Source organism: Erinaceus europaeus, chromosome 6 (assembly GCF_950295315.1).
Source record: "Erinaceus europaeus chromosome 6, mEriEur2.1, whole genome shotgun sequence".
NCBI classification, from domain to species: Eukaryota; Metazoa; Chordata; class Mammalia; order Eulipotyphla; family Erinaceidae; genus Erinaceus; species Erinaceus europaeus.
The window spans coordinates 67,753,606-68,039,561 of NC_080167.1; the positions used below are offsets into that span (position 1 = coordinate 67,753,606).

Genomic DNA, 285,956 nt, shown 5'->3' on the forward strand with positions numbered 1-285,956 from the left:
GTTCTAATCACTGGCGCTGGATTGCATTTCAGGGGCTTGGTGAGTCTTCTTGGCAGTCTACTATGGACAAGACAGGAGATCTCATTTCTCCAGGTCACCTTAGTCAACAAAGGACAGGAAATACCAAAAATGGCTGACAAGATAAGAGATTTTATCACCACAACTTTTGACCAGGCATCTGGGATATCAGTCCTGAGGGCGCCAGGCAGTGACTCAGCTGGTTCAGAGCTCGCACTACAGTGCACAAGGACCCAAGTTCAAGCCCCGGTCCCCACCTGCAGGGGGAAAGCTTAGGGAATGGTGAAGCAGGGCTGCAGGTGTCTCTCTGTCTCTTTTCCTCTCTATCTCCCCACACACACACCCACCTCTCAATTTCTCTCTGTCTCTATCCAATAATAGATTTTTTTTTTAATCAGTCCTGGAGGGGGGGCAGATGGTAGCGCAGTGGGTTAAGTGCACATGGCGTGAAGCTCAAGGACCAGTGTAAGGATCCCAGTTCGAGCCCATGGCTCCCCTCCTACAGGGCAGTCGCTTCACAGGCGGTGAAGCAGGTCTGCAGGTGTCTATCTTTCTCTCCCCCTCTCTGTCTTCCCTTCTCTCTCAGTTTCTCTGTCCTATCCAACAACTGCAGCAATAACAACAACAATAATAACAACAACAGTGATGAACAACAGGGAAATAAAAGGGGGAAAACAGCCTCCAGGAGCAGTGGATTCATAGTGCAGGCACCGAGCCCCAGTGATAACCCTGGAGACAAAAAAAAAAATCAATCCTGAGGACTTCTAGCAGGAAGAGGTTCAGAATGGCTGTGATGGGTGGGGGTGGTAAATAGCATAATGGTTATGCAAAGAGATTCTCAAGCCTGAGGCTCCTAGTTCTCAGGTTCAATCCCCTGTACCACCTACCATAAGCCAGAACTGAGCGATGTGCTCTGGTAAAGAAGGAGAAAGAGGGGGGGAGGGGACAGGAGAAGACAACAACAGAGGGGCTGTGGCATCAGACTTGTGGTCATGAGGTACAGAGTTCAATCCCCAGCATCGAATGTGCTAGACTGATACTCTGGTTCCCTGCCTCCCCCACCTCTCTCTCTCTCTTTCACTTTCTCTCTCTCTATATCTGTGTGTTTCTGTGTCTCTCACACACAAATATAAAAGTAAATAAATAAATAAATAAACAAATAGGGGGCAGCAGGTGCCTCACCAAGTAGCCTCTTATCCCCTTTGACCAAAGAATAACACATCCCCTTTTTTAAATTTTATTTTTTTATTTTTCCCTTTTGTTGCCCTTGTTGTTTTTCATTGTTGTTGTTGTTGTTATTGATGTCATTGTTGGATAGGACAGAGAGAAATAGAGAGAGGGAGGGAAACACAGAGAGGGGGAGAAAAAGATCGACACCTGCAGACCTGCTTCACAGCCTGTGAAGTGACTCCCCTGCAGGTGGGGAGCCAGGGGCTCGAACCGGGATCCTTATGCCAGTCCTTGTGCTTTGCACCACTTGCGCTTAACCCACTGCGCTATCACCCGACTCCCAGAGGTCTCCTTTTTAACTAGTCTTCTCTGTGAGTTTTATTTACCGCTCAATCACTAGTTAAGTCTGCAGTTCTTGGAAGCAGTGCCATTCCACTGACAGGAGGGAAAAGAAGATACTTGGAACTCAGAGAAGGCACGAGCCACCAACACTAGGTGACATTCTAGTCCCCGAAATAGGAAACCTTACAACTTCCAGAAGGTCTGCAGTCTCTCTAACAAATGTCTGCCCAGCTGCTGCAACGGTTGTCTGAAGATATATCTCAACCTGTGCAGATGGTAAAAACTACGCCAGAAAATCAATTTTCCTTTGTAAGCAAGTGGACAGTAAGGCCAGTGACTTAGTCGTTTTTTCTCTTCAGACATGTGTAGCATCCTTCACCTGAGGAGTCTTTTCCTAAAGCCAAACCCCCTTTTTCAAGTCTCTTTACAAGAGAAGATTTTGCTTTCTTCCCTTCCCTAAGCACTTCTGTCTGAGTCTGTCCCTGACAATAATCACCCGCCAAGCTCTTCCGGCTGGAAGCTGCTTCTAGACGCCAGCAGCCGGGTTTGTGTTTTTTTTTTTTTTTTTCCTTAGTCATGACCACAGAGCTCCTGTCAGACCAGTCTCCTCACAGATAACAAGTATAAACTCTGGGCAAAATATCGCTGGAAAGCAACCAAAACCAAGCAGATACTGAAGTAGAGTCCACAGTTGGGGGAGGAGGGGGAAGGCACTGGTACTGTGCCTGTTTCCATTGAGACAAGTGGCCCAAATCTTACTGGGGTGAAGACCCTGGGGACAGTGTTTGAGGGGTACACAGTGACTTTTGACAGAAAGTGAAAGAGAAACGTCATGGGGAGGAAGAAGGGCTTGAGTTGTGTGTTGAGTTGTGAGTTGAGTTTCTGTACAGACCCTGGTGCCAGCAGCCCCCTCAGGAGGCAGATTTCCAGGAGCCCAGCTGAGGCAGAAACTGGAGTGTCCAGACACAACGGGGAGACAACGCTTACATCTGGGCTCAGCCACGTTAATACCTGCCAGTTAGTAAAGGGGGGGGGATGACGGGAGTCGGGTGGTCGCACAGCAGGTTAAGCGCACCTGGCGCAAAGCGCAAGGACCTGTGTAAGGATCCAGGTTCAAGCCCCCGGCTCCCCACCTGCAGGGGAGTCGCTTCACAGGCGGTGAAGCAGGTCTGCAGGTGTCTGTTTTTCTCTCCCTACCCGTCTCTGTCTTCCCCTCCTCTCTCCATTTCTCTCTGTCCTATCCAACAATGATGACAACAAAAAAACTACAATAATAAAACAACAAGGGAAACAAAAGGGAATAAATGAATAAATAAATAAATACAAAGAAAGAAAGAAAGAAAGAAAAATAAAAGAAAAGAAGGGTGATGGGGGGCCAGGTGGTGGCACACCTGGTCAAGCACACACATAGTACTAAGCACAAGGACCTTGAAATGATCCAGGTTCACGCCCCAACTCCCCACCTGCAGGGATGTCGCTTCACAAGTGGTAAAACAGGTCTGTAGGTGTCTCTCTTACTCTCTCCCTGTCCATCTCCCCCTCCACTCTCAACTTCTCTCTGTCCTATCCAATAAAATGGAAAAATTAGCCACCAAGAGTAGAAGATTCATAGTGCCGGCATCTAGCCCCAGTGACAACCCTGGAGGAAAAAAAGAAAAAAAGAAATAGAGATTCTTTCTCTCCTATCTTTCTCATGAATAAATAAATAAATTCTTAAAAAAAAAAAAAAAGTGGTCCAGGAGGTGACACAGTGGCTAAGGCACTAGACTCTCAAGCATGAGGTCCTGGGTTCGATACCGGCAGCACATGTACCAGAGTGATGGCTGGTTCTTTCTCTCCTCTTTTCTCATAAATAAATAAATAAATTATTTTAAAAAGAGAGAGAGAAAGAAAGAAAGGAAAGAAGGGTGATTAAACAAACATTGCAATTAAACTCAAAGACATAAAAATGTGCCTGCAATGAATAAAAGATAGAAAGTATTGACAGATCACTAGAAATTATTTAAAGAGAAGAATTCAGTGGTCCAGGAGGTGGCGCAGTGGATAAAGCATTGGACTCTCAAGCATGAGGTCCTGGGTTTGATCCCCAGTAGCACATGTACCAGAAAGATGTCTGATTCTTTCTCTCTCTCCTCCTATTTTTCTCCTTAATAAACAAATAAAATTTTTAATTAATTAAATAAATAAAAAAATTTTAAAAGAGAGAGAGAAGAATTCAATAAAAATTGTAGGAATTAAGTACATATATGTGAAATGTTCCAAATCACTGGATGGGTTTGATATTAGAATGAAAATCACAAAGAACAAGACAATGAATATGAAAATAGAGCAGGAAATTAGTCCTCTACACTGAAGAGCAGAGGAGAAAAGCAGGTGGGAAAAAAAATTAACAGAGCTTCAACGGCCTGTGGTACATCATCAAGACATTTCATGTAGGCACAATTCAAGTTTCAGAAGGAGGGGCCGGGTGGTAGCACACACAGCTAAGCATACACCACATTTCAATGCTCAAGGACCCAGGTACAAGCCCCTGGTCCCCCACCACCTGCATGGGGTGGAAGGGAAGCTTTATGAGGGGTGAAGCAGGGTGGCAGGTATATCCCTCCCTTCCCTCTCAATTTCTGTCTCTATCCAAAAATAAATAAATAATATCTCTAGAAGGAGAAGATAAAAATAAAACAGAAAAATATGAGGAAAAAATGGCCAAATGATCTCTCCAAAGCACTATGTCCCCATTTAGACTACAAGCTGAGTGTGAGGGATTCTGGGTTATACCTCTTCAGGGGTCCACACCGCATCTACAAAGTCAGACCACATGGCATATTCTCTACTGAGGTATATTTGTACGTACACTCATCAGGTTTACCAGGGGCAGGAGGTAACTTCCAGGAGAGCACACCTCTTCCTGGACACGCGACCCTGGACTTGGGCCCCAGTACCACATCGGAGTGTCATGGAGGCCTCACGGTACGGCAAACGTGTGAAGCCCTGTGCAGTTGCGGTAATTGGGGAGAAGGATCAGAGCCTCACACGTGGGCAATTTCACCATTCCAGGGCTCGCTCTTTAATTCAGAGAGACACAGAGAGCTAGCTCAGTGAGCCACTGTGCTTGGTGAAGGAATGGAGTTTGGGAATGCTAGAGGGAAGAGAGACCCTGATGTTTCTTTTTGGGAAGGGAGAGATTTCCAGGACTTCTGTTTCATCTTTTCAGGGCAACACACCACCATTTGATTTGATTCGCTCAGAGCTAAGCATCCATCTGTCACGGGGAGATAAGAAATTGTGCCCATGTGTCAACAGCTGTACTATGAACCATTAGCCCTCCAATAAAATTATTTCTTAAAATAAAAAAGTCTATTTATTTATTTATTTATTGCCTCCAGGGTTATCATGGGGCTCAGTGCCTATACTGCGTCACTGCTCCTGGAAGCCATTTTTTCCCATATTTGCTGCTTTTGTTATTGTTATTATTGTTATTGTTGTTGTTGGATAGGACAGAGAGAGATGGAGAGAGGAGAGGAAGACAGAGAAGGGGGAAGAAAGATAGGCACCAGCAGACCTGCTTCACCGCCTGTGGGGAGCCAGGGGCTCGAACAAGGGAAACAAAAGGTAAAATAAGGGTGGGGGTGACAACATAATGGTTATGCAAACAGACTCTCATGCCTGAGGCTCCTAAGTCCCAGGTTCAATCCCCCACACCACCATAAACCAGAGCTGAGCAGTACTCTGGTGTTTCTCTGTGTGTGTCTCTCTCTGCATCTCTCTCAAAAATAAAAAAATTAATAAAAACAATTTTTTAAAGAAACTATTTTAAAAAAAGGTAAAATAAAATAAATAAACTTAAAAAAATAAACCTATTTATGTAAGGATCCCAGTTCAAGCCCCCAGCTCCCCACCTGCAGGGAAGTAGCTTCACAAGCGGAGAAGCAGGTCTGCAGGTGTCTGTCTTTCTCTCCCCCTCTCTGTCTTCCCCTCCTCTCTCCATTTCTCTCTGTCCTATCTAACAACGAACTACATCAACAACAACTATAATAACCACGACAAGGCTACAACAACAAGGGCAACAAAAGGGGGAAAAAATGGCCTCCAGGAGCGGTGGATTCATGGTGGAGGCACTGAGTCCCAGCAATAACCCTGGAGGCAAAAAAAACCAGAAGGTGTCTGTGTGTGTGTGTGTATATGTGTGTGTGTGTGTGTATGTGTGTGTGTGTGTGTGTGTGTGTTTACACATGCGCACGCGTACCAAACAGCAGAAAGAAACCAAGAGAGACAGAGAGAAGATGGGATTCCTAACATTCCTTTCCTTTGTGAACCCTTGAAGCATGTCCCTTGGTGTGTTAAAAATAGTCACAAGTAGTCTGTGATTCTAAGAATCAGCCTGCCCACAAGAAAGCCAGTTTGACACACTCATCTCTCATGGTGCTGTGGACAGAACAACTTGGTTTCAGATGCAAAACTAGAGGCCTGGAACCATTAAATTCAGCACATTCCTTGAAATGAGCTTTGGGGACTATTGCTATTATCAGCCAGCATTTTGCCCCATCAAGATGTAAGCAGAAATTTGATTCGCCTCAGAGTCCAGGAAGTGGTATTCATGAGCTTGGTCACAGACTGGACACGGGCTCTGTGAATGACCTCAGTGGGTGTTTTGTCACACAGGGCCTGAGCAGTCAGTCAGTCAGTGGGAGATAAAGCTCTTTGCCAGCCCCTCATGCATCCCTCACCCATGCACCTGCCGTCATCATAACAGCAGTGATCTCCTGCATTATGGCGCTGCATTCTCTGCACTACCATAACCCTGGCAGGCATCTGGAGAAAGGTGTCGTTCCATTAACAGGTAATGATGCCGGCTCTCAAGGAGCCACGGCAATTTGGGGAAAATCACGTGGACCCGTACGTGGCAGTGGCAGGATCTATTAAGTAACAATCTTCCAGGTACAGAGAGAGAAGAAAGTTGAAGCTCTGCATGCGAGGTGTAGAAACGCAGGTGAAAGGAGACATCGCTCTTGTCAACTAGAGACAATAGCCAAGCACAGAAATGAAAGCTGCCTGCTGCATGTAAGGAGTTTGCCTAAACACACAGTGAGAGGGCACTTGCAAAACGTATTCTCTGGAGACCACAGAGACCTCTTGGTTTTCTTATTGTATGCATCTTAACCTAAATAATAAACCACTCAACAGGTGAGATTCTCTCTCTCTTTCAAACACACACACCACCACCACCACCACCACCAAGATCAAAAGGGTTTGTGACTTGGAAACATGTCTCTAACGTTGGCAAATTAGAACCATTAGAAAAATGCAATTTGGGGGGCTGGGCAATGGCGCAGCAGGTTAAGCGCACATGGCAAAGCACAAGGACCTGCTCAAGGATCCCAGTTTGAGCCCCCGGCTCCCCACCTGCAGGGGAGTGACTTCACAGGCGGTGAAGCAGGTCTGCAGGTGTCTGTCTTTCTCTCCCCCTCTGTCTTCCCCTCCTCTCTCCAGTTCTCTCTGTCCTATCCAACAACGAACAACATCAACAATGGCAATAATAACCACAATGAGGCTGCAACAAAAAAAGGGGAAAAATGGCCTTCAGGAGCGGTGGATTCATGGTGCAGGCACCAAGCCCAGCAATAACCCTGGAGGAAAGAAAAAAAAAAAAAAAAAGGAAGACATTCTGGTAACAGAAATGTCCTCTGCGGGAACTCCCACATCCCCACCTCGCCCCCTCCCCACTTGTGGCAAGTAGTTTAGGGTTTCAAGATCACTCCTTGATACCACTCTTAGGCGTTTATCCAGTGGCCGCTCAAACACTAGTTAGAATGGACATGTACACCACCCCTGTGTTCATAGCTGCGTTATTCACAACAGCCAGAGTGGAAGCCCACCAAAAGGTGACCACCTAAAGAAGTTATGGGAACACTACTCTGCTTTCAAAAAGGATGATATTGTGCCCTTTGGGTTCTACAAAGAATGAAGCATTAGACTCTCTGGCATGAGGTCCTGAGTCCAAGATCCAGGTATTCCATTTGCCAGAGTGATGCACTGGTGTTCTAACTGCCTCTCTCATTAATAAATAGATTTTAAAAATATCTTTATTTATTTATTGGACAGAGACAGCCAGAAATTGAGATGGAAGGGGGTGGTAGAGATGGGAGAGAGACAGCAACACTGCTTCACCACTTGTAAAGCTTTCCCCCTGCAGGTGGGGACTGGGGGCTTGAAGCCGGGTCCTCGTGCATTGCGACATGTGCGCTCAACCAGGTTTGCCACCACCCAGACCCAATAAATAGATTTTTTAAATATTTATTTATTTATTCCCTTTCGTTGCCCTTGTTGTTTTATTGTTGTAGTAATTATTGTTGTTGTCATTGATGTCGTTGTTGTTGGATAGGACAGAGAGAAATGGAGAGAGGAGGGGAAGACAGAGAGGGGGAGAGAAAGACAGACACCTGCAGACCTGCTTCACCGCCTGTGAAGTGACTCCCCTGCAGGTGGGGAACTGGGGGCTTGAACCGGGATCCTTGCACCATCCTTGCACTTTGTGCCATGTGCACTTAACCCACTGTGCTACCACCCAGTCCCCAACCCTATTGTTTTTATTGTTTCCTTAGAGAGAGAGAGGGAATAAGGTATACAGACACAGAAAGAGGAGAGACACCCCCAGCTCTGCTCTACCATCCTTGAACCTTCTGTTTCTTGGGTCTCCATTGAAGGGCTGGGGTTTGAACCCAGGGCCTTGTCATAATTAGGCATGAGCACTACTGGGTTAGCTATAGCCTGGCCCCTTGCTTCTTCCTTCTCCTCCTTTCTTCTTTCTCCTTTTTTGCTGTTTTAAACTTTATTTTATTTGACAGGACAGGGAGAAACTGAGAGGGGAGGAGATGGAGAAGGAGAGACAGAGACATCTATACCACTGCTTCCTCACTCATGAAGCTTTCCTCCTGCAGGTGGGGATGGGGGCTTGAACCTGGGTCTTTGCTTGTGGTAACACCTGCATTTAACCTGGTGTGCCACTGCCCAGCCTCTTCTTTTTTTTTTCTCCCCCCCAATTTTTTTTTTTAATTTTAAAATAATTTTATTTCTAATTTAATCATGGCTTGTAAGATTCCCTTTTTTTTTTAATAACTTCTTCCTTGGTTTTATCTGGCAAAGTTTCTATTGCCTTATCTTCAAACTCACTAATCTTTTCTTCTGTGATATCTATTTTTTTTTTTAAATCAGTTCCATTCAATCTAGTTTTTGAATCCCAGATGATAGTTTCTCATATCTAGAAGCTGCCTTTTAGGAATTGGTTAGATATCAAGTAATGTTTCATTTTAATTGATTTTCAGTTTTATTAAGGTATAATTGCTAGATGTAATTGTAAGCTCTTGAAGTGTCAGTGATGATTTGAGATCCATATGCAGTGTGAAAGTCTGTTTCTCTTTTTTTTTTTTTGCCTCCAGGGTTATCGCTGGGGTTCAGTGCCAGCACTATGAATCCACTGCTCCTGGCCATCCCCTTCCCTTTTTAATAGGATGGGATAGAGAGAAATTGAGAGAGGAAGGAAAGACAGAGAGGGAAAGAGAAAGCAACCCCTTCCCCCCCCCCCCACTGCAGGTGGGGAGCTGGGGGCTCGAACCAAGATCCTTCTGCCAGTCCTTGAGCTTTGACCCAAAGTGCTAGGGCCCAGCCCCGTGAAAGAGTCTTTCTCTGTGTAGTTATTTAGAGCACTCACTTGAGCAAGACCTCTTTGCTGTGTGAGTACATTTCAGTTCTCCTTGCAAGTTTCAATTCCCTGCTGCACACAGTGTTAGCGATTAAAGTTCCAGCTTGCATAGTGGATCCCTAAATCTTACAGCTGAAAGCTTGGATCCTTTTGTCAGCTTCTCACTGTTTATCTTACTCCTACCCTCCAGCAGATACTGTCCTACCCCTTTTTCTTTTTCTTCTTTTTCTTTTAAAAAATCTATTTATTGTTAAGCACACGTAGTGCAAAGTGCAAGGAGCGGCATAAAGATCCCGGTTCGAGCCCCAGTTCCCCACCTGCAGGGGAGTCGCTTCACAGGCGGTGAAGCAGGTCTGCAGGTGTCTGTCTTTCTCTCCCCCTCTTTGTCTTCCCCTCCTCTCTCCATTTCTCTCTGTCCTATCCAACAATGACAACAGCAATAACAACAACAACAATAATAACAACAATGATAAACAATAAGGGTAACAAAAGGGGGGGGGTAGAAGGCTGTTTAAGTCGTACCACACAGGCAAGAAGTCTGAAGTTCATTCCTGGTTGCCACATAAACAAATCAGAATAAATAAATGAAACAAATCTACCCCTGTGTTGTAGAATAGTTCACAGTAACTTCATCAACTATTTTTTCCTTGCACAAATAATTTTTCACTATCTATTCTCAAGCTCTTTCCAAAAAAAAAAAAAAAACTGAAGAGGGAATACATCTAGATGCATTTTATAAGGGCAGCATTACCCCGATACCAAAACCAGACAAGGACATCAAAAAAAGGAAGAAATTGTGGATCAAGCCCTCCATGAACACAGATGCAGTGATTCTCGGGTCAACCCCAGCACCACACAGAAGGTTCTGTAGTTCGAGAGGAAGTTCCGGTGCTGTGGTGTGTCTTCTCCTCCTAGCTCTCTCTCTCTTTCTCTGTCTGAATGAAGAAGCACCCTGGAATGGTGAAACGCACACGCACAAGATCGCAGCTCTAAACAAAACTCCTCATATCAGAAATATAAATATTGAATAATTTTTAAGTATTTTATTTATTTTATTTTTGATAGAGATGCAGAGAGAGAAAGACACAGAGAGAAACACCAGCGCACTGCACAGCTCTGCCTTATGTGGTGCGGGGAATTGAACCTGGGACTTGGGAGCCTCAGGCATGAGAGTCTCTTTGCATAACCATTATGCTATCTATCCCCGCCCATACTGAATGATTTCACCTACAGATGCCAGATACAAAAACAAAGCAGATGAATGGAAAATGGGAGAAGTGGAGTTGACAAGAGATGCAAGGATAATAAATAAAGTTTTAAAAAAAACTTTCAAAAATGCAGGGCGTTGTGTGAGTTTAATTTTTCATGTCACTCAGGAATGGGGTTGTTGGGTCCTATGGCAAGCATTTAGTTTTAAGAAACAACCTGTTTTCAGGGAGTTGAGTGGTAGCGCAGCGGGTTAAGCGCAGGTGACGCAAAGTGCAAGAACTGGTCAGGATCCTAGTTCAAGCCCCCAGCTCCCCACCTGCAAGGATACCAGGATGGGGAACAGAACCTATAAATAAAGATAATTTTTAAAATTAATATAAATAAATAAAAATAAGTAAAATACTATATATTTTTTTATTTCTTTATTGGGGGATTAATGTTTTACAGTCAATAGTAAATACAATAGTTTGTACATAACATTTCTCAGTTTTCCATATAACAATTCAGCCCCCACTAGGTTATCTGTCATCCTTTTTGGACCTGTACTCTCCCCCCCCCCACCCACCCCAGAGTCTTTTACTTTGGTGCAATACACCAAAAATACTATATTCTAAAAGCCCAAGAAGGTTGTAAGGAAAGACAGTACAGGGCAAGGGAAACAGTGCAGGGGCAACACACCAGCCTTGCACGCAGGAGGACCCAGCAACACCCACTGACAGAGCTGAATGGAACTCTGGGCGAAAGAAATTAAAAAGTCTTCATCAGGGCTGGGCGGTGGCACGCTTGGTACAGCAGACATGTTAACATACACAAGGGCACGGGTTCAAGCCCCCCCCTCCCCACCTGCAGGGGGAAAGCTTCACGAGTGGGAAAGCAGGGCTGCAGGTGTCTCCCTATCTCCCTCCCTCTCTATCTCGCCTCTCCTCTTGATGGCTCTGTCTCTATTCAGTGAGTAAATCTTTAACACTTCATGTCAGCTATGAAAACATCTTGTTTAAGCGTACAATGAGAGGCTGAAAGGCACCCCTGCTGTGTGCAAGGCCCTGGGTTCAAGCCCCAGCACCACACTGGAGAACCATGGAGGCATCGGGGAGTCTCCTGTGGTAGAGTGCTGCTGTTTTGCGTCCTCCCCTCCTCCTCCTCCTTCATTTTCTTCTTCCCTCTCTCTCCTCCATCTCTCTCTCTCTCTCAAAAACAGAAAACTGGGGTGGGGAGTTCACTCAGCAGTATTGCACAAACACAAGGTATATTGCGCAAAATGCAAAATAAGTCCTAGATGGCTCAGCCCAGCATAGGCTTCCTGGCAGCTGCCCGGCTCCTCCTCCTCCAGCCCCAGGGACAAGGCCCCAGACAGGCCCCAGCAGAGGGCAGGTAGTGAAGCCCGGAGGGAATGCCCAGGCCTGCAGGCCTCCTGCCCAAGAACAGCACTTCACCAGCAAGACCCGCTTTTCAATTAAAAATAAATGTCATCAAGAATTAAGGGGCGTAGGGGAGATAGCATAATGGTTCTACAAAGAGAATCTTGTACCTGAGACGCTAAAGCCCCAAGTTAAATCCCCTGCACCACCTTAAGCCAGAGCTGAGTAGTGCTCTGGTAAAAATAAAATAAGAATTTAAAAATATATTTTTTGGCGAGTCGGGCGGTAGCGCAGCAGGTTAAGCGCAGATGGCACAAAGTGCAAGAACCTGCATGAGGACCCCAGTTCGAGCTCCCGGCTCCCCACCTGCAAGGGAGTCACTTCACAGGCGGTGAAGCAGGTCTGCAGGTGTCTGTCTTTCTTTCCCCCTCTCTGTCTTCCCCTCCTCTCTCCTTTTCTCTTTGTCTTATCCAACAGCAACGACATCCATGGCAATAGCAATAATAACTACAGCAACAATAAAACAGGCAACAAAAGGAAAAATAAATAGGGAGTCAGGCTATAGCGCAGCAGGTTAAGCGCAGGTGGCGCAAAGCACAAGGACCGGCATAAGGTCCCGGTTCGAAGCCCGGCTCCCCACCTGCAGGGGAGTCGCTTCACAGGCGGTGAAGCAGGTCTGCAGGTGTCTATCTTTCTCTCCTCCTCTCTGTCTTCCCCTCCTCTCTCCATTTCTCTCTGTCCTATCCAACAGCGATGACAACAATAATAATAAAAAAAGAGGAAAAATAAATAAATATAATTAAATATATATTTTTAAAAAAAATAAAATAAGAGGGGATGGAAATAGCTCGCTTAGACAGTGAGCTCCTTTGCCCATGTGTACCACTGGGTTCAAGTTCAAAGTCCACCACACTGAAGGAAGCTTTGGTGCTGTGGTCTCCTCCTCTCTCTGGCCCTCTGTCTCTACCTAAAATAAAAATGACTATAATAGGGGGTCCAGCGGTAGTGCATCGAGTTAAGTGCACATAGCACCAAGCACAAGGACCAGCATAAGGATCCTGGTTCAAGCCCCCGGCTCCCCACCTGCAGGGGAGTCACTTCACAGGCGGTGAAGCAGGTCTGCAGGTGTCTGTCTTTCTCTCCCCTCCTCTGTCTTCCCCTCCTCTCTCTATTGCTCTCTGTTAATAAGCTTCCAGGAGCAGTGGATTCATAGTGCAGGCACCGAGCCCCCAATGATAACCCTGGAGGCAAAAAAAAAAAAAAAAGAATATAATAAAAGGTATAAAGTCAAAGACTCTGGGAGGTGGGGCTCAGGTCCTGGAACATGATGGCAGAGGAGGACTTAGCGAGGGCTGAATTGTTATGTGGAAAACTAGGAAATGTTATTTTACTGTCAACCTTAAACCATTAGTCCCCCAATGAAGAAATTAAAAAAAAAAAAGTATAAAGTGAGGCAAGTCTCCCTCCTCCCCACACTCAGCTGTGCTCCCTCAGGACTGCAGAAGTTTCTGGAACAACCTGACAGAAAGTGTCCACCCAAGTGTACTGTGCTGAGTGTGCCAGGGAGAATCCGATGCGTGAATGAATCAATGAATAGCCGTAGCTGTCCAGTTCCTCACAGGCATGAGAGGGAAGAGGGTGGCCTTGGAAGCCTCCCAGGGCGCAGTCTGCGAAGCAGCCACCAGATGTCAGCGTCAGCAGCCGGATGCCCCAGCTGTGACTGGAAAGTTCCAGGGGAAAGAGCCTGGCTGTGATCACCAAGGCGCCAGGCCTTCCCAAACAGGCCTCTTGGGTCCATCCCGCCAGCGTTTTGTCTACTTAGGACTGGAGGAAGGGAGTCCATTCTCCATTCTCGGGCCACAGGCCCCCATGTTCCGCTGGACACTTCCTCTGGGAGTGTAAACAGGCTGGGTGGGGAGGCCCTCCCTCCTCTTCTGTCAGCCAGGCGGCCAGGCAGAGGGTGAGCTGTGGTCTTCCTCCTCTGACACAGGCGGACCCGGTTCTGTGGGGGCAGCGTGTCCAGCCTCAGCTCCAGAGTCTGAGATGCTTCTCCACCCTCAGGGTCTGTCTGTCTGTCTCTCTCTCCATATATATAATCTTTATTTGTTTATGGGATAAAGACAGACAGAAATTGAGAGGAAAGGGGGAGGTAGAGAGGAAAAGAAACAGACAGCTGGGGCCAGGTGGTGGCGCACCTGGTTGAGCATACATGTTACAGTGCACAAGGACCCAGGTTCAAGCCCCAAGTCCCCACCTGCAGGGGGAAAGCTTCATGAGTGGTCAAGCAGGGCCACTCATGTTGTATTTTTTTATAAATACAACACTGATTCACCACTCGCAAAGCTTTCCCCCTGCAGGTGGGGACTAGGGGCTTGAACCCAGGTCCTTGTGCATCATAACATGTGCACTCAACCAGATGTGCTACCACCTGGTCTCTCTCTCTCTCTCTCTCTCTCTCTCTCTCACACACACACACACACACACACACACACACACACCCTTCCCCACAGGCCAAGAGCTGCTGACCCTAACACACTGGCCTTCTAAGCTTCAGAGCTGGGTGGCGCCTCCCCCAACCCAACTCAGGCTGACACCAGCAGAGTCCTTCATTTTTGTTTATTTATTTTTAAGAAAGAGACAGAGAAGCAGAGAGAGAGAAAGAGAGAGATACCACAGCACCACAGCTTCCTTAGTGCAGTGGGGGCCGGGTTCAGGCCTGGGTTGCAGCCAAGGCAAAGCAGCGCACTGCCCAGGAGAGCTATTTCTCCGCCCTCCCCAGGGGTAGTTCTACCTTCTTCCTCCAAGCCCCATCCTGAACACCCACCGCTACCCAGGCAGGAAGAGGCTTGCTGAAGCGGGTACAGCCCAGAATTGCACCGGGGAGGGCGACAGCTAGGGCTTCAGGATGGGCACACCCCCTCCGAGGAGGGCGAAGAGGAGAAGCCGTGTGTGTGTGTGTGTGTGTGTGTGTGTGTGTGTGTGTGTGTGTGCGCGCGCGCGCGCGCGCGGCTCTCACTCTGCCACGTGTGAGGACCCAGCTTCTAGCCCCTGGCACCACCCTGAGCATCATGCAAGGGGGGGGGAACTTTAGGAGCAATGGAGCAGTGCTGTGGTCTCTCTCTTCCTCTCTCTCTCTCTCTCCTTCTCCTTCTCCCTCTCCCTCCCTCAAGCTAGAAAAAAATTAAGTTGGTCTGCAGTGGTGAGAAAGGGGAGGAAGGGGAGGGCAGGGGAAGGCAGGGGAGGAGGAAAGAGGGAAAGAAAAGAGAGGGAAGGAGGAAGAAGGGGAGAGAGGAAGGGAGGAGGGGAAGGGAGGCAGGGAGAAAAGGAAGGGAGGAAGGGAGAAAGGGAGGAGAGGCAGGGAGAAAGGGAAGGGAGGAAGGGAGGAGGGGAGAGGAAGATGGGAGAGGGGAGGAGAGGAGGGAGATGGGAGAGGAAGGGAGTTAGGAGGAGAAAAGAGGGGGAGGAGGGGAGGGAAAGAAGGGAAAAGAGGAGAGGGGAAGGGAGGAGAGGGGAAGGGAGGAGAGGGGAAGGGAGGGGAGGAGAAGGGAGAGAGAGGAGGCTATCCCAGTTAGCACTTGTCTAGGGTTTACACTCATTCTCTCCTGGGCTGGGGGGGGGGGAGCTTTATTATTATCTTTATTATTTACCTAACAATGTGAGACTTGGAGGAGGCAGAAGAGCAGGGGAGAGTTCACAGGCAAGGCCACTGGTTACTTTTTCCAGTACCAGCGGTATGCCATTGCTTCCTTTCTGTTTTCCATTCTTTTCCACTTTGGATAGAGAGAGCAAGTGAGCAAAGGAAAGGGGGAGAGAGAGAGAAAGAGAGAGATATCACAGCACTGCTCCACCATCCAGGGAGCTCCCCCCTCTTGCCATCCGGATCCCACGTGAGGCCAGGACTCCAACTGGTGCTGAATAAGGCACACACTCCACCCGGCCAGCTCTCCCTCCCCCCAGCCCTGCTACAATGTTCAAATGCTACTGGATACAGGATTTCTTTTTTTTTATTTATTTTTTTTTTCCTCCTCCAGGGTTATTGCTGGGCTCGGTGCCTGCACCATGAATCCACCGCTCCTGGAGGCCATTTTTTTCCCCCCTTTTGTTGCCCTTGTTGTAGCTTCGCTGTGGTTATTATTATTGCCCTTGTTGACACAATTCGTTGTTGGATAGGACAGAGAGAAATGGAGAGAGGAGAGGAAGACAGAGAAGGGGAGAGAAAGACACCTGCAGACCTGCTTCACCGCCTGTGAAGCGACTCCCCTGCAGGTGGGGGGCCGGGGGCTCGAACCGGGATCCTTACGCAGGTCCCTGCGCTTTGCGCCACATGCGCTTAACCCACTGCGCCACCGCCCGACCCCCTGGATACAGGATTTCTGTGGATTCTGAAGGGCCGATGAGGCGGCCTCTCCACATGGGTAGCATGACCTCACTTCTAAGCCGGCACATCCTATGTAGGCCAAATGAAGCAACAGTAATTATTTAAGTTGGTGTTCACCTTAAATGCTATGGATGTAATTTAAGATGAGACACCTGCGGTGCCCTACGCACACTAAAACTGCCGGTGACAGCGAGAACACAGGCCGTGTTCAAATGCATGATTACACATTGTGCTGGATGCTTCAAACATGATGCACAAGCTGAACACCTCACTCCAAAATGAAAAAGGATAAAACACTATTTAGACTGGCACCCAGATGAAGTTGCTAATGACTGTTGCTTTGATGTGGCCAGAGCTGGCATGGCGGCTGGGGTTTCTTTCTTTCAGTCGTCCTATTACATATGACAAAAGAGGCAGGGGAGGGGAGATTGGACTGAAGAAGCAGGGGTGGGGAGGGGTGGGGAGGGCCAGGGCTCCCTAGAGGGTTCTGGCTGGTGTGAGGGCACAGGATTTTGGCGGTGGGTGTGGTAAATCCTATATGTATCTATAGACAGGAAACTATACTTCTGAATTTTTTTTTTTTTTTACCAGAGCACTGCTCAGCTCTGGCTTATGATGGTGCAAGGGATTGAACCTGGGCCTTTGGAGCCTCAGGCATGAGAGTCTGTTTGCATAACCATTATGCTATCTACCCACTGCCCCCCCTTTTTTTTTAGATTTTTAAGATATTTTTCTCCTCTTTTTTTATTGTAGTAATTACTGTTGTTGTTATTGATGTTATCGTTGTTGGATAGGACAGAGAGAAATGGAGAGAGGAGGGGAAGACAGAGAAGGGGAGAGAAAGATAGACACCTGCAGACCTGCTTCACCGCCTGTGGAGTGACTCCCCTGCAGGTGGGGAGCTGGGGGCTCAAGCCGGGATCCTTACGCCGGTCCTTGTGCTTTGCGCCACCTGTGTTTAACCCACTGCGCTACCACCTGACTCCCATTTTTCTCCTTTTTTAATGCTTTTAAAACTGTATTTGCAGTTGAGCGCACATATTACTATGCACAAGGTTCAAGTCCCTGGTCCACACCTGCAGGGGGAAAGCTTCATGAGTGGTCAAGCAGGGCTGCAGGTGTTTCTCTGTTTCTCTCCCTCTCTATCCTCCCCTTCCCTCTTGATTTCTGGCTGTCTCTATCCAATAAATAAAGATAATTAAAAAAAATTTTTTTAACTTTATTTGCGGGAGTCGGGCGGTAGCACAGTGGGTTAAGCACACATGGCGCAAAACGCAAGGACCAGCATAAGGATCCTGGTTCGAGCCCCGGCTCCCCATCTGCAGGAGGGTCACTTCACAAGTGGTGAAGCAGGTCTGCAGGTGTCTGTCTTTCTCTCCTTCTCTGTCTTCCCTCCTCTCTCCATTTCTTTAAGTCCTATCCAACAACAACAGCTATGACAACAATAACAGCAACAAGGGCAACAAAAATGGGAAAAATGGCCTCCAGGAGCAGTGGATTCATAGTACAGGCACTGAGCCCCAGCGATAACCCTGGAGGCAAAATAAATAAGTAAATAAAACCAAACTTCATTTGCTTATTTGACTGGACAGAGAGATACTGAGAGGGAAGGGGGCTAGAAAGGGAGAGAGACAGAGACAGAGAGACACCCACAGCACTGCTTCACCACTCATGAAGATTTCCCCCTGAAACTGGCCCTCCCAGAAGAGCAGTCTACCACCCCTGTCACCAAGCAGCCTCTGAGGCAGTGACACAGGGCTGCACATGTGGAAACTCCAGAGGTGGGGACCAGAGGCTTGAACCTGGGTCTTTGAATGTGGCAACACATACATTTAACCAGCTGTGCCATTGCCTGCCCCTCCCCCTTTTTAATTTCTATAGAGACAGAGAAAAATTGTCTGGAGAACTGTCAGAAGGCTAGAAGTGGGCCTACCCTATGACTCTGCAATTCCTCTTCTGGGGATAGATCCTAAGAAACCCAACATACCCATCCAAAAAGATCTGTGTACACCTGTGTTCACAGCAGCACAATCTGTAAGAGCCCAAACCTGGAAGCAACCCAGGTGTCCAACCACAGAGACAGAGAAAAATTGAGAGGGAAGGGGGAGATAGAGAGGGAGAAAGAGAGGAAGGTGGGCGTTGGTGCACTGGGTTAAGCACACATAGTATGAAGCGCAAGGAACAGTACAAGGATCCCGGTTCGAGCCCCCGGCTCCCCACCTGCAGGAGAGGTCACTTCACAAGCAGTGAAGCAGGTCTGCAGGTGTCTTTCTCTCCCCTCCTCTATCTTCCCCTCCTCTCTCCATTTCTCTCTGTCTATCCAAACAGAAAAATGACCAACAGGAGCACTGGATTTGTAGTTGCCCCAGTGATGGAGGCAGAGAGAGAGAGAGAGAGAGAGATGGAGAGAGAGCGAGCTGCATCACTGTTTCAACACTCCTGAAGCTTTCCCCCTGCAGGTGGGAACCAGGGGCTTGAACCCAGCTCCTTGTGCACTGTAATGTACATTCTTAACCAGGTGCATCACCACCCGACCCCTCTGAAATCTTTAATATTGTTCACCAATATCCAGTCGATTAACAAAAGAAAGGATTAAAAATATGGGACAGGAGGGACCTCTGGTTACCATCCCATACCCCCAAGGCTACAGTCAGAATGAGTTCCCTGAGGAAGTCAGACTGAACCCGGGGCAGAGAGGGCACAAAGCCCCAGCAGCTGCCCTTGTCAACTCCGAGTCTTTCTGCCTCAGGCTGGACCTCTCCTCAGGGCCCGGAAGTCACAGTCTGGCAAATGCAAGACCATCCCAAGCCCACTAGACTCCTGGTGCGCCAGCCCCCTGTATCGTCTTGCCCCTCCTCCTGAGTGCCTGTCTGTTAGACCCCTGAAGAGACACAGCTTTCTCAAGTCCAAGTCAAGCCTCGCTGGACAAGAGAGACCTGGAGAGCCCCAGGCTTCCAGGCTGAGTGGACCAGGCGCCACCAACGGAGAAGAGACAGGACTGGGCCCTCACCCTAGCCCGTGAATCAGATGCCTGCTTGCCGCCCGCCCCTCGCCCGATGGGGTTTAATCACGCTTTGGGTGGGTGAGTCAGAGAGGAGGTGGGCGGTTGTGTTTGGTCTTGCTGAGCGTGAGTGACTCCTCCCGCCACAGAGACCCCACCTTCTAGGCCAGCACCCCGCAGGCCAAGGGCCTGACTCACAGCCTCCAGTGTCTTCAGCACAACCTGAGGCTGTTTCCCTGCCATCAGGCCAGTCACACACACACACACACACACACACACACACACACACACACACACACGCCTATGGAAACTCCAGAGCAGGCATTCCTCACTAGACCTCCCCCAGGCCAGACTTCAGCAGGCAGGCAGCCGGCCGGCCGGCTGGCATCCAGGAAGTCAACAGACAAAGCCAATGGGACAAGAGAGAACTGGTTCTCCTGCTCTCTGGATGGTTCGTTCCTGGCATTTAAGTGAGGCACCACGAGATAGCTGAGTGATCTATAACCTTTGTGCAATTTCCTGGCTGCTCATGAAAATGATTCTATATTTGTTGGGAGGCTTCTCATGAAGGTGATGCCAAAAAGGAAAGGGAGCCCATCTCTCCCCAAGTGAAGAGGAGAAACATTGCAGAATCACACACACACACACACACACAGGGAGAGAGACATACCACCCACCTACCAACCCAAACTGCCACTCCAAAGGCAGGCCAAATAGTCTCAGACAAATGCTCCCACCCCACCGCTCAGTCACCCCCTGTCAGTGGAAAGGAAAAATTATATTCCTCCATGAGGATAATTTCTGGAACCATCCGTTCCACCCCGGTTCCATGGCTGCCAGTTCTTAGCAACATCGCCCCGCCAGATATTCGTCGGGATGCGGCATCATCTAAGTTCATTTCCCACGTCTACGCTCGACCGGACCTGCCAATATACACGGATATCTTCGCCCACCCTGTCCAACACTTGACGTCTCGTCACCCAATCTGGTCCCCTACGCCTACACTGAACTTCTCTGTTCCAGACTCTTGGAAACAGAGTTGGCAGTCAGCTGAGGTCAAGAACAAACACCTCATCACAGACCCCTGCAAGCGTCAACCCAGCTTTGACCTAGCACGTTAGGATTGGGCCCTCCTCAATCGCTATCGAACAGGCCATGGCCAGTGCGCCGCTATGTTCCATCGCTGGGGAGCCAGAGACTACCCAAACTGCCCCTGCGGCTCCAGACAGACTATGACCCACATAGTCAACGACTGCCACCTCTCCAGATTCAAAGGAGGTCTCGAAACTTGACATCAGGCTCAACCTGACGCTGTTGACTGGCTACGGAAGAAGGGCAAAAGCTAGAAGAAGAAGAAGAAGAAGAAGTGGATGGGAAGTGCAAAGAAGCCAAGAAGAAGGCAGAGGCCAACTATGATGGAGCCCAAGAGGTGATGTAGTGGATAAGGCAATGGACCATCAAGTATAAGGTCTTGAGTTCAAGCCCCAGCATTACATGTACCAGAGTAGTGTTTTTGTTTTTAATTTTTTGTTTGTTTGTTTTGTTTTTTTACCAGAGCACTGCTCAGCTCTGGCTTATGGAGGTATGGGGGATTGAACCTGGGACTAGAGAGCCTCAGGCATGAAAGTCTCTTTGCATAACCATTATGCTATGCGCCCACCCCAGAGTGGTGTTTTTAGTTCTAGCATAATTTTTTTTAAGTTAACTTTAAAAAAAACAAAAAGCTCTATGGCACTGGCTTTGGCCCCAGAGGGAGATGGGGACCCCACTTGCTCCTGACTGTGATGCTGTGGGTGCTGCCCACAGAACTGGGGTCATCTAAATGGCCCTTAAGGTGATACTGTTAGATTCTCAAGCAAGAGGTCCTGAGTTCGTTCCCCAGCATCCTGTGCGCTAAAGAGATATTCTGGTTCTCTTTCATTAAAATGTTTAAAAAGGGAGTCTGGTGGTAGTACAGAGGGTTAAGCACAAGAACCAGAGTAAAGATCCCGGTTCGAGCCCCCGGCTCCCCACCTGCAGGGGAGTCGCTTCACAGGCGGTGAAGCAGGTCTGCAGGTGTCTGTCTTTCTCTCCCCCTCTCTGTCTTCCCCTCCTCTCTCCATCTCTCTCTGTCCTATCCAATAACGACGTCAACAATAATAACTACAACAACAGTGAAAACAAGGGCAACAAAAAGGAAATAAATAAATAAATAAATATTAACAAAAACGTTTAAAAAATAAGATCAAAATATATAAATAAAAGTATAATGTCTCCCCAACCACAAATACACACACACCACACACAATGTAAGGTTATCTAAACTGAGTCCAGGTGATTAACTCTAGATATAAATTTTTCAAAATGGAAGTCGAGTGGTGGCACACCAGGTTAAGCACACATAATACGAAGTGCATGGATCCCGGTTTGAGCCCCCATCTCCCCACCTGCAGGGGGGTCGCTTCCCAAGCAGTGAAGCAGGTCTGCAGGTGTCTATCTTTCTCTCCCCCTCTCTGTCTTCCCCTCCTCTCTCCATTTCTCTCTGTCCTATCCAACAAGAACAAATGGAAAAGATGGCTGCTAGGAACAGTGGATTCATAGTGCAGGCACTGAGCCCCCGTAATAACCCCGGAGGCAATAAATCAATAAAAATTTTCAACATTAAAAAAGAAGACAGAGGAGGAACAGGAGGAGGAGGAGGTTGGGAGAAGATAGCACAATGGTTATGCAAAAGACTTTCATGACTGTGACTGAGGTCCCAAGTTCAATCCTCTGCACCACCACTAACCAGAGCAGAGCAATGCTCTGGTTAAAAATAACAGATAAAAATAATTTAAAATGGGGGGAGGCTGGGGAAATAACATAATGGTTATGCTTCCAGCCTGATGCACCAAAGGTCCCAGGTTCAGTCCCCAGCACCAACATAAGCCTGAGCTGAGAAGTGCCCTGATCTCTGTCTTTTAAATATTTATTGTTTGGGAGTTGGGCGGTAGCACAGCTGGTTAAGCGCAGGTGGTGCAAGGCCCAAGGATGGGCGTAAGGATCCCGGTTTGAGGCCCCAGCTCCCCACCTGCAGGGGGGAGTCATTTCACACAGGTGGTAAAGCAGGTCTACAGGTGTCTGTCTTTCTCTCCTCCTCTCTGTCTTCCCTCCCTCTCTCCATTTCTCTCTGTCCTATCCAACAACGATGACATCAATAACAACAACAATAATAACTACAACAATAAAACAACAAGGGCAACAAAAGGGAATAAATATTTAAAAATAAATAAATATGGTAAACAAATATTTTTTTAAAAAAATACTTATTGTTTGAATCATTGCTGAAAAGTTGTCTGACTGCTGATGCAGACTAATGCTATTAATAGCCTAATTTTGGGGGGGGTCAGGCAGTAGCACAGTGGGTTAAGCACATGTGGCATGAAGTGCAAGGTCCAGTATAAGGATCCCAGTTTGAGCCCTGGCTCCCCACCTACAGGGGAGTTGCTTCACAAGTGGTGAAGCAGGTCTGCAGATGTCTACCTTTCTCTCCCCCTCTCTGTCTTCCCCTCCTCTCTCCATTTCTTTCTATCCTACCCAACAATGACGACATCAACAACTGTAGAGTTGTGTCGCGGGAGAGGGAGAGAACTTGACCGGAGCCAACCTGAGCTGCTGCTTACTCAGCGACGCGGGAGAGGAACCAGGAACTGAGTGGCTGAGCGGGAACGCAATGCAATCCCTTTATTGATCAGAGTAAATGCTTTTGTATCTTCTGAGATGGAAGTGGCAGATCAGAAAAGGAAATGGCTAGGAGAGGGGATGGAGAGAAAAAAAGAGCGTGAAGGTAGCAAGCTTCCATCTAACCAGTGGGGATTAAACCAATGCCCTGAAGGCAGGGCAGGTCTCAGGCAAAACAATGACTATATAAATAGACCACAGCATCAAGCAATGGAGCATGGAGCAGGGGGGAGCTGGCGTAATGCCCAACAAACAACAATAATAACTACAACAACAATAAAACAACAAGGGCAACAAAAGGGAAAATAAATACTAAAAAATATTTTTAAAATTTAATAGCCTAATTTTGTTTTATTATTTTTTACATTTTTATTATCTTTATTTGCCAGGCTAGTGTGGGGGTGCCTCTTCTGGGCGCGTGCTCTCTGGGTTGGAGAGAACTCGACCGGAGCCAGCCTGGGCTGCTACTCACTCAGTGATGCAGGAGAGAGATGACTCAGGAACCAAACACGTGGTGCGAGGTAATGCCATCTTTATTGATCAGAGACCACGCTTTTATAGGATAGAACCGGAAGTGGCAAGTCACAAACAGAAATGGCTAGGAAAGGGGGTGGAGAAAGGCAAAAGTGGGCTAGGAAGGTAGAAACTTCCTTAGCAACTGTTGGGATGGTTTTAACTGGTGGGATTAATGTTACCCTGCAGGCAGAGTGGGTCTCAAAGTAGAAAGATCAAAGGAATGGGATGGGTGGGGACCTTTCAGGCAAAACAATGATCATGTAAATAGGCCATAGTATCAGCAATGTAGGGGGAGCAGAGGGGCTGGCTTAATGCCCACATTTATTTAGTGGATAGAGTCAGAGAGAAAGTGAGAGGGAAGGTGGAGATAGAGAGGGAGAGAGACATAGAGACACCACAGCCCTGCCTCACCACTCATAAAGATTTCCCTCTGCAGGTGGGGAGTGGGGGCTTGAACCCAGGGTCCTTGGGCATCATAACATGTGCATTCAGTCAGGTGTGCCACCACCTGGCCCCCTTTGGTCTCCCTCCCTCTCTCTCTCTCTCTCTCCTTAAAGTAAAATAAAATAAAGTAGTGGCCCGGGAGGTTGTACAGTGAATAAAGCATTGGACTCTCAAGCATGAGGTCCTGAGTTCAATCCCCAGCAGCACATGTACCAGGGTGATGCCTGGTTCTTTCTCTCTCCTCCTATGTTTCTCATTAATAAATAAATAGAATCTTTAAAAAATTAAAATAAATAAGACAGTAATAAATAAATAGAAAGATTAGGGGCCAACAGGATAGCTCACTTAGATAACTTGCCACTCTGCCATGAGTGTGACCCGGCTTCAAGCCCGGCTCCTACTGCATTAGAGGAAAACTGGATACTGTGGACCCTCTCTCTCCTTCTCCATCTATTTGTCTCTAGCTCTTTATTTATATCTGAAAAAGTCACCCCAGTCAGGGCTGAGTGGTAGCGCAGTAGGTTAAGCTCACATGGTGCAAAGCACAAGGACCAGCATCAGGATCCCAGTTCAAGCCCCCGGCTCTCCACCTGCAGGGGAGTCGCTTCACAGGTGGTGAAGCAGGTCTGCAGGTGTCTGTCTTTCTCTCCCCTCTCTCTCTGTCTTCCCCTCCTCTCTCCATTTCTCTCTGTCCTATCCAACAACAACAGCTATAACAATAATAACAATAAGAACCACAACAAGGGCAACAACAAGGGCAACAACATGGGAAAAATAGCCTCCAGGAGCAGTGGATTTGTAGTGCTGGCACCCAGCCCCAGTGATAACCCTGGAGGAAAAAAAAAAAAAAAGTCACCCCAGGGCTGTGAAACCCCAGTAATGAGAAAAATAATAATAATAATTATGAAAAAAGATTAGTTGGTAGAGTTAAAGCCTAACTAGTAGCAGAGACCCCTCCACCCTACCCCACCCCACCCCACCCAAAAAAAACTCTGACAGAAATTAGCCTGGGGCTGGTCCTCTTCACAGCAGAGAAAGTACAGCATGTTTTATTTAAGGAATCACAAGTGTGGGGCTTTTTGGGTGCTCCTGACTGAAGACTTATTTCTCAGAATAGTCTCCTGATTTCTTTTAAGCAATTTCACTAGAAAATGGGGCAGAGGGGGTGGAGGGTAGATAGCATAGATATGCAAACAGACTCTCATGCCTGAGACTCCAGAGTCCCAGGTTCAATCCCCCATACCACCATAAGCCAGAGCTGAACAGTGCTTTGGTAAAATAATTAATTAATTAATTAATTAATTTTAAAATAGAAAACGGGGCAGAAGAGTGATCAGCTTTGACTTCCTCAGTAACCCTGCTGCCTTGACGGGGAGGCAGCAGTGGTAAAGCAGTTCAAGGTAATCTTGTCCAAGGCAGCACCAACAGTCTCCAAGCACACTCCTCCAAACAACTGGTCTCTGTTTTAATGATTCTGCCAGAGGAACTGGGGTTTGTTTTCCTCTTGTTTTGGTTTTTTTGTTTGTTTGGTTGGTTGGTTTTTGCTTTTGGTGTGTGTGTGTGTGTGTGTGTGTGTGTGTGTGTGTGTGTGTGTTGTTATTTATTTATTTATTTATTTCTACCATGGTCTTTGCTGGGGCTCCTTGCCAGCCCTACATGCTCCTGACAGCCTTTTCTTCCATTTTTTTTTTTTTTATTCCTGATATTGACTAGATAGGACAGAGAGAAATTCAGAGAGGACAGGGAGATAGAGAGGGAGAGAGAAAGATATCGACACCTGCAGATCTGCTTCTCTCCCCTGCAGGTAGGGGAGCTGGGGTTTGAAACCCGGATCCTTAAGTCGGTTCTTCCGCACAATGCTATATGAGCTTAACTGGGTGTGCCACCACCTGACGCCCTTGTTTTCCTCTTATTGTTCCACTTATCTCCTATACCCCATGCTATGAAAGTCTTTTGAGGCCTAGCAGCGTCTAGAGCAATGGACTTATAAGCAGGAGGTCCCAAGTTCACTCCCCAGTATATCCTGTTATGCAGAAGACTTTCATGCCGAAGACTCTGAGGTCCCAAGTTCAATCCTCTGCACCACAATTGACCAGAGCAGAGAAGTACAGTAATGCTTTGGCACACTCTCTCTTTCTCTTCTCTCTAAATAGACCCCTGCAGACCTGCTTCACCGCCTGTGAAGTGACTCCCCTGCAGGAGGGGAGCCGGGGTTCCAACCGGAATCCTGCAAGATCCTTTTTTTTTTTTTTTTTTTTTAACCAGAGCACTACTCAGCTCTGGCTTATGGCAGTACGGGGGATTGAACTTGGGACTTGAGAGCCTCAGGCATGAAAGTCTCTTTGCATAACCATTATGCTATACCCCGACCCTCCAACTGTAATCCTTACTCTGGTCCTTGCACTTTGCGCCATGTGCATTTAACCCACTGCGCTACCACTGGACTCCCTAAATAAATATATCTTTAAAGAGAGAGAACTGGCACAGTAGTTCATTTGGATAGTGTACCAAGGAAGTTTCAGTGCTGCTCTCTCTCTCTTTCTCTCACCCTCCCTCTCTCCCTCTCTCTCCTTCCTTTTCCTTTAAAGACTCTAAAGAAACCAGAAATCCAGAATCTTGTATATAATCTTCCAATTCTAAAATATGAATTATTAACTTTAAAGGGAAGGGGAAAAAAGCCCAGCTCTCTTAGCTATCTCCCTTTCATGACCAAGGGCAGTACCACTGGTAACACCAGGTGAAGGCACAGTGGGTAATGCCTTAGACTCTCAAGCATGAGGTCCTGAGTTTGAGCCCTCCCCCTCACAGTTGCCAAGTGATGCTCTGGTTCTCTTCTCTTTCTCCCTCTCATTAATTAATTAGTAAAATGTTAAGTATGTTTTCTAGATGGTTGATTTCCAGAGCATAACTAAGGAAAAGCACACAAAATATAGATGATTGTGCTAGGAACACAGAGGTCACTGAGCCATGGTAGGCTCTGCCCCCTCGCTAGACACAGATGGCCTTGGTGTCACCAGGTCACTTGTTTAAGAAGAGAGGGAGTCGGGCGGTAGCGCAGCGGCTTAAGCGCAGGTGGCGCAAAGCACAAGGACCGGTGTAAGGATCCCGGTTCGAGCCCCCAGCTCTCCACCTGCAGGGGAGTCGCTTCACAGGCAGTGAAGCAGGTCTGCAGGTGTCTGTCTTTCTCCCCCCCTGTCAGTCTCCCCTCCTCTCTCCATTTTCTCTCTGTCCTATCCAACAACAACTACAACAAGAGCAACAAAAGGGGATAAATAAATAAATATTTAAAAAATGATATACTGTGGTCCGGGAGGTGGCGCAGTGATAAAGCTTTGGACTCTCAAGCATGAGGTCCCAAGTTCGATCCCCGGCAGTACATGTGCCAGAGTGATGTCTGGTTCTTTCTCTCTCCTTCTACCTTTCTCATAAATAAATAAAATCTTTTAAAAAAATTATATACTTATAAAGAAACAAAAGACCACAGGGGTGTGACGCTTGCTTCTGCTGTTTTTGTTTTATGATGATGTTTTGTTGTTGTTATATTTATTTATTATTAATTAGAGACAGCCAAAAACTGAGAGGAAGGGGGAGACAGAGTGGGAGAGCAAGAGAGACACCTGCAACACTGCTTCACCACTCGTAAAGCTTTTCCCCTCCAGGTGAGGACCAGGGGCTTAAACCCAGGTTCTTGTGCATTGTAACATATGCACTTGACTAGGTGCACCATCAGATGGTCCCTGTTTTGTGTTTTTATTTTATTATTAGTGGATTTTTTAAAATATTTTTCTTTTGGTAGAGGGTAAGATGGAGAGAGAGAGAGAGAGAGAGAGAGAGAGAGAAGGAGAGAGAGAAGAAAAAGGAGGAGGAGGAGTGACATCTGTAGCACTGTTCCACCACTCGTGAAGCTTCCTCCCTGCATGTGGGGACCAAGGGCTTGAACCCAAGTCCTTATGCAAGCTAACATATGCACTTTAGTCACCACTAGGAAAATTTTAAATTGCTCACCTCCAGATTCTCATGCATGTGGTACAGGTCACCTCTCTATGGGACAGAACTCCCTTCAGCCTTTATGATCCAAACGCAGCATTTCAAAGGAGCATCCTGACTCAGAAAACAATGCTGACCAAATAGGCCACCCTGAACCATGACTCTTGCTTTTCAAGTTCCCATTCACGCCACCTGTGACAGCATTTGGAGTTGCCACACCATGGCCATCTGTGTGAGCCAACTCCCCTGGGAACGGCTCTCGTCCGTGACCCAGGTCTGTCCAGCGACCTACAGGTTTGCTACGGTCTCCTTTTCAGGGAGCACAGGGAAGGGGTATCAAGCATTAAGCTGGGAAATAGTGAGGGATGAGTAACTTCTGGGCATTTTCCCAGTGTCTGTGGAGGTTGAAAACAGGCTCCTTCCAGGAGTCGGGCTGTAGCGCAGCGGGTTAAGCGCACGTGGTGTGAAGTGCAAGGACCAACTTAAGGATCCCAGTTCAAGCCCCCGGCTCCCCACCTGCGGGGGGGGGGGTCGCTTCACAGGTGATGAAGCACGTCTGCAGGTGTCTGTCTTTCTCTCGCCCTCTCTGTCTTCCACTCCTCTCTCCATTTCTCTCTGTCCTATCCAATAATGACGACAACAATAATAACTACAACAATAAAATAAAACAAGGGCAACAAAAGGGGATGAATAAATAAATAAATATTTTAAAAAGAAACAGTCACCTTTCAGAGCAAACAAGTGTTTCTAAATGGTGTGGTCTGGGTAAACAGAAGGCCAGAGGCAGAAAAACCAAGTCGATTGTGGCTGAGCAGCTCTCCACCTGCAGGGGCTCAGCTTCCTGAACAGTGAAGCAGGGCTGCAGGTATCTCTCTTGATTTCTCTTTATCTCTACCCAGTGAAGGAGTAAGTAAAGTTTTTGTTTTTGCTTGTTTTGTTTTTTGCATTCAGGGTTATCGCTGTGGTTAAGTGTGGACTAGCAACCCACTGTTCATAGAGGCTATCTTTCTTCCATTGCTGTTATTGTTGTTGTTATTGCTGTTGTTGTTGTTGGATAGGTCAGAGAGAAATGGAGAGAGGAAGGGAAGACAGAGAGGGGGAGAGAAAGACAGACACCAGCAGACCTGCTTCACCACTTGTGAATTGGCTTCCCTACAGGTGGGGAGCCGGGGGCTCAAACTGGGATCCTTGTGCCTGTCCTTGCACTTCGCGCTATGTGCACTTAACCCAGCGTGCTATCACGACCCCCGGTAAGTAAAGTTTTTTTAAAAAAGGAGTAGTTACCCAAACATTCTGTGTCACATGACCCTACTTTGGCTCTCTGCCCAGCTTCTTACTCCCGATATAGTTCCTGTTTCTTTTCCTCTTCCTTCCCTGTCTTCTCTCAGGGAAGAACTTATCAGTGGTTGTTAAGTTCCCTGGAAAAGGACTAGATGTCTTGTTCACTACAGATGCCCAATACTGCCCTTAGAGCATGCTCAATAAATGCTGATCAGGAGAACTGGAGAGTGGGTTGAATGAGCCTAAGGAGCCACCCGGGCTGCCTCTGTGGAATGCGCATGGTACTCTGGGAACACCGACAGGGATGAAAGCCTCCGAGAGCTCCAGAAAGGGTCTGGGAGTTTTCACAGTGGGTAGAGTACCGGACTTGCAAGTACCACGTTCTGAGTTCCATCCCTGGTACCACATATGCTCTGGCACTGACTCTCATTCTCTGTCTCTCCCTCCCCTTCTATCTCCCTCTCTGATAAATAATTTTTTTAATGGGTGGGGGTAGATAGCATAATGGTTATGCCAAGAGACTCTCGTGCCTGGGGCTCCAAAGTCCCAAGTTCAATCCCCCCCCTTCTTCTTCTTCTAGCGTTTGCCCTTCTTCCGTAGCCAGTCAACAGCGTCAGGTTGAGCCTGATGTCAAGTTTCGAGACCTCCTTTGAATCTGGAGAGGTGGCAGTCGTTGACTATGTGGGTCATAGTCTGTCTGGAGCCGCAGGGGCAGTTCGGGTCGTCTCTGGCTCCCCAGCGATGGAACATAGCGGCGCACCGGCCATGGCCTGTTCGATAGCGATTGAGGAGGGCCCAATCATAACGTGCTAGGTCAAAGCCGGGTTGACGCTTGCAGGGGTCTGTGATGAGGTGTTTGTTCTTTACCTCAGCTGACTGCCAGCTCTGTTTCCAAGAGTCTGGAACAGAGAAGTTCAGAATCCCCCCCCTCACCCTGCATCACAATACGCCAGAGCTGTGCAGTGCTCCGGTGTTTCTTTCTGTGTCTTTCTCTCTCTGCATCTCTCTCAATAATAAAATAAATCAAATACTTAAAAAAAAAATTTTTATTATCTTTATGTATTGTATAGAGACAACCAAAAATCAAGAGGATAGGAGGAGGTAGAAAGGGAGAGAGACAGAGAGAAACCTGCAGCCCTGCTTCACCACTCACAAAGCTTTCCCTCTACAGGTGGGGACTGGGGGCTCAAACCCAGGTCCTTGCACATTGTAACATGTGCTGCCCTCAACCAGGTGCACCAACACCCAGCCCCAATGTTTTTTTTTTAATATATTTTGCTTTATTTTAATAAGAGAGAGATAAATCGCTTCTTGGCCTTTTGGCTAAGATCAAGTGCAGTATCTGTTCTTATCAGTTTAATAAGAGAGAGATACAGAGAAAATTATACCGAGAGAGAGAGAGAGAGAGAGAGAGAGAGAGAGAAGAGAGAGACCAGAGCACTGCTCAACTCTGGCTTATGATAGTGCTGGGGATTGAACCTAGGACTTTGGAGCCTTGGGCATAAACATCTTCTTGAATAAGCATTATGCTATCTCCCTCACCCTGATAAATAAATCTTTAAGACAAAGAGTTCCAGAGTCTACCAAGGAAGACAGGCACTTTTATGGTGCAAAGTGATGAGAGAACTATTTACAGAAGTGCCCAGAGCCTTCCACCCAAGATGAAGATAGGGACAGTCTCTAAGAAAAATTAGCAGTTGAGGGTGGGGGTAGAGAGCATAATGGTTATGCAAAGAGACTCTCATGCCTGAGGCTCCAAAGTCCCAGGTTCAATCCCCCGCACCACCGTAAGCCAGAGCTGAGCAGGCACTGGGCTCAGCAACTTCACAACCAGAGCACCACTGCCGAAAGCAGACCAGGGGTTGCGGGTGCAGCCATGGGTCTGGTGTGGCTGATGCCAGAGGTGCAGGAATGAGAGAGGTGCAGCCTCAAGAGAGACAGGGAGTCTCACAGCCCAGTCTCTGGCTTGGACTCCCGAAGCAGTTGGGAATCACTGCGATATATTTAAGTAGTGAAGGGCCAGGATGGCTTCATCATTTATGAAGATGATTGGGGCAGGGGAGATAGCATAATGGTTGTGCAAAAAGACTCTCCTGCCTGAGATTCTGAGGTCCCAGACTCAATCCCCAACACCACCATCGGGTGGGAGCACAGAGGGTTAAGCGCACGTGGCGCAAAGCACAAGGACCAGCACAAGGATCCCGGTTCGAGCACCCGGCTTCCCACCTGCAGGGGAGTCACTTCACAGCTGGTGAAGCAGGTCTGCAGGTGTCTGTCTTTCCCCCTCTCTGTCTTCCCCTCCTCTCTATTTCTCTCTGTCCTATCCAACAATGACGACATCAACAGCAATAATAGCTACAACAATAAAAACAAGGGCAACAAAAAGGAAATAAATATTTAAATATTAAAAATATAATATATATATATCAGGGAATGCAACTCAATAAGTAAAAATATATATATATACAGCACTCAGGAGGATTGTTTCACCTAACACAGGTGAAACAACACTGAGAATCCCACATTTTAATGGCCACAGAGGTGGAGAAAAGGAGACAGACTTGAAAAGTATTAAAAAGATAGAATGAAGAGAACTTAGTTGGCGTATTGCACCAAAGTAAATGACTCTGGGGTGGGTGGGTGGGGGGAATACAGATCCAAGAAGGATGACAGAGGACCTAGTGGGTGTTGTATTGTTATATGGAAAACTGGGAAATGTTATGCATGTACAAACTATTGTATTTACTGTTGAATGTAAAACATTAATTCCCCAATAAAGAAATAAAAAAAAGGGAGAGAGAACTTAGTGACATGCAAGATATAAGGAAGAAGTGTTTGTGTCATCAAAAGTCATTGTCCTCCAGCCTTAGGCTGAGGAGGCCCTCAGTCTGTGGAGTGCCTGGATCCAGGAGCCTGTCGGGACCTGCAAGGACACTGGCCCGAGCTGCAGGCTGGTTGGGAAGCCCTGCGGGGGGCTGCAGGAGTCCCTGAGGCCCTGTGAGCTCTGTGTTCCTGAGGATCCACATGCGGTGGCCTCCGTGCTCGGACATTTCTGAAGGCACAAACTGACCCATCACCACAGAAGCATGACTATTGGTCTAAATATAGATGTGCCTGTCGCCTCGGAGAAAGTACAGACCGCAAATCAGGATCCCATTTGCTCCCAGGACATCTTAAGGGGCTAAAAGTGGAAGACCAATCCATGTAACATTTCTTGGGTCCGGACGTCAGGGTAGAGACCTCACCTGCTTCACTTTCCTTGACCTTCACACCTAACTTAGCCTCTAGCCCCAGGCCACTTCTCACAGTGTCCAGGGGGCCTTCCCCTGAGGCTGGGACACCGCCAAACACCCAGCGGGGGTCTTCAGCATAACCTTCACTCTCGCCCAGCCCAGCCACCACTCCCACTTGAGCGGCCATATCGAGTGCCTGCCTGCTTGGGTTTTAATCCTGGGTTGTTTTTTTTTGATAAGCTGTGCCAACTTAGGCACGTTATTCAGCCTCTCTGTTTCTTTTTTTTTTCTTTTTTTTAATTTAATTTATTTTTTTTATAATTTATTTCTTTATTGGGGAATTAATGTTTTACATTCAACAGTAAATACAATAGTTTGTACATGCATAACATCCCCCAGATTCCCATTTAACAATACAATCCCCACTATGTCATTCATCATCTTTCATGGACCTGTATTCTCCCCACCCCCACACCCACCCCAGAGTCTTTTACTTTGGTGTAATACTCCAATTCCATTTCAGGTTCGACTTGTGTTTTCTTTTCTAATCTTGTTTTTCAGCCTCTCTGTTTCTCAGTTTCTTCCTTTCTTTTTTTTTTTTTTTTAATGTGAGTTAATGTCTTTTTAAAATCTTTGTTTATTGGATAATGACAGAAATCAAGAGGGTGGGGAGATAGAGAGGGAGAGAGACAGAGAGACATCTGCAGCCCTGTGTCCCCACTTGTAAAAGCTTTCCCCCTGCAGGTGGGGATGGGGGTGGGGGCTCAAACCCAGGTTTCTGTTTTATTTTTTATTATTATCTTTATTTATTTATTGGGTAGTGACAGCCTGAAATTGAGAGGAAGGGGGAGACAGAGAGAGAGAGAGTAACGCCTGCAGCCCTGCTCCATTGCTCATGAAGCTTCCCCCTGCAGGTGGGGTCTGAGAGCTTGACCCTGGGTCCTTGCGCTTAGTACTATGTGCATTCAACTAGGCCTGCCACCGCCAGGCCCCCCAGGTCTTTGTTCATTGTAACGTGCATTCAACCAGGTGCACCACCACCTGGCCCCAATGTCTTTTTTTTTTTTTTTTAGCCATAGCTTCTGGTGGCCTTTTTTTTTTTTCATTTTATTCAATAGGACAGAGAAATTAAGAGGGCAGGGGAGAGAGAGAGAGACACCTAGAGACTTGCTTCACCACTTGTGGAGTAGTTCTACTACAAATGGGGGGGGCAGGGCTCGAACCCAGTTCCTTGTGCATAGTACTATGGGCACTTAACCTGGTGTGCCACTGCCCAGCCCTCTCTGCAAAAAAATCATATTATGCAACACACCTCACACTGTCGTTGTGAGGACTGAATGGATTAATGTTATAAAGCACTTGGGTAGGGCCTCACATCCTTGAACTATTATTCTGATGACCACCTGCTACCACTGGGAAGCCTTTCCAGGAGCTGCAGTTTAGCGTAAAGGCACCGCCTTCCTCTTGTAATAAGATGCCAAAGGGGTCACACGGCAGCGTGGCTATGTCCAGCGAGCTCAGAAATTGCCCGGAAGAGAGTTCTTTATGGGCACACTTGAAGCCTTCTCGCACCATCCTCCCCAGGACCCAGGCTTGAATTCACGGCAGCCAGGCCAGCAGGCAGATGAGTGACAGACACCACAAGGCTCTGTCTCCTGGGCGGGGCTTTGTTTCAGGGTCAAGTGGGTCCAGCCTGGCTCCCTCTCACTTAGCGTGAGCTCTTCCCAGCAGAATCCTGACTTCCCCGCCTAAAGAGACTTCTGGAGACAGATTCTGTCTGAGCTTCCTGAAGAGAGAGTTTAAGCCTGGTTCCCTTAAAAGAGCCAAAGTATTAGCAAGTGTAGGTATAAATTGTAAAAATAATAATAATAAAGCAAGAAATATACTAAGCCGAAGACTAAAGAATAAATCCAGTGGGAATTTTAAATTTATCTTTGATGGCAAAGTAACTACTAGCAGTCTTAGCATTAGAAAAGGTGACAGCAAAAGAGAATTTGAAGCATAGGGTCAGCAAAAGAATTTTTTTTTCTTTGCCTCCAGGGTTACTGCTGGGGCTCAGTGCCTGCACTATGAATCCACTGCACCTGGAGGCTATTTTTCCCATTTTGTTGCCCTTGTTGTGCTTGTTGTAGTTGTTATTGTTGTCATAGCTGTTGCCGTTGTTGGATAAGTCAGAGAGAAATGGAGAGAGGAGGGGAAGACAGAGAGGGGGAGAGAAAGACAGACACCTGCAGACCTGCTTCACCGCTTGTGAAGCGACTTCCCTGCAGGTGGGGAGCCAGGGGCTCGAAACGGGGTCCTTACAGCAAAAGAATATTTTAAACATAGGGAAGGAAAAATAGCTCACCTGGATAGTGTCTGCTTTAGCATACCTGTGACCCAGGCTCAAGTCTGGCCCCCACAGTTTCTACCTGAAAAAGTCCACCTGGAGCAGTGAAGCAAGCCCTGGAAATGATAAAAGAAATCAAACTAAACACGATATTATAAACATTAACCTCCAAACACATCCAATACACAGGAATAAATCTAGTAACAGTTATGCAGGACCTGCATGGAAAAATCACAAAATAGTGAGAGTCAGGTTAAGCACACATGGTGCAAAGCGCAGGGCCGGCATAAGAATCCCAGTTCAAGCCCCCGGCTTCCCACCTACAGGGGGGTCGCTTCACAGGCAGTGAAGCAGGTCTGCAGGTGTCTGTCTTTCTCTCCTCCTCTCTGTCTTCCCCTCCTCTCTCCATTTCTCTCTGTCCTATCCAACAACAAAGACATCAATAACAACAACAATAACAATAACTACAACAATTAAAAAGTGCAATAAAAGGGAATAAGTAAATACTAAAAAAGAAAAATCACAAAATGTCAGCAAAGGGTAGATAGCATAATAGTTATGTAAAGAGCCTCTCATGCCTGAGGCTTCAAAGTCCCAGGTTCAGTCCTCCGCACCACCATCAAACAGAGTTGATCAGTGAGTGCTGGGGGGGGGGGAGAAAAAGAAAAAAGAAAAATCACAAATTGTTACTCAGATGCAGTGAAGACCTAATATATGAGGGCAGCAAAATAGCTCACATGGTTAGTGCGTTGCTTTGCCATATGCACAACTCAGGCTGTTTGGCCCCCAGCTGCACTGAAGGAAGTTCAGGGGCTATGGTATTTCTTTCTCTCCCCCTTCTGCCTCTCTACCACTCTGTCTCTACCAAAAAAAAAACAAACAAACAGCCCTAATACATGATGAAATATGCTACATTTCTTTAAAATTTTTTTTTAAAAAAAGACATTCAATATTTGTTCTCCCCAAATTCATCTACAGATTGTATTCAAGTCCAGACAAAATCTCAACAATTTGGGAGCCGGGCGGTAGTGCAGGTGGTGCAATGCGCGAGGACCAGAATCCTGGTTCAAGCCCCCGGCTCCCCACCTGCAGGGGAGTCCCTTCACAGGCGGTGAAGCAGGTCTGCAGGTGTCTGTCTTTCTCTCCCCCTCTCTGTCTTCCCCTCCTCTCTCCATTTCTCTCCGTCCTATCCAACAACAATGACATCAATAACAACTACAATAACTATAACAATAAAACAACAAGGGCAACAAAAGGGAATAAATAAATATTTTTTAAAAAGAAAGAGAAAGGAAGAAGGAAAGAAAGAAAGGAAGGAAGGAAGAGAAGCAAGCCAACTGTAAGACTTGTGAGAACTCTGATGGTTCTCTTTGGAGGTGGGAGGGAGGAACACAGAACTCTGGTGGTGGGTGCGGTGTGGGTATGATACACAGTGATTTTACAATCTTACAACCTATTATTCATCACAAGTTTAAAAAACGATTTAACAAAAAGTCTACCAGGAGCTGACCAATAACTGTGGTGACCATAAGTAAACAAACAAGAAAACTCTATCAGAGGCCGGAAGATAGCTCAGTTCAGCAGGGCAAATACCTTGCCATGTGTATGACCCAGGTTTGAGCCCCATCACCACAGGGAGTGCTATGACATCAGAGGGAACCCCAATACTGTGGTGTCCCCCCCTTCTCTCTCTGTCGCTCTCACTGAAATAAGCAGAATAAAGAGTTGACCTGGGGGCCAGGCAGTGGCACAGCTGGTTAAGCGCACACATTTCAGTGCATAAGGACCCAGGTTCAAGCCCCAGGTCTACCATCTGTGGGGGGGGGGGTGGGGGGACACTGCAGGTGTCTCTGTCTCTTTCCCATATATCTTGCCTCCCCCTCTCAATTTCTCTCTGTCTCTATCCAATAATAAATACATAAATTTAAAAATAAAAGTTGGCGGGAGTCAGGCAGTAGCGCAGCGGGTTAAGCACATGTGGCACAAAGCGCAAGGACCAGCGTAAGGATCCTGGTTTGAGCCCCTGGCTCCCCACCTGCAAGGGAGTCGCCTCACAGGTGGTGAAGCAGGTCTGCAGGTGTCTGTCTTTCTCTCCCCCTCTGCCTTCCCCTCCTCTCTCCATTTCTCTCTGTCCTCTCCAACAACGAGGATATCAATAACAACAACAATAAAAAAAGGCCACAAAAGGGAAATAAATAAATAAATACTAAAAAAAATAAATAAATAAGAGTTGCTCTGAGAGTGGTGAGCTTGTCCATGTACAAGGCACTGGCCACACACACACACACACACACACACCACGCAAACCCAAAGTTGTAAGTCTTTCAGTTACTTCTTCTAGCGTTTGCCCTTCTTCCGTAGCCAGTCAACAGCGTCAGGTTGAGCCTGATGTAAAGTTTCGAGACCTCCTTTGAATCTGGAGAGGTGGCAGTCGTTTCAGTTACTTCTGTCTCCTCACTCCTACCTCTGAGGCCTAGTCAAAGGACACTATGTAGTGATGACAGAAACCCCAGGCGCTGAGCCCTTAGGCAGTAGAGAGCTGAAGACAGCACCTGAGCAGTTCACAGCTGTCATGGGTGGCAGAGCACAGCAGCACTGAGCAAGGCAGAGCAATGGAGAGCCTCTTCTCCTCAGGGTACGTGTGTGTCCCTGTGAGCTCCCTAAGCAGCCTGGCTGTTCCAGACAGGAGCCCCCTAAACCCGCCTAACCTGACTCTCCCTGTCTGCTTCCGATCCATCATCCTCTTCCTGCCGCCTAGCCTCATCGAGGCAGGCATCTGTGGCTCCCTTGGCCAGCAGGCTTGAGTGGAGCTCCTACTGGACTGAAATACAGAAAGCCCTCCGCACTGGGCGTAGGTTCTTGGATACCTTGACTAGAAGCAAAAGAATGTGTGAAGAAAGCAGGCTCTCCAATGGGGGTAGATAGCATAATGGTTATGCAAACAGACTCTGGTGCCTGAGGCACCAAAGTCCCAGGTTCAATCCCCTGTACCACCATAACCCACGACATCTGCTGTGCAACTCAGGCATCAAAGTTCGACATCCTCGAGGAAACACTCACGAAAGACATGTCTCTGATATCTGATTACTGTAAAAAATGGCGACTAATCCCTAGCACTGCAAAAACGGTATCATCTGTTTTCCATCTACACCATGCCTCAGCCTCGCGTGAGCTTAATGTGCAGCTTGGCGATATGAGAATCCGGCATGAAGCCCAGCCAGTCTATCTTGGCGTTACTCTCGATCGCACCCTGTCATTTCACGAACATCGCATAAAAACTGCAGCAAAGGTGGGCGCGAGGAATAACATCATTGCAAGACTGGCCAGCTCCTCATGGGGCGCGAGCGCTTCCACACTACGATCATCATCTCTGGCATTATGCTATTCCACTGCAGAATACTGTGCCCCAGTATGGTTCCGTAGCCCCCATGTCCACTTGGTCGATTCCAAATTATATTCCTCCATGAGGATAATTTCTGGAACCATCCCTTCCACCCCAGTTCCATGGCTGCCAGTTCTTAGCAACATCGCCCCGCCAGGTATTCGTCGGGATGCGGCATCATCTAAGTTCATTTCCCATGTCTACGCTCAACCGGACCTGCCAATATACACGGATATCTTCGCCCACCCTGTCCAATGCTTGACGTCTCGTCACCCAATCTGGTCCCCTACGCCTACACTGAACTTCTCTGTTCCAGACTCTTGGAAACAGAGTTGGCAGTCAGCTGAGGTCAAGAACAAACACCTCATCACAGACACCTGCAAGCGTCAACCCGGCTTTGACCTAGCACGTTAGGATTGGGACCTCCTCAATCGCTATCGAACAGGCCATGGCTGGTGCGCCGCTATGTTCCATCGCTGGGGAGCCAGAGACGACCCGAACTGCCCCTGCGGCTCCAGACAGACTATGACCCACATAGTCAACGACTGCCACCTTTCCAGATTCAAAGGAGGTCTCGAAATTTGACATCAGGCTCAACCTGACGCTGTTGACTGGCTACGGAAGAAGGGCAAACACTAGAAGAAGAACCATAACCCAGGGCTGAGCAGTGCTCTGGTTTAAAAATAAGAGAGAAAAAAGAGGAGTTGGGTGGTAGCGCAGCAGGTTAAGTGCACGTGGCGCTAAGCCCAAGGAGCGGCGTAAGAATCCGGTTGTAAGGATCCCAGTTTGAGCCCCCGGCTCCCCACCTGCAGGGGAGTCGCTTCACAGGTGGTGAAGCAGGTCTGCAGGTGTCTGTCTTTCTCTCCCCCTCTCTGTCCTCCCCTCCTCTCTCCATTTCTCTCTGTCCTATCCAACAACAACGGCATCAATAACAACAATAATAACTACAACAACAATAAAAAACATCAAGGGCAACCAAAGGGAAGATAAATAAATATAAAAAAATTAAACAGAAAAAAAGCAGGCTCTCAAGTGTGGTCATTTTGATCTGTGTCTCCAAGACTGGCTGTTGTTTGTTTGCTTGTTTCTCATCCACATAATAACAAAATAATGTTGAAGGAAACATTATAATTCAAGAACCCTCAGTAATCAATTCTGCACTCTTGCAGGAATGAGGGGGAGGGTGGCTGGGGACATATCTCAGTGTCAGAGCATAGGACTTCCATGTCTGAGGCCTCGGATTCAATCCCCATGTACCCCTCTTATCCGATGGTCTTGTCAATATTTCCATTTTTATAAATTAATTAAATACATAAAAATCTAAGATTTTGAGACTAAATAATCCAGGCCTACACTGCACCTGGTTGAGCGCACATGTTACAGTGCCCAAGGACCCTGGTTCGAGCTCCTGGTCCCCACCTGCAGGGGGAAAAGCTTCATGAGTGGTGAAGCAGGACTGCAGGTGTCTCTCTATCTCTCCCCTCTCCATTTCTGACTATCTCTATCCAATCAATAAATAAAAGATAATAAATTTAAAAAAATAAAGCCTTCGAGATAGAGATGAGTGGTTATAAAAATAACCTGGTGGGAGTCAGGCTGTAGTGCAGCCAGTTAAGTGCACATGGCACGAAGCTCAAGGACCCGTGTTAGGATTAGAGGCCCCAGCTCCCCACCTGTAGGGGAGCTGCTTCACAGCAGTAAAGCAGGTCTGCAAGTGTCTATCTTTCTCCCTCTCTATCTCCCCCTCCTCTCCATTTCTCTCTGTCCTATCCAACAACATCAGTAACAACAATAACTACAACAATAAGACAACAAGGGCAACAAAAGGGAATAAATAAATAAATATTTTTTAAAAAAATAATAACAACCTGGCTAGCACCTCCGGATTTAATGCTACTCACAGGAAGCCCTCCAGGTTTGGGACTTTCCTAGTTCACAGGAAAAGAAAATATCTTCATCCCTTCGGGTCCACAGCCACCATTTCAAGGTGAAGTCACCCATATTATATCGCAAAAGTCTCCAGGTGACACCTCGCCTTTACAGACAAAACCCTGCAAGGATTCCCTGGAGATGCGAGGGAGCTTCAGGCACCCCCTATGGAAGTCTCTACAGGAAGGAAGCCCTTTGCCCGGCCCTCAGGGCTCACTCATCTACTGCGAACGAGGCTGGAGGCTGCAGGGTCGAGGAGCACAGTGATCCATGCACAGGAAGGGCAAAGTGCCCCTAGACCTCTGAGCAGTGGGTACTCACTCCTGAGACCAGCACCAGCCGTCCCAGAACAGCAGAACAGCCCTAGGGGACAGAGCTGGAGCACGCAGCTCCCAACAGGGTGAAGGCAACCCTCCCACCGACCAGCTCTGTCTGTCGCCTCATGTTTTCTGGACTTTGGTTCACCACCTGTAAAATGAGAGTCATTCAAATATAGACTCCGATTCGACTTCCGGAGGCGGAGCTACGAGAAGCAGATCGCTTTCTCTCCTCTCCTCTCCTCTCCCTGATCAACTAGGAATACCAAAGGAGACCACCCGGACCGAAACAAGACAGGACTGGAATGACCACAGAAACCCAGTAAATCACCCGTGAGTACAAACACGCGTGGCTGGTGACAGAGAGGAGAGAGGGGCCTAAGGAGAGATTAAGTGACTGCTAACAGTTCAACAGTTTGTCAGTGGAGACACCACCTCCAGTCTGCTCCACCAACAAGGGGACAGCTGAAGGGAGGAAAGGACTCCCCAGAGACTCACCAAGTGCAACTCTGAGTCTCCATTGCTACTACCCTCAGACTCTGGAGCAGCAACAGGGAGGGACACCAGGGTACAGAGATCTAACCGGGAAACTCAGAAGACCTATACCTCGGTGGCATAGCTGAGGGGCTGTGAAAGTCTCTTTGCATAACCACTGGATTATCTCTGCCACACCCTGCTTTATCTCTTGGTCAGGAGTCAGTGATTAAGCTAAGAAGCCTATTGATAGTTTAAAAGCCCTCAGGCTCCCATAGCCTATAGGAAAAAAAAAAAAAGGGCTTTTACACCACTGAACTCCAACTCAGGGATTGAAAAAACTGTTAACTTATATAAAATGGTTAAAACAACAAGAAAAAATATTGGAGACTCGAACCAGGACAAGAGTCCAGCTAAAAGTCCTCCAGAGGGTGAAGCACAAAACAATGAGTTCAACATCCAAACATTAGCTAAGGAAATAATAACAGGAGTAAAGAATTTGAAAAAATTGTAATCAGAAATGCAGGAACAACAAATGAGAATATGGAAGAAAATTCTAATTATCTCATGGTTATTAGAGAGCTGAAAGCTGAAATCGCTGAGCTAAGAAGGCAACTAGCTGAACAAGCTAAAACAGTATCAGAGCAGGGCAACAAAATAGATGAACTCCAGAAAGCAGTAGAGGGCAGAGAAAATAGAACCAATGAGGCTGAAGACAGAATTAGCAAGATTGAGGATGAATTAGAGACAACTAAAAAAGAAGTAAGAGATCTCAAAAAGAGATTAAGAGATGCTGAAAACAACAACAGAGTCCTATGGGATGACTTCAAAAGAAACAATATACGCATTATTGGCTTACCAGAGGAATAAAGAGAAGGGGAGGAAAAAAGCGTTCTCCAGGCCATAATAGCTGAAAATTTCTCTAGTGTAGACAACACCAAAGACATAAAGATTCAAGAAGCCCAGAGGGTCCCAAACAGAATTAACCCAGACCTAAAGACACCAAGACATGTCATACTTAGATTGGAAAGGAATAAGGACAAAGAAAGGATCCTCAAGGCTGCAAGAGAAAAACAAAGAGTTACCTACAAAGGAAAGCCCATAAGATTAGCAGCAGACTTCTCCATACAAACACTACAGGCCAGAAGAGAATGGCAAGATATCTATCGAGTGCTCAATGAGAAAGGCTTTCAGCCAAGAATACTATATCCTGCTAGATTGTCATTCAGACTAGATGGAAGCATCAAAACAAGCAACAGCTGAAGGAAGCAACCATCACCAAACCTGCCCTGAAAGAAGTTCTGAAAGGTCTCCTATAAACAACCAGACCACCACAAATAGGACATATATCAAAATACTCTAAAACTCTACAAGAATGGCATTAAAATATCTTCAATCTTTTATATCAATAAATGTCAATGGCCTGAATTCACCTATTAAAAGACACAGAGTAGGAAGATGGATCAGAAAACACAACCCAACAATATGTTGTCTACAGGAAACTCACCTGACGCAACAAGACAAACACAGACTTAAAGTAAAAGGATGGAAAACTATCATTCAAGCCAATGGCCCACAAAAAAGGGCAGGAACAGCTATTCTCATATCTGACATGATAGACTTTAAAATAGATAAGATTAAAAAAGATAGGAATGGACACTACTTAATGCTCAGAGGATCAGTCAATCAAGAGGACTTAACAATTATTAATATCTATGCACCCAATGAGAAGCCATCTAAATACATCAAACTTCTACTGAAAGAGCTACAGCAATATATTAACAGTAACACAATCATAGTAGGGGACTTCAACACCCCACTATCTCAACTTGACAGATCATCCAGGCAGAAAATCAGTAAAGACATAAGGGAGCTAAATGAAGAGATAGATAAACTAGAACTATTGGACATTTTCAGAGTCATTCATCCCAAGAAACTGGAATACACATTTTACTCAAATCCACATGGATCATTCTCAAGGATAGACCATATGTTAGGCCACAAAGACAGCATCAGCCTATTCAAGAGCACTGAAATCATCCCAAGCATCTTCTCAGACCACAGTGGAATTAAACTAACACTTAACAATCAACAAAAGATTAGTAACAGTGCCAAAATGTGGAAGCTCAACAGTACACTTCTTAACAACTTCTGGGTCAAAGAGGAAATCAAGGAAGAAATCAAAATGTTTCGAGAGTTCAATGAAAATGAAGACACAAGCTATCAAAATATTTGGGACACAGCTAAAGCAGTCCTAAGAGGGAAGTTCATAGCTATACAAGCACACATTAGGAAACAAGAAAAGGCACAAATAAACAGCCTGATTGCACATCTTAAAGACCTAGAAGAAGAACAACAAAGGAATCCTAAAGCAACCAGAAGGACAGAAATTACTAAAGTTAGGGCAGAAATAAATAACATTGAGAATAGGAAAACCATACAAAAGATCAATGAAAGTAAATGTTGGTTCTTCGAAAGAGTAAACAAAATCGACAAACCTTTAGCCAGACTCACAAAACAAAAAAGGGAGAAGACCCAAATAAATCGGATAGTAAATGAAAGAGGAGAAATCACAACAGACACTGCAGAAATTCAACACATCATGCGAGGCTTCTATGAACAACTATATGCCACCAAGCTAGAGAACCTGGAAGAAATGAATGATTTCCTAGATACCTACCAACTTCCAAAACTAAGTAAAGAGGAAGTGGATAACATGAACAGGCCCATCACAGCTAATGAAATTGAAACAGTTATCAAAAATCTTCCCAAAAATAAAAGTCCTGGACCAGATGGTTTTACAAATGAATTCTACAAAACTTTCAAAGAAGAACTAATACCTCTACTTTTAAAAGTCTTCCAGAAGATTGAAGACACTGGAATACTCCCTGCCAGCTTCTATGAAGCCAACATCACCCTGATACCAAAAGCAGACAGGGACACAACCAAAAAAGAAAACTACAGACCAATATCTCTGATGAACATAGATGCGAAAATATTGAACAAAATTCTAGCCAAGCGGATACAGCAGTATATCAAAAAAATTGTTCATCATGACCAAGTGGGGTTTATCCCGGGCATGCAAGGTTGGTTTAATACACGTAAATCAATCAATGTGATCCACCACATCAACAAAAGCAAGACCAAAAACCACATGGTCATATCAATAGATGCAGAGAAAGCCTTTGACAAAATACAACATCCCTTTATGATCAAAACACTACAAAAAATGGGAATAGATGGAAAATTCCTGAAGATAGTGGAGTCTATATATAGCAAACCTACAGCCAACATCATACTCAATGATGAAAAACTGGAAGCATTTCCCCTCAGATCAGGTACTAGACAGGGCTGCCCACTATCACCATTACTATTCAACATAGTGTTGGAAGTTCTTGCCATAGCAATCAGGCAGGAGCAAGGAATTAAAGGCATACAGATTGGAAGAGAAGAAGTCAAACTCTCCTTATTTGCAGATGACATGATAGTATACATGGAAAAACCTAAGGAATCCAGCAAGAAGCTTTTGGAAATCATCAGGAAATATAGTAATGTGTCAGGCTATAAAATTAACATTCAAAAGTCAGTGGCATTCCTCTATGCAAACACTAAGTTAGAAGAAATTGAAATCCAGAAATCAGTTCCTTTTTCTATAGCAACAAAAACAATAAAATATCTAGGAATAAACCTAACCAAAGAAGTGAAAGACTAGTATACTGAAAATTATGAGTCACTACTCAAAGAAATTGAAAAAGACACAAAGAAGTGGAAAGATATTCCATGTTCATGGGTTAGAAGAATTAACATCATCAAAATGAATATATTACCCAGAGCCATCTACAAATTTAATGCTATCCCCATCAAGATCTCAAACACATTTTTTAGGAGAATAGAAAAAATGCTACAAATGTTTATCTGGAACCAGAAAAGACCTAGAATTGCCAAAACAATCTTGAGAAAAAAGAACAGAACCGGAGGCATCACACTGCCAGATCTCAAACTGTATTATAGGGCCATTGTCATCAAAACTGCTTGGTACTGGAACATGAACAGACACACTGACCAGTGGAATAGAATTGAGAGCCCAGAAATGAGGCCCCACACGTATGGACATCTAATCTTTGACAAAGGGACCCAGACTATTATATGGGGAAAGCAGAGTCTCTTCAACAAATGGTGTTGGAAACAATGGGTTGAAACATGCAGAAGAATGAAACTGAATCACTGTATTTCACCAAATACAAAAGTAAATTCCAAGTGGATCAAGGACTTGGATGTTAGACCACAAACTATCAGATACTTAGAGAAAAATATTGGCAGAACTTTTTTCCGCATAAATTTTAAAGACATTTTCAATGAAACGAATCCAATTACAAGGAAGACTAAGGCAAGTATAAACCTATGGGACTACATCAAATTAAAAAGCTTCTTCACAGCAAAAGAAACCACTACCCAAATCAAGAGACCCCTCACAGAATGGGAGAAGATCTTTACATGTCATACATCAGATAAGAGTTTAATAACCAACATATATAAAGAGCTTGCCAGACTCAACAACAAGACAACAAATAACCCCATCCAAAAATGGGGGGAGGACTTGGACAGAATATTCACCACAGAAGAGATCCAAAAGGCCGAGAAACACATGAAAAAATGCTCCAAGTCTCTGATTGTCAGAGAAATGCAAATCAAGACAACAATGAGATATCACTTCACTCCTGTGAGAATGTCACACATCAGAAAAGGTAACAGCAGCAAATGCTGGAGAGGGTGTGGGGTCAAAGGAACCCTCCTGCACTGCTGGTGGGAATGTAAATTGGTCCAACCTCTGTGGAGAACAGTCTGGAGAACTCTCAGAAGGCTAGAAATGGACCTACCCTATGACCCTGCAATTCCTCTCCTGGGGATATATCCTAAGGAACCCAACATATCCAACCAAAAAGATCTGTGTACATATATGTTCTTGGCAGCACAATTTGTAAAAAAAAAAAAAAAAAACAAATATAGACTCCATGGCCTGGGAGGTGGCACAGTGGCTAAAGCGATTGCACTTGCATGCTTGAGGTTCTGAGTTCAATCCCCAGCATTTCATTTACCAGAGTAATGTTCTGGTAGTCTATTCATTGATATATAAAATCTTTTGTTATTATTATTATTATTATTTTGCCTCCAGCGTTATCGCTGGGGCTCCGTGCCTGCACTAGGAATCCTCCGCTCCTGGAGGCCATTTTTCCCATTTTGTTGCCCTTGTTGTTATTGTTGCCATTGTTGCTGTTGTTGTTGGATACAATAGACAGAAATTGAGAGAGGAGGGAAAGACAGAGGTGAGAGAGAAAGACAGACACCTGCAGACCTACTTCACTGCCCTTGAAGCAACCCCCCTGCAGATAGGGAGCCGGGGGCTTGAACTGGGATCCTTAGCCTGTTCTTGCACTTGGCGCCATGTGCGCTTAACCCACTGCGCCACCACCCGGCCCCCATATAAAATCTTTTTAAAGCCCATAAGGTTAGTAAGATTTACATAGCATGGTATATGTAAAGCACTTACAAAATGCCAGGTAAGTGTCAGCTCTTGCGGGCCAGGTGGTGACGCACCTGGTTGAGCACAGGTTACAATGCCCAAGGACCCAGGTTCGAGCCCCCAGTTCCCACCTGCAAGGGGAAAACTTTGCAAGTGGTGAAGCAATGCTGCAGGTCTCTCTCTCTCTCTCCCTTCCCTCTTGATTTCTGGCTGTCTCTATTCAACAAATAAATAAAGATAGTTTTTTTTTTATTCCCTTTTGTTGCCCTTGTTGTTTTATTGTTGTGGTTATTATTATTGTTGTCATCGTTGTTGGATAGGACAGAGAGAAATGGAGAGAGGAGGGGAAGACAGAGAGGGGGAGTGAAAGATAGACACCTGCAGATCTGCTTCACCGCCTGTGAAGCGACTCCACCGCAGGTGGGGAGCCAGGGCTCAAACCAGGATCCTTACTCCGGTCTTTGCGCTTTGCGCCACCTGTGCTTAACCACTGCGCTACAGCCTGACTCCCAATAAAGATAATTTTAAAAGGTTTTTTAAGTAAGTGCCAGCTCTTATTATTCTTTTATTACTGTGGAAGTCCTGTTAGGGACACATACCATCCATCACACAGGGAAGAGTAGGACACTCAGAGGAAACAAAACGCAAAAAGCAGAATTGTTGAAACTCTGTGGTGAAATCTTACAAACACATCTATTTCTTTTTCTTTTTTTTTTTTTTCCTCCTCCAGGGTTATTGCTGGGCTCAGTGCCTGCACCATGAATCCACCGCTCCTGGAGGCCATTTTTTCCCCCTTTTGTTGCCCTTGTTGTAGCTTCGTTGTGGTTATTATTATTGCCCTTGTTGACACAATTTGTTGTTGGATAGGACAGAGAGAAATGGAGAGAGGAGGGGAAGACAGAGAAGGGGAGAGAAAGATAGACACCTGCAGACCTGCTTCACCGCCTGTGAAGCGACTCCCCTGCAGGTGGGGAGCCGGGGGCTCAAACCGGGATCCTTACGCCGGTCCCTGCGCTTTGCGCCACATGCGCTTAACCCACTGCGCCACCGCCCGACCCCCCAAACACATCTATTTCTACCCATTTCCATGTTTGTCCATAATTTGTACTACAGAAAAATGTAGTCGGAGATAAGGAGTCAGAGGTCTAATAGGATAGTGAATGTCTTTTTTCTTTAATTTTGTATTATCTTTATTTATCTTTCTTGTTGTTATAGCTGTTGTACTTTTTCAGGAATCTATATAGAAAGACTGTTTCTAGAAAGAAACACAGAAGGGACCTGGAGATAGCTCAGCTGGTGCGTATGCACTTTATCATATGCAAGGACCTGGGTTCAAGCCCTCCTCCCCACCCCACCGTGACACAGGGACACCATTCAAAGGGGACTTCTCATGAGCAGTGAAGCAGCGCTATGGTCTTTCTCTCCCTATTTCTGATTAAGAGGGCGGGGAGTAGGGGAGGAAGTCTGCTGGACCCATGAATTTGTACAGGTAAGAAGACCCAGTGAAAAATCCTTGCAGGAAAAAAAAACAGAAATGTTTATAGAACTGTGAAGCTACAAACCCCATGAAAGATGCCAAAGGAACCACCAAGTCTCTAAAATCCTTTCAGTTCTAACTTCACCAACAGCAGCAACACAGGCCACCTAACGTACCGGGGGCTGCTTTTCTCTCTTGTTATTAATTACAGAGCTCTGTGGGCTCATTCAAGCAACTATTGTTTTTTGAGAAATTGACTTATTTGGGGCCGGGTGGTGGCGCACCTGATTAAGCGCACCTGTTACTGTTACAATGCGCAAGGACCCAGGTTCAAGCCCCTGGTCCCCAACTGCAGAGGGAAAGCTTCACAAGTGGTGAAGCAGGGCTGCAGGTGTCTCTCTCTCTCTCTCTCGCTCTATCTTCCCCTTCCCTCTCGATTTCTGACTGTCTCTATCAAATAAATAAAGATAATTAAAACATTTAAAAAATCATTTAATAAAAAAAAGAAATTGACTTATTTATATGAGAGAGAAAGAGAGAGAGGGAGAGAGAGAGAGCCCGACCAGAGCATGGTTGCAGAGCCTGCAGTGCCAGGAATGGAATCCAGAGCCCCATGCATGCAAGTTCTGTGCTCTGCCCACTGAGCAACCTCCCCATTTACAAGCGACTATTTCTTTTTTTTGTGTGTGAATTATTTTTAATATTTATTTATTCATTCCCTTTTGTTGCCCTTGTTGTTTTATTGTTTTTTTTTAATTTTTTTATTTAAGAAAGGATTAATTAACAAAACCATAGGGTAGGAGGGGTACAACTCCACACAATTCCCACCACCCAATCTCCATATCCCACCCCCTCCCCCAATAGCTTTCCCATTCTCTATCCCTCTGGGAGCATGGACCCAGGGTCATTGTGGGTTGCAGAAGGTAGAAGGTCTGGCTTCTGTAATTGCTTCCCCGCTGAACATGGGCGTTGACTGGTCGGTCCATACTCCCAGTCTGCCTCTCTCTTTCCCTAGTAGGGTGGGTCTCTGGGGAAGCTGAGCTCCAGGACATATTGGCGGGGTCTTCAATCCAGGGAAGTCTGGCTGGCATCCTGATGACACCTGGAACCTGGTGACTGAAAAGAGAGTTAACATACAAAGCCAAACAAATTGTTGAGCAATCATGGACCCAAAGCTTGGAAAAGTGGAGAGGAAGTATTAGGGAGGTACTCACTGCAAACTCTAGTGTACTTCTGCTTTCTTACTTTGGTGCCATACTCCAAACTCAGTCAATTTCTGCTTTGCGTTTCTACTTCTTTTTTTTTTTTTTACATGCATAACATTCCCCAGATTCCCATTTAACAATACAACCCCCACTATTTAATTCATCATTTTTCATGGACCTGTATTCTCCCCACCCACCCACCCACCCCAGAGTCTTTTACTTTGGTGTAATACTCCAATTCCATTTCAGGTTCGACTTGTGTTTTCTTTTCTAATCTTGTTTTTCAACTTCGGCCTGAGAGTGAGATCATCCCGTATTCATCCTTCTGTTTCTGACTTATTTCACTCAACATGATTTTTTCAAGGTCCATCCAAGATCGGCTGAAAACGGTGAAGTCACAATTTTTTACAGCTGAGTAGTATTCCATTGTGTATATATACCACAACTTGCTCAACCACTCATCTGTTGTTGGACACCTGGGTTGCTTCCAGGTTTTGGCTATTACAAATTGTGCTGCCAAGAACATATGTGTACACAGATCTTTTTGGATGGATGTGTTGGGTTCCTTAGGATATATCCCCAGGAGGGGAATTGCAGGGTCATAGGGTAGGTCCATTTCTAGCCTTCTGAGAGTTCTCCAGACTGTTCTCCACAGAGGTTGGACCAATTTACATTCCCACCAGCAGTGCAGGAGGGTTCCTTTGACCCCACACCCTCTCCAGCATTTGCTGCTGTTACCTTTTCTGATGTATGACATTCTCACAGGAGTGAAGTGATATCTCATTGTTGTCTTGATTTGCATTTCTCTGACAATCAGAGACTTGGAGCATTTTTTCATGTGTTTCTCGGCCTTTTGGATCTCTTCTGTGGTGAATATTCTGTCCAAGTCCTCCCCCCATTTTTGGATGGGGTTATTTGTTGTCTTGTTGTTGAGTCTGGCAAGCTCTTTATATATGTTGGTTATTAAACTCTTATCTGATGTATGACATGTAAAGATCTTCTCCCATTCTGTGAGGGGTCTCTTGATTTGGGTAGTGGTTTCTTTTGCTGTGAAGAAGCTTTTTAATTTGATGTAGTCCCATAGGTTTATACTTGCCTTAGTCTTCCTTGTAATTGGATTCGTTTCATTGAAAATATCTTTAAAATTTATGCGGAAAAAAGTTCTGCCAATATTTTCCTCTAAGTATCTAATAGTTTCTGGTCTAACATCCAAGTCCTTGATCCACTTGGAATTTACTTTTGTATTTGGTGAAATACAGTGATTCAGTTTCATTCTTCTGCATGTTTCAACCATTGTTTCCAACACCATTTGTTGAAGAGACTCTGCTTTCCCCATGTAATAGTCTGAGCCCCTTTGTCAAAGATTAGATGTCCATACGTGTGGTGCCTCATTTCTGGGCTCTCAATTCTATTCCACTGGTCAGTGTGTCTGTTCATGTTCCAGTACCAAGCAGTTTTGATGACAATGGCCCTCATCAAATATGTTTGATGACAAACAATAATACAGTTTGAGATCTGGCAGTGTGATGCCTCCGGTTCTGTTCTTTTTTCTCAAGATTGTTTTGGCAATTCTAGGTCTTTTCTGGTTCCAGATAAACATTTGTAACATTTTTTCTATTCTCCTAAAAAATGTGCTTGGGATCTTGATGGGGATAGCATTAAATTTGTAGATGGCTCTGGGTAATATATTCATTTTGATGATGTTAATTCTTCTAACCCATGAACATGGAATATCTTTCCACTTCTTTGTGTCTTTTTCAATTTCTTTGAGTAGTGACTCATAATTTTCAGTATACAAGTCTTTCACTTCTTTGGTTAGGTTTATTCCTAGATATTTTATAGTTTTTGTTGCTATAGAAAAAGGGACTGATTTCTGGATTTCAATTTCTTCTAACTTAGTGTTTGCATAGAGGAATGCCACTGACTTTTGAATGTTAATTTTATAGCCTGACACATTACTGTATTGCCTGATGATTTCCAAAAGCTTCTTGCTGGATTCCTGAGGTTTTTCCATGTATACTATCATGTCATCTGCAAATAAGGAGAGTTTGACTTCTTCTCTTCCAATCTGTATGCCTTTAATTCCTTGCTCCTGCCTGATTGCTATGGCAAGAACTTCCAACACTATGTTGAATAGTAATGGTGATAGTGGGCAGCCCTGTCTAGTACCTGATCTGAGGGGAAATGCTTCCAGTTTTTCACCATTGAGTATGATGTTGGCTATAGGTTTGCTATATATAGACTCCACTATCTTCAGGAATTTTCCATCTATTCCTATTTTTTGTAGTGTTTTGATCATAAAGGGATGTTGTATTTTGTCAAAGGCTTTCTCTGCATCTATTGATATGACCATGTGGTTTTTGGTCTTGCTTTTGTTGATGTGGTGGATCACATTGATTGATTTATGTATATTAAACCAACCTTGCAGGTCTGGGATAAACCCCACTTGGTCATGATGAACAATTTTTTTGATATACTGCTGTATCCGCTTGGCTAGAATTTTGTTCAATATTTTCGCATCTATGTTCATCAGAGATATTGGTCTGTAGTTTTCTTTTTTGGTTGTGTCCCTGTCTGCTTTTGGTATCAGGGTGATGTTGGCTTCATAGAAGCTGGCAGGGAGTATTCCAGTGTCTTCAATCTTCTGGAAGACTTTTAAAAGTAGAGGTATTAGTTCTTCTTTGAAAGTTTTGTAGAATTCATTTGTAAAACCATCTGGTCCAGGACTTTTATTTTTGGGAAGATTTTTGATAACTGTTTCAATTTCATTAGCTGTGATGGGCCTGTTCATGTTATCCACTTCCTCTTTACTTAGTTTTGGAAGTTGGTAGGTATCTAGGAAATCATTCATTTCTTCCAGGTTCTCTAGCTTGGTGGCATATAGTTGTTCATAGAAGCCTCGCATGATGTGTTGAATTTCTGCAGTGTCTGTTGTGATTTCTCCTCTTTCATTTACTATCCGATTTATTTGGGTCTTCTCCCTTTTTTGTTTTGTGAGTCTGGCTAAAGGTTTGTCGATTTTGTTTACTCTTTCGAAGAACCAACATTTACTTTCATTGATCTTTTGTATGGTTTTCCTATTCTCAATGTTATTTATTTCTGCCCTAACTTTAGTAATTTCTGTCCTTCTGGTTGCTTTAGGATTCCTTTGTTGTTCTTCTTCTAGGTCTTTAAGATGTGCAATCAGGCTGTTTATTTGTGCCTTTTCTTGTTTCCTAATGTGTGCTTGTATAGCTATGAACTTCCCTCTTAGGACTGCTTTAGCTGTGTCCCAAATATTTTGATAGCTTGTGTCTTCATTTTCATTGAACTCTCGAAACATTTTGATTTCTTCCTTGATTTCCTCTTTGACCCAGAAGTTGTTAAGAAGTGTACTGTTGAGCTTCCACATTTTGGCACTGTTACTAATCTTTTGTTGATTGTTAAGTGTTAGTTTAATTCCACTGTGGTCTGAGAAGATGCTTGGGATGATTTCAGTGCTCTTGAATAGGCTGATGCTGTCTTTGTGGCCTAACATATGGTCTATCCTTGAGAATGATCCATGTGGATTTGAGTAAAATGTGTATTCCAGTTTCTTGGGATGAATGACTCTGAAAATGTCCAATAGTTCTAGTTTATCTATCTCTTCATTTAGCTCCCTTATGTCTTTACTGATTTTCTGCCTGGATGATCTGTCAAGTTGAGATAGTGGGGTGTTGAAGTCCCCTACTATGATTGTGTTACTGTTAATATATTGCTGTAGCTCTTTCAGTAGAAGTTTGATGTATTTAGATGGCTTCTCATTGGGTGCATAGATATTAATAATTGTTAAGTCCTCTTGATTGACTGATCCTCTGAGCATTAAGTAGTGTCCATTCCTATCTTTTTTAATCTTATCTATTTTAAAGTCTATCATGTCAGATATGAGAATAGCTGTTCCTGCCCTTTTTTGTGGGCCATTGGCTTGAATGATAGTTTTCCATCCTTTCACTTTAAGTCTGTGTTTGTCTTGTTGCGTTAGGTGAGTTTCCTGTAGACAACATATTGTTGGGTTGTGTTTTCTGATCCATCTTCCTACTCTGTGTCTTTTAATAGGTGAATTCAGGCCATTGACATTTATTGATATCAAAGATTGAAGATATTTTAACGCCATTCTTGTAGAGTTTTAGCGTGTTTTGATATATGTCCTACTTGTGGTGGTCTGACTATTTATAGGAGACCTTTCAGAACTTCTTTCAGGGCAGGCTTGGTGATGGTTGCTTCCTTCAACTGTTGCTTGTCTGAGAAGGTTTTGATGCTTCCATCTAGTCTGAATGACAATCTAGCAGGATATAGTATTCTTGGTTGAAAGCCTTTCTCATTGAGCACTCGATAGATATCTTGCCATTCTCTTCTGGCCTGTAGTGTTTGTATGGAGAAGTCTGCTGCTAATCTTATGGGTTTTCCTTTGTAGGTGACTGTTTTTCTCTTGCAGCCTTGAGGATCCTTTCTTTATCCTTATTCCTTTCCAATCTAAGTATGACATGTCTTGGTGTCTTTAGGTCTGGGTTAATTCTGTTTGGGAACCTCTGGGCTTCTTGAATCTTTATGTCTTTGGTGTTGTCTAGACTAGAGAAATTTTCAGCTATTATGGCCTGGAGAATGTTTTCTTCCTCCCCTTCTCTTTCTTCCTCTGGTAAGCCAATAATGCGTATATTGTTTCTTTTGAAGTCATCCCATAGGACTCTGTTGTTGTTTTCAGCATCTCTTAATCTCTTTTTGAGATCTCTTACTTCTTTTTTAGTTGTCTCTAATTCATCCTCAATCTTGCTAATTCTGTCTTCAGCCTCATTGATTCTATTCTCTCTGCCCTCTACTGCTTTCTGGAGTTCATCTATTTTGTTGCCCTGCTCTGATACTGTTTTAGCTTGTTCAGCTAGTTGCCTTCTTAGCTCAGCGATTTCAGCTTTCAGCTCTCTAATAACCATGAGATAATTAGAATTTTCTTCCATATTCTCATTTGTTGTTCCTGCATTTCTTTTTTTTTTTTTTTTTTTTTTTGTTCCTGCATTTCTGATTACAATTTTTTCAAATTCTTTACTCACTCCTGTTATTATTTCCTTGGCTAATGTTTGGATGTTGAACTCGTTTTGTGCTTCACCCTCTGGAGGACTTTTAGCTGGACTCTTGTCCTGGTTCGAGTCTCCAATATTTTTTCTTGTTGTTTTAACCATTTTATATAAGTTAACAGTTTTTTCAATCCCTGAGTTGGAGTTCAGTGGTGTAAAAGCCTTTTTTTTTTCCCCTGTAGGCTATGGGAGCCTGAGGGCTTTTAAACTATCAATAGGCTTCTTAGCTTAATCACTGACTCCTGACCAAGAGATAAAGCAGGGTGTGGCAGAGATAATCCAGTGGTTATGCAAAGAGACTTTCACAGCCCCTCAGCTATGCCACCGAGGTATAGGTCTTCTCCTGAGTTTCCCGGTTAGATCTCTGTACCCTGGTGTCCCTCCTTGTTGCTGCTCCAGAGTCTGAGGGTAGTAGCAATGGAGACTCAGAGTTGCACTTGGTGAGTCTCTGGGGAGTCCTTTCCTCCCTTCAGCTGTCCCCTTGTTGGTGGAGCAGACTGGAGGTGGTGTCTCCACTGACAAACTGTTGAACTGTTAGCAGTCACTTAATCTCTCCTTAGGCCCCTCTCTCCTCTCTGTCACCAGCCACGCGTGTTTGTACTCACGGGTGATTTACTGGGTTTCTGTGGTCATTCTAGTCCTGTCTTGTTTCGGTCCGGGTGGTCTCCTCTGGTATTCCTAGTTGATCCGGGAGAGGAGAGGAGAGGAGAGAAAGCGATCTGCTGCTCGTAGCTCCGCCTCTGTAAGTCGAATCCACAAGCGACTATTTCTTCCTAGTTTCAGCCGCTATGCTGTCTCACATTTATCTACACACTTAGCATCATTTCACAAGGAGAACATGATTGTATCAATTCTTATAAAAATCATTGAATTAGGGGAGTCGGGCTGTAGCACAGTGGGTTAAGCGCAGGTGGCGCAAAGCACAAGGATCGGCATAAGGATCCTGGTTCGAACCCCGGCTCCCCACCTGCAGGGGAGTCGCTTCACAAGCGGTGAAGCAGGTCTGCAGGTGTCTATCTTTCTCTCCCCCTCTCTGTCTTCCCCTCCTCTCTCCATTTCTCTCTGTCCTATCCAATAAAAACAACAATAAAATAACAAGGGCAACAAAAAAGGAATAAATAAATACATATATTAAAAAATACTGAGTTTACAGTCTTTAAGATTTTGGGGTGGGGCAGGGGAGAGAGCATAGTGGCTATGCAAAAAAAAAAAAAACTTTCACGCTGATACCTATCTGGGGGAAATGTAGAATTGTATTTTTGTAACAACAATTCTGTAAGTCAACATTAATTCAATAAAGTGATATTGGAATTTTAAAATAATGCAACTTGCATTGCAATGCACAAGGACCCGGGTTCAAGCCCTGGGTCCCCACCTGCAGGGAGAAAGCTTTACAAGTGGTGAAGCAGGGCTGCAGGTGTCTCTCTGTCTCTCTCCTTCTATATCTCTCCCTTCCCTCTTGATTTCTGGCTTCTCTATCCAATAAAGATAATAATAAAAAAATAAAATAATGCAACCAGGTAGATAAAAAATTTTTAAACAGTGTTGGACCCTTAAGTAAGTATGAGGTTCCCAGTTTAATCCCCAGCATCACATATGCCAGAAAGATGCTCTGGTTCTCTCCCTCTGTCTCTTCTTTCTCATTAATAATTAAATAAACAAACAAACAAAAAAGACTTTCATGCCTGTGGCTCCAAAGTCCAGTCCCCTAAGCAGTGCTCTGATAAAAAAAATAATAACATGGTCAACAATTTGCTTGGCTTTGTATGTTAACTCTCTTTTCAGCCACCAGGTTCCAGATGCCAACATGATGCCGACCAGACTTCCCTGGACAGACAACCCACCAATGTATCCTGGAGCCCCGCTTCCCCAGAGCCCTGCCCCACTAGGGAAAAAGAGAGGCAGGCTGGGAGTATGGATCCACCTTTCAACACCCATGTTCAGCGGGGAAGCAATTACAGAAGCCAGACCTTCCACCTTCTGCATCCCACGATGACCTTGGGTCCATACTCCCAGAGGGATAAAGAACAGGAAAGCTATCAGGGGAGGGGAGGGGATACAGAGTTCTGGTGGTAGGAATTGTATGGAGTTGTACTCATCGTATGCTATGGTTTAATCAATGTTTCCTTTTTATAAATAAAAAATAAAAAATAATAATAATAACAATAACTAGAAGGCAGGAGACAGCTCCCCCAGTAGAGTACATACCTTGCTGTACATGAGATCCTAGGTTCAAGGTTTGGCGGCACATGGCAGGACCATGGATGGTACCCAGGAAGCTCCAAGGTTGGACAGATGATGCAGTACCTGCCCCCTCCTTCCTCTCGGTTTTTAAAAATTTATTTATTTAATTTTTGGCAATGTCTTTATTTATATAATGGGTAGAGACAGCCAGAAATCAAGAGGGAAGGGAGTGACAGAGAGGAGGAGAGACAGACACCTGCAGCCCTGCTTCACCACTGGAGAAGCTTTTCCCTTGCAGGTGGGGGCTGGGGATTCAAACCCATGTCCTTGCATACTGTAGCATGTGTACTCAGCCAGGCCCCTCCCCTCTCTCTTTCTAGAAATAAATAAATAATGAAAAGTTGGGCCAAGGAGACTGCTCTGCAGTTATGCACATATGTGGCAGAGACCCTGGGATCATCCCAGCAGTGTGTTCCAAAGGAGCATCTATTGATGAATTGCCAAAGGCCTAATTCCCAGGCCACTACTTCTTTTTTTTTTTTAAATGTTTATTTATTCCATTTTGTTGCACTTGTTGTAGTTGTTATTGTTGTTGATGATGTTGTTGGATAGGACAGAGAGAAATGGAGAGAGGAGGGGAAGACAGAGAGGGGGAAAGACAGACCTGCTTCACCGCCTGTGAAGCGACTCCCCTGCAGGTGGGGAGCCCGGGGGCTCGAACCAGGATCCTTACACTGGTCCTTGCGCTTTGCGCCACGTCCGCTTAACCCGCTGCGCTACAGCCCGACTCCCTGACCACTATTTCTGTATGGGTGGTGTGCGCCTCTCCTCAGGACTGAACTTGTACTAACAGTGAGTGCTGTGTCTTTTTTCATTTTTTTAAAAAAATGTTTAATTGAATTTATTATTGGATAGAGACAGAAATTGAGAGGGGAGAGGGAGATAGAAAGAGAGACAGAGAGACTCCTGCAGGCCTGCTTCACCACTCACAAAGCTTTCCCCCTGCAGGTGGGGACCCGGGGCTTGAACCTGGGTCCCTGAGCACTGTAATGCGAGCGCTTAACCAGGTGCGCCACCACCTGGTCCCATGAGTGCCGTGGCTTGCTGTTTGCTGTCATTTATGCCCATCCTAATGCCAGACGGAGGAGGGCGCAGAGAAAACTGCAAGTCAAGAGCACTGCCCACTGGGCCTCTTGTCTATTGCGTGGAGACTCTGGGGGCTATTAATTATCTACCCACTTTTCAAAGTTAATAAATAGGAGTGTCTTCTGCCCGTAATACCCCAGATAAATTTAACCAAATGAGAGACGGGATGGGCACGTGCCAAGTCAGCTGCCTGAGAACTCGGCAGTACAGTTGACAGACAGGAACGGGTTCTCGAACGCCAACACACTTAATGGCAGCTAGATAGATGCATAGCTCTACTTTATCCGGCGTGTCTTTATTGTGATAAAAGAAGTCTCCTGAGGGTTCTGATGGCTTTTGAGTGCGCATCAGGAAATGTAAAGTGCTTTGAAAACAACTTTCCATGATGTGTAAAAAAGAGAGTAAAATTCAGTGAGCGATGATTGACACTGAAGGATATGTAGTAATACTCAGGGTTGACAGACTAGCTCACTTGGGTAGTGTGCTGCCTCAGCACTTTGCGACCCAGGTTTTAGGCCCCCACCAACTTGGTCTTCCTCTCTGCCTCCCTTCCTTTATCAAAAAAAATAAAAATAAAAAACACCTTAGGTATCAGTATTAGAACTCAGGGTGGGGGAGATAGCATTATGGTTGTGCAAACAGACTTGCATGCCTGAGACTCCCAGGTTCAGTTCCCTACACCACCGTAAGTCCAAGTTAAGCAGTACTCTGGTAACATAAATAATAAGAACATTTAAACACTGAAGAAAAATATAAAATGACGGGGTCGGGTGGTAGCACAGCGGGCTAAGCGCATGTGGCACAAGGGCTCCCCACCTGCAGGGGAGTCGCTTCACAGGCGGTGAAGCAGGTCTGCATGTGTCTGTCCTTCTCTCCCCCTCTTCTCTCCATTTCTCTGTCCTATCCAACAACAACGATATCACTAACAACAATAATAACTACAAGAACGATAAAAAACAAGGGCAACATGCTAGGGAGACAGCATAATGGTTCTGCAAAAGACTTTCATGTATGAGACTCTGAGGTTCCAGGTTCAGTCCCCAACACCACTATAAGCCAGAGTTGATCAGTGCTCTGGTAGAACTCTGTAACTTTCTCTATGTATCACTCTCATTAAAATAAATAAGTAAATAAAATAGATATATTTTTAAAATAAATAAATAATAAAAAACAAGGGCAACAAAAGGGAAAATTAATTAAAAGAAAAATATAAAAAGGAAAAATAAGAACCTGCCTCCTCATACCCTCCCCATCCTTCTACCTAGAGGTAAACTATTTGCTCTTTTATTCTATTAGGGTAGACTGTCAGATTGCCTCATTTCTTTTTTTTTTTTTTTTTTTTTACCAGAGCACTACTCAGCTCTGGCTTGTGGTGGCGCAGGGGATTGAACCTGGGATTTTGGAGCCTCAGGCATGAGAATCTCTTTGCATAACCATTATGCTATCTACCCGTGCCCTGGATTGCCTCATGTCTTAAAAAATATATATAACTTATTTATTCCCTTTTGTTGCCCTTGTTTTTTTATTGTTGTTGTTGTTATTGATGTCATTGTTGTTGGATAGGACAGAGAGAACTGGAGAGAGGAGGGGAAGACAGAGAGGGGGAGAGAAAGACAGACACCTGCAGACCTGCTCCACCGCCTGTGAATCGACTCCCCTGCAGGTGGGGAGCTGAGATGGGGGTGGGGGATCGCCTCATTTTAAGAATGACGGATTATCTCCATGTCAGTACATGGCCATCAGCATAATTCTTTTTGCTTCTACTAACAATGCTTCTGTGACTATCTTGTGTGAGGTGAATGTGATAGCCACTACACTATAGAAACAGACTTTTTTTTTTAAAGATTTTATTTATTTATTAATGAGAAACATAGGAGGAGAGAGAAAGAACCAGGCATCACCCAGGTAGTACATGTGCTGTCGGGGATTAAACTCAGGACCTCATGCTCAAGAGTCCCATGCTTTATCACTGTGCCACCTCCCGGACCACAGAAGTCGACTTCTGTGACTATCTCTACACCCACTGTTCAGGGTTTGGTGTGGGTGTGTGCCCGTGGCATGAGAGGGAGCTTTCTAGCCGTGGAGAAGTCAACGAGCTCTGGAGGACACGCCTGGGGCAGCAGGTCAAGCCCAGATTGGGTGCCTTTTGCTCAATCCCACAGGGACCACAGACGCCCCCAGAGCACAGGGACACAGCTCAGCTGCCCAGTGGGCATAGAACAGCGACCACAGAGCCTAAACCTTTCCCCTTCCATCTCTTTAGCACCATGATGGGGGATTTAACTAGTTGTGAGCCTGCCAACATACTGTCTTTCCCAACACCTGGTAAGTATGTGATTACCCTTGACTCAGACAGTAAGTCTACCTCAAACCGGTGTCCTTCCTCCAGCTGAGAAGCTGAAATGACCACAGGGCAGTAAAGCCCAGTGACTGGCCCAAGGTCAGCCAGCCAAGTGTCCTGACTTCAAGGGCTGTTTCCTGAATTCTCCCAAGTCCCTCAAGCCCAGCTGGCCAGTTGTAGAACCCCAGAGAAAAACAAGAAATGAAGGTAGATATGTAACTATGAATATTTTTCTCCCTAGCGCTATCTCTTGACGCTGAAAACTCTTTTTCTTTGTCAAAGCTTTGTACCAGGTTGAGATACTAAACATAAACCTTGACAGAAGAGTAATAATCCCCATTAGTTTAAAGAAGACTTTTGTGGGGCAGGGAGATAGCAAAATGATCATGCAAAGAAACCTTCATGCCTGAGGCTGCAAGGTCCCACGGTTCAATCCCCTGCACCACCATAAACCAGAACTGAGCAGTGCTCTGGGAAAACAAAACAAAACAAAACAAAGCGAAGACTTGTGAAAAAATTGGTTTTATGCTTTATAAACCCCCAGACTACCATAGCTTTAAAAAGCCTGATAGCTCTTAATGTTCACAGTTAAGACACTGCCATGGATTTTGGGACTAACACTTTGACAGCAAACATTTATCTTTTGCATTGTCTTTTGCTCAAGCCAGGACTGGCTTGGATGAGTGTTTGTTGTTGTTTTTCTTTTTTTTAAACTTTAAAAAAATATTTATTTATTCCTTTTGTTGCCCTTGTTTTATTGTTGTAGTTATTACTGTTGTTGTTATCAATGTCGTCGTTATTGGATAGGACAGAGAGAAATGGAGAGAGGAGGGGAAGACAGAAAGGGAGAAAGACAGACACCTGCAGACCTGCTTCACCGCCTGGGAAGTGACTCCCCTGCAGGTGTTTTTTTTTTTTTTTTTTTTTTTTTAAGATGGCTTGTGGAAGAAATACACTTTACTTTGCAAAGTTTACTTATCTACCACCGAAACAAAACTTTTATAATTCTGCTTCTTCTTCAGATGGATAATATACTTGGATATTTCTACTTCCCCATTTCATTTTCTTTAAACAGAAATCACAGACTAATATTTTTATTTCATAACTCACTGAGGGGTCATGGCCCACACTCTGAAATACACTGGCTTACCTGAACACTCAGGGCCCGGCCTCATTTTTTTTTGTTTTGTTTTTTTTAAAGATTTTTGTTATTGTTGTTTAAAAGAAAAAAAAATGTGTGCACACCTGGACTCCGTAAATTGACAGCTGTCTTGGTCAGATGAAAAGTTAAAGAGCTATAACATATCCATACTGAGTTCAGCTAGCAGAAGAGCCTGGCTTTCTGCTTTTCCTTTCAACTTTGTACTTCTGCTAATATATGAAGTCTTACTGGCGGCTGTCACTAAGCAATTGATTCCTGAAAGCACAAGACTGTGTTCAGAGGTTTGTCCTCAACGCTGCTATGGGCAGCACAAGCACACTATAAACCATCTTGCCAAAACTGGTGTCTGTTGAAGAAACAGGAGGAGATCGTAGTGGAGGTGTTATGCAGACTCTCAAGCCTCAGGTTCACCATAAGCCACAGCTGATCAGAGCTCTGGTTAACAAAAAGAAGAGAGAGAGAGAGAGAAAGCCTGTGTAAACAGCAGCCGTCTTAATAAGCAGGCTGTCTGAAGTGAACGCACAAACAGGGGTCCCTGAAGGTGAGAGCCATCCAGCCATTCAGGCTCTCTGGGAGGCGCTGACAGTGCCCTGTGGACCTCGGCGAGGGCTCTGGTCAGTCTCAGGTGAACTAAAAACATCGTGTGAGTCACCTTGCAAATGACACGGCCACCTGGCAGCATGTTTAGGAGGTGAGCACAACGACGCCAAACAACTGTCAGAGCCCGCCCAGGTCTTGCCCTCCCTTTGGAGGGCCGGCAACTCTCCTCTCCTTGCTCTTCGGCCTCAATGCAGATTCTTTGGCTAAATTCCGCAAGGGCTGGCGGGGGAGGGGGGGGTAGGGAGCAGAATGGTGATGCAGAGACACTCTCATGCCCTGACGCTCCAAAACCCCAGGTTCAATTCCTTGCACCCTCGTATGCCAGAGCTGAGCCAGTGCCCTGGTAAACAAAATAAAAGCAGTTAAAAAGGGGGCCGGGTGGTGGCGTGTTACACTGCATAAGGACCCGGTTCGAGCCCAGGTGCCCACCTGCAGGGGGGAAAAGTCTTGTGAGTGGTGAAGCAGGGCTGTGGGTGTCTCTCCTTTCCCTCCTTCTCACTCTCCCCCTACCCTTTTGACATCTGGCTGTTCTCTACCCAATAATTAAAGATTGAAAAATAATAATAAAATAGGGGAGTCGGGTGCTAGCACAGCGGGTTAAGCGCACGTGGCGCAAGGTGCAAGGACCGGCATAAGGATCCTGGTTTGAGCCCCCGGCTCCCCACCTGCAGGGGAGTCGCTTCATAGGCTGTGAAGCAGGTCTGCAGGTGTCTGTCTTTCTCTCCCCCTCTCTGTCTTCCCCTCCTCTCTCCATTTCTCTCTGTCCTATCCAACAACAATGGCATTAACAACAACAATAATAATAACTACAACAATTTAAAAAAAGAGGAAAAGAAAAAAATTTTAATAAAATCTTTTTTTTTTTTTTAACTAGTGCACTGTTCAGCTCTGGCTTATGGGGGTGCGGGGGGGTTGAACCTGGGACTTTGGAGCCTCAGGCAGGAGCATCTGTTTGCATAACCATTATGCTGTCTCCCCTCCGCCCTGAAATAGATCTTTTTAAGATCTCAGATGCACCGGTCGAAATCTCTTGCGATTCTTCCCAGAAAAAGAAACTCCGGAGAGAGCTGAGGTTGCCGAGAAAGAGGCCGGGCAGAGGGTGCCGTCGCCCCTCCCGGGGGTGGGGGGTCGGGCCGGGCGTCCGCAGCCACGGGGGTCGCAGGCGGCGCGGCCGCTCGGTGGAGCCGAGTCCCCCGGCGGCCCGCGGGTTCGGGTCCGGCTCCGGGCGACCCAGGAGGCGGCGGCGGCGTCGGGAGGAAGCCGGTGCGGGGCGAGGGCTCGGAGGGCCGGTCCCCGCGGCCAGCAGGCCGGCCAAGGCCCTCCCTCCCTCCGTCTCTTCCTCCTTCCTCCTCCTCCTTCCCTTCCTCCCTCCGCGGCCTGCGCGGCCTGCACCGCCGCGGCCTGTCGTGGCTCCACGGCCCGCTCGCGCGCGGCTCCTCCGCCGGCCTCCTCGCAGGACGCGCCTCCGCGGGACACGCCGGGCCGGGCGGCGGGCGGCGGAGCGAGTCGCCCTCGGCGGCGGCGCGTCCCGTCGGGTCCCGCGGCGCCCCGGCACCTGCTCGCGGGGCCCCGCCGCGTCCCCCCGCAGCCCGGGCAGCCCCGCCGCCAGGTGACTCGGGCCACTCGGCCCTCACGGGGCCCCGGGTCGCGCCGCGTCGGGTCGCGTCGGGTCGGGGCGGGTCGGGTCGGGGCGGCTCCGGAGTCTCCCCCAGCCCAGCCCCGCGCCCCCGGCCGGCCCCCCGCGCACGTGCCGGGTGACAGGCCCCTTATAGGTTCCATACCTGCCACCGGAAGTGAGTGAGGAGGGCAGTATAGGCATTTCCTGTGACGCGGGCGCCCGGACTCCATTAGGCAGCAGCTGGGGGAAGAATCAACACACCAGGGAGCGGAGCCGAGCCGAGCCGAGCGCTGAGGCGGCAGCCGCCTCCGCCGCCGCCCGCCCGCGCCCGGCCCAGCCCCGCGCCCCGGCCCCGGCCCCGGCCCCCGCCGCCGCGCACCCCGCGCTGCCTCCGGGAGGGGGGGGGGAAAGGGCCCGGATCCTCCTTCTCCCCCTCCTCCTCCTCCTCCTCCTCCTGCTCGCCCGCCGCCCCGCTCCCCGACCCCGTCCCCGGCCCCTCGCCTCGCCCCCCCGGCTTCCCACCACGGCCTCTCTCGGCGAGGAAACTCTGGCCTCCGCTTCCTCCTCCTCCGACTCGGACGCCGGCGGAGCCTCCCCGCCCCCGCGGAAGAAACCCCGAGCCTCGGCGGCGGAGGGAGCAGGAGAGCCCGGGGCTTCGGCAGGCAGAGCAGGCCTCTCCCCCCCGACCCCGTCGTCGTCCTCGTCGTCGTCGTCCTCCTCCTCCTCCTCCTCCGTGCTGGTGGTGGTGGGGCTTCCCCCGGCCGCCGTCCCCCCCCGGAGCCACAGCGGCCACAGCCTGGTCGGCGGCGGCGGCGGCATCATGCAGGCCAACGGGGCAGGAGGAGGAGGAGGAGGAGGCGGCGGCGGAGGGGGCGCCGGGGGCCCGACCCCGACTCCGACCCCGGAGCTCGCCTGCCTGGCGGCCCAGAACGGGGAGTCGTCGTCGTCGCCGTCGGCGGCGTCCGCGGGGGACCTGGCCCACGCCAACGGGCTGCTGCCCGCCGCCCCCCCGGCCGCCAGCAACAATAGCAACAGTCTGAGTGTCAATAACGGGGTCCCCGGCGGGACCCCCGCCCCGGCCGCCGCCGCCGCCGCCGCGCTGGCCACCCCCGAGCTGGGCAGCTGCCTCAAGAAGAAGAAGCGGCTCTCGCAGTCGGACGAGGATGTCATTCGGCTCATAGGACAGCACCTCAACGGCCTGGGGCTCAAGTAAGTGTCCCCGCCATCCTCCTCCTCCTCCTCCTCCTCCCCCGTGGGGGGTGGGGGACTGACGGACGGACGCACGGCTCGGGTGGGGGGGGCAGAAGGCCGCCCGCAGGGTCTGTCTGTCCGTCCGGTGCATCTCTGCAGGGGCGTCTTTGTGGGACACCTGCCCGCGGGGGAGACGAGCAGGTGTTTCCCGGGGGGGGGTGAGATGGGGGCTGGGGTCGCGCACGGCCGAAGGGTATAAAAGCCGGGCGACCGCACCGCGCCCGCCCCAGGCCCCGGGTAACAGCCGGGGGGCGGCCGCCTCTCCGCCCCCCCCCCCGGGAAAGGGTCACCCGAGCCGGTGAATCATTGATGTCCCAATGCAATGCAGGTGGCCTCGTGCCGCCCGCGTGGGGACGGGGTGGCGGGGAGACACCAGCGAGACCCCGGCCCCCCAACCAGCCGCGCACACACACACACAAAGAACCGCGGAAGGTGAAGGTAGGGTGGGCGGGCAGCGAGCGCCCGGGCCCTGCTGGAGGGATGGAGCCCGAATCGGAGCAGAACCGGGGGGGGGGGGGGGGGGGGGGAGGGAGAGAGAGAGAGCTGCACGCAGCCCGCAGCCCGCAGCCCCCCAGCTTCCAAGGAGAGATTCAAAGCCCGCCCCGGGTTCCCGCACCACCACCAGGCCAGCTTGCGGTCGGTAAGCCCGGGGGCCAGGGAGGCACTTGGTAAAAAGTGACATTCGGCGCGGTGCGAGCCAGGCCAGTGCTGGCAGGTGCCGGCAGTCCCGTCCCACTGTCTCTCTTAAGCTTCCAGAGAAAGACATATTGGGAGGAGGATTTCACTTTGTTCCCCAAGGAAAAGGATGAGGATTGAAAAAGAGAATTTTTTTTTTTTTTTTTTTTTTGGTACTTGGGCACAGAACATATTACTGACACAAGAAGCAAGCTGACAGCAGCAGAAGGAAATAACTCGTGACTGTTTGGAACCCACACCATAGGAAATTTGCTATTTTTAGTGTAGGGAGAAAGGGAATGATTTTGTGTGTGTGTGTGTGTGTGTGTGTGTGTGAGTGTGTGTGAGTGTGTGTGAGTGATGCGGGGTTTTATCACGATTTGAAAGACTGACGGAATAGAATTTCTGCGTTTGGGGTCTGGACAGGAAGGCCTCTGCCTGACACAGGCCGTCTTCCGTTGCCTTCTAGGGAGCTTCACTTTTTGGTTTCCTTTATCTTTCAGAATGTGGCCATGTAGGCCCGAGTTTCTCATTGATTTGACCAATCGGTTACAGTCCACTAGAAAATGTTATATGCCCGGTTAAACTTTTGAAGCATTAAATGTCCGGGGGGGAGGGGGGAGAATCAAAAACAAACAAAACAAAAACCAGGAAGAACTTATTTTGATTCTGGTTTCAAGAAGGTAAATTTGACTCCTGGTAATTGTAGGTGGCAGTATAAATACCAAGTCTGTGTAGGCAAGCACATCAATAACGCTGTTTCTTTTTTCCTCGCCACGAGATGACTGTAGAACCTTGGAATCTGTTTTCATAGGCAGTAGTTTATTCGGAAGAGTAAGACCCTGTGAAGCTGGCCAGTTCTTTTTTACACTGTGTCTCTCCTGCAGCCAGACTGTTGATCTCCTCATGCAAGAGTCAGGATGTCGCTTAGAACATCCTTCTGCTACCAAATTCCGAAATCATGTCATGGAAGGAGACTGGGATAAGGTAAAGTGCGGCCCGAGAGCTAGCTGTGTGACTGCTGCGGAAACGAGTCCCCGGCTGTGCATTTTGTGACATTTCTGCTTTTCTCCTATACCGATTTCTGCAGGCAGAAAATGACCTGAATGAGCTAAAGCCTTTAGTGCATTCTCCTCATGCTATTGTGGTAAGAGGCGCACTTGAAATCTCTCAAACGTTGTTGGGAATAATTGTGGTAAATACACTTTTGTTCTTAGTTTCACATTTATTCTTATTTTTAGTAGGTTGTTGATGACTCTAGGTTTCTGCCACTTGAAAAAACAAATAAGGCCTAAAAATAGTTTCATCTAATGAAGTTTGTGGACGAGGATGTTTTAAAGTCTGAGCTTTTGTCTTTTTAAAATTCTGCTTAGTAAATGTGTACTTGAATCTGGTTTATAAATGAAATGTCTATAAAAAGTCTACATTGAGAGATCTTTATGCCTTCATTTGATGCTTTTATATAGAGTCTAGAGTCGGTTGTAACTTTACTTTATTTAATAATATGTTGAGAGAAGTCGTGTTTGTGTGTATAGCCACTTAAGTAGTCAACATAAAAAATGATACTTATATTTTAATCTTTGAGAATTAGAGTTAATTCAGACCAGCTTCTCTGCTGTGTTTCCATCCTTCCACCCCTTCAGCTGTATGGATCAACAGCTCCAGAGTTGAAGGAGTGCCTGCCAGCCTGTCTGTCTGTCTGTCTGTCTGTCTACCTTAGGGGAGTGGACCATGAGCTCTGTTTATGTCCTTCCTTTTCCTTACAGATTGATTTAACCCTTTGCTATCTTGTTAGCCTCTTTCCCAAACCTGACACTTTCTTTTACAAGCTAGCTTTAATTCTTCAGTAGATGTTGCTTAGAGAGGAGAGGGAATGAGTTTTTTCTAAGTTTGTGATTAGAAACCATGAAGAATCAGCTTCTGACTGCTGGCTTTTTAAACTTCTAGCTGATTCATTTGTTGTCAAAAGCAACTTCCTGTCTGGTGGGGGAGGGAAAGACGACTAATAGGAAGTAGAGAAAACAGCTGTTTGCTGATCCCTAGTAAGTGCCTGTTACATTTTGATTTTTAAAAATTGGGTCAAATAGTAGTTTTTCTGCTTTTGTTAGCCTGTTTAGAGCTTCCCTTTTTTGTTTTTTTCTTCATTTTGTGATGTTTTTTTTTAATTTTACAAAACAACTTTCAGTCTCCTAATGCTGTTTTATATAAAACTGTAGTCCTGAAAAAATAGACTTGATGAGTTGATAGTACAAGCAAGTATTAACAAATATGGGTCAATTTAGATTGATAATCTAGTGTAATTGTTTATCTTGTAGTACATATTTAAATAGTTACTTTTTTTTGTATTTTCCAAACTATTTATTTTCCTTTTTCTAGCCTTGTTGTTTTTATCGTTGTTGTGACTATTATTGTTATTATCGATGTCGTTGTTGCCAGATAGGACAGAGAGAAAGGGAAGATAGAGGGGGAGAGAAAGACAGACACCTGCAGACCTGCTTCACCGCCTGTGAAGCGACTCCCCTGCAGGTGGGGAGCCGGGGTTCGAACCAGGATCCTTATGCCGGTCCTTGTGCTTTGCGCCACCTGCACTTAACCCACTGCGCTACCACCCAACTCCCACAACAGAAAATTTTAAAGTTAAAATAGCTAAACATCTGTATTCAAGGGGATTACAGATTTTCCAGTAACTAAATTTTTTCCAGTCAGTGAGTTTGGGGTTTAAAAACAAAGCTTAGGGCAACAAAATGAAATTAATTAATTAATATTCTTTTAAAAAAAACAAAGCTTAAGTAAGTATTTTTTTAATATTTATTTTATTTATTTCCTTTTGTTGCCCTTGTTGTTTTATTGTTGTAGTTATTATTGTTGTCGTTGTTGGATAGGACAGAGAGAAATGGAGAGAGGAGGGGAAGACAGAGAGGAGGAGAGAAAGATAGACACCTGCAGACCTGCTTCACCGCCTGTGAAGCGACTCCCCTGCAGTTGGGGAGCCGGGGTTTGAACCCGGATCCTTATGCCGGTCCTTGTGCTTTGCGCCACCTGCGCTTAACCCGCTGCGCTACAGCCCGACTCCCTTAAGTAAGTATTTTTAACTAGATAGTTTTTCATAAATTGCAAGTTCTGACAGAATGGAAACTGATAAAGATGATTAAATGGCCCATATAAAAGTGTTCCAAGTGGAAAAGTTGGCAGTAAACACCTTGTCATGAGCTGTTTTAAAATAAATGTGATTTGCTAGAAGATTGTTCTTGTTAAAACTTCACCGAAATTATAGCTAAGTTTGATAGTAAAATTTTAATAGGCCCACTTTTTTTTTAATACCTCTTCTTTCTTTTTTTAATATTTTATTTATTTATTATTGGATTGAGACAGAGAGAAATTGAGAGGGGAGGGAGAGATAGGGGAAGAGACAGAGAGATAACCGCAGTCCTGCCTCTCCACTCGTGAAGCTTTCCTCCTGCAGGTGGGTCCAGAGGCTTGAACCTGGGTCCTTGCACACTGTAATGTGTGCGCTTAACCAGCTGCGCCACCACCTGGCCCCCACTTTTTTTTTTTTTTTTACTTATTTCTAGTACATTGAGACTTTCTGTTGTGTTTAGATGATGAGTATCTCCTGAGCGGCCTTCATTGAAAGCAGCATGTAGACTGAAGAAAGGTAGATGGAGATAGTAAAGGCTTCTTTCTCTTTACAGCCTGCTCAGTCTACAGAGCATTCTAGGCTACTACAAGCTGAAGAGTGAATCTCTGGCTGAGCCTCACTCCGTTAAACTGGTTGGGCAGTTAGGCAGTTATCAGAGAGAGGGATTCCAGCTGTCTCGCACGTGTAGCGCCGGTGAATCAACTTTTTTTATTATCCCCTTCTGTTGCTCTTGTTTTTTGTTGTTGTCGTAGTTATTATTTTTGTTGTTACTGACATCGTCGTTGTTGGATAGGACAGAGAAATGGAGAGAGGAGGGGATAGAGAGGGGGAGAGAAAGACAGACACCTGCAGACCTTCACGACCTGTGAAGCGACACCCCCCCCCCCCTCAGGTGAGGGGCCGGGGCTCAAACCGGCATCCTTACACCAGTCCCTGCACTTTGTGCCACATGTGCTTAACCCACTGTGCTACCGCCTGACTCCTGATGAATCAACTTTTTTTAATGTTTATTTATTTATTCACTTTTGTTGCCCTTGTTTTATTGTTGTAGTTATTGTTGTTACTGATGTCATTGTTGGATAGGACAGAGAGAAATGGAGGGGGGGGAGACAGAGGAGGAGAAAAAGATAGACACACACCTGCAGACAGACCTGCTTCACCCACCACTTGTGAATCAACTCCCTGCAGGTGGGGAGCTGGGGGCTCGAACCAGGATCCTTATGCCGATCTTTGTGCTTTGTGCCACCTTCGCTTAACCTTCTGCGCTACCGCCCGACACCCTTTTTTTTTTTTTTTTTTTTTAAGATTTTCATTTATTTATGAGAAAGATAGGAGTAGAAAGAAAGAACCAGACATCACTCTGGTACATGTGCTGCCGGGGACCGAACTCAGGAATTCGTGCTTGAGAGTCCAATGCTTTATCCACTGTGCGACCTCCCGGACCACAAATCAACTTTTTAATGACTCAGTTCAGCCTTTTTTTCAACTTGCTCTTACCTTTCTGATTGTGTTTGGAATTAGTCCTCCCCCCAACTCCATCACCAGAAGATAACCTTATGTAAACAGAGATCTGTAACAATACCTTAGAAAGTACTTTACTTATTTATTTAGTATTTTTGCCACCAGAGTTATTGCTGGGGCTTGATGCCAGCACTGTGAATCCACTACTCCTGGTGGCTACTTTATTCCTTCTCTTTTCTTTATTTTTATTTTTATTTAATTGGATAGGACAGAGAGAAATCAAGAGAGATTGGGGATGGAGAGGGAGAGAGAGACCTGCAGGCCTGCTTCATTACTTGTAAAGCTCCCTCCATGCAGGTGGGGAGTAAGAGCTCGAACTCTGGTCCTTGAACACGGTAATATGCGTGCCATTTTTTGTTTTTGTAACATAATCATTTTAATTCTGTTTGGTGTTTTGTTTTGTTTTTACCAGAGCACTATTCAGCTCTGGTTTATGGTAGTACAGGGGATTGAACCTGAGACTTTGGAGTCAGCCTCAGGCATGAGAGTCTCTGCATAACCATTATGCTATCTACCCCTGCCTATCATTTTAATTCTGTAAGCAAACATATTTGATGACTTAACCTAAACTGATTTTTTTGTTTTTAAACCTGAATGCTTTTATTGACCAATCTTTCTCCCCTCTCTTTTTAAATGGTTTCTGGTCAAATAGCACTCAGAATGCTAGAGTAACTCTGAATTTTCTGGAAGGCTAGTTCATGAACAAACATATTTAATTTCAGTTCAAGTGTGCTTAGCTATGTCTGGGAGATTGATTTTTGATCAGTAAAGAACACATTTGGATCTCTTAACAATGTTTGATTACCTTTTTAATGTAATTGAAACATGCTCAAGATTAAATACTAACTTGTACAAAAGTTTCTAGTATGTTCAGAGTCAAATAGGAAGACACCTTGAAAGCCATAGTTTAAATAGAAGACATCTCCCCTCCATCTGAGTTGTGATTTACTTGATATAACTGAACTGTGACCTTAGTCCAGAGTTAGTCAGGACCACTACTAAGTCGGGGAGGAAGCTGCCCTGGATAACCAAGCTTTCTGTGTATTGTAATTTCTGAGCTGTTCTTATTGAATTAAATCTAATTACATTGGAGGGGAGAAGAAAACAGTCCTGGTCCAAATGACAGGATTTACTCTGGGAGGCTTTATTTCAAGCTATTCTGGTTACTTCACAATTTCAACTTTTTATTAATAAAAAGGGAAAAGAAATGTTGTTGAACTCAAAGATGAAACATTATCAGAGGCTAGAAATAATCTCCTTTTTTAATATTTATTATTTATTCCCTTTTTTTGCCCTTGTTTTATTGTGTAGTTATTATTGATGTCGTTGTTGGATAGGACAGAGAGAAATGGAGAAAGGAGGGGAAGAAAGGGGGAGAGAAAGATAGATACCTGCAGACCTGCTTCACCACTGGTGAAGCGACTCCCCTGCAGGTGGGGAGCCGGAGGCTTGAACCAGTATCCTTGCGCTTTGCGTCACCACCGGACTCCCTGAAATAATCTCTTATAGAGGTCTGATCAGGAGTTGGGGAAATGAAGGGAAGTTTATTTTCTCAGTCTCTTTGTTTTCTTTCTTTTTTAAAGAATATTTTACTGATTTATTAATGAGAAAGATAGGAGGAGAGAGAAAGATCCAGACATCACTCTGGCACATGTGCTGCCGGGGATTGAAGTCGGAACTTCATGCTTGAGAGTCCAAAGCTTTATCACTGAGCCACCTCCCAGACCACGTTTGTTTTCTTTTTCTTTTTAATTCCTCTTTTAAAAGACAAGACCTTTTAAAATAAATAATCAGTTAGGCTCTGTCCCCACCTTAGTTAGTAAGCTTTGGTTTTGCCTGACTTTTTCACTTTTTCGGTAAATAATTAACACTGCTTATGAAAGACATTTGTTTTTAGCAGGGGATAATAGTTCGTTTCCAGAGTGCAGGCAGCAGTCACAGCAGTGATGCCCGGTTTCACTTCCTAGCACACAAAATAGGTGTCTATTTTCTTCATATATATATATATATATATATATATATATATATATATATATATACACACTTTCTCTTTTGCTGCCCTTGTTATCTGTTTTCTTAAAATTAAATTTCCACTGCTCGAAATCAGTATAGTCTTGCTCTCCGTCCTTAAGTGTATTGAGTATTTTTACTGATTTTTAGGGAAGCAAACACTTTCTCTGTCAGTCAGATCCCTGCCTGTACTTGGTCAGCATAGCATGATTAATAGTCTTTGCATCTGGATACAGGGACTCATAAAAATATTCTTGCACTGGTTTTATTATTTTTTTTTAAAGAGTATCTATTCATGAGAAAGATAGGAGAAGAGAAAGAACCAGACGTCACTCATGTGCAGCCAGGGATTGAACTTGAACTTGGGAACTCATGGTTGAGAATCCAGTGCAGTTATCCACTGTACCACCTCCCAGACCACACTGCTTTTTTTTTTTTTTTTTTTAATTACACAGATGTGGGTTCAGCAGACTAGCACTTTAAGGTACTATCTGTACACACTTTGGAATGGGCAAGCGGGATTATGCCTAGGGCCTAATGAGTGTTACCCCAACATCAATAAATGTGAGCTGTCCTGAATTAAAAAGCTTTTCATCATCCCCACCTGTAGGGAGAAGCTTTACAAGTGGTGAAGCAGTATTACAGGTGTCTCTTTCCCTATCATCCCCTTCCCTTTCCATGCCTGGCTCTCTCTCATCCAATAAATAATGATAAGACAAAAAAAAAAAACTTTTCCACCAAATTCCAAACTGCTGAGTTAGTGAGAAAATTATATACACATATAACCAGTGTTGTGCTTCATTTAAGTGAAAAAATTCTTCCTGACCCTCAAGTTGGAATAAAGAACATCATATGAAATGAACCCCTTTTTTTGGTCACAAAATGAAGTTCAGAGTAATTCTCTTATGTGGAATATAGAGGTTAGCTTTAGGTTACATATATAACAACTTATTTTTCCAGGTATCTTGGTAACATATTTCTGAACATTCATTAGTCTATAAAGATTTGTCAAATGTTATTTTTCTAGAGTTATGGGAACTTATCTCCGCTTGAATTTTTTCTATTCTTTAGTTGTAGAGAAGACTAGATTTATTCCCAAACATAAGCTAAACCCTGTCTTTTTTTTTTTTTTATAACTTTTATTTACTCATTTATTGGATAGGGACAGAGAAATTGAGAGAGGAGGGAGAGACAGAGACACCTGCAGCCCTGCTTCACCACTTGTGATGCTTTCTCCCTGCAGGTGGGGACCAGGGGCTTGAACCTGTGTCCTCCAGCACTGTAATGTGTGCGCTTAACCAGGTGCGCCACCGCCTGGCCCCTAAACTCTGTGTCATATAAAAAAATTTAAATCCATGTCAAACTTTGGGGGGATGCTGCTTTTGTTTACTTTCTCTAGAAAGTTATAGCTTAGAGCCCATGCCTTCTAAATGCCCCATAGAAATCCTGGAGAATAGTTTATTGTTGCTGAATTCTATAAATGTGATTTTTCTCTACCATTTTTCTTTTTCTTTTCCTTTTTTTTTAAGACTTTATTTATTTGTGAGAAAGATAGGAGTACAGAGAAAGAACCAGACATCACTTTGGTTGGTACATGTGCTGCCCGGGATCAAACTCAGGACCTCATGCTTGAGAGTCCAGTGCTTTATCCACTGCGCCACCTCCTGGGCCACTATACCATTTTTCAGCAATATATTTTTTCAGTATTTTTCAATGTTTTACTGAAGCAGAGTTTGTTGTTTACATTTTCTTTCAAGTGGACTTGAGGCCTTGGGAGTCTAAATATGCTTACCATTTCTGCCTGCTATTTCTCTACCTACCTATGGTAGTTGTCTTGCAGATAGGATGGAAGAGCTTCTCTGAGCAGTAGTCACTAGTTAGCTTAGCAGTTCAAGGGAAATTCCAGACCTAGTGTTCATAGATACCTTTTCCCTAGCAAAAAAAACTACTCAAATTGGAGATGATCACTTACCAGTTACAAATAAAATATAATAAATATTTTAAAACATTAACACCAAAAACATTTCAGAAAAAAACTAAATGTGTAGGTGCTTCACAACAAAATGGGAATGTTTGCTCTCTGATGGGGAAGGGGCTGATTATTATTAGAATTAATGGGGTCTGCCTCATTATTTCAAAATTAAATGTGTCAGTGATAACATTGCTGTAAATATACAAGTATTACATTTTGAAAGATCTTTGGGTGGGGGAAATAGCATAATGGTTATGCAAACAGACTCAAGTTTGAGGCTCCCAGGTTCAATTCCCCGTACCACCAGAGCTGAGCAGTGCATTGTTTTTTGTTTTTTTTTTTAAATCATTGCATTCAACGTTTCAGTTTGTGGGCATCCTGTCACCTCCTAGATGGTGAGTCTATCAGGCTCTAGTCACAAGATACTCAGTGTTCTGCACACCAACCTCTAGGTGTTTGCTGGGCAGCCCTTCTTAACTTCTGAGAAGTCAAAGTCTGACATTCAGCCCCTTCTACTCTGTAACTCTACTTCTGCTTGTTAGTCAACTTAGTATAATTTACTGTGACCTTTTCCTCTAATGAACTGGTTTGCCTTTAAAATCTTCTCAAAAGGGTCCATGCTCCCAGAGGGCTAGAGAATGGGAAGGCTATCATGGGAGAGGGTGGGTTATGGGGATTGGGTGGTGGGAATTGTGTGGAGTTGTACCCCTCCTACCTTATGCCTTTGTTCACTAATCCTTTCTTAAATAAAAAATTAAAAAAAAAAAAAATCTTCTCAAAAATAATTGCATAAGACTCTTAATGCCCTGTTATATGTGTGTGTGTGTGTGTGTGTGTGTATGTGTGTGTGTGTGTGTATATATATATATATTTGTCAGACTTTAAAAAGGAAAATCAGAAGGCTTTGAGTAGCTCTAATTGTTGATCCAAGATAAATAAGCAAAAACTTAGTTTGATTTCTTTTCAGCCAGAGACCTGTTCAGCTGACTTATGATGGTTCCAGGGATTAAAACTGGGACCTATGGTGCCTCAGTCCTGAAAAGCTGTTGTATAAAAACAGCCATGCTGTTGCTTATTTTCTTTATTTGCTTTTTAAGATTTATTTGTTAATGAGCGAGGAACAGAGCATCACTTTAACATATGTGATGCTGGGAATTGAACTTGGAACCTCATGCCTGAGTCCAGTGCTTTACCCACTATGCCACATTCTGGGCCACTAGGTTAATGTTTTGATGGCAGAATTGATTTGTCTCCTGTGTTGATATCTTAGTCACTACTGTTCTTATAAAATGTGTCATATGAAGATTATTTGTGCAAAGCCGTTTTATTAAGATGTGGAATACTCTGCTAAGCCAAAATAGTTTGAGTCATCATAAAGCTTTATGAAAAATCACTTTGGAAAGGCATAGTAGAATGGCTTCTACTGTTCTGTTTAGGCACAGACATTTTCTGAAACTTCCATCAACTTTTTTCCCCTGACTGCTGCTTTCTGTCATGTCAGAGGATGAAGTTCTTGCTGCTGCAGCAGAAGTACCTAGAGTACCTGGAGGACGGCAAGGTCCTGGAGGCACTTCAAGTTCTTCGCTGTGAATTGACACCACTGAAATACAATACAGAACGGATTCATGTTCTCAGTGGGTAAGGAAGGCTGATTCTTCGACTCTGGGTTGTCGATGGGGTTATTAGTGGTTCAGAGTTGCCGTTATTTGGCACTCTTTCAATATTGGTAACTTGTCAGGTGCAGTGCATAAGTAAGATCAGCTGTACGTGTGTGAACACTCTGTCACCGCAGGGGATTTTCCACGTTAGAATAAGAGGCATTGACACGAAATGAGTGACAGTGTGGGCAGTGAAACGCCTGCCCATTTCATAAGCTTCTGTGTAAACTGTCAGCGATGTGCTTCTGGTATTGGTGAACACTCTCAGTGGCTGGCGGAGTCCCAGACATTGACAGGAGAAGTGCCTGGTCTGACTTGGTTCTTTCTCTGTCACATTTTTCAGGTATCTCATGTGTAGTCACGCAGAAGACCTGCGCGCAAAAGCAGAATGGGAAGGCAAAGGGACAGCTTCCCGATCGAAACTGCTGGACAAGCTGCAGAGTAAGAGTCTTGATTTTTTTGTGTTTCCATATTTCCTCTGAGATGAGAAGGGAGCGCTGCCAACCAGTGAGAAAGCTTTGTGTCTAGAGCACGCTCTTACTGGGTGTGCTAGAGAGGAGGGGAGCCCACTAAGAAGCTAGGCTCGGAAGCCAGAGAAAGGCTGCTGGTCCCAGGGTGTTCCTTTTAAATGATGTGGTGGTGATTCTCATAAGATTTTGTTTAGGGCAAGGTACTGTGATTCGAGGGAGGAAAGCACATGTAGACCACAGCTTTTGTTATTTCATCGGTTTCAATATGAAAATTGAGGGGGTTTGTTTGTTTGTTTGTTTGTTATTATTGTCACTAAGGTTATCAGAGTCTTAGTAGTATCAGCACTATGTCTCTACGGTTCCTGGCAGTCATTTTTCTTCCTTCTTCCTCTCTTTACATTTTATTTAACAGGACAGAGAGAAATTGAGAAAGGAGGGGGAGATTGAGAGGGAGAGAGAGAGAGACCTGCAGACCTGCATCCCCCTACAGGTGGGGAGCAGAGACTTGAACCCAGGTTCTTACACATAGTAACTCAACCAGGTGCACTCACCCAGGTGTACCCCCGCCCAGCCCCCTCAGTGAGGAAGTTTTAATCCACTATCTGTATCTAGAAGTGCCCCCACACCATTTGTTTACTTATGTTTTAAAAATTACTTATTTTTATTTTGGATAGAGACAGAAAGAAATTGAGAGGGTAGGTTTTTTTTTTTTTTCCAAAGAATTTATTTATGAGAAAGATAAGAGAGAAAGAACCAGCCATCACTCTGGTACATGTGTTGCTGGGGATCGAACTTGGGACCTCATGGTTGAGAATCATTGCTTTATCCAATCCACTGCGCCACCTCCCGGACCACAGGTTTTTTTTTTTTTTTTTTTTTATGTAAATTGTTTTACTCTTCCCCCACTCCTCAAACTTGTCATGTAACTTCCAAATTAGAATAGGGATTTTAATTTTGCCATATCTTTATGTAAAAGGCCTTCTTGACATTCAGAACAATAGGTGAAGATGTGCTTAGAAAGGGAGTTGGGCGGTAGCACAGTGGGCTAAGCACACATGGCGCAAAGCGCAAGGACCGGCGTAAGGATCCCAGTTTGAGCTCCGGCTCCCCACCTACAGGGGAGTCGCTTCACAGGCGGTGAAGCAGGTCTGCAGGTGTCTGTCTTTCTCTCCCCCTCTCTGTCTTCTCCTTCTCTCTCCATTTCTCTCTGTCCTATCCAACAACAATAAAACAAGGGCAACAAAAGGGAATAAATTTTAAAAAAAAAAGGAAGAGAAAGCAGGATCATAGAAAAAACAGGCAGATATATACAGATACGTAGTCTGTGATCTTGGGAGAACTGCAATTTCCAGTGGAATTGGGGACACAGAAGTCTGGTAGTAGAAATGGTGTGCAGTTATACTCCTTTTACCTTATGATTCTGTAAATCAAAAGTCACTAATTAGATAAAATAAAAGACCTTTCCCATCTGATTAAACCATATTCTCCGTTTCATGTCATGGAAGTACAAATCCTAAGAATTAGATGACTGCGTGGTCAGGGAAGTATTAGACTAGATATTAGTGTCAATATTAAAACAACAGTTATTCCTGAATTTTCATGGTATCCTTAGATTAGAAGCACTTTGAACTTGAACTTTCCAGCATTTTGCTTTGCTCTCTCCCCCAGCCCCCAAACCAGAGTGTCACCTGTGTGATTTCACTGCTCCAAACAGTGAAAACAGGTTTTTTGTTTTTTTTTTACTGGAACACTGTTCAGTTCTGGCTTGTGGTGGTGTGGGGGAGTGAACCTGGGACGGTGGAGTCTCAGGCAAAATGTCTGTTTGCATAACCATTATGCTATCTATACCCTCTGCCCAGTTTCTCAACCCTCCCCCCTTTTTTCTCCAGCTAGAGAGTGAGAGGAAGAGGGAGGGACAGATAGCATCTCTCTGAAGCATTCCCTGTGCGTGGAGGTCATGTGTGGTGGCTAGTACCTCAAACCTGAGCTGTCATACCTGGTAAAGTCTGCACCGTGCCTGGTGAGCTGTCTCTCAGGCCCTCTTGCTCTGGCGGTTGGTTCTTTTGTTTTGTCTTTTGTGGCAGAGTACTGCTCAGCTCTGACTTTGGGTGGAATTGGTCCTGTTATTTTAAGTGGAGATCATATCTTTTACTTTTAATGATACCAGCCTCCCATCATGAACCAGCGCCTTTTTCTTTTTGTTGGTTTAGGGGTTTTTCTTTTTAGAAAATCTGCATACATGACCTAGGAAAGCAGTACAGTGGCTAAAGCATTGAATTTCCAAGTCTGAGGTTCTGAGTTGGATCCCCGGCATCAAGTGTGCCAAAGTGATGCTCCGACTCGCCCGCTTTCATAAATGAACAAAGGCATCTTCAGCAAAAGAAAAAAGTTCCACATAAGTTCTCCTACCCAGTTGTATTCCATTCTACTGACAACTGACGAATATTCTTTTTTTTTTTTTTTAATTATCTTTATTTATTGGATAGACAGAAACTGAGAGGGAAGGGGGTGATAGAGAAGGAGAGAGACAGAGAGACACCTGCAGCATGACTTCACGACTCACAAAGCTTTTCCCCTGCAGGTGGGGACCAGGGGCCCGAACCTGGGTCCTTATACAATGTAACGTGTGCACTCAACCACCCCTACTGATGATTTTTTTTTTTTACCAGAACATTGTTCAGTTCTGGCTTATGGTGGTGCGAGGGATTGAACCTGGGACGTTCAAGTCTCAGGCATGAGAGTCTGTTTGCATAACCATTATGCTATCTACCCTGCGCCTTTTTTTTTTTTTCCCACCAGAATACTGTTCAATTCTGCTGATGAGTATTCTTAAAGCTCAGGTGTTTATCGCATCATCTGAAACTGCTCTCTTTAAGGATGGATGGTGGGGATGGGGCAAATGTCTCAAAAATGTTGAGTGTTTTTGTTGTTTTTTTTTAAATTTTAATTTCTCTTTTTAAACTATCTTCTATTAAAGCCTACTTACCACCATCAGTGATGCTTCCCCCACGGCGTTTACAGACCCTTCTGCGGCAAGCAGTGGAACTACAAAGGGACCGGTGCCTATACCACAATACCAAGCTTGACAGCAACCTAGATTCTGTGTCTCTACTCATAGATCATGTTTGCAGTAGGTAAGAGGAAAGCGCTTTGTATTCTGAAGCAGGACGTTATTTTATAGTGTTGGTTCTGGAACTTTATCATAATGTTCTCTATTTTGGGAGATTCTTGTTCCATAGCTGCAAAAGTTCATGCCCGGTTTATCGTGTTTACAAGAAAAGCTACTGACTTTGGGGATATGTGTGTGTCTGTTTACATAGGAATCCACACCTTTGAGACCTGGAGCTGGAAAATAGAGAAACCTATTTCCCTTTCTTGTCTGTAGGCTTTATTAGTCGTGTTCTTTAAGGCCTTATAAATGGCATTGTGTCAAAATGTCAGTGATGCTCCGTGGACATTTTGCCTCTAGGTTTTCCTAAAACACTCCAGATTCTGAACTTGTGGTTACTCCCTGGGCTCTGCTTCACTCAGTGTACTTTGAAGAGGTCTGTGTCCCAGAATTGTTTTCTCATCCTTCCGGCCTCCTGCGGAGTATTATTTCCATGGCCCTGGGGATGAGGTAGAGCTACTGAGCCTGTGCTAAGTCAGACTTTTCAATATTTATTTAGGATAGAGACAGAGAGGAATTGAGAAGAGGGGAAGGGGAGGGGAGAGAGAAATAACCTGTAGCATTGCATCACCGCTCGGGAAGCTTCTCTGCCTGTGGGAACCAGAGGCTAGAACCAGAGGCACTACCACCTAGCTCTCTAAGTCAGACCTTGTCACAACATTTTGTGTGTGGCTTAAATACAACACGTCAAAAATAAGAACTTTCCCATCTCACTATCTTACCTACCCTGCAAAGTCTGCTTTGTCTTAGAGTCAGCCTTGACTTCTCACTGGTAGGACTGTAGATTTTGAAGACACAAATGGGAAATAGACATCAGTCTGCAGATACAGTCATGATATACCCTTTATTGCTACATGGGGAAAAAAGAACCTGAATCATATTATATTCATACTCTTACTCCTTTTTTAAAAATATTTATTTATTCCCTTTTGTTCCTTTTGTTTTATTGTTGTAGTTATTATTGATGTCGTTATTGTTGGATAGGACAGAGAGAAATGGAGAGAGGAGGGGAAGACGGGGAGAGAAAGTCAGACACCTGCAGACCTGCTTCACCACCTGTGAAGCAACTCCCCTGCAGGTGGGGAGCCGGGGGCTCGAACCATCATACTCTTATTCTAAACTACTCTGAACATCTCTTCAGGGGGCTGAGAGGTGGCACACCAGGTTGAGTGCATGTTAGAATGCGCAAGGACCTGGGTTCGAGCCCCCGGTTCCCACCTGCAGGAGGAAAGCTTTGCAAGTGGTGAATAAAGATAATAATAATAATAATAAACCTCTTCAGGGAAAAAAAAGCTGATTTTTTTCTCCCTTGTAGAAACTATTTTAGCATTGAGAGTAGAGAATCTTTTCAGAAATTAAACCTTAGCATTGGACTCTAAGCATCAACATTTCCTTCCCCTTTTTAGAGGACAGAGAAATGATTGTGACATAAGTGAGCTGCTATAGCTTTGCTTAAAATCTTTGCCCTAAAAATTGTATTATTTACTTTTTTTTTAACAGCATTTAGTGTGTACATATTTTTGGTTAACCAGTAAGGAGCAGTTATACTTTGTTTTATTTAGAAAGGCTTTTTTTTTTGGGGGGGGGGTCTTATGCTAGTGCCAGGGCTTGAACTTGGGACCTCAGGCCTGAAAGGGTTTTTTGCATAACCACTGTTGTATCTCTTCTATACACACACACACACACACACACACCTTTATTTTTCTTTTTTTTACCAGAGCACTACTCAGCTCTGGCTTATGGTGGTGCAGGGGATTGAACCTGGGACTTGACGAAGCCTCAGGCATGAGAGTCTATTTGCATAACCATTATGCTATCTACCCCCCCACCTTTATTTTTCTTATGCCATCTTAAATTTTGAATTTATTTGAAAGCATAAGCTAATGTGTATATATTTCGAATGAGTTTATTGTGAACAGCTGCTTTATTAAAGTGATTTTAATAGATCATTTAGATAATGTGAGAGAGTTCATCTTAAGAACATTTTACTGGGAGCCGGGCGGTAGCGCAGCGGGTTAAGCGCAGGTGGCGCTAAGCGCAAGGACCGGCATGAGGATCCCGGTTCGAGCCCCCGGCTCCCCACCTGCAGGGGAGTCGCTTCACAGGTGGTGAAGCAGGTCTGCAGGTGTCTATCTTTATCTCCTCCTCTCTGTCTTCCCCTCCTCTCTCCATTTCTCTCTGTCCTATCCAACAACGACGACATCAACCACAACAACAATAAAAAGATAAAAAGACAACAAGGGCAACATAAGGGAAGATAAAATAAATTTAAAAAAAAAAAAAAAGAACATTTTACTGCTCTGATTCTTTTAAGTATTTCATTTATTTGAATGAGATAACAGAAAGATGGAGAGTGCAAGTACAAGAAAGAGAATGTGTGAGACAGAGACACAGAGCACTGCTCAGCTCTGGCTTGTGGTGTGGGGGATTGAACCTATGACTTCAGAGCCTTAGGGATGGAAGTCTTTTTGCAATGACCGTTATGCTACCTCCCTCACCCCTCTGATTTTAAATTATATAATCATCCATGACCAACTTTAGCCCTTTTAACTATTGTACTTTATGCCTAAATAGAAACTTTCTCGTTCAGTAAATGACATCACTACTAATTATTACACACAGAAGGGAAACAGCTCTAGTTTGTGATGGTGCAGGGGATTGAACTTGGCACCTCAGAGCCTCAGGCATGAGAGTCTATTTGCACCACCATGATGGTATTCCCCCTGTCCAGGGGGAGACATTTTAGTATTGAAAGTACTTATTAGAATTTTATCTAGTAGCATATTGAAAAAGATGATTTTAAATTGTTTGCAAAGAAAACTTGCCTTGGGGTCAACTGTAACTTTGAATTCTAGTTCGGTTGTCAATTATGATGCCTGGTAACTAAAGAGGCTCTATAAGCCTCATGAAAACAATGCTTTGCAAGATAGGTTTTTTTTTTTCTTTTTCTTTTTATAGACACCTGCAGACCTGCTTCACCGCCTGTGAAGCGACTCCCCTGCAGGTGGGGAGCCGGGGGCTCGAACCGGGATCCTTACGCCAGTCCTTGCGCTTTGCGCCACCTGCGCCTAACCCGCTGCGCTACCGCCGGGCTTCCCGCCAGATAGTTCTGAGAACTAGCAGTACTGAAGCATGTAGCACATCTAGATCAGTCCATGTCGACTGCTATTCTGTTTCTGTTCAGATACCTTCTCTTGTAGTTTATGGGGCATGGTGTGGTGCTAGAGTGTGGACGCAGCAACCATTAAGCACGAGTGACAGTCTCCATGTCAAGGTAGTTTAACTCACGTGTGCCGGCCACACTGCAAGATGCTCAGGAGACACGTGTGTGTGTGGGGGGGTTTCTCTGTGACAGAAAGCAGGATTGGGTGTTGATAATGGAGAGCCTGGAAAAAGATAAAGTGGTTTGTTTTTCCTGAGAATATGAAGGGATAGCATATGGTTTTGCAAAAAGACTGTGCTCCCTGAGGGACCAGACAGCCCAGGTTCAATCCCTAGCACCACCATCAGCCATAACCAGAGTTTGAGCAGTGCTCTGGAGTAATAATAATAGAATCAGAGCATTATTAACTTTTTTTTTAACTTGGTGAAAGTTAATCAGAGGTGGGGGTAGATAGCATAATGGCTTCGCAAAGAGACTTTCATACCTGAGGCTCCAAAGCCCCAGGTTCAGTCTCCCACACCATCATAAGCCAGAGCTGAGCAGTGCTCTTGTAAAAGAAAAAACAAAAAAAAGAGTTAATCAGAACTTAGCATTCATTGCCTTTAATGTAGAAATATAAGCAAAGTATACAGAACTCCGGCTGGATACTTTTTAAAAAAATATTTTATTTATTTTTAGAGCGATGCAAAGAGAGACAAACACCAGAGCACTGCTCAGTTCTGGCTTATAGTGGTGGTGGTGGGGGATTGAACCTGGGACTTTGGAGCCTCAGACATGAGAGTCTGTTTGCTTAACCATTATGCTGTCTCTACCACCCCAGGCTAAATACTTTGAGTTTATCATTTCAGGTTAAATTTCATCCTTGTATAAAGAATCAGATCGGGTGGGGGTAGATAACAATGAGTATACAGAGACTCTTGCCTGAGGCTCCTGAGGTCCAAGTTCAATCACCCTGCACCACCATAAGCCACAGCTGAGCAGTGCTGGGGTGGGGGGTGATACCTAGTGCTGAGGAGGTAGCATAATGGTTATGCACTGTTTTCATACCTAAGGCTCTGAGCTCCTAGGTTCAGTCTCCAGCGCCACCTACAGCTGAGCAGTGCTCTAGGGGGAAATTTTTTTTAAATTTCTTTATTGGGGAATTAATGTTTTACATTCAACAGTAAATACAATAGTTTATACATGCATAACATTCCCCAGTTTCCTATATAATAATACAACCCCCACTAGGTCCTCTGTCATCCTTCTTGGGCCTGTATCCCCCCCACCCACCCACTCCAGAGTCTTTTATTTTGGTGTGATATGCCAATTCCAGTTCAGGTTCTATTTGTGTGTTTTTTTCTTCTTTCTTTCTGATCTTGTTTTTTGACTTCTGCCTGAGAGTGAGATCATCCCAAATTTATCCTTCTGTTTCTGACTTAATTCACTTAACATGAATTTTTCAAGGTCCATCCAAGATCAGCTAAAAACGGTGAAGTCAACATTTTTTACAGCTGAGTAGTATTCCACTGTGTATATATACCACAACTTGCTCAGCCACTCATCTGTCGTTGGACACCTGGGTTGCTTCCAGAAATTTTCTCTGAAACTATTTTTGTCTTTATTTGTAGTTTGGAACCTAGAGGTTTAGAGATTTCCCAGTTGTAGTAACTAGATCAGATCATACTGTCCCATTCCTTTTTTTTTTTGCCTCCAGAGTTATTGCTGGGACTTGCTGCCAGCACTAGGAAACCACTGCTCCTGGAGGCCATTTTTTCCATTTTGTTGCACTTGTAGTTATTATTGTTATTGTTGTTGGATAGGACAGAGAGAAAGATAGACACCTGCAGACCTGCTTCATCACTTTTATATATATTTTCCCTTTTGTTGCCCTAGTTGGTTTTTATTGTTGCAGTTATTATTGTGTTGATGTCATCGTTGTTGGATAGGACAGAGAGAAGTGAAGTGGATGGGGAGAGAAAGACAGACACCTGCAGAACTGCTTCACCGCCTGTGAAGCGACTCCCCTGCAGGTGGGGAGCTGGGGGCTCGAACTGGGATCCTCACACCGGTCCTTGGGCTTTGCGCCACATTTGCTTAACCCGCTGCGCCACTGCCTGGCCCCCACACTGTCCCATTCTCAAGACTTTGCTCTTAACCACTACAACCCTGCCGTACATTGTGCTTCTGTGTTCCCTCCAAAATAATACTAGTAATCACTTCTGAGTACCTTTTGCATCTGAGGATGTCGGCGGTATTTCCTTTTTTAGAAATAAAGTCTGTACAAGAGCCCGAAGGTCTCTGCTCAGCCCTCATCACACTGTGTAGAGCTGAGGAGTCACATGACTAGCCAGAACATTAGCGCTCTTGACCCTAACTTCACTTACTGCGATACCTACCCAGTCGTCAAGCCGGCTTGTTTCTCTGGTGTGTGTTTGTTTTGTTTTGTTGCCAGAGCACTGCTCAGCTCTGGCTTATGGAGGTGTGGGGGGTTGAACTTGGGATCAGGCATGAGAGTCTGTCTGTATAACCATCATGCTGTCTCTCCTACCCGCAAGTTGTTTTTCTGTCTTAAAGAGGCTGAAGCCAGCCAAGTTAGATAGATAGTCTGTAGATGAACACACACTTTGCTTTTAACACACTTTAGCTCTTAATCTTGGAAAGGGAAAGAATGAATTGCAGTTTGAAACTGGTGTTAAATAACTAATACACAACCCCTGAGGTTATGTTTTCTTTTGTATCATACCAATGTATCTTGATTCTTAAGACTTAAGAGCATGTGTGTTAGGTAACTCAGTGTTAAGAGGACATGTGTTGCATGTGTAAGGCCCTAGTTCAGCCCCTGCTACCAAACAAAAGCAAAAGCAAAAACAGAAACAGAACATCACAGGGGGCAGAGCAGTGCCACACACACACACACACACACACACACACACACACAGCACTTGGGCCTTGTACATGTATGATTCTACTACTCCCAGGCCAACTTTTTTGCATTTCGGAGAGAAGAAAGGATAGACATCTGAATACTGCCTCCCCCAGTCCTGCGGAGCCAGGGCTCCAGCGAGAGACACACCCTGCGAGGCGCGCTCTTGCCAGGCTCTCCTGTCCTGTGTGTATTGATCTCCAAAGGGATTTGATCAGTCGCGCAGCATTTTTCACGGTCTGTCATTCTGCTCTGTTGAATAATGACTGCGGACCTCTTGTTTTCTAGGAGGCAGTTCCCATGCTATACGCAGCAGATACTCACAGAGCATTGTAATGAAGTGTGGTTCTGTAAGTTCTCCAGTGACGGCACTAAACTAGCAACAGGATCAAAAGACACAACAGTTATCATATGGCAAGTCGATCCGGTATGTACTCCAGGTGACTCTTTAGCCGACGGCAAGAGATGATTTTTGACCTAATTGTCTGAGTACTTAGCTTGAGAATGTGCATGTCTAAGTAGTATTTTCCAAGAACATTTTTTGTTCACCGATGTTGTACCTTCCCTCTTTCTGTGTTGTCTAATAAGATTGGCATTATCAACATTGTTGACTACTGCATGCTGTGGTGTGTGTGTGTTCATTCTGTAGGTGATTAGTAAGTTTAGCCTTCTAAATCTTGACTCTTGAGGTCCTGACCTCCCCTGTTTTCTGGATGAGGAATTGGAAGTGTTTAAGACAGCGTTAGACTCAACTAGAAGTAGTTTTACTCTAGATTGGCTGTTTCTGCCGCTTCTGCCAATTTACATCTTTGTAAACAATTTATTTTATTATTATTATTATTATTATTATTAATTATTTGCCCCCAGGGTTATTGCTGGGGCTCAGTGCCTGCACTGTGAATCCACTGCTTCTGGAAACTCCCCCCCCCCCTTTTGTTGCCCTTGTTTTAGCTTTGTTGTGGTTATTATTATTGTTGTTGATGTCGTTGTTGGATAGGACAGAGAGAAATCGAGAGAGGAGGGGAGACAGACGGGGAGAGAAAGACAGACACCTGCAGACCTGCTTCACTGTAGGTGGGGAGCCAGGGGCTTGAACCGGAGGCACCTTTCTGCCGGTCCTTGCACTTTGCACCACGTGTGTTTAACCCGCTGCACTACTGCCCGACTCCCTTAAACACTTAATTTATAGATTGATAGATTGCCTATTTTGGGGCCAGGCAGCAGCACATCTGGTTTAGCACACAGTACAGTGCGCAAGGAGCCAGGTTCAAGCCCCTGTCCCTCACCTGCAGAGGGAAAGCGTCATGAGTGGTGAAGCAGACCTGCAGGTGTCTCTCTGTCTCTCTCTGTATCTCTCCTCCCTCTCCCCTCAATTTCTCTGTCTCTATCCAATAATAGATAAATAAATTTTAAAAAATAGACTGCCTATGTTGTCACAGGTTAGAAAAGTTATTTCTAACATGGTGTTGATTATTTCTAGGGGCAGGCAGTGGCACATCTGGTTGAGTGCACACATTACAGCGCACAAGGACCCAGGTTCAAGCCCCTGGTCCCCACCTGCCAGGGGGAAATCTTCACAAATGGTGAAGCAGGGCTGCAGGTGACCTTCTTTCTCCCCCATTCCCTCTGACTTACCTGACTCTATTCAATAGTAAATATATAAATTTTTATTTATTATCTCTATTGGATAAAGACAGCCAGAAATCGAGAGTAAGGGGGTGGTAGGGAAGGAGAGAGAGACACCTGCAGCACTGATTCACCACTCGTGAAACTTTCCTCCTCCAGTGGGGACCAGGGGCTTAAACCCAGGTTCTTGAGCACTGTGCTCTGTCAGCCAGATGCACCACCACCCGGCCATCACAGACGCTTCTGTTTGAACTTTTGAACCTCTCTGCTGCCATAGACAGTCTCTGTTCTTCTGCTAAATGCCTGTACTGCCCTCGCCTGCCTCCCTCCACACACAGTGGCACTGGGAGAGCTTGCCTGTCTGGACTTGAAATTCTTTAAGTTCTCTCTAAAATCTGATTTGCCTTCGTAACCTGGTGACCTGCAGATCGCTAGACATACGTGCTTCCACATAGCAACCCTGCAAGTGCCATAAGTTACAGAGAGAGAGAGAGAGAGGTGGGGGGGGAGAAGTGAGGGAGGAGTGGAACTCTACCCATTTATTTCAGCTGGCTGAGTATTCATCAAGTTATCAAAGAAGGATGTGTGAAATGTGTGAATCGGGATAGATTAAAGACATAAAATGGTTTAGGAGTCACCTAACGTCATTAAGTGTGTGGGTTTTTTTCTTTTCTTTTCAGTGCAGTACCTCAGAATGAACCAACCAAGGGCCTCATTCATATGTGATGCTACCAAGTCACCTCCCCACCCCTATTTTTAAATACTAATTTATTCCCTCTTGTTGTAGTTATTATTGTTATTATTTATGTCATAGTTGTTGGATAGGACAGAGAAATGGAAAGGGGGGGAAGACAGAGGGGAGAGACAAAGACAGACACCTGCAGACCTGCTTCACCACCTGTGAAGCGACTCCCCTGCAGGTGGGGAGCCGGGGGCTCAAACCGGGATCCTTTTGCCGGTCCTTGAGCTTTGCGCCACTTGTGCTTAACCCGCTGCGCTACCGCCCGACTCCCTTCATATTTATTTATTTTCCCTTTTGTTGCCCTTGCTTTTTATTATTGTTGTATTTATTATTGTTATTGATGTTGTCATTGTTGGATAGGGCAGAGAGAAATGGAGAGAGGAGGGGAAGACAGAGGGGGAGAGAAAGACAGACACCTGCAGACCTGCTTCACCGCCTGTGAAGCGACTCCCCTGCAGGTGGGGAGCCAGGGGTTTGAACTGGGATCCTTGTGCTGGTCCTTGTGCTTCTTGCAACTTGCACTTAACCTGCTGCTACCGCCCGTCCCTCTTTAAATCTCTTTAAACATTGTGCAAATTCTAAGTATCTTTATTTATTTGACAGAGACAGCCAGAAATTGATAGGAAGGGGGAGATACGGAGGAAGAGAGACAGACACCTGCAGCCCTGCTTCACCACTAGCAAAGTTTTCCTCCTGCAGGTGGGGACCTGGGGGATTGAACCTGGGTCTTTGCACATTGTAACATGTGCGCTCAACCAAGTGCTCCACCATCTGGCCCCTCCCTCTCTCCATTTCTCTCTGTCCTATCCAACAACGACATCATCAACAACAATAATAATAACTACAACAATAAAACAACAAGGGCAACAAAAGGGAACAAATAAGTATTTTTTAAAAGGGAGTCGGGCGGTAGCACAGCAGATTAAGCACAGGTGGCACAAAGCGCAAGGACCGGAGTAAAGATCCCAGTTCAAGCTCCTGGCTCCCCACCTGTAGGGGAGTCACTTCACAGGCGGTGAAGCAGGTCTGCAGGTGTCTGTCTTTCTCTCCCCCTCTCTGTCTTCCCCTCCTCTCTCCATTTCTTTCTGTCCTATCCAACAACGATGACACCAGTAACAACAACAATAGTAACAATAAAACAAGTGTAATAAAAGGGAAGAAATAAAAAATAATAATAATAAAATAAACATTTTATTTAAAATGATACTGAGTTATTTTTTACTTTATTTTTTCTAGCCGTGATGTGTAAGAGATTGTTTGGTTGGGAATGTCTGAGCGCATGGGCAGACAGTGCCACTGTTCTGTGCTGAGGGCTGCATACGCCCACAGAGAAGGGCCTGGTGAAAGTGGAGAGCAGGGGCAGGTAGCTCTGAGGAAGAGGAAGGAGGAAACAGCAATTTGACTTAGGGAAAGAAAACTAGTCAGGACTGGCCTCAGGGTGAGAAATCATGGTTGGACCAGGCACTTAGGTGGCACAGAAGAGACTGTCTGCTGGGAGTGAGGTTGATGCAGTAAGCCAACCAAAGAGAATCGATCTTCTGCACATTGCTAAGCAGTTGAGCCTCTGCCAGTGTTGGCCAGTGTTTTTGTCAGGATGCTTGTACAGAAGGTCCATAGGTGCTGAGTGTAAAGTGTTTTCAGACCAGAGGAGTGCAGGGTTGTTACATGCCAGTCCAACTCATAATACGGTTTGCTGCTCTCATTTTGCAGCCCAAAGAGAATTACTTCTCCCACACCACTCCTCACCCCTCCCGTCATTACAACAATAAGGGAAATGCCAGAGTCTCTCCCCGTACCCGTGCTGGATATAAGAGGCTGTAGAGTTTGGTGTGATAGCATTTGATTGTGTCGAATAGTACTTACAAACATTTTTAAGACGACTTGGGTTTTTTTTTTTTTTTTTCAATATGTGTTTTGCATATGTGTTCTGAAAGAAACAAACTCAGAACTTTAAGATTTGAGTTGATGGTATTTCAGTAACCAGGTTTCCTTTTGCTCCCCCCACCCCCCAAGTCATCCACCCACTACCAAAATCCAGGCAGAGGTTAGTGGGTTCCGTGAGCATGGCATCTCCGTTTTGGCAGGTTAGTATAGAGTCACTGTACTTGTGAAGACAAATCATGTAATGTCTTCATTGATCTTTAATTATTCCTTGCAGAATTTTCAAACTACTGTGTATGAAACAATTAGGTTTTGAGTTAAATGCTGCTAAAATAACTCATCAGTTGAAAGAGAAATCTGAAGTGTTAATATGAATAAAACCCAGTAAAGACACACAATACATCCGGGTTCGAGCCCCGGCTCCCCACCTGCAAGGGAGTTGCTTCACAAGCGGTGAAGCAGTTCTGCAGGTGTCTTTCTTTCTCTCCCCCACTCTGTCTTCCCCTCCTCTCTCCTTTTCTCTCTGTCCTATCCAACCACAACAACATCAATAACAACAACTACAACAACAATAAAACAACAAGGGCAACAAAAGGGAATAATTTAAAAAAAAAAAAAACAAGATACAATAAACACAATCTGTTTCTCAGTTGCATTTCTGGGGAAAAATTCCAATTTTTTTTTAATCGTTTCAGGTCCAGTTTTAACTGCTTCAGGTCACTAATTCTCTGAACCCTTTTTTTTTAAAAAAAGATTTTTATATTTATTTTCCCTTTTGTTGCCCTTGTTTTTTATTGTTGTATTGTTATTGATGTCATTGTTGTTCGGTAGGACAGAGAAATGGGGAGGACAGGGGGAAAGATAGAGACCTGCAGACCTGCTTTAGCACCTCTGAAGTGACTCCTCTGCAGGTGGGGAGCCAGGGGCTCGAACCAGGATCCTTACTCCGGTCCTTGTGCTTCGTGCCATTTGCGCCACATGCGCTTAACCCACTATGCTACCGCCCGACTTCTGAACCCTCCTTTAACACTGATCTCAATATGTCTTTAAACAGAGTCGGCCACTTGACTTGCTTTTCCTACCTTTCACGAAATTCTTACTCCCTCTGCTGTTCACGTGCTCTAGAAGAGAAATCTGGAGGTTCTCTGAGCTCGTTTCATACTGTCACATCAGCTTATGTTCCAGAGGCTTTTGATCTCACCTTTCAGTTCTGTACATGTCAGTTTTCGAGCCTCATTTCTTGTCCTCCCTTGGCTGTTGTGCTGACTCTTTGTGGGTATATACAGGTATCTTTATCCTGTATTGCATTGCTCTGGTCTTCTGTATTGTTGTGTGAGCTCTCTTTGTAAAATCAAATGCCCTAATGCTTGGTCCTCAGCTTCCAAGTCCCAGGTGATCCATTGCTCGCTTACAGGACGCAGTTCAGCCTTTCCGCCTAAAGTGAAGATGCGACTTTTCCAGCCTGCTTACTTGTCGGTGTCAGGTGTAGACTGCAGCTCAGAGCACAGGCCTTAGTTTAGGCAGCCGGGATCAGACCCTCCTACAGAGCTGTGCACCCACAACCCTGCCCCTTCCTCTAAGCGCCAACAGATTTTTCTAACCTTTCTAAACCTTCCCTGTCTTCCATACGCTGTTTGCGAAGAGAGTAATTCCTCTTAGACTTACACGGTTCAGTGACCCGAGACCACCTGTACATAGTGTTAATCTGGCTGCCAAGTAAATAACCGCTAGTTCTCCTGGTGGGAATGTAAGGCAGTGCAGTCACTTGGAAAACAGATTTGACAGTTTTTAAAATTGAAACATAATTGGGGGCTGGGCAGTGGCACCCCGGGTAAATTGCACACAGTACGAAGCTTGGCTCCCCACCTGCAGGGGGTCGCTTCACAAGCAGGGAAGCAGATCTGGTCTGCAGGTGTCTATCTCTCTCCCTCTATCTTCCCTCTTGATTTCTCTCTGTCCTATCCAAAAAAAAAGAAAAAAAATGGCCATAGGAGCTGTGGGTTCGTAGTGCAGGCCACTGAGCCCCAGCGATAACTCTGGAGGCAAAAAGGAAAGAGATAATCAGCATCTGACCTACATATGCCCAAGAGAAATCAAAACACAGGTCTACCCTAAAACTCCCGTGTGACTGAGAAGTCGCTCACCAGCTAGGGGGCACGTCCCTTAGGTGTGTGGACTGGGCTGGAGCCCCACACCTGCCACCATCTGTGAAGCTTTCCCCATGCAGGTGGGGAACCAGGGGCTTGAACTCAGGTCCTTTCACATTGTACCATGTGCAACCAAACAGGTGGCCACCGCCCACCCCAAAACAGCTTTTTCTTTTTTCTTTCTTTCTTTTTTTTTTTTTTTTACCAGAGCACTGCTCAGCTCTGGTTTATGGTGGTGCGGTGGATTGAACCTGGGACTTTGGAGCCTTAGGCATGAGAGTTCTCTTTACATAACCACTGTGCTACCCCCCCAGCCTACTACAGTTTCCAGTGGGGGGCAGGAAACACATTTCCATCTGACACACGGGATGTTTAGTAGGTGCCGCAGTGTGAATGGATCGCTACAAAGCAAACTATTAGGACTTTGGTTGAGGGGAAAATTGGGAAATCAGAAATTTTCCTCAGGTTAAATTGCATATTGCTGGGGAGGGGGGATTAGCATGGTGGTTACGGAAGAAACCTCTTAGCTGCAAGGCCCCAGGCTCAATCCCCTGGACCTCCTCCATAAGCTAGAGTTGAGCAGTGCTCTGGCAAAAAAAAAAAGAAAAAAGTTATGAAAGCATATCTTTTTAGCTGTTACAGCTTTGCAGTTTTTACACAGTGGTTTAGGCTTAAGAGTTAACCAAAGCATCTTTCTTCTTCTCCTTACATTAGGATACACACCTGCTAAAGCTGCTTAAAACATTAGAAGGACACGCTTACGGTGTTTCTTACATAGCATGGAGTCCCGATGACAACTACCTTGTTGCTTGTGGTCCAGACGACTGCTCTGAGCTCTGGCTTTGGAATGTACAAGTGAGCAAGTTCCACCCTTCGTGTAGCCTTTTAAGTAAAGTCTGGTTATACCGCATGCCGTGGTGTGAAAGGTCGCTCTCGGATAAGCCAGTATAGCCTATGTTTGCAGACCTGAGGTTCCAGATTCGACCCCCAGCACTGCATGTGCCAGAATGGCCCTCTGGTCTCCCTCTCGCTCATAAAAACTAGATTAGTAACAAATCTTGTAAAAGTAATAATTCGTCAATTGGAACCCAGATGTCTTTTTTTTTTCAACCCCAAATATGCTAATCTTTATTTTAGAAAGGTTACTTTCATTAAAGATACAAAACTTGTTCACATTTATAAACAGTATTTTGCTGAGTATAGTAGAGTGAAAGAGACCAGAGCACCACTAGAGGTCCACCAACCAGGAGCAAACCTGGGGCCTCAGGCGGGCAGCAGTTTGTGCTCTTGCAGGTGAGACCTTCCCCAGCCACTAAGACGTCCGTCCCGGTGGTAGTCTTACCACCTCCTTACGTATATCTTTGTATGTGTGATTTCAGTATAGCTTTGAAAATCTTTTAGTCAGTGATGTTTTCATAATAATAATTTGTAAGTAATTTACAAAACGTTTTTAGCACCTATTAAGGGCTTTATTACTGTTTCTAAAGGGAAAATATATCTATTATCCACACCCTGTTTTAGTAAGAGTCAGCATTAAGTACATAACTTCTTTTGATAAGCTGACGAGTTAGGTGGATGTTTCTTGTTTTCTAACCCTCTAGGGAACATAACATCCAGGCTATAGTTCAAGACGAAAGGATAAGTTGGTAGAGGGAAAAAGAAAAAGCTTTGAGTCTGGAAACCTGTAAGTTGATTTTTGCCAAGAGAGTAACAAAGATCAAACTCCATAAAAATGATTCGCGTAAGGGAGGTGATCCAGAGGACAGAGTCATTGCTTAAGGTGTATTTACCTGAAGAATGATGAACTATAGTTGTGACTCTGCTGTTGTTAGAACAGTAGTTTTTCTGAGTGCTCAGTCATTTCTTTGGGTTTTGACCTTAGCTTGTGGTGAAATCATGTATGTAGGAGGTCCTGGCTATCCCCGGAAAAAAAGAAGGAAAAAGAAAATGGTCAAATACTTTTTAAAACAGTGTATAAAAATGACCTGCACACCACCTCTAGATTAAACAGTTGTTACCATTTTGCTGTGTTTTGTGTGCATATACGTGGTATAGAAACATACAGACTTAATGTAAGTCCTTATCCAAAACATCTGTGTGGGTTACACATGTAAAAGTTGGCTGCTATAATGCTTAATCCATATTTCTTAAAAATATAAAAATTTTCTAAATAATTAAATGCAGTTATCTAAAAGCATAATTTTTTTTGTTAAGTATCATATAGTAGTTTCCTAATCTAAAGTCTCCAACTGTCCTCAATGTCTTTTATGCCATTTTATCAAGCTAGTGTTTAGTGTTATGAATTAGTGATCAATTCAGGGAAGAATAGAATAGATGGTTTTCTCTCGATAAACAGCCTGACCCAAAAGGCGATTTTTTTTTTTTTTTTCCCCACTCATGTTTTCACCTACCAAAGGAAAAGATAGATCACTGTTCCATAATGACTCTTAAATAATAGTATCTGTGTGGTTGGTCCTCCTTTAAGTCAGTCTTTTGATTTCTTATCTATTAAACTGTTTTAGTTTTAACTGTTTTATTATGTTTTACTTTATAGACTTATTTTAGAAGACTGGTCTTTCATTTGGTCAATTTAAAAATTATTCCTTTATCTTTTTTAGGTAGGTTCCTAATTAATAGCTTCATATACACACTGTCTTGAACTAAGAGAAGAAAGGACCATTTTTGCCTTTAGAACTTTGTTTAAACATACTTGTGAATAGAAAATACCAAGGATTTAACTGTTGCATGTTTATTTATATTTCTAAACTTTTATTTTAACTGTTAATAACAAACAACCCCAAAAGAGAAATAGATGAGAAGAGTCAAGATGGGGGACATATTTAAGATTGCTGAGTACTTTTTTTCACTGTAAGAGAGACATCTGGTTTTCGATTTTTGTGCCTTCTTTGCTTTTAATACTTGGCCCCGTTTCCTGATCATACACCTTATTTTCACTCTTATTTTTTTTCACTTTTGATTACCCATTTCTCACAGGAAATTTATGCCCATGTACTTTTTATTATACCAAGGGCAGCTATTCTCTCTCAGAACCTGTTTCTAATCCATGAACAAAATGGAATCAAGACTAGATTAAATGGTATGTGTCTACCTTCTAAGTTGATTAACTTAGAAAAAAATAACAGGAGGCTATTTGAGGGTTGTAGCCTCTGAATATAGTCTTGTTGGGAATGCTTTAGAATGACTGTTAAATAGTACAAAAGTTCATCTTTATTATTTCTAATGAAAATAGTTATGTATTAGAAAAGTTATTATTTTTTTTTACTTCTGTCTTCCTTAGTAAATTTTGAGCATCTTGAATGTGAATTCTAACTTGATTGGGACTGTGTGTGTGTACCCTAGGCCTAGTTTAAGGGCATAGTTGTTTATCCTATTCATTGTGTTCTTGAGAAAGTATTTGCTAACTTCAGTAACTGTAGCTTTAGAATGAAATTTGTAAGCAGCTGTGGACTGAGGAGCAGTGAATATTCAGAAGGAGTAGAATGTAGTTTTGTGGTTATTCTTTGTCTTAATTGGGAGCAACTGCATATTTGTTTTTCGTGAATTTTATTGGAGCTTATTTCTTAACCTATTCTTTAGGCCAAATATGGCAAATATTGTTCAAACCCTTAATATCTCTTCTGTGTGCTGTAGTGTTTTTCTATAAGGCCTATTAAAATAGTTCATTTCTCTAAATAAGATTGAAATAATGTCCCAATTAGTCTGCTTTTTCCCCCCTGTGTGCATTTCCTCGAGGGATATGTTGAAGGACTTATCCACAGTTTTTGTTTCTTACAGACGGGAGAGCTAAGGACAAAAATGAGCCAGTCTCATGAAGACAGTCTAACTAGTGTGGCTTGGAACCCAGACGGGAAGCGCTTCGTGACTGGAGGCCAGCGTGGGCAGTTCTATCAGTGCGTGAGTACTCGCTGTTCCTTTTTTGTGTCTGCTGGTTTAAAAGTAAGTTTATTTATAGTTCAGTGGTTCGCTTGACGTTTACAAAGCTTATGGAGATCCCGTTTATAGTCTTTAAAAAAAAAAAAAAACTGCGTGTAGCTAAATGGTTTTGTTGTTCCTATAAACAAGTTTCTGACATATGGTATATAATATAGTTCATGGTGGCGTGGGGAGTTGAACCTGGGACGTGGGAGCCTCAGACAGGAGAGTCTCTTTGCATAATCATCATGCTATCTACCCCTGCCTCTTTTCTATCTCTCTTGCCTTCAGTTCCTCTGTCCTAGCCAATTAAAAAAAAAAAAAAGGAATAAGTGGCCACCTGGAGTGGTAGATTCTTAGTGCAAGCACCAAGCCCCAGCGACAACCCTGGAGGCAATAAAAAGTAACAATAAAATAAAGTGAACCTTTAGGGTACAAATTTTAGTATTTTCCTAATCTTTAAAAAGAAAACGCCTCTCAGAGTTTTGCATATTCTTTTAAAGTAATCCAAAGAACTTCTATAAACTTCACAAGTTTGGTGAAGTTTGAAAACAACAAAAACAAGCAAAACTGAACCAGAAAGATAGCACAATGTTAATATAAGCGGCAGACTTCAACACCTCAGTCTGGGGGCAGGTTGAAACCCCAACACCACCATAAGTCAGAGGCCTAGCATTGCTCTGGTGGGGGGGGGGATGTGACAGAACAGCTCGCCCACAGAGTGCTTCTACTCTGCAGTGTTGCTGTGTCTCTCTGTCTCTCATTGACTGGGTAGAAACACCCACAAATCCAGGGGAGAGAGAGACCTGCGGCACTGCCTCGCCACTCATAGAACTCCCCCTGCAGATGAGGACCAGAGGCTCAAACCCAGGTCTTTGCACATTGTCACATGCACTCAGCCAGGCACACCACCACCCGGCCACATTCCTGTCTCTTTCTCTCTGAGAAAGTCAGTCCCTAGGGGCCATACAGTGGTGTGCACAGTAGTGCACAGATTAACACCAGCAAGGAACCAAGTTCAAGCCCATGGTCCCCACCTGAAGAGAAAAAGCTTCATGAGGGGTGAAGCCATACTCTTGTCTCTTTCTGTCTCCCCCTTCCCTCTGAATTTCTCTATCCAAAAAAAAAGCCAGGAAAAGTGAAGCCCCAGTGACATAGATATATATATTTTTTTCCTCCTAAATTCTTTTTTTTTTTTTGCGGGGGGGGGGGGGGGGAAGGGGGTTAGTGCCTACACTACAAATCCACTACTCCTGGTGGCCATTTTCTTTTCTTTCTTTCTTTTTTTTAATTTGACAGGGCAGAGAGAAATTGAGAGGGAGAGGAGATAGGGAAAAAAAAAGACAAGATACTTGCAGACCCACTTCACTACTCATGAATCATTCTCTCTACAGGAGGGGAATGGGGTCTTAAATCTGAGTCCTTGACATGTTAATATGTGCACTTAACCGGTGTGTTACCGCCCCTATTCCTAAATTCTTTTTTTATATATATTTTTTATATTTATTTACTTATTCCCTTTTATTGCCCTTGTTTTATTGTTGTAGTTATTATTGTTGTTATTGACGTCATCGTTGTTGAATAGGACAGAGAGAAATGGAGAGAGGAGGGGAAGACAGAGAGTGGGAGAGAAAGACAGACACCTGCAGATCTGCTTCACCACTTGTGAAGCGACCCCTCTGCAGGTGGGGAGCTAGCTGGGTCTCGAACCCGGATCCTTAAGCCGGTCTTGCACTTTGCTCCACCTGCACTTAACCCAATGCGCTACCGCCCAACTCCCTACCCTATTCCTAAATTCTATAAAGCCATAATTGTTTTAGTAATCTTTTTCCATATCACGATTTCTTAATATAGGGGCAAATCCCAGTATTGTATATTTTAAATGATTTTTTTTTTTCTCTCCAGGGTTAACACGGGCTCAGTGCTTTCATTACCAAACCGCTGCTCCTGGCAACCATTTTTTCCATATTGTTGCCCTTGCTGTTGTTACTGCTATTGCTGCTGCTGTTGCTGCTGGATAGGACAGAGAGAAATCAAGGGAGGTGGGGAAGACAGAGAGGGAGGGAGAGAGATAGACATCTGTAGACCTGCTTCACAGCCCCTGAAGGTGGGGAGCCGGGGGCTCGAACTGGGATCCTTATGTCGTTGTTCTTTGTGCCATAGGCGCTTAGCCCTGTGCACTACCATGGACCCCAATTTTTTTTTTTTTTTTTTTTTTTTCCCAAACCAGAGCACTACTCAGCTGTGGAGCATGGTGGTGCTGTGGATTGAACCTGAGCCTGTTGGCGCCTCGGGCACTGAAGTCTTTTTACATAACTACTATATTTTCTCGCCAGCCCTTAAATGAGTATTTCTAGGTAATTTTGAAGAGTTTCTCCAGGAGTATACTTGTACTTAGAACTTAGGAATTCTTCCTCTGGCTATATGCGTGGCAGATTGTTGAAGGGAAGATAAATTGGAAGAGGCTCTTTCCCACTCCCCTTTAAGTGTTGTGATGAAATTTCGCCCACATTCTGATATTTGTAATTTAAGACACTCGTGGGACAATTGAGAGCTCTAATATGAAGAGAGAAAATTACTACAAAAAGATACTACTGGGGCCGGGCAGTGGCCCACCCGGCTAAGCGCACATGGTACCATGCACAAGGACCCGGGATCGAGCCCCTGCTCCCCACCAGCTGCAGGGATGCTACATGAGCGGCCAAGTAGGCCTGCAGATAGCTGTCTCACTCTCTCTGTGCTGTTGAAGGAAAAAAAAAAGAGAGAGGGGAGACTACTAAGATGTTCTCAGTTCTTTGCTTCTTTCAGAATGATGGAATTCACAGTGACTTTTCTCCTCTCAGGATTTAGATGGGAATCTCCTGGACTCCTGGGAAGGTGTGAGGGTGCAATGCCTCTGGTGCTTGAGCGACGGCAAGACTGTCCTGGCTTCAGACACTCACCAACGCATCCGCGGCTACAATTTCGAGGACCTTACAGACAGGAACATGTAACTCATTTTTGTATCTATTAAACGATAATTATCTAATTAGTATTTAACTGTGTAGTAAAATTGGATTTCATGGTTGTGTGTGTGATTGTAGAATAGTGATCCCAGACAAAATTAATAGTATTCTAATTAAAACATCTCTATTTCGATAATCTGAATGTTGTGATTGTTAATATGTTTTGACGAATGTTTTTTCTGGTTTCAGAGTACAAGAAGACCATCCCATTATGTCTTTTACTATTTCAAAGAATGGCCGATTAGCTTTGTTAAATGTAGCAACTCAGGTAGGTTAATGAATATGAATCTCAAAAAAAAAAAAAAGTTAGCCTGTGTTGTGGTTTTTGGTTTTTTAGGTTTTGTTTGTTTGTTTTGAGATTTTAAGACCTAATTTTTCAAATGCTTTTGAGTTGAAGAAAAATCTGTTCTTTGTTGCTTGCAGGGAGTTCATTTATGGGATTTGCAAGACAGAGTTTTAGTAAGAAAATATCAAGGTGTTACACAAGGGTTTTATACGATTCATTCATGTTTTGGAGGCCATAATGAAGACTTCATCGCTAGTGGCAGTGAAGGTAATTTGTGTCGAAAGCAGTCCGTCTGCATGGGTGGGCTTAAAGTCCTAGGCGTTTGCTTTGTTTTTCCCTGTTAGTTTAATCATGCTTTGTTCTTCTGTCATCACCATTCTTTTTTTTTTTTTTCCCCAAGCAGAGTCAGTGATGGGCTTGGGCTTGGGCTTGCTAACCACTGAGTGACCTCCTGGGCTCAGTTTGTTTTACTTAGAAAAGGAGAGGCATGGCTCTAAAGACAGAAACACCAGAGCACTGCTCACCTCTGGCTTACAGTGGTGTGGGGGATTGAACCTGGGACTTTGGAGCCTCAGGCATGAGAGTCTGTTTGCATAACCATTATGCTATCTCTCCACCCTCCACCGAACTTATCATCTCCATCTGAGATTTGTTTCCATGCACAGAACTTGCCTATGGTTATGTATTATAGAATGTTAGGGATAGATTTAGGCCATTTAAGATGGCCAATTGCCTTTAATAGGGGAAATGTATGTTTTATTAAAACAACTACTTATGCTGTATTTGTTCTATCTTTAAGTTCTAACTCAAGTTATGTGTTAGATACATAATCCATTTGACACCAGTTGATTTTGTTACTGTATAGATAGCAGCTGTGTAATTCCTCTGAATCTTTCCTTTAGATCACAAGGTTTACATCTGGCACAGACGTAGTGAGCTACCCATTGCGGAGCTGACAGGACACACACGTACAGTCAACTGCGTGAGCTGGAACCCACAGATTCCATCCATGATGGCCAGTGCTTCAGATGACGGCACCGTTAGAATATGGGGGCCAGCACCTTTTATAGACCACCAGAATATTGAAGGTAACAGCGTTAGGGAACATTGCCGTGTTTGTGCAAAGGGAACTTTCCCCACCAACTGTAAGGTTGTAGTACTTTGTGAAAGTATAGCTTAGCGTCTATTTTCTCCCGCCTTGAGAACTGGTATGCTGTCTCACTCCACAGAGAGCTAGGTGACTTAAGATACTGTGGTTTCAGTTTGTTTTATTCGCAACAGTGGGAAGAGCAGCCTGGAAAGTGCCAGCTCACACCCAGTGAAGAGTCCTGTCACTTCAGAGTGACTCTTACTGCGACTCTCCCTCATCACACACACACTTGGAGTTCATAAGAGCTAAACAACATTCACATGGGAACCGTTTTCGAATGGTCGTGCCTGTGGGCCAATACCATGTGGTCCATATGAATGTGTTGGATAGGGGAAGTGAAGATTAAAATGGATCCTGGACCCTTGTGCCAAACAGCGTACTAAGTATAGATTTTCTCACGAGACCTCTGTAACCCTGTGAAAGAAGAATGAGCCTCATTTCTGAGAAAACAAGCGTAGCAAGATGACTCGGCTTGAGTGTTTCCAGGGCTTCATTCACATATAGCTTCAAAGGTGTCCCCACTGCTGTCAAAAACTGAGTGCTAAAGAGGCCCAAAACCAGAAGGCAAACCATTAAAAACAGTTGGGTTGAGCAAGAGATTAGTATTTGAAGAAGAGAAATTTTATATAAATGACTTACTGGGAGCTGGATAGTGGCAGACCTGGTTGAGTGCATATGTTACAATGCGCATGAACCTGGGTTTGAGCCCTCAGACCCCACCTGCAGGGGGAAAGCTTTACAAGTGGTGAAGCAGTGCTGCAGGCGTCTCTCTATTTCTCTCTCCCTCCCCTACCCTCTCAATTTCTGGCTGTCTCTATCCAATAAAGATACTTAAAAAAAAAAAAAAAAAACTGAAGGTAAAATGACTTACTGCCCTTAAACAGCAGGTAAAAAAAAAAAAAGTAGTTTGCTTAGAAAGTAGTGATTTGAAGGGGGTCAGGTGGTAGTGCAGCAGGTTAAGCGCACATAGCACAGAGCGCAAGGACTGGCACAACGGTCCTGGTTTGAGCCCCCGGCTCCCCACCTGCAGGGAGGTTGATTCACTGACAGTGAAGCAAGTCTACAGGTGTCTTATCTTTCTCTCCCCCCTGTCTTCCCCATCTCGATTTCTCTCTGTCCTATACAACAACAGCAATGACAGCAATAATAATGATAACAAGGACAACAAAGTGGGAAAAATGGCCTCTAGGAGCAGTGGATTCATAGTGTAGGCACCGAGCCCCAACAATAACCCTGGAGGCACAATAAGAAAGAGAGAGAGGGAGAAAGAGGAGTGATATGCCTAAAAAACAGGTTTGGGGTTTAATTAGTTTGTTCTGTTTCTGTTGTTGAATATGCCCTAGGGAGAAAGATGACTCGTAAGTTATGCTCAGTAGAGGAATATAGGAGGATTTCAGGGTAGCATGTGTCACCTTTTCTTTTTTCTCTCTCTTCCCCTTCCCATTCTTCTTTTAGAGGCAGAGAGAGTGAAAGAGACCACAGCACCAAAGCTTCATTCACTGCGGTCAGGGCCAGGCTCGGATTTGAGTCGAGCACATGGCAAAGCAGATCACTGGCTATGTGTACTTCCTCAGACTGCACACGTAGTTTGAAAAGGCATATTCTGGGGGCTGGGCGGTAGCGTAGCGGGTTAAGCACCCATGGCGCGAAGCGCAAGGACTGGCATAAGGATCCCTGTTCGAGCCCCCGGCTCCCCACCTTCAGTGGGGTCGCTTCACAGGCGGTGAAGCAGGTCTGCAGGTGTCTGTCTTTCTCTCCTCCTCTCTGTCTTCCCCATCTCTCTCCATTTCTCTCTGTCCTATCCAACAACAACGACAGTGATAATAACAATGATAAACAAAAGGGAAAAAATAGCCTTCAGGAGCAGTGGATTCATAGTGTAAGTATCGAACCCCAGCAATAACCCTGGAGGCAAAAATAAATAAATAGATGGAAATTTAAAAAGTATATTCTTCGGGCTGGGTGGTAGTGCAACCTGCAGAGCACACACAGTACCAGGGACCCAGGGCCAGGCCCCCACTCCCCACCTGAAGTGGGGAAACTGTGAGAGGTGTCTCTCTTTCTCTCTCCCTACCTCCTCCTCTCCTCTCTCTCGAATTTCTCTCAGTCCTATCAAATAAAAAGTAGGAAGTATATTCTGTACACTTTGCCCTTGCATCACATAGACTGCAGAGCGCCTGAGCACATCTGACTGACGGAGGCGAGGGAGCGCTGGAAATACACCTGGGTCGGGACATTCAAGAACTACTGTGGGGGAGATTAGAACCTTGCCGAGTCAGATTTTTAGGTTACTGCTCTTCGAAATCAACTAACAGTACAAATCTTTGTCATCTTCTGTTGTCCTGCCTAGGTTTATAGGCCCAGTGTCTAAGATAGTTGCTTTGCACAATAGACTTAGAACTGTGAAAATATATATAATATATTTAATATATACAATAAAATGCATATAGTATATTTTTTTCATATCATTAATCATTTTGAAGTAATTTACTCTTTGAGTAAGCATACGTAATCTGAAGGAAGAGGAAAGTGTCAAGCGTAGAACTGTTAAGACCTTAAGTGGGCTTACTGCAGACCTATCTTTATCTTCTGGTATCTTTGTTTATTGGATAAAGACAGCCAGAAATCGAAAGGGAATTGGGTGACAGACACCTTGCAAAGATTTCCCCGGGCGGGCAGTGAAGGTTCAAGCCCCCGGCCCCTTGCACATTGTGACATGTGTGCTCAACCAGGTGTGCCGCCACCCGGCTCCACAGCAACTTTCACTGCACTTTGGCAATAGGGACAGCCCTGAAGTGAGGGAACAGTGTCTAGCTCACTATATGTTTGGCTCTCTGCCTCTTATTCTTTATTTTTTTATAAATCATTTTTCTAGAGCTTGCTCAGCTCCAGCTTACAGTGGTGCTGAGTGTTGAACCTGGGAGTTCAGAGCCTCAGACATGGAAGTCATTCGCAGAACCATTGTGCTATTTCCCAAACCCTGGTTAATAAGCTTTTGATGCAGTTATCATCTGAGGCCTTTTCCCCCTTCATTTAAAAACATTTTTCTTAACTAATTACCTTTTTAGAATAGATACTCTGACAACAGGGGCCGGGTGGTGGCGCACCTGCTGGAGCACACATGTTACAGTGTGCAAGGGCCTGAGTTCGAGCCCCCAGTCCCCATCTGCAGGGGAAAAAGCTTTGCAAGTGGTACAGCAGGTACCATTTTTAAGGTAGTGAAAGGTAGATCACACTTGATCATAAAGCCATTGTTTTAATACACAGTTCCACCTCGGACTGCCACCACTTTGCTCTTTTGTATTGTAGACTGTTACAAAGTTACTTTACATAACTTTCAGACTTTGTTTAAGAAGAATGAAATTCCACTGGGTGGTGGCACGCCTGGTTAAGTGCAAATGTTATAGCAAATGTTATAGTGCACAAGGACCCGGGTTCGAGCCGCTGGTCCCCACCTGCACGGGGAAAACTTCACAAGCGGTGAAGCAGTGCTGCAGGTGTCTCTCTGCCTCTCTCCCTCTCTGTCTCCCCTGCCCCTCTTGATTTCTGGCTGTCTTTATCCAACAAATAAATGAAGATAATAAAAATATTAAAAAATAAAAAGAATGAAGTTCCAATATAGCCATACACTTGGGTTCTTTCTCCACAATGGTCAAGAATGGAGACCCTAGTGTGGAGCCTCAGACTTGGTTTCACTGAGCCTGGTGAAAGTCAGGAATTTGAATTTGATATGTTTGTTAATGTTGCTCTATCTTGTGATATCGTGATACTGATTTTAAAACTTTCTAACGGATGGCTTTTTTTTTCTCCCCCTCCCCCCTCCCCTCTCCTTCCTCTTGGTCCCCAATATACATTGCATCTTGTCTTCGTTCAGAGGAATGCAGTAGCATGGATAGTTGATGGCGAATTTGGAGCAGGCGACTTCTGTTTAACTTAAAATTAGTCGTATTTTAATGGCTTGGGATTTGGTGCAAACAAACATGATTGATAGCTGGACAGACATGCTCGTCATGAGAAAAGAACCATTTCTGAAGCCCGATTGGGGCCAAACATTTACACCTTGCTTCATAGTAACCAGTTGAGATGAAGCACGCCGTTAGACCGTTGTTGGAAGCCATGTTGAATTATACCCCCATCGGTTGTGAAGAACTGTGCTACATTCAGGCTTACCCATTGAACTCAGTATATATATTTTTTTCCCTCCTGCCTTTTGTCTGGCGGGATACCATTCTTGTTGCTCTTCTGTGTAATGAAGTTTAAATGCTTGTTTGGATAACTTTATTTAACAGTTTAGACGGCTTGATAGGAAGAGTGCATTAGTCTGAAGAGTATACAGTGGATAGGAAAGAATTGCCTCCTTTTGTTCCTCCAGATCGTTCCGCCTTATTTAGCTTGAGATCTTTGCAGCTTGGTTCATGGATTCTAGCCTTGCCCGTTGCGCAGTATATACTGATCCAGATGAAAAACCAGTGAACTATGTCAAAAGCACTCTCAATATTACATTTGACAAAAAGTTTTGTACTTTTCACATAGCTTGTTGCCCCGTAAAAGGGTTAACAGCACAATTTTTTAAAAATAAATTAAGAAGTATTTATAGGATCAAAGTGACTTCATTTGTATACATTTGGAATCTAAACCAGCTTAAAAAGTTTCCTCTGTGACGTAGACACGCAGTATCACTGACGTTCTTCTGGAATGCCACACAAGACACGCTCAGGAGCAGTGCTTGGAAGGACAGCACGCAGGAAACTCAGTAACACTTTGAAGGTTGCCCCCTTTGGTTTTATTCCCGAAGGAACATCAGTACCCAGTCTTGAAGGAATCTTACAGTACCACCACGAGAGCTCAGTTGTCTGCTCGGGTCCCAAGTTCCTCTCAGCCTCGAAGTCACCTGCTGTGACCTAGCCAGAGTAGACAGCAGCAGATGCGGCCACTCGGCAAGGTCACAGCATGGCTGAGCTCCTTAGGAGATGCACTTAATGTGGGTTCAGAATCACATAGTCATTTCTTAGTTGCCCTTAATGTTCCAACACGTAGGGGTGGATACACAAGCTTAGGAAAGATTCCTCCTCAGTTTTACAGATTTGCCATACTGAACCTCATTCTAAACTGGTGCTGTGGGTAGTGTTTCCTGCCCCCACTCCCCTTTTAGTTCAAGGAAAGGTTTCCTTCATGGAAAAGTACTTTGAATTTTAAGAATTTCACACTTAAAATAAGCCAAAAGCCTGGTGTTCACATTGTGCTTTCAAACCCTGTAGCCGCTAAATACAAAATACGCAGTCTCCCTTGCAACACCCTCCCTCCCTTTCCCAGTAGAGGCTAAGCATGGTGACCGCAGCTGTGACGTCGGGGCGTCGCAGAGTAGATTCTGGTGAAGAGTCACTCGTCAGGCCCAGGCAAGTCTCCCCCACTGTTAGCAGGAGCAGACTTCTTCGGGGTCTGCAGAGAAGAGGGAAGTCTGGGTACTCAGTCTGCCAGGGATGCTTCAAGGAGCGAGGGGGCTTGGTATGGGGCAGAGGATGGCAGTAGGGACAGACAGGAAAGTCGGGGATGGAAGGGGAGAAGAAAGAAATACACAATTGGCCTTAAAATAGCTGGAATTCTTCCAAGAGCTCAGAGTGAATGAAAGATTGTGGTCAGCAGATTATTTTATCAAGTTGGTATGTAAACAATTTCTTTAAACTCCATTTTGCAGAGACCACCACTTAGAGAATCAGGAGTTCCTGTTTTGATATTTATAAGTTAAAATAACTGTGTTACAGTCTCATCTGGTACTTCCATTTTTCTTAACTAAAATTACTTTTTACTTTAAGCTTGAATAAAAACCTTCATTGATAACTATATAATTCAGTAGCAACTTCTCTTTACCTCAGTACAGTTAAAACCATTCATTCTTGAAGTAATTCATGTAGACCCTGAAGCCATTAATCTTCTCTAGTCTACAGAAGCATCACTAACAGTGTGGGCATGGTAACTCCATAGCTGTTTACAAATTTGGTTAGGGTGTGCTATAGTGGTACATTTGTAACATTCTCTGAGATTAATTGTGCCCATCTGGGGGCAACTTGGCACTCAGTTTCTGATACACTTCACCCAGCCACCCCTAGATCTTGAGTTCTCAGAGTGCTTCGAAAGTGCAGTTGAAACACATTTTGAAAAAATGATAATAAAAAAGTGGCATGTGAGGCACATTTTACAAGAACAGAACTCCGAGCACGACTGTGCAAAGGTTTGTGTAGTAGCTAGGTGAGCCCTGTGTGCACTGGGCTGTAAATGTCCGTTTCACGCATCTGCCATACAGCGATTGTGTTAGGATGGAATGATAGGAAGCAACCTGGGGTTTTTCTGGCACAGAGAACCTGACAGCAGGATGGTCTGTCTGGTCCACAGCTATTAACTAAAACCTGCGCATTGCCGCAGCCTCTGTAGGCCTGAGAGAACACTGTCGCGCTAGCCGCGAGATGCTGACAAATGTATGCGCTGGAAAGTACCATTACTTTTTGCACATAGATCAAGCTAGAGCGGAGAGTTTGGGCTCCAAAAAAATCAGGTTAGTAGGCTCATTTCCATGTACTTAAAAAGGGGGGTTTTGTTGGTTTGTTTTCTTTCTGTTCCTCATTTTAAGGGCTAGAGCAAGTATGAAATGAAATGACTTTTTCCTCCAGATACGTGGTTATCAATAGTACGGCGTTTGGTTTGAGGATTGCCAAGATTGGTGTTTGGGTGGTGGGTTTGAGGGGAGAGTTAGGAGAAAGAACCAGGCATCCATTGGGTTATTTTATTAGAGTTAACACTAGCTACGTTTTCTGTTAACTTTCATTGGCCGAGTCAGTGTGTTAATATTAAACCAGGTAAGTAGTTGAAACAGAAACTTTGATTTGCAAATGTTCCTAAAAATTGGCCCATTTTAGTGGGTGGGAGAAAAAAAGGGGGCCGGATTTCCTAACTTTAAATAGAAACTAGTTTAAATGACTTGCTAGTTAAAGGGGAAAACACCCAACCTTGTCAATATTTTCTTAATTTCTTAAGAAATTAAATATTAAATCACACACATAATAATGTCATGATCTTTCTTTTGAGTATTCTCTAGAATGGCATTCCATGGCATTAATAGAACATCCTTCCCCCACCCCTCCCCACTTTGAAATTTTCTTTTTTAGGATGTTGGTCCCTGCACAAGAACTGACCCTTTATCAGTCACCTCAGCTCCCAGTGGCAAATGTATCGTACATCTGGCGAGGGAAATACCCATGTCAGTTTCTTTCACAACACAAGAATTGGCTTATGAATGGGGAGGAACGAAGACATTTTTCTTAATATCCTTTTTGTCCCATTTCATAACTACCTTGAATTTAGCTTTGATTTCTCATTTAGACTTTAGCAACTCCCCTTGTGGGTTGCTTTCCAAAATACTCCCATTTCAAGAACTTCATCTGATTTATTTAAACTGATCACTTTAAAAGAAGAGGGGCATTTGCACTTACACTTAAGACACTTTTTTGGTTTTAGACACTTTTCTAAGAACAGAGTGAAATGGGAGTCGGGCAGTAGCGCAGCGGGTTAATTACAGGTGGCGCCAAGCGCAAGGACCGGCATAAGAATCTGAGTTCGAGCCCCCGGCTCCCCACCTGCAGGGGAGTCGCTTCACAGGCGGTGAAGCAGGTCTACAGGTGTCTTTCTCTCCTCCCTCTGTCTTCCCCTCCTCTCTCCATCCCTGTCTTATCCAACAACGACATCAATAATAACTACAATAATAAGACAACAAGGGCAACAAAAGGGAATAAATAAATTTTTTTTAAAAAAGAACAGGGTGAATTAATTTTTTTCAATGGTATCAAATTATTTTAGTAGCTACCCTGTAGTTGCAAAAACAAAACTGTAAAAACCCACCCCTTACCTACTTAGTCCAGGTAACCTGGATTGAATGAAACAAAAAGTCGTGATAACATTTGGGTGTTGTATGTCTGTGGGAGAGAGAGAGAGAGGACTTTAATAAAGAGTCTGGAAATGGTGAAGTCAATTTGACTAGGGGAAAAAAAAAATCTTGTGCACATCTGAAGTGCCATCTCTGAATTCAAGGTTTGGTTAATACCGGTATATTTTCATAAGACTGAAAATTACATCCCCATCTTTAACTTACAACGTGTTCCAGATCAGGGTCAATGTCCTAAAACTGAATCGTAACATTTTTAGGCACAGATGGGAAGACTGTTTTTGGCTTCTTGAAAATGTGTGTGTGGCGAGGGGGTAGATGCCCTTGTGCATGTGTGAACTTATAAACCAAGCTGTAGAGATCAAGGAAAAGAACTGATCTCAAGATTTCTAAATGTCACGATCGACATGGCGTCATGGTGGAGCTAGTTAACACTTAGAGCTTTTGGTATGTAATAACTCTTTGCTATGGACTGATTAAGGGTTCCAGAGGATTGTGTTCTTAAATTGGGGAGGGTATTTTTTTTAACTGCCTCTCAGATTATATTTAGTAGTTGAAACTTCTTGACTTTATTATTTCATTAAAGCATAAAAAAAAAAACTTCAGGTCTCTATTTATTTTCACTAGTTCTACTAATTATTTACATAACGCCCTTTGTTAACTTTTATTTTATAAATGTTTAGTAAATAAAATGTCTTTAAATTTTTGTTCAATTGAAACTGCATTAACTTTGGTTTGCTTTTCTGGGATTTTTTTAAATACACCTTTTCCATGTCAGTGCATAACACTTAACCAATAATTTGTATTCCCTTTCAATCCAATAAACAGAATGAATAATTCTTCACTGTGTTAATACCCATTAATTTGAATGTTTTACTAGCATTTTACCTAAAATCTTATATTTGCTGAACAAATGAAATATACAATTGATCAAGTGGGGAAAGTCTGAACATCGATTGGCTACTGAGTGCCAAGAAATTACTAGCTTATGTATGAGGCTCTCTGTGTTAAGACTTTAAGGTCCTGAGAGGCAGAGAGGGAGGAGTCAAGAGATCATAGCCTTAAGAGTTCTTATCAAGGGGCTCGGTGGTGGCGCACCAGGTTGAGCACACGTTACAGTGCGCAAGGACCCAGGCTCGAGTCGGCAGTCCCCACCTGCAGGGGGAAAGCTTCACAAGTGGTGAAAACAGTGCTGCAGGTGTCTCTCTGTCTCCCTATAACCCCCTTTCCTCTCAATTTCTGGCTGTGTCTATCCAAGAAATAGTTTTTTTTTTTAAAAAAGGGAGTTGGGTAGGTGTGTGCCTTTCCCCCTCTGTTTTCCCCTCCTCTCTCCATTTCTCGCTGTCCTACCCAACAACGACATCAATAGCAATAATAAAGAAAAGGGGGAGTCGGGCGCAGCGGGTTAAGCGCAGGTGGTGCAAAGCACAAGGACCAGAGTAAGGATCCCGGTTCGAGCCCCCGGCTCCCCATCTGCAGGGGAGTCGCTTCACAAGCAGTGAAGCTGGTCTGCAGGTGTCTTTCTCTCCCCCTCTCTGTCTTCCCCTCCTCTCTCCATTTCTCTCTGTCCTCTCCAACAACAATAGTGACAATAAAATAACAAGGGCAGTGGGTGGGTGGGGAGAATACAGGTCCATGAAAAATAATAAATGAAATAGTGGGGGTTGTATTGTTAAATGGGAATCTGGGGAATGTTATGCATGTTCAAACTATTTTATTTACTGTTGAATGTAAAGCATTAATTCCCGAATAAAGAAATAAATTATTAAAAATACAAAATTAAAATAAGGGCAACAAAAGGAAATAAATATTTTTTTTAAAAGATGACAGTTTTTTTTAAATTATCAGGCAGGGGTAGATAGCATAATGGTTATGCAAAGAGACTCATACTTGAGTCCCAGGTTCAATCCCCTACACCACCAGAGCTGAGCAGTGCTCTGATTTAGAGAAGAGAATTTTTATCTTGGGGGGGCTAGAGGCTAAGCCCAGTGGATAAAACACAGCATTGCACAAGGGCCCAGATTTATGCCAAGCTTCCTGAGCAGCAGAGTCGTAGGCTGAGGTGTCTCCCTCTTCAGATTTCTTTATTTATTACCAGAGCACTGCTCAGCTTTGGCTTGTAGCAGTGTGGGGGATTGATTGAACCTGGGACTTAAGAACCTCAGGCATGAAAGTCTTTGCATAACCATTATGCTATATCCCCACCCTCCCTCTCTCTTTATATTTCTATCAGAAAAGGTACTGGGAGCAGTGGAGTTAACTCAGGCATCAAGCCTCAGTAGTAACTCAGGTGGCAAAAAAAAAAACAGGGTTATTACTGGGTCCCCTGCAGGTGGGGACCAGGGGCCTTGAGATCTGATAGTTGTGTGTGCTTGGCCAGGTGCGCTACCACGCAGCCCCAAACCTTTTCAGCGTCACCACACCATGCCCACCACCAAAATGCCAGGGTTACAGGTCTCTTCCCCGTAAGAGAGAAAACAAGAACTAAACCCAGGGCTTGGCACCTGCAAAACTACCACTTCATGAGTTTTTTTCTTTTCCTGACTTGATAAGGGGTGAGGGTGAGGAAGAGACAGAAGACACTCGCAGCACTGCTTCACCGCTCATGAAACTTCCCGGGCAGGCGGGGTCCCAGCGCTTGAACCTAGGTAGTAACGTGCCCTCTACCGGGTAAGCCACCACCCGGTCCCAAACTTTGGCGTTAGGACCAAGGGGTTCATGATGTCACCATTACCAGCTGACTTCAGAGACAGGGAGCTTCCCCCGGACTGTGGCAACCATGTGGTGTAAGGGTCTAAGCCTCAGACCCTTAGGAGTAGGGAGATCGCACAGTGGCTAAGCAAGAAGCTATTCATCCAGCAGGAGCTGGAGTTGCAGCACTGCTGTGCAGCCTGAATAAAAGGGGCTGGGCCGTAGCACACAGGGCGTGGCGCAAAGCGCAAGGATCCCAGTTCGAGCCCCCCGGCTCCCCACCTGCAGGGGAGTCGCTTCACGGGCAGTGAAGCAGGTCTGCAGGGGTCTTTTCTCTGTCTTCCTCTCTCTCAATTTGTGTGTTCTATCCAACAACAACAGCAACAATGACAATAACAATAGTAACAAGGGCAACAGAACTGGGGGGAGGGGGGATGACCTCCAGGAGCGGTGGATTCGTAGTGCAGGCACCGAGCCCCAGTGATAACCCTGGAGGCAAAGAAAATAAAAACCTGAATAAATGGGAAAGGAGTCTGACTCTTACCAGGCCCTCAACTCTGGACACAGACTGCTCCCCTAGAGACTGGGGAGACAAGTATTTAAATTGCCGTTGTGACTAGGTGGCGGAATTGAGTGGGGACTGATACTGAGAGGACCATCTTGCTCCCAGCGGAAGCAGCAGAGGAAGCCAGTCAGCCTCTTTGGATTCAGCCTGCAGGCTCTGACCAACCCCCACCCACACAGCTGCTCACGCTTCCCCACCCAACTTCAGAAGGAAAAAGTGGACAACAAAACCAGCTTTTGTCAGAGGAATTTATTCTGAAGAGCAACTTGAGTTCAGTACCCAGTTAGCTCAGCGACCAACCCCTTCTAGTATCTCCTGTCCTGCCGGAGATGGTCCCTGTGGTGATCGCAGCTGAGCCTCAGTTGCATCTAGACTGTATTTAACCAGAATGAAAACCGACCGTCTGCTACCTGTTAGGATGTTGACACACGTATGGCTTAAAAGCAAGAGTCCACTGACCGCCCTCCCTGTGGACAGGACAATCCTTCTCTCAAATGTCGTCCTTGTCAGCTGAAGCTTCCCTATGCCAGGAACAAAAACGCTCTTTCTCTGTTACGGCAGATCAGAAATTACAAGTGGAGGTTAAAGTATATAAAACTCAGGTCACAGACCATGGCATTTTTTCAAACTGACCTTCTCTTACTGCCTACTTCTATTAGGACGTTTATTAGTGGTTGGGGACGATTAGTTCTACCTAGCACAGAATACTTGGCACTACTTGGTTTTTTTCTGACTGTGGGTGAGCACGAGTCTCAGAGAGTACCGACTCCGGCAGGCTCCTTTCCTAGCTTAGCAGGTCTTGAGCTTTTCACCATGTGCTGCTCCGATTTTGACTGTGTTGCTGCTTCTCCGATTCAGCCATCAGACTTGTGGCCAGAAGAGCACCAGGACAGCAGCCAGGTTCATCTGTACATTAGCCAACGAATGCTGCTTCTGTGTGCGAGGCGCTGTGTCCGGTGCCAGGAGCCGCTGACAGTAGCCGAGGACGTGACTAAGAACGTACCTGCCCTCCAGGAAAGCAAGATGCGGTCAGAGGAGGCAGATTTATTTCATTAGCATCTGGAATAATAAAAGGCGCCCCAGGGCAGCTGCATCTCGGACTTGCTCCTGTCAGCATCCTTGCTTGAGATGCCAGTGATCACCGGACACCCGCTACCACCCAGCATTTAGAATAAGGCCGAGGGGGGAATGCTACAACGTGTGGGTTGAGCATCCCGGGCCAGTCTGCACCGGCTGGGCCCCGGACGCTGCCTGTGGAGAGACACCAGGTGGGGAGAGACCTGAGATGGGGAGAGAGGCTGGTGTGGCCGGCAGAGGGCTGGCTACAGTCTCTAGAGCTCCTCTCTAAGGTGAGGATGTCCAGCCAGATGACCCTTGAGGTCCTCTGCAATTCCTCCATCAGTCAGGCGCACAGAAAATTCATCTTCAGTATCTTCACTACACTTCTTAACAGCTGAAGACTCTCCTGCCCTTTCCGCCTGGCCTGGCTTCAACAGTCTCACCTGACGATAAAGTACACCTGGTAGTCAGACGCTCTCTCAACTAGATGTCTTTCTATTTTGATTAGTGTGAGTATTAAGCAAAAGAGGAAGGCAGGCAGGCAATTAATTCCAGAGCTCAGATGAGCAAAAGCAGTAGCTTCTCAGGCCCCAGAGGCCAACAGAACCAGGTCTCCGTCCCCGTGGCCAGAACGCAGCGACTTGATCTTCAGAGTGACTCTAGCTACCCAGGGAGCTGAGCTTCTGGCTCCATCGCACCTGCCAAGGCCTGACCTGCAGTCCAGGGCGTTGTGGCATTTCCGCGACTAGCTCAGCTGCCCGGTGCTATTTCAACGAAGTGAATAATCCTTTTGGATTTGAGCAGCAAGTACCGTCACTGTTCGCGGCCTAGATGCCAGTGTCTTGACAGTTGCGTGACAGCTGACTAGCACTGAGAGTAAGTAACCCGTGGTGTTCGCCCTACCTGGCAGATGGCTACAGGTGAACGACTCATCAACTCAAGAGCTTAGAAACACAGCTACAAGGAACTGAGTTTGGTGGGATATATTGCTTTATCTAAACACTGGCTCGTGTTGGGGTTCTCAGGTCACAGTGCACAGAGCAGCAGGGCAGAAGTACTCGGTGAAAATGGAGCTGAGCAGCACTGGGCAGGCTCCACTCACTGGCACAGAATGATGCCCCATCCTGCTTTAATTTAATCCAAGGGCACCTTCTAGCAAATTCCATCTTCCATCTCTAAACCCATTTTAAAAACCTCCCCGTGCAATCAAATACACTTGGATGGGTTCAAATTCAAAAACAAGATCTGGCAGGAGCTGCGGGGGGGTGGGGGGGGGGTGGGGCTATGGGTTTGAGAAAAAGTCGTGGTAATCAATCCAGCCTTTCTGATTTACTTTCTCTTTCCTAAGCAATCACACCACACCTGGACAACTGGTTTCTAAGGGTTGACAAGCTTTGCTGAGATACTTCTTAATTCCGTTTTTAGCTAATGCTGAAGGCTTAAAAGCTGACAGTCCTATATGCATCTGTCCACCAAGCCAGACCTACAAAGTCGCCACGACAGAGCCGGGGGAAACTGCCTTTCTCCCATTGTCCAGGTGAACTGTGCCTGTTTGTAGACCGACTTTGCAGTCTGAAGACTTGACAGGCAGCTGTGCTCGTGTCTCAAGTACCCTGCATCTCTTTGGCACGCAAGGCTCAATGGCTCTCCAATTCCTACGTACAAGTAACTGTCCTCAGGTACAGGTGGTGGAAAACACTTCACATACCCGGGCTAACGCTGAGGACCAGGAATCTACAATAATTCAATTCAGGTTTTTTAAACATTTTATGTGGTAAAAATACAGCAAAAATAGCTTTTTTTTTTTTTTTGTTCAAAGAGGGAAAAAATATATATATACTGCTATGGCCCCGGTTCCAAGAGTGACTTCGTCTCCGGCCTCTCAGCTGTGTGCCGTGGGCTCGGCCGTCTCCACCCGCGGCTGCTCAGGCTTCAGTCATTGATCAGTGCTAGAATCATGCTGCGGAGAGGAGAAGCAAGCGTTACTGACGCCTCCTTGAGGATGCCCCTCCAGAGCCTGGTCTGGCCAGACCCTGAGACTCAGCAAGCAGCATCCGCCTGACAAGACGAGAACACTGTCAGCCACAGGAGAACGGACACGTCTGTCCATGGGAGGGAGGTCTCAGTGGTCTGCTCCCTCCTGGGCGCAGCCTGGAGGACCACCCACTCACCTGTAGAGGTACATGAAGAAACAGAGCAGGTGGAAACCCAGTTTGATCATGGCTTCTTTCATGTGTGACTTCAGCTGCCCACGGTTGTGTATTTCTGTCGGGTCAAAGACTCCCATGTTCCCGCTAGGTACCGTAATGAACCTGGGAAGAGATGCACGTGTGACAAGGACGAGACGGTATCTGGGAACCAGCCTGAGCGGCCTTCAGTCAGACCCGAGCGGACAGGGGCTCGGGTGACACCAAGGCGCAAGGAGCTTTCCTTTGAGAGTTTCAACACTGAAATTTTGGTGTGATCACTGAAACAAATAAGTCATATTCTAGAGTGAGGTTTTGAAGACATTTTTAAAAATTACCTCCGGGACCCCACCAATGTGTCCTGGAGCTCAGCTTCCCCAGAGACACACCTTACTAGGGAAAGAGAGAGGCAGACTGGGAGTATGGACCGACCAGTCAACGCCCATGTTCAGCGGGGAAGCAATTACAGAAGCCAGACCTTCCACCTTCTGCAACCCTCAACGACCCTGGGTCCATGCTCCCAGAGGGCTAGAGAATGGGAAAGCTATCATGGCAGGGGGTGGGTTATGGAGACTGGGTGGTGGGAATTGTGTGGAGTTGTACCCCTCCTACCTTATGTTTTTGTTCATTAATCCTTTCTTAAATAAAAAATTTAAAAAAAAAAAATTACCTCCGGGAGTCAGGCTGTAGTGCGGCGGGCTAAGCGCAGGTGGTGCAAAGCACAAAGACCGGCATAAGGATCCCGGTTCGAACCCCGGCTCCCCACCTGCAGGGGAGTTGCTTCACAGGCGGTGAAGCAGGTCTGCAGGTGTCTATCTTTCTCTCCTCCTCTCTGTCTTCCCCTCCCTCTCTCCATTTCTCTCTGTCCTATCCAACAACGACAACAACAATAAAACAAGGGCAACAAAAGGGAAAAAATAAATAAAATAAATATATAAAAAAAGCATTAAAAAAATTGCCTCCATTTTTAAAATTTGCCTCCCTGCAGGTGGGGAGTCAGGGGCTCCAACTGGGATCCTTACGGCGGTCCTTGTGCTTCACACCACCTGCGCTTAACCCGCTGCGCTACCGCCCAACTCCCTTGAATACATTTCTTATGCATCCTCTGTAATCTAGCCTACAGTCCTACATCAGACACAAGTGAAGGGCCTTTAAAAACAAACTAACAGGGGGTCGGGTTAAGCACACATGGCGCAAAGTGCAAGGACTCCCCACCTGCAGGGGGGTCACTTCACAGGCGATGAAGCAGGTCTGCAGGTGTCTGTCTTTCTCTTCCCTTCTGTCTCCCCCTCCTTTCTCCGTTTCACTCTGTCCTATCCAACAGTGACGACATCAATAACAATAAAACAAGGGCAACAAAAGGGAATAGAAAAATATTTTTAAATGATGTTTAAAAAAACTAACTTTATCAATTTAAAACTTGAAGCTTCTCTATCTAAAAGGTCAACTCCATCAACGCTGTCTGCTCGCACATCTTTATCTGGAAGAATGGTGTCAAAGGTCACCCTAACTGTGCCATGCGTGTGGCTTCCATCCCCAAACCCAGTGCCCATGGCCAAGCGGCCCATGTTCAATCTTGGCTTCCTCAATTTTGCCACACACTTAATCTCCACAAGTGGAACTTTGTGAAATGAAAATGTCTGAGTTCCACAAATCTTAAAAGTTCCCTCTAAATCCTAGCAACTCATCTACAGCTGAATAAGGACAAAGCTGCTCTAGACAATGGCCAGCATTCCACACATCTGAGACACCGAACTAACCATCACCTTGTTTCCACATGGCGCCAGGGCCAGAGGCCAGGCTCTCATGCCGAGCCCCCTCCTCAGAAGCTGTCCTTATAGATTTTTACAAACTAGTGATGCTGTAAGTCAATTATACTGTCAACATTTTGGGGGGGAGTGTTTTATTTTACTGGATAGAGACAGAGATAAATCAAGAGGAAAAGGGGAGAGAGAGACAGAGACCTGGAGCTCTGCTTCACCATTACTGAAGCTTCCCGTCTATAAGTAGCGACCAGAATCTTGAACCCATGTCTCTGTCCGTGGTATCATGTGACTCAACTAGGTGCACCACTGTCCAGTCTCCAACTTGAATTTTTTTTTAATATTTATTTACTTATTCCCCTTTGTTGTCCTTGTTTTATTGTTGTAGTTATTATTGTTGTTGTTATTGATGTTGTTGTTGTTGGATAGGCCAGAGAAATGAAGAGAGGAGGGGAAGACAGAGGGGGAGAGAAAGACAGACACCTGCAGACCTGCTTCACCGCCTGTGAAGCGACTCCCCTGCAGGTGGGGAACTGGGGGCTCGAGCCAGGATCCTTATGCCGGTCCTTGCGCTTTGCGTCACCTGCGCTTAACCTGCTGCGCTACCGCCCAACGCCCAAACTCGAATTTCTTTTTAAAGATTACATATGTTTTAAGTGTGACATGCATGAATGGGTGACTACTAAACCACCTGAGCTCAGCAGCCAGGCAACTTCTCCACATGCATGCGGCCCTTGGTTCAATCCCCAACACACACACACACACACACACACACACACACACACTCACACACAATCACACACAACAAGTAAATAAAATGAAAGTAAAGATAAAACTGTGCTGCCCAGATTAGTACTGGAACATGACAACCAAGTGAAGACAGATTTGCTGACTGAGTGCCGTTCCGTGACTTACTGAACATCGGCGCGCGGTTTATTGGAGAAGTTCTTACTTTCCTCTGAATCGTCTGACACAAAGCGGCCAAGGAGCTCTACTCACCGGTAGATGTTCCAAGTGGCAACAGGCAAGTTGAGGAGGAAGATGAACCAGTGCAGGGAGATGAGCATCAGCGCAGTGACCACGGTGTGACCCACCAGCTCTGGAATCACCCACTGCGAGAGAAGAGCACAGAGTCACACTGCGCTGCTCCCTTCTGTGGAAGTGCGTGTCAGCTGAGGCTGAATCAGTGAGCAGACTCATACCAGACTACCAAGCTGGTGTCTCCAGGTTATTCATAGGCTCAGATGCCCCAGATCTGCGTACGGTTTGCCCCATGCAAATGGATCGGGTCAGAGCTTAAGAATAACAATTTGGGGGGCTGGGCGGTAGCGCAGTGGGTTAAGCCACACGGCACAAAGCGCAGGGACCTGTGGAGGGATTCTAGTTTGAGCCCCCGGCTCCCCACCTGCAAGGGGGAGTGAGGGTGACTTGCTTCCCAAGTGGTGAATCAGGTCTGCAGGTGTCTGTCTTTCTCTCTCCCTGTCTTCCCCCTCTATCAGTTTCTCTCTGTCCTTGCCAACAGCAGCAGCAATAACAACCACAATAAGGGCAACAACAAAAAAATGGGGAAAATGGCCTCCTGAAGCAGTGAATTCATAATGCAGGCACCCAGCACCTGTGATAACCCTGTAGGTAGAAAAATAATAATAATAATGGGAGTCAGGCAGTGGCGCAGCGGGTTAAGCGCAGGTGGCGCAAAGCACAAGGAACAGAGTAAGGATCCCGGTTTGAGCCCCTGGCTGCCCACCTGCAGGGGAGTCACTTCACAAGCAGAGAAGCAGGTCTGCAGGTGTCGATCTTTCCCTCCCCCTCTGTCTTCCCCTCCTTTCTTCATTTCTTTTTTTCTTTTCAAATTTTTTAATATTTATTTATTTTCCCCTTCTTGTTGCCCTTATTTTTTTTTATTGTTGTTGTAGTTATTGTTGTTGTTGTTATTGATGTCATTGTTAGGACAGAGAGAAATGGAGAGAGGAGGGGAAGACAGAGAGGGGGAGAGAAAGACAGACACCTGCAGACCTGCTTCACCGCCTGTGAAGCAACTCCCCTGCAGGTGGGGAGCCGGGTTGCATCACAGGCGGTGAAGCAGGTCTGCAGGTGTCTGTCTTTCTCTCCCCTTCTCTCTCCATTTCTCTCTGTCCTATCCAACAACAACGACATCAATAACTACAACAGTAATAACTATAACAATAAACAAGGGGCAACAAAAAGGAATAAGTAAAATTTAAAAAAACACATACACTTCAAGTCAAATATGCATAAGCCAGTGAGCTGTTAGAATACCTAACACAGAAAAGAGCGGCTCAGTGGTCAGGAAGTGGATAAAGCTTTGGACTCTCAAGCACCAGGTCCTGAGTTCAACCCCCGGCAGCACATGTACCAGAGTGATGTCTGGTTCTTTCCCTCTCTCCTCCTCTCTCTCTCATTACTATATAAATATGATCTTTAGAAAAAAAAGAAAAAGAAAGTAGTGTTCAACATCGGGAAAGGAACCGAAGGTCTTACCTTGTTTAATTTGGAGCAGCACGCTCTAGCGTTAATGTAGTCACATTCGAGGTCAGACAACGTGATTATCTGGTTCTCAAGATAAGGAATTCTTAGACTTTTTTCAAAAAGAAGATTTTATCTACTTATGAAAGAGACAAAAAGAGAACCAAAGCACCACTCTGGTAAGTGAACGGTGCCAAAGCTGGAACTCAGGGCCTCACGCATGCAAACCAGACTCAGTACCTTCCCGCTGTGCCAGCTCCTGAGTGAGCACCAAGTGTCTTGAGTATCCCAGCTGTAAATCTAATTAGATTTGACTTGAGAAATACTCAGCATTTCCCGAAGTTTGCTAGCTAGACAAGTGAATGTTCATATCTATGCTTATTTTTTATATTTATTTCATTTATTATTGGATAGAGGCAGAGAGAAACTGAGAGGGGAAAGGGAGGGAGAGAGACACCTGCAGCCCTGCTTTACCACTTGTGAAGCTTCTCCCCTGCAGGTGAGGACCAGGAGCTTGAACCCAGGTATTCCCTCCTTCTCAGTCTCCCCCTACCCTTTTGATGTCTGGCTGTTCTCTATCCAATAAAGAAGATTAAAAAATAAAATAAGGGGGAGTCGGGTAGTAGTGCAGCGAGTTAAGCGCACATGGCATAAAGCGCAAGGACCAGCATAAAGGTCCCACCCAATTCAAGCCCCCGACTCCCCACCTGCGGGGGGGAGGGGTCCCTTCACAGGCGGTAACGCAGGTCTGCAGGTGTCTGTCTTTCTCTCCCCGTCTTCCCCTCCTCTTTCCATTTGTCCTATCCAACAGCAACGACATCAATAACAACTACAACATCAATAACAACAGCTACAACAACGATAAACAACAAGGGCAACAAAAGGGAAAATAAATTAAAAAAAAAAAAATTTTAAGTTCAAAAAAATAAATAAGGGAGTCGGGCGGTAGCGCAGTGGGTTAAGCGCACGTAGCGCAAAGCACAAGGACCGGTGTAAGGATCCCAGTTTGGGGTATTCGACTTCCGGAGGCGGAGCTACGAGCAGCAGATCGCTTTCTCTCCTCTCCTCTCCTCTCCCGGATCAACTAGGAATACCAGAGGAGACCACCCGGACCGAAACAAGACAGGACTAGAATGACCACAGAAACCCAGTAAATCACCCGTGAGTACAAACACGCGTGGCTGGTGACAGAGAGGAGAGAGGGGCCTAAGGAGAGATTAAGTGACTGCTAACAGTTCAACAGTTTGTCAGTGGAGACACCACCTCCAGTCTGCTCCACCAACAAGGGGACAGCTGAAGGGAGGAAAGGACTCCCCAGAGACTCACCAAGTGCAACTCTGAGTCTTCATTGCTACTACCCTCAGAATCTGGAGCAGCAACAAGGAGGGACACCAGGGTACAAAGATCTAACCGGGAAACTCAGGAGAAGACCTATACCTTGGTGGCATAGCTGAGGGGCTGTGAGTCTCTTTGCATAACCACTGGATTATCTCTGCCACACCCTGCTTTATCTCTTGGTCAGGAGTCAGTGATTAAGCTAAGAAGCCTATTGATAGTTTAAAAGCCCTCAGGCTCCCATAGCCTACAGGGGAAAAAAAAAAGGCTTTTACACCACTGAACTCCAACTCAGGGATTGAAAAAACTGTTAACTTATATAAAATGGTTAAAACAACAAGAAAAAATATTGGAGACTCGAACCAGGACAAGAGTCCAGCTAAAAGTCCTCCAGAGGGTGAAGCACAAAACAACGAGTTCAACATCCAAACATTAGCCAAGGAAATAATAACAGGAGTGAGTAAAGAATTTGAAAAAATTGTAATCAGAAATGCAGGAACAACAAATGAGAATATGGAAGAAAATTCTAATTATCTCATGGTTATTAGAGAGCTGAAAGCTGAAATCACTGAGCTAAGAAGGCAACTAGCTGAACAAGCTAAAACAGTATCAGAGCAGGGCAACAAAATAGATGAACTCCAGAAAGCAGTAGAGGATCCCGGTTCGAGCCCCCGGCTCCCCACCTGCAAGGGAGTCGCTTCAGAGGCGGTGAAGCAGGTCTGCAGGTGTCTGTCTTTCTCTCCCCCTCTCTCCATTTCTCTCTGTCCTATCCAACAATGATGACATCAATAACAACAACTACAATAAAAAACAAGGGCAACAAAAGGGAAAAAAAAAAGTTATGTTATAGGCTGTTTCTCTTCTTTAATACTTTTCTCTATTTCACAAGCTTTCCACAGTGAAACTACAGGAATTAAAAAGGGATGGAATGGAAGGGAAGGTCGTCTTCTGTATGTCTAAGCCAAGTGAGAATTCAGAGTGGCTAGTTCCGTGAGGCCACACCCCAAACTTGACGGTGATGTTCAGGGGCTCAGTGACCTGAGACCATCAGCACCAAGGACAGTCACGATGCCCCACCTGCAGGTCCGAGTCACTTGAGCCCCAGTTCCTTCTCTATTAGAAATACGCTAATAACAAGTTTTGTTTCATAGTAAGTAAATTGCAGCCAGCTGCCTTTGGGACTCTAGGCCATTCCCCGCCTCCATGCAAATGCCCGTCAAGGCAAGTAGCCCCCCAGAGACAAGAAATGTTTTTTTTTAAGCTGATAAAGTTTAGCCCACAGAGGCACATATGGCCCCCTCAGGCCTTCCCTTGGCAACACGCTGGTTCTTGTTACTTGCTTACATGTTTCTCCTTGTTTGTGCCAGTTTCTTTTTTAAAAATGCCTGTATGATATATGTTTCTGTTCACCCCACACCCTTGATACTATAGTCATTTAGTTAAAAAGAAAAGGGGGAATTGTTGTATGCTTTACATTGGGTAGTTCTCCCCCGCCAAGAGAATTGGATCAGTCCAGTTAGTTTTGCGGGCCTGCTTGGCCCCGCCCCAAAGGAACCGCGCCAGAGTTCGAGAGTTCGGGAGTTAGAGGGTTCCTGAGTTCCAGAGTAAGAGAGAGTGCTTGCGCCGCCGCAAAGAGAAAGCAGAGTTCTGTTTGGTGATTAGTTTGTCTTAGTTTATGAATCGTTGTTCCTGAATAAAGAAATACAGCTTCCCTGCCCAGCCGTTGTCTCCGCGTCTCTGTTACCCGCCCATGAAGCTAGCCCAGCCAGCTGGAGCCTCCGAAATTTTAACAACAGGCTCGTTCGACTTGGTAGAATTCCTAGACGCTAATTATTGCGACCTCCCCTCCTGCTCACAGTGCGTGGCATCTCTGTGCCGGAGACCCATCTTGTCTTTTTCTGATTTTAGTGTATATTCTGCTAAAGCCAGCACGTGTCTTTTTCATTTTGTATTTTTCCAGTTATTTATTTTACCAGAGCACTGATCAGCTCTAGCTTATGACACAGCAGGGAACACGGGACCTGGGACTTTGGAACCTCACGCACAAGAGTTTCTTCGCTGTTTCCCCTGCCTGTGGGGCCCAACCTTTAAAGCAGCTCTCTCAGAGAGACCCGGGGCCTAGAGCTAGGGAAACAGGACCTTAGTCGAGAGGACAGGCATCAGTGAACTCACTTCTACGTGGGGTGTAAAAGAGCAAAGCAGGGACGAAAAAAGTCAAAGGGAAAGGAGCCCCGAGACTCTGCAGGGCCGAGGTCACTAAGAGGGCGGGGACGCAAAGGGCTGGTGGTGGATGACTGGACTTTGGTGGTGGGTGTGGCCTGGTAACGTACCAAGAAGAGGCATGAAACTATACCCCTAAAAGCTGAAATTACCTCAATAAAAATTTTTACAAGTAAGTCCAGGTGGTGACGGACCCAGTTGAGTACACATATCACATATTACAGCAAGCAAGGACCAAGGTTCAAGGCCCCAGTCCCCACTTGCATGGGGCGGGGGGAGACACACTTCACAAGTGGTGAAGCAGGGCTGCAGGTGTCTCTTCCTCACAATCTCTCCTACCCCCCTCAACTCCCACCTTGATCCAAAGTAAAAAAGCAAATTAATAGGGACCGGGTGGTGGCACACCTGGTTGAACACACGTTACGGTGCACAGGAAACAGGGTTCGAGCCCCTGTCCCCACCTGCGGGGGGAAATCTTTGCAAGTGATGAAGCAGTGCTACAGGTATCTCTCTCTCTCTCTCCCTATCTCCCCTTCCCTCTCAATTTCTAACTCTGTCTATCCAATAAATAAATAAAAATAATTTAAAAGGTGGGGAGTTGGGTGGTAGCGCAGCGGGTTAAGGCGCACATGGAGCGAAGCGCAAGGACAAGGACCGGCGTGAGGATCCCGGTTCGAGCCCCCGGCTTCCCACCTGCAGGGGAGTCATTTCACAGGCGGTGAAGCAGGTCTGCAGGTGTCTATCTTTCTCTCTCCCTCTCTGTCTTCCCCTCCTCTCTCCGTTTCTCTCTGTCCTATCCAACAACGACAACATCAATAACAACAACAATAATAACTATAACAACAAGGGCAACAAAAGGGAAAATAAATAAATACAAAAATTTTTTTAAATAATTTAAAAAGTGAAAATAAAATACTAAAAAAAAAAATTAACAGTCAGAGGAAAAAGTATTTATGTGAGTCATGAAGCCACGGTGACTTTGTTATCACGCTTAGTTTCCTAAGCTGTAAAAGCGAAAGTCATGTTTCGTCTCTCTCTCAGTTCCTTATGTATTGATTTCCAGCAAGGGGGGGGGGGTGCTGGCACACCTGGTTCAGCACACATATTACAAAGTGCAAGGACCTGCATTTAAGCCCCCACTCCCCACCTGCAGGGCGTCCACTTCATGAGTGGTGAAGCAGGTCTGCAGGTGTCTATCTTTCTATCGCCCCACCCTCTCTCAATTTCTCTCTATCCTATCTAATAAAAATTAGAAAGAAGTGGTGGGGCCAGGAGTGGTGGGGTCAGAGTGCTAGCACCAAGCCCCAGCAATAACCTGGTGGCAATGAAAAATAAATAAGTAAGGGAGCCAGGCGGCGGTAGCACAGCAGGTTAAGCGCACATGGTGCGAAGCGCAAGGACCGGTGTTAAGGATCCCAGTTCGAGCCCCCGGCTCCCCACCTGCAGGGGGGTCACTTCAGAGGCGGTGGAGCAGGTCTGCAGGTGTCTGTCTTTCTCTCCCTGTCTTTTTTCCCCTCCTCTCTCCATTTCTCTCTGTCCTATCCAACAATGATGACATCAATAACAATAATAACTATCAATAACAATAATAACTACAACAACAATAAAAAAACAAGGACAACAAAGGGAATAGAAATAAATATAAAATTAAAAGATAAATAAATAAACATGTCAAAAGTGGGGCAGAGGTCTTCAGCCAAGGCAATCAGGTTGAATGAGCGCAAGACTTGCAGGCCTGAGGCCCCGGGCCTGACCCCTGACCTGAGCTTTGGTTCACCATGACATAAACTGCACAAACTAGAACAGACAACTTGGAAGACTGATGCTGCCCTACCTACCGGTCAGTTCAACGTATACAAAAAGAAAGAAAGAAATCACTCAGGGTTCCCTCCTCATCAGAGTCACTAAAGTAAAAACGGCTACTGTGGGGGGGGGGGCAAAAGACTGTTTACTGAGTACCTGCAGTGGGGTAGACACAGTGCTGGGTGCTTACTGTACATGTTCACCCCATTTTAAAGAAAACAGACTTAGAGAAGCAAGACTGCAGAACAGCAGAGAGCCAGCTGCACACGGAGCCCTGGCCTGCAGACAAACCGCCTCCCTTCCACAACAGGCTGCTTGTCCCTCAGGTGGCCTGAAGCCACACTGAATATACAGTCGTCAGGTGAGCCAGGAAGCCCCAGCGAGTAACACGGGGTTTAACACAGAGGCTGGGCGACAGCTCCCACGGTGGAGCGCTAGTCTTTCCAAACCTCAAGGCCTGGGTTCAAGCCTCCGCACTACATGGGAGCATCTCAGACACCTGCGAAGCTTGCGGATGGCAAATTCGTTTCTGCAGGGAATCAAAAAGAATGAAAAAGTAGGACCAGATATCCCTCCAGCGAGGTACCAGCATTGAAATTAATTAATTAAATTAAAATTTAAAAAGCAATCAATTCAGCTACAAAGTGGGCACATATGTCTCCCAAGGGGGGCGGGGGCAGCATTCCCTGTATCTACTCCTGTCTGGCATTGATTAAATTTCGGAAAGCCGGGTTGTGTCACAGGTCTGGGAGATGGCACAGAGATCCAGCGCCAGACTTGCAAGCTTGAGGTCCAGACGTCAGAGTGACTGATGCTCTGGCCTCTCAATAAATATATTTAAAAAAAAAAAAATTATTTTTTGAGTGGTCCAGGAGGTGGCGCAGTAGGTAAAGCATTAGACTCTCAAGCGTGAGGTCCTGAGTTCAATCCCTGGCAGCATATGTACCAGAGTGATGTCTGGTTCTTTCTCTCTCTCTCGCCTCCTGTCTTTCTCATAAATAAATAAATAATTTTTAAACTAGGTTGCAGCACAGGACAGAGCAGAGACCGAGAGCAGGCAAGAGCGGCCCCCCCCCCCCCCCCCCCCAGCAAACCACCAGAAGAGGATCAGCAGCCCTGCCGCGGCCTGGGGTGGACAGCCTGACACGGCAGGACAGACGGACTTTCAGTGGTCCGGGGAGGTGGCGCAGTGGAGGAAGCGCTGGCCTCTCTCTCCTGCATGAAGTCTTAGTTCGATGCCCGGCAGCACACGGACCGGAGTGACGTCTGGTTCTTTCTCTTTCTCCTCCTATCTTTCTCATTAGTGAATAAGTAAAGTCTTTAAAAAAAAAAAAAAAAAAACGATGGCTTGGGGGGCTGGAAGGGGCCGGATGGTGGCACAGCTGGTTGAGCACATGTTACAGTGCGCAAGGACCCGGGTTTGAGCCCCTGGTCCCCACCTGCAGGGGGAAAGCTTTGCAAGTAGTGAAGCAGGGCCACGGTGTCTCTCTGTCACCCCCTTCCCTCTCGATTTCTGGCTGTCTTTCGGGTAAATAAGGTAAAGATTTCAAAATAGATGGTTTTTCTATTAAATTAACTGGGGGGGGGGGGCGACTGGGGCTTCTAAGTCGAGCACACACACACACACACACCCGGACCCCGCACCCCGGGAACCCCGCACCCCGCACACCCCGGGAACCCCGTACCCTAGGGACCCCGCACCCCGCACACCCCGGGAACCGCGGACCCCGCGCCCGGCTGCTGCCCCTTCCAGGCCCCCGGAACAAAGGAGCGGACGCGGGGGCAGCGGCCGGGACTCCCCGGAGCCCGCAAAGCCCGGCGACCCGCGGGGACCCCGAGCCCCCCACCCCACCCAGAAGGGCCCCAGGCCTGAGCACCCTGGGCACCCCGCGCCCGGCCCGGTCCCCCCGCATCGCAGCCGCAGCCCCGGCCCCCGGCAGGATACGAAGTACACCGAGAGGAAGATGAGCACGCAGCAGTCGATAAGCGAGAACACGAACACCACCGCCTCCATCCTCCTCCCCGACAGTCACACCCTAAGGGGACCGGGCTCGCTGGGCACCCAGGCCGCGCCGCCGGGTCACGGCATGCTGGGAGTTGTAGTCCACGGTGTTTTTAAAAAAGCTAGGGCCGCGGGCCCGATGCATGCTGGGGGATGTAGTCCAGTAGTGTGACACCCTCTCAAGTGGGCGGGGCGCAAGCCCAATGGTGTTTTCTCTCTCTCCCCCTTCCTCTCCCTTTAACTCTTCCCTCCCCGCCTCTCCCTCTTCCTCCTCTTTGCCTCCAGGGTTATCCTGGTGCTGTGTTGCAGGCACTATGAATCCACTGCTACTGGAAGCCAGTTTTCCCATTTTATTGGATAGGACAGAGAGAAATTGAGAGGGGAGGGGGAGATAAAGGGGGAAGAGAAATAGAGATAACCTGCAGACCTGCTTCACCACTTGTGAAGCTTCCCCCCTGCAAGAACCCCCAGTGGTGAAGCTTCCCCCCTGCAAGAAACCCCCTCGAGGGTACAATGAGCTCTCTCCTACAGATGCAATGAGAGTGTCCTGACAGGTGGCTCAGAGATCACCTGTTAACCATTGTCCTAACTCTAACCTTTGCTTTTGCCACATGCTAGCTAGTTCCCTTATCCATCCTCTGCTCTCCTGTGTGCTCTCCCTGCAGATTAACTTTTTCCTGAATCATAGATTCCTTGTAACAAATAATATTATTTAAAAAAATTTTTTTTTAATCTTTAGGAGAAGAGAAAAAGAAACAGACATCACTCTGGTACATGTGCTGCCGGGGATCGAACTCAGGACCTAATCGAACTCAGGACCTGATGCTTGAGAGTCCAATGCTTTATACACTGCGCCACCTCCCAGACCACATAAATAATATTTTTGTTTATATTTTTTACACTAAGTTAACTTTTCGCCATCCTCCATTTATTTTATTTTTTAATTTATTTTTATTATTTAATCTTTATTTATTGGATAGAGACAGCCAGAAATCAAGAGGGAAGGGGGTGATAGAGAGGAAGAAAGACAGAGAGACACCTGCAGCACTGCTTCACCACTTGCAAAGCTTTCCCCCTACAAGTGGAGGCCCGGGGATCAAACCTGGGTCCCTGTGCGTTGTAATACATGCGCTCAACCAGGTGCGCCACCACACGACCCTATTTGTTTTCTTTTTTTAAAAAGATTTACTTCTGGGGTTAAGTGCACTTGTTCCACGCCCAGCCCCACACCTCATGTTATGATGCAAGCACAGGCCTGATTCATTTTGATGCCTCTCCCAGGACCCACTGACTTGTATGAGCTGGTATGTAATGAATGCTTGCCCAAGCAGAACCCGGTACTAAGTCTACACTAAGATGAGTCCACATTGTACTAAGGAACACAAACCTCACTTCATATAGTTTCCCTCCTAGTTGAAAAAGAAAACTTAGATGATCACATATTCTTTCTTTAAAATATATTTCTTTGGGAGTTGGGCGATAGCGCAGCGGGTTAAGCGCATGTGGCGCAAAGCACAAGGACCGCGAAAGGATCCCTGTTCAAGCCCCCAGCTCCCCACCTGCAGGGGAGTCGCTTCACAGGCGGTGAAGCAGGTCTGCAGGTGTCTGTCTTTCTCTCCCCTTCTCTGTCTTCCCCTCCTCTCTCCATTTCTCTCTGTCCTATCCAACAACGACATCAATAACAACAACAATAATAACCATAACAATAAAACAAGGGCAACAAAAGGGAATACAAAATAAATATATATATTGTTATCTTTATTTATTTATTGGATAGAGACAGCCAGAAATTGAGAGGGAAGGGGGAGATAGAGATGAAGAGAGACGGAAAGACACCTGTAGCCCTGCTTCACCACTCGTCAAGCTTTCCCGCTGCAGGTGGGAACCAGGGGCTTGAACCCAGTTTTTTTTTTTTTTTTTTTTGCCTTGTAATGTGAGCTCAGCCAGGTGCTCCACCATCCGGCCCTGTTTATCATATATTCTTTTTTTTTTAATTTATTTATAAAAAAAGGAGACACTGACAAAACCATAGGATAAAAGGGGTACAACTCTACACTATCACATCTTCCTGATCATGTATTTTTCTCCTGAGTAAATTAAAAAAACTAAGACCATCATTAACAGTTTGAGTTACTGGCTTAGGGCCAAGGAGTTAGTTCAGCAGTTGAGCACAGGATTTATGTACCTGAGATCCCAATAGCACAAGGTTCAATTGCCGACATCATCATCATCATCATATGTCAGAACTCTGCAGTGCTCTCATGTCTGTCTGTCTGTCTCTCTCATAGAAATAAGTAGATAGGGTGAGGATAGATAGCATAGTGGTTATACAAAGAGACTCTAGTGCCTGAGGCTCCAAAGTCCCAGGTTCAATTCCCCACACCACCATAAGCCAGAGCTGAGCTGTGCTCTGGTATTTCTCTCTGTTTATCTCTCTCTGCATTTCTCTGAAAAATAAAATATTTAAAAAAAAAAGAAAAAAGTAGATAAAGGGCTGGAAAATAGCATCATGGTTATGCAAAAGACTTTCTTTTTTTTTTTTTTAAATATTTTATTTATTTATTAATGAGACAGATAGGAGGAGAAAGAGAAAGAACCAGACATCACTCTGGTACATGTGCTGCCGGGGATTGAACTCAGGACCTCATGCTTGAGAGTCCAGTGCTTTATCCACTGCGCCACCTCCCGGACCATAGACTTTCTTTTTTTAACATTTATTTATTTATTCCCTTTTGTTGCCCTTGTTGTAGTTATTATTGTTGGTGTTATGCAAAAGACTTTCATGCCTGAGATTCTAGAGGTCCCAGGTTCAGTATCTTTTTTTTAAATGTGCATTGATTTATTGGATAGAGACAGAGAGAAACTAAGAATGGAGGGGGCAGACAGAGAGGCAGAGAGACAGAGCGGCACCTGCAACCCTACCTCACTCATGAAGTTTTCCCCCTGCAAGTGCGGACCAGGGGCTTGAACCTGGGTCCTTGTGCACTGTAATGTGTGTGCTTAAACCCCCAGTTTCAGTTTCCAGCACTAATATAAACAGAACTGAGCACTGATTTAGGGGAAAAAAAAATCAATAATACTCTCTTAGTAAGATAAGTAAAAAAGGAAAAAAAAGTACATAATAGGTGCAAATCTCCCAAAAGAGAACCAAGGTCTTCCCAAAGATAAGTAATGAATAGGAAATTCCAGATTGATTGGCTTAAAATTCTACCTTTGGGAGAGGCTGAAACTGCACTTAGTTTAGGTATGACAGCACAGCATAAAAAACAAAGGTGGCTTGTTAGTTTTTGTAACAATGGAACACAGATTCAAGATGATCATTTTGTGATATATGGAAACACTGAATCATCATCCTGGACACCTAAAACTAATGTTATATGTAACTTATACCTCCAGAAAGGTAAGATAAACTTACTTGTTAACAGCTTGGGAGGGTTTAAACATAGGGGCCCAGACAGGAAGCAGGGACGTTGGACTGCAAAGGTGGACAGGAGGCAGGGACATTGGACTGCAAAGGTGGACAGGAGGCAACCACAGGGAAGCGATTCCAGGCCCAGGTGCACCTGGACGTCTCCAAAGCTGCATATTCGGAGCAGGAGTCCCCCCAGGCCTTTGACAGCAAATCCCCTCTCTTCACACTGAAAGAAAAGAACAACAACAGTAGCAGAGATGACACTTGACCCTGGGAATGCTTGGATAGCTGACCACAGCTGATGATCCTGGGACACTACCTGGCCAAAGAGGACCAAGTTGAAGCCATGACAATGCTACCTGGCAGCAGGGTCATCCACGCAGGATGAGGACACCCGCGGGCTGTGGTGACATCACCTAACACAGTACAGGACCTGTCAAGATTGCCAGCTCAGCTCGATCATCCAGCCGATTTGGGCAGGCAGGGAGGGCTAAACAGACAATTCCATAAAAGCCCCTCCTCTGGAAGGCAACTCTGCAACTGCTTCACACTCTGGAAATGTGCTGGTCTGCACTTTCTTTATTTTTTGTTTTAAATGCCTGTTTTTTTTTTCTTTTAAATTTTAATATTATTTATTTATTCCCTTTGTTGCCCTTTCTGTTTTATTGTTGTAGTTATTATTGTTGTTGTTATTGATGTCATCGTTGTTGGATAGGACAGAGAGAAATGGAGAGAGGAGGGGAAGACAGAGAGGGGGAGAGAAAGACAGACACCTGCAGGCCTGCTTCACCGCCTGTGAAGCGACTTCCCTGCAGGTGGGGAGCCGGGGGCTCGAACCAGGATCATTAAGCCGGTCCTTGCGCTTTGCGCCACATGCGCTTAACAGGCTGCGCTACCACCTGACTCCCTATTTTTAATTTTAAATACATACATATTTATTTATTTATTTAAATTTCTTTATTGGGAATATTTATTTATTTTAATGAAAGGCAGACACACACACACCTGAGCACAGCTCAAATTTAATTTATGGTGGTGTCAGGGATTGAACCTGTGGGCTCAGATACTCAGGCATGAAAGTCTTCTGATTAATTATGCTATCGCCTTGGTCTATTCACTCTCTTACGGACCCCGCTCCCAGCCCCTGGTCCCCACCTGCAGGAGGAAAGTTTCATGAGTGATGAAGCAGGGCTGCAGGTGTCTTTCTGTCTTTTTCCTTCTCTATCTCCTGCTTCCCTCTCAGTTTCTCGGTCTCTATGTAATAAATAAGTAAATAAATAAAAATTCAAAAGGAAGGGAGAAAGAAAGGAAGAAACAAAAAAAGGAAGGAAGAAAAAAGGAAGGAAAGAAACAAATTCTTGCAGTAACACCACAAACAAAACAAAGTTACTTGCACGTCTATTAAGGCGGGCGGGTGACTGACAGCCCCCGGGGAGCCCTCCCCGCAACGCCGTGCTAGTGTTCACGCTTCGGGAACAATAAAGTTGCATCGATTCAAAAGGGTCCTCGTCTTCCAGGGTCGTCTTGGATAAGCCTGCAAAACGAAACTCCCGGAAACTTCCTGACGTCTCCCGGCCTTTTCTTTGTTCACGGTAGAATTTTTAAAATATCGCTGGCGACACGGAAGTCCCGAGAGGAGCGGCGGGAGCTAGGCTGGGCGAGGGGCGTGGGGCTCAGTAGGCCCGGCGGTCGCGGCGGGCAGCCCCGAGAAGCCCTCGCGAAGCCCCCACCCGGTCACGTGGGGCCCAGGCGGCGGCGGCGGCGGCGGCGGCGGCGGCGGCGGCGGCGGCGGCGACGGCGGCGGCGACGACAGACGGACAAACAGCATGAAGCCCCGGCCCGTCGGCTTCGTAGACCAGAAGCTGAAGCATCGAGTCGTGCAGGTGTGTACGCTGCGGGTCTGTGGACGTCCCGGTGTGGTTCGGGCGGGGCTCCCTGGGGCCAGACGCTCCGGGCTGGGGAGTTAGGGCAGAAACTTAACTGTTATTATTATTATTAATTTTATTAGTGACTTTATTGATTGGCAAAATTATAAGATGACGGGGGCGTGATTCCACACTGTTCCACCACCAGAGTTCGGTCCCTCTTCCCTCCACTAGACGCTGCCCCAGTTCTCCCAAGGCTGCAGATCTAGCAATCTGTATTTGCTCTTTTTTTCCCTCCCCGCTATGGTACTGTGGTGCTGTCGTCTCTTCCAAGTGTCCTTCCATTTTTCCTCTTCTCTCTCCGGGCCCCGATGTCATGGGGGTGCAGGGCCGCCTGGTCATCTGCCCCTGACGTTTCTTACCCCGTCGGGGTTAGGGACCAATTTCAGTAAGTAAGACGCAGAGCCCTGCCCAGCTCTGGCTTATGCTGGTGCTGGGGACCGAACCTGTGATTTCGGAGCCTCAGGCATCAAAGTCTTTTTTTTTTTTTTTTTTATGGTTGTAGTTATTGTTGTTGTTATTGTTGTCATCATTATTGGATAGAACAGAGAGAAATGGAGAGAGGAGGGGAAGACGGAGAGGGGGAGAGAAAGATAGACACCTGCAGACCTGCTTCACTGCTTGTGAAGTGACCCCCCTGCAAGTGGGGAGCCGGGGGCTCGAACCGGGATCCTTCTGCCGGGTCCTTGCACTCTGCGCCACGTGCGCTTAGCCCGCTGCGCTACCGCCCGACTCCGCATGAAAGTCTTTTTGTGTAACCATTATGCTATCTCCCATACCCTGAATATACCATTTAAAAGAATTGGGGAGTCAGGCGGTAGCGCACCGATGATTGGACCTGGGACCGTGGAGCCTCAGCCAAGAAAATCTTTTGCGTAACCACTATGCTGTTTTCCCTAGCCATATTTAACGACTTTTAAAGATTTATGTTTCTGGTATATTTACTTATTTAGTTAGTTTATTTTAGTGAGAAAGAGTAGCTACAGAGGGAAGGATACCAAGAGGGAGAAAGAGACCAGAACACTGCTCAGTTCTGGCTTATATTGGGGCTGGGGATTGAACCTGGGACTTCAGAGCCTCAGGTTTCTGGTATATTTTATTGGTGAGGAATTAACATCAAGGTAAAACATGTCTGCGGTAGCACATCGGGTTAAGTGCAGGTGACACGAAGTGCAAAGACCGGCCTAAGGATCCCGGTTCAAGTCCCAGCTCCCCACCTGCAAGGGAGTCGCTTCACAGGCGGTGAAGCAGGTCTGCAGGTGTCTGTCTTTTCACTCTCCCTCACTGTCTTCCCCTCCTCTCTCCATTTCTCTCTGTCCTATCCAACAACTACTACACCAATAACTACAACAACCATAAAACAACAAGGGCAACAGAAGGGAAAATAAATAATAATAAAAGAAGTCACGGGAGTCAGGCGGTAACCCAGTGGGTTAAGCGCACGTGGCGCAAAGCACAAGGACCAGAGTAAGGATCCTGGTTTGAGCCCCCGGCTCCCCACTGCAGGGGAGTCGCTTCACAGGCAGTGAAGCAGGTCTGCAGGTGTCTGTTTTTCTCTCCCCCTGTCTCCCCCTCCTCTCTCCATTTCTCTCTGTCCTGTCCAACAGCAACGACATCAATAACAACAATGACATCAGTAACTATAATAACTACAACAATAAAACAAGGGCAACAAAAGGGAATAAATAAATATTAAAAAGAATTTTTTTTTTAAAAAAGAAGTTATTCCTTTTAAAAAAAAAAGTAAAACATGTCTAAGTAGCCCAGTGTCTTACTGTCTAAATCTCTGGTCTGCAATGTTAAGTGTCTCATACTTACCGTTTTCTGTTTCAGTACCTGTCCAGTAACAGATGTGGCAAATATGTGGACACTGCAGTCTTAGCATCTGACTTACAAAGAATGTACAGGTAAAGAAATCTAACTTCTTACTTTCCGTTCCTATCATTTGAAAAGCCTTCCTTTTGCGAAATTCCCAGTTGACAGCTGCTGGCATTAGTTGGCTAGTCTGTGAGTTTGGAACTCACTTAATGGGGCTGGCTACTTATTGTTCCTGAATCGGGTTCTTTGGCTGTCGTGCAGTAGTTAGCAGGAGGCCAGTGTGTCCCGGTAAGGCTGTCTCAGGGCCTGTGCTCCAGGGAGAGGAAGGCTGCACTGGCCTGAGTGCCGCAGAGGGCTGGGGTCTCCCAGGGTGGTCCCTTCAGCACCAGGCAGCTGCACGTGGGTGGGTCTGGTCTTGAGCTTGTTGAGAAAGGTCTTAGTGAAGCCTAACATGGTTATTAAAACAGAGGCATTAGTGGTTTAGGAGGGGACGTCAAGATCCTGCTCCACTGTCTTGTAGTCCTCCCGGGTCTGACCAGGAGATGGTGCTGTCGCCTGACTGCTTCCTTTCCTGCTTCATTTGAAAATTCAAGTCATTTGAGCCCATCCCTCACCACACCAGAGGAAGCATCAGTGCAGCTGGCTTTCTGTCTCTACTTCTCTCTCTCTCTTTCTCTCTCTCTCTCTCAGATTTTATTTATTTATTCGTGAAGAATGACAGGGAGGAACCAGACATCACTTTGGTACATGTAGTTCCAGGGTTGAACTCGGGACCTCATGCTTGAAACTCCAATGCTTTATCTACTGTGTCACCTCCTAGACCACCTATGTTTCTCTTTCTTTCTTTCTTCCTTTTTTTTTTTTTTTTTGTATTTATTGGATAGAGACAGCCAGAAATCAAGAGGGAAAGGGGTGATAGAGAGGGAAAGAGACAGACACCTGCAGCCCTGCTTCACCACTTGAAAAGCTTTCCTCCTGCAGGTGGGGATCAGGAGATTGAACCTGGGACCTTGTGCACTGTAATGTGTGTGCTCAACCAGGTGTGCCATCACCCTACTTTTCTTTCATTCTTTTTCTTTTTTTTAATTTTATTTATTTTCCCTTTTGTGCCCTTGTTGTCTTTTTATTGTTGTTGTAGTTATTGTTGTTATTGATGTCGTCGTTGTTGGATAGGACAGAGAGAAATGGAGAGAGGAGGGGAGGACAGAGGGGGGGAGAGAAAGATAGACACCTGCAGACCTGCTTCACCGCCTGTGAAGCGACTCCCCTGCAGGTGGGGAGCCGGGGGCTCGAACCGGGATCCTTACACCGGCCTTGCACTTTGCGCCATGTGCACTTAAGCCACTGACCCACTGTGCTACCGCCCAACTCTTTCTTTTTTTTTTTTTTAATAGTCTTTTACATCTATCCAACATTTGATTCATTCTTTTTTTTTATTTTTAAATATTTTATTTATTTATTCCCTTTTGTTGCCCTTGTTGTTTTATTGTTGTAGTTATTATTGTTGTTGTCGTTGTTGGATAGGACAGAGAGAAACGGAGAGAGGAGGGGAAGACAGAGAGGGAGAGAGAAAGATAGACACCTGCAGACCTGCTTCACCGCCTGTGAAGCGACTCCCCTGCAGGTGGGGAGCCGGGGTTCAAACTGGGATCCTTAGGCCGGTCCTTGTGCTTTGCGCCACCTGCGCTTAACCCGTTGCGCTACAGCCCGACTCCCCTTTTTTTTTTTTTTTTAAAGAATTTATTTATTCATGAGAAAGAACCATCTGGTACATGTGATGCTGGGGATCGAACTCGGAACCTCGTGGTTGAGAATCCAGTGCTTTATCCACTATGCCACCTCCTGCACCATACACTCTACTTTTTTTTCCTGTCATCCCAGAGCAATGAAGGTCTGGTGAGGGATAAACAAATCCTAAACCATCACATGTGATGTGCCTCAGTTTCCTGAATTCACCTAGAAATGTGTCACCCAATTAATCCTGCAGTTGAAGATCCAGATCTCTTGTACCTCTAATCTCACCTCACCTGATAGCTTGCTTCCTATTCAATCCAGGGGGCCGGGGATAGCATAGCAGATTAAGCACACATGCAGAGCGCAAGGATCAGCTTAAGAATCCTAGTTCGAGCGAGCCCCTGGCTCCCCACCTGCAGGGGAGTCACTTCACAGGAGTTGAAGCAGGTCTGCAGGTGTCTGTCTTTCTCTCCCCCTCTCTATCTTTTTTCCTCTCTCCATTTCTCTCTGTCCTATCCAACAACAATGACATCAATAATAATAACAAGGGCAATAAAATGGGAAAAATGACCTCCAGGAGCAGTGAATTCGTAGTGCAGGCACTGAGCCCCAGCAATAACCCTGGAGGCACAAAATAAATAAGTGATATATATAATATTAAATACAACATGAAATATAGAAATATAAAATATATAAATAAATATAAAATTATTCACTCCATGTCTATATTCATCATCTATATTTATATGGATTTATATAATTATATAAATTTATATAGATGATCTATATAGATGATTTATTATTTATATGAATTTATATAGATTATATAATTATGAGTTATAATTATATGAATTATATAATTATTTACTCCATCTGTATATTCATCACCTATATTCATATTACATCTAATATAAAATTATATTAACTATATAAAAATAAGTATAAAATATTATTCACTCCATCTCTGCAACTCCCCCGGTCTTCATCTGTTCCCCACAATCTCATTTAATTAACCTTTCAGTTAGGGATGGGTGTGACTCTACATTTCATTCATCCTGAGGCAGAATTTCTCTTTTTAAATTTAATTTTTATCTATTTATTGGATAGAGACAGAAATCAAGAGAGATGGGGAAGATTGAGAGACAGAGAGACACCTGTAGCCCTGCTTCACCGCTTGTGAAACTTTCCCCCTACAGGTGGGGCCTGGGGGTTCGAACCTAGGTCCTTATCATCGTAACATGTGCAGTCAACCAGGTGCACCACCAGCCGGCCCAGACGATTTCTCTTTTGCTCTGAGTGAACCTGTTCAGTTGGGTAAACTAACTTCTGTTCTCTTCTTTCCTCCTCCTCCTCCTCCTCCTCCTCCTCCTCCTCCTCCTCCTCCTCCTCCTCCTCTTCCTTCTCTTTTCCCCAAAGCACTGCTCAGCTTTGGTTTCTGGTGATGCTGAGGATTGAATGGAGGGCCTTTGGTGCTTCAGGCATGAAAGCCTTTTCTGCACAACCATGATCCTTCTCAGTCCACATGAACTGTTTTCAAAATGTAGCACTGGACAGGCAGATGGTGGACACTTTTCTTTCTTTCTTTTTAATTGTCTTTATTTATTGGATAGAGACAGCTGGAAATCGAGAAGGAAGAGGGAGATAGAGTTGGAGAGAGACAGAGAGACACCTGCAGCCCTGCTTCACCACTTGCAAGCTTTCCCCCTGCAGGTGGAGATGGGGCTGAACCCGAGTCCTTGCACATTGTAACATGTGCTCAACCAGGTGCGCCACCGCGACCCCGAGGGTGGATGCTTTCCACACGGGAGAAAGAAAGTCTGAGGGCTTACAACAAGTTCAAAACCTCACAGACAAATTCCAGTCTGTTCTGCCAAGGTGGTATTTCCCTTTGCAAGTCTGGGTCCGTGGGGGAGTGACACAGTCTTGCCAGCTGCTTTGAACATCCTCTTTGTTTCTGGGGCACAAACCCAGGAATTTAATTTTTAATTTTTTTTCTTTTATATTTATTTACTAACTTTGAATAGAGACAGAAATTGAGACAAGAGTGGGAAATAGAGATGCCTACAGTACTGCTTCACTTCTTATTTATTAATTTATTCCCTTTTCTTGCCCTTACTGTTTGATTGTTGTAGTTATTATCGCTATTGATGTCATTGTTGTTGATAGGACAGAGCGAAATGGAGAGAGGAGGGAAGACAGAAGGGGAGAGAAAGACACCTGCAGACCTGCTTCACTGCTTGTGAAGTAACTCCCCTGCAGGTGGGGAGCCGGGGGCTTGAACTGGGATCCTTTTTTAAAAAAATATTTATTTTGTTTATTCCCTTGTTTTATTGTTCCAGTTATTATTGTTGTTATTGATGTTGTCGTCGAATAGGACAGAGAAAAATCGAGAGAGATGGGGAAGACAGGGGGAGAGAAAGAGAGACACCTGCAGACCTGATTTACCAGTTGTGAGGCGACTCCCCTCCAGGTGTGGAGCCAGGGGCTTGAACCGGGATCCTATACCAGTCCTTGCGCTTTGTACCATGTGCACTTAACCCACTGCATTAACAACCAACTCCCGGTGCTTCACTTCTTGTGAAACTTTCCCTCTGCAGGTGGGTGCTGGGGGCTTCAAGCTGGGTCTTGTGTACTGTAGCATGCATACTTTACTAGGTATGCCACCTACCAGCCCCCAGTTTTTGTTTTATTATTATCATTATTATTATATTATTTATTTTATTTATTTTTTGCCTTCAGTGCTGTCATTAGTGCTCAGTGCCTGCACTACAAATCCACTGCTCTTGGAGGCCGTTTTGTCTATTTTTGTTGCCCTTGTTATTGTTGTTACTACTGTTGTTGTTGTTGGATAGGCCAGAGAAATCAAGAGAGGAGGAGAGAAAGATAGACAACTGCAGACCTGCTTCATCACTCCTCCCTGCAGGTGGGGACCAGGGATTGAACCTGGGTCTTTGCGCACTGTAATGTGTGTCCTTGATCAAGTACACCACCATCTGACTCCTCAATTTTTGTAATTATCTTTATTCATTGTATAGAGACAGCCAGAAACCAAGAGGATAGGGGGAGATAGGGAGAGAGAAAAAGAAACATCTGCATCACTACTTTACCACTTAAAAAGCTTTCCCCCTGAAGGTGGGGATTGGGGGCTCAAACCTGAGTCCTTGTGCATTGTAACATGTGCATCTCTCTCTGAAAAAGCTGAGCCAAAGTGGTGATGCCCCAGCAACAACAAAAAGTGCTGAGTGTGAACACATAGAGGAAATAGAAAGGTCCTTAAAGACTTGGCAACAAATGGCAATCAAAGCTTGACTGCATTCCAGATTAAAGGAAGAAATAAAGTGTTTTGGGGTCACTGGATCTTTTCTTCTTTTTCCCCTCAGTATGGACTATGGACGAAGAAAGAGAAATGCTTTCAGGATTCAGGTGGAAAAAGGTGAGTCTATAGTGTCAGAGCTGAATCATTACCAAGGTGATGGAAAGACTTGGAGCTCATGATATTTTTCTTTCTATTTCAGTATTTAGCCTAATTAGTAATGAGAAAGAAAGCAAGGCTCTCACAGAGTTAGAAGATGAACATCTAGCAAAAAGAGCAAGACAAGATGAAGAGGATAATGAGTAAGGATTACAAGATGGAGGGGTTCCTTTCCCCCCACCCCCACCCCCACTCCCACCATCGCTCCTTTTAAAATGTTTCGTGCTGGGACTAGAAGGACAGCTCGCGGCCTTGCCGTGGACGTAGCCCAGGTTCGAGCCCTGCAAGTGCTCAGTCACCAGTCAACCTTCTGTGCCGTGGTGACTCTGCTCAGTCTCCCAGCAGTTTGGAAATTACACACATGTGAGGCCTTAGCTCTGCAAAAAAAAACCAGAAACTAGAGAAAAGTCAGTAGCTCTTCATTGCTGACAGAGCCCTGCGTTATAATTGATGACGGTGGGGTGTTTGGCTTTTGTTTTGCCGAGCACTGCTGAGCTCTGGCTAATGGTGGTATTAGGATAGAACCTGGGACAATATTTTCCTGTCTCTATCAAGAAAAAAAAATTGTAATCCTAAATATTTTATTTTTTATTCATTTATTTACAATTTTTTTATATTTATTTTCCCTTTTGTTGCCTTTGTTTTATTATTGTAGTTATTGTTGTTGTTATTGATGTCGTTGTTGTTGGATAGGACAGAGAGAAAATGGAGAGGGGGGGAAGACAAAGAGGGGGAGAGAAAGACACCTGCAGACCTGCTTCACAGCTTGTGAAGGGATCCCCCTTCAGGTGGGGAGCCAGAGGCTCAAACTGGGATCCTTACGCCAGTCCTTGGGCTTTGCACCACGTGCCCTTAACCCGCTGCGCTACTGTCCAACCCCCTGTATTCGTTTTTTTACCAGCATACTTCTCAGCTCTGGTTTATGGTGATGTGGGGGATTGAACTATTTCTTTTCCCTTTTGTTGCCATTTTTTTTTTTATTATTGTTGTTGTAGTTATTCTTGTTGTTATTGATATCGTCATTAGATAGGACAGAGAGAAATGGAGAGAGGAGGGGAAGGCAGAGAGGGGGAGAGAAAGACAGACACCTGCAGACCTGCTTCACCGCCTGTGAAGTGACTCCCCTGCAGGTGGGGAGCCCGGGGGCTCGAACCAGGATCCTTATGCCTGTCCTTGTGCTTTGCACCATGTGCACTTAACCCGCTGCACTACTGCCCGACTCCCAGTCTTAAATATTGTAAGAATCAGTTCTAACCAACTACAAGTATTGTCCAGGCTGCCTATATGTTTATTTTATTTTTCTGTTGTTTATTTGTCACCAGAGTACTGCTCAGCTCTGATTGATTACGGTGCTGGGAATTGAACCTGGGCCCTTTGATGCCTTAGGCATGAAAGTCTCTTTGCAGAACCATTATTCTGTCCCTCCATCCCTCCTTGTATTTGCAGGGGCAGGGGTTGGGGATACGCACTATCCTTGATCCACTTTGTTTTTCGATGTTAAATTCCTGGAGTATTTCTAATGTCTGAGATTATTTCATGAATTTATTAGGTCTAAGGACTTGGCCAGTTTTAATGTAATCCTGCTACTCCAATAAGTTATAGATTATCTCCATTTTATTTTATGAATTATCTTTATTTATTGGATAGAGACAGCCAGAAATTAAGAGGGGAGGAAGTGGTAGGAATAGAGTGGTCCAGGAGATGGCACAGTGGATAAAGCACTGGACTCTCAAGTAGGAAGTCCCAAGTTGGATTCCTGGCAGCAGCACATGTGCCAGAGTGAGGCCGGGTTCTTTCTCTCCTATCTTTCTCATTAATAAAAAAAGAAAAATAGGAAAAGAGAGAGGGAGAGAGACAGCGAGACACCTGCAGCATTGCTTCACCACTTACAAAGCTTATCCCCTACCCGTGGGGAGCAGGGGCCTGAACCTGGGTCCTTGTGCACTGCAACATGTGTGCTCAGGTGTGCAACCGCCCAGCCCTATGAGTTTCAGTTTAATCTTGCTGTACCTGTGAGGTACAGATCATCTCCATTTTATGGAAGGATCCAGTCTTACAGATGTTGCCAGATGCTTTGTCAGTGGTGACTCTACATGCTGACTCAGTGTTCTGATTCCAGAAGCTGCCTAACCACCAGAATACTTTGTCTCCAGTGGTTTTGGGTAGTCATTTTTAGTATGTCGGAGGAAAGTTTTTAAAATGTTTCTTGTTTTCTTTTTTGAGATACACTGAAAGCTATTCTGAGGATGATTCAGATGTGGAAGTTTATCCAGATCAACAGGTAAGCCAGACAGGTACTGGACCCATTTTAATGTTTTTAATCATTGTGAACCTTCCTTAGGAAAAAAAAAAAAAAAAGCATTAATGTGGCAGTCGGGCGGTAGAGCAGCGAGTTAAGCGCAGGTGGCGCAAAGTGCAAAAACCAGCTTAAGGATCCCAGTTCGAGCTCCCAGCTCCCCACCTGCAGGGGTTGTCGCTTCATAGGTGGTGAAGTAGGTCTGCAGGTGTCTTGTCTTTCCCCCTGTCTTCCCCTCCCCTCTCGATTTCTCTCTGTCCTCTCCAACAACAACATCCATAACAACAATAATAATAACCGCAACAATAAAACAACAAGGACAGCAAAAGGGGAAAAAGTTAGCCTCCAGGAGCAGTGCATTCATGGTGCAGGCACCGAGCCCCAGCAATAACTATGGAGGCAAAAATATATCCTCTGTCCTCACCCTTTTTTTTTTTTAATGTTCTCTTTTGTTGCCCTTGTTGTTTATTATTGTTGTTATTGATGTTGTCATTGTTGGATAGGACAGAGAGAAATGGAGAGAGTAGGAGAAGACAGAGAAGAGGAGAGAAAGACACCTGCAGACCTGCTTCACCGCCTGTGAAGCGACTCCCCTGCAGGTGGGGAGCCGGGGGCTCGAACTGGAATCCTTCCGCCAGTCCTTGCACCATGTGTGCTTAACCCTTTGCGCTACCGCCTGACTCCCTCTGCTATGGTTTTTTTAAAGTGGCAATTCTCGTTTTGACTTTATCTGCTACTAACTAGGAACAGCTTAAACTTGAATCTCACTGTGAATTTACACTTTCTCTGATAGTAAATCTCACAAGAGGAGATGGCGAAGGGAAATAGAGAGAATTTGCTAACATAGCCAATAAACACTTCGCATATGTTTCTTCCAGTCAGCCAATCATATGAACAGTTCGCTGCTCTCCTTATATCGGAAAGGAACTTCTGTGTCAAGCACTCCTGGGACGGAGCAAAGAGATAGCGGTGCTTCAACACCACGGACAGCTTCCAGAGCCCCCATTCCTTTGACGACTGCTGCTGATAGTTCTGAAGGAGGCTGGTTTATTGACAAAACTCCAGGTGGAAAGAGAGACAGTTTTTTCTCAGACTTGTCAGTTGAGAGAAGTAATCAGAAGAAGCCTGTATCTGAGATTGAGGTATTTTCTGGCATGAAATCTTAGTCCCACATATTGGAGTACACTATAGCTTTTTTTTTTTTTTTAATATTTTATTTATTCATGAGAAAGATAGGAGGAGAGAGAAAGAACCAGATATCACTCTGGTACATGTGCTGCTGGGGATTGAACTCAGGACCTCATGGTTGAGAGTCCAATGCTTTATCCACTGCGCCACCTCCCGGACCACAACTACAGCTTTTTCATTGACTGAAATAATCAGGCAGATGAGCTTTTGGGGAAAAAAAACACTTGTAGAATTTTTTTTCCCCTTTTTTTGCCATTGTTGTTTTTTATTGTTGTAGTTATTATTGCGGTTATTGTTGATGTTGTTGTTGTTGGATAGGACAGAGAGAAATGGAGAGAGGAGAGGAAGACAGACAGGGGAGAGAAAGACAGACACCTGCAGACCTGCTTCACTGCCTGTGAAGGAACTCTCCTGCAGGTGGGGAGCCGGGGGCTCAAACCGGGATCCTTAAACCAGTTCGTGTGCTTCGTGCCATGTGCACCCAACCCGCTGCGCTACCGCCCAACTCCCAACACTTGTAGAATTTAATCCCTTCCTGCTCCATCCATCACTTCCCGCTGAAGCTCAGCCTCTCCTCCGTCTTGCTTTGTCTCTCAAAATCATCTTCCAGCTAGAATCCACTTCCGTGTTGTAATAGAGACCAGTGTGTTTTCAGTTACGGGTAGTACCTGGAGGGGTCATACATAAATAGATTCGCTGACGATACTTAGAGTAAATAGACAGCCTTTCAAAATAAAAAAATAAGAACTTTTTAAAATTGAAATGGACCATAAATTTTAAAAAAGGTTAAGCTGCATGCATTCCTATGAACTTAATATGTTAGATTCTCTGTATTTTCTTTCTTTCCCAACCTTTGAAGATTGACTTCAGTAATGAGCACAGCAACAAAAAAGACCCATATTCCAGTGGCCCCACACAGTGACGCACCCTGGGCCTCTTGGTCTGCAGAGGAGGAGTGCTTGGCTTCTTAACTGATGTTTAAAATGTTGTTTGTTTATTGTTTACTCATCACTGGGGCTTCACCACTCTGAGATGACTTTTTCAAATAGAAAGAGAGAAAGCACTGAAGAACCCTCCAGTTCTTCATCCACGGTGTGCATGGCTGTGCCTCCCCCTCCCCTTCTCCCCACTTACTTATTGATTGATTTATTGGATAGAAACAGTGTGGAGTTTGATGTCGGAGGCAGTGATGCAACATTTAAGAGAGCCCGTCCGTATTCAGACTGTTGATTTCGAGAGGGAAGTAGAAGATAGAGGGAGAGATTTCTCTGTTGATCCAATATATAAATAAATGTGGGAGTCGGGCGGTAGTGCAGTGGGTTAAGCACAGGTGGCAAAAAGCTCAAGGACTGGCATAAGAATCCTGGTTTGAGCCCCTGACTCCCCTCCTGCAGGGGGGTCAACAATTGGTAAAGCCAGTCTGCAGGTGTCTGTGTTTCTCTCCCCTTCTCTGTCTTCCCCTCCTCTCTGGATTTCTCTGTCCTATCCAACAACAACATCAATAACAACCACAACTACAACAATAAAAAAAAGTCTTTTAAAAAAACGTTTTCTTTTACATTTTTTTTATCTTTATTTATTTGATAGAGATAGCCAGAACTTGAAGGGGGGGGGGGAGATAGAGGAGACAGAGACACCTGCAGCCCTGCTTCACCACTTGTGAAACTTTCCCCTGCAGATGGGGACCAGGGGCTCAAACCTGGGTCCTTGCGCACTATAATGTGTGCTCAACCAGGTGCACCACCACCCGGCCCCCAAAATAAATGTTTTTTAAAATAAATTCTTTTTTCATTTTCTTAATTTTATTTATTTATTATTGGATAGAGATGGAGAGAAATTGAGTGGGGAGGAGGAGATGTAGACAGAGAGACGGACACCTGCAGCCCTGCTTCCCTGTCCATGAACCTCCTGCCCCACAGGTGGGGGCAGGATGCCTGACCCCAGTCCTTGTGCACTCTAGTGTGTGCACTCCACGTGCTGTGTCACCGCCCGGCCCCAAGAGTTCTGTTTTGAGAAAGATGTTGACATTGTAGTTTCAAGCACAGGATTTTTTTTTCCCTTTTCATTTCTTTCCAGGATTCCAAAGATTCATTTCTGGAGAGTGACCAAAAAGGGAAAGTCAGGCAAAAAAAGAAAAGAAACAAAAGGAATATGGAGCTTCAGGAGGTTGATGGAGTGATAGAAACTACCCTGCAAAAGAAAGGTGGTGTGTGTGTGTGTGTATGTTGGGGGGGTTGCTTTGAGAAAGGCAACAAACTATTTGTCAGGGTGGGGAGGGGGAGGGGGGTGAAGTGCTGAGATAGTTACCAAAACAAAATCTCAGTTTGTACCAGAGCTTTCTTTACTGCAGTTTGATTCTGTGTCGCCCTTCCTTACTGTCGAGTCACTCACCTTTGCACTCTGGTCCCTTCCCTTTGCCAGCCAGAGCCCACGGGCCAGATCTGCAGGTATCCAGTGTGAAGTTTGAAGACATCGGCGGCAATGATGCGACTTTGAGAGTCAGTCTAGAATCCGACTGTTGCTTCACAGGGTGTATATTGCTAACCAGCCGCTGAGACAGAGCCTCGTTTCTAAGATTCACTCTCTTTAAAAAATATTTATTTATTGGATAGAGACAAGGAAATCGAGGGGGAAGGGGGAGGTGAGAGACAGAGACACCTGCAGTCCTGCTTCACCACCAGTGAAGCTTCCCCCCTGCAGCTAGGGACCTGAGTCCTTATACTTTATAAAGTGCTGTCAGCAGGGTTCACCCTACCCCCCACCCTCCCACCCTCCTTGTTTCTAATGGAAACCGTCTAGCTCCTATTCTGCTGAGGTAAAAGAGACAGTTAGCCCTGACCCCCACAGCAGGTCCGGCCCTCACACCCGGGAGTCAAAGCCCTGTGTTCCCCGCTAGGAAGTCTGCAAGATGCTGATCCACATGCGGCACCCTGAAGTGTACCAGCGCCTGGGTGTCACCCCCCCCTGCGGAGTCCTCCTGCACGGCCCGCCGGGCTGCGGGAAGACGTTGCTCGCACACGCCATTGCTGGGGTGAGTGAGGTCCGCTCGCTTCTGTTTTCTCCCCCCAGCCCACTCGCGCTAGACTTGGCTGGCGCCCCGTCGGGTGCATTGAGAGCTTTGTCCTTTATCTCTTCTCGGGTCTTGTTTTCAAGATTCGTTCATGGGCGGAAAGAGAGAGAGAGAGCGTGCATATCACTCTGATGTGTGTGGTGCTGGGGCTCAAACTCAGGACCTCACGCCTGCAAGTCCTGTTCTCTGCTGCTGTGCCATCGCCCGGGCTTCAAGATACTATATTTACTACCAGAGCACTGCTCCGCTTGACTTGTGGTGGTGCGGGGCGTTGAACCTGGGGCTTGGGAGCTTCAGGCATGAGAGTCTGTTTACACCATCATTGATTAGACTGTCTCCCCCGTCCATAAGATGCTCTAGAAGAATTAGAGCAAGACTTGGGGCCACAGCAGAAGCGCACAGCTGTAAGCAGCCGGGACCGTGGAGGGGCCTGACCCCACAGAGGAGTTCTGGGCCACACCTGGAGCTCCGTGGGTGCTGGAGTGAGGCAGTGCTGCCTTGTCGCTCTTCTCTCTCAGAAACACTGAAAAGTGGTCTGGGTGGTGGCATCAGATGTGCTGCATTTTTTTCCCCTTTATTGGGGGATTAATGTTTTACATTCGACGGTAAATACTGTAGTTTGTACATGCATAACATTTCTCAGTTTTCCACATAACAATACAACCCCCACTAGGTCCTCTGTCATCCTTCTTGGACCTGTATTCTCCCCTCCACCCACCCTAGAATCTTTTACTCTGGTGCAATACCTGGTGTTGTATTTTTAAAAGTTTTTTTTAATTACTACAGCCAGAAATTGAGAGGAAGGGCGGAGATGGGGAGAGAGAGAGAGAGAGACACTTGCAGCACAGCTTCACTTGCAAAGCTTTCCCCCTGCAGGTGGGGGCTGGGGACTTGAACTTGGGTCCTTGTGCACTGTAACATGTGCTCAACCAGGTGTACCACCACCTGCCCCCCAGAAAAAGTTTTGTTTAAATGTTTATTTATTCCCTTTTGTTGTCCTTTTTTATTGTTGTAGTTATTGATGTCATTATTGTTGGATAGGACAGAGAGAAATGGAGAGAGGAAGGGTAGACATGGAAAGAAAGACAGACACCTGCAGACCCGCTTCACCACCTGTGAAGCGACTCCCATGCAGGTGGGGAGCGGGGGCTCGAACCAGGATCCTTATTCAGATCTTTGTGCTTTGTGCCACCTGTGCTTAACCCACTGTGCTACCACCTGGCTCCTTTTTTTTTTTTTTGGATCAATTTATTTATTCCCTTTTATTGCCCTTGTTGTTTTATTGTTGTAGTTATTGTTGTTATTGATGTCGTCATTGTTGGCTAGGACAGAGAGAAATGGAGAGAGGAGGGGGAGAGAAAGACAGACACCTGCAGACCTGCTTCATCACCTGTGAAGCGACTCCCCTGCAGGTGGGGAGCCAGGGGCTCGAACCGGGATCCTTACACCGATCCTTGTGGTCCTTGTGCTTTGCACCACCTGTGCTTAACCTCTACGCTCCTGCCCGACTCCCCCCTCCCTTTTTTTTTTTTTAAACCCAGCTTGTGTTTTAGTGACATTTATTTTGTGATTTCTAGTTGGCGGTTGTCAAGAGCAGTAAAATCAAACGAAAGGTTATTGTATAGTTGTTTTTTTTTCCATGCGGTACAGAAGAGGAAACTTAAGAGTCGCACACATGTGCCTCATTGCTGAACCACTTGCAGCCCCACTTTCTTTTTTTTTTCCTTTAAGAATTACTTGACATGAGCTAGAGTTTCACCTGAGAGTCAGAAGCCAGAGCCCAGCTGTGGCACTTGCGGTGCGGTGACGGAGCCGGGAGCTTCCTGCCTGCCAGTCCTGTGCTCTGCTAGGGGAGCCACCTCCCTGCTGCCCATCTCATCTGGTGTTGGGGCATGAGCTCTGGACCTGTGCTAAGTGCCTGCCACAACCCGATGGTCCATTCCTGTCTCCTCTTCCCTTGAGGGAGTTCACATGTCAAACCTCATCACCCAGGGCATTCTGCAGGCTGGCTAGAGTGTCGTGAGGGCGAGCCCAGAGCCTCGGCTGTGTCCGTCAGCTTCTCTGCCGCTGCGTCATCTCCACACACCTCTGTATTCAGTCTTCATTCAGAGCCTTCCAGTATTTTTTTTAAATTTTTATTTATTTATTCCCTTTTGTTGCCCTTGTTGTTTTATTGTAGCTATTATTGATGTCGTTGTGTTGGATAGAACAGAGAGAAATGGAGAGAGGAGGGGAAGACAAAGAGGGGGAGAGAAAGAGAGACACCTGCAGACCTGCTTCACCGCCTGTGAAGTGACTCCCCTGCAGGTGAGCTGAGGCTCGAACCAGGATCTTTATGCCTGTCCTTGTTCTTTGTGCCACGTGCGCTTAACCCGCTGCGCTACTGCCCGACTCCCTTCTGATACTTTTTTTTTTTTAAATATCCATGTGCAGCCAGGGATTGAACAGGACCTCTTTTTATTTTATTATTTTTAAGATTTTTATTAATGAGGAAGATAGGAGGAGAGAGAGAAACAATGAGACATCACTTTGGTACACGTGCTGCCGGGGATTGAACTCGGGACCTCATGCTTGAAAGTCCAGTGCTTTAACCACTGTGCCACCTCCCAGACCCCCTCATCTTTCCAGTGTTAAACATCCGTTCTAAAATAGTGATTGTAGGACTGGGGATGTTCCTCACCTCTTAGAACCTAGTGTACCTGCGTCCCCAAAGGCTGCAGGTTCAACCCCCAGCTCCTCCGCAGGCCAGGTGTGAGCAGTGCTGCGGTGGTTCTCTGTCTCCCTCTGTCTCTGTTATGAACTGTAAAGCCAGACACATGAGGAGCTTCAGTTTGAAGAGTGGCATACTGTACCAGTCGCTCTGGATAGAAAAGTCGTTTTTGTTAGAGAGCGTGATTGACTTGCCACAATTATTAGCTGACTGTTAGGTTACCGCTGCCTGTCAGACACTGATAGATAGTGGTCAGCACAGAAAAACTTTAAGGACTTCTCCAATATAAGTGAGATGTACTGGATACTTACTCACATAAATAGACGCTGTCCACAGTTGTGGTGTGAAAAGTGGACAGCGGGGCAGTGCAGAGAACCCTGGGCCAGCCTGGGTTGCTCCCCAGGGCACGTCGGGCCAATGCCCAGCAGGTGGCGCCGTGGATGGAGCTGTGATCTCAGACAGGAGGTCCCACTGGGCATGGCGTTTGCCGGGGCTGACGGAGCCTTCCTGTGTCTGTCTGTCTGTCTCTCCCCTTGCTCCAAGAAATAAGGAAAAGTGAGCCCGGAAAGCTGCTCAGTGGTGATCTCTACACACTGTGGACAATCCTGGGCTCACTTCACAGGGCCACCTAAAAAAAAACGGCTCCATACCTGGTACCTCCGGGTACTAGAACTGGGTTGTGTCTGCACACACACACACACACACACACACACACACACACAACCACTCCCAATACCCTCCCTTCTCTTTTTGTTTCTTTTTTCTCAAAAAAAAAAAAAAAAAAAGATCTTAGAAAAATAAATAGTATCTTTGGAGTGAAAGCAGATTGGATATATTCAGTCCTTGTTGGGTAAAGCATCAGTTCTTTGTTCCTGTGACAAGGAATGCACTCCCACATGTACGGTTCTGTGGGGCAGCCTCACAGGCTGACTTTTTCATTGTTGTGTGGAGAGAGAGAGACAGAGGGACTTCTCAGTCCTCCTCCACCACTCACAGCTCTCCTGGCGCTGAACATGGCACCATGTACTATGGGACTTGAGCCTAGAGCAAGTCAGGTTCTTTGTCTCTCTCTCTCTCTGTCTCTCTCGCTCAACAAAGTGCATCATTAAAAGGTGATGTTTTTTGAGTCAGGCAGTGGCACACTCTAGAGCATACATGCTACTATCTATGCACAAGGACCCAGGTTCAATCCCCTACTCCCCACTTGTGGGGTGAAGCTTCACGAGCAGTGAAGCAGGGCTGCACGTGTCTCTTTATCTTCCTCTGTATTCCCATTTCCCTCTTAGCTTCTCTATGCATCTATCCAAAAAATAAATAAAAATCCTTTTTTTAAATTTTCTATTTTACTTTATTTTTTACCAGAGTACTTACTCAGCTCTGGCTGATAGTGGTGCAGGGAGATTGAGCCTGGGGCTTTGGAGCCTCAGGCATGAGAGTCTCTTTGCATAACCATTATGCTATCTACCCTCCGCCCTAAGCTATTTTTTATTAGAGACTGTCAGAAATTGAAAGGAAGGAGGAGGTAGAGAGAGAGAGAGACACCTACCTGCAGGTGGGGACCGGGGGCTTGATCCCAGGTCCTCACACGTTGTAACATGCGCTCAGCCAGGTGCGCCACCACCCGGCCCCTCAGAAGCGATGTTTCTAACTGTAACTGAGAGAGAGGAACTGAAAAGAAAGTGTAGAACACTCGAAAGAGGAAAACTCGACTATTCATCTATTTGTTCACAGGAACTTGATCTTCCGATCCTGAAAATTGCTGCCACAGAGATTGTTTCTGGAGTCTCCGGGGAATCTGAACAGAAGCTGAGAGAACTGTTTGAACAAGCCGTGGTGAGTCAACTCGTGCGAGCGAGCGTCCAACCTTCAAGCTCGTACTGAAGACCTTGCTTCCTCAAATGCTCTCGTTCACCCACTCACCGGCCAGTCTTTCGTAAACATGACAGTTAGTCACCTGTGATGGGTAAACAAAAAGTAGATTTGCTGGCAGGATTTGTTGTTTGATCTGTTTAGGCCGGAGGAGATGGTGTTCACAGTAGCACAGCAAACTTTCTGGCCTCAGGCCTCAGGTCCCAGGTTTAACCCCTGACACCACCATGTGCCAGAGCTGAGCAGTGCTCTGGACCCTGGCTCGTGAAAAGAAATTTGTTGGGTCCAGGCAGTGGGTGGTGCACCTGGTTAAGCGCACACACTACAGTGCATAAGGACCCAGGTTCAAACCCCTTTTCTCCACCTGCATAGGGAAAGCTTCACAAGTGGTGAAACAGGGTTGCAGGTATCTCTCTTTTCCTCTCCCCACCTCCTCCCCTCTTCATTTCTCTCTGTCTCTATAAAATATTTTTTTTTTACCAAGATTACCATTAATATCTAGTAAATAGTAGAATGCTTATAACACAGCCTAAAAAAAAAACAGGTGAGCGCAGTAGCGATAGCGCAGTGGGTTAAGCACACATGGTGCAAAGTACAAGGACCGGCATAAGGATCCCGCTTCGAGGCCCCGGCTCCACACCTTGAGGAGGATTGCTTCACAGGCGGTGAAGCAGGTCTGCAGGTGTCTATCTTTCTCTCCCCCTCTCTGTCTTCCCCTCTTCTCTCCATTTCTCTCTGTCCTATCCAACAACGACGACATCAGTAACAACAACGATAATAACTACAATAACAGTAAAGATACAAAAGCAACAAAAGAGAAAATAAATGTGAAAAAAAATTTTTTTTAAAAAGTCAAGTGAATGTGGCATCTGTAAATATCTTCGTGCATGTCGTATTTTTCAGACCACAGTTGCCTTGGGGTAATCAAAACCAAGGAAAGCAAAAAGTAATGGGGAACCGTGCGTGTGTCCCGGCGGGGGAGGGGGGAGTTACTGTACAGTTAATATCCTGGGTTACACAGAACATAATTGTCACGGTCTTTGTCTTTTCCAGTCAAATGCACCCTGTGTCCTTTTTATTGACGAGATTGATGCTATAACTCCCAAAAGAGAAGTCGCTTCAAAAGATATGGAACGAAGAATCGTAGCCCAGCTGCTAACCTGCATGGATGGTTGGTTTCCAAGACTCAGCTCAGGGCTGAGCGCTGGCTCTCTGCACAGGTGCACACAGCCCTGAGTTCGAGCCACAGGGTCTGTGAAGAACCAATCCGGACTGTTAGCTAATTTTCTGTCTTTCTTTTGCTTGTTGCTATTTTTGGATAGAGACAGAGAAATTAAGAAGGAAGGGGACACACACACACACCTCCCTACCTGCTACAGTTCTTTGCCACTTGTGTCTCTTTCCATCCTGCAGTTGGGATCCGGGGCCTTGCACACACTGTAGCAGGCATACCGATGCCCGTGTCCTGGTTTTTATCTTTCACCTGGCTTTAATTAGAGCAAAGAGGAAAAAGATAACGCGTTGGTTTTTTTGTTTGTTTGTTTGTTTTTTGCCTCCAGGCTTATAACGGGCTCAGTGCCTGCACTACGAATCCACTGCTCTGGTGGCCAGTTTTTCCATTTTGTTATCCTTGTTGTTGTTATTGCTGTTGCTCTTGGATAGGACAGAGAGAAATGGAGCGAGGAGGGGAAGACAGAGAGGGGAGAAAAAGATAGACACCTGCAGACCTGCTTCACTGCTTGTGAAGCGACCCCCCCCCCCCCCCCCGCAGGTGGGGCTCTGGGGGCTTGAACTGGGATCCTTGTGCTTCGTGCCATGTGCACTTAACTACTGCCCTACTGCCTGGCCCCCAAGAAAGATAATATTTGTAATGACAGGTGTGTTGCTGAGTTTCCGTTTCCTGTGCGAGGGGTTTTTCATCACTGAATCTAGTACTGTTGGTATTTTTAAAGTGAGCCCCTCAAATGGCGCTTTTCCTTTCTGTTTGCTGTTTCTGCTTTCATTCAACTCTTGCATAATTGTGGTAATCAGACCACAGTACACTCTTTCCCTTTTATTCCTGTTTACTCTGTTCAAAATAACAGCATAGAATCGTTGTTCTGAAGCATAAATCGTAGCACAAAAGCCTTTCAGATTTTTCTGCTGGCAAAAAAGCATACAGCAGAGTTCTCAGGATTTGTCTGCTGGAGAACATGATTAAGCTCTTCTTATCGGGCGGGGGGGGGGGGGTGTGTGCGTGAGCTTAGATTCCTTGACATTTAACCTGGGTTCAGATGGGAAAAAAATAGTCATGAGAGAGACACACTGGTGGCCTGGCAAGTGGGTGGAGCCTTGGATTCTCAGACATGAGGCCCTGAGTCCATTCTCCAGGGACACATGGGTCAGTGATGCTCCGGTTCTCTCCTTTCTCTCATAAATATATCAGTATTAAAAAAAATTTTTTTTTTGAGGGGCCGGGTGGTGGTGCAGCTGGTTGAGGGCACATGTTATAGTGCACAAGGACCTGGGTTCGAGCTCCTGGGTCCCACCTGCAAGGACAAAGCTTTGCAAGTGGTGAAGCAGGGCTGCAGGTGTATCTGTGCCTCTGTTGCTCCCTTCCCTTTTTATTTCTGACGGTCTCTAGCCAATAAATAAATAAATAAAAATTTAAAAAATTATGGTCCGGTGGGTGGTGCAGTGGATAAAGCATTGGATTCTCGACCATGGGGCCCTGAGTTCAATCCCTGGCAGCACATGTGCCAGAGTGGTGTCTGGTTCGTTCTCTCTCTCTGCCTGTCTTTCTCATGAATAAGTATATTAATTAAAAAAAAAAAACTTAAAAAAAATTGAGTAGACCTCACATTCTCTTTCTAAAATAATCTGCTTTTAGCTTAAGCCAGAGCAACTTAAAGCCTGTGTGCCAGTGTGGCCGCATGCCCCCATCAGTGATGGTCTGTCTTGGAGGCCTAGGTGGCTGCTGGAGTCCCCTGTAGCTGTGCTGCTCACCGGCGTAGACACTGCTTTATGTGCCTCCATGCCTCACGCCCGCCATTCCCCCATGGAGAGTCTCGCTGAGCCTGTGTCTGCTAACTAGCGTCCTCTTCACCCTGTAGGAATTTCTCAGTGCAGCTCCGTCCAGGAGCTTCTCCTGGCTCAGCCAGAAGACATTTATAGTGTCTCTCACTGTGGTACCTACTGCGTGCTTTGTTCCGACCTGTCATTCTTATTCCTTAACTTGTGGGCTGCTTGAGACCATGCAGTGGTGCACCTGGTTGAACGTGTTCCTGTGTGCAAGAAACCAGCTTTAAGCCCCCAGTCCCTTCCTGCGGGGAAGGCCTGTGCAGAGATAAATTTAAGAATTTATTCATGAGAAAGATAAAGAACCAGACGTCACTCTGGCACATATGCTGTCGGGTATTGAACTCAGAGCCTCATGCTGAGAGTCCAGTGCTTGATCCACTGCGCCACCTCCCGGACCACTCTCAATGTTTTTTTGTTGTTTGTTTGCTTGTTTTAATTATCTTTATTGATTGGATAGAGACACAGAAATTAAGAGGGAAGGAGAGACAGAGAAAGAGAGACCCCCTGCAACCCTCCTTCACCACTCGCAGAGCTTTCTCCCTGTAGGTGGGCACCAGGGGCTTGAACCCGGGTCCTTCACTAATGTGTGCACTTAACCAGGTGCCCACTCCCACTGTGTGGCCCCCATATGTGACTGTTTCATTGCCACCAAACCGTGTTCCTTTCTCCGGGCTGCAATGACTGTGAGCATTACTGCTTTTTTTAAAAAAAGATTTTATTTATTTATCAATGAGGAGAAAGAACCAGACATCACTCTGGCACATATGCTGCCGGGGATCGAACTCAGGACCTCATGCTTCAGAGTCCAAAGCTTTCTCGCTGCGCCACCTCCCGGACCACGAGCATTACTGTCTTCTATGCCGGGTGTCTTGTTCAGCACTCACGCCCTGTCTGGATCTTCATAGATCTGAACAACGTGGCCACGACAGCCCAGGTCCTCGTCATCGGAGCCACTAACAGGCCAGACTCCTTAGACCCTGCGCTGAGGCGGGCGGGAAGATTCGATCGAGAGATATGTCTAGGCATCCCGGACGAGGCGTCGAGAGAGAGGTTGGTTCTCCTGAGGAAGTTTGTTAGCTGCTTGTGCCATCTGTACCCAGTGCTTTGAAAATGAGGGCTGAGAGATACACAGTGTCTCACTCGGTGAGGACATGTTTATTTTCACGAGAGACGAGCACACTTTTCAGTCCTAATTTGTGGTGGAATAGAAAATAGCATTGACAGAATACTTCAAGTCAGTGCCCCATCTAACATCTGTTTATTGAGGGGGAGGCCTGTGTAACGCCGGGAACTGAACCCATGTTGGAGAGCCCAGTGCCTAGTCCTCTATACCACCACCCAGGTTGCTCTCAACTCTTTGTCTGTTAGGATTCTGATTTTTTTTTTTTCTCTCCCTGTGTTTTCAACAGGATCCTTCAGACTTTGTGTAGAAAACTGAGACTTCCTGAAGCTTTCCAGTTCCGTCACTTGGCCCACCTCACCCCGGGCTTCGTGGGCGCAGACCTGATGGCGCTGTGTCGCGAGGCTGCTGTGTGTGCCGTCAGCCGGGTGTTGGCACAGCTGCAGGAGCAGCGGAGACAAGGCCCCGAGAGTGAAGGGCTGCCCGCTGAGGGAGGCCAGCAGGAGGGCACTGGAATGGAGCCCATCGCAGAGGCTCAGGTGGGTGCTTTCTTCCCACATCACTTTGGGGTGGGCTGATCGATGACTGGGAGAGAGAATGAGAACCAGGAAGTCTCTCTGGGGTGTTAGATTCCAGGCCCGCACTGGGCCTCACGTATATGAGCGGGTCTCATGCTCTCTCTGCCTGTCACAAGCCTCCCAGCCCCTGGCGCGGGAGCTTCCCCTGCAGAGACCTTAAACTAGGCTTCATTTCTGTTGTCTCGCATGTAAGTGTGGATGGAGTTGATACTCTATTTTGTGAACATTTCATTTTTAGAAGAGGTATCAGTCCACCCAGAGTGTGAATGGTTTTGAGAGTATAAGTTGATTGGTGGGAGGAAATAGCTCACTGGCCTTGCTGTGTTCCCCGTCCATGTCTGAGCCCCAGTTTCACACGGGAGGTGTCTTAGTCTCTCCTCTACTTCTCTCTCTCTTGACGCTTTATCTGAATAAGTGGCCTTGGGGCAGCGAAGTCACATGTGCACAAGGCGTAGGCGACACACACAGACACTCTCACATGTACCCACGTGCAATCTCGGGTCTTTTGAGCCCTGAAAATACACAGTAACACTTAGACAGCACTTTTTCTTAAAATATTTATTTATTCCCTTTTGGTGCCCTTGTTGTAGTTATTGTTGTTGTTATTGATGTTGTCGTTTCTGGATAGGACAGAGAGAAATGAAGAGAGATGGGGAAGACAGGGGGAGAGAAAGACAGACACCTGCAGACCTGCTTCACCGCCTGTGAAGCGACTCCCCTGCAGGTGGGGAGCCTGGGGTGCAAACTGGGATCCTTCCACCGGTCCTTGGGCTTTGCGCCATGTGTGCTTAACCCGCTGCGCTACCGCCCGACTCCCAAAAGCAATTTCTTTTATAACAGTGCACATAAATTAGGATCTGATAAATCTGGCTACTCATTTTACTTGCTTTTTCATACTCCTCATGAAGCAAGAAATCTGCTTTTGAAGTTCAAGATTCAATACTAGAAAAATTCTTTGTGCTTTTTTTTTTTTTTTAACCTCCAGGGTTATTGCTGGGCTCGGTGCCTGCACTACGAATCACTGCTCCTGGAGGCCATTTTTTCCCACTTTGTTGCCCTTGTTGTCATCATTATTGTTGTTATCATTGCTGTTGTTGTTGTTGGATAGGACAGAGAGAAATTGAGAGAGGAGGGGAGACCGAGAGGGGGGAGAGAAAGATAGACACCTGCAGACCTGCTTCACCGCCAGTGAAGCGACCCTCCTGTAGGGGGGGAGCCGGGGGCTTGAACCTGGATCCTCCTGCCAGTCCTTGCACTTTGCGCCATGTGTGCTTAACCTGCTGCGCTACCACCCGACCCCCTTCTTTGTGCTTCTTATTTATCTCCCCTCCCCTCCCGATATCTCGCTGTTTCTATCCAATAAATATAATGAGAAGTTTAGAAAAATTCCCCACCTTCTAGTTAGTTGATAAGCCCGATTCTGAAACCACACAGCCCACCAGAGTAACTTGGGTACCATCAAAATCCACCTGCTTGGGAGTCGGACGGTAGCGCAGCAGGTTAAGCGCAGGTGGCGCAAAGCACAAGGACCTGTGTAAGGATCCCGGTTCGAGCCCCAGCTCCCCACCTGCAGGGGTGTTGCTTCACAGGCAGTGAAGCAGGTCTACAGGTGTCTGTCTTTCTCTCCCCCTCTCTGTCTTCCCCTCCTCTCTCAATATAACTGTCCTATCCAACAACAGCAATAACAAGGACAACAAAATGGGGGGGGGTGGCCTCCAGGAGCAGTGGATTCATAGTATAGGCACTGAGCCCCAGCAATAACCCTGGAGGCAAAAAAAAAAAAAAAGTCAGCTCAGGGTAGTCAAGCCCTGGAGATGACAGAGAAGAAGAAGTGTTTAAAAATTATGTAAATAAAAAAGTAAAATGGGGAGTCAGATTGTAGTGCAGTGGATTAAGCACATGTGGCACAAAGTTCAAGGAGCGGCGTAAGGATCCTGGTTCGAGCCCCCATCTCCCCACCTGCAGGGGTGTTGCTTCACAGGCAGTGAAGCAGGTCTGCAGGTGTCTGTCTTTCTCTCCCCCTCTCTGTCTTCCCCTCCTCTCTCCATTTCTCTCTGTCCTATCCAACAACAATGACATCAATAACAACAGTAATAATAACTACAGCAATAAAACAGCAAGGGCAACAAAAGGGAGTAAATAAATAAATAAATAAATAACAGGGCCTATATGGTTATTGACTATCCACTGCATATATCTGCCCCACCTGACCCTGTGTGGTGTCCAAAGCCGTTCTTCCATATTTGACTGTTGTTGGCGTTCTATTCCTTGGCCAAAGCAGATGCCCCATGTATAATGAACATGTCAGAAAATTACTGGAATACAACACAGTCACAGTTTTTACAAGCACAGAAAAGCAGTTCTTTCAACACATTCTGTGTTTTCCTTTTCATATTTCCCTTCCAGAATGAGCTGCAGAGGATGTTGGGGTTGCTGAGAGACCAAGACCCCCTCTCTGACGAGCAGCTGCAGGGGCTGTGCATCGAGCTGAACGATTTCACAGCTGCCCTATCCTCAGTCCAGCCCTCTGCCAAGAGGGAGGGCTTTGCCACTGTCCCCAATGTCACCTGGGCAGATATTGGTGCCCTGGAAGATATTCGGGAGGAGCTCACCATGGCCATATTGGTAGGTGTCTGGGCTGCGGGCACCTGTGCGTCCTTATTCACGCCTCCTTTCATATGTTCCGGTGGTTTCCGGCCAGTACTCCCAAAATGTTCTCTTCATTTTTCTCAGCTATGTTTCTGACTGCTGCTTTTGGCTGTGCTCGATTTCTGTTGCATTGAGGTTTCCCTTTTTTCTTCTCATTGTCCTTACTGTTGTTGCCAGGGCCTTTCCACTCTGAGCTGACCTGTATGTATGAATGTATTTGTTGGCCCAAGAGGGGACGTAGTGGCTAGAATCTTTGGACTTAAAAGCATGAGATACCAAGTTTGTTTGTTTTTAAAGGTGCAATCACCATTTTTAAAATTTATTTATTTAATCCCTTTTGTTGCCCTTGTTTTATTGTTGTAGTTGTTGTTGTTGATTGATGTCATCATTGTCGGATAGGACAGGGAGAAATGGAGAGAGGAGGACAAGACGGGGAGAGAAAGATAGACACCTGCAGACCTGCTTCACCGCTTGTAAAGTGACTCCCCTGCAGGTGGGGAGCCGGGGGCTCAAACCGGGATCTTTATGCCTGTCCTTGCACTTTGCGCCACGTGCGGTTAACCCGCTGCATTACTGCCTGACTCTCCCTTTTTTTTATATGCAAGCGTTTCTTTTTTAAAAAGATTTTATTTATTTATTTATTAGTGAGAAAGATAGGAGGAGAGAGGGAAGGAACCAGACATAGCTCTGGTACATGTGCTGCCGGGGATCGAACTCAGGACCTGATGCTTGAGAGTCCAGTGCTTTACCCTCTGCACTACCGCCCGACTCCCTGATGTCTCTCTTTCTCTCCCCCTCTCTGTCTTCCCCTCCTCCATTTATCTCCGTCCTATCCAACAACAACCACATCAATAACAACAACAATAAAACAAGGGCAACAAAAGGGAATAAATAAATAAATAAATAAATAAATAAATAAATATTTAAAAAAATATATGTATATGTTTTTTTGAGATTATTGTTGTTAAAATTCAGAGGCTCTGGCCGGACTGGCTTGCTTCACGGCGGGTAACAGAGACGCGGAGACAACGGCTGGGCAGGGAAGCTATATTTCTTTATTCAGGAACAACGATTCATAAACTAAGACAAACTAATCACCAAACAGAACTCTGCTGTCTCTTTGCGGCGGCGCAAGCACTCTCTCTCTTACTCTGGAACTCAGGAACTCTCCAACTCTGGCACTCTGGAACTCTCGTACTTGAGAGCCCTCTGAAACTCTGGCACACTGGAACTCTCTCTTACTCTGTAACCCTGAAACTCTCGAACTCAGGAACTCAGGAACTCTCGGACTCAGGAACCCTCTCTCGGGGTTCCTTGGGGCGGGGCCAAGCAGGCCCGCGAAATTAACAGGACTCATCCAATTCTCTTGGCAGGGGAGGGCTAGAACAAACCAATGTAAAGCATACAACAGATTATTATTTTTTAAATTTTTTTAAAATTTATTTCTTTATTGGGGAATTAATGTTTTACATTCAACAGTAAATACAATAATTTGTGCATGCATAACATTCCCCAGTTTCCCATTTAACAATACAACCCCCACTATGTCATTTATCATCCTTCATGGACCTGTAGTCTCCCCACCCACCCACCCCAGAGTCTTTTACTTTGGTGCGATATGCCAATTCCATTTCAGGTTCTACTTGTGTTTTCGTTTCTGATCTTGTTTTTCAATTTCTGCCTGAGAGTGAGATCATCCCATATTCATCCCTCTGTTTCTGACTTATTTCACTCAACATGAATTTTTCAAGGTCTATCCAAGATCGGCTGAAAACGGTGAAGTCACCATTTTTTACAGCTGAGTAGTATTCCATTGTGTATATATACACCACAACTTGCTCAGCCACTCATCTGTTGTTGGACACCTGGGTTGCTTCCAGGTTTTGGCTATTACAAATTGTGCTGCCAAGAACATATGTGTACACAGGTCTTTTTGGATGGATGTGTTGGGGTCCTTAGTTTCTAAAATATTTTTTTTTTAAGTTTGTTTCAGGGAGTTGCGCGGTAGCACAGCAGGTTAAGCACAGGTGACGCAGAGTGCAAGAACTGGTGTAAGGATCCTGGTTTGAGCCCCCTGGTTCCCCACCTGCAGGGGAGTCGCTTCACAGGTGGTGAAGCAGGTCTGCAGATGTCTGTCTTTCTCTCCCCCTCTCTGTCTTCCCCTCCTCTCTCCATGTCTCTCTGTCCTATCCAACAGCAACAACAAGGGCAACAAAACGGGAAAAAAGACCTCCAGGAGCAGTGGGTTTGAGGTGCAGGCACATCCGATGTGCATTGGAAGAGAAGCCAGTGCACAGTGTTACTGGGGCCCGGCACAGTGTCGAGGGTGTGCACTGGAAGAGAAGCCAGTGCACAGTGTGGCAGGTCTCTGCAGTGGCTGCTGCCGTTCTCTGCAGGCACCCGTGCGTAACCCCGATCAGTTCAAGGCTCTTGGATTGGTGACCCCAGCTGGAGTCCTCCTTGCTGGTCCTCCCGGCTGTGGGAAAACGCTGCTGGCAAAGGTAAGGCCAAAGTCTCGTCACATTTTCTTTTCTTTGACTTGACAGGACAGAGAGAAGGCGGGACTGGGGGGAGGAGAGAGAGAGAGGGAGAGAGGGGAAGAGAGAGAGACCTCTCCAGTACTGCACCACCATTTCTGAAGCTTCCCCCTTGCAGGCAGGGACTTGAACCTGGTAATGTGAGTGCCCTACTGGCACTACACCGCCTACCCTGTTTTCAGCACTTTCAGAATGGATCACGCCCTGAGCACTGATGCATATTGTTTTCACCACAGTGCTAGAGAAACGTCTAGAAGTCGGCCTTAATGTGAGGTTGCGGTGCTCTCACCTGGGGATCTTGGAATGTTTGGTTAACTAGTTAAATCTGTTGTGATGAGTCCTGTTCAGGGGAGGAGGGAGTTAGCTCGGATAGTTGGTGATGCATAGCGATGTCAAAGCCTCATATTTCAGTGTCCCCGCTCTTCTCTTTGGTTGATTTTTTCATTATTATTCTTTTTTTTTTTTTTTTCTGTCAGAGCACTCCTCAGCTCTGGCTTATGGTGGTACAGGGGATTGAACCTGGGACCTTGCAGCCTCAGACATGAGAGTCTGCATAACCGTTGTGTCGTCTCCTCCCTGCCCCCTGCTCTTCTCTCTGTACACTTCTCTCTGTACACCTCTCTCTGTATACTTCTCTCTGTACACCTCTCTCTGTACACTTCTCTCTGTACACCTCTGTCCCCATCTCCCCCGCTGCAACAGCAGGTACTTCACTTCAGTCGTGTTTCTGCTTTCTGGCCCTTGGTAGGTAGGAACTCTTTCTGGGACTCTGCTGGGCTCACCGCCCCCTTGACCTGTGCAGCCAAGGACACTTATTACTGTGTGTGTGTCTGTGTGTGTGTGTATATCTCTGTGTCTGTGTGTGAGTGTGTGTGTGTGTATATCTGTGTGTCTGTGTCTATGTGTGTCTGTGTATGAGTGTGTGTGTGTATATATCTGTGTGTCTGTGTCTATGTGTGTCTCTGTGTGAGTGTGTGTGTCTGTGTGTGTGTGAGTGTGTCTGTGTGTGCATCTGTGTGTGTGTGAGTGTGTCTGTGTGTGTGTATATCTGTGTCTGTGTGTGAGTGTGTGTGTCTGTGTGTGTGTCTGTGTGTGTATCTGTGTTTCTTTGTGTGTCTGTCTGTGTGTGTCAGTGTGTCTATGTGTGTGAGTGTGTGTCTGTGTGTGTATCTGTATTTCTTTGTCTGTCTGTGTGTGTCAGTGTGTCTATGTGTGTGAGTGTGTGTCTGTGTGTGTCTGTGTGTATATGTGTGTGTCTGTGTGTGTGTCTGTCTATGTGTCTGTCTGTGTGTCTGTGTGAGTGTGTGTATCTTCGTGTGTGTGTGAGTGTGTGTGTGAGTGTGAGTGTGAGTGTGTCTACTCTGTTGCTGCCAAGAACTTGCGGGTCGGCACAGTGTTAATAAGATTCTTTAGGAGACATGTGCCTGCATGCTCCATGACATAGAAAATGTCCTTGGTGGCAGGAACAGATGTCACTCTAGTAAAGTCACAGGGCCACCTGCTGGTCGGGCAGGGCGACACCGAGGTAGAAGGATGGGGCTGGTCTTGGCAGTTCGTGTTTACTTACAGGAAGATGATGGAATTTTCCTGAACGCATGCACGCAGTCAATGTGCAGAGATCATAAAGGCCTGGGATTCCTAGCACTGCCACAGTCACAGCTGAGGACCATGCGACACTTAGCTGCTGTTAAATCTTTTTTTTTTTTTTTTCCTCCTCCAGGGTTATTACTGGGCTCGGTGCCTGCACCATGAATCCACCGCTCCTGGAGGCCATTTTTTTTCATCCTTTTGTTGCCCTTGTTGTAGCTTCGTTGTGGTTATTATTATTGCCCTTGTTGACGCAATTCGTTGTTGGATAGGACAGAGAGAGATGGAGAGGGGAGGGGAAGACAGAGAAGGGGAGAGAAAGACAGACACCTGCAGACCTGCTTCACCGCCTGTGAAGCAACTCTCCTGCAGGTGGGGAGCCAGGGGCTCGAACCGGGATCCTTACGCCGGTCCCTGTGCTTTGCGCCACATGCACTTAACCCACTGCACCACCGCCTGACCCCCTGCTGTTAAATCTTAACAATATTACCCTGTGTGTGAGTCTGGAAGAGCCATAGACTGCACCAGGGGGCTCCACGGGAACTGGATCCATGCAGAAGTGTATCTCCTCTCACTGGTCTGTCTCCTTCCTTTCTCAAAAATGATAATCAAGGGAGGCCAGGCGGTGGCACACTGGGATAAGTGCACATGGTGCAAAGTGCAAGGACCGGCTCAGGGATCCCTGTTTGAGCCCCCAGCTCCCCACCTGCAGGGGGTCCCTTCACAAATGGTGAAGCAGGGCTGCAGGTGTCTGTTTGTCTCTGCCTCTCTGTCTTCTCTCAATTTCTCTCAGTCTTAACAAATGACTGCCAGGAGCAGTGGATTTGTAGTTCGGGCACTGAGCCCCAGGGATAACCTTAGAGGCAAAGAAAATGAAAGAAGGCAAAATTGGACTCCGTGGTAGCATGTATGATGTGTGAGCACAGCCTTGGACTCACTCCTTGATGCCACCAAAAAAAAAAAAAAGAAAGAAAAGAAAAGAAACGATCAAAGTATAAACCACAAAAATACCTTTGTGTTGTCACAGATTGTTGTTTTCTATCTTAATGTGTCTTTCTTTATTTTAACTAGGCAATTGCAAATGAGTCTGGACTAAATTTTATATCTGTCAAGGGCCCTGAGTTGCTGAATATGGTAAGTTGTGGCATTAGACACTAGTTGTACATTCCTTAAATGTTTATCTTATTAATGAGAGAGAGGGCCGAGCATCCCGCTGGCATATGCGTTGTTGGGGATTGAACTCACTAGAGGGCCCTGCAGTCACCACTGTTCCCTCCCTAGACTGCAGCCCTCGTTCTGGATTAGAGAAAGCCAGGGGCACTCAGATATGGGGGGAAATGCCCTTAGGTCTTTGCAGTATTGTGAGAAAAGTCACTGCTGGAGAAGTGAAGGGATTAGCTGTCCTGCCATCCATAGGTGATGTCCGGGATTCTCTTCAAAATAATCGGAAAGGAAATTAAGGTATAAGTGAAGCAAGGTTAGAAATGAATTGACTTGGGAGTCGGGCAGTAGCGCAGCGGGTTAAGCGCAGGTAGCACAAAGCGCAAGGACCGGTATAAGGATCTAGGTTCAAGCCCCCGGCTCTCCACCTGCAGGGGAGTCGCTTCACAGGTGGTGAAGCAGGTCTGTAGGTGTCTATCTTTCTCTCCCCCTCTGTCTTCCCCTCCTCTCTCCATTTCTCTCTGTCCTATCTAACAACAGTGACAACATCAATAACAACTACAACAATAAAACAACAAGGACAAAAAAAGGGAATAAATAAATTAATTAATTAATTTAAAAAGGGGGGGTCGGGCGGTGGCGCAGTGGGTTAAGCGCATGTGGCGCAAAGCGCAGGAACCGGCGTAAGGATCCCGGTTCGAGCCCCCGGGCTCCCCACCTGCAGGGGAGTCGCTTCACAGGCGGTGAAGCAGGTCTGCAGGTGTCTATCTTTCTCTCCTCCTCTCTGTCTTCCCCTCCTCTCTCCATTTCTCTCTGTCCTATCCAGCAAGGGCAATAATAATAACCACAACGAAGCTACAACAAGGGCAACAAAAGGGGGAAAAAAAAATGGCCTCCAGGAGCGGTGGATTCATGGTGCAGGCACCGAGCCCAGCAATAACCCTGGAGGAAAAAAAAAAAAAAAAATGAATCAACTTGAAAACTGAAATTGAGTGATAGATTTTTTTTTTTTTTTTTTTTTTTGAGTGATAGATTTTTCTGTGCAAAATGGGTCCTGACTTGGGTGGGGGAGACAGCGTCACGGGAGGCCAGAGATCAAACTTGGGTCGTCCTGCTTGAGAGTCCAGGGCTTCGGCCACTGCACCACCTCCCAGGCCTCGGTGAGACCCAGGTTTGAGCCAGCCCCACTGGACGATGGGCAGCTTTAGTACCCTGGTGTCTTTCCCTGTCTCCCTGTGTGTCATTTTTTTCTGTCTGAAATGCCAGTCTGGAATCAGAAAGCCCCGGCAATGGCCAAATAAAACAAGAATGGTGACATTTTGCCTGTTGTGAAAATACGAGTGGAGCTTGAGTCTGTTGTACCAAGCAAAATAAGCGGGCACATGAGAGAAAGAGATTGCAAGCAAGTCAGCAAATGAGGCCTGTACTGGATGGCTTCTCTCAGGTGTGGAATATAAGTAGCCGAAACCAACTAGCAGATCTCAACAAAATGACTCTTTGACTTGGCAAAAATTATCCTGGTTGCTGTAGGTGTGATTAAATAGGGTACTAAGAGAGGTATGCCAGTTTACTTTCTCAGATGCTGTGTCAAAAAGTAACTCTTCCTGGAGAGTTGGGCAGTAGCGCAGCGGGATAAGCGCATGTGGTGCAAAGTGCAAGGACCGGCATAAGGATCCCGGTTCGAGCCCCCGGCTCCCCACCTGCAGGGGAGTCACTTCACAGGTGTTGAAGCAGGTCTGCAGATGTCTGTCTTTCTCTCCCCCTCTCTGTCTTCCCCTCTCCATTTCTCGCTGTCCTGCCCAACAACGATGACATCAACAACAATAATAACTACAATGATAAAACAAGGGCAACAAAAGGGAATGAATAAATAAATATTTACAAAAATTAAAAAACTCTTCCTGAAGCAAGCTGGCTGACAGAAATGGCACATTGTCTTATGTGCATTCAAAATGCTTTTGAGTTAACAAGAATGGCTATTGGGTGTTTTGTGACTATGAAACACAGTGGAATTGTGGGATTGTTTTGGTCATTGCCAGGGCTTGACTGCTCTGGGTCAGCTTTTTCAAGCAAAGAGAAAGACAGAGGGTGAGACTCCATGGCACTAGAGCGCCCCTGGTATGGTGGGGGCTGGGCTGGCACCTGGCTGTGTGCATGGCGGGAGAGACCCTGCCTGCCCTCCCAGAATTCTGGGTTGTTTGAGCTGGAGCTGGAAAAGGAGTTTCCATTCCATGTAGATTTTTTTTTTTTTTTTTTTTTAACTACAGCACTGCTCAGTTTTGGCTTGTGGTGGTGCTGAGGTTGGAACCTGGGGCCTCAAGAGCCTCAGGCATGAGAGTCTGTTTGCAGAACCATTCTGCTGTCTACTCCACCCTAGATATTATTTTATGAATGATAAAAAAATGTCAAGGTAAATTGTTATTGTCCTAAATTGAATCACATGCTCTGAGTTTTCTGACATGTCAGAAACTCTCTTACTAATCACACTTGGTTCCATGTAGTAACTTCTGAGGCCTGACACTTAAAACTTGTTTTACTTGGCTGGGGAAATAGTTGACTAGCTGAAGGGAGAACCAGCTTGCAGGCCTGCTGCTCCCAGTTCAGCCCCCAACACTGCAAGTCCTGAAGTGGTGCCCTGGCTTCTCATGCATTGTGAACTGGAGGCCGTCCAGAGCTCGCCTTACTGGCGGCTTACCCAGAACCAGACTCGGAGTGACTCTGCGCTTTGTCTCCCCTTGGCCCACAGTACGTGGGTGAGAGCGAGCGCGCCGTGCGGCACGTCTTCCAGAGAGCCACCAACTCTGCCCCCTGCGTGATCTTCTTTGACGAAGTGGATGCCTTGTGCCCCCGAAGGTCAGATCGAGAGGTGGGTGTCGGAGGTGAGGGTTTTGCGCCTTTTTGAATCGATGAGTCTTCTATAACTTCCAACGTAGATGGTTCTAGTAAAGTCGGGCTTGGAAATCCTCGGACTCTTCAAGTGCAAGCCTAGGAAAGTACATCATGGCTCTCCAGTAGTTATTGGGGCCTCGTCCTAACAGTCGCGTTTTCATTCGTTGATTTTTGGTTGTTTTTTTTTTTTTTCCTTTTGTTGTTTCTTTGTTTTTTACCAGAGCTCTGCTCAGCTCAAGCTTATAGTGCAGAGGATTGAACTTGGAGCCTCAGCTGTGAGAGTCTCTTTGCATAACCATCATGCTATCTGTCCCCACCCCGTTTTTATCAGCTCCTATGTCCATTATTTTCCTGTGTGGTGTTTTGGTTGTGCATCCAGTTCATCCAAATGAGTAGTTGGGAGTGAAAATAATGACTCTGGTTTTAATGATTTTAGGATTCTCTTCAGTAAAATGTGTCTGAGATAGACCAGAATATAATTGAAGGCATCATATACAGCCAGCTTTACACTTGGGAGACTGGCCACCATTCCTGTCTGGAGAAGAGACATGACACTGAATCACATTTCAACGAGTGCACTGAGTCACAGTTCTTAGAATCAATCGTCGGCACAGTGAGCACCCGGCAGCAGTTGTTATTGGGTTAGAAGCATGTTCTAAAGACCTGCTCGCTTTACTGCTGAGGGTTTATTCAGTGTATCTGGCAGGGGTGGTGGGTGGTGACCACTGGAGTCAGATGTCGGTGATGGTGGATGGTCAGACTCAGATACTGAGGGTCCAGCGTTTCCTCCACTGTACTGCCTCCTGGGCCTCCTATCTAGTTTTGCTGAAGCAGATACCAAACGCGTTTGTTTTTCACCAGAGCACTGTTGGCTCTGGCTTATAGTGATGCTGGGGATTGAACTTGGGACCTCACAGCCTCAGGCACTATAGTCTTGCACAATACCACACCGTCTCCCCAGCCTTTTGACTGACTGCTTTCACACCTGTTAGGCATGTGGGAGAACGAGCTGTGTGTGATGCCCGGACTTAGCGACTCCTCAGAATGTGATATTTATTACCTTTGTGACAAGCGTGCTCATTCAAACCGGCAAATGTATTGATTTGTATGGGACAGAGTCGGTCATTCTTTAAAGATCTGGTTGGGGGGGTCAGGCGATGGTGCAGCACGTTAAGCGCACATGGCGCAAAGCACAGGGACTAACATAAGGATCCCAGTTCGAGCCCCTGACTCCCCAGCTGCAGGGGAGTCGCTTCACAGATGGTGAAACAGGTCTGCAGGTGTCTCTCTCTCCCCCTCTGTCTTCCCCTCCTCTCTCCATTTATCTCTGTCTTGCCCAACAACGACATCAATAATAACTACAACAACAATAATTAAAAAAAAACAACAAGAAGGGCAACAAAAGGGAAAATGGGGAGTTGGGCGATAGCCCAGCGGGTTAAGCACACATGGTGCAAAGTGCAAGGACCGGAGTAAGGAACCCGGTTCAAGCCCCCGGCTCCCCACCTGCAGGGAAGTCTCTTCACAGGCAGTGAAGCAGATCTGCAGGTGTCTATCTTTCTCTCCCCCTCTGTCTTCCCCTCCTCTCTCCATTTCTCTCTGTCCTGTCCAACAACAAACAACATCAACAACAACAATAATGACCACAACAAGGCTGAAACAACAAGGGCAACAAAAAGGGGAAAAAATGGCCTCCAGGAGCAGTGGATTCATGGTGCAGGCACTGAGCCCCAGCAATAACCCTGGAGGCAAAAAAAAAAAAATCTGGTTGGAAGCTGAAAGGAGCCGTGTGATTTCTTCCAGAACGGGGCGAGTGTCCGGGTGGTGAACCAGCTGCTCACAGAGATGGATGGCCTGGAGGCCCGCCGGCAGGTCTTTATCATGGCAGCTACGAACAGACCAGGTGAGCAGGGTATAGCACAGTCAGCCAGAGGATCTTGGGTGCCGCTTCTCTCTTCAGAGAATACTTGTAGCCTGGACTTCTGACCACAGAAATATTAGCAGAGTTTGTGTCTGGTGGTTTCTCTCAGAATCACAGAAAACAAAGACCAGACTTTCCCCACTGGCTCTGAAAGTTGAAGATAGGTTGTGATGGTTTTGTTTGATTGAGAGACCCTTTTAATGAGAGGAAGAGAGTCCAGAGCATTACTCTGACATATGCGATGCTAGGGATTGAGCTCAGGAATCCACACTTAAGACTCCAACGCTTTGAGAGAAAAAGAGAGACAAGGGGAGAGACGTCACAGCCCAGATGCTTCCTCCAGGGATGGAGCTCTGTGGTGTAGCCGGGCCTTAAACCCCAGCCATCATGGCAAAGCTGGTGCCCTCCCAGGTGGGTAACTTTAAATACCTTTGACTTTGTCATCACTTAACTGTTTCCGAAAGTGTCCATAATTATCTTCACTACATTCCCAAAGGCGTTCTTGACAAATTCCTTTAGTTTGAAGGTCCGTGGCCAAGGAGAAAGTTTTGTGTAGGCTTTGTAAGCAGTAGAGAGTTTTCAGTGTGGCACTGAACTCACTCTGGGATGTGAGGGAAGGGCCGTAAGGGTTTCTGGGTTATTGGAGCAGTCGTGACATTTCTGTCTCTTTTAAAGAATTTATTATTGTGGTCCAGGAGGTGGTGCAGTGATAAAGCTTTGGACTCTCAAGCATCAGGTCCAAAGTTCAGTCCCCAGCAGCACATGTGCCAGTGATGTCTGGTTCTTTCTCTCTCCTATCTTTCTCATAAATAAATAAAATCTTTTTTTTAAGTTTATTATTTATTTTAATCTTTATTCATTTACTATTGGATAGAAATTGAAAGGGGAGGAGATAGAGAGAGAAACGTCTGAAGCCCTGCTTCACCATTTGTGAAGCTTACCCCCTGCAGGTAACAACCAGGGGCTTGAACCTAGACCCTTGTATACTGTAATGTGAGCACTTAACCAGGTGCGTGACTGTCTGGCCCTGACTTTTTTTTTTTTTTTTACCAGAGCACTGTTCAGCTCTGGCTTATTGTGGTGCCGGGGCTTGAACCTGGGACTTTGGAGCCTCAGGCATGAGAATCTGTTTGCACAACCATTATGCTATCTACCCTCTGCCCTCTGTTTTTCTACGCGAGAAACTTCGTCCTGACTTTGCTGACAACCCAGTAGATGTGGGATATAAGAAAGAGCCAGCCCGGGCCACTGCTGAAGGTTTTCCTTTTAAAATTCTGTAAGCGGGTCTGCTCACTGCTGAGACAGGACCTGGAATGAGTAGGTTTCTCTCCTGAAGTCCCTCAGAGCAAGTGAAAGTAAAGTCTACCCCAGTTAGTTAGCATGTGATCGCGTCATTCTCAGCTGCCAGCTGACCGCTTCAAAGTTTCTCAGTAACCTGTGAGGGAGGGAGGAAGGCAGGTGCACATGTGTGTGTGTGTGTGTGTGTGTGTTTCTGTTGTGAAAATTAAAGGCTTCATCACTGAGGTTAATTTTTTTTCTTTTCACCCAGTGTGCTCTTTTACATGCACAACGCAGGTTTGAGTCCTCCCTCCGCCACCTTGAAGGAAGCTGGGGCTGTTTTCTATCGCTATTCCTCTGTCTTTATCTAAAGAAAAAAGAAAAAGCAAACACGTTCTTTATATTTGCCCAAGGACACATAGCTGATAAACAGTGGAGTAGAGATTTGGATCTCCTCTGATTACATCGAATCCCAATTAGATGAGCAGTGTTCTGTCATTTCATCTGAATAATAAGTTCTCAAGTAGCTTCTAATTACTTGGCCCCTGATAAGTCCAGTAACTTGCCAATAGCACATGGTAAAACCAAGGTCTGAAGCACTGGGATTCACTGACTTATCCTTCCTTTCCTTTTTTTCCTCATTAATACATTCTTATTTTATTTTATTTTAGATGGAGACAAAAGTTTGAGGGGAGGAAGGATAGAAATAAAAGAGAGGGTGGTCCGGGAGGTGGCGCAGTGATAAAGCTTTGGACTTTCAAGCATGAGGTCCTGAGTTCAATCCCCGGCAGCACATGTGCCAGAGTGATGTCTGGTTTTTTCTCTCTCCTCCTATCTTTCTCATAAATAAAATCTTAAAAAAGAAAGAAAGAAAGAGAAGAGAGGGAGCCGGGCAGTAGCACAGTGGATTAAGCGCACATGACACAAAGCACAAGGACCGGACCAGCATAAGGGTCTCAGTTTGAGCCCCCAGCTCCCCACCTGCAGGGGGGTCGCTTCACAAGCAGTGAAGCAGGTCTTCAGGTGTCTGTCTTTCTCTCCCCCTCTCTGTCTTCCCCTCCTCTCTCCATTTCTCTCTGTCCTATCCAGCATCAACAGCAATGACAACAATAATAACAATGATAAAAAAGGACAACAAAAAGGGGGAAAAATAGCCTCTAGGAGCAGTGGCTTCGTAATGCAGGCACTGAGCCCCAGTGATAACCCTGGAAGCAAAAAGAAAGAAAATGAAAGAAAGAAAGAAAGAAAGAAAGAAAGAAAGAAAGAAAGAAAGAAAGAAAGAAAGAAAAGAGCGACATCTATAGTACTGCTTCTCCGCTTGTGAAGTCTGCCGCCTGTGGGTGGGAACAGGGACTTGAACCCTAGTCCTTGTGCACTGGAATGTGTGTACTCAACCAGGTGTGTCACCACCTGCCCCCCCCTTCTGTTTTATTTGATAGGATAGATTGAGAGGGGAGAGGGGAGAAGTGAGGAGAGAGGACAGACACCTGCAGATTTGCTTCACCACTTGTGAAATGTCTTCCCTGCAGGTGGGGAGCGGGGCCTCTAATTTGCTTCCTGTGCAGGTAACGTGCACTCAACCTGGTGGCCACTTCCTGGCCCCCAGAATCGTACTTCCTTCAATGCCTATTTTCAGGAGTTAGGAGGAGGTGCACCCTGTAAAGCTTACACGTGACAATGAGCAAGGACCTGAGTTCAATCCCCTGGTCCCCACCTATGGGGAGCAGTGCTACAGGTGTCTTTCCCTGTCTGTCTGTCTGTCTCTTGCTCTGTTCCCCCAACCCCAGCAAAAACCCTGGAGGTGGGGAAAAAACATACGTTCGTTTTCCTCTAACATTTCTTTTCTTTTTTTTTTTTTTAATCATAGTCTCTACTGTGTGATGAAGTTTTATTTGTGTGACTACTTGGCTCGTGTACATTGGCGACCTCTGTGAAAATGGCTGTTCTAAGTCTTCTTGGCCATAGAGTCAAAGCGTATGAAAGAGAGGTGCCCACTCCCCACTGGGAGATGTGCGGTCAGGTCACAGGAAGCTCATAGCCAAGATCTATGAGCTCTGTTGATTTGCCTCTTCTGAGTTTATATTCTTCTCTTGGCTTGTTTCCTCATTTTATTAGAAGTCATCTTTTTTGTAGTGACTTTCTACAGTTGGGATTCTTTAGGAAGAAATTTTACATACATATATATATTATAAAGTCTTTATTCCACTCATTATCATTTAGTAGCCTCTGATGTTTTAATCGGTCTTTTATGTGATTTTATTTTTGTTTCCTATGTATTCTTAGCAACAACAGGGGTGGTGGTTTTTTATTATTTTTGGGTTTTTTTTTATTTTTTGCCTTCAGAGTTATTGCTGAGGCTCAATACCTGCACCACAAATCCACTGCTCCTGGAGGCTTTTTTTTTTTTTCCCTTTTGTTGCCCTTGTTTTTTTATTGTTATTGTGGTTATGATCGTTGTTGTCACTGCTGCTGCTGTTGTCTGATGAATCGTATGGGGAAACCCACTTGTGCTTCACAAAGGCTCTGTAGGCTTCTGGGTCTAGTTCCTGTGTGTGTGTGTGTGTGTGTGTGTGTGTGTGTGTGTGTGTGTGTGTGTGTTTTACAGGCACTCTGCCAATTCCTCCCACCCACCCTCAGGGGTCTTGAACCCTGGTCCTTGCACATAGTGGCGTGCACTCAGCCAAATGCACCACCGCTTGGAGTGGGGAAGCTTCCTGAGTGGTGATGTGGTAGTCAGGTGTCTTAACTCCACCTTTCAGTTCAGTTTCTCTGTGTCTCTATCCAATAAATGAGTAAATGAAATTATTTTGGAGGGAAAAGAAGATTGATTTACAGAGACAGAGCACCATCATGGCACACGCGGTGCCAAGAATTGAACTTGGAACCTTGTGCCTGAGAGTCTGGTGCTTTCTCTACTGCACCACCACCTGAGAGAAGTCCAGTTTTATTTATTGAGGGACTGGGTGCCTAACATAGGCCCTCAAGACCTGCGAAGTGGTAACTCACGTTACCACTGACGACCTGCACTGCCAGCCTTATTTCCTGTGTAAAGACTTTCCCCCTTCCTTCCTCTGTAGATATCATTGACCCTGCAATCCTGCGCCCAGGCCGCCTGGACAAAACGCTCTTCGTGGGCTTGCCGTCCCCCGAGTCTCGATTGGCCATCTTGAAGACGATCACAAAAGTGAGTAGATCACGTGGCATGTTCTGTCTGTGTGTCTCAGTGTGAGCGCAGACGTGCAGCAATTTGGGATCCCTGACCACTTCCTCCCTCCCCTGTGGCTTCACCTATTTGCTCTGCCTATATGTACCTCCCTTTTCCCAAGAGAGAGAGTGTTTTATTTTGGGCTTGTTTTTCATCCTCAAAGAGACCGTTGCTTCTGACTGAAATCTCCTCAGAGTGAAAGGACTAGAGAGTTAAGTAGCCCCTGAGACAGCTGAGGTTGTCACATGCTCCGTTATTCTGGGCAGGGGTTGTCCTCAGAGCAGACCTGAGGTGGAGTAGGAATGGACAGAGATGTAAGCCTGCCGCATGTAACCAGAGGAGAACTGAGTTTTGAGACCATTCTGTTGATTGCCAGCACCATTGCCCTGCTATTTCTACCATGCCCGGGCGACTGACTAAGCTATTTTTATAAAAATACTAAGTAATGCGTAGAAAAAGGGCTTAGCCAGGAGTCTGGTGGTAGCGCAACAGGTTAAGCGCATGTAGCACAAAGCGCAAGGACCGGCAGTAAGGATCCCGGTTCGAGTCCCGGCTCCCCACCTGCAGGGGAGTGACTTCACAGGGAGTGAAGCAGGTCTGCAGGTGTCTGTCTTTCTCTCCCCTTCTCTGTCTTCCCCTCCTCTCTCCATTTCTCTCTGTCCTATCCAACAAAAATGACGACATATAAAAAAAATTTTTTAAAGGCCCAGTCTTCTATACTCAGCAACTTACTTGATATTTCCATTAGTTAATAAATAAACAGGGCGGGAGTAGATAGCATAATGGTTATGCAAAGAGACTCTATGCCTGAGGCTCCAAAGTCCCAGGTTCAATCCCCAGCACCACCATCAGCCAGAGCCGAGCAGAAATCTGATTAAAATGATAATAATAAATCAGTAAATACTTAAAAAACAACCACATGCCATAGGCTTATGGGGTGCTTAGTGAAGTGTTGGGATTCTGAGACTGTCCTGACACTTGCCCTTCCTTTTTTTAATTTTTAATTTTTTAATTATTTGTCCCCTTCCCCTTTTGTTGCCCTTGTTGTTTTATTGTTGTAGTTATTGATGTCGTTGTTGGATAGGACAGAGAGAAATGGAGAGGGGGAGAGAAAGACAGACACCTGCAGACCTGCTTCACCACTTGTGAAGCGACTCCCCTACAGATGGGGAGCTAGGGGCTTGAACCGGGATCCTTATGCCGGTTCTTGTGCTTTGCGCCACGTGCGCTTAACCCGCTGCACTCCCCTTTCTTTCTTCTTTAATAAGAGAGAAAGACCAGAGCATTGCTTAGGTCTGGCTTATGGTGGTGCTTGGGATTGAACTGGGGACCTGGGAGTCTTAGGCATGAGTCTTTTGCATAACCATTATGCTGTCTTCCCAGCCTGACACTTGCTGTTTCTAAGCCTCTCTTGGTCTTGCTAAATGAGAATTGGCACTACCATCAGGGCTGTGTTCTAGGTGAAAGGTTAAGAACACACCAAACATAGAGGACTTCTGGCTTTTTTTTTTTTAATATTTGTTTATTCCCTTTTGTTGCCCTTGTTGCTTTTATTGTTGTAGTTATTGTTGTTATTGATGTCGTTGCTGGATAGGACAGAGAGAAATGGAGAGAGGAGGGGAAGACAGAGAGGAGGAAAGAAAGACAGACACCTGCAGACATGCTTCACTGCCTGTGAAGCGACCCCCCTGCAGGTGGGGAGCCGGAGGTTCAAACCGGGATCCTTATGCGCCACGTGTGCTTAACCCGCTGCGCTACCGCCCAACTCCCGACTTCTGACTTTTATTGTAGCTCAGTTTACGACTTGTTTGCTCCCAACCTGTGGGTGTTATTTCTCTTTTCCTAGCTAAGTTCACGTTGAGACTGAGCAAGGGCTAAGTATCTGCACAAATCAGGCCAAGGAAATGGGCCCCTTCCTCTTTGGGGAGACTAAGCTGTCGTTTTCGTCCTGGGGCTAGTCATGTACAGCACACGCGTTCTTTCGGCTTTGTGGACATGGGTCGTCTGCCTTTGGCCTCCCTGTGTTTTGTGCCTGTTCTAACTTCATCGCTACCTGCAAGAAGCCGAGACTGGCCTGGGAGTCTGCTCTGTTCACCTACTTCTTCCTCAAGAGCCTGTCACGTTGGGAAGTGCCGCCCTTTAATGCCCTAGTGAAAACTGCTGTTTCTCTCTTGCTCAGAATGGCACCAAGCCCCCAATGGATGCAGATGTGAGCCTGGGAGCCATCGCTGGTGACCTGCGCTGTGACGGCTACTCGTGAGTCCCTCTCCTTTTCCCGCCGGTGTCCTTGGTGAGGGGCATGATGCTGGGAGGTCTCTGACCTGCCCTGCACAGCGCCCGGTGGACACTCTGCCTCATTCTTGCTTTTTCTTAGACCTCTCCCCCCGCTTGGAGGCCCTGAGGAGCTCTCAGAAGTGTGTGTGTGGGGGGTCTTGAGCAGTTTCACTACCCATCACAGATTGCGGGCTGTGCTTGCAGAAGACATGTGGCAGCGTTTCATTACTAGCTGCCAAGTTACTCGAGTGCCTCCGCGTTAAGGAGAATCTACTGGCGCCAGCTGGCGGCACACCCGGTAGACTGCAGGCATCGTCAGAGTCAAGGACCCGATTCAAGCCCCTGTCTCTCCCTCTCTCCCTCTCTCCCTCTCTCTCTCTGTCTCCCTCCCTCCCTCCCCCCTTCCCTCTCTGTTTCTCTAAAAAGAAATAAGGAAAGTTAGCTAGCTAGTGCTCAGAGTGTTGGATGCATTGTGCAGGCACGGAGCCCCACTGCTAACCACCACTACCACCACCACCACCACCTACGTGCACACACACACCCCCCAAGCCTCCGAAGCCTCAGAGCGAGCACTCCTCTGAATATCTACTCAGCGGGAAACAGATCCCTGTGGTGCTTGCAGTTTCCATGTTTTTCAAGTTGATTTGCTCTTAACTGTCCCACTTTTGAAGTCCTGCTGGTTGCCTTCTTCTAGCGTTTGCCCTTCTTCCGCAGCCAGTCAACAGCGTCAGGTTGAGCCTGATGTAAAGTTTCGAGACCTCCTTTGAATCTGGAGAGGTGGCAGTCATTGACTATGTGGGTCATAGTCTGTCTGGAGCCGCAGGGGCAGTTCGGGTCGTCTCTGGCTCCCCAGCGATGGAACATAGCGGCGCACCGGCCATGGCCTGTTCGATAGCGATTGAGGAGGGCCCAATCCTAACGTGCTAGGTCAAAGCCGGGTTGACGCTTGCAGGGGTCTGTGATGAGGTGTTTGTTCTTGACCTCAGCTGACTGCCAACTCTGTTTCCAAGAGTCTGGAACAGAGAAGTTCAGTGTAGGTGTAGGGGACCAGATTGGGTGACGAGACGTCAAGCGTTGGACAGGGTGGGCGAAGATATCCGCGTATATTGGCAGGTCCGGTCGAGCGTAGACGTGGGAAATGAACTTAGATCATGCCGCATCCCTATGAATATCTGGCGGAGCGATGTTGCTAAGGACTGGCAGCCATGGAACCAGGGTGGAACGGATGGTTCCAGAAATTATCCTCATGGAGGAATATAATTTGGAATCGACCAAGTGGACATATCTGATTACTGTAAAAAATGGCGACTAATCCCTAGCACTGCAAAAACGGTATCATCTGTTTTCCATCTACACCATGCCTCGGCCTCGTGTGAGCTTAATGTGCAGCTTGGCGATACGAGAATCCGGCATGAAGTCCAGGCAGTCTATCTTGGCGTTACTCTTGATCACACCCTGTCATTTCACGAACATCTCATAAAAACTGCAGCAAAAAAAAAAAAAAAAAACTGCAGCAAAGGTGGGCGCAAGGAATCACATCATTGCAAGACTGGCCAGCTCCTCATGGGGCGTGAGCGCTTCCACACTAGGATCATCATCTCTGGCATTATGCTATTCCACTGCAGAATACTGTGCCCCAGTATGGTTCCGTAGCTGGTTGCCTGAAGCATGATGCTCAGCAGACAGGGTGCTTCCTGAGGCAAAGCTAGGCAGCTGGGCTCGTGTTTGCGGCTCTGGGGCCTTCTAATCCCGGACTAGAAATGTCTGTATGCAGCGTGTGTTCGTACACGTACACATGAGTCATTTGGCCAACTCGGTTTTTTTTCAGTTCTGGCTGAAGAATTGCCCCCTCGTCATCTGTTACAAGATGACTCAACGTGAAGCCATGTTAATAGCTTCAAAGGGGTGTGGGCAGGTTACAAAGTTCTGTCCCCAGTTTGGTTTTCACGAGTGGGGATCTGGGAATCAGTCGTAACCTTTGGTCTGCCACCTCGCTGTATCCGAGAAGTGTGTCATACTCTGACCAGTCATCTCATCTAGGGTGACAGTCTCGGTGACAGTTGAGAGGTGCACAGAGTACCGGAGGGCGGATGGAAGAGTTCCTTCTGCTCTTTAAGCAGAACGTGTCTCCCAGGAAGTCAAGTTCCTGCCAGCCTGTAGTGAAACGAGCTTCCTGTCGGCCGATGGGGGGATGGGCAGGACTTTGAGTAATGTACAACTTTGAGTCTTTAAAACTGGAGAGATTTTCAGTAAGAGAGGAAGTGGCAGAACCCAGCTCGGGCCAAATCTCCGCGCTGCACCGTGTAGATTGTTAGTTATAAAGAGGTCTGGGCTGGCGGGCCACGCACCCGGCTAGTGGGCTCCTTTGCCGTCTGTTCAAACCAGTTCACGCCCAGCCCCCACGTCACTGACGGCAGCTTTGGTGCTGTGGCCTGTTCACTCTCTCTGCCTGTCTTGATCTATAATTTGGCTTGAATTTGAAATATATTTGTTTTAGTTTTGTTTTTTAAGATTTATTTATTTATTTTTGTAAAGATTTTATTTATCTAAGAGAAATGATAGAGATAGAGAAAGACCCAGACATCACTCTGGTACATGTGCTGTCAGGGATTGAACTCAGGACCTCATGCTTGAGACTTCAATGCTGCATCCACTGTGCCACCTCCCGGACCACTGGGTTTTTTTTTACTTTTTAATTTCTTCTTTTTTTAATGTTTGTCTATTTATTCCCTTTTGTTGCCCTTGTTTTTATTGTTGTAATTAATATTGATGTCATCATTGTTGGATAGGACAGAGAAATGGAGAGAGGAGGGGAAGACAGAGAGGGGGAGAGAAAGACAGGTACCTGCAGACCTGCTTCACCGCCTGTGAAGCGACTCCCCTGCAGGTGGGGAGCCGGGGGCTTGAACCAGGATCCTTAAGCTGGTCCTTGCGTTTTGCGTCACATGCACTTAACCAGCTGCGCGACCGCCCCACTCCCTACTTTTAATTTTTTTTTTTCCCCCTCCAGGGTTATTGCTGGGCTCGGTGCCTGCACCATGAATCCACCGCTCCTGGAGGCCATTTTTCCCCCTTTTTGTTGCCCTTGTTGTTGCAGCCTCACTGTGGTTATTATTATTGCCATTGTTGATGTTGTTCGTTGTTGGACAAGACAGAGAGGAATGGAGAGAGGAGGGGAAGACAGAGGGGGGAGAGAAAGATAGACACCTGCAGACCTGCTCCACCGCCTGCGAAACAACTCCCCTGCAGGTGGGGAGCCTGGGGTACTTTTTAATTTCTTTATTGGAGGACTAATGTTTTACATTCAACAGTGAATACAATAGTTTGTACATGTGTAACATTTCCCATATAACAATACAACCCCCACTAGGTCCTCTGTCATCCTATTTCAGGCTCTGTACCCTTGGACCACTATTTTTTAAGATTTATTAATTTTTTTTTTCATCGGTTGTTGCCAGGGATTCACGACTCTGGGCCAGCTGTCTGTCTGTCTGTCTGTCTGTTCATTGCTACTAGGGTTGTTGTTGGGGCTCAATGCCTGCATGACTCCATCACTCCCGGTGGCCATTTTTTTCCCCCTATCTCTAGCTGGAGGATGAAAGAGAGAGGAAGAAAAAAGAGAAGAGACAGTGTTGCTCCACTGAGCTCTCCTGGGTGAGCCATCTGCCAGCCTGTAGAGACCCACTTAGAGAGAGAGAGAGAGATATCACAGCTCTGACGCCTCCTCCAGCACGGTGGGTGCCAGGCTCACTGACGGGTCAGGCGTGACGGATCAGGCGTGGCGAGTCGGCTGTGTTCCTGGGTGAGCTGTGGCCTGATGCCTTCGTGAGAGTGGGAAGCGGAAGGGGTGGACCAGAGCACTATCTGATCTGCTGGATGCAGCGCCAGGCAGTGGGCCTGGCCTGGGGCTGGCAAGTCTGCTCTATGCCCGTGAGTCATCGTCCAGCACTTGGGGGTTAATGCCACTGTCGGCACAGCCTGGAGACTGAACGCTGCCAGTTTCTATCATGGGGTGTCGTCTCTCTGGGACATTAGGGCACTGAGGAGAGGCGTGAAACCCCTGCTGTAAGTGACCTCCTTTTCTCTTGTTGGTTCGGCAGGGGGTGGGGAGAGACACCACAGCACTGACGCTTCCTTCAAGGTGGCCGGGGCATTGGATCTGCGGCATGCACGTAGCCCAGCAGGGCACGTGCCAAGGGAGCTGTCTCTCCAGCCCTGCAGCCCTGGTCAGACAATGTCATGATGCTGACACTTTCCCAGCAGAAGCACTGAGTTCAGTGACTGACTTCAGCTCCAGTAATTAGGAGTTAGGAATTTAATTAGATATATAGTCTTTATTGTCAGGATTCAGCAAGTACATTCACTGTCTGGAAATAAGGTTTGAGCCCCTCCGATTCAAGCACTTCCTCCAGGAGCCTCTAGAGAGCCCGGACGCAGTGAACACCAGCCAGCTCCAGTGTCTTACCAACACAGACCCCACTGACTGGCTGTGTCACTGCAGAAGGGCTTGTTAGTTCTTGTCATAGCTGAAATAACGCATGGTGTGTGTGCTTGACTTGGCTTGAAGTGCAAGTAAATGCGTTTCTTTCTGCTGGCTGGATGTTTTTTATTTTGATTTGAGCCATTAAAATCTATAGCTACTGGGGGCTGGGCAGTAGCACAGCAGGTTAAGTGCACATGGCACAGAGTGTAAGGATCCCGGTTTGAGCCCCCGGCTCCCCACCTGCAGGGGGTCACTTCACAGGTGTTGAAGCAGGTCTGTGGTGTCTTATCTTTCTCTCCCCCTCTGTCTCCCCTCCTCTCTTGATTTCTCTCTGTCCCATACAACAACAACAACATTAATGGCAACAATGACAATAATGACAACAACAAGGGCAACAAGATGGGGAAAAATGACCTCTAGAAGCAGTAGACTCATATAGTACAGGCACCGAAACCCAGCAGTAACCCTGGAGGCAAAAAAAAAAAAAAAATATATATATATATATATATATATACACACACACACACACACACACATATATATGGCTACTAACTTAGAAATATATTTGATTCACTTCTTTGTTTTCTTCAGTTTCCTTTCTTTTCAAAGTGAGAAATATTTGGGGAAAGTAAGAGATAGCTCATTGGGTAGGGTGCATGCCTCGCCATGTGCACAGCCCAAGTTTGAACCCCAGCCCCACATAGGAGGTGCCATGACACCAGAGGAAGCTCTGACGCTGTGCTGTCTTCCCCTTTCTGTCTCCATCTGAGTGAAAGAGCAACCCAGAGTGTTGGACTGTGTGTGTCTGAGGCCCCAGCCCCACCCCCTGCCCCCCACGTACACATTAGAAGTCTTCTAATCGGGAGTCCGGCAGTAGCACAGCAGGTTAAGTGCACATGATGAGAAGTGCAAGGACCAGCATAAAGATCCCGGTTCGACCCCCCCCCCCATCTCCCCACCTGCAGAGGGTTTCCTTCACAAGCAGTGAAGCAGGTCTGCAGGTGTCTGTCTTTCTCTCCTCTTCTCTGTCTTCCCCATCTCTCTTGATTTCTCTCTGTCCTATCCAACAGCGATGACATCAACAACAATAATAACTATAATAATTAAAAAACAAGGGCAACAAAAGGGAAAGTAAATATTAAAATATATTATTTAGAAAAAACAAAGTCTTTATTTTTTTTATTGGGGAACTAATGTTTTACATTCAACAGTAAGTACAATAGTTTGTACATGTATAACATTCCCCAGTTTCCCATATAACAATACAACCCCCACTAGGTCCTCTGAATCCTTGGACCTGTAATCTCCCACCCACCCACCCCAGAGTCTTTTACTTTGGTGCAATATGCCAATTCCAGTTCAGGTTCTACTTGTGTTTTCGTTTCTCATCTTGTTTTTCAACTTCTGCCTGAGAGTAAGATAATCCCATATTCATCTTTCTGTTTCTGACTTACTTCACTCAACATGATTTTTTCAAGGTTTATCCAAGATCGGCTGAAAACAGTGAAGTCACCATTTTTTACAGCTGAGTAGTATTCCATTGTGTATATATACCACAACTTGCTCAGCCACTCATCTGTTGTTGGACACCTGGGCTGCTTCCAGGTTTTGGCTATTACAAATTGTGCTGCCAAGAACATATGTGTACACAGATCTTTTTGGATGGATGTGTTGGGTTCCTTAGGATATATCCCCAGGAGAGGAATTGCAGGGTCATAGGGTAGGTCCATTTCTAGCCTTCTGAGAGTTCTCCAGACTGTTCTCCACAGAGATTGGACCCATTGACATTCCCACCAGCAGTGCAGGAGGGTTCCTTTGACCCCACACCCTCTCGAGCATTTGCTGCTGTTACCTTTTCTGATGTATGACATTCTCACAGAAGTGAAGTGGTATCTCATTGTTGTCTTTATTTGCATTTCTCTGACAGCTAGAGAGTTGGAGCATTTTTTCATGTGTTTCTCAGCCTTTTGGATCTCTTCTGTGGTGAATATTCTGTCCAAGTCCTCCCCCCATTTTTGGATGGGGTTATTTGTTGTCTTGTTGAATCTGGCAAGCTCTTTATATATGTTGGTTATTAAACTCTTGTCTGATGTATGGCATGTAAAGATCTCCCATTCTGTGAGGGGGTCTCTTGGTTTGGGTAGTGGTTTCTTTTGCTGTGAAGAAGCTTTTTAATTTGATGTAGTCCCATAGGTTTATGCTTGCCTTAGTCTTCTTTGTAATTGGATTCGTTTCATTGAAGATGTCTTTGAAATTTATGCGGAAGAGCATTCTGCCAATATTTTCCTCTAAGTATCTGATAGTTTGTGGTCTAACATCCAAGTCCTTGATCCACTTGGAATTGACTTTTGTATTTGGTGAAATACAGTGGTTCAGTTTCATTCTTCTGCATGTTTCAACTCATTGTTTCCAACACCATTTGTTGAAGAGACTCTGCTTTCCCCATTTAATAGTCTGAGCCCCTTTGTCAAAGATTAGATGTCCATAGCTGTGGGGGACAAAGAAATCTTTTAAGATGAAAATAAAGGTCCTGCTGAGTATAGCGACTCATCCTTCTCCCTGGTCAGTTCCTTTCCTGATGGTTTGATATGTGTCTTACAAGACGCCGGGGGTCGCCTTCCCCTCTAGTCTGCAGTGTCCGGAGTGACTGAGTAAGAGTGTTTGTGTTGTTGCAGGGGTGCGGACCTCTCAGCCTTGGTGCGGGAAGCTTCTCTCTGTGCCCTGAGACAGGAGATGGCGAGACATGGGAGCGGAGACGGAGGAGGTACGGTTCTCCAGGCGCTCAGAGCTGACTGCTGGTGGCGACGCTGTTGCCGGGCAGTGTGGTCAGCGCGTCGGGCCGGGGTCCCAGGGTCCACCCCTGCAGTGCGTGTGCCAGAGGAGGGAGGCATGCCCTGCTTCTCTCTGCGCCTCTCAAAAGTCTGCTCGTTGATGTTATTGCCACCAGCATGTCACCCCTGGGGCTCAGTGGCAGCACGACCAACCTGCAGCCCCCGGTGGCCTTTTTTCTTTCTATTTTACTTGATAGACAGAAGTTGAGATGGGAGAAGAGATAAAGAAGGAGAGAGAGAGATGTCTGCACAGCTGCTTCACCACTTGGGAAACTCCTTCAGGTGGAGAGCAGGGGCTTGCACCTGGGTCCTTGCGTGCGCTCAGCCGGGCGCTGCACCTCCCTCTGGCCCCCATCCCCGCCTGCAGGGGAGAAGCTGTGTGAGTGATGAAGCAGTGCTGCAGGGGTCTCTGCTTCTCTCGATCTCCCCCCTCACCCTGTCTCTCTCACATCCCCTCTATTAAAGGAAAGATAATGGGAAAAATACAGCCTTTGAGAATTCTGGAGCCATGCCGGCACTGAGGCCCGGTGATAACCCTGGAGGAAAAAAGAAATGATGTTGAAAGAGATCCGTCTCTGGGAGGACCTGGATTAAGACCTGATGGGCAGGGAGAGAGTAGGAGAGACGGGGAGAGACCGCTCAGGCGCTGCAGACTGCCAGCTCTGGGTGAATGTGCTCTGGGAGCCTGCTACATGCTACATGACCGTAGTCGGTACAGTCTTAGAAAATTGAAGTGTGTTAAAATTATCACAGCAAGAGATAAGGCTCTTAACTAACTTTACTTTGGTAATCACTTCACTTTTTTTTTTTTTTAATATTTTTATTTATTATTGGATAGAGACAGATACCTGCTGCCCTGCTTCACCACTCGTGAAGCTTTCCTCCTGCGGGTGAGGACCAGGGGCTTGAACCTGGGTCCTTGTGCACTGTAATACACTTCACTGTTTCTAACTGTATCAGATCATTAAGTTGCTTTTCATAAGCTTCCCACCTATGTCACTAATATCTCAAAACTGAGGACAAACACAGAAAACATACTTATGGGTGTCTTTTTTTTTTTCAAGCAGTAGGAATCTCATTAAAGACAGTATTTAAAAAAAATTATATTTATTTATTTTCCCTTTTGTTGCCCTTGTTTTGTTTTGGGTTTTTTGTTGTTGTTGTTGTTGTTGTTGTTGTTGTTATTGTTGTTGGATAGGACATAGGGAAATGGAGAGAGGAGGGGAAGACAGGTGGGGAGAGAAAGACAGACACCTGCAGACCTGCTTCACCGCTTGTAAAGCGACTCCCCTGCGGGTGGGGAGCTGGGGGCTCGAACCGGGATCCTTAGGCTGGTCCTTGTGCTTTGCGCCATGTGCGCTTAACCCGCTGCGCTACCACCCGACTCCCCAGTATTTTTTTTTTTTTTTTAAGATTTTATTTATGAGAAAGATAGAAGGAGAGAGAAAGAACCAGACACCACTCTGGCACATGTGCTGCTGGGGATTGAACTCAGGACCTCATGGTTGAGAATCCAATGTTTTATCCACTGCGCCACTTCCTGGACCACTGCGTGTATCTATTTTTCTTTCCCCCTCTGCCTTACCCCTCCTCTCTCAGTTTCTCCCTGTCCTATCTAACAACAACAACAGCAGTGGCAGCAATAACAACAAGGGTAACAAAATGGGAGCAGTGGATTCAGAATGCAGGCACTGAGGCAAAAAAAAATTAAGAAATAAAATAAGTAAATAAATATAACAAAAAGAATCCTTAAGCAGTCATGTAAAATTAAACAGGTCAGGTATCTAAAAATTAAACAGACGTTCGAAAGGGTCTAAAACATTGTGATAAGCAGGGTGTGTATGTGGCTTGAAGAGTTTTCTGAACAATGTACAGCCGGTGCCATCACTGGTTGACTCAGAACTCAGCGCCTTGCAGGCCTGGAAGCCCCTCAGGAGGAACTCAGTTAGAACCACCACTTGCACACTACTGAGAACTGTTTCTGCTGTTGCCCCACAGGTGAGCTCAAAATCAGCCAGAAGCACTTTGAAGAAGCCTTCAAGAAAGTGAAACCATCTCTATCCAAAAAGGTAAGGGACAGACGAGGGCATATGTCCCTTCACACACGAAAGCCTCGTCTAATCCCCGGCTCGCACACGCACATGAAATGACTGTCTTAATCAATGCATTCTTGAGAGATCGAAATTGTATGTATTTCTTGGAAACTGAAGCGCACTTCTAACTATTCTCTCTCTCTCTCTTTTTTTTTTTAATTATTTGATAGAGACAGCCAGAAATGGAGAGGGAAGGGGTAATAGAGAAGGAGAGAGACAGAGAGAGACCTGCAGCACTGCTTCCCCACTCACAAAGCTTTCCCCTGCAGATGGGGACTGGGGCTTGAACCCTGGTCCTTGCATGTTACAATGTGCACTCAACCAAGTGCGCTACCACCTGACCCCCATAACCAGATTCTTTAATGACTCTTTTGTAGACAGTGGCAGCTACTTAGTACCGTCTCCGAATTTATCAGTCTCGTTCAAGCATTATTTGAAGTATTACTTGACTTAGCCACACCCCTTCGGACAAGCAGTTCTAATCTTCTTGGAGCTAGACTATTCAAAGTAGGCTCTAGCCACTTCCCTGTACACTTGAGGGAAGGATAAAATAGCTTCACCATAAAGCTGGAGAAGAGCTCAGAAAAGAAAGACGTAAAGACTGACTGAGACTTCCTTACCCGAACCATCGGGTTTTGTGTTGATTTCTGACTGCTTCAGATATCCTTTCTCTAGTAAGTGGAAATATGTATGTAAAGTCAGTTTACTGCACCCTTAAGATGGCTGGCAGGGAAATAAATGTCAGTGTACGGCTTTAGGTAGTTTGTTTCTGAATAACTCATAGAGGTGCAATTTGCTGTAACCATTAATATATTGCTGTGGCTCTTTCAGTAGACGTTTGATGTATTTAGATGGCTTCTCATTGGGTGCATAGATCTTAATAATTGTTAAGTCCTCTTGATTGACTGATCCTCTGAGCATTAAGTAGTGTCCATTCCTATCTTTTTTAAAATCTTATCTATTTTAAAGTCTATCATGTCAGCTATGAGAATAGCTGCTCCTGCCCTTTTGTGTGGGCCATTGGCTTGTATGATAGTTTTCCATCCTTTCACTTTAAGTCTGTGTTTGTCTTGTTGAGTTAAGTGGATTTCCTGTAGACAGCATATTGTTGGGTTGTGTTTTCTGATCCATCTTCCTACTCTGTGTCTTTTAATAGGTGAATTCAGGCCATTGACATGTATTGATATCAAAGATTGAAGATATTTTAACGACATTCTTGTAGAGTTTTAGGGTGTTTTGATATATGGCCTATTTGTGGTGGTCTGATTGTTTATAGGAGACCTTTGAGAACTTCTTTCAGGGCAGGCTTGGTGATGATTGATTCCTTCAACTGTTGCTTGTCTGAGAAGGTTTCGATGCCTCCATCTAGTCTGAATGACAGTCTAGCAGGATATAGTATTCTTGGTTGAAAGCCTTTCTCATTGAGCACTCAGTAGATATCTTTCCATTCTCTTCTGGCCTGTAGTGTTTGTATGGAGAAGTCTGCTGCTAATCTTATGGGTTTTCCTTTGTAGGTGACTCTTTGTTTTTCTCTTGCAGCCTTCAGGATCCTTTCTTTATCTTTATTCCTTTGCATTCTAAGTATGAAATGTCTTGGTGTCTTTAGGTCTGGGTTAATTCTGTTTGGGACCCTCTGGGCTTCTTGAATTTTTATGTCTTTGATGTTGTCTAGACTAGAGAAGTTTTCAGCTACTATGGCCTAGAAAATGCTTTCTTCCTCTGGTATGCCAATAATGCGTATATTGTTTCTTTTGAAGTCATTCCATAGGACTCTGTTGTTGTTTTCAGCATCTCTTAATCTCTTTTTGAGATCTCTTACTTCTTTTTTAGTTGTCTCTAATTCTTCCTCAGTCTTGCTAATTCTGTCTTCAGCCTCATTGATCCTATTCTCTCTGCCCTCTACTGTTTTCTGGAGTTCATCTATTTTGTTGCCCTGCTCTGATACTGTTTTAGCTTGTTCAGCTAGTTGCATTCTTAGCTCAGCGATTTCAGCTTTCAGCTCTCTAATAACCATGAGATAATTAGTATTTTCTTCCATATTCTCATTTGTTGTTCCTGCATTTCTGATTACAATTTTTTCAAATTCTTTACTCACTCCTTTTATTATTTCCTTAGCTAATGTTTGGATGTTGAACTCATTATTTTGTGCTTCATCCTCTGGAGGACTTTTAGCTGGACTCTTGTCCTGGTTCGATTCTCCAATATTTCTTCTTGTTGTTTTAACCATTTTATATATTATGTTATGAGTTCCCTTTATCAGTACTTTTCAAATTATTGATCACTATTGCCTGGATTGACTTGTGTCTAAGTAAGTTAATTAAAGGGTTCATAGTGGTGTAAGTTAACAGTTATTTCAATCCCTGAGTTGGAGCTCTTTCTTTTTTTTTTTTTCCTTCCCTATAGGCTATGGGAGCCTGAGGGCTTTTAAACTATCAATAGGCTTCTTAGCTTAATCACTGACTACTGACCAAGAGATAAAGCAGGGTGTGGCAGAGATAACCTAGTGGTTATGCAAAGAGACTTTCACAGCCCCTCAGCTATGCCACCGAGGTATAGGTCTTCTGAGTTTCCTGGTTAGATCTCTGTCCCCTGGTGTCCCTTCCTGTCGCTGCTCCAGATTCTGAGGTATAGGTCTTCTGAGTTTCCTGGTTAGATCTCTGTCCCCTGGTGTCCCTTCCTGTCGCTGCTCCAGATTCTGAGGGTAATAGCAATGGAGACTCGGAGTTGCACTTGGTGAGTCTCTGGGGAGTCCTCTCCTCCCTTCAGCTGTCCCCTTGTTGGTGGAGCAGACTGGAGGTGGTGTCTCAACTGATAAACTGCTGAACTGTTAGCAGTCACTTAATCTCTCCTTAGGCTCCTCTCTCCTCTCTGTCACCAGCCACACGTGTTTGTACTCACGGGTGATTTACTGGGTTCCTGTGGTTATTCCAGTCCTGTCTTGTTTCGGGCCCGGTTGGTCTCCTTTGGTATTCCTAGTTGATCCGGGAAAGGAGAGGGGAGGGGAGGGGAGGGGAGAGGAGAGGAGAGGAGAGAAAGTGCAATTTGCTGTAACCATGAGAACTTGTTTATTGACTACGACTTCCTTTATGTGACTAGCCATTTATTGTCCTTGACTTAATGTCCCTCATTATGACTATTGATTGAGAACTCTGAAGACAAAGTCCAAACACATATGAGAAAATGTTTTGGTACCCTCCTTGTCTGACTGTTCTAAGGTAGCTGACCATCTCATCGTATTAGTTAACATAACCAGTTAGCGCCAGATCGGGCTGGCACGTGACTTTCTTTTTTTTTTCACAAGAGTGAAACAGTCTGAGGTGTTTTTTTTTTTTAATTAACAATCATATATATATATATATATATATATAATAAAATGGAAACACTGACAAGACCATAAGATAAGAGGGGTACAACTCCACATGGTTCCCACCACCAGAACTCTATATCCCATCCCCTCCCCTGATAGCTTCCCTATTCTTTAACCCTCTGGGAGTATGGACCCAGGGGTGCAGAAGGTGGAAGGTCTGGCCTCTGTAATTGCTTCCCCTCTGAACATAGGAGTTGGCAGGTCGATCCATACTCTCTTTCCCTAGTGGGGCAGGGATCTGAGGAGGTGCGGCTCCAGGACTCATTGATTGGGGTCGTTTACCCAGGGAAGTCGGATTAACATCATGGTAGCATCTGGAACCTGGTGGCTGAAAAAGAGTTAAGATATAAAGCAGAGCAAATTGTTGACTAATCATGAACCTAAAGGCTGGAATATTGTGGGTGAAGATTTGGGGTCTCTGTTTTGGAAAAAGCTCGTAGGTCTATTTTAGGCATATTCCAAGGGGCCCATGACCCAACTAGTTTTTGCCTGAGCCTGACATCTGGTATGCAGGTGACCTAAGTTAGTGTCTGGGGAGATGGTGTCATAGTTGGAAAAAGGATTAGAAAGCTGGATCAGGGAAGAGAGTAGCTCCCAAATATGGGGAAAGTATATAAATATTGTTAACTGTAAACCCCATTGATCTGATTTGGGGCCCATAGTCAGCACAGGAGCCTGTGTAACCTCTGCATCCCTGTAGGTCTGAGCTCACATTCTGTGGTCACGGCTAGGAACATTCCAGGCTGCGCCAGTTTCAGGACTCATCATCCTCGGGTGGTGGGCAGAGTCTGCTATCCAGCCTCCTTTTGGAGAATGGAACGTTCCCTACCCTTTTTGGTCCCCATTGAGGGCCAGGTCCTGTAGGTGCCCACAGAGGCATCCATTACGCTGTTCCTGGTGGAGATGACCAGTGACAGTGGTGAGAGGGATCTGTTAGAGGTCTAGGCCCATCACGTCTGTGTGGGAATCCCAGGACTCCCTACAATCTGAGTTTATTACTCAAGAGAATCAGTTGTCTTCATCACTTAGGCATTTTTGCATACTCAAGACAGTGTTTTTGTTTTGCTAAATACCTTTGGCTATTGGACAAACTTACCAATTAAAATTGAGAACAATTAGCCATTGATATTATTGTGGTTTTTTTTGTTTTATTTTGTTTTTGCCTCCAGGGTTATCGCTGGGGCTCTGTGCCAGCACTACGAATCCACTGCTCCTGGAGGCTATTTTTCCCATTTTGTTGTCCTTGTTGTGGTTGTTGTTGTTATAGCCATTGTTTATTGCTGTATTTTTTTAAATTATTATTCTAAATAATGAAAGACTTAATGACACACTTGTCCTCACAAAGATTTGGGTGGTTTTTTTTCCCCCTTAACTCAGAAGATGGTGCAGTGCTACGTACAGGACTTGAAATCCTAAGGTCCTAGCCCACTCCCTAGCACTGCAGGTGCCAGAAAGATGCTCTGTTACGAAATTATCTCTCTTTTTTTTTTTTAATGATGTAGAGCTGGGTATCGAAATTAGAGTTTCATGCATGTATTTTCTTTAAATGACTTTGTGAAATAGGGGAAGAGAGCCAAGGATCCCTCCACCATCCATGGAGTTCTGTTTATTTGTTGCTCTCCCAGGAGGTCTCAGGAATCAAACCCAGGGAGGGCCACACACATGCAAGGCCGGCACTCTAGCACTGACCACTGCACACACCTCCTCCCTAACCCTCGTGCTTTTTTGTTTGGTTGGTTTGGTTTCTCCTTCCTTGCAGTCTGTGCTTTGGGGATTTTCAATAATTAGGGCACTTTGCCACCCTCACCCTCCAACCTTAACTTACCCTTTACATTTTAGTTTAGAGTAAGGCACGCGCTTAACGGTGTGCATCTGTGGGTTTTGACAAGTGTAGCCGGCGTGGTGGTCAAGCTGGGGAGCATTTTCATCACCTGAGAAAGTGCCTTGTGGAGGGTGTGGGGGTAGACAGCACAGTGCTTCTGCAAAGAGACTCTCGTGTCTGAGGCTCCAAAGTCCCAGGTTCAGGCCCTAGCACTACCATAAGCCAGAGCTGAGTAGTGCTCTGGTTAAAAAAAAAAGGGGGGGTGTCATGTGGTAGCGCAGTGGGTTAAGCGCACATGGCACAAAACGCAAGGACCGGCGTAAGGATCCTGGTTCGAGCCCCAGCTCCCCACCTGCAGGGGAGTCGCTTCACAGGCGGTGAAGCAGGTCTGCAGGTGTCTGTCTTTCTCTCCTCCTCTCTGTCTTCCCCTCCTCTCCATTTCTCTGTCCTATCCAACAACAACAACATCAGTAACAATGATAATTATAACCACAACAATGGTAAAACAACCAAGGTAACAGAAAGGGAAAAAATGGTCTCTAGGAGCAATGGATTCGGGGTGCAGGCACCGAGCCCCGGCAATAACCCTGGAGGCAAAAAAAGCGCCCCTTTTTATTTTTGGTTTTTTTTTTTTTTTTTTTTTTGGTTTTTTTTTTTTTTAAGACTTTATTTATTGATTGATGAGAAAGGAGGAGAGAAAGAACCAGACCTCACTCTGGTACATGTGCGCCGGGGCTTGAACTCAGGACCTCACGCTTAAGAGTCAAGCGCATTATCCACTGCGCCACCTTCCAGACCACCCTTTTGTTTTTTTATAGGGCCTTCTAGGCCCCACTCAGGTAGCCATCGCTCTGCTGTCTATCACCGTCATCTTCGTTTACCTGCTTGAGAAAGTGGTGGGCGTGGTGGGCTGAGGAGACAGCGTAATGGTTATGGGAGACGCTCACGCTTGAGGCTCCAGTTGTCCCAGGACGTCCCTGCGTCCCCCTAAGCCAGAGCTGAGCCGGGCTCCGGTTGATTGCTTCCTCCCCACCCCTGACCCCAGCAGAGTTTTATGTGAATAGAATCATTCGTTTGTGTCTGGCGTCTTGGCCCAGCAAGCGCTCTGAAGGTGCCTCCGTGTCACTGTGGCCTTCAGTAGTCCGGACCTTGTTCTGAGATCTCTGCTCTGTGAACACACCACAGTTTACTTGTCTTTCCCCTGCTGCTTCTGGGCTTCGCTGAATAAAGGCCCTCTGCATGTTGTGTGTGTGTGTGTGTGTGTGTGTGTGTGTGTGTGTGTGTGTGTGTGTGTGTGTGACCGTGCATTTTGATCTCTCCTGAGTGGATGACCAACCGGGAGAGGGGTTGGTGAGTCACATGGTGAGCGTCTGTTTAACTCATTAGGACACCGCCAGCCTCTCTTGCCAATCGACTTGGCCATTCGGCGTTTTGAGAGAGTCCCAGTTGCCTCAAGCTCAAGCCAGCACTTGAGTGTCGCCAGCCCTTCAGTCTCACCTCTTCCTCTGGGAGCGAAAGCGCATCCCATCGGGGCTTCGGATTGTACGTGTCCCCGGCGACAAATGCCCAGCGTGGTTTTATATGCTTGGTTGTTTGGATGTCTGCTTTTCTATCTTTGTGCTCTTGACGTCTGAGTGTCCTGCTTCCTGCCTTCCAGGCCAACGCCCCAGCCTGCCTCCCTCCTCTCGGAGCCACAGCCCCAGGCTGCCTCCCGCCCCCTTTCGGACTTGTTCTTCCTCTCCCTCTCCCTCTCCCTCTCCCTCTCCCTCTCCCTCTCCCTCTCCCTCTCCCTCTCTCCTCTTGGCTGCTGCTTTCTCTTTCCTGAGAGCAGTTGACTCCCTGGCACCACACAGTCATGAATCCAGGGTTTGAAGTAAGGACATGCAGACTCGGGGTCTAACAGTCAGCTAACAGCAGTCGACTTTGGATTCAGAGGCCCAGGAGCAGGCAGTCACCTGGCCCAGCTAGTCAGCCCTCAGGCAGCGAGGCGAATGCACAAACCTCCCGTCTCTGGGTGTCCAGAGTCCTGCTTCCCTGGTGCAGTGTGGTGGGCACCAGCTGAAGACCCCACCCTCCTCTTTCTGAAGAGAAGCTGTGTGGCGGTGTGCTCCTGCGAAGAGGAGTAGCCTGGCGTTTTGCTAAGACAGTTTTGCCCAACATGAAGACCAGAGTCTTTCCGCGAGCAGCTAGGCCACTCGTTCTTCCTTGTCTCCCTTGAGCGAGTCAGCGCACAGGCCAGTCCAGCCTGACACACTCCTGATCTGGCTTTGTCCGTGTCACCTGCTCACCAGAGACCTAGAACTGAATGCTCTGGTGGAGACCTGAGACCTTGAGGAAGTTTCCCCATGCCTATCGCCAGTGGCATTTCTAGTCTGTCTGCTGTGACTTCGTTCACTCATAGAAAGGAACCTCGGGAGTCTGGCGGTAGCGCAGAGGGTTAAACGCACGTGGAGCCAAACATGAGGACCGGTGTAAGGATCCCGGTTCGAGCCCCCGGCTCCCCACCTGCAGCGGAGTCGCTTCACAGGCGGTGAAGCAGCTCTGCAGGTGTCTGTCTTTCTCTCCCCCTCTCTGTCTTCCCCTCCTCTCTCCATTTCTCTCTGTCCTATCCAACAACAACGACATCAATAACAATAATAACTACAACAAGGGCAACAAAAGGGAAAATAAATATTTTTTAAAATTTTTTTAAAAAGAAAGGAACCTCACCCAAACTCAGTTTTTCTTTTTCTCTTTTTCTTTTTTTTCCCCCCTTTTAATACTATGGAAACCCTGCAGTTTTATTAACTTACTGGTTTAGTGGCTTTCATACTGGAAACTACCCTTGTGAATAAGAAACAAGAGCTTCTGTTTTAGAAACAGACCTGGCGTGAGTCTTGAGGAGATACGGTGGGTGGGGAGCCGCAGCAGTGCAGGAGGCCCCGCGCCCCCACCCCACCCGCAGCACTGCAGGTGCCAGTGTGGAGCTCTTAGCCTCAAAGAATGAGAACATAAAGCAGTGATTCATAGTAGCTCAGGAGATACTTCAGATTGCAGGGCTATACTTCTAAACCACTCCCACCACCCAAGCTCTGTGTCAGGTGTAGTGGGTCAGCAGGATAGCTCACCTCAGTGGGTGTCTGCTCTGCCGTGCATGAGACAAAAAAAAAAAAAAAAAGAAAGAAAAAGCCCGTCAGCACCAGTAGGATTACTCAGCTGTCAAGCCTCAGCAGAGATGCCCTGGTGACTCAGAGTACTTTAAGGAAATAATGTTCCTGTGGCCTCAGAGACATCCTTGTTGGAACACAGAATTCAGTAGTCACAAATAAAAGCACTGAAGGGCCTGATAAGAAAGCAGCTTTCTTTGGTAACAGGAAATATTTGTCAGAGGACAAGTAACCAAAAGCCGTTCGCAAGTTTATAAGCTCCCGTGTACATAAGGAAAGACTAGATAAGTTGATAAGAAAGACCGGTGTTGGGAGTCGGGCTGTAGCGCAGCGGGTTAAGCGCAGGTGGCGCAAAGCACAAGGACCGGCATAAGGATCCCGGTTCGAACCCCGGCTCCCCACCTGCAGGGGAGTCGCTTCACAGGCGGTGAAGCAGGTCTGCAGGTGTCTGTCTTTCTCTCCCCCTCTCTGTCTTCCCCTCCTCTCTCCATTTCTCTCTGTCCTACCCAAGAGCGACAACAACAGTAGCTACAACAATAAAACAACAAGGGCAACAAAAGGGAGTAAATAAATAAAATAAATAAAATAAATATTAAAAAAAAAAAAAAGAAAGACCGGCGTCATAGTACAAAAAAAAATGACCAGAGTATGAACAGGCCTTTCACGGGAAAAGAAATGAGCTTGTGAGTAACGTTAACAGAAGAGCAAGGGGGTGGTGGGGTGGGCTCCAGGGCCGTTCAGCGGGAAGAGGCTGGATCTGCCCCGGGTGAGACCCCAGATGGAATTCCTGGCGCCTAGCGCCGCCGCCGAGAAGCCCTCCCTGCCCCCTCCCCTCCCCTCCCCAGACGGTTAAATAAATAAATCTTCAGAAAAGCAAGTAGGAAATCTCCAATTTTCCCATATCCTGTTGGCCCCGACACGAGGAAATGGCTGTCCTCTCACACAGCGGGTGGGGTGTCACCCAGCCCTTTGGTGGTTTTGGTTTTGGTGCCCAGAGACCAGCTCAGCTCCGGCCTGTGGTGGCGCTGGGGGTCCCCTTTCTGAGGGTTAATCTTAGAGCTAGGCGCCAGTGTAAGTAGTTGTATATCCCAGCAAGAGGCTCTGGAACTCTGTGGCCACATGATGAACTTGGATGTCGCTGTTCTGCAGCCGCCTCGGAGCCCCTTCCAGCCCCTCCCTGGGACCCATTGGCCGTTGTCGGGCGCTGGGATGGGGGGCAGCAGGCACTGCATCAGACTGTGCTGTGCTGCTTCTCTCTTGTAAGGCGGGCGGCAGATCAAATCCATATTCCAAGTCAGTAAGGAGCCTGTCTGCAAACACAGCTGCCCTCTGGGGCCGGGGCTTTCCGAGGCACCGCCTGGCCGCCCCAGCACTCAGCCCAGCTCTGCCTTCTGCCTTCTGCCTTCTCCCCAGGATCAGGTGATGTACGAGGCCCTGCAGCGCTCCCTCAGCCGCTGACCTCGCTTCAGCGCCTCCTCCGGCCAGAGCCCAAGAGACACCCTGCCTCCTCTGGAAGAAAAAGAAAAGCAATGCTGCGCTGCTGACACGGCGATGCTTTCTGTTCACTGTTGAAACGCTCTTGGATTTAGAGAAGAGCCTCTCCCCGCTGGGCTGTCTGAGAGGAAGCAGAGAGGACGCCTGCCCCTGTGCTCACTCGTGCTCCCCTGCCACACCCGTGCTATTCTGGGGTGCTGCTGGGCGACCCCGAAAATACTCCGTGCAGCTCGTCAGATGCAGACACTGCCCTTCCCCCAGGTGTTGCCAGATGCAGACACTGCCCTTCCCCCGGGTGTTGCCAGATGGGGCGGCCGGCTACCATCCCTTTGGCCAGGACCCAGCTGACACTTTCTGAAGAACTTCCGCATCATTTCTCACAGCACTGCTGTGTCCGAGTTCAGGTTTGTTGGAAAAGTCATGACACTCCTCACGTAGAAAGAAATGTCATGACTTACGACCACTCAATATAGGGGTTGCTTACCTACTTGTGTTTTTACTAAGTCTCTACTCTGCCTGATTCTATTAAAGAAACCCGGACTAGTTTGAGTACAATGGAAAAATGGAGAAAGTGTGTAGAGAAATGTGGTCTGGGAGGTGGCGCAGCGGATAAAGCATTGGATTCTCAGCCGTGAGGTCCCCAGTTCAGTCCCCAGCAGCACATGTACCAGAGTGATGGCTGGTTCTCTCTCTCTCCTTTCTCAGGAATAGATGAATTCTTTAAAAAATGGTGGGGGGAGTTGGGCAGTAGCGCAGTGGGTTAAGCGCACGTGGAGCCAAACACAAGGACCGGCGTAAGGATCCCAGTTCAAGCCCCTGGCTCCCCACCTGCAGGGGAGTCGCTTCACAAGCAGTGAAGCAGGTCTACAGGTGTCTGTCTTCCTCTCCCCCTCTCTGTCTTCCCCTCCTCTCTCCATTTCTCTCTGTCCTATCCAACAACGACGACAACAATAATAACTACAACAATAAAAAACAACAAGGGCAACAAAAGGGAATAAATAAATACTTCAAAAGGAAATGAGAGTATGTATAGGTGAGTCAGGTTCCAGGTTCAGTCCCCAGCAGTGACCTGGTGTAGCAACAACGAAATGCTGATTTTTTCTTTATTCTTAATCATCTCTCTCTGGTACATGAACTTGACTGCATTTCCTTTTGTTGCTTTTTCCTCACAAGTCCTGTATAGCTTCCTCCCCAGGCATCATAAGTAGATGTAGATGTCTGTCTGTCTGTCTACTGTGGGCAGACAGAAGTGGTGAGAGCAGCTCCTTAGAAGCAAAGTCTCTTGGGCTAAATAACCGTCAGTCTCTTTGCATCGAACACGTGAATCTTCCTTGGCCTAAAAGCAAAGATGGGGCATGTCTCCCCTCAAACACACACCACACACACACTAAAACACACTTTTTAATGTTTTTTATATTTATTTATTCCCTTTTGTTGCCCTTATTATTGTTATAGTCATTGTTGGATAGGACAGAGAAATGGAGAGAGATGGGGAAGACAGAGGGGGAGAGAAAGACAGACACCTGCAGACCTGCTTCACCGCCTGTGAAGCGACTCCCCTGCAGGTGGGGAGCCGGGGGCTCGAACCGGGATCCTTACGCTGGTCCTTGTGCTTAACCTGCTGCACTACCGCCCAACTCCCACAACTTACTCTTTAAAAAAAAATGCCTACTATCTTCAGCCAGGTAAACAAAGGCACAACAGAATCCTGAGCCGTTGAGGTAGTCTCCTCACCCTGACCGAATGGGCCATGTGAGCGTTCACTTGCTTAAGCAGCTTTTTCCTCTGTTAAAGCAGCCCCGTGGACCGGTGTCCTGATGAACAGCGTTTGAACAAGTCAGGCCAAGAGCAAGCAGGGGCAGATAGTCTGCTGGGAGCCCTGCGGTCTGAGCAGGCCCCGCGGCAGGTTCCAGAGTCTGTCTGAGCAGAGGTCTGGGGTGAGGAGTGCGGGCGCTGCTCGGTTCCCACGCAGATGGTGGCGGGAGACCTGGCAGGGGAGAGCTTCTAGGAGGCTCTTGTTTCCGAAAGCTGGGTCAGCAAGAAAGCACCTTAGCACCCTCTCTGCTGCAGACACAGTCCTCAGTCACTTAGAAATCTCTCTCTGGGGAGTTGGGCAGTAGCGCAGCGGGTTAAGCACATGTGGTGCAAAGCGCAAGGACCGGTGTAAGGATCCCAGTTCGAGCCCCCGACTCCCCACCTGCAGGGGGTGTCACTTCACAGGCGGTGAAGCAGGTCTGCAGGTGTCTGTCTTTCTCTCCCCCTCTGTCTTCCCCTCCTCTCTCCATTTCTCTGCCCTATCCAACAACGACAACAATAACAATGACAACAGCAAGGGTAACAACAAGGACAACAAAATGGTAAAAGTGGCCTTCGGGAGCAGTGGACTGACTCTGTAGTGCAGGCACTGAGCCCCAGTAATAACCCTGAGGCAGAGAACTAATAGTAATAAGCTGACTGAATTTGGCAATTAAAATAAGCCTCCATTTGTTTCTCCTGGAGGACGTGCATGAAGGCAACATGCAGCCCTCAAGGGCATGTGGACAGGAGCCCCTGGAATATTCTCCTGGCTCGTGGGCGGCAGTGCGGTCTGGCTCCGCTGTTGGGTAAACCCTGACCTTGCAGGAAGGGAAAGGCCGGCAGAGGTGGCTCCAAAGAAGCCGTGTCTTGGGTGTGGAGGTAAAAAGTCCATGCTGTCTCACAGCTGAGAATATTGTCTTCCTAGAGGCTGGAAAAGCAGATGGGGTCCAGGTGTTGACCTTCCTCCCCCAGGCCAGAGAGCCGGCAGTCACGTACCTTGGCCACTGGTCACGGTGTTTGGCTCTGACACCAGCCTGGTTCACCTGCCTCTCCCGTCCCGTCTGCACGGAGGCCACGGTCCCCGCACACAGCACGAGTTAACCACATCACGGAACTTAATGTCCTCCTGCTGTCTGGCCGGCGTGGCCCCTGTCAGCTGACACCATGCCCCATTTGCCCCTTGTCCTGTCCCCTGACCTCGACTACAGCTATTCCAGCAAAACCCTCCACCTTTGCACTTTCTCTTGGTCTCCAGAGCCCGGCTCTGCTTAAGAGCTGCAGGCTGTTGAGCCTGGGGGCTCCTTCTAGGCTGAGTGTCCTTTGCTGACCCACCCTGTCATCTCCAGCTGTCCCCCGCCCCCTGCCCCACTGGCCTTTACTCTGGATGCTCCGTCCATCTGGAACGGCCCCTCCCCCCACCCACAGGCCCCACCACCCAGGCCCGATGCCCACGGTTAGACCGGGACGTTGTGGCACCCCATTGGGGATGCACTGCTGTGCCAGGGCCCCCAGGCCCAGCCTTCTGCAGCTCCACCCACCCTGACAGCTGTTCATTCTTTCTTAAACATGTATTTACTTAGGGAGTCGGGTAGTGGTGCAGCGGGTTAAGCGCACATGGCGCTAAGTGCAAGGACCGGCGTAAGGATCCCAGTTCAAGCTCCCAGCTCCCCACCTGGGTGTCATTTCACAGGCGGTGAAGCAAGTCTACAGGTGTCTGTCTGTACCCCTCTCTTGTCTTCCCTTCCTCCATTTCTCTCTGTCCTATCCAACAACTATGATAACAACAATAATAATAGCCACAACAAAGATAGAAAAACAAAGGCAACAAAAGGGGAAAAAAATAGCCTCCAGGAGCAGTGGATATGTGGTGCAGGCACCAAGCCCCAACAATAGCCCTGGAGGCAAAAAAAAGTATTTACTTATTTATGAGAGAGAGAGAGGGAGGGAGGAAGATACAGAGCAAGAGAGACCAGAGGCTTCCTCAGCTCTGTCTGATGGTGGTGCTGGGGATTGAACCTGGGACCTCAAGAGTCTCAGGTGTGAGAGTCTTGCAAAACCATTAAGCTGTCTCCCCAACCCAGCAACGGCCTTTCCTTCTAGTTTGTTTCTTTTTCTTTTTCTCTTCTTTCATTATTATTTTTTTTTTTAACCAGAGTAAACAGCTCTGGCTTATGGTGGTATAGGGGACTGAACCTGGAACTTCAGGGCCTCAGGCATAAGAGTCTGTTTGCATAACCATTATGCTACCTACCCCCAGCTTCTTTTTCTTTTTTTCTTCTCTTTTTTTAAATTTAATTTTTATTTAATTTTCTTATTATTTATTTTCCCTTTTGTTGCCCTTGTTGGTTTTTTGTTGTTGTTGTAATTATTATTGTTGATGATGTTGTAATTATTGTTGTTGACAGAGAAATGGAGAGAGGCGGGGAAGACAGAGAAGGGAAGAGAAAGACAGACACCTGCAGACCTGCTTCACTGCCTGTGAAGCGACTCCCCTGCAGGTGAGGAGCCGGGGGCTCAAACCAGGATTTTTACGCTGGTCCTTGCACTCCACACCACATGTGCTTAATCCAATGTGATTAAGTCCGACCCCCTCTTTCTTTTTCTTTTGTATTGCCAATAGAGCTGTTGCTGTGGTTTGGTCCCTACATGATGAATCCACTGCTCATTTTTCCTTCTCTGTTTTCGTTTTTTTTTAAGTTAAGTTTTTTCTTTCAGTTTTTTTAATTTTTATTTATTGGCTAGAGACAGCCAGAAATCGAGAGGGTAGGGGAGATAGAGAGGAAGAGAGATACCTGCAGCACTGCTTCATCACTTGCAAAGCTTTCCTTCTGCAGGTGGGGACTGGCGTCTCGAACCCAGGTCCTTGAGCACTGTAACGTGTGCTCAGTCAGGTGCCCACCACCAGGTCCCTCTCTGTTTCTTTTTCTTTGGATAGAAACAGAAATTGAGGGAAGAAGGAGAGAGGCTGAGAGATATCTGCAGCCCTGTTTCACTACTCATAAAGCATTCCCCCTGCCGGTGGGGGCCAGGGGCTTGAGCCTGGGTCCTCCTGCAGTGATGTGAGCTCTTAACCAGCTGAACCACCACCTGGCTCCTCTCTCCGTTTCTTTGTTAGATAGACAGACCGACATTGAGGAGGGGGGCTGCTGGCTCCTTTTTGAAGCAGCAAGTGAGGAGAAAGGCCCAAAGAAGGAGTCAAGACTGAGAACAGGGGCCTGAGCAGTGGCACAGCGGGTTAAGCACACATAGTCTGAAGCGCAGGGACTCACGCAAGGATCCCGGTTCGAGCCCCCGGCTACCCACCTTTAGGGGGAGTCGCTTCACAAGCAGTGAGGCAGGTCTGCAGGTGTCTATCTTTCTCCCCCTCTATCTTCTCCATTTCTCTCCGTGCTATCAAAAAAATCAGAAAAATGGTCACAGGAATAGTGGATTTGTAGTGTAGGCACTGAGCTCTGGAGGCATTAAAAAAAAAGACTGAGGGGGCCAGGCAGTGACACAACTGGTTAAGCACTCACAGTGCACGAGGACCTGGGTTCAAGCCCCTGGTCCCCACTTGCAGGAGGAAAGCTTCACAAGTGGTGAAGCAGGGCTGCAGGTGTCTGTCTCCCCCCCCCCCAAGTTTCCCTCTGTCTCTATGCAATAATAAATAAAAATATTAAAGAAAAAAAGACTAAGAATGACCATATTAATCTGAAGGTGGCGGGGTCAAGGTGGTTCGGTGGTGCAGTTTAACTTTAAGAGACAAATAAATAGCAGGGGGCCAGGCAGTAGCGCACCTCCTCTCTCCATTTCTCTCTGTCCTATCCAACAACAATGACAGCAATAATAATAACTACCACAACTATAAACAACAAAGGCAACAAAAGGGGAAAAAATAGCCTCCAGGAGCAGTGGATTTATAGTGCAGGCACCAAACCCCAGTGATAACCCTAGAAGCAAAATAGAAAGAAAGAAAGGAATGAATCCTAGTTTTCCCTTCAAGTCAAGCATCTTGTTTAAAATGAAAAAAAGGGAGTCGGGCGGTAGCGCAGCGAATTAAGCACACCTGGCGCAAAGCACAAGGACCGGTATGAAGATTCTGGTTCAAGCCCCCCGGCTCCCCACCTGCAGGGGAGTCGCTTCACAAGCGGTGAAGCAGGTCTGCAGGTGTCTGTCTTTCTCTCCCCCTCTGTCTTCCCCTCCTCTCTCCATTTCTCTCTGTCCTATCCAGCAACGACGATATCAATAACAACAATAATAGCTACAATAAATAACAAGGGTGACAAAAGTGGATACATAAATATTAAAGAATGAAAATTGAGGAGGGGGGAGATAGAGAAGGAGAGAGAGACGCCTGCAGACTTGCTCCCCCGCCCCCACAGTCCCCTCCTGCTCAGACCCAGATGTGCCCAGCCAGGTGCACCACCACCCAGACCCTTCTCTTTCCTTCTTCCTTTTGTTTATTGGAACAACATAGTGACAGAGAGAGAGAAGCAGAGCATCGCTCTGACATGTGGGATTCAGGGGACATCCTGCTTCCAGGTTTAGTGCCGTCCTCTGGTTTCTTCTTTTCTTCCTCACTTCCTTCCCTCCTTCCTTCATCACCATCATCATCGTCATTGTTATTTAGCTGAAAGATGAGGGACAGATGAAACACCACAGCACAATTCCACTGTTCGCCCACGCAGGTGCTCCCCTAAGGTGGTAGGGGCTTGAACCCAGGCCCTCACCTGTGGTAAAGTGTGTGCCCTGCCAGGTGGCCCACGCCCGCCCTCCCTGCTCTGGTGGCAGCTGCTGGGACTCTGGCTGGCTGGCTGTGTCCCTGAGCCCACAGCATGTCTATCTGTCCCACGCCTGTTCCTGAGAAGAGCCTCGCCCCATGAGATGGCACCCTGAGAGGCGGGGCCAGGCCCGCGGCAGGGGTGGTCCCGGGACAGGCCTGCAGGTGCCCAGAGAAGAGCAGCTCCTGCCTCCTGGATGCATTGGATCGACCTTCTCGTGGTGCATCCCGTGAGTACCCATTTATTGGGGAAACTGACAATCCTTCCTAGCCGACTGAATCCACATGGATCCCAGTCACTTTCAAAGCCAGCAACAAGCAGACATCAGGCTCAACCTGACGCTGTTGACTGGCTACAGAAGAAGGGCAAACGCTAGAAGAAGAAGAAGAAGGAGGACTGCCGGCCACCCACCCGGGACCCACCTGGGACTCAGATGGCAGCACATTAGGGCCAGGGAGCCTGGGGCACCTGCCAGAGGCGCGGCGGCTTCCTGCTTATCTTATCTGCCTTCGCTAATTGCATGGGGTTGCCTCAGCAGTGAACCCTTGCCTCCTGGGCTCCCGGGGACAGCAGCTGCACCTCCCTGGCATGAGTCAGCACCCCACATTTTGGGGTGAGCCCGGGGACAGAGAAACCAGAGCAACCCACTCCACTGCCTGAGCTGAGCTGCCTCCCGAGGAGAGCGCCAGGGCCAGATCCGGGCTTGGCAGCGGGATTGTGGCCAGGACATGTGTGTCACCAGGGGCGAGGGGACGACGGCCCGCAGGCTCCCCCCGAGGCTTCACCTTCCGAAGGTGGAAAACAGCCCGTTTTGCCACCAGAGCTCCCCAAGCCTCTTTGCTTTTTCCTTTGAGGTAGAGAGAGAGACACCACAGCACTGCTCCACGGCTCCTGAAGCTTCCCTCACACCGGGCTCGAACCCCGGGGACGGTTAAGAAGAAACCGTCCACAGTGAAGTGAGGTGTCCACAGTGAAGGGGAGGTGTCCACAGTGAAGTCTGGGTGCAGCCAGGAAGGAGTGCCATGGTAGAGCGGGGGGGGGCACGGAGGAACAGGAGAACGAGCGGGCATGGGGCCCCGGGTTCGCTGCCCAGTGGTGCCAAGGGGGGAGCACAGCTCTGCACTCATTCTCTGTCTCTCACCTCTCCCTCTCTCCCTCTCTCCCCATCTCTCACAAGGAGAAATAATCTTTTTTTTTTTTTTTTTGCTGGACCAATTGACATTCCCACCAGCAGTGCAGGAGGGTTCTTTTGACCCCACACCCTCTCCAGCATTTGCTGCTGTTCCCTTTTCTTTTCTTTTTTTTTTTTTTTTTTTGATGGATTTCTCTGTAGTCAGATGCATTTTGTGGCATCCATGCAGCAGCAGCAGAGCACGGTGATCCACATTATTTCTCGGTTTTTTTTTTTTTTTTTTTAATTTTCCCACCGCCCAATCTCCATATCCCACCCCCTCCCCCGACAGCTTTCCCATTCTCTATCCCTCTGGGAGCATGGACCCAGGGTCATTGAGGGTTGCAGAAGGTAGAAGGTCTGGCTTCTGTAATTGCTTCCTCGCTGAACATGGGCGTTGACTGGTCGGTCCAAGGAGAAATAATCTTGAACCAACAGGCTAACTCACCTGGAGGCCTTGTCTTGCAGCATGTCTCATAGCCCCCACCACACTCTGTGGAAACGTCAGCCTTGAACACTGAAGTGCTGGCTCTAACAAAACTTAAAAAATTGGAAAGTTCCGGGGATGAAGGGAGATGTCACCTGACAGTGCATATCTGACCTTACTTGTGGACCTGTGTCTGAGCCCCGGATGCCACAGGAGCACCGTGCAAGGAGGAGGCTCTGGACAGTGTGGCTGTGCTGTCCTGACTCTCCTCTCTCTCATTTATCATTTATTTATTTGTTTTTGTCTCCAGAGTTATCGCTGGGGCTTGGTGTCGGCACTACGAATCCACTGCTCCTGGAGGCCATTTTCTCCCATTTTATTGGATAGGACAGAGAGAAATGGAGAGGGGAGAGAAAGACAGACACCTGCAGACCTGCTTCACTGTTTGTGAGGTGAACCCCTGCAGGTGGGGAGCTGGGGGTTTGAACTGGGATCCTTGCCCTTAGTACTGTGTGCTAACCCAGTGCACCAGCACCTGGCCCCGTCTCCTTTCTATTTCCCCTCCCCCTCCTTTAAAAAAAAGATATTTATGGGGGTTGGGTGGTAGCGCAAGGACCAACGAAAAGATCCCAGTTCAAGCCCCCAGCTCCCCGTCTGCAGGGGGGTTGCTTCACAGGCGGTGAAGCAGGTCTGCAGGTGTCTGTCTTTCTCTCCCCCTCTGTCTTCCCCTCCTCTCTCAATTTCTCTCTGTCCTATCTAACGATGACATCAATGACAACAACAGTAATTACAACGGCAATAAAAAAGCAAGGGCAACAAAAGGGAAAATAAGTAAATAAATATGAAGAAAACAAACAAAAAAGCAAGGGCAAGAAAAGGAGGGAAAAAATAGTTTCGTGGTCTGGGAGGTGGTGCAGTGGATAAAGCATCGGACTCTCAGGCATGAGGTCCTGAGTTCAATCCCTGGCAGCACATGTACCAGACTGATGTCTGGTTCTTTCTCTCTCTGCTCCTATCTTTCTCATTAACAAATAAATAAAATCCTTTAAAAAAAAAAAAAAGTCTCCAGGAGCAGTGGATTTGTGGTTCAGGCACTGAGCCCCAGCAATAACCCTGGAAGCAAAAAAAAAAAAAAAAAAGCAAGTGTGTGGGGTAGACAGCTTGATGGTTATGCAAACAGACTCATGCCTGAGGCTCCAAAGTCCCAGGTTCAACCCCCCCACACAAGCACATGCACACCACTATAAGCCAGAGCTGAGCAGACCTCTGGTGTTTCTTTGTTTCTCTCTCAAAATAAATAAATATATATATATATATATATATTAATGTTGGGTCTAGGTGGTGGCATGCCTGGTTGAGCACACATGGTACAATGCACAAGGTTCAGGACCCCCCAGTCCCCACCTGCAGGGGGAGATCTTTGCTGCTGGTGTGTCTCTGTCTCTCTCCCTCTCTATTTTCCCCCTTCCCTCTTGATTTCTGGCTGTCTCTAACCAATAAATAATTTTAAAAAAAAAAGCGATATATGTTTATTAACATGAGAAAGAGCGAGAACCAGAGCCTCCTTCTGGCTCGTGTGATAACTGAGACCTGGACTCTCGTTCTATCTCCTGCACTAAGTTCAGTGCTCTAGCCATCTGCCCCACCTCCCAGGCCACACAGCACTGCTAATTCTTCCTCCTACTCCCTAAGCCTCTACCAAAATGTGTCTCCCTACAGCCAGCAAGTCTGACAGAGAGTGTGATTGTCCAGGACCTGGGAGTCAGCGTTTCCTCCCTTCCCCTTTCAAAACTTCCCCGGGGCCTGCAGTCACTATCATTTCAAAATCTGACCTCCCGTGATTTCATTCATAGCTGTCAGAACACCACCATCTGTGAAAAGCACTATCCAGGTCTTGTGTAAGCCGGACAATGACACCTGGTCAGCCCCCGCGGTGCTCCCGGGCCTGGGGACGGGCCACCTAGGTGACACCAACATTCCTTGGCCCAGCTTTCTCCATGGGAGGCAGGAAGTGGCAGCTCTGTAGCTGGTTTGGTTTGATTGCAGCTTCTTGCTCCATTGCAGCTGCAGAGAGAGGGACAGAGGATGGGAGAGTTGCCACAGCACTGAGGCCTCAGGCTTGGGTAGGGTTGTGCTCTAGGAAGTGTTGTTTGTTTTTGCTGCCGGACTTTGTGGGGCACTCACCTGTGAAGCTTTCACCCACCACAGGTGGTGCTCTGACTTGGTGATCAGGGGCTCATATCGAGTCCTCAGGTGTGCTAAGGTTTGTGTTCTGCACCAATGTGCTCCAGGATCTTCCCTCCCCAGGGCCCGACCACCTCCTAGGGAAAGACAGAAACAGGCTGGAGGGATGGACCCACCTGCCGACGCCCACGTCCAGCAGCGGAGAAGCAATTACAGAAGCCAGACCTCTCACCTTCTGCTCCCCATAAAGATCCAAATTTGGTCCATGCTCCCAGAGGGCTAAGTGATAGGGGAAGATGACCAGAGGGCTCTGAACCTCTGTTCCATGGGGTTCAAAGAATTGATCACCGGGGAGTCGGGCAGTAGTGCAGTGGGTTAAGCGCACGTGGCGCAAAACGCAAGGACCAGCATAAGGATCCCATTTCGAGCCCCTGTAGGGTAGTCGCTTCACAAGTGGTAAAGCAGGTCTGCAGATGTCTCTTTCTCTCCCCCTCTCTGTCTTCCCCTCCTCTCCATTTCTCTCTGTCCTATCCAACAACAACATCATCAACAATAACTACGACAATAAAACGGGCAACAAAAGGGAATAAATAAATAACTTTTTTAAAAGAATGAAAAAAAGATTAAAAAAAAGAATTGATCACCGGGAAATCTTGTTTTTTTTTTTTTTTTTATTTTAAATTATTTATTTATTTATGAGAAAGATAGGAGGAGAGAAAAAAAAAAACAGACATCAGTCTGGTACATTGGCTGCCAGGGATCAAACTTGGGACTTCCTGCTTGCAAATCCAACACTTTAATCCACTGTACCATCTCCCAGAGCCCAGGAATCTTGTCTTTCTTTTTTTTTTCCTTCTTCTTCTTTCTTTGGAGAGAGAAAGAACCAGACATCACTCTGGCACATGTGCTGCCGGGGATCGAATTCAGGACCTCATGCTTGAGAGGCCAAAGCTCTATCACTGTGCCACCTCCCGGACCACGGGAACCTTGTTTTTCTACATCAATGAAAGGGAAACAAAGTTGGAAAACCCCAGAGGAAGCCAGGTGCTGTTTTGCTTATCTGAGAGAGGAGGACAAAGGAAGGACACTTGGAAATAATAACACGTGTAGGAGTGACCTAGAAAGGGGGAGTGGAGGCAGGAACATTGAAAAAAATGGGGGAACTGGGGCCCAGGTGGTGGCGCACCTGGTTAAGTGCACACCTTCCAGTGTGCAAGGATCGGGGTTCAAGCCCCTGGTCCCCCCCTGCAGGGGGTAAACTTCTCAAGTGGTGAAGCTGGGCTGCAAGTGTCTCTCTGTCTCTTTCCCTCTCTATCTCCACCTCCTCTCTCAATTTCTCCCTGCCTCCAGCCAATAATAAACAACTTTTAAATGGGGAAAATATATAGATACATAGATATAGATAGATAGTTATAGAATCAGCCCATATCTGTGACCTTGGGAGAACTATTGCAGTTTCCAATGGAGGGGATGGGACATAGAACCTGGTGTTGGGAACAGTGTGGAATTAATTATATTCCTACGACCTTACAATTTTGTAAATGAATTTGAAATCTCTAATTAAAGAAAAAGGAAAAAATAAAGCATGTATTCTGCCAGCTGAGTCCTCACCTTCCTTTCTTTGGGAAGTGAGAGATGAAAGGTCGAGAGACTACAGCAGCACACATCCCTGGAGCCCCCTCCCCCCCCCCCCCCCCCCGTGCCATCATGGTGCTCCCATGCCCACCTGTCTCTGAGGGTGCAGGGATGGGGAAGCCCATAATGTCCCCCACGGGGGTGGAGGGACAGTGGCTTCCTGTGTTTTTAATTTACCGGGCCAGGGAGGGAGGTGTCATTTTACCCAGGAGACTGGCAAGGAATCTGCCCAGGTCTATGAAGGGGTATAGTCTCGAGTGTAATCTAGCGAGAAATCTCTTTTTTCAAGGGAACAAAGCAGCGTGTGAGCAGGTTAAAGGTCTGGGGTTTACATAGCTACTAACTGAAGAGTCACAAGGCAGAGAAAAGCTACTTAGGAAAGGAGAGAGGGCTAAATACTCTTAAGTAGTGGCTGTGGGGACAGGCCACGTACACAGAGCAGGGACGCCCCCTCCGTCTCTCTCTTTCTGTCTGAAAAAGTCAGCCTGGGGGCGCTAAGAGGCCTGGGGACAACCACAATAACAGCAGAAAACATGGCTGGAGAGATAGCCCAGCTGGCAGAGTGTAAGACTTGCATGCTCAAGACCCCAGGCTGCGTCTCTGGCCCTACGCAGACCATAGTGCTGCCCTATTGCTCTCTCTCTTCCTTTCTTGTGAAATTCTCTGTCCCGTGTGAATTAAATAAAATAAATCTGGGAGTCAGGTGGTAGCGCAGCGGGTTAAGTGCACGTGGCACAAAGAGCAAGGACCGACATAAGGATCCTGGTTCGAGCCCCCGGCTCCCCACCTGCAGGGGAGTCACTTCACAAGTGGTGAAGCAGGTCTGCAGGTGTCTGTCTTTCTCTCCCCCTCTCTGTCTTTCCCTCCTCTCTCCATTTCTCTCTGTCTTATCCAACAACGATGACAGACAACAATAATAACTACAACAATAAAACAACTAGGGCAACAGAAGGGAATAAATAAATATTAAAAAATAAATAAATCTTTCTTTAACGCTCTCTGCCCCCCACTACTATTAATACCTTTCTTTTTAACAGAATCTCATTGTATCTTGCATATCTTTATTTTTTAATAAGGATTTTCTTTATTATCCTTATTTATTTATTGGATAGAGACAGTCAGAAATTGAGAGGAGGGTTGAGTAAGTAGGAGAGACAGACAGACACCTGCAGCCCTTCTTCAACACTTGTGAAGCTTTCCCCCTACAGGTGGGGACTGGGGGCTTGAACCTGGACATATCTTTATTTTTGAATCTTGATTTATTTATTGGATAGAGACAGCCAGAAATCAAGAGCGATGGAAGTGATAGAGAAGGGAGAGAGACAGAGAGACATCTGCAAGACTGCTTTACCACTCACAAGGCTTGCCCCTTGCAGGTGGGGACTGGGGGCTTGAACCTGGGTCCTTGCACATTGCATCATGTGCGCCTAACCAGGTGTCCACCACCCGGCCCCTTGATATTCTTCCTGACATCCACCTCTGGGGTTTTTTTTTCTCCCCGCCGGGTGGGTGACTTCTCCCCAGTCAGATGTCTGTTCTATCTTCCTCTCGCCTCACTGCTTCCTGGTGGGCCATCAGCCACGGCCACCTTAGTCTTGACCCCAAGCCCAGGGGTCAAAATCCTTCTGTACTCAGTGCCCCTCCTTCCTGCTTTGCTGACTAACCCAAGCTAGTCCCATTATTATTTTTTAAAATATTTATTTTCCCTTTTGTTGCCCTTGTTTTATTGTTGTAGTTATTATTGTTGTTGTTATTGATGTTGTTGTTGGATAGGACAGAGAGAAATGGAGAGAGGAGGGGGAGACAGAGAGGGGGAGAGAAAGACAGACACCTGCAGACCTGCTTCACCGCCTGTGAAGCGACTCCTCTGCAGGTGGAGAGCCGGGGGCTCGAACCGGGATCCTTCAGCTGCTTCTTGCGCTTTGTACCACCTGCGCTTAACTGGCTGCGCTACCGCCCGACTCCCTGTCTTATTCAAATTTAAAAGTCTTCCTTGTTCCCAGGACAAATATCTAGAACATTCTTTCTGCCTGTGGGCTGCTTGGCATCTTTGGTGCGGCTGGCACCAGTGAGGGTTTAGTTACAGCTCTGTCTTGAAAGGAATTACAGGTGACTCCGTGATTGGGTGTGCAGATTTCAAACTTTTTATTACAAAGATGTAAATCTGTGCAGAAGGGATTCAGTTGTGGAAGTGTAGAGACAGACAGCTGGTGAGGACAGACTCACCAGGGCGGCAGGAATGTGGGGCCTGCCCTGCACCTGTCCGACTCTCAGCTCACTTGTCTTTCCACAGAGCCCAGGTGTGACCAACCACCTTCCCCAAACACCCTTAGAGTGTGCCAGGTGTGGGGGAGTCGGGCGGTAGCAGCGGGTTAAGCGCACGTGGTGCAAAGCACAAGGACCAGCATAAGGATCCCGGTTTGAGCCCCCCAGCTCCTCACCTGCAGGGGAGTCGCTTCACAGGCGGTGAAGCAGGTCTGCAGGTGTCTCTCTTTCTCTCCCCTTCTCTGTCTTCCCCTCCTCTCTCCATTTCTCTCTGTCCTATCCAACAACAACAACAACAACTACAACAACAACGAAAAACAACAAGGGCAACAAAAGGGAAAATTAAAAAAAAAAAGTGGCTTTGGTGGTCCAGGAGGTAGCACAGTGATAAAGCTTTGGATTCTCAAGCATGAGGTCCCGAGTTTGATCCCTAGCAGCACATGTATCAGAGTGATGTCTGGTTCTTTCTCTCTCTCTCCTCCTATCTTTCTCATAAATAAATAAATAAAATCTTTAAAAAAATAAATAAATAGGGGGCAGGGTGGTAGCGCAGCAGGTTAAGCGCACATGGTGCAGAGTGCAAGGACCGGAGTAAGGATCTCAGTTCGAGCCCCCCCCCCCCAGCTCCCCATCTACAGGGGAGTTGCTTCACGGTGGTGAAGCAGGCCTGCAGATGTCTATCTTTCTTTTTTTAATTTTTAATTATCTTTATTTATTTACTGGATAGATAGAGATAGAAATAGAGAGGGTGAGAGACAGAGAGACACCTGCAACACTGTGAAGCTTGCCCCTTGCAGGTGGGGACAGGGGGCTCGAACCTGGGTCCTTGCGCACTGTAATGTGTGTGCTCAACCAAGTGCACCACCAACTGGCCCCAGATGTCTATCTTTCTCTCCCCTTCTCTATCATCCCCTCCCCTCTCGGTTTCTCTCTGTCCTATCCAACAACAACGACAACAATAATAGTAACAATAGCACCAATAAACAAAAGGGAAAAAAAAAGGGGGGCCTCCAGGAGCAGTGGATTTGTGGTACAGGCACCAAGCCCCAGCAATAACCATGGAGGTAAATAAATAAATAGGTGGCCTTGCAGATGAGACCCAGCTGTAGAGAAGAAACCAGCCACTGGAAAGGTGACAGGGTGGGAGGGGAGGGCTGGAGCTGCAGGCCCGGGAAGCCTGTGTGTGTGCTTAAACACGGGCGTGTGGGACGTGAGAGACAGGCTGACTGGGGCGGGAAAGAGTCACCTCCTTCCTGCCACCCCTCCCCTGGCTGGGAGCTGGGTTTGGAGAGTCCTCCCCTCCTGTGGCCTTTCCTGTTCTCCCACACATACATATGTGTTCATTCAGATCAGGGAGGGAGAGACTCACCCACCTAAACCCAACTCAGCATTGCCTGGTACCAGACACGGGCCCAAGCCCGGCTGGCTTCAGACCTCTCAGTTCTGGAAGGCAGGCAGCCCAGACCCTGGGCAGACAGACAGACGCGAGCCCTTGCCAGCCCCTGGCGGAGTGAGCGAACCAGCTGGCAGCATGGCTACAGGTCCCAGCGCTTCCCAGCGGGGAAGGGAGTGAGGATGTTGCAAATTGCTCTGGCCTGAGGCAGGCAGAGGGTGGGTGGGGCACCTCTCTGAGTAACTGGGCCTCTGCCACTCCAGCAGGAAACAGTTGTGACATGGCCTTTTTGTTCCTGGGCACTGCCCCAAGTGACTGAGCTAATCCCCTCGTGTTCCCACCTCAAAGACCCAGCAGTGATAGGTAGGGCCTTTGCCGGCTCATCTCCACAGAGCAGCCCTGACACGAACCCCACAGTGTTTCCTTCCCCACTGTCCCTCCCAGAAGTCTCCAGGTGACCCAGCTTCCTGCAAGTACCACAGGATGTTGGTGACCAAGCTGGGGGTCCCTTCCCCAGTGACCCCCTCATAGGCAGGGACTCCGTTCTAGGATCTGGATCCTGGATCTGAGGCTCTTGGAGCTGAGGCTTATTAACAGCTGCTAGTCACCCTCAGGCCTGAAGGAGGAACTGGGGTTTGAGGATCATCCAGAGTGTCCTTTCCTGCTGGTAAATTAGGATCTGGTTTGGCCTGTTTCTCCTGGGATGACAGTTGTGGATCCAAGTTACTGTCTGGGGAGATGATGTCACGGCTGGAAAAAGGACCAGAAAGCTGGATCAGGGAAAGAGCAGCTCCCTAATATGGGAAAGGGGTATAAATATTGTTGACTGTAAACCCCATCAATTTGATGTGATCTGGGGCCCATATTCAGCTTAGGAGCCTATGTGACCTCTGCATCCCTGTAGATCTGAGCTCACATTCTGTGGTCATGAGTAGGAACATTCCAAGCTGCCCCAGTATCAGGACCCATCTTCCTCAGGTGTAGCATAGAATATGTTGTCCAGCCTCCCTTCAGAACATGGAACATTCTCTACCGTTGTTGATCCAAGTTGAGGGCAAGGTCCTATGGGGGCCCACAAAGGGGTCTGTTGTGTTGTTCCTGATAGAGATGACCGGTAACAATGAAGAGAGGGATTTATTCGAGGTCTAGGCCCATCATGTCTGTTTGGGAATCTCAGGACTCCCCGATTAGGGCCCAGCTGATGGTGTGGCCTGATAGTGACTAAAGAGTCACTGTTAAAGTATGCCAGTCTCTTGCCCTCATTCAGCTTTTGCAGTCCTTGCTTTGATAAGGTTAGTTATGGAGTGAGGGAGGGAAGTGTAATAGGAAGTAGGTGAGGAGGGTATCTAAGTCTAAGTAGACACTATTTCATTAGGAACTTTATACTGACTCACTGCAGACTATTGTGTACTTTTGCTTTCAGGTATATATTTTGCCCTAATTTATGGATACGTGTGAACATATGCCCTATCTCATGGGACCTGGTCTATATCTAGGTTCTGGGACTTTGTTAGGAAGTGAACCTCCTAGAATGGATTTAGGGAATCCTATGAAAGGAAAGGTCTCACCCGAGTAACGAGGGTGAAGGGTTGACATTCCACGCCTGACGTCTCTGGACACAGTCTGAGGTGAAGCATGCTGAGGTGGTACTCGTTGCATTGATTAGGTTGATTAGGGATCGGCAGATGCAATATCATTTGGTATGAATTGAGTGAAGCTTGCAGGAAAATGAGCACCACCCTAGAGGCTCCAGGACTGGGGGAAATATAGGCTCTGTAGAGGAAGCGAAAGGTTCCTGCTGTCTTAGGGTTTAAGAAGAGAATAGATAATTATTGCTATAATCACATTATTTCGAAATTGGGTTAACTTTGAAATATCCCTTTGTTAGGATTTGCTGTATCATACACAACATCACCATAATTTATGTCCTTGATATTATTTGTATATAGTTGTGCCACCGGTTGCTTCTGTTCTCCCTGGTCTAAGCTTTTAAGAGAGTCTTCTCTCTTTTATAAGCACACCAATAAATATTTAAGCAAAAACAAAACTAGGGTCTGGGTAGTAGTGTGTCTGGTTGAGCGCACATGTTAAAATGCACAAGGATCCAGGTTTGAGCTCCCCTGGGCCCCACCTGCAGGGGAAAAGCTTTGCGAGTCGTGAAACAGTGCTGCAGATGTCTGTCTCTCTTCTTCTATCTCCCCTCTCCATTTCAGGTTGTCTCTATCCAAGAAATAAATAAAGACAAGTGGTCTGGGAGGTGGCTCAGTGGATAAGGCATTAGACTCTCAAGCATGAGGTCCTGAGTTTGATCCCTAGCAGCACATGTACCAGAGTGGCAAACGCTAGAAGAAGAATGTACCAGAGTGATGTCTGGCTCTTTCTCTCTCTTCTTCTATCTTTCTCATTAACAAATAAATTAAATTTAAAAAAATTTAAAAATAAAGACAAAACAACAAGGGGGACAAAAGGAAATAAATATTTAAGAAAGTATTAAAAAGTAATAAAGACAATAAAAATAAATAATAATAAGTACATTTAAAAATTTTTTAGGAGGTTGGGCAGTAGCGCAGCAGGTTAAGCACAGGTGGTACAAAGTGCAAGGACCAGCGAAAGGATGGATCCCGGTTCGAGCCCCCGGCTCCCCACCTGCAGGGGAGTCGCTTCACAGGCGGTGAAGCAGGTCTGCAGGTGTCTGTCTTTCTCTCCCCCTCTGTCTTCCCCTCCTCTCTCCATTTCTCTCTGTCCTAACAACGACATCAATAACAAAAATAATAATAACCACAATGACGATAAAAAAACAAGGGCAACAAAAGGGGGAAAAATAAGTTAGTGGATTCCAACAACGACGACATCAATAACTACAATAATTACAACCATAAAACAACAAGGACAACAAAAGGGAATAAATAAACGTTTTTAAAAAATAAGTTAGTGGCTGATTCAGAATTAGAGCTTTAAAAGAAAGAAGACATAAAATTTAATTTTTAAATACAAAAGTACAAGAATAGTCAGGAGAGATGTCCATGTGGTCTGGCCTTCGCTTGTGCCACTTTGTCCCGTCTGTCCTTCAGGTCTTTCTGGCTGTCCAGGGACAGACCCCGGACCCTCTCCTGTCAGGAATTTACCTTGTTCTTCTCTGCTGTGCTTTGCCCCTTTCTTTGTTTTCAGTACAAGGAATTCTGAGAAATGTCACTTTTCTCTGTGGCGTTACACATTTTAATTCTTCAGAGTCAAGAAACAAAGGTCCAAACAGACAAAGAGGCCAGGCGGTGGCGCATCTGGTTAAGCTCACACATTACAGTGTGCAAGGATCCAAGTTCAAGCCCCTGGTCCCCACCTGCAGGGGGAAAGCTTCACGAGTGGTGAAGCAGGGCTATAGGTGTCTCTTCCCCTCTTCACCTCTCTACCTCCTCCTCCTCTCTCAATTTCTCTTTGTCTATCCAATAATAAATATAAAGTAAAAAGATTAGAAATAAATAAAGGTCACAGCCTAGTAGTGTCCCTTTACCAATTTTCTTTTTTTAAAAATATTTATTTATTCCCGTGTGGTCCAGGAGGTGGCGCAGTGGCTAAGGCACTAGACTCTCAAGCATGAGGTCCTGAGTTCAATCCCTGGCAGCACATGTACCAGAGTGATGTCTGGTTCTTTCTCTCTCTCCCCTATCTTTCTCATAAATAAATAAAATCTTAAAAAAAATTTATTCCCTTTTGTTGCCTTGTTGTTTTATTGTTATAGTTATTATTTTTGTTGTTATTGATGCCATTGTTGGATAGGACAGAGAGAAATGGAGAGAGGAGGGGAAGACAGAGAGGGGGAGAGAAAGACAGACACCGGCAGACCTGCTTCACTGCCTGTGAAGCGACTCCTGTGCAGGTGGGGAGCCAGGGGCTTGAACTGGGGTCCTTATGCCGGTCCTTGCACTTTGTGCCACGTGCGCTTAACCCGCTGCGCTACGGCCGGACCCCTTGTATTTATTTATTTCCATGAGAGAGGGTCCACAGCATCCCTCCCGCCACATGCAGTGCTGGGAATCGAACCCAGGGCCTCATTCCTTTGTGTGTGATGGTAGGGAGCAGCCCCTCTGGTCACTGAGTGCCCCTCCACCCCATGAGCTTTCCAGGATGTGGAGCAGTGGGTAGAGTGCCTGATGTGTACACATGAGGTCCCAAGTTCAGTCCCCAGCCTTGCATGTGCCAGAGTGGCTGTCTCTCAGTAATCGCCATTATCATCATTATCATTATTATCTGTCATCACTCAGGATTTCCTGCTCTCAACCAACTTTCAGATGCAAAGGGAAGGGAGGAGTGTTCTCAGCAGCCTGGCACCATCCTCCTGCTGCGTGCTGGCCCTGAGCTGCGGCTCCCTGGAATGTGGGCATCCCGCCCACCATGGAAGAAGTGCACCCCACCCGGCCACCCAGATCCCCGCACCCTCATTCCATCCTGAGTGAGCGCCCCAGGGTTCCCGGGAGCAGTTGGTAGGCGCGGTAAGGGCTTGGGCTCTGCCAGCAAGGTCATCTGCGTCTAACTCCTGGCCTCTCGGTCTCCTCCTCCTTCAGTGACAGGAGGATCACTGGCTTCGCACGGGGTCATCTCAGGGCGCTGAGGACAGCAGGCTGAGACGGGAGGGGACAATGCATGATCACACTTGTCTCTCAGCTTTCAAGATGGAAGCAGTACCCAGGAGGTGCTCCTGGTGTGTGTGGGGGGAGGGGGTGCTCCTGTCTGTGGTACGTCACACAGCCGGTGTGTGTGTGTGTGTTTGTGTGTGTGTATACGTGTGTGTGTGCGTGCGTGTACGTGTGCGTGTGTGTTTGTAGAGAACACCCTGACTCTTTGACCAGAAGATTCTGGACAGAAGGCAATTAGCTAGCAACCAGTTCCCGAAGGACTAAAGAGCCTTTTGAAATCTGCTTCCACCCTTCCCTCCACCCAGGCCCTTCCTCTGGTGGAAACAGGTTGAGCCAAATATCTTTTGACTCCCCTTGTCTGACTCCTCAGGACTGGGACGAGGTGGAGGGAAGGGGGCTTGCAAGACCTCAACTGAGGCCAGACTCTGCTGCTCTGATGGCACAGTGCTCAGGTGTTCCTGGGAGTGTGGGGTGTGATTCTGGGTGGATTCCCTCAGCTTTCCAGAATGTTTCATCATTAATGGGGAGCGCGGGGAGGGCAGCTGCACGTGCACTGCTGGGACCTCACGCCCTAGACCAGTGCTTCACCCACTGTGCCTGCCACGGCCTGGGCTTCTCTCTCACATGCAGGCTGTGACCTGTTTTGAAAAGGCAACAGATATAGCGCAAAGTGCAGGGACCGGTGTAAGGATCTCGGTTCGAGCCCCCGGCTCCCCACCTGCAGGGAGGTTGCCTCACAAGCGGTGAAGCAGGTCTGCAGGTGTCTGTCTTTCTCTCCCCCTCTCTGTCTTCCCCTCCTCTCTCCATTACTCTCTATCCTATCCAACAACGAATGACATCAACAATGGCAATAATAATAACCACAACGAGGCTACAACCACAAGGGCAACAAAAGGGGGAAAAATGGCCTCCAGGAGCGGTGGATTCCTGGTGCAGGCACCGAGCCCAGCAATAACCCTGGAGGGGAAAAAAAGAAAAAAGGCAACAGGAGCATCAGCAATATAGGAAATGACAGTTGGCAAGGATATGGGGACAAGGGAACTCCGGAAGCAGGTGCAGGCTTTCTGAACAGTCTGGAAAGTCCTTAGATGAAGGGGATGTGTGGCATGGCACAAGGCACAAGGCACAAGGCACAAGGCACAGTGGACAGTCTTCAGCATGGCGTCCCTGGCTCAGGCCCCAGCATCCATGTGTCAACATGATGTCCTGGTCCTCTCCTAAATAAATATATATATGCTTTTTATAAAACAGTATTTTATTTATTTATTTATTTTTATTTTTGAGAGAGATGCACAGAGAGAAAGACACAGTGAGAAACACCAGAGCACTGCTCAGCTCTGGCTTATGGTGGTGCGAGGGATTGAACCTGGGGCTTCGCCGTCTCAGGCATGAGAGTTTCTTTGCATGACCATTATGCTATCTACCCCCATAAATATATATATTTTTCTTTAAAGTGAAGATGGAAATACATGGGGAAACTGAGCGGTCACATGTAGAAAGATGAAACTATCCCGGTTCGAGCCCCCGGCTCCCCACCTGCAGGGGAATCGCTTCACAGGCGATGAAGCAGGTCTGCAGGTGTCTTTCTCTCCCCCTCTCTGTCTTCCCCTCCTCTCTCCATTTCTCTCTGTCCTATCCAACAACGACTATAACAATGAAAAACAAGGTCAACAAAAGGGAATGAATAAATTTAAAAAAATGTGAGCAAAAGAACTGAATTGATGGCTTTCTAAAGAAGGTATACACATCAGGTGTCCAACAACAGACGAGTGGCTGAGCAAGTTGTGGTATATATACACAATGGAATACTACTCAGCTGTAAAAAATGGTGACTTCACTGTTTTCAGCCGATCTTGGATGGACCTTGAAAAAATCATGTTGAGTGAAATAAGTCAGAAACAGAAGGATGAATATGGGATGATCTCACTCTCAGGCCGAAGTTGAAAAACAAGATTAGAAAAGAAAACACAAGTCGAACCTGAAATGGAATTGGAGTACTACACCAAAGTAAAAGACTCTGGGGTGGGTGGGTGGGTGAGGAGAATACAGGTCCATGAAAAATGATGAATGAAATAGTGGGGGTTGTATTGCTAAATGGGAATCTGGGGAATGTTATGCATGTAAAAAAAAAAAAGAAGTAGAAACACAAAGCAGAAATTGACTGAGTTTGGAGTATGGCACCAAAGTAAGAAAGCAGAAGTATACTAGAGTTTACAGTGAGTACCTCCCTAATACTTCCTCTCCACTTTTCCAAGCTTTGGGTCCATGATTGCTCAACAATTTGTTTGGCTTTGTATGTTAACTCTCTTTTCAGTCACCAGGTTCCAGGTGTCATCAGGATGCCGGCCAGACTTCCCTGGATTGAAGACACCACCAATGTGTCCTGGAGCTCAGCTTCCCCAGAGACCCATCCTACTAGGGAAAGAGAGAGGCAGACTGGGAGTATGGACCGACCAGTCAACGCCCATGTTCAGCGAGGAAGCAATTACAGAAGCCAGACCTTCTACCTTCTGCAACCCTCAATGACCCTGGGTCCATGCTCCCAGAGGGATAGAGAATGGGAAAGCTATCGGGGGAGGGGGTGGGATATGGAGATTGGGCGGTGGGAATTGTGTGGAGTTGTACCCCTCCTACCCTATGGTTTTGTTAATTAATCCTTTCTTAAATAAAATAAAAAAAAAAAAAAAGAAGGTATACACATGGCCCACAGTCATATGAAGCAACACCACTCTGCTTAGCACTAGGGAAATGCAAATTAAACTACACTGAGAGCCCATCTCACACCTTTGAGAAAGGCCTCCATTAACAAGACAGGGAATGACAGGTGTGGGTGAGGTTGTGGAGAAAAGGGAACTCTCACTGCTGGTGGGAAGGCAAACTGAGGCAGCCCCTTTGGAAGATGGTATGGAGAGTCTAAACAAATAAAAAGAGAATTATGGGGGTCGGGCAGTAATGCAGTGAGTTAAGCGCACGTGGCGCAAAGCACAAGGACTGGTGCAAGGATCCTGGTTCAAGCCCCTGGCGCCCCACCTGCAGGGAAGTCGCTTCACAGGCAGTGAAGCAGGTCTGCAGCTGTCTGTCTTTCTCTCCCCCTCTCTGTCTTCCCCTCCTCTCTCCATTTCTCTCTGTCCTATCCAACAACAACAATAATAATCACAATGGCAATAAACAACAAGGGCAACAAAAGGGAAAAAAAAAAATAGCCTCCAGGAGCAGTGGATTCGTGGTGTAGGCACCGAGCGCCAGCAATAACCCTGGAGGCAAAAAAAAGAGCGAGAGCGAGAGCGAGAGAGCGAGAGAGAGAGAGAGAGAGAGAGAGAAATTACATATGATCCAGCAACAGCACTCTGAGGCATGTAGACAGCCTAAAGGCGATGATTCTGGGGCTGGGGAGACAGCATAATGGTTCTTCAAAAGACCTTCATGCCTAAGACTCTGGGGTTCCACGTTCAATCTAGCTGGAACTGAGCAGTGCTCTGGTCTTTCTTTTTTTTGAATCCGTATTTATTTGAGAGCCAGAAATTTGGGGGGAAGTAGAGAGGGAAAGAGTCAGAGAGACACCTGTAGAACTTCTCCACCACTTGCAAAGCTTTCCCCTGCAGGTGGGGACTGGGGGCTTTGAACCTGGGTCCTTGTGCATTGTAACATGAGATTAACCAGGTGCACCACAACTCAGCTCCTGCCTTGATCTTTATTTATTTATTTATTCCTTTTTGTTGCCCTTGTTTTATTGTTGTAGTTATTATTATTGTTGTTGATGTCATCATTGTTGGATAGGACAGAGAGAAATGGAGAGAGGAGGGGAAGACAGAGGGAGAGAGAAAGACAGACACCTGCAGACTTGCTTCACTGCCTGTGAAGCGACTCCTCTGCAGGTGGGAAGTCAGGGGGCTCGAACCGGGATCCTTGTGATGATCCTTGCGCTTAGCGCCACCTGCACTTAACCCACTGTGCTACCGCCCGACAGCTCCTGTCCTGGTCTTTTTGTGTATCTCTCTCTCTCTCTCTTTTTAATATTTTATTTATTTATCATGAGAGGGATAGCAGGGGACAGAGAGAAAGAACCAGACAGAAATGGAATTGGCATATTGCACCAAAGTAAAAGACTCTGGGGTGGGTGGGTGGGTGGGGAGAATACAGGTCCATGAAAGATGATGAATGACATAGTGGGGGTTGTATTGTTAAATGGGAATCTGGGGAATGTTATGCATGTACAAACTATTGTATTTACTGTTGAATGTAAAACATTAATTCCCCAATAAAGAAATAAATTATATATAAAAAAAAAAGAACCAGACATCCCTCTGGTACATGTGCTGCCAGGGATCGAACTCAGGACCTCATGCTTGAGAGTACAATGCTTATCCACTGTGCCACCTCCCGGACCATATATATATATATATATATATATATATATATAGAGAGAGAGAGAGAGAGAGAGGTGTCCCTGAGGTGGCACAGTGGATAAGCATTGTACTCTCAAGCATGAGGTCCTGAGTTCGATCCCTGGCAGCACATGTACCAGAGGGATGTCTGGTTCTTTCTTTCTCTCTTCCTGTCTTTCTCATGAGTAAATAAATAAATTCTTTTTTTTAAAAAAGCATATAGGGGGAGTCGGGCGGTAGCGCAGCGGTTAAGCGCAGGTGGCACAAAGCACAAGGACCGGCATAAGGGTCTAGGTTCAAGCCCCCGGCTCCCCACCTGCAGGGGAGTCGCTTCACAAGCGGTGAAGCAGGTCTGCAGGTGTCTATCTTTCTCTCTCCCTGTCTCCCCCTCCTCTCTCCATTTCTCTCTGTCCTATCCAACAACGAAGGCATCAATAACAACAACAATAATGACTACAACAATAAAACAACAAGGGCAAAAAAAAGGGAAAATAAATAAATATTTTTTTAAAAAAAGAAAACATTAAAAAAAAAGCATATAGGGAGTTGGGTGGTAGCGCAGCGAGTTAAGTGCAGGTGGCACACAGTGCAAGGACCAGCCTAAGGATCCCTGTTTGAGCCCCCGGCTCCCCACCTGCAGGGGAGTCGCTTCACAAGCAGTGAAGCAGGTCTGCAGGTGTTTGTCTTTCTCTCCCCCTCTCTGTCTTCCCCTCCTCTCTCCATTTTTCTCTGTCCTATCCAACAACAACGACATCAATGACAACAGGAACTACAACAACAATAAACAAGGGCAACAAAAGGAAATAAAGAATCATGAAAAAAACCAAATAACCATATGCATTAAAAAAGCATATATATGTATATATATATATATATATATATACTTATATATGTATATAAATCAAAATAAATAAAATGTAAAAAAAGGAAAGCATCTTAAAAACACCCACTGATGTGAAGGGACATGTACACCCCTGTGTTCACATCTGCATGACTTATGGTAGGTAGCCTAGGAGTGGAAACACCTTAAATACCCACCAGCAGATAATTGGATTCACAAAGGTGTGGGGTGTGTATTCAGCGGAACACTCCGCACTCTGCAATTAGAAACAATGGGACTGTGTGCGGTGGGTGGGGCGGGAGGTGCTTGTGGCTAGTGAAGTAAGGAGGGAGGTGAAAGACGGTTTCACTGTGTGTGGAATATACATAAGAAAGCCAGCAGGCCTGCGCGCGCACACAGGTACATATACATATATTGGCTAAACTGTGTCTTAGTCTGTGAGGACTAGGGTGGTTATTGGGGGACGGGGTGGAGAGGGGACCCCCTCCCAGAACTTTGCTGCATACATGGCTATGAACCATACCCATGATGTCTTCTACTTTGGTAACAAAAAAAAATTACAAAAGAATAGGGATCCCTTGGGGGTCTGGTGGTAGTGCAGCGGGTTAAGCGCACGTGGCAGAAAGCGCAAGGACCCGGCATAAGGATCCCAGTTCGATCCCCCAGCTCCCCACCTGCAGGGGAGTCACTTCACAGGTGGTGAAGCAGGTCTGCAGGTGTCTGTCTTTCTCTACCCCTCTGTCTTCCCCATCTCTCTCCATTTCTCTCTGTCCTATCCAACAGTGAACGACATCAACAATAACAAGGGCAACAAAAGGGGAAAAAAATGGCCGCTAGGAGCAGTAGATTCATGGTGCAGGCACTGAGCCCCAGCACTAACCCTGGAGGCAAAACAAACAATGATGACAATAATAATAACTACAACAATAAAACAACTAGGGCAACAAAAGGGAATAAATAATAAAAAGAACTGTATTCAGGCACCCTGTTCTCCTGTGAGGAGTTGGGGGACGGGGGCTGAGCTCCTGCCTGGGACACAGCCCTTCAGCACTCCAGACCCCCCTCGCCTTTGGGGAGCAGAGGGACCAGAAGGGCACCACAGTCTGGGCAGCAGAGAGGGAGCCAGCAGGTGGGGGAGAAGGTGGCCCTGGGTGAGGGGGGACTTGGTGTGTTGACTGTGTGTGTGGTCAGAAAGAAGCGTCCACCCAAGCTCGTCCCACCTGCAGGGGAAAAGCTTTGCAAGTGGTGAAGCAGTGTTGCAGGTATCTCTCTGTCTCTCTCCTCTTCCTCTCTATCATCCCCTCCTCGAGAGTTTTGGTTGTCTCTATCATATAAATAAAGATAATTAAAAAAAAAAAAGTCAGGATGTTCCCGGTTCGAGTCCCCAGCTTCCCACCTGCAGGGGAGTCGCTTCACAAGTAGTGAAGCAGGTCTGCAGGTGTCTGTCTTTCTCTCCCCGTCTCTGTCTTCCTCTCCTCTCTCCATTTCTTTCTGTCCTATCCAACAACAAAGACATCAATAACAACAACAATAATAACTACAACAAAAAAAAACATCAAGGGCAACAAAAGGGAATAAATAAATAATATCTTTAAAAAAAGATGTCAGGGACCAGGTAGTGGCGCACTTGATTGAGCGCACATGTTACAGTGCGCAAGGACCCAGGTTCAAGCCCCTGGTCCCCACCTGCAGGGGGAGAGTTTCACAAGTGGTGAAGCAGGGCTGCAGCTGTCTCTCTGTCTCTCACCCTATCTCCCCCTTCCTCTCAATTTCTGGCTATCTCTGTTCAATGAATAAATAGATACTAAAAAAATTTTTAAAAAAGATATCAGGATGTGAGATTATGGTTAAAATACTGGTAGGGGAGTCGGGCGGTAGCGCAGCGGGTTAAGCGCACGTGGTGCAAAGCGCAAGGATCAGCATAAGGATCCCGGTTCGAGCCCCCGGCTCCCCACCTGCAGGGGAGTCGCTTCACAGGCGGTGAAGCAGGTCTGCAGGTGTCTATCTTTCTCTCCCCCTCTCTGTCTTCCCCTCCTCTCTCCATTTCTCTCTGTCCTATCCAACAACGAGCGACATCAACAACAATAATAACTACAACAGGGGTAACAAAAGGGAATAAATAAATAAAACAAATTTTAAAAAAATACTGGTAGAATGGGAGTCGGATGGTGGCGCAGCGGGTTAAGCGCGTGTGGCGCAAAGCGCAAGGACCGGCGTAAAAATCCTGGATCGAGTCCCAGGCTCCCCACCTGCAGGGGAGTCGCTTCACAGGTGGTGAAGCAGGTCTGTAGGTGTCTGTCTTTCTCTCTCCCTCTCTGTCTTCCCCTCCTCTCTCCTATCCAACAGCAAACGACATCCCTATTCCTATCCCTATCCCTATTCTCTCTGTCCTATCCAACAGCAAACGACATCAACAATAATAACCACAAGGCTACAACAACAAGGGCAACAGAAGGGGGGAAAATGGCCTCCAGGAGCAGTGGATTCATGGTGCAGGCACCGAGCCCCAGCAATAACCCTGGAGGCAAAAAAAAAAAATTTAAAAATGGCCGGCAGGATTGGTGGATTCATAGTGTCAGCACCAAGCCCCAACAATAACCTTGGAAGCAAAAAAAGGTATATTTTAAAAAATAAATAAGTAAAAATAAAACTTTTTTGCTTTTAGAAGAAAATTCTAGGTAGGTGACCCAGATCCAGGAAGGACTTCTGTCCGGGCACCCCATGATCATGATCACGTAGAGCCCCCAGATGCAGGTCTGGAAGACTCCCCTCCCCCCAGCGCCCGCCTGGCCTTCTCAGCAGAGCTGCCAACCTGTTCCCACTGGAGAGCTTCTTCTGCTCCGCCCACTTAGCCCCAGGGGCCAGAGCTGCCACCCCCCACCAAGTGGGCAGAAACAAAGCTGCCTTCTTGCAAGAGTGCCCGCCCTCTCCATTCCTGTTTCTCTCTCACGCCATCACATCTTCAGCTAGACACCCTTTCCTTGTCAAGCGCTGCTCCACTTCCCAGCCCCGTCCTCCCCGCCACACCCCTCAGGGCGAAGGCCTAGTTAGCAGGCAATCCCTTGGTGCTGGGTGAGGGCCTCAGGCCTTTGCTCCAGGCTCACTGGCTCTCCCCACTCTCCCTGTCCATCTCAGAGCTGGGCACTGCCAGGAATGCCCTTGGGTTTAAGGCTCCATTTCAGGACTTTCTGCCCTAGGCCACGGGCTCTCCTTGCTCCATTCCTTCTTCTTCTAGCGTTTGCCCTTCTTCCGTAGCCAGTCAACAGCGTCAGGTTGAGCCTGATGTAAAGTTTCGAGACCTCCTTTGAATCTGGAGAGGTGGCAGTCGTTGACTATGTGGGTCATAGTCTGTCTGGAGCCGCAGGGGCAGTTCGGGTCGTCTCTGGCTCCCCAGCGATGGAACATAGCGGCGCACCGGCCATGGCCTGTTCGATAGCGATTGAGGAGGGCCCAATCATAACGTGCTAGGTCAAAGCCGGGTTGACGCTCGCAGGGGTCTGTGATGAGGTGTTTGTTCTTTACTTCAGCTGACTGCCAGCTCTATTTCCAAGAGACTGGAACAGAGAAGTTCAGTGTAGGCATAGGGGACCAGATTGGGTGACGAGACGTCAAGCGTTGGACAGGGTGGGCGAAGATATCCGCGTATATTGGCAGGTCCGGTCGAGCGTAGACGTGGGAAATGAACTTAGATTCCAAAGGCCTAAGACTGCGGGAAGATGTTTCTAATGAGATAAAAGGCAACACATCCCCTTGTCCAAATAGCTTCCCAGTCAACTGGGTGAGCAGCAGGACAGCAGCGGAGATGACAGGGGGGTGGGGTGGGAGTGGCTCTGCTGTGACAGCTCAGACCAGACCCACCCATGATGGGGTGGGGCCAGGAAGGTTGTGGGCTGACATCCAGGCTTGGAGTTATCTGCTCTCTGACCTGGGGCCAGGTGCTGTTTTGGGATCAGCCACACCAGGCAAAATATTTACTTATTTATTGTTTTGCCTTCATGGTTATTGCTGGGGCTCAGTGCCTGCACCATGGTTCCAGATGCTACCATGATGCCAACCGGACTCCCCTGGGCAGACGACCCCACCAATATGTCCTGGAGCCCCGCTTCCCCAGAGCCCCGCCCCACTAGGGAAAGAGAGAGACAGGCTGGGGGTATGGATCCACCTGCCAACGCCCATGCTCAGCGGGGAAGCAATTACAGAAGCCAGACCTTCCACCTTCTGCATCCCACAATGATCCTGGGTCCATACTCCCAGAGGGATAGAGAATGGGAAAGCTATCAGGGGAGGGGCTGGGATATGGAGTTCTGGTGGTGGGAACTGTGTGGAGTTGTACCCCCCTTTTAAAAAAATATTTATTTTCCCTTTTGTTGCCCTTGCTGTTTTTCATTGTTGCTGTAGTTATTATTGTTGTTGTTGATGATGTCGTCGTTGTTGGATAGGACAGAGAGAAATGGAGAGAGGAGGGGAAGACACAGAGAAGGAGAGAAAGACAGACACCTGCAGACCTGCTTGTGAAGCGACTCCCCTGCAGGTGGGGAGCCGGGGGCTCGAACCCGGATCCTTACTCGGGTCCTTGGACTTTGCACCACGTGCGCTTAACCCTCTGCACTACTGCCCGACTCCCAGTTGTACCCCTCTTATCCTATGGCTTTGTCAGTGTTTCCTTTTTATATATAAATATTTTAAAAGGGGGGGGCGGAGGGTAGATAGCATAATGGTTATACAGAGACTCTTGTGCCTGAGGCTCCGAAGTCCCAGGTTCAATCCCTCGCACCACCATAAGCCAGAGCTGAGCAGTGCTCTGGTAAAAAAAAAAAGTGAGCTCCCGGGGCCAGAAGCAGGCAAAGGGATCAGGCCGAGGGATAAGCCTGCAGAGCCACAGCTGGTGCAATCATCTGGCCCTTGTCCTTATGCTTGAAAGGTTGGACCCCCAGTCTTCCTACTGCCCTCAGGACTGTGGGCTTCTCCGCAGTCCCTATGGGGCAGAAACAATGGGCTGTGGGCAGGCCGGAGCTGCCATTGCAAACAGCAAAGCGGCATAAGTAGGTTAGAAATGGCTGGTCATGGGGGTCGGGCGGTAGCACAGCGGGTTAAGCACACGTGGCGCAAAGCGCAGGGACAAGCCTAAGGATCCGGGTTCAAGCCCCTGGCTCCCCACCTGCAGGGGAGTCACTTCACAGGCGGTGAAGCAGGTCTGCAGGTGTCTATCTTTCTCTCCCCCTCTGTCTTCCCTTCTCTCCATTTCTCTCTGTCCTATCCAATAACAACATCAATAAACAACAATGAAAACAACAAGGACAACAAAGGGAAAATAAATAAAAAATTTTAAAAACTTTTTAAAAAAAGAAAGGGAGAAGGTACAGGTGGTGGTATGGGAGGAGGAGGAAGAGAAATAGCAGAGGAGGAGGTGGAGGGGTGAGGGGCTGAGCTGACAGTAGGTTTGAGTCTCCAGCACTCACACAGACACAGCTAGAGCTCCCTCCAATGCCAAGGCGAGAGGACAGGGTTCATTTGCTACATAGCACCAAACCCATGGTTAGGTCTCAGATGATTCTTTCTTTGATTAGTGATTTCTCACCACTAGAGTTCAATGTGTCCCCATTCCCGCCACTGGAAACTGCAGTGGCTCTCCCAAGATCACAGATGTGGGTTGATTATATTTGTATATATTTGCCCATTTTTTTCCTATGTTCCTGCCTTCTCTCCCTTTCTTATTTTTTTTTAATCTTTATTGTATAGAGATAGCCAGAATTCAAGAGGGAAGAGGGTGATATATATAGAGAGAGACAGAGAGACACCTGCAGCATTACTTCACCACTTGCAAAGCTTTCCCCCTGCAGGTGAGGACCGGGGGCTCAAACCCGGGTCCTTATGTATTGTAATACATAAGATGCGTTAGGGAGTTGGGTGGTAGCGCAGCGGGTTAAGCGCAGGTGGCGCAAAGCGCAGGGACCAGCGTAAGGATCCTGGTTTGAGGCCCCAGCTCCCCACCTGCAGGGGAGTCGCTTCACAGGTGAAGCAGGGCTGCAGGTGTCTGTCTTTCTCTCCCTTTCTGTCTTCCCCTCTTCTCTCCATTTCTCTCTCTCCTATCCAACAACGACTATAATAACTCCGACAATAAAAAACGATGGCAACAAAAGGGAATAAATAAATAATTAAAAATAAAATAGTGTTCTGGGAGGTGGCGCAGTGATAAGGCTTTGGACTCTCAAGCATGAGGTCCTGAGTTCGATCCTCGGCAGCACATGTGCCAGAGTGATGTCTGGTTCTTTCTCTCTCCTATCTTTCTCATTAATAAATAAATAAAAATCTTTAAAAAAAAAAATAGATGCGTTCAACCAGGTGCACCACCACCCGGCCGCCCTTCTCTTCTTGCTAAATCATATTTACTTTTTCTGAATGTCCTTCCTTACCCCTCCTCTCTCTGAGTCCTAATGGAATTGGAGCTCAGAGCCCTCTGGTCATCTTCCCGTAACATTTACCCCTCTGGGAGAAATGGACCCAAATTCTGTTTTGGGGTGCAGAAGGTGGAAGTTCTGGCTTCTGAAAGTGCTTCTCCACTGGACATGGGCATTGGCAGGTGAATCCACAACCCCTAGCCTGTTTCTTTCCCTGGTGGGCTCAGTTGCTTCTTCTGTGACTAGGGCTGGAGTGTGTGTCTTGTAAAGTTGGCTCTACTCTCCCTCTAAAGGTTTAAGTCCTTCAGTAATAGTCTGAAGTGTAGACTGTAGCTCAAACACTTGAGACCAGCTCTCATCAGACCACAACCGCTTTCCGTTGACATGAAGTAACACCACTTCGGGCTGAGCTGCTTTCAACTTGAGTCAGTGGATGTGAAAAAGGAAGTTGAATGTCGGCCATGATGAAAATCCAGAGTGCACGGTGGATCCCTTGCGCGCGCACGCACACGCACACGCACACGCACACGCACACACACAATGACGGCAGGTCCTTCCACTGGCGGTGGAGGCTGGTTTCAGCAGCCCCTCTTTCACCTCCACCCCCCTGGCCGAAGAGTTCAAGTGAACTCACTCCGGCCTCCAGGTTATCGTTATAAATGACACAGCCAAATAACCAAGTGTGATAAATACTATTTATTGTGGTTAATTCCTCAGTTCATTAGCTGGTTTCATAAAGTTAAAGCTTTATAGTGAAAAATAACATACTAGAAACAGCTGTCTTACAGTGTCCTTTATGATAAGCTCAGGAAACATGGGTAGAGACATCCACCACACGGTAACACACAGAAAGCTTTCTGCAAGCAAAGCTGAACGCAGCTTGGCCCGGGGGGCTGTTCCAAGCCAGGCGAGCTGGGGACAGACTCCACAGAGCTCAGACCCGGCAGTTGGACCAGGCAGGGTGCTACACACCATGGCCTTAGTTTAACAGTGCTAAAAAAAAAAAAAAAAATCGACTTTATCAGCTACTTGAGGTTCCACGAGGGACCCCAGGTCTCGAGTCCTTCAGTCCAGGACCACCTTCCCCTTCTGACGCCTCTTCATTCTCGAGTAGGGACTGATGGTGTCGTCCATGATGAAGTCGTACAGCACTCGAATCCAGGAGTCGTAGTGGGGGAGGTTGTCGTAGTACTCGGCCGCTATCTTCCTGACCTGGGAGGGAAAGGGAGTGGCAGGGTGAGGCAGCAGTGAGAGCTGAGGCCCCTCAGACAAGTAACCCTGGGCCGGACCCACGCTGGCATCATGGCAATAGGACCGAGAAGTGAACGGCCCAGAAGGTGACACAGCTGTAAAGCACTGGACTCCATTTCTCTCTGTTCTATCCAACAACGACGACATCAATAACAACAACAATAACTACAACAACAATGAAAAATAACAATGGCAACAAAGGGGAAATAAATAAATAAAAATTTTTAAAAATTTAAAAAGCTTCTACATAGCAAAAGAAACCACTACCCAAACCAATAGACCCCTCACAGAATGGGAGAAGATCTTTACATGTCACACATCAGACAGGAGTTTAATAACCAAAATATATAAAGAGCTTGCCAAACTCAACAACAAGACAACAAATAACCCCATCCAAAAATGGGGTGGGGGGAAGGACATGGACAGACTATTCACCACAGAAGAGATCTAAAAGGCCGAGAAACACAGAAAAAATGCTTCAAGTCTTTGATTGTCAGAGAAATGCAAATAAAAGACAACAATGAGATACCACTTCACTCCTGTGAGAATGTCATACATCAGAAAAAGTAGCAGCAACAAATGCTGGAGAGGGTGTGGGGTCAAAGGAACCCTCCTGCACTGCTGGTGGGAATGTCAATGGGTCCAACCCCTGTGGAGAACAGTCTGGAGAACTCTCAGAAGGCTAGAAATGGACCTACCCTGTGATCCTGCAATTCCTCTCCTGGGGATATATCCTAAGGAACCCAACACACCCATCCAAAAATATTTGTGTACACATATGTTCTTAGCAGCACAATTTGTAATAGCCAAAACCTGGAAGCAACCCAGGTGTCCAACAACAGATGAGTGGCTGAGCAAGTTGTGGTCTATATACACAATGGAATACTACTCAGCTGTAAAAAATGGTGATTTCACCATTTGCAGCCCATCCTGGATGGAGCTTGAAGAAATCATGTTGAGTGAAATAAGTCAGAAACAGAGGATGAATATGGGATGATCTCACTCTCAGGCAGAAGTTGAAAAACAAGATCAGAAGAGAAAACACAAGGTGAACCTGAACTGGAATTGGCATATTGCACCAAAGTAAAAGACTCTGGGGTGGGTGGGGGGGAGAATACTGGTCCAGGAAAAGGATGACAGAGGACCTAGTGGGGGTTGAATTGTTATGTGAAACTGAGAAATGTGGGGGCCAGGCAGTGGCGCACCTAGTTAAATGGACATATTGTATGTGTAAGGACCAAGGTTCAAGCCTCTGGTCCCCACCTGCAGGAGGAAAGCTTCACAAGTGGTGAAGCAGGGCTGCAGGTGTCTCTCTGTCCCCTCAATTTCTCTCTGTCTCTATCCAATAATAAATAAATAAACAAAAACTGGGAAATGTTATGCATGTACAAACTATCGTATTTACTGTCGAATGTAAAACATTAATTCCCCAATAAAGAAAAAAAAAAAAGAATAAAATAAGGGGCCAGGTGGTAGCACACCTGGTTAAGCGCACACATTATAGTGCTCAAAGAAAGACCCAGGTTCAAGCCCCTGGCCCCACCCCATCTGCAAGGGGAAAGCTTCAGGAGTGGTGAAGCAGGGCTGCAGGTGGCTGTCTCTTTCCCTCTCTATCTGCTCCTCCCTTACCAATTTCTCTCTGTCTCTATCCAATAATAATAAATAAGAATAATTTAAAAAAATAAAATAAGGCTGGCATATCGCACCAAAGTAAAAGACTCTGGGGGTGGGTGGGGAGAATACAGGTCCAAGAAGGATGACAGAGGACCTAGTGGGGGTTGTATTGTTATATGGGAAACTGGGGAATATTATACATGTACAAATTAATGTATTTACTGTTGAATGTAAAACATTAATTCCCCAATAAAGAAATTAAAAAAGAAAAGAAATAAAATAAAATAAAAATAAGGCGGGGGAGATAGCCTAATGGTTATGCAAATAGACTCTCATGCCTGAGGCTCCTAAGTCCTAGGTTCAATTCCCTGTACCACCACAAGCCAGAGCTCAGCAGTGCTCTGGTGTTTCTCTCTCTGCATCTCTCTCAAAAATAAAATAAATAAAAAAAATAAAATAAAATAAATAAATACATAAAATGAGAGTTAGTTTACAGCCAAATAGATATTTTTAGTTAGGGTCTGCAAGGCAGCACGATGATTATGCAAAAGAGAATTTCATGCCTGACACTCAAGAGGTCATAGGTTCACCCCTAGCACCGCTGGAGACCAAGGCTGAGTAGTACTCTGCTAAGACAGTCCTTAAGGCTGGACAGCCCCAAGAGTGATGCACTGGGTAGGGGGTTGAAGTTGTAGGCCTGAAATCCAGACTTCCTGTTTCGATTTCTTTTGCCTCCAGGGTTATTGCTGGGGCTCTGTGACAGCACGATGAATCCACTGCTCCCCACAGCCATTTTTTTTCTTTTTTAAATATTTATTATTTATTCCCTTTTGTTGCCTTGTTTTATTGTTGTAGTTATGATCGATGTCGTTGTTGTTGGACAGGACAGAGAGAAATTGAGAGAGGAAGGGAAGACAGAGAGGGGGAGAGAAAGACAGACACCTGCAGACCTGCATCACCACCTGTGAAGCGACTCCCCTGCAGGTGGGGAGCTGGGGGCTCGAACCGGGATCCTTATGCAGGTCCTTGGGCTTTGTGCCACCTGCACTTAACCTGCTGCGCTACTGCCCGACTCACTTTTTAAAAAAATATTTATTTATTATTTATTCTTTTTCTTGTCCCCATTTTATTCGATAAGGCATAAAAATTGAGGGGGGGTCGGGCGGTGGCCCAGTGGGTTAAGCGCACGTGGCGCAAAGCCAAGGACCGGCATAACGATCTTCCCCTCCTCTCTCCATTTCTCTCTGTCCTATCCAACAACAAACAACATCAACAATGGTAATAATAATAACCATAATGAGGCTACAACAACAAGGGCAACAAAAGGGGGGAAAAATGGCCTTCAGGAGCGGTGGATTCATGGTGCAGGCACCGAGCCCAGCAATAACCCTGGAGGGAAAAAAAATTGAGAGGGGAGGAGAGGGGAGAGATGAGAGAGAGAGAGAGAGAAAGAGAGAGAGAGAGAGACCTGCAGACCTGCTTCACTGCTTGTGAAATGTCTCCACTACAGGTGGGGTGTGGGGGCTTGAACCCCTGTCCTTGTGGATAGTAGTAGGTGCACTTTAACCTGGTGCATCTCTGCCCAGCCCCCTTGTTGTTGTTTTGAAAATATTTATTTATTTAGGTATAGACTGAGAGAAATTGAGAGGGAAGGGGAGACAGATAGAGGGAGAGAGAAACCTTCAGCACTGTTTCACTGCTTGTGAAGCTTCCCCCCGCAGGTGGGGACCGGGGGTGGGGGGTTTTGAACCTGGGTCCTCATGCACTGTCCTGTGAGCTCAGAACCAGGTGCACTTCTCCCCTCCGAGGTCTAGAGTCTGACGCCCGGTAGTCAGTCACATGTGCCAGAGATGCTCAAGTTCTCTCTTGGAAAAATAGATCAATCCTTAAAGAAAATGGAATTCATTGCTCTGGGTTGACTTTTCCAGATAGAGATTTGAGAGAGGTGGTCTAGGAAGTGGCACAATGGATAAAGCACTGGACTCTCAAGTATGCGGTCCCGAGTTCAGTACCCGGCAGCACATGTACCAGAGTGATGTCTGGTTCTTTCTCTCCTTTCTCATTGATAAATAAAATCTTGAAGAAGAAGGAGGAGGAGAAGAAGAAGAAGGAGAAGGAGGAGAACAAGGAGAAGGAGAAGGAGAAGGAGGAGGAGGAGGAGGAGGAGGAGGAGGAGGAGGAGGAGGAGAAGGAGAAGAGAAAAAGAGAGTTGAGAGGGAGATGCCACAGCACTGAAGCTTCCCTCAGGCGATGGCGGCCAGTCTCCAATCTGGGTCACAAATAGGTGAGGCAGGTGCGCAACCCAGGTGCGCTATTTTCTCGGCCCCGAACTCCGCATTCTCAACAGGTGGGTTGTGTGTATGGGTTACACCCCGGTAAGGTTGTCAGAACCTCCTCAGATAGGTGGGGAGACAGCATAGCGGTTCCTCAGAAGACTCATGCCCCAGGCAGGCTCTGAGGGCCCAGGTTCAGTCCCACGCACTGTCAGCCAGATCTGAGCAGGCTCTGAGCTTGGTCTCAGCCTCTCTCATTACAACAAGGAAAACATGAAAAAAACAAACAACCACATTATGCACGCCTGTTAACCGCATGACAGCCGTGGGCGCTGTGCTAAAAGCAGGTATTTACTGAGGGAAACAGACCCAGGTGGTCCCTGGTAATCTCCAGCAAGTACAGGAAGGGGCCAGATAAAGCCCCTAGGGCGTCTGCTAATCCTGCAATCCTGCAGGAAGGCAGGAGCCAGCAGGGGATGGGGTGACAGACGGGCCCCAGGGTTCCAGTTCAGGGGGTTGCTCGAGAAAATCACACACACAGATCTGGGGCTTGCGTTTGGGAAAATCCCTCTGCGCAAAAAGCGCCCAGCTTTCTTGGTAAGCCACCACCTCCCTCAGAGCTGAACGAAGGGTTCCTGACTGTCTGTCTCCAGACAGGCGTGTGTGATCTCCCTTCCTCCCCCCAACCGCCCCCCCCCCCCAGGTTTTTATTTTGGAAACTGTGAAATCTCAAGGAAAGTTAGCAGAGGGATGAACATCCAAACGGTCTTCCCCCAGGCCCACTCCCTACGCTGGGCTTTCTTTGAGGAAGCTTCTGAGAGTGAGCTGGAAACATTACATGACAATGGATCCCTCTAGCATTTCTCCACTGGGACGCTCTCCTCCCAAGCCAAAGGGCCACGCAGTGCTACCAGGACACAAAGTTACCCAGACACAGTTACTGTGCCACGGATTACTGATACCACCACACCCGGCTCCCCACCACCCAATGTCTCGGGGAGCCCTATGCCCACCTGAAGGTCCAGTTAACAGTCGCTGTCACATTTCACCCTCATGTTTGTTGCACTTCATCTTTACACTAGGCGACACAAGAAAACCTCAGTGGAGGTGGCCTGGTGGCTCAGGCTCAAGAGTGAAAGCGTGAGGTCCCCGGTTCAATCCCCAGAGCACAGCATTTACCAGGGAGATAGATGCTCTGGGTCTCTCTCTCTCACACACACACACATTTATAAATACTAAATGAATCTTTTTTTTTCTGTAATTTTATTTTTTTCCTTTTTGTTCCCCTTGTCTTTTTTGTTATTATTGTAGTTACTATTGTTGTTACTGATGTCGTTGTTGTTGGATAGGACAGAGAGAAATGGAGAGAGGAGGGGAAGACAGAGAGGGGGAGAGAAAGACAGACACCTGCAGACCTGCTTCACCGCCTGTGAAGCGACTCCCCTGCAGGTGGGGAGCTGGGGGCTCGAACCGGGATCCTTCCGCAGGTTCTTGCGCTTTGTGCCACCTGTGCTTAACCCGCTGTGCTACCGCCCGACTCCCGGGGTGGATCTTTTGAAAAACATATTACTAATGGGGGTGGGGTCGAAGACAGACCCAAAGCATCACACTGGATATGCCAGGCCCTGCTCGGGAGCCTGACATTGTCTCTACTATGTCATCTCCTGGGTCACAGGTAAACCTAAAAACAAAAAACCATCTTCAGGGACCAGGTGGCAATGCAGCTGGTAGAGCACACATGTCACCATGTGTGAGGACCTGGGTTCAAGCCCCCAGGCCCCATCCGCATGGGGGAGCATCATGAGCAGTGAGGCTGGTCTGCAGGTGTCACTTTGTCTCCCTATCTTCCCTCCCCTCTCAAGTGCTGTCTCTATCCAATAAGTAAGTAGATTAATCACATATATGTTTTTTCTTTTCTTTTTTATAAATATTTATTCCCTTTTGTTGCCCTTGTTGTTTTATTGTTGTTGTTGGATAGGACAGAGAGAAATGGAGAGAGGAGGGGAAGACAGAGAGGGGGCAGAGAAAGACAGACACCTGTAGACCTGCTTCACCACCTATGAAACGACTCCCCTGCAGGTGGGGAGCCGGGGGCTCGAACCGGGATCCTTACGCCGGTCTTTGCGCTTTGCACCACGTGCGCTTAACCGGCTATGCTACCACCCGACCCTCTTTTCTTTTATTCTTAATCAGAGCATTGCTCAGCTCTGGTGATTGAATCTGGGACTTTGGAGTTTCACATGAGTCTCTTTGCATAACCATTATGCTATCTACCTCTGCCCAACAAAAAATATTTTTTAAAAAACTTCAGGAGGAATCGGGATCCCAGTTCAAGCTGCCGGCTCCCCACATGCAGGGGAGTCGCTTCACAGGTAGTGAGGCAGGTCTGCAGGTGTCTGTCTTTCTCTCCCCGTCTCTGTCTTCCCCTCCTCTCTCCATCTCTGTCATATCTAGCAACAACAATGACAACTATAACAATAAAACAAGGGCAACAAAAGGGAATAAATAAATATTAAAGAAAAAAATTGCAAGACCTTAAATGACAAAACTATAAATTCCCTTAAAACCAAAAGAAAACAAACAAACAAACAAAAAAAAAACAAGGAAAACAAAGATCACGGTTGATACCTACCACCAGCTGTAGAACACCACGGCTACACTGCTTTGCTAGTAGAGCTACCCATTTTAAGGGTGGGAACTTTGAGAAGAGACTTCACCGGAAAGATAACTGAAGGTGGGGAAGTGGTCACATTCGGAGAGGGCAAAGGTAAAAAAGCAAAGCCATCTTTCCTTTACCTCACAACGCCTCCTCTGAGTCTGCATGAGGAAGCGCTCTCTCCCTGGCTGCAGAGAGCTCGCAGGACTGGAAACTGATGTTCCTAGACCCCCAGCTCCAGTAAGGAGGGTGTCTGCGTCAACCTACACACAGGTCTTAAGCTGATCGTGGGGACAGTGGTGAAGGTTATGTAAGCTGCGCGCTTCATAGGAGGCTTTTACCTCCTATTTCTCAAGGAGCTGACCAGGCGGCAGACTCTGCAGACCCCTAAAACACCTCTAGAGCGCAGCTCTGCTAGCCGGGGGAGTGAACTCTAGAATTCGGCTGGCAGGCTCAAGGCTCAGGGTCTTTGTGGTTTTCTCTGACAAGCTGCCCAGACAGACCGGCAAGATACACTAGGTTCCTTTTAAAAGGAGCAAGTCCAGTCTAGTTTTGCTAACCAGTAATTAGGCGATGTTGGGCTGCTGGAAAAGTCATGATGAGGGAGTCGGGCGGTGGCGCAGCAGGTTAAGTGCATGCAGCGCAAAGCGCAAGGACCGGCGTGAGGATCCCGGTTTGAGCCCCCGGCTCCCCACCTGCAGGGGAGTCGCTTCACAGGCGGTGAAGCAGGTCTGCCGGTGTCTGTCTATCTCTCCACCTCTGTCTTTCCCTCCTCTCTCCATTTCTCTCTGTCCTATCCAACAATGACTAAAGACATCATCAACAACAACATCACTACAACAATAAAACAACAAGGGCAACAAAAGGGAGTAAATATAAAATAAGTAAAAAAAAAAAAAGAAAAGTCATGATGCATCTTTTCTATGCAAAGATGCATAATGACTTTCCCCGACGGGCCCGGTAAACGCCAGGAGCAGAGCGGTGCGTGTGGCAAATGGGCTGAGGTCCCCAGGTTCGGTCCCCAGGGCCCTTGGAGCCGGCGCTGAGCAGGGCCCTGGGGCGGACAAACAACAACGATCAGACCCCAGGGCAGCCCTGACTGACTTACCAGTGGAAGGTTTTTCCCAGGGACGTTAGGGAAGTCGTGGTGCTCGTTGTGGTAACCCACGTTGAAGGTGAGCAGGTTCAGGGGCCCGTAGTAAGAGTAGGTCTCGTGTCCCTTTAAGAACATGTAATGTTCCGCTATAAAATGCCCAGAAATCGGGTGCAAGCCTAGACCCAGCAGGGAGGCCGCCAACATGTACACTAAGGCTTTGACTCCGAAGACGTTATAAATGATGACGTTGAAAGCGACCTGGACCACGGTGTTGATGAGTTCCAGACTGGAGATGGGCTTGGGGTTGATGAACATGGGCCGGAAGGCGTAAAAGAGAGGCTGGAGGACAACCCAGACGAACTTCCTGAAGGTGGTGCAGAAGAACCAGCCCTCGAAATCGGTGGGGATGTCCACGTCGATGCCGTCGGCCCCCAGGTAGCGGTGGTGGTCCATGTGGTACCTCTTGAAGGAAACCGAGTAGGGCACGCCCATGGGCAGGTTGGCGAACATGCCGAACCAGCGGTTCCATAGGGCTCTGTGGTGGCCGAAGGCAAAGTTGTGAGACACCTCGTGGATGGCCAGCGTCATGGAGTGGTTGATGCAGCTGCCAAAGGTGTAGGCCCAGAACAGGACCCACTTCCAGTCCAGGTCTTTCACGAGGTAGAAGGCCGCGAGCTGGACAAGGACCATCGTGACCACGATCCAAATCAAGTTCTGGTCGGGTTTCATCAAGGATTTTATCTCCGGGTACTTGGCTGTGAAGGGAAAAGCAACGCCAACAGGGATCAGGGACTGGGGGGAACACGTGATGCTTCCGCAAGGACGGCGAAGCCAGGATCACAACACCAGTCAAATCAACATGCCGGCGTTTGCCTCTTTTTCTTGTTTTTATTTATTTATTTTCCCTCTTGTTGCCCTTATTTTTATTGTTGTTGTAGTTATTGATGTCATCGTTAGACAGGACAGAGAGAAATGGAGAGAGGAGGGGAAGACAGAGACGAGGAGAGAAAGATAGACACCTGCAGACCTGCTTCACTGCCTGTGAAGCGACTCCCCTGCAGGTGGGGAGCCGGGGCTCGAACCAGGATCCTTGAGCTGGTCCTTTGCTGCGCGACACATATGCTTAACCCACTGCACTACCACCGGACTCCCTGTCTCTTTTCTTTTTTATTTATTTTTTTATTTATTTTTATTTTTATTTTTTTTTTCTCCCCTGACGCTCTCCTCTTTTCTTTTTTATTATTGGTTATTGCTGGGGCTCAGTGCCTGCACTACGAATCCACTGCTCCTTGAGGCCATTTTCCCCTTTTTGTTGCCCTTATTGTTTTCTTTCCTTTTTATTTTTTGAAGTATTTTATTTTATTTTTGAGAGAGATGCAAAGAGAAAGACACAGAGAAACACCAGAGCACTGCTCAGCTCTGGCTTATGGTGGTGCGAGGGATTGAACCTGGTACTTCAGAGCCTCAGGCATGACAGTCTCTTTGCATAACCACACCCTTGTTGTTTTCATTATTATTATTGTTGTCATTGCTGTTGTTGGATAGGACAGAGAGAAATCTAGAGAGGAGGGGAAGACAGAGGGGGGGAGAGAAAGACAGACACCTGCAGACCTGCTTCATCGCCTGTGAAGCAACCCCCCCCTGCAGGTGCGGAGCTGGGGGCTTGAACCGGGATCCTTACTCCGGTCCTTGCGCTGTGTGCCACCTGCCCTTAACCCGCTGCGCTACCGCCCGACCCCAAATCACTGTATGTCTGCTGTTACAGACTTTGTTAAATATTTATCTGCTGTGGGGGAGAAAGGAGTCCATTCTGGTATTAGTAAGGTTTCTATTTACTTATTTATTTATTCCCTTTTGTTGCCCTTGTTTTTATTGTTGTATTTATTATTGTTGTCTGTCTTCGTTGTTGGATAGGACAGAGAGAAATGGAGAGAGGAGGGGAAGACAGAGAGGGGGAGAGAAAGACAGACACCTGCAGACTTGCTTCACTGCCTGTGAAGTGACTCCCCTGCAGGTGGGGAGCCGGGGGCTCGGACCTCATCCTCGTGCTTTGCGCCACCTGCGCTTAACCCCGCTGCGCCACCGCCCGACTCCCCATTCACTCACTTTTGAGTTGGAACAGCACAGTGCAGCAGCCCAAGAGGTAGTGCAGTGGCTAGAGGACAGGACCCAGAAGCATGAGGTCCCTCATTTGTTCCCTGGCATCTCATGTGCCTGAGCAATGCTCCAGTTCTTTCTCCCTCCACTCTCGATTCTTAACAAATAAACCTTAAAGAGAAATTTTTGCGGGTGCCGGGAGGTAGTGCAGGGGGTTAAGTGCAGGTGGTGCAAAGTGCAAGGACTGGCATAAGGATCCCAGTTCGAGCCCCTGGTTCCCCACCTGCAGGGGAGTCGCTTCACAAGTGCTGAAGCAGGTCTGTAGGTGTCTGTCTTTCTCTCCCCCTCTGCCTTCCCCTCCTCTCTCCATTTCTCTCTGTCCTATCCAACAACAATGACATCAACAACAATAACTACAACAGCAATAAAAACAATAAATTTTTTTTTAAATAAATGTTTGCATGGTGCTAATTGGTGTTAGATTTTTATTTTCTTTGGTAATTTTAGAAGCAAACTTCTAAAGCAAACTTCCAGGGGTTATGAAGAAAAGGTCAACAGTAAGAATTCTACATTTCAATAACAACAATAGCTAAAACAAGAGCAACATGGGAGTCGGGCGGTAGCGCAGCGAGTTAAGCGCATGTGGCGCAAAGCACAAGGACCAGCGTAAGGATCCTGGTTCAAGCCCCCTAACAGGCAACACAGGTCCTTCCGTCTCTACCGCCCTGAGACAGAAAACCAAACGATAAGGTCTTTGATACCCCCGTGATTTCACACACACGTGGAATATAGACAGTTAAAGCCAGCAAACGCCAACAGATACCAACCTGTATCAGACACAGTGCTATCAGATGGAAGAGGGTGTGGTGAGCTGTACACATGCTAATTCAGGTATAGAATTATCCTGGAATCTTACAGCTGTGTAAACCAATGCAAATCTCTAGTAGTAAATGGTTTTTTAATATTTATTTATTTTCCCTTTTGTTGCCCTTTTTTATTGTTGTTGTAGTTATTGTTGTTGTTATTGATGTCGTCATTGTTAAATAGGACAGAGAGAAATGGAGAGGAGGGGAAGACAGAGAGAGGGAGAGAAAGACAGACACCTGCAGACCTGCTTCACCACCTGTGAAGTGACTCCCCTGCAGGTGGGGAGCTGGGGGCTCGAACTGGGATCCTTTCTCTGGTCCCTGCGCTTTGCGCCACCTGTGCTTAACCCGCTGAGCTACCGCCCAATTCCCAATGAATGTTAAGATAGTTTGAGCCTAGTGATGCCAAGGCTGGACCCTGGGCCTCATGACAACACACGCACCCCACTGGGTGAGCTGTCTTGTCTTCTGGCCTGTGAACCACATGCTTTACAATGGAGTCATCTGACAGACTGGGGCTTTTATTCTTATTGTCGCTGTTCAGAGGAAGCCCTGCTTCTCTCCACTGTTGGAAACAGAGCAGTAAAAGGATTATTAATCTTGGGAGTCGGGCAGTAGCACAGCGGGTTAAGTGCAGGTGGCGCAAAGTGCAAGGAACCGTGTAAGGATCCTGGTTCGAGCCCCCGGCTCCCCACCTGCAGGGGAGTCCCTACACAGGTGGTGAAGCAGGTCTGCAGGTGTCTATCTTTCCCTTACCCCGTCTTCCCCTCCTCTCTCCATTTCTCTCTGTCCTATCCAACAACGACGACATCAATAACTACAGCAATAAAACAACAAGGGCAACAAAAGGGAATAAATTTTTTAAAAAAAGGATTATTAATCTTGTGATTTATCTGGCCCATGGCTAATGGGGCCGGTCCCAGTCAATCATTAACTTATATTAGAAACCTCTCAAATAATTTATCTACTTGATTTTTGCAGGAGTGGGGCATTGCACATGTGATTTCACAGTGCCCTGGTTGCTTTTTTTGTTCAGGACTCAGGAAGAGAGAGAACCCACAGTGTGTTCCTGTGGTGTTTGGGTGAAGCTTGTGCTGAGCCTAAGTCACTGCTCTGCCCCCAAATGGACCTCTAAACATAACTCCAAGTCTCTCTCCACTTCGAACACCGGAGATTTCCTGAAAATTCTCTTATCCCGTCGAGTCTAACTTAGTCTTATCTTCCCTAAGTTGTTTCATGCCTGTCCACGCCTGACACGGAACACGGGTTAGCATTCACACCTATGAGGAAAGTGACCGCGTTTTCATGGAGAAGGAAGCAGCCCGTCACTTTCCAAGTGCAGTGGCCCAGTAATAATAAGCTTGTGGGAAAAGGGCCCGGTGTTGAGATAGGCATCATACCTGCTTTTTCCACTTCCTTTCTCTTCTGAATAGGGAATCGACAGCTAAGCTCCAGCACTTGGGAGTTGGATTTGACAAGCTGTCAAATGTCCCAATGTCATGTGTGACTTCAGACACACGTTTTAATTAAAGATCCAGAGAGAGCATCCAAGAACCCCAATCCTTTAAAAGGCTACCCTTGTTAATAACAGTGAAGGTTCTTGTGCCTAATGTACCGACCCAGCCTACAAAGAGAAAGACAGACAACCATTTCTATTCTTTGAGACCTAAGTCTTCTCTGTAACAGTTGTACAATTTCCACTGGACACGCTCCAGCAAATAATGATGATAGGCTGCCTGCTTCCTCTCACTACGCAGATGGTTGCTGAGAAGAAAAGCTAAGAGAAGGCAGGCGGGGGAAGCAGCATAACAGTTATGCAAGACTGCCATGCCCAGGCTCGGAGTTCCGGGGTTCGGTTCCTGGCACCAGCATAAGCCTGAGCAGAGCAGCGCCGAGGGAACCTGAGCCTGCGACAGTCCAGCTCCAGCTCCGCTGACCACAGGCACCTGCCTGGGGGCGGGCTACCCTGCAGGGAGAACCCCACCTCCCTACTGGCCCTGACCTGACATGGGAGAGCGGGGACCCAGGGGCCAGGGGCGGGTCCGAGAGGGCGGGGAGAGCCGCAGTCAGTCCCGGGCTGGGGTGCTCATGGGGGCAGGGCTGGGCCTGGGACCTGAGGCCTTCCGGGATGGGTGGGGACATGGGGGCGGGGTCCCGGGGTCTGGGGGAAGGGTGCGGTGTCCCGGGGTCCGGGGGAAGGATGCGGGGTCCCGGGGTCCGGATGCGGAGTCCCGGGGTCTGGGGGAAGGATGCGGGGTCCCAGGGTCTGGGGGAAGGATGCGGGGTCCCGGGGTCTGGGGGAAGGATACGGGGTCCCGGGGTCCGGGGAAAGGGTGCGGGGTCCCGGGGAAAGGGTGCGGGGTCCCGGGGTCTGGGGGAAGGATGCAGGGTCCCGGGGTCCGGGGGAAGGATGTGGGGTCCCGGGGTCTGGGGGAAGGATGCGAGGTCCCAGGAAAGGATGCGGCGTCCAGGGAAAGGGTGCGGAGTCTGGGGGAAGGGTGCGGGGTCCCGGGGAAGGGTGTAGGGCCCCGGGGTCTGGGGGGGATGATTCGGGGTCCCGGGGCCTGGGGGGGTGCGGGGGCCGGAGTTTGGGGTAACGGTGCGGGGTCCCATTTATGGAGGAAGGTTGCGGCCCGGGGCCCGGGGGAAGGTTGCGGAGTCTCGGGATCCCGGGGAAGGGTGCGGGATGGGGACCGGGGCCTGGGGGGAGGGTGCGCGGTCGAGGCCCACAGTTCAGGGGGAAGAAGCGCGAGATCGTGGCCCGGGGGTTCGCGAATGGTGCGGGGCCGGGGCTCCGGGGCTGGGACGCGGGCGGGCACGGGGTCCGGGGGCGCGGGCGGTGCAGGCCGGGCCTTCCCGCCGCCGAGCCGGGCTGTCGGGCCCCGCGCAGCGCCCGCCTCCCCGCGGCCGGACGAGCAGGCGGGGCCGGGGATCGGGTTGCGGGGCCGGGGCTCGGGGCGGCCCCGCCCTGCCCTCCGCGCGTGTCCCGCAGCCGCCGATGCTCCGGCCTCGCCCGGCCGCCGCGGAGGGGAGCAGGGCCGCGCGCCCGAGGCCTCTCGCCATAACGGGCCGGCGCCTCACCCAGGATCTGGCGGCGCCGGTCGGCGTGCGGCTGGTCGGTGTAGACCCACTCAAAGTCCTCCCGCGACACGCGGCTCCCCATGGCGGCGCCCGCTGTGTTTCCCCGGCGGCTGCGGCGGCTCCTGCGAGGCGGCAAAGGGCTCCGGGTGGCGGGAGCGCGGGGGACGGAGAGGGGCGGGGCAAGACCTAGACCACGCCCCCGCGCCGCCGCGCGCCGCCCTCCCCTTTTTCTCCCCCCGCCGGCCGGCCCGAGGCCACGCCCCCGCGCCGCCCTCCTCCTCGTCTCCGCCCGCCTGCCAGAGGCCACGCCCCCGCACCGCCCTCCTCGTCTTCCCCCGCCCGCCTGCCCGTGGCCACGCCCCCAAGCTGCCCTCCTCGTCTCCGCCCGCTTGCCCGAGGCCACGCCCCTCGCACTCGCCGCGCGCCCAGCCCTCCCCCTCTTCCCCTCCCCCCGCGGGCGGGCTCTGCCGGGGCGGCCACTGGGGGGCGCGCGACCTCCGGCTCCAGGCGCCCCACGTCTGCCTGGAGGAGGGGACCCCGTCATGTCAGACCTGGGTGCGGGTCCCCAAGAACAAAAGAAAAGCAAGACGCCCGCCAGCTCGCCTGGCCGGACTCACACTGACCCCAGCGGGTCCCCCGGCCTCGTCCTTCCTTCCTTTCTTCCTTCCTTCCTTCCTTCCTTCCTTCCTTCCTTCCGTCTTTCCTTCTTTCCTTCCTTTCTTCCTTTCTTCCTTTCTTCCTTTCTTCCTTTCCTCCTTTCCTAGAGCCCTGCTCACCTCTGGCCCATGGTGGTGCTGAGACTTGAACTTGAAACCTCAGAGCCTCCCACTTGCCAGTCTTTTGCATAGCCATTATGCTTCCCTACCCCCTATTTATTTGGACCTTGAGAGTTTATTTGGAGATTCTAGCAGCGGGGCGCAGCTACTCCTAGACCCTGAACCAACCGGGAGACCGGTCTGTCTCCGCCCCGGGAAGACCTTCCTCTATGGAGCTTGGGGAAGGTCGCAGGGAGCAGTGAGGGAGGAAGGGAACACCTTCCAGATCAGCCGAATCAACCTTGGCGATCAGTGGGGTGACAGATATCACAGCCACATCCCCTATTTATTTTGGATAGAGACAGAGTAGTCAACAGGGGAAGGAGGAACGGAGGAGAAAGAGAGGTCAGAGAGACACGGGCAGCAATGCTTCACCACTTAAGAAGCTTCCCCCCTGCAGATGGGGACCAGGAGCTTGAGGCCTGGTTCTTGGGCACAGTAATGTGTGTGTTCAGCCAGGTGCCCCACTGGTGGGCCGCTTGCTTATTTGCTTTTAGCTAGAACCCTGCTCAGCTCTGGTTGACCTCAGAACTTCAGGAATGAAAGCCTTTAAAAAAATTTTTTTTTTTATTTTAACCGGAGCATTTCTCAGCTCTGGCTTATGGTGGTGCAGTGGATTGAACCTGGGACTTTGGATCCTCAGGCATGAAAGTCTGTTTGCATAACCATTATGCTATCTACCCCTGCCCCTGAAAGCCTTTTTCTACAGACATCAGGCTATCTCCTCAGTTAAAAGGCTTGAACCTGTGTCGTGCATTATAGCAAAGCAGTGTACCATCTAGGTGATCTGTCTTGCAGGCCCTGGATATAGGTTTGTTTTTAAATTAAAGTTCATATGTTTTAGATTTCACCCCACAGAGAAATACACGGAAAAGGTAAGGCACGTGCAGGGCTAAGGAGATGATGATACCTGTGCAGAAAGACTTTCATGCCCCAGGCTCCAAAGTCGCCAGAACCAACATCAATCACCCAGAGCTGAGCAGTATTCTGGTCTCTCTCTCTCTCTCTCTCTCTTTCTTTCTCACTATCTCTCTCATTGAAATAAAGTAAATCAAACATTTTTTTTAAATGTAGTATATGCAGAGATAGGGAGAGAGCAAGACGCTTGTGGACCTGCTTCACTACAGCATTACCCTGTGCTGGCACACACACACACTCATATTCACATACACTCATATTCACACACACATACATACACACTCACACACTCATATTCATACACATTCACACACACACTCATATTCACACACTCACACACACTTATATTCACACTCACACACACACTCATATTCACACGCTCACACACACACTCACACACTCATATTCACACACTCACACACACTTATATTTACACTCACACACACACTCATATTCACACACTCACACACACTCATATTCACACACTCACACACTCACACACATACTCATTCACACACTCACACATACTCATATTCACACACTCACACACAAATACACTCATTCACATACACTCACATGCACTCACATTCACACACACACTCATTCTCACACACTACCACACACACAGACATTCATTCACACACATGCACTCACTCACACATACACACACACTCACGCACACTCTAACACACACATATTCACACACAGACACTCATACACACACACTCATATACTCACACACACATTCACACACACACACATACACTCATACACTCACCCACACACACTCACACAACACATTCAGATACTCTCACATACACACACTCACACAAACACACACACTCATATTCACACACACACACACACTCATATTCACACACTCACACATATACACCCACATTCTCACATACACTCACATTCACACACACACTCACTCTCACACACTATCACACTGACACTCATTCACACACACTCACACATACATTCTCACACACACATACACACACACTCACGCACACTCTTAACACACACACTCACATATTCACACACAGACACTCATACACACAGACACTCATTCACACACACACACTCACACACATACATTCTCACACACACACACATACACACACACTCACGCACACTCTAACACACACACACACTCACATATTCACACACAGACACTTCTTCTTCTAGCGTTAGCCCTTCTTCCGTAGCCAGTCAACAGCGTCAGGTTGAGCCTGATGTAAAGTTTCAAGACACAGACTCATACACTCAGTCTCACACAAACACACTCATATACTCACACACACAAAGACACTCACTCACACACACACTCATATACTTACACACACACAACACATTCACATATTCTCACATACACACACACAGACACTCATTCACACACACTCTCACATACACATACACACACTCTCACATACACACACACAAACTCTCTCTCTCACACACACACACCCACACACAGGAAGTTCTTTATGTATTAATATGCACTTGTCTCTAGAATGTACTAGTAAGTGCTGGTGGTGGAATGGTGTATAATAAGTGAATTTATTTTGGAATATGCATGAAATGTGTTTAGAAAGAAAACAATTAGAGGGAGTCTAGAGGAAGAACATGGGAGGCATATCTCTCTCTCTCTCTCTCTCTCTCTCTCTTTCTTTGCCTCCAGGGTTATTGCTGAGGCTCAGTGCCAGCACTATGAATCCACTGCTCCTGAAGGCCACTTCTCCCATTTTTGTTGCCCTTGTTGTTATTGTTGTTGAACAAGACAGAGAGGAACTGAGAGAGGAGGAGAAGACAGAGAGGGGGAAAGAAAGACAGACACCTGCAGAACTGCTTCACCACCGGTGAGGCGACCCCCCCCGCTGGTGGGGAGCTGGGGACTTGAACCGGGATCCTTGCTCTGAGCTTCATGTCATGTGCACTTAACTTGCTGTGCTACCGCCTGCCCCCCCTTTTCTTTCTTACCTCATACATTTGAATTGACTGTGGATGTTGATGTTCTGAAAAGCTCGGTGGGCAGGGTGCCTGCTCTGCCATGTAGGGGTTTGAGCCCCAGCACTGAATGGGGAATGCTACAATGGTGCTGGGGACAGCTCTGTGCTGTGGGGGCTCCCCTTGTCTGTCTCATTTTAAAAATTTTTTAATCTTTATTTATTCATTGTGTAAAGACAGCTAGAAATCAAGATGCAAAAGGGGAGATAGAGAGGAAGAGAGACAGAGAAATAGACACCTGCAGCCCTACTTGGCCACTTGCAAAGCTTTCCCTATTGTAGATGGGGACCAGGGGCTCGAACCCGGGTCCTTGTGCATTATAACAGGTGTGCTCAACCAGGTGTGCCCACTTGGGGAAGTCTCCTCTTTCTAGAAGAATAGAAATGTTGACCCAGATGGCAGAGGCCTTCCAAAGGCCCTATAATGCCAAAAACAAACACATGAAAAACAAACAAAAAAGCCACAAGAGAAATTAGTGATAGGATTTCTTGTGAGATTGACAAATGTCTTGACTACTTGTAGGCATGTTTCTCTTGTTTGTGCTTCTGAAAGTTCCTAAAGTGTTATCCAGCTTTCTTAATCTCGTGCTGCCTCATGCCTGGTAACCTGGCTTGAGGCAATCAGACCGGTTAATCTAGAAAGATACTATCTGGGGAGTCGGGTGGGGGTGGTAGCGCAGCGGGTTAAGCACACGTGGAACAAAGCACAAGGACCACCGAAGTAAGGATCCCGGTTTGAGCCCCCGGCTTCCCACCTGCAGGGGAGTCGCTTCACAGGCGGTGAAGCAGGTCTGCAGGTGTCAGTCTTTCTCTCCCCCTCTCTGTCTTCCCCTCCTCTCTCCATTTCTCTCTGTCCTACCCAACAACAATAACATCAGTAACAACAATAATAACTACAACAATAATAAAGAAAACAAGGGGGAGTCGGCCGGTAGCACAGCGGGTTAAGCACAGGTGGCACAAAGCGCAAGGACCGGCAAAAGGATGCCGGTTCAAGGCCCTGGCTCCCCACCTGTAGGGGAGTCGCTTTACAAGTGGTGAAGCAGGTCTGCAGGTGTCTATCTTTCTCTTCCCTTCTCTGTCTTCCCCTCCTCTCTCCATTTCTCTCTGTCCTAACAACGACAACATCAATAGCAATAACAATAACTACAACAACAATGAAAAAAAAGGGCAACAAAAGGGAAAATAAATTTTAAACAATTAAAAAAAAAACAAGGGCAACAAAAGGGAATAAATATAAAAAATTAAAAATTAAAAAAAAGAAAGATACTATCTGGTCTGCTTTAGAACATTTTCAATGAAACTAGAGCATCTCACACAAGACAGCTAACAGAGGGCAGCAGTCACACTTGAGAAATAAAGGTTTTCTCCCATGTAGATTTTTTTCCCCTTTTTTCCCCCCCATTCCTTTGGTGAATGGACAGTTTTTGTTTTGTTTTGTTTTTGTTTTTGCCTTCAGGGTTATTGCTGGGACTCGGTGCCTGCACTATGAATCCAATGCTCCTGGAGGCCATTTTTCCCTTTTCTTGCCCTTGTTATTGTTGTTGCCATTGCTGTTGTTGGGTAGGACAGAGAGAAATTGAGAGAGAAGGGAAGACAGAGAAAGTGAAAGAAAGACAGACACCTGCAGACCTGCTTCACCACCTGTGAAGTGACACCCCGCAGGTGGGAAGCCTTATGCTGGTCTTTGAGTTTCACACCATGTGCGCTTAACCAGCTATGCTATCGCCTCCCACCCCCGACAGTTCACTTTAAAGATGGTTTTGATAATGACCCAGTTGAGTGGTCCGGGAGATGGTGCAGTGGATAAGATGTTGGACTCTTGGGAGTCGGGCAGTAGCGCAGTGGGTTAAGTGCAGTTGGGGCCAAGTGCAAGGACCGGCATAAGGATCCCGGTTCCAGACCCCAGCTCCCCACCTGCAGGGGAGTCGCTTTACAGGCGATAGAGCAGATCTGCAGGTGTCTTTCTCTCCCCCTCTCTGTCTTCCCCACTTCTCTCCATTTCTCTCTGTCCTATTCAACAATGACGACATCAATAACAACAATGATAATAACTACAACAACAATAAAAAACAAGGGCAACAGAATGGAATAGATAAATATTAAAAAAGAGAGAGAGAGAAACATTGGACTCTTAAATATGATGTCCTGAGTTCAGTTCCTGGCAGTACATGTACCAGAGCGATGTCTGGTTCTTTCTCTCTGCTCCTATCTTTTTCACTAATAAATAAATAAAATCTTTACAGTGATAATGAGGACCCAGTTGAGAACTAACCCTGCAATTGCAAGGCAGTGGCCTCTGGGTAGCTTTAGCTTGAGTTTATGGAGGAACAGTTACAGAAGACACTCTTTTTCCCCTCTAGGGTTATTGTTGGGGCTTGGTTCCGGCACTACAAATCCACTGTGCCTGGTGGCCATTTTTTCATTTTATTGGATAGGACAGAGAGAAATGGAGAGAGGAGGGGAAGACAGAGAGGGGGAGAGAAAGACAGACACCTGCAGACCTACTTCACCACCCGTGAAGCGACCCCTCTGCTCTTGGGGAGCCCGGGGCTCAAACCCAGATCCTTGTTTGGGTCTTTGCACTTTGTACTATGTGCATTTAATAGCCTACCCAGGGGGGTTGAGTGGTAGCACAGCGGGTTAAGCGCAGGTAGCACAAAGCAGGTCTGTAGGTGTCTATCTGTCTTTTTTATTTTAATTTCTTTATTGGGGAATTAATGTTTTACATTCAACAGTAAATACAATAGTTTGTACATGCATAACATTCCCCAGTTTCCCGTATAACAATACAACCCCCACTAGGTCCTCTGTCATCCTTCTTGGACCTGTATTCTCCCCACCCACCCACCCCAGAGTCTTTTACTTTGGTGCAATACGCCAATTCCAGTTCAGGTTCTACTTGTGTTTTTCTTTTTTTTTCCTTTCTGATCTTGTTTTTTGACTTCTGCCTGAGAGTGAGATCATCCCATATTCATCCTTCTGTTTCTGACTTATTTCACTTAACGTGAATTTTTCAAGGTCCATCTAAGATTGGCTGAAAACGGTGAAGTCACCACCATTTTTAACAGCTGAGTAGTATTCCATTGTGTATATATACCACAACCTGCTCAGCCCTCAGCCACTCGAGTATCTGTTGTTGGACACCTGGGTTGCTTCCAGGTTTTGGCTATTACAAATTGTGCTGCCAAGAGCATATGTGTACACAGGTCTTTTTGGATGGATATATTGTGTTCCTTAGGATCTATCCCCAGGAGAGGAATTGCAGGATCATAGGGTAGGTCCATTTCTAGCCTTCTGAGAATTCTCCAGACTGTTCTCCACAGAGGTTGGACCCATTGACATTCCCACCAGCAGAGGGTTCCTTTGACCCCACACCCTCTCCAGCATTTGCTGCTGTTACCTTTTCTGATGTGTGACATTTTCACAGGAGTGAAATGGTATGTTATTGATGTCTTTACTTGGATTTCTCTGACAATCAGAGACTTGGAGCATTTTTTCATGTGTTCTCAGTCTTTTGGATCTCTTCTGTGGTGAATATTCTGTCCAAGTCCTCCCCCCATTTTTGGATGGGGTTATTTGTTGTCTTGTTGTTGAGTCTGGCAAGCTCTTTATATATGTTGGTTATTAAACTCTTGTCTGATGTATGGCATGTAAAGATCTTCTCCCATTCTGTGAGGGGTCTCTTGGTTTGGGTAGTGGTTTCTTTTTGCTGTGAAGAAGCTTTTTAATTTGATGTAGTCCCATAGGTTTATACTTGCCTTCTTTGTAATTGGATTCGTCTCATTGAAGATGTCTTTGAAATTTATGCGGAAGAGCGTTCTGCCAATATTTTCCTCTAAGTATCTGATAGTTTGTGGTCTAACATCCAAGTCCTTGATCCACTTGGAATTTACTTTTGTATTTGGTGAAATACAGTGGTTCAGTTTCATTCTTCTGCATGTTTCAACCCATTGTTTCCAACACCATTTGTTGAGAAGACTCTGCTTTCCCCATTTAATAGTCTGAGCCCCTTTGTTAAAGATTAGATGTCGATAGGTGTGGGGGCTCACTTCTGGCCTCTCAATTCTATTCCACTGGTCAGTGTGTCTATTCATGTTCCAGTACCAAGCAGTTTTGATGACAATGGCCCTATAATACAATTTGAGATCTGGGAGTGTGATGCCTCCACTTCTGTTCTTTCTTCTCAAGATTGTTTTGACAATTCTAGGTCTTTTCTGGTTCCAGATAAACATTTGTAGCATTTGTTCTATTCTCCTAAAAAATGTGCTTGGGATCTTGATGGGGATAGCATTAAATTTGTAGATGGCTCTGGGTAGTATATTCATTTTGATGATGTTAATTCTTCCAACCCATGAACATGGAATATCTTTCCACTTCTTTGTGTCTTTTTCAATTTCATTGAATAGTGACTCATAATTTTCAGTATTACAAGTCTTTCACTTCTTTGGTTAGGTTTACTCCTAAATATTTTATTGTTTTTGTTGCTATAGTAAAAGGAACTGATTTCTGGATTCACCATGTTGGCAGGCGCTGACCAGAAGCAGCAGCCAAGCATTTCTCCTCTAAGGCAGGTTTCAAGCTGGACACACAGATCCACTGTCTGATCCACGTGGTTGAGAGACCAGGGAGAGGGTGGAGCACGGGGAGTGAGGAGTGAGCTCTTCCTTTTCTGGGTCAGGGGTCTCGTTTAGCCTAGTGACCCTCTTCATGCAATTGTGTGAGATTCTTTTGTTGCCCTTGTTGTTTTATTGATGTCGTTGTTGGATAGGACAGAGAGAAATGGAGAGAGGAGGGGAAGACAGAGAAGGGGAGAGAAAGACAGACACCTGCAGAACTGCTTCACCATCTGTGAAGCTACTCTCCTGCAGGTAGGGAGCCGGGGGCTCAAACTGGGATCTTTACACCGGTCCTTGCGCTTTGTGCCACCTGCGCTTAGCCCGACTCCCAGCTGTGTGAGATTCTCTTAGCAAAGATAAGCAGTTCTGTTGTTTCTATAATGACTGTCAGTCCTCAAACAGGAACCTCTTTTCCTGGAAGGGACCAGGAAGGGTGAAACACTAAGATAACACTTGTCCTATTTTGTCTGCACATACACACGTTGAAATGAAACAGTCTTTGCTTCCTACAGGAGAGAATAGAGGGCCCAGAAATACAGCTTATAAATATATAGAAACAGAAGTTCAGTTAGTGGGGCTGGGAGATAGCGCACTGATAGAGCTTCACCAGGCACAAGTCCCTGTGTCTAAACCCTAGCACCACACGTGAGGAATGTAGACTGTGCACGGGAGACGGCATAATGGTTAGGCAAAGAGACTCCCATGCCTGAGGCTCCAAAGTCCTAGGTTCAATCCCCTGCACCACCATAAGCCAGAGCTGTGCAATGCTCTGATAAAAAAATAAATAAAAAAACTCAGAAACACTCCATGAACAGAGTGGGGCCTGTGGTCTTTCTCTCCCTTCTTTCTCTCTCTCTAATAAAAATGAACCCGGGGGACTGGGCAGTAGCGCAGCGGGTTAAGTGCACATGGCGTGAAGCTCAAAGACCAGCATAAGGATCCCGGTTCGGGCCCCTAGCTTCCCCCCTGCAGGGAAGTCACTTCACAGGTGGTGAAGCAGGTCGGCAGGTGTCTGTCTTTCTCTCCCCCTCTCTGTCTTCCCCTCCTCTCTCCATTTCTCTCTGTCCTGTCCAACAACGACATCAATAATAACTACAACAATAATAAAAAAAAAAACTAGCAATGATGAACAACAAGGGCAACAAAAGGGAAAAAAAAAAAGGCCTCCAGGGGCAGGGTGGTGGTGCACCTGGTTGAGTGCACATTACAGTGCACAAGGACCTCGTTCAAACCCTGGTCCCCACCTGCAGGGGGAAAGCTTCACAAGTGGTGAAGCAGTGCTGCAGGTGTCTCTCTGTCTCCTTCTCTCTCTGTCTCCCTCTTCCTCTCAACTTCTGGCTGTCTCTATCAAGTCAATAAAGATTTAAAAAAAAAAATTAAAAAAAAGGCCTCCAGGAGCAGTGGATTCTTTTTTTTTTCCCTCCAGGGTTATTGCTGGACTCGGTGCCTGCACCATGAATCCACCGCTCCTGGAGGCCATTTTTCCCCCTTTTTTGTTGCCCTAGTTGTTGCAGCCTCCTTGTGGTTATTATTGCCATTGTTGACGTTGCTTTGTTGTTGGATAGGACAGAGAGAAATGGAGAGAGGAGGGGAAGACAGAGAGAGAGGGGGAGAGAAAGACAGACACCTGCAGACCTGCTTCACCGCCTGTGAAGCGACTCCCCTGCAGGTGGGTAGCCGGGGGGTCGAACCGGGATCCTTACTTCGGTCCCTGCGCTTTGCGCCACGTGCGCTTAAGCCACTGCACCACCGCCCGACCCCCGGAGCAGTGGATTCTTACAGAACCCCAGCGATAACCCTGGAGGCAAAAAAAAACAACAAAACACTTTCATGCCTGAAAAGCATCAAAGGTTCAACCCCCAGCACCACGATAAGCCAGGAGTAAGCAGTGCTCTGGTCAAAAATAAATAAATAATAAAATTAAGTATTTGCTTTATTTAAAGAAAAAAGTCAAAGGAAATCACATTATATGAGATTCCAGAGTAAGGTTTTGAGAAAGGGTGGGGGAGCCAGGCAGTGGCGCACCTGGTTAAGTGCACACACTACAGTGCGCAAGGACCCAGGTTCAAGCCACCTGGTCCCCACCTGCAGGGGCCAAGCTTCACAAGTGGTGAAGCAGAGCTGTAGGTGTGTTTCTGTCTCTTTCCCTCTCTATCTCCATCTCCCCTTTCAATTTCTCTCTGTCTCTATCCAGTAATAAATTTAAAAAATAGGGGGGCCAGGTGGTGGCACACCTGGTTGAGTGCATGTATTACAGTGCACAAGGACCCGGGTTCAAGCCCCCGGTCCCCACCTGCAGAGGGAAAGCTTTGTGAGTGGTGAAGCAGAGCTGCAGATGTCTCTCTGTCTGTCTCCCTCTCTACCACCCCCTTCCCTCTTGATTTCTGGCTGTGTCTATCCAATAAATAAAGATTTTTTTTTAAAGTTGTAATAAATAAATAAATAAATAAATATATTTTTTAAAAGAACGTAAAAAAGAATTACCAAGTTTGGTGTTTTCATGGGAAAGAGAGAGACAGACAGACAGACAGGTGGGTCACTGGCTCAGGAGTGCAGTGGTGGCTCAGTGCAGCCTCTACGGTCATCTCTGGGGACTCCCGTACAGCTACTTGCCCCACCTTCTCTGTCTCTCTGTCTCTGTCTCTCTCTCTCCATTTGAGAGATATTGGCTGCGCCCTCAGAAGGCTAGGAAAGAATTACCTGAGAAATAGAAGTCAGAGCCACAGCAGCATTGCAGCAGTGCTGTGGGCGGGCGGGAAGGAGCACTCTGCCTACTGAGTGAGTTCTCCTGCCTCTCTCTGCTTCTGAAAGGAAGGAAAGTTAAAAAAAAGAAAGAAGGGAGTCGGGTGGTAGCTTAGTGGGTTAAGCGCACGTGGCACAAAGTGCAAGGACCGGCATAAGGATCCCAGTTTTAGCCCCCGGCTCCCCACCTGCAGGGGAGTCGCTTCACAGGAGGTGAAGCAGGTCTGCAGGTGTCTTTTTCTCCCCCTCTGTCTTCCCCTCCTCTCTCCATTTCTCTCTGTCCTATCTAACAATGACAACATCAATAACAGCAATAATAATAACTACAACAACAATAAAAACAACAAGGGCAACAAAAGGGAAAATAAATAAATATTTTTAAAAAAGAAAGAAAAGAAAAAAGAAAGAAAAAGATGTGAACGTGAACTGGATGAATACTTTAGAAAAATGAATAAGAGAGGGGCCGGGAGGGGGTGCACCTAATTAAGCAAACACATTACAGTGTGTAAAGACCCGGGTTCAAGCCGCTGGTCCGCACCTGCAGGAGAGTCGCTTCACAGGCGGTGAAGCAGGGCTGCAGGTGTCTCTGTTAATTTCCCTATCTCTCCCTTCCCTATCAATTTCTCTCTGTACCCAATAATAAAGAGAAAGAGGGAGATAAGAAAGGAAGGAAAGAAAGAGAAAGAGAGAGAAAATGAAATATATAAATAAACAGAAAGAAAGAGAGAGAGATGGAGAGAGAGAGAGAGAGAGAGAGAGAAACCAGAAATCATGAAGGGAGGTTGCAAAAAAGGAGCATCGCGGTGTTATGTCGCCTCCTTGTGGAACTACAGCAGAATGCATCTCAAGAGAAAATTCTGCCTGAACTCCAAGTTATAGTCATCTTTTTTACTTTTCCTTCCTTCCTTTCTTCCTCCATTCCTCTTCCTTCCCTTCCTTCTTTTTTTTTAATATTTATTTATTACCTTTTGTTGCCCTTGTTGTTTTATTTGTGTAGTTATTACTGTTTTCGTAACTGTTGGATAGGACAGAGAGAAATGGAGAGAGGAGAGGAAGACAGAGAGGGGGAGAGAAAGACAGATAGATACCTGCAGACCTGCTTCACCGCCTGTGAAGTGCACCTTGAATCCGCTGCTCCTGGAGGCTATTTTTTTCCTTTTTTGTTGCTCTTGTTTTATCGTTGTTGTGGTTATTATTGTTGTAGTATTTATTGTTGTCAACGTTGTTGGATAGGACAGAGAAATGGAGAGAGGAGGGGAAGACAGAGAGGGGGAGAGAAAGACAGACACCTGCAGACCTGCTTCACCACCTGTGAAGTGACCCGCCCCAGCAGGTGGGGAGTCCGGGGCTCAAACGGGGATCCTTGCGCTGGTCTTTGTGCTGCCTGCCATGTGCGCTTAACCCGCTGCACTACTGGCCAACCTCCCTTTTTTTTTTTAAAGAGTTTATTTATTCATGAGAAAGAGGAGGAAAGAACCAGCCATCACTCTGGTACATGTGCTGCTGGGGATCGAACTCAGGACCTCATGCTTGAGAGTCTGCCACTGCACCAACTCCTACTGACTTTTGTTTTTTTAATTTCCCCTTTTTTGTTGTCCTTGTTGTTTTTCATTATTGTTGTAGTTGATGTTGTCATTGTTGGATAGAAAGAGGAGGGGAAGACAGAGATGGGGAGAGAAAGACAGACACCTGCAGACCTGCTTCACCGCCTGTGAAGCGACTCCCCTGCAGGTGGGGAGCCGGGGGCTCGAACCGGGATCCTTATGCAGATCCTTAACTCCCTGACTTCTAGTGGAAAGCAGTGATGTGGGCCAGGGAAGTGGCTCAGTGGTAGAGCACATGCATGACCCTGGGCTCGAGGCCTGGTACTGCACAGGGTGACCGACTTGTTAGTTCTCTGATGTCTCTTGCTCTAACACTTCCGAGACCCCACAGCTGAGCCTCTGAGACTTTCATTTCTAGGACTCCCTATTGTGGTTCTATCTTGCCCAAACTGAGTGAAACTGCTACACATAGTTCCACTTTACTTTACCGAATTCTCTCTTTTCTTTTTCCTCCAGGGTGATCACTGGGGCTTGGTGCCAGCACTACGAATCCACTGCTTCTGAGGCCATTTCCCCCCCTATTTTATTGGCTAGGATAGAGAGAAACTGAGGCAGGGGGAGACAGAGAAATCTAGACACATGCAGACCCGCTTCACTGCTTGTGAAGCATCCCCTATATAGGTGGGGAGCGGGGACTCGAACCGGGATCCTTGCACATGTCCTTGCGCTTCGTACTATGTGAGCTTAACCTGGTGTGCTACCATGGCCAAGCAGTGCACAGCCCAGGTGAGCTGTCATTGGTCCAAATTCTTTTTTAATATTTATTTTCCCTTTTGTTGCCCCGTTTTTATTGTTGTGGTTATTATTGCTGTTATTGCTGTCATCGTTGTTGGACAGGACAGAAATGGAGAGATGGGGAAGACAGAGAGGGGGAGAGAAAGACAGACACCTGCAGACCTGCTTCACCCTCTGTGAAGCGACTCCCCTGCAGGTGGGGAATCAGGGGCTTGAACTGGGTTCCTTACGCTGGTCCTTGTACTTTGCAGTCACCTGCGCATAACCCGCTGTGCTACCGCCCAACTCCTGATTTCTACTGCTTCTAAGGAATGAATGGAATGGCTTACTTACTACTCACCGTTCCATTTAAAGTCTCATCTAGAGTCTTCTAGCTGTCATTATTATTTTTTAACCTGAGCACTGCTCAGCTCTGGTTTATGGAGGTATGGAGGACGGAACCTGGGACTTTGGAGCCTCAGGCAGGAGTCTGTTTGCATCACCATCATGCTATCCCCCCCTCACCCCTGCCCTCTCATTATTTTTCCGAGGGTAGTCTGCTGTAGCAGGGAACATTGCAGGCAGCTCCCCCCTGCTCACTTACTCGAGCCACATGGTCAGCGTGTTGCCCAACCCCAGTTCAACCTCCCTAGGCAACGAAACCTGTCTCAGAAGGTAGCTGTGAGGGCTAAGTCACACATGGGACCATCAGTGCTTCACGAGGTGGTCGGCTATTAAAAGGCTGAGTCAGACAGGAGTGCCAGTCTGTGCATGAAATACAAAGGAGGGGAGTCGGGCAGTAGTGCAGTGGGTTAAGCGCACGTGGTGCAGAGCGCAAGGACCAGCGTAAAGATCTGGGTTCAAGCCCCCGGCTCCCCCATCTGCAGGGGAGTCGCTTCACAAGCGGTGAAGCAGTTCTGCAGGTGTCTATCTCTCCCCGTCTTCCCCTCCTCTCTCCATTTCTCTATCCTATCCAACAACAATGACATTAATAACTACAACAAGGGCAACAAAAGGGAATAAATATTGTAAAAAGTTTCAAAAAAAAAAAAAGAAATACAAAGGAAACAGGCAGTACTGGTAACAACATATTTATTTCCGTACCCTGTTGTGTGATTTGGAGGGGTTTTGCACTTCCCAGGAATTGAACTTGGTCATTGACAATGAAGATCCCAGAAGGTAGCTAGTTTATTGTTGCTCTCGAGCAGGAAGTAAACAGACAGAAACACAGAAAGGAATTGCAATTACTTCTAAACAGCTCTGAACACGGACCCATATGCTTTGGCCAAGGGTCTGGTTACCAACATGCTTCCAATGTTCATGGCTTTTGTTAAGTGCAACAGGGAGATCTTGATTGAACTTTTTTGCATTTCAAAAATTCTCAGGAAGCTGGAAACGGTCAATGTTACCAAGTCTGTCACAAAGTAAAAAAAAAAAAAAAGGTAGGTGTTGACTAGTTTCATTACGTAGATAACTATTTTCTTGAAAGGAATTCACCTTAGGTAGCAGGCTAGCAAAGCTTAATACTTGTATAGTTTTTGACTTAATAAACTAGTTAATCCCAAGCAATGGGATGGCACATAAAATGGAGTTTTCTATCAGAAACTGCCACCTCAGAGAGACTGCAAGCCCCTAGGATGTTGTTTCCTTTCACAAGGCCTTAATCGTGGTGTCAAATCTTACAGCTTATGGCATTTTTTTTTTTTTTTAGGGTTGGATACGTGACAAGTGGATGGTACTAATTGTTGGAGCAGAATATGTGGGTTACCAGGTATAAGATTTTAAATACACAAGAGGGGGAGTTCCTAGATCCTAGAAAATAATGGCTAAGGAAATAAGAGAACTCAAGGAAAAAAAAAAGAAAGAAAAAGGAATCTATCTCCAAGAAACTAATCCAGTATAGTAGAATAGAATCAAGTGCCCTGTCCTAGGAGAAACGTTCATTACTAACAAGGAACACTGGGACATCACACACTGACCGTCTCTTTGGAGGAGACTGAAGTGCAGGCTATGAAACGGCATAGGAAACAGCGCGTAACATAGTGTGAGCTGAAGGTGCCGTTAAGCTGATCACACACATAGCCTATTTTCACATGTCCGTTTTCTCTCAAAAACCCAACTGCAGTGACACCTCTTAGCTTATTCGTCTAGGCATTGCTTCAACTGTTTCACCCACTTTGAGGGCTACGTAGAATATTTGAACGAATACAGCGCACATCTGGAAATTATGAAATCGAGATTAAGGCAAGCCCTCCCCCCCTCTTGTAAAGGTCCATTCTCCAAAAACACATGAAAAGATAAACGAAGTTGCTTTTATAGCCAGATGCTGCAGCCGCCCTGCCTTTAGGACAGAAGGACTCCGAACGTTTGTCTGCCTTACTGTTCCCAGGCACTGCACACCAGGAGCTTGGAAGATAAGCTTCATGTCTGAAGTGATTTCTAGTTCCCAGTCTGTGAAGAATGGAGTCCTGCTCACAGCCCCCTGACACACACACACACAGGAGGCGCTGTTAGGTGAGCACAGCCCCTTCGCTTCCTCGCTAGGCTTTCTCACACTGCATCTATGTCCGCAGTGTTGTGCGGTCGCCAGTTTATACGTGGGAATGACCCAGTGAGAGCAGCGGGCAAGGAAGACAGGAATATACCCACGCGAGGTGGTTCTACAACACGACCGTAAGGGACAGGGCAGGGAGATACTCTCAGGAGGCTGATTTGCAGTTTTCAAGGGACTCATCAGAGTTGGTGATGCCAGGAGCAAGTACAACAGCTGTCAAGTTGGTCATCGTGCTAACATGTGTTAGCTGGAGTGTGAGTGAAGTCTGACGTGGCTGAACTGTGTCGTGTCTCATTCTCCCGCTATGGGACGTTCGTAGGCTAGTTCATACGCGCGACTCGCGAGCCTTATAGGTGACTAGGGGTGCACGGTAGAAATCTGGAGTTCTGAGGCAGGAACACCTACCTTGTAAGAGTGTACACGCGTACCGTGAAAAGTCAAACTTGCACTAACTAACGGAAGACTATTGAGAGGGCTGTGAGAAGGATATGGAAATGTAGTTTTAAAACAAACCCAAGGAACTTTAAAGAATTCACTAACAACTACCAGAGGAATAATCTGAGGTTCTATCTGTCTGATGCTTGAGGACGGTGCTTTGTTACTTCAATAAGGCCTTCCCGGAAACAAGGAAGCAGACGTTAAAAGCCTTGAGTATCCCAGCAGGCCTCCTCCATTGCTCTGACAACATGCTGAATCCCATGACTCTCAAGGTGAGGCCTGCAGAGAAAGTGACACCCCCACCCCCACCCCCACCCCATGGGGGCTTCTACGGATAACCTTCGCTGACAAGACGTTTTTTTTGGAAACTGTTTATTTTGAAATCGCCTTCTCAACAAACCACCAAACAACTTGGATGCTACTTTATGGTTTCTCATTGAAAACAAAAGTTAAACACAGACTTGATCAAGATCTAAGGACAGCATTTAAAAAAAAAAATGAGGAAGAGAAGTTTCATTGAGCAAAGTTGATCGAAAGGACGCGTTTCCACGTCATGTTGGACGGAAAAATAGTGGCAACTTTGTGCTTTGCATCAACTAAGGTACTTACCAAAACCTTAAATTTTATACAGGTGTCCAACTCTCACCTGGAAAAGGGAGAGTTTTCTGTATTACTCCTAAGTTTATTTTAAATAACTGGAGCCCAAGGCAACAGCTGTTTAAAGAACTTAACAGGGAAATAATAATGACATAATTTAGTACATTAAAATGACACTAGGACAGTAAGTAGCTAAATGTCTCAAAAATATACAACTGGGGAAAGTGGCCACTGTTATACGAATTGGAGGCTGTTAAAGTGACCACTCAGAAGGTTGAACAGTGCAAGACATGCTTTCCAGTTACAAGCTCGAAACAGGAGTGCAAACAAAATTAAAGCTTTTGTTTAAGGTTGGAGGGAAAGGGAAGCTTGGATATTAAAAAGGCTTCCTTCCCTCCGGTCATCTCCCAGCAATGAAATGATCCAAATGCGTGTGTGTATTATTATTATTATTTTCCTTTCATGGTATAACCTTCACTGAACTTTCTCTCCGTGGCAAAACTGCACCCCTTACTTCATCACCACACTGGTCGATGACAAGCACACTCAGCAGTGAGGATGGAAGAGGACTCGTTACCAGGGGTCTGACACTGATACGAGGAGCCCCGGAATAGGGGGCTCTGTCTTAGCCAGTGTGCCCGAACCAGAGACCAGGGGAAGTGGTGGGGGGAGAGGACTTAATGCTCTATCGTTCCTATAAAAGCGGAGGACAAGTGGACCAACAAACCCCCCCCCCGCCAGAGGCAAGCTGTTGTGTTTGGAAGATATTAAGCGGCTTACATACACTAAGACGCTGTTCTAGGAAGTGAAGTCTAGAGGTTCAAGACTAATACCAGTGCAAGAGCTTTTTTAAAGTGAGCTGACTAGGCAATGCATGCATCCATCCGTGCAAATGTAGGACGTGGCCCCCAAAGAGAAACTGGAAACACGTAGAGAACAACCGGGTACGTCCCTTGCCAGCAGTTTATAAAAATATAGAGTCAATACTGGACAGGCCCCTCTACGGTCAATACTACGGAAGTCCGTTTAAGTTGCCCGGGACTTCGATACCAACAAGCATTGACGACTTTTCAGACATTCCAGACAAAGGTCACTTATAACAAAAAGCCAACATTTTCCTTTTCTCTCTCTCTCTTTTTTAAAACAAGATACCGTCCATTTTAAAAAGTAGATCTTTTCTTTCAAGTGAACAGGACATTTTCTGTATTAAACTTAACTTCTAGTCTGTCGAGACTGGTTGAAGACCCTTATGTAATCATGTGCATATATGCAGAAACAAATAAATTTCCTTTAAACATTATCTGCACAGAGAACAATAACAACAGCAACAACAAAAAGTTAACTCCTCAAAACATGATAGAACAGGTCTGGTTAGTACAAATCTATTGCAAAGTAAAAAGATTCTGTGCATCGGTTCAACCAGGAGAAGCAGGAAGAGAATGTCCCAGCTGTGACAGTTCAAGTTGAGGCTGTGTCCTGAAGGCCGGGCAGCCACGGGGCGCACACGCTGCTCACGCGTCCCGATAAGCCCGGCTGCAGAAGCGACCAAGCCAAAGGCTTCCTCTGGAGCGAGGCCCACGCTCCACTTACTTCCTGTTCCGGAGACGCTTGGACTTTCTCAGGGAGTCTATGGCTTCGGCCGCCTTTTTTCGCTTTCGAGGCGACTCTTCGTTCTGCCCAGCCCCCGACGAGCTTCCTACCGCGCTCTCCATCACTTCCCGCAACTTGCGTTCCAGCTCTGCCAACCGTGCGTTCTGCTCGCCTATTATCTGGGTCTGCTCCAGCAGCTTCTGGTCCTGATCCTGCAGCTGCTTTTGCTGTTCTTGCACTTTGGTGCGGAGCTCGGAGATTTCACGCCTGAGGACAGTCACACCGGCACCGTTAGTCTTGACCTGCTGCTGCAGTTTGGTGACTTCTTGTCTTGAAGGGTTTTGTTTGGAGAAGAGCTGCATTGTCGTCAGGGCTGCAGAAGGTCCTGGAACTGAAGGGCAGAAAGGTTAAAAACAAACGGTCAAGGGGCCGGGCAGGGCCGCACCTGGTGAAGTGCACGTTATCACTATGTGCAAGGAACCAGTTCAAGCCCCTGGTCCCCGCCGGCGGGGGACACGCTTCATAGGCACTGAGGCGGTGTTGCAAGTGTCTCTCTGGCTCAACTGCAGGGGGAGGAAGCTTCACCAGGGGTGCAGCAGGCTGCAAGGGTCTCTTCTTCTTACCCCCCTGCCCTATTTCTCTCGTTCTCTACCTTAATTAAAAAATAATAAAGGGAGTCAGGTGGTAGCGCAGTGGGTTCATGTGGCGTGAAAGGCAGGGACTGGTATAAGGATCCTGGTTTGAGCCCCCGGCTCCCCACCTGAAGGGGAATCGCTTCACAGGCGGTGAAGCAGGTCTGCAGGTGTCTTTCTCCCCCTCCTCTCTCTTAATCTTAAAAAAATAAAAATAATAATAAAAGAATAAGACACAGGTATAAAAATTTGAAACCATCAACCTATTAAAAAAACAACCTTATCTGTTGGGAGTTTTTCTAGAAAGACTAGATGGATCCTTTCAGACCCTAAGCCCAGCAGGATAATCTTCTCTTCGTGAACCTCAACAACCACACTATTTTCCTCAACTGATCCACCAATCCTTGTTCTCGGCCTAGCTTTCCCCAACTTTTAAAAAATATTTATTTATTTATTTATTCCCTTTTGTTGCCCTTGTTGTTTTATTGTTGTAGTTATTATTGTTGTTATTGTTGTCATCATTGTTGGATAGGACAGAGTGAAATGGAGAGAGGAGGGCAAGACACAGAGGGGGAGAGAAAGACAGACACCTGCAGACCTGCTTCACCGCCTGTGAAACGACTCCCCTGCAGGTGGGGAGCCGGGGGCTTGAACTGGGATCCTTATGCTGGTCCTTGCGCTTTGCACCAGGTGCACTCAACCCGCTGAGCTACCGCCCGACTCCCTTGATGGAGCATTTAATGCACACTCCTTTAAAGTATTTCCTTGCCCACGACAAGCTGAGTCCAAGCATGTCTCACCTTTCAAACAGTAAGATCCTTAACAGATACCCCCCCACACACATGCAGGGGGAAGTTTCACAAGCGGTGAAGCAGGTCTGCAAATGTCTTTCTCTTGGTTTGAGCCAGGGGCTCAAACCGGGATACTTATGTGGGTCCTTGCGCTTTACACCACCTGTGGTTAACCCGCTGCGCTGCGGCCCAACTCCCTCTCTCCCTTTATCTTCCCCATCTCTATCAGTTCTGTCTGTCCGACCCAGCAGCAGCAAAAAGGGAAAAAAGATGGGTCTCCAGGAACTGTGGATTCCAGTGCAGGCACCGAGCCCCAGAGGTAAAAACAAACGAAGAGCAGACACCCATCAGAGACTTCTTTTCAGTCTCTACAGGACACCGCACAGTCCTGTGCGCATAGTAGGTACTGAAGAAGTAACAGCTAGTTAATGCTTTGTGATTAGATTGCAGACAGTCACCCAGGAACTAACTAATCTAAACAAAACAAAAGAAGATAAAAGCTTCACAAAATTTCTTCCCTGGTATACAAGAGCTGACAATTTTGTCTTTCAGTAGGTAAAGGTAAAGATCTTTGGGACCGAACATATTCTTTGATGGCGGAGGAGGGCAGGGGGAGGGGTTAGAGTAGTATGCGGAAAACAGAAATGTTACACGTGGAAACTACTGTATTTAACTGTTGACTGTAAAACATTAACCTCCCAATAAAGGAAAAAATGAGAGAGAGAGAGAGAGAGAGAAGGCAGACCCAGGGGCTGAAATAACCCAGTGGACAGTTCCATGAAGATTCACTTTTGCTTTTATTTGGCATATTTAATTGTCTGATGATGATAATGATTATTATATCAAGACCTGTATGGATATACAATATCCGTAGGTGTACTCTTAAAAAAAAAAAACTATATAAAAAGATTTAGCCATGAGATCATTCTTTTTTTTTAATGTTTCTTTTTAAAAATACTTTAAAAATATTTATTCCCTTTTGTTGCCCTTATTGTTTCATTGTCATAGTTATTATTGTTGTTGTCATTGTTGGACAGGAGAGAAACGGAGAGAGGAGGGGAAGACAGACACCTACAGACCTGCTTCACCGCCTGTGCGACTCCCCTGCAGGTGGGGAGCCAGGGTTCGAACTGGGATCCTTACGCTGGTCCTTGCGCTTTGCGCCACGTGCGCTTAACCCACAGCACTACCGCCTGACTCCCCACGAGATCATTCTTCAGAGTGCAGGTTAAAAACTGCAAAACTTGGGAGTCGGGTTTTAGCGCAGGTGGTGCAAAGCACAAGGACCGGCATAAGGATCGCAGTTCGAACCCCGGCTCCCCACCTGCAGGGGAGTCGCTTCACAAGCGGTGAAGCAGGTCTGCAGGTGTCTGTCTTTCTCTCCTCCCCTCTGTCTTCCCCTCCTCTCTCCATTTCTCTCTGTCCTATCCAACAACGACAACAACAATAATAACTACAACAATAAAACAACAAGAGCAACAAAAGGGAATAAATAAATAAAATAAATATAAAAAAAATTCTTAAAAAAAAACTGCAAAACTCAAGACACACATGGAGCTGAATAGAAGTCAGACAGTTACACAAATTACATCCAATCTTATGTTAGAAATGATGATGCAGTCATATTCTGGGACACAGAGAAGTTCAAGGTAACTGGTTAGACAAAACAAACAAACTCACACAAGCACAACTGCGTGCGAATGTTAGTAACAGCCAAGCAGATGACAGAGGCCAAGTACCTGGAGGAGAGCCCATGAGTCTCCCAGAGACATCTGAACCCGGCAACTTCCTCTTGAGAATCGGGACGATCTTCTCGTCAAAGTACTCCATCGCCATGGAGGAGATGTCCCTCAACTCTTGAAGAACTTCATGAGCTCGCTGAGGGGCTCTGGTGGAATTGACGTATCTCAACACACGATAAATCTCATCGATCACCTAAAATGACACATCTGCTTGAGCACTTGCCATTAAGAAGGAAAGAGCGACGGAAAACGTGGTTCCTGCGGCCCTTGTCGAGCTCTCCAAGGCTAAGGTTTAATTGGTACGCCGGCCAGAGAGAACACCGCCACCACCGCACACCTTTCTGTATCAGGTGCTGTGTCGAGACTAAGGAGTCAGCACGGAAGAAACCAAAAACCCTTGAGGGAAATCACAGGTAACGGGGGGGGGGGAGTAAGTAACTGAGGCAAAAAGGGTTACATAAATGAGCTAACTTAAGAGAACGAAACTAAGAATTGAATCGTGTATGTGGACAAGGCAGGGGAGGGGTTATGCAAATCCATTTTATACTAATCCTCCCGACAGAATTCCACTCGGAATCTTCTTTCTAACCACAAACCCACAAACTCAGCCTGACTTCTTTCCCTTTTGTGTTAATGCACTGATTTCCCCCACCCCCTAAAGACTTGCTATGGATGTGAAGCCAGGCTTTCTCAGATGTCACTTTTTTCCTGTCTCAAAGGGTAGCGAGAGGTCTCCTTACACTGTAATAATCGTAATGGGCAAACACAGGCCTAACAAAATAGGCAAGACACAGCTTCTGCCACCCTGGTTCACAACTCTTGGAAACAGTAAGGTTCTAGCCTCAATCCTCTCCTGGTTTCACTAGACACCTGAAGATCTTTTCTCTCTCTCTCTCTTTTACCAGAGCACTGCTCGCTTTGGCTTATGGTGGTGCGGGGGGTTGAACCCGAGACCTTGCAGCATCAGGCATGAGAGTCTCTCTGCAGAACCACTGTGCAAACTAGCCCCGCCCAAGATCATTCCTCTCTCTAAAGGCCTACAATCTGAGTGGTATAGATATCTATACACACACACACACACCCAATCACACATTTTTAAAGGTTTATTAACGACAATGAGAGGACAGAAGCATCCCTCTGGCACGCTGATGCTGGGGATGCAGCCTGGGACCCCCGTGTGAGAGCCCAACGCTTCAGCCATCATTCCACCTCCTGGGTCGCCAGGCATCTAGTCTACCTCACGAGAACTGCAGGTTCATCAACCAAACCATCGCAATTCAGCAAACGGCACCAGGCCAGCCCCACGGCGCCGGGCGCATCTTAGGCTCTCAGTGCAGTGAGATGACCCCGGCCAGTCTGGTATCCTCTGTGCTTTAGGAATCCTGACAAAATGAAGCCACCCAAATGTGTCCTTGTCAAACACAGAGGGGCCCCTCGGTGGGCTGCTGCGGTGTACACGCAGGCCAAAGTGAGAGGAGCTGTGAGGACTGGTCGGCAGCTACATGGGACATGCGGGTGGGAGCCGGGGCTCAGCAGATGGCGGCCTACAAGGACCCCCACTAATAAAGAAGATCCAGAATGTGGGTGGGGGCACAGCATAATGGTTATGCAAAGATGCAAAGAGACTTTCACGCCTGAGGCTCTCAAGTCCCAGGTTCAACCCCCAACCCCCACCGCCATAAGCCAGAGCTGAGCAGTGCTCCGGTTAAAAAAAAAAAAAAAAGAAGACACAGAATGTGAAGCCAAAGGCAGAACCCCAAAGCTCAAGTGGTTAAGTGATATTTATTTCAGGTACGACTACCAGATTCTGATCTCATTTCAGAAAAATAAATAACACACTTTCAGTAACAACTTACTGAACCACCAAATTAGGGACTATTACAGAAACATCTAGTTTTTAATCAGAGTACTGGCTTAGTTCTGGCTTACAGTGGTGATGGGGACTGAACCTGGGATCTTAAGACAGAAATACGGGAGCCAGTTGGTGGCACGCCGGGTTAAGCGCACATGGCACAAAGCGCAAGGACTGGCAGAAGGATCCCGGTTTGAGCCCCTGGCTCCCCACCTGTAGGAGAGTCACTTCACATACAGTGAAGCACGTCGGCAGGTGTCTGTCTTCCCCTCCTCTTTCCATTTCTCTCTGTCCTATCCAACAACAACATCAATAACAACAATAAGAACTACAACAATAAAACAAGGGCAACAAAAGGGAATGAAAAAAAAAAGTTCACATCACCACTATGCTATCTCCTGGCATGGTAATCTCAAAGAAATATTACAGGTGCCACTCTCTCACCCTATCCCCACCCACCCCCCTCAATTTATGGCTTTAATAAATAAAACATTAAAAAAAAAAAAACCTGAAAAACAGTACTATCTTCCCATTGCCTTACAATTCTGTGAGCTAGCTTGGAAGATCAATATTACTCAAACATTTACCGAATTCTTACTATGTACGAGATACTCTAAGTATTCCGGTGAGAACACTGAACATAGCTCACAAGATCCTTACTTATTCCCATGAAGTTAGACAAAGAACAGACTCACTGGAAACAGTGCCAACAGGGAGAAGTGTTATTAAGCAGGGAGGTCAGAGAAAGCTTCCTGGACACAGCTGTCCTACTCAAAAAGGGCAAAACTGGGCCAGGAGGGACTAACGGGCCACTCGTCGAAGGGGAGGAAAGCACCAGGGGCCGGGATAATGGCGCTGCCGCCAGTCAGCCAGCCAGGCTGCGAGCGCGCTCTGTGTACAGAAGGCTCCAAACAGCAATCGCTTCTAGCAGCAGCTCAAAGTCTGGGGGAAACGCAGCAAACAACTCATCTATTAATATCGTAGCACACAGAGAGCTGCTGTATTGCACCAAAGTGGACAGGGGTGGTGGTGGTGGTTGTTCCAGGTCCTGGAACAGGATAACAGAGGAGGACCTAGCGGGGGTTGAATTGTTATGTGGAAATGTTATACGTGTACAAACTATTGTATTTTATTGTCAGCTGCAAACCATTAATCCCCCAGTAAAGAAATTAAAACTCTCTCCATATTTTGGCTGGCTTAATTTGTTGCCCATGTCGTTGTAATTATTGTTGTTATAGATGCCGTTGTTGTTGGATAGGACAGAGAGAAATGGAGAGAGGAAGGGAAGACAGAGAGGGGGAGAGAAAGATAGACACCTGCAGACCTGCTTCACCGCCTGTCAAGCGACTCCCCTGCAGGTGGGGAGCCGGAGCTCGAACTAGGATTCTCACACCAGTCCTTGCGCTTTGTGACACGTGCGCTTAACCTGCTGCACTACTGCCCAACCCCCTTTGGCTTGCTTCTTAAAAATCTTCATGACTGGTTTTAAAACTTATTAAAGCAAGAGGTCAGCCACTGCACTCACTGCAGGCCTCTCCCTCTTCACTCTTGATCTCTGTCTTTATTTAATGAATAGCAGAGGAGAAGGGAGAAGAGGACATGGATTGACCTGCCAACACCCACATCCAACAGAAAAGCAACTTACAGAAGGGACGACTCTCACCTTATGCATCCCCAAAAAAGAATTTTGGTCTATATGCCCAAAAGGAGAGAAATGTTAGGGGACGATGACTCTGAATCCCAATTCTATCAGGACCCAGAAAGAGACGAAGGAAAAAGGAGAGACATTTAGAAGGAGTGATAGGCGTAGGTGTGACTTAAAGGAAGAGAAGGCAGGACCAGCAGAAAAAATGGGCAACAATATAGACAACAGATAGTTAACAGAAATAATAGTTAGCCGGTATCTGTGAGCTTGGCAGAACCACCAGTTTCCAACGGAGGGACTCTGGTGGTGGGAGCCGTGTGGAATTATACCCGTTATCTCATAATTTTGTAAATCCATGTTAAATCACTAATAATAATTCTGAAAAAGTTTTGTTTTGCTTTTTTCTTAAACAAGGACAAGATCTCTCATCCACTGGTGCATCCTGGGCACCTTAAGTAAGAGCAGAAGCTCAAAAACTTGTGAGAACTTCCTCTGAAGAACTCCAAGCAGGGGTCTGTGGGGAAGCACACAGACTGTTGAACATGACGATCACACAAGTGCTACATCGTGTGAGACGTGATGCATTTACTGAGAAGCAGGGATAATTACGAAACTTCTCAACAGCGTGAAGACTTCCTTACAGTGTGCAAACCCGGGCAGTTCTGCCTCACCTTTCCTGGGATGAAGCAACAGAGATTGGAGTCCACGTACTTCATGAAAGTCATGTTTAGTAGTGACAGCCGCGTCTCCACAGCGGCAAGGATGTCCGCGTGGCGAGCGAGTGAATGGTTTCTCCTTTCTGATTCCCTCCTGTCATTGAAAAAACAAAGTCACCGTTAATGAAAGGCGGTGGACAAAAGTGTTCACTAGTCAAAAAAGCTTTAATGAAACCGTCTAACACTGGGGCCAGGTGGGGGTGGCACCTGTTTAAGTGCACACACTACAGTGCACGTCGGCCCAGGGTTTGAGCCCCTGGTCCCCACCTGCAGGGGGAAAGCTTCACAAGTGGTGAAGCAGGGCTGCAGGTGTCTCTCTCCCTCCCCTCTCAATTTCTGTCTCTATCCAATAACAAATAAAAACCCAGAACAGTCTTAACATTTACATTTTAATTTGGAAACCAAAAATTAAGTTGTAATTTAACTCTAATGATAGATAAATGACTCTGTCCAGAGATCGATCCATGCCATGGACTAGTACCTACTGGTAAATCCTCTGAAAACCATTATCATTAGTCAGAAAACTTAGCAAATAGAACTATCCAGGGAGGTAGCGGTAAGGGGTCCAACCTCATTGCCCCCCAAGCCAGCCCCAGCCCCCCAGAGCACTATTCTGGCAGAGTTAGGGATAAACACCGGACCTCTCACACGCAATCCTGTGCACTCTCTCTCTCTGGTCCCCAACTTCATTATTTTGCTTGTGAATACCCAGCTGAGACTCAAACTCATTGGTAGAAATACCATCCTTGGGCTGGAGAGACAGCATAGCGGTTCTGCAAAAGACTCATGCCTGAGACTTGAGGTCCCAGGTTCAGTCTCCAGCACCACCAGAAGCCAGAGCTGAGCAGGGCTATCTTTCATGCTCATATCCTTTGCAATGTGAACAGAGTAAAAGTCACATGCTGCAATCCCTTCGCTCAATGTGATTAAAGCACCAACAAAGGAAACAAACAGCCCCAAGCATACAGTATCTCCACTGCTACATACCTCGGGAGCTGTGCTTTAACTTGCTTCTGACACAGATTATGGTACCTCTCTACTTTTAGAAATCCCTGATTTAACATCCTCTGGCAGACCAAGTCCATTCTCTTACAAACCTATGGGGAGAGAAGAGGTGAAAGGATTTGAAAAAGCGCTAGTCAAACTGGCCACGGACAATACATTCACGCTCTGAACCGACGGCTGGGAGCTGTCTGCACTGGCAGTTCCCCAGCTCACTGGCCAGACCTGGGAGCCAGTAAGACAGGAGAATGGCCCCCGTGACTTCTGCAGCACTGCAGAAACGAGTGTGCGTCAGCAAACAGCACATCGCTCCTTTACTTTAGGCATTCGCTGGACACTGTGAATACAGACCCCCATCATCCTGGCCAGTGACCACAGTCCTAAAGATCAGAAAAGCAGTCAAAGGGCTTGACACAAAACCGTGGGACAAGTGAACTCTGTGGTGCTCACTGGGCCAAGGCGCTGCGAGATACCATCATGCCATCTTCACGAAAGTGGTTAGACAGAAGAAAAGCACAGGCCCAGAGCCAGAAGACCCCAATTTGTGCCCTTTTTTTTTTTTTTTGCCTCCAGGGTTATCGATGGGGCTCAGTGCCAGCACCATGAATCCACTGCTCCTGGAGGCCATTTTTTCCATTTAATTGGATAGGACAGTGAGAAATTGAGAGAGGAGGGGGAGATAAGACAGGGGAAGAGAAAGACAGACACCTGCAGACCTGCTTCACTGCTTGTGCAGCAAGCCCCCTGCAGATAGGGTGAGGGGGCTTGAACTCAGATCCTTGCATGGGTCCTTGTGCTTAGTACTGTGTGTGCTTAAGTGGGTGTACTACCACCCGGCCCTGTCCAGTCTCTATGCATACCTTTTTTTTGTCACCACCAAAAGGAGGGCATTACTGCTCTTGGCCAACTTTTTTATTTATTATTTAAAAAAATTTTTTTTTATTTAAGAAAGGATTAATTAACAAAACCATAGGGTAGGAGGGGTACAACTCCACACAATTCCCACCGCCCAATCTCCATATCCCATCCCCTCCCCAGTAGCTTTCCCATTCTCCATCCCTCTGGGAGTATGGACTCAGGGTCATTGTGGGATGCAGAAGGTGGAAGGTCTGGCTTCTGTAACTGCTTCCCCGCTGAACATGGGCGTTGACTGGTCGGTCCATACTCCCAGTCTGCCTCTCTCTTTCCCTAGTACGGTGGGTCTCTGGGGAAGCTGAGCTCCAGGACACATTGGTGGGGTCTTCAATCCAGGGAAGCCTGGCTAGCATCCTGATGTTGGCCATCTTTTTTAGATGAAAAGACACCATATCCCTGAAGCTCCCACCAAAGTGTTAGGGGCCAGGCTCCAACCTGGGTCCTGTGCGTGACCAACCACTATTCTGGTGAGCTATTTTGCTGCTCCCCCCACCCCCCAATGTAAGAAGAATCCACTTCATAGGGACATAATCAGCATTAGATGAAACAAAGCATGTTAAATGACTTGGTAACTCACAGAAAGGTACTTCACAGAAAGGGTTCAAATACATGAATTTTGCTTGTGGGAGTCGGACAGTAGCGCAGCGGGTTAAGTGCACGTGGCGCAAAGCACAAGGACCGGTGTAAGGATCCTGGTTCGAGCCCCCGGTTCCCCACCTGCAGGGGAGTCGCTTCACAGGTGGTGAAGCAGGTCTGCAGGTGTCTATCTTTCTCTCCTCCTCTCAGTCTTCCCCTCCTCTCTCCATTTCTCTCTATCCTATCCAGCAACGACATCAATAACAACAATAAAACAACAAGGGTGACAAAAGGGAATAAATGAATATTAAAAAAATTTTAAAAATTTGCTTAACTTCGTATTAACATGAAAACTTCAACTTATTTTTTAAAATATTTATTTTCCCTTTTGTTGCCCTTGTTTTATTGCCGTAGTTATTATTGTTGTTGTTATTGATGTCATCGTTGTTGGACAGGACAAAGAGAAATGGAAAGAGGAGGGGAAGACAGAGAGGAGGAGCGAAAGACACCTGCAGACCTGCTTCACTGCTTGTGAAGCAACTCCCCTGAAGGTGGGGATCCAGGGGCTCGAACCAGGATCCTTATGCTGGTCCTTGCGCTTTGAGCTACATGCGCTTACATCAACTTATATTTACTTATTTATTTATTCCCTTTTGTTGCTCTTGTTGTTTTATTGTTGTAGTTATTATTGATGTTGTTGTTTGTTGTTGGATAGGACAGAGAGAAATGGAGAGAGGAGGGGAAGACAGAGAGGGGGAGAGAAAGACAGACACCTGCAGACCTGCTTCACCGCTTGTGAAGCGACTCCCCTGCAGGTGGGGAGCCGGGGCTCGAACCCGGACCCTTATGCCGGTCCTTGTGCTTCGCACCAAGTGTGCTTAACCTTCTGCGCTACCGCCCGGCTCCCATGAGCTCCTTCTCTTATTTTTTTAAGATTTTATTTATTAATGAGGAAGATAGGAGAAAGAACCAGACATCACTCTGGCACATGTGCTGCTGGGGATCGAACTCAGGACCTCATGCTTGAGATTCTGGTGCCTTACCCACTGTGCCACCTCCCAGACCACCATCAACTTATTTTTAAGACATCCTTTGTGTCCTCCTCTTGTTGATGAAACCCACCGCACAATATTTGTGCTCTTTGATCCCTGAGAATTTTGCAAGCACTCAGTCATTGACCTGGACGTTAATTCTAACTGTGTAGATGCTGAAAGTTCAAGATACCCCCACACCTATGGCCGTCTTATTTTTGACAAGAGCCCCCAAAAATTCACTGGAGAGTCTCTTCGACAAATAGTGTTGGGAAAACTGGGTTGAAATGTGCATACGAATAAAACTGAACCACTACATTTCACCACATACAAAAGGAAACTCCAAATGGATCAAGGATTTAGAAGTATGAGTCGAAACTATCAGGGGTTGGGTGGTAGTGCATGTGGCACAAAGCGCAAGGACCGGTGTAAGGATCCCGGTTCGAGCCCCCGCTTCCCACCTGCAGGGGAGTCGCTTCATAGGCGGTGAAGCAGGTCTGCAGGTGTCTGTCTGTCTTTCTCTCCCCCTCCTCTCTCCATTTCTCGGTCCTATCCAACAATGATGACATTAATAACAACAACTACAACAACAATAAAAAAACAACAAAGGCAACAAAAGGGAAAATAAAAAAAAATTAAAAAAATAAAAAGAGTCAAAACCATCAAGACTCAAGTTCAATCTCAAGGAAAACAATAACTAAAACAAACCAACAGAACTATATCAAAATTTAAAAAGTTTCTACAGCTGTTACTAGTTCTTTTACAAACTTTCCCCTTTATTGGGGGATTAGTGTTTTACATTTGATAATGAATACAATAGTTTGTACATGCATAACATTTCTCAGTTTTCCACACAACAATACAACCCCCACTAGGTCTTCTGTCATCCTTTTCTAGGACCTGTAAAAGGTATAGGGAAAAAAAAAGAGAGAGAGAGAGAGAGAGAGAGAAAAGAAAAAGTTTCTGCATGGCCAGCGGAACCACCACCAGAGAGACTCCTTGTGGAATGGGACATCTTTTTATGCCATTCATCAAACAAAAGGCTAATAACCAAATTATATACAGAGCTCATAGGGGTTGGGGGACAGCATAATGGCCATATACAGAGACTCTCATACCTGAGGTTTCAAAGCCCCAAGCTCAATCCCTACACCACCATAAGCCGAGCTGAGCAGTGTTCTGGTAAAAATAAGTAATTCATCAAATGTAGGAAAAAAACAAAACAAAAAAACTATCCAAACGTGGAGCAGGGGTATGAACAGAATACTCACCAAAGAGGAGACCCAAAGAGCCAACAGACATGAAAAAAATGCTCCAAGTCACAGATTATCATTAGAGAAAGGCAAATAAAGACAAGGAGATACCACACTTCACCCCTGTGAGAATGTCACAAATGACAGCAACAACAAATGCTGGAAAGGTTGTGGGGACAAAGGAACCCTCCTGCACTGCTGGTGGGAATGTCAACTGGCCCAACCCCTGTGGAGAGCAGTCTGGAGAACCCTCAGGAGGCTAGAAGTGGACCTGCCCTATGATCCTGCAATTCCTTTCCTGGGGATAGATCCTAAGGAACCCAACACACCCATCCAAAAAGATGTGTGTACACCTGCACAATGTGTAATAGCCAGCACCTGGAAGCAACCCAGGTGTCCAACAACAGATGAGTGGCTGAGCAAGTTATACACAATGGAATACTACTCAGCTGTTGAGAATGATGAAATTCCTTTCACCTCTTCTTGGATGGAGCTTGGAGGAGTTATCTGAAGTGAGATAAGCCAAAAAGAGAAGGATGAATCTGGGATGATCTCATCCCTGGGTAAAACTCAAGAAACAAGAACAGAGAGAGGAAACACACAGGTCAAACGTGGACAGGGTCAGGTGTATTGTGCTGAAGCAAAGGACTCCGAGGAGGGGGAGGGAAGAGTCGGAGAGGGAAGGGCTGGGGGTGCTGGTGCAGGTCTTTGCAGACACCTATCATGGGAGAGATGAGAAAACTCACTCATGTCTCACCAACTGTACTGTTGTTTTTTTTTTTAAAAATATTTATTCCCTTTTGTTGCCCTTGTTTTATTGTTGTAATTATTGTTATTACTGATGTCATCATTGTTGGATAGGACAGAGAGAAATGGAGAGAGGAGGGGAAGACAGAGATGGGGAGAGAAAGACAGACACCTGCAGACCTGCTTCACTGTGAAGCGACTCTCCTGCAGGTGGGGAGCCGGGGATTCGAACCAGGATCCTTACGCTGGTCCTTGCGCTGTGCGCCACCTGCGTTTAACCCACTGTGCTACTTACTGCCTGACTCCCAACAACTGTACTGTGAACTCCCCCCCATTGAATGAATGAATGAAGGAAGGCAGACCTTTATATTCCTTCTTCCACAAAGTTATGAAGATGTGAAAGTAAACTAAGAAATTTGACTATAAAATGCAATGCTAAGGAGTCGGGCGGTAGCGCAGAGGGTTAAGCGCACGTGGCACAAAGCACAAGAACCGGCATAAGGATCCCGGTTCAAGCCCCCGATTCCCCACCTGCAGGGGAGTCGCTTCACAGTGAAGCAGGTCTGCAGGTGACTGTCTTTCTCTCCCCGCCTCCCCCTCCTCTCCCCATTTATCTCTGCCCTATCCAATGACGACGACATCAATAACAACAATAAAACAAGGGCAACAAAAGGGAATAAATAAATAAAAATTAAAAAAAAAAAAGAAAATATGAGCAGAAGATATTAAAAAAGAAAAAAATCAGGATGAGTGGCCTAGGAGGTGGAGCAGTGGCTAGAGCAATGGACTTATTTAACAAGCAAGAAGTCCTGAATTTGGTCCTGGATTGTTGCCAGTGACGCGTGGCTGTTCTCTGCTCCCTCCCTCCCCTCCTCCCACCCCCAGAAGCCTGCCGAGTTCTGCCTTACAGTGGTGCTGGGGACTGAACCTAGGCCCTTTGCTGCCTCAGGCCTAAAAGTATTTTTCCATCACCATTATGCTGTCTCCCCAGCCCTCTCCCTCTATTAGTAAACAGATATTTTATAGGGGGCCAGGTGGTGGTGCACCTGGTTAAGCACACATACTACAGTGTGCAAGGACCTGGGTTTAAGCCCCTGGTCCTCACCTGCAGGGGGAAAGTTTTAAGAGTGGTGAAGCAGGGCTGCAGGTGTCTCTCGGTCTCTTTCCCTCTTTATCTCCCCTTCCCCTCTCAATTTCTCTCGGTCTCTATCCAATAACAAAGAAAGCAAGAAAGAAATCTTGATGAAAGGGAATTTCCTCACCCTTGTGGAGTTAAACTGGCATGTCCCAAGATAATTCCAAAAAGTCTAGCATTGAATCTCTGCGGTGCTAGCCCTTGAGATGTGTTTGAAGGCACACGTCTTCACATCTTTTCTGAAGGGTGTGAAGGAGGCTGCAGGCAGAAGAAGAGCCATGTGACTGGATCCCGCAATGTTTGGAAACAAGTCTGATGTGGCTGGGACAAACCTTTGTCAAGAGGGTATTTTCTGCTCCTAGTGTTAAAAATTATGAAGCTGGATTCACACGCATAGGTCCTGCTCTTAAGACAGTGTTTCCTTCAGCACTGTGAGAATACACCACTCACTCAGACCAGTGAACGACTCAGCCGGACAGTGTGTGACCCAGGGCCGAGCCTCGCCCCCACTGCACTGAAGGCAGCTCGGTGAATGTGAGCGAGCTCTACAAGGACATACCGTGTAGCCATCATATCTTGTATTTGAGAGAAAAAGAGGGAGTTGGGCAGTAGCACAGCGGGTTGAGTACACGTGGCGCAAAGCACAAGGACCGGCCCATGGATCCCAGTTCGAGCCCCCGGCTCCCCACCTGCAGGGGAGTCGCTTCACAGGTGGTGAAGTATGTCTGCAGGTGTCTGTCTTTCTCTCCCCCTCTGTCTCCCCTCCTCTCTCCATTTCTCTCTGTCCTGTCCAACAACGACGACATCAACAACAATAACTACAACAACAATAAAAAAAGGCAACAAAAAGGAAATTAAAAAATATATTAAAAAAAACAACAAAGAAAAAGAAAAGAAAGTTCTGTTTTTCTTTCAAACAGCCTTACTGCTCTGCCTCCAAAACTTATCAACCCTGGAGGTTCTTACAAAGTCTCTTCATTTTACCTGGAGGCTGAGGCTGCAGGGTCAACGCCCAGCACCACAGCCCAAAGCTGAGCAGTGCGCTGGGCCTCTCTGTAGCTCTCTTTCATTCAGACAAATCAATCACATATATTTGAAAAAAGACTCTTCAATTTGGTCTGTGAAATGAAAAGGCGGGAAGTACAGAGAATCAGGTTACCAGTCATCAGAGTCTAAAACTCCACACCTCCAGATTTAATCTTAATCCCGTTAGTCGCCTCTCTCCCACTACTTCATTATATTATACATCATTCTGTCCCCGCTGGGAAAGTTAGTTTGCTTTTAAAACCTGGAGAGAAGCTCACTGCTTGAGAAATACCCGCCCCCCAATCCACTATCTGCCTTTGTCATCCGGGAGCTTTGTGCGAATTCTGTCTCTGAAGTTACTGACCAGAATCTACTAATGGATAAACCGCCCTTAAAGTAAGTATCAGTAAGATGACAAACAGTAATAGGACATACCCCACACAATAACACAGAGGAGCTGCTTTCATGGGGGCCTGGGGAGTCTGTTTGGAGGCCTGCCTGAGGGGCTCTGAGGCCAAGCTATCTGGACACTCACTCTCTCGTGGCACATGGCCAAGTTCTCCAGAAGCAATGCATGTGATGGTGGTCTTATTCTGCCAGGCAAGGGCGCACATGCCATGCATTCTCGGATCTTTTCGAGTTTTCTAAGTTTATTTATTTTCCCTTTTGTTGCCCTTGTTGTTTTATTGTTGTAGTTATTGTTGTTGTTGTTATTCATGCCGTCGTTGTTGGATAGGACAGAGAGAAATGGAGAGAGGAGGGGGAGACAGAGAGGGGGAGAGAAAGACAGACACCTGCAGACCTGCTTCACCGCCTGTGAAGCGACTCCCCTGAAGGTGGGGAGCAAGGGACTCGAACCGGGATCCTTACACCGGTCCTTGTGCTTTGCGCCACCTGAGCTTAAGCCCAACTGTCCCACTCCCGAGTTTTTAAATTTATGATGGGCAACTTTTAAAAGTGTATGCTTTATCGATGTTCTGAGAAAAAAGACAGAACGCTCCTAGTACAGCGCAAATTGTGTAAGGGGAAAAAAAACTTAATAGGATCTTTCTAAAATAGCTCTTGAAAAAAATCTTCCGTACTCCTATTTCAGCGAGTGAGAACACAAGTCCGAGTCAGCCCTGACCTGCTCTCTCGCTGGGCGGAGGACATTTCTCAACCTTTGTCACTCGTTCCGCAGACTGTCATACCTGAAGGGAGCTCAGGGGCACTGTCATGTTGCATCAAGGAAGACTGGTCTGACTTATTGGAAAAACAACTCAAAGTGCAGCTTTTGTCATTTCAAAGGCTGTGCTCAGCTGAAAAAAAAAAACTTAAATATATGGGAAGAGTTAAATATTTAACAGGCTATTTCTATGTAAGCAGGATTTTCAGGCTCTGGGCCTCTTTCTGGAGCCAAAGTGAATGGTGGGAACATAAGGTAAGATGACATGTGGATACTCCCTTGGAAGTAGCAGGACTAGATGCAAGAAGCAAGGGAAAGACATGAGCCCAGCTGCTGGGCTCAGAGGCTCTGGGCAGGACTTCTAAGACAGATGCTCACTGCTCTTTTTTTTTATTTTGTGTTTTTTTTAAATACAGTATAAAAATCCTTTAAGAAAAGGGGGGGGGGGTCGGGCTGTAGCGCAGTGGGTTAAGCGCAGGTGGCACAAAGCGCAGGGACCGGTGTAAGGATCCCAGTTCGAGCCCCCGGCTCCCCACCTGCAGGGGAGTCGCTTCACAGGCGGTGAAGCAGGTCTGCAGGTGTCTGTCTTTCTCTCCCGCTCTCTGTCTACCCCTCCTTTCTCCATTTCTCTTTGTCCTATCCAACTGCAACATCAAAAACAACAACAATAACCACAACAATGATAAAAACAAGGACAACAAAAAAGGAAAATAAATAAAATATTTTTTAAAAAGAAAGTAGCTGGACTAGAGAGTCAATTTTCTATTATTCATGGCAACAGGAAATTAAAAAAAAAAACTATTACCAACTACAACATACAAATACGAAAAGGTTATGTTAGCAATTCTGACTTAAGAGCTAACTTGAAGCGCAAGGGCCTGCGCCAAGATCCCGGTTCCAGCCCCCAGCTCCCCACCTACCGGTGGGGGTCACTACACAAGCGGTAAAGTAGGTCTGCAGGTGTCTCTGTCTCACTCCCCCTGCCTCAATTTCTTTGTCCTATCCAATAAACATGAAAAATGGCTGCCAAAAGCAGTGGATTCATAGTGCCAGAAGTCTGGACACAACAAAAAAAATAAGTAGACAAGAGAGTAATTATTCTCAAGTGCTTATTTTAGAGAAAATGCAGACTAGTAAGCTCATGAATCATGCAGCTGTCCTTTAATTTAGGCGCTAACAGTGGTAATTGAAGTCCTAATTAAGCAAGGAAGAAGAAGAAGGCCAGAAAACACCTGGGAGTCGGCCGGTAGCGCAGCAGGTTAAGCGCAGGTGGTGCAAAGACTAAAGACAGGCGTAAGGATCCCAGTTCGAGCCCCCGGCTCCCCACCTGCAGGGGAGTCGCTTCACAGGCGGTGAAGCAGGTCTGCGGGTGTCTATCTTTCTCTCCCCCTCTCTCCATTTCTCTCTGTCCTGTCCAACAACGACATCAATAAAAACAAGGGCAACAAAAGGGATCAAATAAATATCAAAAAAGAAAAAAAGACCAGAAACACCAAGCACCTGAGCTCACCTGCCACCAGACAAACGGCAATGAGCTTTTTGAAAACTAATTTTGTTCTTACTACTACTCCCTTCCAACCACAACCAGTCTTAAAGGTGCCTTAAATCAATGCTTAAATAAAAGCAACTGTGTAGCTTATATGCCTGGTAGTAGCATAAAGTTCCTCCACCTCTTAGCAAATGATTTTTCCAAGTCTACCTGAAAAGGCAAGTGAAACACCGTAGGAGACTAGACTGTCAATTTCATTAAAATGATCATAACTGATGAACTAATGCTGACATCTAGTGGCAAGAAAGAGCATGTGTCACAATTATTACTGGATGTGTACCTGAGAACAAACCAGAGTCTAAAAACAGACACTCCAAAACTCCACACAAGCTAATCCACGTAATCGGAGAATTTATCTATCAATCTTAATAGAACAAGAAATGAGCTCACCACCACTGAACAAGGAAAAAACCCCTGGGAAATAAAGCAGGTAAGCAGAATCTTTGGAGAGAGGGGTAATAAGGGACTTCTTAAGAAAAATGTTGGAAGCCACACATTTGTGCCCTTCAAAGGTTAAAATAATTACTTTAAAATCATCGATGCCGCTAAGTATTTCACTTGAAAGAGATGCCACTTATTAACAGGAAATCATACAGTGGAATTTATTTTAACTTTGTCCTCGAGAACTGGCTGTTTCCCCTAGCCCAGGCCTCATAATAAGCCTTTAATCTGGGTTAGGAAAATAGTTTAGCAGAAATGCAGAAAGACTTTCATGCCCCAGGCTCTGAGAAGCCAGGTTCAGTCCCTACACACCACCAGACAGCAGAGCTGAGCAGTGCTCCGGTTAAAAATAATGAAGATTTGACTTCACTCCAGAGGCTTGGTGATTATCTTAGCACCGTCAGATACTGTGCTTCCTTCCAGTGAATTTATATTTTAAGTGGTAAGGAAATTAAAACAAATACTAAAATAACTAACAAAAAAAATACTTAGTAAAACTGACCATTTCAACCATTAAAAAACAAACAAAAAAACACTACACGAAAAGCTCAGTCCGAGCAAATAACGGAACCAATTTCCTGACACTATGAATGTACCTCAGGAATCTTGATTAAAAAAAAAAAAACCCACGTCATTCTTTAAAACAGCTTGTGGGGATACTTAAGATTCTGCATGACATTCCAGAGTGACATGTTTCGGAAATTCAGGGACACTCAGTTTTGAGGTGTCACTTTTCAACTGAAGACTCTTCCCATCCTGCAGAGTGGCATCGTTAAACTGCCGAGTTGACTGGGATGGGGGTGGGGGTTGGGGGCAAAAAATAATTTGAATGAATATGTAGGAGGTATTTTCTTTAAAGTACGATTTCCTTTCCAAGGTGCGATTAAAACCGTTTAAAACACACACACACACACACACACACACACACACACACACACACACACACACACACACAAAAACCAAGAGGTGAGGGCAAGGGTAGATAAGCGTCATGGCTATGCAGACAGACTCTCATGCTTGAGGCTCCAAAGTCCCAGGTTCCATCCTCTGCACCACCATGAACCCCAGCTCTGCACGGTGCTCTGGGGGAAGGAAAAACAAAACGCCAACAGAATAAAACTCAGAGGTGTTCACCCAAACTGCGGCCCATTGACTGAAAAGAGAAAAACAACACGGTGCACCACCAGAAGTATGTCTTTGTCTTCTTAAAAATAAGTAAAAAGGGAGTCGGGCGGTGGCGCAGTGGGTTAAGCGCAGGTGGCGCAAAGCGCAAGGACCGGCGTAAGGATCCCGGTTTGAGCCCCCGGCTCCCCACCTGCAGGGGAGTCGCTTCCCAGGCGGTGAAGCAGGTCTGCAGGTGTCTGTCTTTCTCTCCCTCTCTCTGTCTTCCCCTCCTCTCTCCATTTCTCTCTGTCCTATCCAACAACGACGACAACAATAATAACTACAACAATAAAAAACAACAAGGGCAACAAAAGGGAATAAATAAAATATTAAAAAATATATATATTAAAAAATAAATAAGTAAAAAAAAAAAAGAACCAATAAGAAATTAAGAGAAAAAGGTTAAAAAAAAAAAAGAGAGAGAGAGAGAGAGAAAGGAATCCGAGGGGGCAGCTTCAGCTTCTCCAACAGGCTCGGCTTTGGAGTCCCGTCAAAATGTCCACCTCTTTCCATCTCCTTACCCCCCGGAGGAAGACGAGATGGGCTGCAAGGAAGCTCAGCCGACCTGCCTGCTGCCGGTCACCGAGCCCTCCAGGATCAGTCCGGCCAGTCCCCGGGGCAGCCCCACTCCATTCATCCGCAAAGCTCGCTCTCTACACGCAGCTTTCCCCTCCCGAGCCCATCAGGACCGAACTGCGATCGCCAAGGTCTCCAAGCCCCCGCCCTATGGCCCGCCCGCCCCAAGGCGGGTGCTGGGTGCTGGGCGCTGGGAGCTGGGCGCTGGGTTCTGGGTGCTGGGCACTGGGCGCTGGGCGCTGGGCGCTGGGTACTGGGCGCTGGGTTCTGGGTATTGGGTGCTGGGCGCTAGGCACTGGGCGCTGGGTACTGGGCGCTGAGTACTGGGTACTAGGTACTGGGCACTGGGTGCTGGGCGCTGGCGCGGCCGAGCGGCAGGTGCCGCGCTCCGGGTGGGACCCCCGGGATGCGCAAGCTGACACCCGCCCCCCCCCCCAGACTGGGGACGCCCGGTCCGGCCGCGCCGCAGCGACACTCGGCGGCCCGAGAACAATACGCGGCGGCCCGGGGGGCTGGTCGGCCGCCACGACCCCTCGCCCGGGCGGGGGCGGGAGGCTGGGGGTCCCCGGGGGTCGCCCGTCCCCAGCCCGCGCGGGGCCTCACCAGGCGCAGCTGGCTGATCTCGTCGTACGCCAGAAAGCTGAGGATGTTCTCGATGGCGACGATGGGCAGCGCCACCAGCGTGTTGTTTGGGGGCATCTGGTCCGCCGCCAGCGCCGGGGCGGGGGGCGTCTGGGACCCCGGGGGCGGCGGCTGGGCCGGGGGCGGCGGGGGCAGCCGCTGGGAAGAGCCCATGGCCGACGGGCAGCCGCCGTCACCGTGGCCGCCGCCTCCTTCCTCGGCCATCCGCTCCTCCGCCGCCGCCGCCGCCGCCATCTTGGGGGTTTGACGCCGTCCCCCCGCTGCAAGGGGAGCAGAGGCACTTCCGGTGCGTCACTTCCTCTCCTTGAGTGGCGGGAGGGGACACCTGGGGGAGTGGGCGGGGCCTGGCCGGCCGGCCGGACCTCTGGTCCAGGACCCGGGGCCAGGGCCTCCAGTCTGATCCAATCAGCTTCACCGGATGTCGTTTTCTTAGGGCACTTCCTGGCTAAGGGTCCTAAAAATAAGGTCACCCAGTGGGTGGAGCTGGAACTGAGGGGGCTGGCATCATCATCATCACCATCATCACCATCATCACCATCATCACCATCATCACCATCATCACCATCATCACCATCATCACCATCATCACCATCATCACCATCATCACCATCATGATCATCATGATCATCATGATCACCTCCACCTCCACCTCCACCTCCTCCTCCACCTCCTCCACCACCATCATCATCATCATCATCATCATCACATTTCAAGAACCCCAGTGATCATTGATTTAGGCAAATACAAAAATCTGGGCGATATTAGCAGTAGGTGGAAGTTGAGAAGATAATACGAGGAAAGAAGCCAGACACAAATGACCATATTTTGTCATCCATTTATGTGAAAATGGAATTCCTTGTATGTGGAATGACTGCAGTAGCCAAGGCCATAAAGACAGAAGGTGGATGAGAGGTTTCCAGAGGCTGGAGGGAAGAAAAAGGAACATGCTTCAACGTGGGCTGCTTTTCTTTGCTTTTCCTTCTCCATTCTTTCTTCCTTCATTTCTTTTTATTTATTTATTTATTATTTATTTATTTTATTTATTCCCTTTTGTTGCCCCTGTTGTTTTATTGTTGTAGTTATTATTGTTGTCGTCATTGTTGGATAGGACAGAGAGAAATGGAGAGAGGAGGGGAAGACAGAGAGAGGGAGAGAAAGACAGACACCTGCAGACCTGCCTCAATGCCCGTGAAGCGACTCCCCTGCAGGTGGGGAGCTGGGGACTCGAACCGGGATCCTTATGCCGGTCCTTGTGCTTTGCGCCACCTGCGCTTAACCCGCTGTGCTACAGCCTGACTCCCCGTTTCTTTTTTTTTCTTAAAGATTTTATCTACTTATAAGAAAGATGAGAGGAGAGAGAAAGAACCAGACATCACTCTGGCACACGTGCTGCCGGGGATCAAACTCGGGACCTCATGCTTGAGAGTCCAAAGCTTGATCACTGCGCCACCTCCCGGACCACCTTTCTTTCTTTTATGGTGAAAAAAAAATTGATAACAGCCACGACTGCACACCTTTGTGAATGTATTAAACACTACTGGATTTTTAAAAAAATATTTTTAAATATTTATTTACTTATTTATGTATTCCCTTTTGTTGCCCTTGTTTTTTTTTATTGTTGTAGTTATTACAGTTGTTATTATTGTTGTCATCGCTGTTGGATAGGACAGAGAGAAATGGAAGAGAGGGGGAGAGAAAGACAGACACCTGCAGACCTGCTTCACCACCTGTGAAGCGACTCCCCAGAAGGTGGGGAGCCGGGGACTCGAACCAGGGGGTCCTTGTGCTTTGCGCCACATGCTCTTAACCTGCTGCACTACCACTGAACTCTCTGGTGTCTTTCTATCCCCCTCTATGTCTTCCCCTCCTCCATTTCTCTTTGTCCTAACAACGATGACATCAATAATAATAACTACTACAACAACAAAAAACAACAAAGGCAACAAAAAGAAAAATAAATAAATATATTTTTAAAAGTTAGAAGAAGGAGAAGGAGAAGGAGAAGGAGAAGGAGGAGAAGAAACAACACCTCCAGCCCAGCTTTATCTCTTGTGAAGCTTCTCCCTTCATGTGGGAACCAGGGGCTTTAATCTAGGTCCTTCTACATAATAACGTGAGCTTACCAGGTGGACCACCACTGGTTCCTGACACTAGTGAATTGTAATTTTATTTAAAGAATTTATTTATTCATGAGAAAGATAGAAGCGAGAGAAGGAACCAAACATCACTATGGTACATGTGCTGCCGGGGATTGAACTCAGGGACCTCATGGTTGAGAATTCAATGATTTATCCACTGAGTCACCTCCCAGACCATGTGGATTGTAATTTTTATTAAAATATTTTTATTGGACAGGGGTAGATAGCATAATGGTTATGCAAAGAGACTTTCTTTTTTTAAATTTATTATTATTATTTAAAAATATTTTTAAGGTTTTTTAAATATTTATTTAATTTATTTATTCCCTTTTGTTGCCCTTGTTGTTTTATTGTTGTAGTTATTATTGTTGTTGTCGTTGTTGGATGGGACAGAGAGAAATGGAGAGAGGAGGGGAAGACAGAGGAGGAGAGAAAGACAGACACCTGCAGACCTGCTTCACTGCCTGTGAAGCGACTCCCCTGCAGGTGGGAAGCCGGGGTTTGAGCCGGGATCCTTAGGCCGGTCCTTGTGCTTTGCACCACCTGCGCTTAGCCCGCTGCACTACAGCCCGACTCCCGCAAAGAGACTTTCATACCTGAGGCTCCAAAGTTCCAGGTTCAATCCCCTACACCACCATAAGCCAGAGCTGAGCAGTGCTCTGGTAAAACAAACAAACAAACAAACAAAAATTAAAAAACATATATTTTCATTTATTTATTTGACAGAGACAGAGTGAAATTGAGAGGGGTACGGGAGATGGAATGGGAGAGACACAGAGACACCTGCACTACTACTGCACCACTAGTGAAGCTTCCTCTTGCCGGTGGTGACCAGGGGTTTGAACCTGGGTCCTTGTGCATGGTAGTGTGTGTGCTTATCCAGGTGCGCCACCACCCAGACCCTCATGAATTGTAATTTAAGAGAGTGAATTTTAATAATGTGTACATTATGTCAAGCAAAACTAATTTAAAGGGGCCAGGTGGTGGCACACCTAGTTGAGTGCACATGTTAACAATGCGCCAGGCCCTAGGTTCGAGGCCCTAGTCCCCACCTGCAGGGGGAAAGCTTCAGAAGTGGTGAAGCAGGGCTGCAGGTGTTTCTCTGTCTCTCACTCTCTCTATCCCTCCCTTCCCTCTCGATTTCTGACTGTCTCTATCCAATCAATAAATAAAGATAATAATAATAAAAAACCTAATTTAAACATGAAGCACCAAATGATTCTATAACTAGAAAGTAGAAGGGGAGTTGGCAGTAGCGCAGCGGGTTAAGCGTATGTGGCACAAAGCGCAAGGACGGGCACAAGGATCCCAGTTCGAGTCCCCGGCTCCCCACCTGCAGGGGAGTCGCTTCACAGGCGGTGGAGTAGGTCTGCAGGTGTCTGTCTCTCTCTCCTCTGTCTTCCCCTTCTTTCTCCGTTTCTCTCTGTCCTATCCAACAATGACTACAAGAATTAAGAAAAAAAGGGCAACAAAAGGGAATAAGTAAATATTTTTTAAAAAAAGAAATAAAGAAAGTAGAGGTATGGGGCCAGGTAGTGGTGCATCTGCATAACCGCACACGTTACTGTGCCTTAGGATCTGGGTTCAAGCCCCAAGCCCCCACCTGCAGGGGAGAGCTTCAAGAGAGGTGAAGCAGGGCTGCAGGTGTCTCTCTGTTTCTTTCTCTCTTTACCTCCACCTCTTCTCTCAATTCCTCTCTGTCTCTATCCAAAAATAAGTAAATAAAACATTTAGAAAAGATTTATAAAAAGCAGAGGCATATATGGATCACACAGATCTATGTATGTAGTGAAATAGTTTAATAAATTGCATGTTGTTTATAAAGGTAAAGAACTCTGGGAGTCGGGCGGTAGTGCAGCGGGTTAAACGCACGTGGCACCAAGTGCAAGGACCGGCCTAAAGATCCTGGTTCGAGCCCCAGCTCCCCACCTGCAGGGGAGTCGCTTCCCAGGCGGTGAAGCAGGTCTGCAGGTGTCTGTCTTTCTCTCTCCCTCTCTGTCTTCCCCTCCTCTCTCCATTTCTCTCTGTCCTATCCAACAACGACGACATCAATAACAACAACAATAATAACTACAACAATAAAACAACAAGGGCAACAAAAGGGAAAATAAATAAATAAATAAATAAATATATTTTTTAAAAAAGCCTTTGAAGCTATTTTTTAGTTCTACCCCGGAATTGTTTAGTATTCAATTACTGTTTCTGACACATTTGCATTTTTTTTTCTCCTTTCTACTTCTGGGTATTACTCTCTTCATAGGACCTATTACAAGTTGGTCCGAAATGAATGAATTCATTTTTTACTTTAAAATTAAATGTTCTCTTGGTAAACTGGATTGACATCAAGTTTCTGTAAATGGGGAGTTGGCAGTAGTGCAGCGGGTTAAGTGCACGTGGTGCAAAGCGCAAGGACCGGCATAAGGATCCCAGTTCGAGCCCCCGGCTCCCCACCTGCAGGGGAGTCGCTTCACAGGCAGTGAAGCAGGTCTGCAGGTGTCTGTCTTTCTCTTCTCCTCTCTGTCTTCCCCTCCTCTCTCCGTTTCTCTCTGTCCTATCCAACAACGATAACATCAAATAACGACAACAACAATCACTACAACAATAAGACAACAAGGGCAACAAAAAGGGAAAATAAATAAATAAATAAAAAGTTGAGCCCCCACACCTATGGACATCTAATTTTTGACAAAGGGGCCCAGACTATTAAATGGGGAAAGCAGAGTCTCTTCAACAAATGGTGTTGGAAACAGTGGGTTGAAACATGCAGAAGAATGAAACTGAATCACTGTATTTCAGCAGATACAAAAGTCAATTCCAAGTGGATCAAGGACTTGGATGTTAGATCACAAACTATCAGATACTTAGAGGAAAATATTGGCAGAACTCTTTTCTGCATAAATATTAAAGACATCTTCAATGAAACAAATCCAATTACAAAGAAGACTAAGGCAAGCATAAACCTATGGGACTAAATCAAATTAAAAAGCTTTTGCACAGCTAAAGAAACTACTACCCAAAACCAAGAGACCCCTCACAGAATGGGAGAAGATCTTTACATGCCATACATCAGACAAGAGTTTAATAACCAACATATATAAAGAACTTGCAAATCTCAACAGCAAAACAAATAACCCCACCCAAAGATGGGGGAGGACATGGACAGAATATTCACCACAGAAGAGATCCAAAAGGCTGAGAACACATGAAAAAATGCTCCAAGTCTCTGATTGTCAGAGAAATCCAAGTAAAGACATCAATAACATACCACTTCACTCCTGTGAAAATGTCATACATCAGAAAAGGTAACAGCAACAAATGCTGGAGAGGGTGTGAGGTCAAAGGAACCCTCCTGCACTGCTTGTGGGAATGTAAATTGGTCCAACCTCTGTGGAGAACAATCTGGAGAACTCTCAGAAGGCTAGAAATGGACCTACCCTATGACCCTGCAATTCCTCTCCTGGGGATAGATCCTAAGGAACCCAAAACACCCATCCAAAAAGATCTGTGTACACATATGTTCTTGGCAGCACAATTTGTAATAGCCAAAACCTGGAAGCAACCCAGGTGTCCAACAACAGATGAGTGGCTGAGCAAGCTGTGGTATATATACACAATGGAATACTACTCAGGTATAAAAAGTGGTGACTTCACCATTTTCAGTCAATCTTGGATGGACCTTGAAAAATTCATGTTAAGTGAAATAATTCAGAAACAGAGGGGTGAGTATGGGATGATCTCACTCTCAGGCAGAAGTTGAAAAACAAGATCAGAAAAGAAAACACAAGTAGAACCTGAACTGGAATTGGCGTATTGCACCAAAGTAAAAGACTCTGGGGTGCGTGGGTGGGTGGGGAGAATACAGGTCCAAGAAAGATGAAAGAGGACCTAGTGGGGTTGTATTGTTATATGGAAAACTGGGAAATGTTATGCATGTACAAACTATTGTATTTACTGTTGAATGTAAAACATTAATTCCCCAATAAAGAAATTAAAAAAAAAAAAAGAAAGAAAGAAATGGGCATGTGGTCCGGGAGGTGGCGCAGTGGTTAAGGCGCTAGACTCTCAAGCATGAGGTCCTGTGTTCAATCCCTGGTAGCACATGTACCAGAGTGATGTCTGGTTCTTTCTCTCTCTCCTATCTTGCTCATTAATAAATAAATAAATAATCTTAAAAAAAAAAAAAAAGAAATGGGCATGTGAAAAGTCCTTCTGCTCCCCTGTCTCTCTACATGTGGTCAACTAGTTAATATTCAGGATCGAAACAGCAGCACACAACTTTGGGGACAATGTAAACTGCTTCCTGCCAGTCAGCTAATTCAGATTGTTCTCTGTTTGTATTGGATCTGTGCCCTCCTATGACCTCTACACTTTTTTTTTTTTAATAGAGAAAATTTCAAAACAAATGGTTGCTTTGTTTCATGAACTGCAATCCATGTTTGCTGGGGAGATGTCTTCCATTCAAAACAAATACTTGTAACCATAACAAATACTTGGGCTTCTAGGAGTTCTGGATTCTAATGTGGTTTGGGCCATCAAAGAATGTCACTAGAGTTTCCTTGCAAGTGGTTTCTGTCTGAGCCAGGGTGGACACGTTCAAATGAACATCTTTGTGTTTCTGGTTTCATATTTATTCTAGGGAATTATGTTAGCTTCCTTCTTCTTCTCCTTCCTTTTTCATTTTATTGAGTTCTTTACTACCAGTAGTGTTTGTTGCTCCCACCCAACTTTTTCACAGAGAGAGACATAGAGGGAGAAAGGAGAGGACAGGACCACAGCACTGAAGCTTCCCAGTTGTGGTGAGGTGTGGTCTGAAATCTGAGTAAGTTACTTTTTGAGGGGGGTGGTTTGGGGTAATGATTTACAAGAAAGTTGTCACATTTTCTTTTTTCTTCTTAAATCTTTATTTATTTATTCATTTATTTACTTACTTATTTGCCTCCAGGGCTATTGCTGG

The 285,956-nt window shown here is 46.6% G+C and overlaps 5 protein-coding genes and 1 pseudogene across 8 annotated transcripts; 3 read left to right on the plus strand and 3 right to left on the minus strand.

Moving 5' to 3' along the window:
- Positions 1-30,402: 30,402 nt before the first annotated feature.
- LOC132539218 (U2 spliceosomal RNA) lies at positions 30,403-30,492 on the plus strand (annotated as a pseudogene).
- A 32,908-nt stretch (positions 30,493-63,400) lies between these two features.
- Positions 63,401-108,579, plus strand: WDR26 (WD repeat domain 26). 2 transcript variants are annotated; one of them, XM_007530165.3, is made up of 14 exons: positions 63,401-64,313; positions 65,918-66,017; positions 66,121-66,225; positions 75,174-75,310; positions 75,674-75,771; positions 78,778-78,934; positions 85,326-85,464; positions 92,148-92,288; positions 95,229-95,348; positions 98,210-98,355; positions 98,561-98,639; positions 98,795-98,924; positions 99,560-99,745; positions 103,682-108,579. In XM_007530165.3, the coding sequence occupies exons 1-14, from the start codon at positions 63,925-63,927 to the stop codon at positions 103,705-103,707; spliced, it is 1,953 nt and encodes a 650-aa protein (XP_007530227.1). In that variant the 5' UTR covers positions 63,401-63,924; the 3' UTR covers positions 103,708-108,579. The 2 variants fall into 2 exon arrangements, with proteins under 2 accessions (XP_007530227.1, XP_007530226.1); XM_007530164.3 differs by having other exon boundaries at positions 63,402-64,313; positions 66,121-66,177.
- Positions 108,580-113,803: 5,224 nt separating this feature from the next.
- CNIH4 (cornichon family AMPA receptor auxiliary protein 4) lies at positions 113,804-125,948 on the minus strand. The gene is made up of 5 exons (XM_060192444.1): positions 125,795-125,948; positions 118,507-118,575; positions 117,004-117,116; positions 114,227-114,367; positions 113,804-114,015 (listed from the first exon to the last, which is right to left on the minus strand). The coding sequence occupies exons 1-5, from the start codon at positions 125,861-125,863 to the stop codon at positions 113,988-113,990; spliced, it is 420 nt and encodes a 139-aa protein (XP_060048427.1). The 5' UTR covers positions 125,864-125,948; the 3' UTR covers positions 113,804-113,987.
- Positions 125,949-131,014: 5,066 nt separating this feature from the next.
- NVL (nuclear VCP like) lies at positions 131,015-193,327 on the plus strand. 2 transcript variants are annotated; one of them, XM_007530167.3, is made up of 23 exons: positions 131,015-131,146; positions 133,022-133,095; positions 138,121-138,173; positions 138,256-138,355; positions 140,436-140,493; positions 141,387-141,650; positions 143,773-143,899; positions 144,118-144,194; positions 144,593-144,727; positions 149,208-149,309; positions 150,399-150,516; positions 153,311-153,455; positions 153,815-154,064; positions 156,510-156,728; positions 159,149-159,253; positions 161,948-162,010; positions 164,784-164,903; positions 166,730-166,829; positions 171,203-171,309; positions 173,510-173,586; positions 180,763-180,851; positions 182,917-182,987; positions 192,760-193,327. In XM_007530167.3, exons 1-23 carry the CDS (start codon positions 131,090-131,092, stop codon positions 192,802-192,804), a joined length of 2,556 nt encoding a protein of 851 aa, XP_007530229.1. In that variant the 5' UTR covers positions 131,015-131,089; the 3' UTR covers positions 192,805-193,327. The 2 variants fall into 2 exon arrangements, with proteins under 2 accessions (XP_007530229.1, XP_007530230.1); XM_007530168.3 differs by lacking the exon at positions 141,387-141,650.
- A 32,081-nt stretch (positions 193,328-225,408) lies between these two features.
- Positions 225,409-239,836, minus strand: DEGS1 (delta 4-desaturase, sphingolipid 1). 2 transcript variants are annotated; one of them, XM_007530169.3, is made up of 3 exons: positions 239,662-239,835; positions 233,630-234,372; positions 225,409-225,939 (listed from the first exon to the last, which is right to left on the minus strand). In XM_007530169.3, exons 1-3 carry the CDS (start codon positions 239,741-239,743, stop codon positions 225,793-225,795), a joined length of 972 nt encoding a protein of 323 aa, XP_007530231.1. In that variant the 5' UTR covers positions 239,744-239,835; the 3' UTR covers positions 225,409-225,792. The 2 variants fall into 2 exon arrangements, with proteins under 2 accessions (XP_007530231.1, XP_060048418.1); XM_060192435.1 differs by lacking the exon at positions 225,409-225,939 and adding an exon at positions 229,266-229,477 and having other exon boundaries at positions 239,662-239,836.
- Positions 239,837-256,429: 16,593 nt separating this feature from the next.
- Positions 256,430-279,139, minus strand: FBXO28 (F-box protein 28). The gene is made up of 5 exons (XM_007530170.3): positions 278,826-279,139; positions 266,630-266,739; positions 265,598-265,736; positions 261,427-261,622; positions 256,430-258,655 (listed from the first exon to the last, which is right to left on the minus strand). The coding sequence occupies exons 1-5, from the start codon at positions 279,096-279,098 to the stop codon at positions 258,261-258,263; spliced, it is 1,113 nt and encodes a 370-aa protein (XP_007530232.3). The 5' UTR covers positions 279,099-279,139; the 3' UTR covers positions 256,430-258,260.
- Positions 279,140-285,956: the final 6,817 nt, after the last annotated feature.

Excerpts from the sequence above, each read along its gene's own strand:
- WDR26 (XM_007530165.3), top strand. The coding sequence starts at position 63,925 with ATGCAGGCCAACGGGGCAGGAGGAGGAGGAGGAGGAGGCGGCGGCGGA. Across the intron at positions 75,772-78,777 it reads ACTGCTGGACAAGCTGCAGA|CCTACTTACCACCATCAGTG; the intron begins GTAAGAGTCTTG and ends CTTCTATTAAAG. Across the intron at positions 98,925-99,559 it reads CATCGCTAGTGGCAGTGAAG|ATCACAAGGTTTACATCTGG; the intron begins GTAATTTGTGTC and ends TCTTTCCTTTAG.
- CNIH4 (XM_060192444.1), bottom strand. The coding sequence starts at position 125,863 with ATGGAGGCGGTGGTGTTCGTGTTCTCGCTTATCGACTGCTGCGTGCTC. Across the intron at positions 114,368-117,003 it reads GCCACTTGGAACATCTACCG|GTTCATTACGGTACCTAGCG; the intron begins GTGAGTAGAGCT and ends ATCTCTTCCCAG. Across the intron at positions 114,016-114,226 it reads TTCTTCATGTACCTCTACAG|CATGATTCTAGCACTGATCA; the intron begins GTGAGTGGGTGG and ends TCCTCTCCGCAG.
- NVL (XM_007530167.3), top strand. The coding sequence starts at position 131,090 with ATGAAGCCCCGGCCCGTCGGCTTCGTAGACCAGAAGCTGAAGCATCGA. Across the intron at positions 144,728-149,207 it reads TCGCACACGCCATTGCTGGG|GAACTTGATCTTCCGATCCT; the intron begins GTGAGTGAGGTC and ends ATTTGTTCACAG. Across the intron at positions 166,830-171,202 it reads GGCAGCTACGAACAGACCAG|ATATCATTGACCCTGCAATC; the intron begins GTGAGCAGGGTA and ends CTTCCTCTGTAG.
- DEGS1 (XM_007530169.3), bottom strand. The coding sequence starts at position 239,743 with ATGGGGAGCCGCGTGTCGCGGGAGGACTTTGAGTGGGTCTACACCGAC. Across the intron at positions 234,373-239,661 it reads CCGGCGCCGCCAGATCCTGG|CCAAGTACCCGGAGATAAAA; the intron begins GTGAGGCGCCGG and ends TTCCCTTCACAG. Across the intron at positions 225,940-233,629 it reads CTGGGAAAAACCTTCCACTG|GTCAGGAAGATAGCGGCCGA; the intron begins GTAAGTCAGTCA and ends TTTCCCTCCCAG.
- FBXO28 (XM_007530170.3), bottom strand. The coding sequence starts at position 279,098 with ATGGCGGCGGCGGCGGCGGCGGAGGAGCGGATGGCCGAGGAAGGAGGC. Across the intron at positions 266,740-278,825 it reads AGATCAGCCAGCTGCGCCTG|GTTTGTAAGAGAATGGACTT; the intron begins GTGAGGCCCCGC and ends CTCTCCCCATAG. Across the intron at positions 258,656-261,426 it reads ACTCATGGGCTCTCCTCCAG|TTCCAGGACCTTCTGCAGCC; the intron begins GTACTTGGCCTC and ends TCTGCCCTTCAG.